Genomic DNA, 207,020 nt, shown 5'->3' on the forward strand with positions numbered 1-207,020 from the left:
CACTGAAAGTCATTGTCACCTTTGAAAGAAGAGATGTCAAATGGCTCAACTTGCCCCATCTGTGGGGTAAGTTGATCGAGCCACCTTCTGGGGTAAGTTGAGCCACAAAAACTATGTACAAAATGTATGGGGGAAGAACCTACATGTAATTTTTTTATTTAAAAGTCTTTTCACTTACTAATTCTCTATAAATACTAACATCCTCTAAAAGGAAAAGAACAGTCATGTAAATTTGCTCCTTTCTGCCTGCATATCGATGGCTTTTTAAGGTTTTTTTTTTCAAATTGAATTACCATAAGACTTGCCATGGCTCAACTTGTTCCATGTTTGCTGGCTCAACTAACCCAATCTCAATTAATGCGATAATTTCGCATCCACACATTTCTTATGCATCCATCATGTAAAAGACTGACAAGAATGAAGATCCATACCTGGACTGACAATGCTGTTCTTATGTCTTTATTATATTTAAAGATGTGTGTGTATCTATTTCCCACCCTTACTTTTTTGGCTGATATTTGTATTTATCCCTCTAAAAAAGTACTTTTTTGTTTCAAAGTTGAAAACAATGTGGTGGAGTTAGGGGTTATGCAATGGGTCATCAATACATGATACCACCACAATGTCTGATTCATCAATTTTTGGCCTAGGGCTGGTGGCTCAACTTGCCCCTATATGCTCAACGTATACCCCGCCTTTCCCTAATGTTCTAAATCATCGTATGAACACCTATTTTCAAAGCTGTGATTATGCTATCACCCTTATAAGAATATCAAAATCTAGCCGGGATGACGTCTTAGCAATGGTACGATTGGCTGCGATTTGACACTAATTTGGTCCTTACTCCAAGATAGAGGCTTGTAATCATCGGGTGGGGGGAGGGGGGTTCTTCTTGTTATTTAGCTACCAGTCAATTTGACTATTTTCGCCATCAAAATATGAATAGATATTATTTCATAAATATAGTTCAAATAGTGACTTCTTTAAATTTCTTTCTCATTTTTCTTCTTTTCTCTTCTTTCTATTTCTTTTCTATATTTTCCCTTTGAAAAAATTAAGGTACTTTGATTTAAAGTCGAGTAGGTGCATCTCAAAATTAAACCCAGGGTTTTTACTAAAAACATTATAGGCTAGTAAACCTAGTATACGAGGGAAATGACAAAGAAAGAAATGAGGAAAATCACAACTCAAATCCAAAATTTTTGTATTAGTGTTCTTTCCTTTTAAAAAGTGACTTTTCATACACATTACCCCAAAAAATGACAACATGCCATTTGTCCGAAATGGGATCCTGGACTAGTCGTAAGGTGTGCGGTGGACTTAAGTAGTTGTTCTTGTTCGCAATCAGTGGCGTAACTACGGGGGGGGGGGGGGCATGGGGGGCACGTGCCCCCCCCCCCCCCAATCGGCTGGCCAAAAAAAAAAAAAAACGGGAGAAAGAGAAAAAGAGGGAGAAAGTGAGAGAAACGTAGTGGGAAGGAAGAACTTATTGTTAATTATGTTATATTATATTATAATTATGTTATGTTATATTACATTAAAATTAAAAAAAACATAACTTTATGAAACATAATTTGCTCAGGGCCTATGTCTTCATTGTTCCTGATGCTCGCATTGTCTGTTTAACGAGATATATAATCCTGTTGTACTAAAACCTCCCGTTTTCAAGTCAATATACACCAAATATATTTCCTCGCACTTCGAATTATTATTGTTTTATGTAGTAAGATATCATTTTAAGGTCTTAATATAAAACATTTCCCGTCCGTGCTTACGTTCGCATTAGTGGATTAGTGAGATATGTCTGCTCTTCATAAATTCCTAAAATCAGTCCTTAAAATGTCCCTTTTTCTGATCTGCATATAAAAAATTACAGCGTGCGCTCGCATCATTTGGTTAGTGAAATACGCATGGTCTACTTGAATTCCTACAAACAAGCCTTAGAATGCCCTTCTTCAGGTGTGAATTTCCTATTTTTTCTCCTCGCGCTTCGCGCTCGCAATATTTGACTATTGAGATGCGTATGATAATTATGACTACAATGACTACAAAAAGTATGTCTTTAGGTGTAATTCTAAAAAATCAGCATGCGCTTGGCACTCGCATTAGATGACTATGGTGAGATATGTGTACTCTTAATGGATTCTTTTAAGAAATAGTCCTTAAAATATCCATATTTGGGGTCAATATATACAAAAATTTCAGATCGCGCTTCGCGCTCGCTTCATTTGGTTAATGAAAATTCGTATGGTCTTCGTGAATTCCTACAAACAAGCCTTAAAATGTCCCTATTCAGGTCTGAATTTCCTAAATTTTCAGCTCGCGCTTCACGCTCGCAATATTTGATTAGTGAGATGCGCATGTTAATCATGATTACAATGACTACACGTGCTTTATGTGTTTGGATGCATATAATTCTAACAAAATCAGCAAGCGCTTGGCACTCGCATTAGATTACTATGGTGAGATATGTATACTCTTAATAGATTCCTAAAATATAGTCCTTAAAATGTCCGTTTGGGGTCAATATATACAAAAATTTCAGCTCGCGCTCGCATTGTTTGTTTAGCGAGACAGGTACACATGATTACAAAAATTTGCTTATAATGTCCCTTTTTTAGGTCTGAATATACAAAATTTCAGCTCGCGCTTCGCGCTCTCATTGTTTGTTTAGCGAGACAGGTACACATCATGATTACAAAAATTTGCTTATAATGTCCCTTTTTTAGGTCTGAATATACAAAATTTCAGCTCGCGCTTCGCGCTCGCATTGTTTGTTTAGCGAGACAGGTACACATCATGATTACAAAAATGTGCTTATAATGTCCCTTTTTTAGGTCTGAATATCAAAAATTTTCAGCTCGCGCTTCGCGCTCGCATTATGTGATCAGTGACATACATATCCGTTTAATGACACTGTCCTTAAAATGTCTCTATTAGGTCAGCATACCTAGCAACTGAGCGCGCTTCGCGCGCTCACTAGGTGACTCAAAATGTTTGCTGGTGCCCCCCCCCCAATGCCGTGACCCACGGTACGCCACTGTTCGCAATGTAAATCACAACTTGATAACATAATAAGTTTCAAAATAATGATACCATTTTATTTCTGATTTTGTATAATGACAGTCCTCTTATGTAAAGCGAGTCTCCGGCCACTCGTGGAGGTACATAACCTCAATGTCTGGAACCAAATTAATGGTTTAAAAGTAATGATAAATAAATGATAATAATAATAAATGATAAATCCATAATTTATTGTTCGAAATAGACATGAAATGAAAATACTCCGAAATCTTGATATTTCAATAATAAAACTATAATCATAACTGGGGCTGATCATAACTCACGATGTGGGTTTCCTGTATATTATTTTCAATTAAATTAGAAATATGTATTTCGATCTGTTTTCGTCTATACTAGTTACTCATTCATTTATACAACATTTATTTCTTCAATTTTACAAATATGTTAAAGGGATGTTCCGGGCTGAAAATAATGATTTAAACAGATAAAGAAAAATCAGACAAACAAAACACTGAAAATTTAATCAAAGTCGGACTAGGAATAACAAAGTTGTGGCATTTTAAAGATTTGCATTATTCCGGTGTGACAGTTCTAGGCATGTCTTCATGAATATTCAACGAGCACCTTGAAGATATCATATCCCCACTTCTTCTTTATGTATTTTATTATATGAAATAAGGTTTGTTCTTTTTTCTACCAAGAACTTAACAAAAATGGATTGAGAACTGATTGTGTGCATTCGATATCCATTGCTGCAACTTATTTTTATTATAAAGGAGACACATTATTCACACATGTATGAAAAAAATATATTTAATTTCAAGTTATAACATAAGAAAAAGGAAAGAGGGTGATGTGACATCATCAGCCCACCTAATGAATATTCATGATGACGTGCATATAACTATTTTCACAAAATATTGCTAAACTTTAAAAATTCAATAATTTCGTTATTTGTTGTCCGATTTTGATGAAAATGTTCAGCATTTCGCTTTGTGAATTTTACTCTATGTATTTAGATATAGGTATTTTTCAGCCCGGAGCATCCATTTAATATTTCATACCATGAACGCATACAAAATCAATTTGTCATAAATATATATTTATAATTACAGTCTATGTTTACAGACGAAGGTGTAAGTCCCTAATAAAAAAAAAGCACGTGGCGGGATACGCCTACAGGTACAATAAGGAAATTATATTATATATAACATAAGTCTTCCTTACTTTATTGGGACGCATGATGTCACTAAATCCAAAAATAATGATAGGTATATATACTTAAATAACCTTGAAAAACACTAACTTATATAAATTAGTAATCTCTCAAAAAGTTGGTCAGTTTTTTTTCTACTGTATCTCTCAATGTCTGACAAGCAGTGGGGAACGAAATTCCAAAGGGACCTATAATGGCCAAGGGGAAGCATTCGTGCTCGGGGGGGGGGGGGGGGTGCGTGTGTTATTTCCCATAAGGGAGACCCCCCTCCCCGGAAATATGATAGGTAAGCTAAATGATAGAAATGTAAGTTGACTAGATGAGTTAATAAAAAAATACATAAATAAATTGGTAAATAAATATGTCAAACTTATATTGTAACAATGATGAAAAATAGCTGGATAATTTATATTGCCCTTTGGCCCCCCTTTGGCCAAAGGATGCAAAGCGCAACTATGATGACCCCTTCCTTGGCTCGAGCGATGCACCATTCTATCAGTGGCGCTCAGTGCATTCAAGGACTCAATCCTACCGGGTACCCATGTGCATCAGAAAGGACGAGTGCAGCACAGTTGGATCCATTTTCTTGTACGAATTGATCACTTCTTTTTTGTAATTACATGTTGGAAATATGCCGTGTCGGAAATTGTGAAAGCTGACTTGAAATCACCGTAGAGGGCCCGCTCGCAATTCTCTCCAAATACTTCAGCAAGCAAGGTAGCAAGTTGCTGAGCTCGAATTGCTTGTAGTGGCACAGAAACTCTGATTAAGGAGGGGGGGGGGGGAGAAAGCAAAACCATGTATTGATTAATCTAGATACGTATTATCTACACAGAGTGATTTCATGATTGATAGAACAAAAGCCTGATATTTTATCGCATTTTACCCCTCCGCGCCCGCAATGTTTGATCATCATTCTCATCAAATTTTTGACAGCCTCTAATTTCGTCTGATTATATAAATAACGGAAACAGTAAACTCGGAGGATGAGCAAACCACTGTCCTTAAAAGCACTGACAATAAACAATATGCATTCTTCTAGATGTGTGTCCATTTCATCTATGTAATTATTCAGTTTGCCAAGATGTCGACCAATAATACCAATAATGTCCTTTATAGCTGAACATTTAAAAGCTCAATTAAAGAATTAAATGGCATTCTTCACCTTATTAATTTCTTTGGTGGGGGCAACATAAAAATAATCATATCAGAGACAAGATAGAGATCAAATTATAGGTTTCAAATCCTATTATAAGGTCACCGCGCACCCTACGACTGCCCACGAGCCGATGATGGAACGAATCGCATTTTGCTCATTTAAAGGTCAAGTCCACACCAGAAAAATGTTGATTTGAATTAATAGAGAAAAATCAAACTAGCATAATGCTGAAAATTTCATCAAAATCGGATGTAAAATAAGAAAATTAAGACATTTTAAAGTTTCGCTTATTTTTCATAAAACAGTGAAATGCATATCTAAGTGACATACAAATGAAACAGTCGATGTATCCATCACTCACTATTTCTTTTGTTTTTTATTGTTTGAATTAAACAATATTTCATTTTTTTACAGATTTTATAATAAAGACCAACTTGACTGAACCATAATTTTATCAAACAATGCTAATTCCATATGTTCAGGGGGAATTAATCTTTGTTTCGCTTGACAATGAGGAGAAAATTAGAATATTTCATATTTCGCATAATGAAATACAAAAGAAATAGTGAGTGGATAATGTCAACAGTCTCCTCATTTGCAGAATGTGTGTATAACAGTTTTGTAAAATTAAGCGAAACTTTAAAGTGTCATAACTTTCTTATTTTACATCCGATTTTGATGAAATTTTCATTGTTATGCTTATTGGATTTTTCTCTTTTTATTCAAATCAACTTTTTGTTAGGAGGACTTGTCCTTTAAAGAACATTTTGATGAAAAATATACTTTTGTTTGAGGTTGAAATTAACTGAACAAATACTAATATACAAGTTTAGATGATTGCAAGCCTATATTTTGGGGTGGAGGCCCCATTAGATTTACATCGTAACTTATCGTACGATTGCTATGACACGACTAGAAATTAAATTCGCTTTTATTCTAATAAGGATGATAGCATAGTCACAGATACGAACATAGGTGTTCGTACGTTCCACGTTTCAATATTAGCATCAAATTCTAGTGCGCTTTATTCCAAAATCGGGTCGCAGACCACTGGTGTGTGGTGGTTACGGGCAGAACCTTTTTTTTTGCCCGGCTTTAATTTTGATTTGATTCATTGTTTTCTTCTGCATTCATAGCATTCGTATACAAAACAATTTTTCTTACATAACAAGCATAACATATTGGTAATTGATTTTGGTATGAATCATAAAGAAAAAATACGAAATAACGAAGTCATTCTAACCAAACATGATCTACTACCAACTAAGAAAAGTTAACATTTACAGTTTGCAGAAGGATTGTCATTATAAGCAGATTGCTTGAAAAAAAAAAGACAACCCCGGAATAAAACTCATTAAATTATTACATACATTTATAAAGCAGAATGGAGATGCAATTTTGTTCTTAATTTCATAATGATGAAGATGATGGTGATAATGGTGAAAATTGACGATATATAGCGAGGTCAACATAACATTTTTGCCATCCGCCGATGAAAACTCGGTATTAATTGCTAATGATGATTATATAGAAGCAGCTTTTGTAACTTACTTTTCAATGTCTACCTCGTTGTTATTTCCTGGAGACATATCGAGGTCATTTGTGATCTTTTCTACGTCTTCACTAGTGTGACTATTAACAAGCATATCGAAGGTAAAATTGACCACGTCTGCTTGACCATGTGAGTGCACAATCGCTGAAGAAATTCTCTTAATGTTGTCTTCCTGCATAGGTGAGGTTAAAGCGCGAGAAAGTAAAATGAAAATTGCAATTGAAAACAAACTACATATGAAATACATACAATTTTTAACACAGAGTTTGAGAAATAATTACCCAGCAAAAACTGTGGTGTTAACCGGTGTCCATAGAGGACCACACCAGTTGTTTTACACCGGTGTTAAATTGGTGGTTTTAGTTTTACACCCATAGGTGTTATTACAACACCTTTGGTTGTTACATTTACACTCTTTGGTGTTATGTTCAATCTCTAGGGTGTTATTTTAACATCTCAGGGTGTGGTCCTCTATTAACACCAACTGGTGTCAGTTTTAACGCCACAGTTTTTACAGTGTAAAGCGCGAGAAAGTAAAATGAAAATTGCAATTAAAAAAAAATACATATGAAATACATACAATTTTCAACACAGAGTTTGAGAATAAGACCTATTTCCCCTGAGCCACAAAACAGTATATTATGATCTAATAACCGATTTGATTTGGTTTCCACATTCCATTGACAAAAGTATATACAAGTAAATCATTTTTAACAATACACAAAAAACAAGCAAAAGCATAATAACTGACGTAAATAACATAATCATTAACATAATAAATATGAATAATGGTTAACATAATTAACATATTAATTACACTTGAAAGTTATATTTCTTTTACTTTTGAAATATTGAATTAGATTACATGAAATAAAACAATTTTGCACATTGGTGCATAAATCGAAGGTGCAGAATATTTGGGTGCAAAACGTGATAAATTTTAACCTTGGTATAAACACCAGCACCCTTTGTGGCGTTAGGCCCTAACAGTTTCATTTTGCAACACAGAGCTGCCAAAAACGGGTGGATAAAATGTTAATGGTTTCCTCGATATATCATGCTTTGATAATTCTACCTATTACTCCCATCCCACCCAGCACTACAGGCATAGACCTTCTGTTTTCGAATAGAACAGAGTCTGAAGCAGTGAGACTATAGATTTGTTCATGTACCGTCGTTACTTCTACCGAATTTCAGATACAGAGGCCCGTATTCTGAAGTCGGGTTTAACTTAAACTCGGGTTTAAAGTTGTGGTTTTAAGTATGGACAGCCAATTGTTACATAAATCACTTACAGTAGAGATATGATATTTCACCTCATTTGGATCTCAAATCATTCATAATTGTCAAGGAAGTATAAATAGATGATTGTCTTCACCATTGATAAATCAGGAAAGAGCACAGTAAACATAAGAAACATACAACTTAATGAAAATTTTGACACTTTTGGCTTCCCATAATTTTAGCACAGAGTTAGACCATGGTATAAGTTAAACCTGCCTTCAGAATATGGGCCAGAGAGTTTGGAGTGTGCGTGTAGTCTACACTCTAAACTTGGTATAAGTCGTTAAAGTGTCAAATTTGAGTCTAAGTGTACTGGCAGACTCATTGGCGGCGGGAGCCAAACAAATTAGGGGGGGGGGGGGTTAGGCCTACCTGAAATTTTGGGATGGACACAGATAAAAAAAATTTGACAAGCAAAAAAAGGTTATAAACCTAATTTTTTGAGGGGGGACACCAAAAAAATTTGACAAGCAAAAGAAAAAAAAGGTTGTCAACAAAAAAATTTAGGGGGACCGTCCCACACCTAAAATTCATCATGAGGGGTCCCCCCCCCCGCTTCCGCCGCCTATGGGCAGACTACACCGCCCCTCTTGAGATAAAATGACAAAAAAGGATACCCTGAAGTAAACGTTCTTGTTGATAGGATCGCCGAGGTCCATGATGACGTCAATATTCCGATGGTCCAATAAAAGTACACCTCCTGGTTTGAGCATCGATTTGAAATTCTCAAGGCAGCGTCGGTAGAGACCGAAGTTTGGTGTCGGATCGGTAAGACAAAGCAGCGAGTTTCCCATGCAGAGAACGGCATCGAATTCACCATAATCACCAAGGTCCGCCTTCAAGGTCAACCAATTGGCCTTCTCGATATCTGTCGAGCAATCAGTGTAAATTAAATTAATAAAAATGTAACGGAAATAAATAATGTAATTTTTTCACACAGAGTAACAATATCAGGATTTTTTTTCTATACCAGCGGGCCCGATACCATTACCCACTGGTGTCGATCCGTGACGTCATACTATTCAAATGGGGGGGGGGGGGGTGAAACAATAGATCACCCCCTTGACCAATAGGTTCACAACACAAATCGACACCATGCCATCATCCGCTCACTTTTGATACCCAGCATATTTTGAATCAATATATAGATTTGTTGATTCACATTTTGTCTCTTGAAAACAAGAAGTGCTATTGGCTTACGACACAAACTTAATTCTTTACATTTGGTTCTACACTGCAAAATCGCAGGTGCTAATTTAACACCAGCTTGATATATAATCAGAAAACACTGGAGAGGTGTTGAAACAGCACCGGTTTGGTGTTAGGCTAACACCAGACAGGCATTAAAGCAACACCAATTAGTGTTAAAACAATATCGGTTTGATTCTAAACTGGTGTTATTTCAACACTTCTATAATGGTGTTTTCCGATATAGATATCCGACTGATGTTAAATTAACACCGACATTTTTGCAGTGTATCTAGGGTTTGATAACTTGATATCAAGAAACTGGATTAATGAAAGCGGTTTTCCATATAAGTCGACATACTCTGGCTAAATTAATAGTCCTGGGGGCCGTTTCACAAAGCTGTTCGTAAGTTAAGAGCAACTTTAAGAACGACTGGTGAACCTTTCTTACGCGCTATACCATCGCCAATGAATATATACTTTACCACAAGAAATGATCACAAGTCGTTCTTAAAGTCGCTCTTAACTTACGAAGAGCTTTAAGAAACACACATTGGGGCCCCTTCTCACAAAGAGTTGTGATTGATCCGATCAACATTATGACAATCCTTTATTGTTATTATTTTCAATCGATACACGAAATGTGCACGATGTCCATTGTAAACAATGAGAGAACACACTGAATTGTCAAGAAAAAATTGCGAGTATATATATCATACCAGAATTTTTTTTAAACATACATCAGGCCTATTTTAGATCCTGGCATCGCTGTCTTTCCTTTATAATGATATTGACTTTATTTTACATATTTCACATAATTATGGACATAATACAAAAAAACAATATAACGTCCGAAGAAATAACATCGTATGAAATATAAGACGTGGCAGCATAAATTTAAGTTAAATAATACAGCAATTTGAATTCAAACACAATTCAAAATATGGCGAGATATGAGGGAACCAGCATAAAAAAGCATTGCCTGTTAGGTCTGCAGGACCCCCCCCCCCAAAAAAAAAATGTCTTAATTTGTAGGAGAGAACAATAAATTGAAACTAATACATAAAGAAATGCCAATGTATTATAAGTGTAGAGTGTACATAAAAAAAGAAGAAAAAAACGTGAGTGCCACTATTTGCAACTATTACTCAGCCAGAGCGCATAAACAATATTTGTAAATATTACGATATAACCTACACAGGAAAATTGTAAGAATTAATCAACGTCAACTTCAATTACATTTGCTGAGGTGTGACAGCTTCTTTTGCTGGAACGTAGAATACAATATCCCATTTTGTAAATTAAAGTCTTTGTTACATGACTCAGGCGGGAACCAAACCCACGACCCCTCGTTTATGAGACGGATGCTCTAACCACCGATTCACCATGCTAGGTGGCTCATATGAAATAGAAAATAACATTTTACTGACCCCAGGTTCCATGTTGCTGTTCACTCTCATATGATTTCCTGGCATGCCTTGCCTGGCGTAGCATCGCCTCAGCGCTGTCTGAGCTGACGACTTGGAAACCGTGCTTCAAAAGAAAAAGAGAATCCCCTCTGTACACAGATGGGACAAAAAAATGCAGAAAAAACATTTATGGAAGACAGTGGGGAGTGTTCGCAACAGCTACCCATACGCTTTCTGGAACGTAGTGAATCTATAAAATTGTCAAAAGCCTTCCATGAAAAAGATTTTTTTTTTTAAATCGGTGACTCAAAACAGCAGTTTCATCCACATGACTCTGGACAAACGACATATTTGCAATTATTATTCGCCAGCTCCGGATATTATAGGACGATCTGCTGCCCCGGGACACCGATTTTCAAGAAAAAGGGTGGTTTGTAAAGATTGGTCAATCGCGGGGTCAAACGTATTCAGGGTTTTTTTCCAAAGCTTTTTTTTTAAGACTAGCCAAACGTGTTTAGGGTATGTTTTTCCCCCAAGCTTTTTCCCGGGGTCATATTCTGGTGAAAACTTGTTTAGGGGCCAAAATATGTAAATAAATCCCGGGAAAAACTTGTTTATAGGGGCAAGTTATTTTGCACACAGAGAAAAAAAATCGTTTAGGGGGAAATAATTTGGTCACGCATGTGTACAGCAATACATTTGAATGCCCCCAACCCCGGCTGATTTAATGCATAATATATTCATTTGCTGCAACTTATTTATTTTGTTACAAGGGAGACATATCATACAAGTCATTCATGAAAATATCAAATAATTATGATTTCATGCAAAAACATAGGAAAAAGAAAAGCGATATCACCTAAGAAATATTCAGGATCCTCTTTAAAGGCTCTGTATTTTAAAATGTGATTTGTTATTGATAGTTTGATACTACTACTAGTAGTAATAATAATGCAACATTTATATAGCGCTTAATACAAAATGTTTCTAAGCGCTGCATACTATTAGCCCGGCTTATAGCACGGCTAGGCTAATCGGCGCTCGAGCATTCAAGGAATATTCATTCCTACCGGGCACCCATTTACTTCACCTGGGTGAAGAGTGGCAAATGACGCGAGGGCTTTGGTGGGATTTGAACCCCGGACCTTGTGGTTGAAGTCAGGAGACTTATCCTCTGAGCCACAAAACCTCTAATAGGCCTATATTATATATAAAAAGTTTCACTCACCCTGTTCCACACGCTACGTCCAGCACCCGACTACAGTTACGAGATCGAAGATGATGAAGTAGCCATTGCTTGAATCCATTCGATCTCTCAGTCAACACTCCCAATCTCAGAACAACCTTCTCATCGTCACAAGAGTTGATAACTTTGATCGATTGAGACATGATCGTTCAGTGACAGTGTTAGTGATGGTGTATAATATAGTGACTTATTTTTACCTTTTTTTTAAAGAACTTGTAAGCAAGTAACCGGAGAACTGACGGCTTAAGGTCCTTTCCGAGGGACCTGGTAATGAGGAATTAAATGCCTTACCATCAAAGGGCACTTTATTGCAGCAATTGGGAATCGAGCCCGGGTCACTGAATACGAAACCCTTGATTGATCTACCGACTGAGCTATCGCATCTCCTAAACTGTAATTACAAGGTCTGCTCCTAAGAAATCATGCCAAGTTATGTTCATCACAAGAAGGCATTAATTTATTATGTTTCAAGAGGCCTGCGTCGAAGTCACAAGACATTTGTGATGATGTAACAGTAAACGTAATTCTACAGTCGCCCATGGGTCCCTGTTATGAAGACTTACGAATATCGAAATATCTCAGACAAAGGCATGTTCCAATACCGAGCCTTAATTGAAATTCCGGACATATTCTTCAGTAAGTCTAATTCACAAACATTTCCTTTTATGCCTTGTCAGCCAATAACGTTCCAACGTTGGGCAATTAGGGAATGTTATAAAGGATGAAAATAGGCATTCATTCGAAATTGGTTCTAGTAAATTGTTCAGACCGTCCCTTTCGTCCAAACTGGTCAAACGTACCTCCAGAAACACACACCCACATGTTAGTTTCCCCAGTAAATGGTAGTTATTTATTCTTATTATGTAATCAATGTGTACTTGCTGACGAGGTAGCTAGACTGCATCATCATGCATGTGAGAAAAGAGCCTTTATTGAACATTAAATAATTCAAACAAAAGTCAAGTTTTATAGGCCAAGTATCATTTCGGTTGCATGGCATTTGCTAATGGAATAGGTAACTTCAAACCTACACCCTTAACCTAACTCATAAAACCCCCTTTTGCAACCCGCGGACGTAAAATAAGTTAAGCCAGGAGTCAAGTCACCGTCGTTTCAAAGAGAGGTAACCTCCTCGGGAGGGAAGGGGGGGCAAACTTGAAATTTACGCTCACTCAACATCAGACGACGGCCGGACTGGCATACCAAAGGGGGGGGGGGGGGCTCAGGGACATCGACCCATAAAACTTCAATGACCAATAATAAGGGAAACAAGAAAGGAGCAAAGGATATGGATACGATATGTTATATTGTAAATAATGACCAATTACAAGAAAATATCTCAATATATAGATTTTCCTTTTAAAATGTTTAATTTTTTTCCTCACTCGCTTCGATTTTCCGAGACTTTTTGCGCGTGCATCATGTTTTGCACCACTGGACAATGAGGGTTAATCGCTCAACATCTATCATCAGCTATATCGTGCTCGGAATCATGGGGACCCCTATTACCACGTACAGGAGTAGGATCACAACTGAGTCGCAATTCATGGTACGTACAATATCAGCGTCGCTAATAGACCAGGGGGCCGTTTCATAAAGCTGTTCGTAAGTTAAGAGCGACTTTAAGAACGACTGGTGATCCTTTATTGTGGCAAATGGTATATTCATTAGCGATGGTTACGCGCGTAAGAAAGGATCACCAGTCGTTCTTAAAGTCGCTCTTAACTTACGAACAGCTTTATGAAACACCCGCCAGGTCGGAGTTACCTAATGGGCAATTTTGGTCAAATGACCTTTCATTTCTTTCATTATATGATAGGCAGATTTCAAAGCATTCCTTACATAGAAGGGTGCAGAAATTGCACTGACCAGGTGACTAAAATAACACACTATGAACACTCTATGAAGGCATTTGTTGCATTTCTGCTATGAATGCATTAGCATGTTGCTATAATGTACTTAGCCAACTGTGAAATACCAGTCGCTAATAATGGACGCATATAACCCAAATTCAAAAGAATAATCAAGACATCAAAGTTGGTGCTTATCTCATTAAATATTCAACCGCCATGTCACTTTAGTACATTAAACTTCTGAGCATGCGTAGAATGGAACTCCGAACTTGCTTATCATGATCGGGTACGGGTCGATAATGACACCGCGGGGAAAGGGCCGTTAAATTCACTAGTGTCTGCATAAAGTGTGTAATGATTATAAGGATATCGTATTTACAATTGAGAAGAGGATCGATCACCCTTCAAATTATTGATTTTAATAAAATATAATGATATAACATAATGGGATCAGTGACGTAATGAGCCAAACTTTTTGAGGGGCCAGACACGGGGTATGGGGCATATCTATTTAAAACATTGCGAGCGGACGAGCAAAAATTTTAAACCTTTTTAATACCAAAAAAAAATTGTGATAGATTTTGACATGATATCCAGAGAAAGATATCATATCTCATCCCTTTTCCTTTCCTTATTTATTATATTATTATTATTTTTTTTTTGGGGGGGGGCGGGGCATGGACCCCAAACGCCTCCCCCAAACTGTTCGCAGTGCGTCGGAATAATGCATTCGCATTCTGAAGGCATTTTCCAGTTAGCGAGTTCTAATTCTCCAAAAGATGTTATCAATAGACTATTTGCCAACAACTTTCAAACAACGGTCTGAATACTACAATGTCTATAAGCCACAAAATAAATATACCGATCAAATATTTGCTTTTCTCGATCTTTTTATTGGTCCTGTCAAAGTAGTATCTGAATGAGCTAGATATCTTTAGGGGGTCAGAGATCTCCTTTTCACAGTTTTCCTTTTCCGATCCTCACAGATAACACAATTAACTTGGTTTATTTTCGATTAGTCCAATGTCAATTCGTCCAATTACCAACTCGTCTACTATCATTTGGTCTACCATCAGTTCGTCCACTATCCACATAATCTACTAGTTGCCATTTCGGCCACTCACCGTTTTGTTTAATAACCAGTTGTTCCAATAGCCATTTAGTCCATACATTTTGGTCGAATTGGACTATGTGTTAATTGGGCGAACTGAATGAAAATAAAATAGATAATAGACCAACTAACTTTGAGACGAAATGGTCATAGACGAAATGCATATTAGACGAAGTGATGATTGGACGAAATGGTTATTGGACCAAATGGTTGTTAGACAAAATGTAGATGGACGGAATGTCATTAGACTAAATGAAGGTAGACCATGTAGTGAGTGGTCAAATTTGTAGGACGAATCGGCAATTTAACATAACCTTCTTATGTTTAGACATACACCCCCCTGACCAAAAACCTCCCTTTCTTCTCATCCTTTACACACCCTCAAAAAGTCAGCACTCGGCCCTCCATCCATTCACATCGCTCTTCCATCCATTCACTCATCGCAGACACACACCCCTATCCAGACCCTCAGTGATGAACACACACACACACACACATACACTCTCAACACAGACAGATAAACACACCCTCCCAGTTAGGTCCTCACAGATGAACACACACACATACACTCTCAACACAGACAGATCAACACACCCTCCCTGTTAGGTCCTCACAGATGAACACACACACATACACTCCCATCAGAGATACACAACCACCCCCATCCTATACCCTCAAATCTGAACACATACTCTTGTCAGACTTACACATACATATGCATTCAGGCCCCCAAAAAAAACACCAACGCACACTCTCATCATAGAGACACAAAAATACACACCCTCGCCCTTCCAATCAGGCCCACACAGTTGAACCAACCACATACTCTCTCAGTACAGTCACCCAAACACACACATCCCACTCAGCATAAAAAAAAACCTATGCATAGTCTTATCACAGACTTACAAACACACACACACTCACTCCCACACTGGCCCTCACAAAGGAACACACCCACAGACATACAAACACACACACACCCTCCTGGGGAAGCCCTTACAGATGAACACACACACAATTCTCATCATTTGCCCAACACACACTCCCATTCATGCTTCATGCCTTTACAGACGAGTGCACCCACACACACTCTGATCAGCGACACACATACATATAAACCCTTGCACTCAGGCCCTCACAGATGGACAAACCAATGTACACTCATCATAAACATACAAACACACCCACCCTCACCTGAATACTCAGGCCCTCATGGAAAGTCACACACACCCACCATCATTGCACACTCCTCCCTCTCCTACACACACACACACACTTAGAATCACATTCATACACACATCCATTCATCTCTACACACAAATACATACCCTGTATTACTTTCAATGACAAACACCACAAAACTATATGTGAATTAATCTTTAAATAAAATATTCTATTTTACAGAATTCTTATGAATATCACATAATGAAGAGATCCATTGCATAAAATTCAACATTATTTCAACATTGAAACGATCACATGCACTGCTCTTAGTATACTTAAATACCGGTAGGCAAATATCAGCAGCTGATATTCAACCAGAACAGAAACACATTAATGTTTTTTTAAATCACAATCCATCTTTCAAATATCAATTTTCTTCAAAAGAATTTTATTATCTATTAAAAGGGGGTGTAGCATGAAAATATTTGCAATAAATTGCAAATTTCTCTTGCAATTTACATTTGATATATCTGATTAACTTGTGTCAAATCAAGCAAATCAGCAATCGGGTATAAATTACAATTAAATGTAAGACATATAATTGCAATTCATCGAAATTTTCTTGCAATGTTCAATTCGGTGGATTCACAATACAGTGCGCCACCTATTGGTTGCAGTGGATAGGTAAGTTTGTTATGCCTCATGGGTAAAAGTCAACATCTGCTGTGCGCAATAGTGCATGAATGAGATTATGCTGCACTGGCCAGAGCAGCTCGGTTAGCTGGCATAAAATTATGCGGCTTACCAGGGTCCAGGAGGTGCGTGAGAAACTTGCTGCATATTTGTGAAATTTAGACCGTTTTCAGTGAATTCTCTCTCCGCTTTTGCCATATGGTTTTCATTCTTTAATCAGTCAAATTACAGTACACTAGCACTGCGCTCTGTCTGCGCACAACGCCGACCCGGAAGTTAGAAATTGGCCTGTCCGCTGCAACCGATAGATGGTGCACAGTTTTGTGAATCCACAGAATTGCATTACTTAAAAACCTTCACTGACAAGTTTCTTTGATTTCTCGGCATCTATTAAACCCAGGGCGGACATTCCTCTTCAATATCAATGTTAAATTTTAAAAAGCGCATTAACATATTACTCAATTATGCTACAGGCTTAACCTATATCCTAACAATAATGACATTAATAACAATAATAAAACGTTTAGTTCATAAAGCACCTTTTTGCAAGAGACAATGCACATGGGATAACAAACAAAAAGTCAGAAAAACTGAAAGTGGTCTGAAAAATTAATTGAATATAATAATAATGATAATAATAAAAGCCAATTTTTATATAGCGCTTTTCCCAAAACTGGTCATTGGATTTATTTCAATCCCGCATGAAAAGTGCACGATTTCCACTCCCTGGGAAGCATTCCTTGCATTCATCGTAGCCTCATTATGGCGCTGGCAAATTCAAACATACAATATCTTTCGCATCCTACCCGATACCCATTTAGCACCTGGGTCGAGAGTGGCAAAGTGTGTATTTACACCTTGCCAAAGGACGCTAGACCATGATGGGATTCGAACACACGACCCTCTGTTTACAAGGCGAGAGTCAGAACCACTACACCACGGCTCTTCCACATATGACAAACTAACACAAGATTGAAAAAGTAAAATCAGAATACATAGGTTTTTAGACACTTCTTGATTGAGGTAAACGTCCGGGAATCCTTAGGAATAGTGTAGAAGTTAGAGAGCTCCATGATTTGTGAGCTGCAGTTGAAAAGACCCAATGATATATTTTTTTCTAGCAGTCTGAGGGATGACAAAGTGGAAGCGCTCCAACTTTTATCATTTAAAATCAATAAAAATCGTCCTAATTGTAATAAATAGGATAATGCCTGTCACATCAGTGAAACCGACCTCTGACCAAAGCCACATTATTTCCCATCACATGAAAGACATGGCTTGGAATTTTTAGGGGATCAAGGTTTTCCAAATTTCTTCAATGCTCTCCCTTCACTCAATCTCACTTTGACGTGATGAAACCTGTCTACCTCTATGGGCTGATCAAGTTGAATGAATTTAATAGTCCTGAGAAGCTTGCCGGTGTACAAGGTCAGCATACATTCCTTTCTTCTTCATTAGTTCAGTATGACTGCCAATCTAAAAGGAATAATAAAAAGGAAAATTTCACTCAGTACAGAATGATTTCCAATCTAAAAGGAATAATAAAAAGGGAAATTTCACTCAGTACAGAATGATTTCCAATCTAAAACGAATAATTAAAAGGGAAATTTCACTCAGTACAGAATGATTTCCAATCTAAAACGAATAATTAAAAGGGAAATTTCACTCAGTACAGAATGATTTCCAATCTAAAACGAATAATTAAAAGGGAAATTTCACTCAGTACAGAATGATTTCCAATCAAATAAATAATAAAAAGGGAAATTTCACTCAGTACAGAATGATTTCCAATCTAAAAGGAATAATAAAAAGAGAAATTTCACTTAGTACGGAATGATTTCCAATCTAAAAGGAATAATTCATTTTCAGTTCAGTTTGTCAATACGAACAATAGGGTTCCAACCCTAAAAAGACTGGACCATTTTTTTTAAACACGTGGAACGCCTCTTGCAGTCTCGCCTGCATTACGCAATTCGATATAGCAGCAGTCCTGCCTTTGAAAACAGCTAATGAATAATTATTCACAGAAAAAAACACCAATATGATAATAAGATATTATGTCCATTGACCCAAAATGACCTTTGACCATGTGACCTAAGACATGCGCAAAACAATCATTCATACTTGATTACCCTTATGTCGATGTTTCATGAGCTAAATCCTTAAACTTTCTAAGTTATGATGCCAATTCAAAGCATACTCCCAACACGGCCAGAGTTCATTGACCTATAAATGACCTTTGATCTTGGCCATGTTTCTTAAAAACGTGCACAGGGTATTCAGGGATACATTGCTCTTATTTCCAAGTTTCATGAATTAGATCCATAAACTTTTAAAGTTATGATGACAATTCCTCAAATAACCCCAACTTGGCCAACGTTTGTTGACCCTAAGTGACCTTTGACCTTAATCATGTGACCTGAAACTCAGGCAGGATCTTCGGTGATACACTATTACCCTTATGTCTAAGTTTTATGAACTAGGTCCATATAATTTCGAAGTTATGACAACATTTTAAAAACTTAACCTTGGTTAAGATTTTGATATTGATTCCCCCAACATGGTCTAAGCTCATTGACCCTAAATGACCTTGGTCATGTGACCTTAATCTCAGGCAGAATTTTTAGTAATACTTGATTACCCTTATGACTAAGTTTCATGAACTAGGTCCATATACTTTCTAAGTTATGATGACATTTCAAAAACTTAACCTTGGTTAAGATTTCAATGTTAACGACGCCGTCGTCGGAAAAGCGGCGCCTATAGTCTCGCTCTGCTATGCAGGCGAGACAAAAACCATATTGCCAAAACAGTGTCTCTTGAAAAAAAAAATGAAATAAGTTTCAATGAGAAGAAAGCAAAGATATAACTATGTATTTTTTTTTACAGTTGAGTTAGATTGTCCTTTCCTTGTGCATACTTCCCAACTGAGTGGATTTTCAGGTTAATCTACTCGGTTGGGAAGTATGCACAAGGAAAGGACAATCTACCACAACTACCCAAAAAAAAAAAAAAAAAAATTACCTCTTGAATTTTGCCATCTGCAAGTACAGCTATAACATCTGCGTTCTGTATTGTACTAAGCCGATGAGCAATGATTAGCACTGTACGACCTGTATATCAAAGAATAGACAATTCACTTTTATTTCATCATTGAGTTTTGAAAAAGGAAAGTTGTCATAAAACGTTTGAAATAAAAATCATGAAACTTCAATATGAAAATATGATAAAATTATGCACTGAAAACTAAATCTCAATATTTGGATATGCAAAGCACCCTGTTGAAATCTTTTTTGTTTTGTAAGAACAAAAGTTTTTGGATATATTCCTGACAAGAAAGGGAGAGACAAACAGAGAACTGAGAGAATGACAGAAGGACAGAGAACGAGAGAGAAATAGACAGCTTACCTTTAGATTGTTTATTAGAAGTATCTAACTTTGTAATTGGAACAACAACGAGACCTTCAACTCTGGACTAAAGACCCATCAACTTTGTGAATTTTCCACCAACTCTGTGAATAATGTGTGAAATATTGGGAAGCCGGCGCCATTTAATGTTTTTTTTTAAAGATAAATGGCACTGTACAAATGCTGTTTATTCATCACCATCATGGGATCCTGTAAGAGTCTCTCAGCTTCTACAGAAGAGACAAATAAAGAGAAGCAGAGAGAGACAGAGGAGAGAGATGAAGATAACAATCTTACCTCTAGATACTCTATTAAATAGAATCCTGTACAAGTCTCTCAGCTTCCGCATCAAGAGAGACAAAGACAGAGAAGAAGAGAGGGAGAGATAACCATCTTACCTCTTGATACTTTATTAATAGTGTCCTGCACAAGTCTCTCAGCTTCTGCATCGAGTGCACTTGTTGCTTCATCAAGAATTAATATTGAAGGCCTCTTGATTAATGCCCTTGCAATCGCTATCCTGCAAGACAGAAAACAAAATTAATGGAAGAATGTACATGTATGCCAATTAAAATAGTTGCAGTAAAAAATGATTTCATAAGAAAGAATTAAAGCCACTATACCATCATGGATTTCATCTGATACAGTTCAATACATAAACTGAAGTTTGTGAAATTATAAATCTAAGCTGAAAAACATTACACTGTAGATCGCAAACACAGATAAGGACCTGTGGGACAGCATGTTATTATGGCACGGAAAAAGATTCAACATTCTGCTTGAATCCCATGCTTATATTGCTAATTTCTCAGCAATTACACATTTCCTTCCAGAATTCTTACTTATTTTAGGAACATACTTTTATTTATGGAAACAGACACTTGGTAGGTCATTTTATTTGATTTCTGTACAAACTCATTTTGAAGTCGTTACCACGACTGGCGTTTATCTTTCACCAATTGCTAGCAAACCTTGGGTCTTTTGCAGAAAGAGTTGTGTTTGATCACATATCACACTATCAGTTGCAAGACCAAAACATGCGCTTCAGGGGGGTGTTTCACAAAGAATAAGTATGACTTAGAGTCGCACTTAAATGCCTCATTGCGTGCGGTATAGAAGGCATGACCGCGTTGGTCAGATCATGCAAAGAGTACGCGCACACCTGCGTCTTTATTCATGTACAGTCCGACCTCTCTTATCCGGCCTCCCCTTATCCGGATCTCTCTATTATCCGGACGCACACTTGCCGAGATTTTTTTTTTTTTTCAATTCAAACTAGTACGTGAGGAAATGAGATTTTAATCTAAACTCAATCCTATGCGCAAACTCACTTTGATTACATATATTTTCCAATAGAGTCTACCTGCAACAACATTATTTTTCATGAAAATATCTCACCCAAATCACCGAAAGAACTTAGGCAGGATAATTTTCCAGTAAATCAGGGTGCAGCGCAAACATTTCATCACGTTGTCTTTTTGTTTCCCGGGAAAAACAACACATGTCTCGCTAGCGCTAACGCTAGGCCTCAATACGGACAGCGCCATCTATCATGTTTGAGCCTACAGTCAGTATAACAATGGCTGACATTGCGAACCTGCAATACCCGCCGCGATGATCTCATTGTAAAACTTAGTTTCATCGAGTCATTCTCTTTCTTACGAGGTATGCTCGATGTATACCTTCATCATTTTAGCAGGTAAATTATCCAACAGTTTTGGCAAACAATCGATTTCATTTCCGTAAAAATACTGCCTATAATTTTCACTAAAACTGCAGTGAATACCGTCTGTACGCCCACTACATTACTATAGATAACGTGTATGTAGTACCGCCGTTGGGGAAGCAGCAGCTGCGTGTGTTTAATATTGGGTCTCCCAGATCCGGATAAATCCCTTATCCGGATTGGTGCTGGTCCCAACGTGTCCGGATAAGAGAGGTCTGACTGTATTCAGCTCTGTGTATAATTATGATGGTTAATGTTACTGTTGTGGCGACACATTCCGGTACTCTGTTCTATTTGTGAATAATTTTCTATAAATCATTCTTATGTTTTATTCTTGGTTTCCCTTCTCAAGCCTTTTGATGCTTTTTGGGACACCTTTTTCTTTCATTATTATTTTTTTTATCTCATCTTAATGTTTCATGATTATATTTGTATATTTATGTTCAGATGTATGGTATTTGAATGTTTTATATGTATATATCATTGAAAGAAATATATGAGAGTATTTTACCTCTCCCTCAACTCAACTCAACTAAACTCAAAGATTGCGTCGGTATTTAAAGGTAACCTAAGTCATATTTAAACCTTTGTGAAACACCCCCCCCTGATTGCCTTAAATTAAAGTTGTGCTTCATTTATTCATAAATGGCTTTTAGACCGAATGATTAGTAGATGAACAAGGATTAGACTATGTGGTTGAGACCAAACTGAAAGTAGACAAATCAGACGTAGACCAATTGTGAAGCACTGTAGCCCAGTGGATTATTAGTCTTTGAGACAGAGGCCCATATTCTGAAGTCGGGCTTAATTTAAACTCTCGTTTAAAGTTGTGGTTTAAAGGTCAAGTCCTCCCCAGTAAAATATTGATTTGAATAAATAGAGAAAAATCAAACTAGCAATAACACTGGAAATTTCATCAAAATCGGTTGTAAAACAAGAAAGTTATGGCATTTTAAAGTTTCGCTTATTTTTCACAAAACAGTGATATGCACAACTCTGTGACATGCAAATGAGTCAGTCGATGATGTCCATCACTCACTATCTCTTTTGTTTTTTATTGTTTGAATTATAGAATATTTCATTTTTTCCAGATTTGACCAGAGGGACTGACTTGACTGAATCATATATAGTATTAAACATTGCTAACTCCACATATTCAGGGAGGAATTAATCACTGTTTCACTTGACAATGAGGAGAAAATTAGGATATTTCATATTTCATATAATAAAATACAAAAGAAATAGTGAGTGGATGACGTAATCAGTCTCCTCATTTGCATACCAACCAGGATGTGCATATAACTGTTTTGTGAAATTAAGCGAAACTTTAAAATGTCATAACTTTCTTATTTTACATCCGATTTTGATGGAATTTCCAGTGTTATGCTTGTTGGATTTTTTCTTTTTATTCAAATCAATTTTTTGTTGGGGTGGACTTGTCCTTTAATTATGGTGAGCCAATAGTTTCATAAATCTCTAACAGTAGGCCTATAATTTTCAATGTTTCAATATACTTTTCTCTCAAATCATTCTTAACTGTTTTGGAAGGATAAATGATATAGCTGTCTTCACCATTCATGAGTTAGGAAAGAGCACAATAAACATAAGAAACACAGAATGTAAGGGAAAATTTGATATTCATGGGCCTCTGGGTTTAACTTAGACCATGGTCTAAGTTAAAGATCCAGACCGGACCCGAAAATGAAATTGATAAATTATATACCAATCGAAAGCTTATAAGCTACTAAATACACCAAGGTATGCTTTATGCATTTTCACCGCTTCCCAGCTGAGTATTTTGCTTAAGAATATTCCAAGTATCGGGTTTCGAACCCCGCTTAGAAAATAGGCTTTATTGTGCTTTTCACCTGCCTCGAGACCGTGACGTCACGTTGTGTAAGAAGCGTCGTGATTCCATAGGTTTGTACACAGAAAAACTGGGTGATTTTTTTGCTTTCCAGATAACGCATTTCATTCTCTTCACTTCTATCACAGAGGGATATCACATATATTTTTACCCACAAGCTTGAATTTATGAAATCTGCAGTTTTGAACTAGTTTTTGCCATATTTTATTTCCTGCTTATTTGGCGCAGAGATCAATTCTATCTGCATTTAGATTATGTATAACAACTTTTCCTGACATAGCAATTTAGGCCCAATAAGAGCCAAACAAAGAAATCACAAAAAAGGTAGTGAATAGTTGTAGGTTTACAACAATTTGAACAGTGAATAATTTTGAGTGCCATTTTCATCTGAAAACGAAAAAAAAAATGGATTCATAACATGGAAATGGAAGAAAATACCCAATGCTTTTGTACACAAACCTATGGAATCACAACCCTCCTGACACAACGTGACGTCATCATTTCCAGGCGACGTGGGGGTGCTCAATCGAAGCGTACTTTGGAGGAGCAGTTTCTTTGATTTTTGTTTAATATTTTTAACTATTGGAAGGAGATATATGTAATATTTTTGGTATATTCGTATTGTATGAATCATTACCTTTATTTTGATATATGATTGTTTTTACACCGGTCAGGGTCTTTAAGCCTGACTTCAGAATACGGGCCAAATGGTCGTGGGTTTGAATTCCAGCCATGGTGTAATTCCCTTCAGCAAGAAATTGATCAATATTGTGCTGCACTTAACCCAGGTGAGGTAAATGACTACCAGCCGGACATAATTCCTAAAAAAGCTGTGAGCATCTGGAGACGAGCAGGGTTGCCAATGGAATAACTATGTCGTTAGTTGAGAGTGAAACTCCCATAAAAATAGGCAAATAATATAACTTGGGGGTCAAAATGAGTGAGATCAATAGAAATGCATGCAAATGAAAAAAAAAATTAAAGTGAGGAAGGACCAAAATGGGCGAGTCTCACTCTCATTGAGTGAGAGTTAGCAGCCCTGGACTAGTTTAGCTGAGATGATACATGAATGCATTGAGCACCTAACAAGGTAGATATGTGCACTTTATAAATCCCCTACATATTATCATTATAATCATTATTATCATTATTATAATTATTATAATAATCATTATCAGTATTACTACCACTATTAGTAGTACTATTATTATAATTATTGGTATTATCATTATCATTATTACTTTTATTATTGTTATTATTATTAATGCTATCGTGGTCTAGTGGTTCTGACTCTCGCCTTTCAAAGAGAGGGTCGTGGGTTTAAATCCCAGCCACAGTGTGTTTTCCTTCAGCAAGAAATTTATCCACACTGTGCTGCACTCGATCCAGATGAGGTAAATGGGTACCGGCAGGAAGAAATTCCTCAAAAAGCTGTGCGCACCAGATTATTACTATTATAATTATGAGCATTATTATAATTATTATAATTCATAAATTATTACTACTACACTAACCTTTGTTTCTGACCGCCTGATATAGTAGCTCCTCTCTCCCCTAGGACTGTGTCATATCCGTTTGGAAAGTCTTGGATGAAATCATGAGCATTGGCTAACTTAGCAGCTTCTTCTACCTGAATAATACACAAGATAAATGACAGAAAACAAAAGTGATTTGCCTGAAGAAATTATTTCCCCAAAATAATCAACCTTTTTTTGTACGCCCTACCTTAAGTTTACTCTCATTTTATGCTACTTCATAAATTGCTCAAACCTTGATAATTTAAAAACATAATTCCTCCCTGAACATGTGCAATTGCCATTGTTGTAATCAATTTTGATTTGATGAAGCATTTCCTCAGTGTCAAATCTGCTAAAATTGAAATATCATATTATTCATAACAAAATGGCAAAGAAATAGTTATTGTGTGACATCATTAACCCTATGATTAATAAATCATTGTGGTGTGCTTATAGCTGTTTTTGTGAAAAATAAACATAATTTACAAAAGTTACAACTATCTTATTTTAAATCTGATTTTGTTTTGGGTTTTCTCTTTATGTTGGTGTGGACTTCCTCTTTAACTATGAAAACTGAATTATCTGAATGCAGAACCAAAATGTGTCAAATATCGAGCATGCTTTAAAACAGACAACCATTTACATATTTATTACTAAAGTTCGAACCTGTAATTTTTTTTCCCTTTCCTTTTTTCTCTTATTTGCTATGATGCATCTTGTGCGTGTAATTAATATGGAAATTGAAACATATAAAATCATATGTATTATTATCATGATTATTTATTATCAAATTATTATCATTATTGTTATTATTATTACTATTATGAGACAAAATTTTAGAAATGTATTTTTTCAATATATAAGAGCAAGAGTGTCGCTAGGGCAAGCACATGATACGCCCTGTTACAACCGATAATGTCGCAGCAACGCATAATGTCGCAGATTGCGACATTAGGCCAAGAGCGTCCGACGCATAATGTCGCAGTCAACGCATAATGTCGTAGTTTTTCTAACGCATAACTTCACATGTCGCAATGCATAATGTCGCAGCAAAGTGTTAACGCATAATGTCACATGTCGCAACGCATAATGTCGCAGCGGTATTTTCTTCAGGACTCGAGCTACAGATAAGATATAAAATATGCTTTCACTAAGTATTTTGAGACACGAGAAAGAGAATTTGGAAATCAGGATTACTCTTCGTATGGATATTTATAGGTTTATTGCCATTTCGTCTACTGCCTTTTCCCCACTATCGCATGGTCTGATATCATTTCGTCTACCATTAGTTAGTCAACAACTATCAACATAGTCCAATAACAATTTCGTCTAATTACCATCTCGTCTAATAGCCAGTTGGTCTAATAGCCGTTTTGTTTATTATCATTTAGTCTAATTGTATTTTTTTTCAATTGGTCCAATATCTACTTTGTCTACTCTCATTTTGCCCATGTCCCATTTGGTCTAACTTCAGTTGGTTCGCTATCACTTTGTCTAAACCCATTTCGGCTAACAATCATTTGGATTTTCTTCAGGACTCGAGTTACATAACTACACAATCGATGGCAGCGCGAGCCGAAAAAATAGATTTCGGATCTAAGAACAGGACACTCTTTTAATGTTTTGTAAATCGTAAAATGGATGGGTAACTAGGTATCTTCCTACATTAATGTTAATAATGCGAGCAGAAGTTTTTTGATATTTTAATCTGAAACTGGATAATTCAAGCACGTTATAAATATATAGAACAAGCTGCATATCTCAATAAACTTGGGTGCTGAGTGCGCGTTTTTTTTAGATTTAGACCTAGAATTTAGGCATTTTTTATACATGTTTTAATCATTTCATTTTATTTCCGTTCACAATGTTTTATATAATGAACATATCATAAAAATAAAGAATATAACAAAACATAACATCTTATAAAACATAATAAGGCCTATACATTTGATAAACACAATTAATAACATTATGCTGCCTTAAATGATTTTTTTTTTGTATTTTAGAGTAAAACGGAGGGGCTGCCGAAAATAAGCAATGCTTGTATGTGAGGCCAGCCCCAAAACTTAGTTTCATTACTTAATTTTACACAAATGCATAAATAAAACTTCGTAATAGTAAAAACAATAATAGAAATAATTATCGATGTACACTTTGCAAAGCAAATCAGAACTGAAAAAGCATAAAAATATAAAGCGAGAGCGAAGCGCGAGCTAAAAATACTTCATATTCCAGTCCGAAAAGGGGTAAATTTAAGCACTTTTTCAAGCACTATGCATGGAAATTCTGAAGTGGATGTGGATGCGAGCGCGAAGCGTGAGCGAAAATTTTAGCCTATATAGTACATGGTGATTTTTTTTTACCTGGTTGCTGAGAAAGCATGAATGCTTGTAAGCAAGCAACCAGAGAACTGACTGCTTAAGGTCCTCTCCAAGGGACCTGGTAGGCATAATGACTATTATGCCTTACCAAGGGACACTAATGCACCAATTAGGAATCAAATGCATGTCACCGGAATCAGAAACCCCCGTTTTACCGACTAAGCTATCGCGCCTCATTTGAGACATGAAAGATTTTTTTTTTTTTCCAAGTCTTCACCTCACCCGATTTTATTCACTTTTCTGTCTCCTCTTAATTTTCCTCATTTTCCCTCCTATCTTTCTCCGTTTCTTCTCTTTTCTTTTGTTCCCCTTCCTTTTTTATGCGGGGGGGGGGGGGGGGGGGGCGGGGGGAGCCGGGCCTTTCCCTGGATCCGCCTATGCCCTGTCGGCGGATGGTAAAGGCGTTTTTTTGCGCTCGCGAGCTGATCTGAACCACAAAGCAGGAGTAGTACTGCAACAAGTCGGCAATGATACATAGAGTCACCGTAGAGGTCTAGTGCCAGTAGACCATTATGGTTATAAGATGAAATGAATATGCCTATTGGACGAAATGATGATTGGACGAGATGGTGATTGGACCCATGGCAACGATACCAAATGATTGTTAGCCGAAATGGGTTTAGACAAAGTGATAGCGAACCAACTGAAGTCAGACCAAATGGAACATGGACGAAATGAGAGTAGACCAAGTGGTTATTAGACCAATTGGCTATTAGACCAAAAGGTAATAGACGTGGTGATTTTGGACAAAGTGGATATTGGACCAATTGAAAAAAAAATACAATTAGACTAAATGATAATAAACAAAACGGCTATTAGACCAACTGGCTATTAGACGAGATGGCAATTAGACGAAATTGTTATTGGACTATGTTGATAGTTGTTGACTGACTAATGGTAGACGTAATGATATCAGACCATGCGATAGTGGGGTAAAAGGCAGTAGACGAAATGGCAATAAACCGATAAATATCCATACAATGAGTAATCCTGATTTCCAAATCACTTAATTCTCTTTCTCGTGTCTCAAAATACTTAGTGAAAGCATATTTTATATCTTATCTGTAGCTCGAGTCCTGAAGAAAATACCGCTGCGACATTATGCTTTGCGACATGTGACATTATGCGTTGACACTTTGCTGCGACATTATGCGTTGCGATATGTGACGTTATGCGTTAGGAAAACTACGACATTATGCGTTGACTGCGACATTATGCGTCGGACGCTCTTGGCATAATGTCGCAATATGAGACATTATGCGTTGCTGCGACATTATGCGTTGGTGCGACATTATCGGTTGTAACACGCCCGCCTGTAACGCAGAAAATGGAGTTATTGGTCAAGCAAGAAAAGTGAAAGGTGGCAACTTGACCTTAGACCCTTAAATCAATAGGCTTCCTGGGATCCATGCTAGTATCATACAAACCAAATTATATGAGCCTTGGTTAATAAAAGTTATTGCATTTATTGCATTTACAAGGATTTTAAAAGGGTAAGATGAAAACCTGTCACTGTGACCTTGACCTGTGACCTTTAGACCTCAAAATCAATAGGCTTCCTGGGATCCATGCTAGTATCATACACACCACATTATATAAGCCTTGGTTGAGTCAAACTGAAGTAATCGTGTTAACAAGGAAAAGTTAACGGACGGAAAGACAGATGGACATCGAGCGTGATACCATAATACGTCGCGTCTAAAGACTAGAGAATGACATAACTTCATGCATTCTACGCTTATGATGGGAAGACAGAATGGTTTGACCGAAATGAATGCGAAACATGATCAACACAATTTTTCATCATTCTTCATCCTACTTTGATCGAAATTCAATTACAGTTTTTAGTTTTATTGATGTAATCTAAAATAAACTTGGGCTGGACCTCATTTACCTCTGTGTCTGTAGCTTGTGGATCCCCATACCTGATGTTTTCTCTGATAGATGTAGCAAAGAGTGTGGGTTCCTGTGAGATGCGTAATAAGGAGAATAGATTAGTGTACTAAACAACTCAGGGTCCCGTCTTACAAAGACTTGCCATGGATCCGATCAACCACTACATTTTATCAACAGATCTTGACTTCAACTTCAGCTGAGAACAAAGAAATTTTAACCGGTAACCCCCCCCCCCCCAAAAAAAAAAAAATGATTCTAAATTATACGCAGTCTAAACCTTTTCTTCCTATTACCAGATCTGGAATATATTACAGAATTTTCTTTGAAATTTTGGTGGTCAAGCTCCTCAAGATCTTGCTTAATTGATTCTTCAAAGGACAAGTCCACCAAAACAAAAAGTTGATTTGAATAAAAAGAGGAATTATATCCAACAAGCATAACACTGAATATTTCAACAAAATCGGATCTAAAATAAGAAAGTTATGGCATTTCAAAATTTTGCTTAATTTCACAAAACATTTATATGCACATCCTGGTTGGTATGCAAATGAGGAGACTGATGACATCATCCACTTTTTATTTCTTTTGTATTTTATCATATGAAATATTCTCACTTTTTCCTTATTGCCAATTGAAACAACACTTAATTCCTCCTGAACATGTGGAATTAGCATTGTTTAATTCTATATGGTTCAGTCAAGTTGGTCCTTATTGTTAAATCTTTAAAAAATGAAATAATTATATAATTAAAACAATTAAAAAAAAAAAATAGTGAGCGAGGGACATCATCGTCCGTCTCATTTGCATGTCACTGTTTTGTGAAAAATATGCAAAACTTTAAAATGTCATATCTTTCCTATTTTACATCCGATTCAGATGAAATTTTCAGCATTATGCTAGTTTGATTTTTCTCTATTTATTTAAATCAACATTGTTCTGGGGTGAACTTGACCTTTCATATACACCTGTAGGCAGGGGCGGATCCAGGATTTCCCAAAGGGGGGGGGGGGGAATTTTTAGGAGGAAAATTTTGACAAGCCCCCCAAAACAGGAACCGAACCACAAATTAAGGATATTTCGTACCAGAACAAATTAGACAAGCAAAAAAAAAAAAGAAGGTTTTTAACCACAAATCAAGGATATTTCGTACCAGAAAAAATAAAGGTCTTCAATTTCAAAAGGGGGGAATCTCTCTTTTTTAATGTCTTAAATTTTTGTCATAAAACGTGTTTGGTCAGTCTTTGGTCCATCCTCTTTGTGAGATTCATTATTTGATCTAATTTCTGTACAAAAAAAACAAGACTATTTTGCAGGGTACATTTCTTTTCTCCAAGTTGCTTAGAGGCAATTTACAATTTTACATTATATGAATTAATCATCAATTTATCATTATTTCTATTAGTATACCTGGGGCCCGTTGCATAAAACTTTTTACCTGAGAAAACTCAGGTTGTTTTTACCAGAGTTTTTGCCCTGTGTTAAAGTCAATGGCAGAAATCAGACTAACCTTAGTTTTCAGTTTTTACCAGAGTTTTCTCAGGTAAAAAGTTTTATGCAACAGGCCCCCGGTGGGTGTTTTATAGAGCTGAGGGGTGTTTCACAAAAATTTAAGTATGACTTAAATCGCACTTAAATGCCGACGCGTATCTGAAATGCAACGCGCAATCTAATTGATCAATACGCAATAGTGCGCGTCCTCTTTGCATGATCTGACCAATGTGGTCATGGCTTTTATACCGCGCACAACTAGGCATTTAGGTGCGACTCTCAGTCATACTTAAATCTTTGTGAAACACCCCCTGTTCGTAGAGTTATGCACAACTTTACCTATGACTGGAACATGATCTTAGGTGCTAAGTCAGCTACATAGGATATATCGTGTGGCACAAGAAAGGGTCACCAATCGTGCATAAAGTCTTGCGTAACCTTACAAACAGCTTTATGAAACCCCCACCAGGGCAGAATTTCGTCTTAAGACGAAGGGTTCGGATTAGGGTTGCAATAGGGTTTTATGTTTGGTTTAAGATAGGGTATAGTGTTAAATCCAGGGTTGAAGTTGGTCATTCGATTAGTGTGTGAATTTGAGAGCAGAGCAATTGTCGCCAGAGGAAATGTCATGGAAGCATTATACCCACTTGGTTGATGTATCCTATCGTTCTTCCTCGTAGCCAGCTGGCATCCAGGTCAGGAACCTCTATCCCATCAATCCTTATACTTCCTGCAGTGACATCATAAAACCTCTCCATCAGCGCCGTGACCGTTGACTTGCCGGCCCCTGAGGGACCACAGATGGCGATTACCTTTCCTCTGGGGCAGCTCAGCGTGAAGTCTTTGAGTACTACCTGATGGCAGAAACACAAGAAATTTATGAATCGACTCGTCATCAATGAGAAACAATAGTCTATGTCAGGGGAGGATTTTCATCAGTATTTTTTATGAATAAGTTGCCAGATCTGATAACCATTCCTGGTTTTGATTGGCTGAGAAGCACTGTTACTATGGTAACTGGTAGATAAAACAGGACTTGTCGGATAAAACGTCCTTTCATGGAATGTTTCTTGGAGGTTGAACACGTACGTGAATCCCTCCAACTCAGTGTAAAAAGTGGGCGGAGCTAAATCGGATTTTTCGCGCCTAGCAACCCTGTTAGCAACGCCTGTTGCTCAATCGTTTTGCTCAATCGTTTTGCTCAATCTCCATAATGTCTGCGATATTAAAATCCTACAAACCAATGGAATCGTTAAAATTTAGTAAGGCTATGAATGTTTATCATTTACACTGACTATCGGTGTACAAACTCATACCAAATTTAAAGGTAAGTGTCGGTTATATTACGAATTATCAGACATTTTGATGAGTGATTATGTGAGATACTGATGACATTGGGCAAACTAAACACCATATTTCCCAAACCTTGATAATGTTGTATTAATTTTTAACTATACAGTCAATGTTACACATTCTTGACATCAGTTTGACTTTTTGTAATTAAGGAAAGAAATAATGATTACCGAAAAATGAAATAATCTTTGTGTCAGGTATATTCCAAGCATTTTTAGATATCGGTAAACTATTATTAAATTTCATAGATTGAGTATCAAAATTAAACATTAAATTTTGCACAGTGGCCATCGCGAGGGGAAAAGGTACGTGGAATATACGGGGGAATATAACACCCGACTCCAGTATCGGACTGGATAATCTGAACGGACAGCCAGGGCGATCAGCCCTGTCTGCACACGCTAAAATTTATCATTCTGCGGCTCGGGTGCTAAGAATGAACTTGATTTTTTTCTTCATTACGAAACTCATCGTGAAAAATGTTATCCAACATTGATTTTACACTCGTAAGATTTAATGTTATGTATCATTTACACAACATTATGGGATGATAACCCTTCTTCGGGAGAACAATGGTATAGTAGTTCGAATCTAACGATTTTCTTTTAGAAATATAACAAAAAATAACCTGATTTTTAAGGCCTGACATTTTCTTATAAATGATGGAGAAAATAGTCTACCAACGTTATCAGTTTGGGAAAATTCTAGTATATGTAATAAGATATTTTTTAAAACAATAAAAAATTATGAAGATAGTGAAAATAAGGATTTTGAAATGCTATATAAAATTTACGCTATATTTTCATAAATTTTGGCATATTGTATCACTCATCAAAATGACTGGTAATTCGCCTTCTTACCCACACTTTCTTGTAAATTCGATATAGGTTGATACACCGATATTCAATGTAAATGATAAACATTCATAGCCTTATTAAATTTTAACGGTTCCATTAGTTTTTAGGATTTTAATATCGCAGACATTTTGGAGAGTGAGCAAGACAATGCTCGTAAGCGTCGCTAACAAGATTGCTAGGCGACCTACCGTGAGAGGGCTTTTATAATGGCGGGCTCCGCTGAGTGGATACATAGCCTATAGGCGGTTCACGTACGTGTAAACACTACTGAATACAGAATGTTCAACCTGTGAGAACCTTCGGTCCTCTGGTCACTTAAAAAAAAGTTTAGAAAAACCATTACCCTCGCCAGGAAGCCATAGTTGGATAACCCTTTCTTTTACAGGACCCTGAAGAAGTAATCGTCCTATCTCAGAATTACATTAATTTCCCTACCCAAAATAATGCCCCAAATATTGTATTTTCATGATAGGATTACACCCTCTCAAAATCACTACACCCAAGAATAATACCCGCATGGAATTCACTGCCTCCCAATGTAAAATCTTCACCTGCCAGTAAGACCTTATCAGCCACCTATATTTTCATAAGCCAGTTCGTAGTTCCACTCTGCGCATGATCAGAAGATTCTGCGCATGATCAGAGGAAGGTCATTTGTACTAAAGTGACATGGTGGTTTAAAATTTAATGAGATAAGCGCCAAATTCGATGTCTTGATTATTCATATATTCTTTTGAATTGTGTTTTTCATTCACATCCACAAAAAAATGCATCCACGAATAACTGGTATATTTCACAGTTTGCCAAGTACATTGTAAAACATCCTCTAGTATACATTAAAACTAGAAATGCAACAAATAACTTCATAGAGTGTTCATTGATGTGCTATTCTAGTCACCTGGTCTATTCAATTTCTTCATCCCGCTATGTAAGGCATGCATACGTAATATCTTGCTTTGAAATCTACCTATCTTAATGAAAGAAATGAAAGGTCATTTGACCAAAATTGTCCCAGAAGTAACTACGAACTGGTCTATTGCAAATGCATGCATGCATGAACGCAATTCCATAAAATGATCAACCTTTTTGTACGTCCCACCTCCATTTTTCTCAAGTTTTACTTCACTTCATAAACTGACCAAGTCATGATCTTTTGGGATCACTGTGGACTGTCAAAAAAACAAGAAATAAGTGACAGAAAATTTCATGAAGGTCCCACATATAGGGGGTCAGACGTACATTGAAATTGCCCCAGAGTTAAAAAGTATATCCCATTTTCTCAGTGTTTTTATTTTGGGGAGTTTTATGCCCTTTTTACTGAATGTTCTAGCATGGCCATGGAAAACAAAACTTTTTACTTTTATTGTGGACGAGCATTGTGACCATCTTGGAGTTTTAATGCCATTACTATCACTCTTTGTAGAAGCCCCGTATTGAACAGTTATATGAAATCCAGCTTCAGAATGTATATTTTTCTTCAATTCGGACATATTTCTTTAAAAAAATAAATTAATATTCACCTTTTTTGGAGGGGGTGACATTATTATGACTACAAAATCATAATATCAGAGCGCTTTAGAATCAACCATTATTTGATGCGTCCATCAAATTATGCAACTTTTCAGGAATCTTCTTGCATATACAAAATAATTGGTCTCTAAAGACTCCAAGAAAAAGGGAAACCAAACAGATTGCTCGCCTAATTGAATCTGTACATGAGAACAGGCATGGAGAAGGGGGGGGGGGGTAGTATGGTAATCCGGCTCCCATCACCCCTTTACTCTGATATCAGAACTAAAATTTGGCAATTTCTATTCTTTCAATGTTTTTTATCAATGAACGGTAAGACTGCATATAGTAAAACAAAAATGAAAGTATATTTGTTTATATTGAACTGATTGGGCATTAAAAAAGAATAACAGATGTAATTAACTTGGCTGAATGTAAGACTTGTTCAGTGTCACCAAACCAACATTCATTCTATATTGCATTGCAATGATGCAGACAGGACATGGCAAGGGGCGTTCCTCTTTATCATAACATAATTATTTTTCAAAGCTGTTTATTTTTCATATCTGATCATATCAGTTCATGCCATGGTAATTTTATTTTTCTGTGAGCATTACAACTTTTGATCTTTCATATCCAATATCATAGCTAATACAAACATTGTAAAACAAAGATAAGTAATTCAAGAGGGTTGGTCATACATACATTATGGAATAGCTATCTTGTTGATTTATTGCTATGATGAATTGAATCTAGACCAGGAGCCCAACTAAGATACCTGATGTAGGGGGGGGGGAGGTAGATCAATTACTTAAATCTCACATCACTTGTTTCTCTCTACTGAGTGACATATTGTATAGAGGTATATAACCTAAGAAAATCCTTACTCTTTCTTCACTTCTTTATTTCATCATCTTAATTCCCATTCCTCCTTTCTTTTCCCGATTTTTTTCCCCTACCTTAAATCACAAGAATGAGAACACAAGAATATACAGATAGGAGTTGAATGAGATTTGCAAAACATTCCTTTAGAATGTCATCAGCAATATGCTGATTTGAAACAGCAATGACTTGGCCACCAAATGGAAGAAGGAACATTGGCTGTCCCGAGCACACTTGGTGACGGACTTTCTTCAAAGACTTAGAGTCGGCCCAATCTGATGGAGGTTAAATTTAGTGGTTGCAAATAAGTACCCAGGTAAGAAGCTTGCTGCCTTATGCATTACACAGGAAGAACTAAGTGGTATGTAAGAATTTTACAAGGAGTATTTTTTGCGCCCGATACCCGGCCAGTCCCCCCCCCCCCTCTCTCAGTGGCGCCTTCCCCGGTCCAAAGTATCACTATTAATAAAAGTGTCAGTAGTTTAACTCTTCGCATGCTAAATTAATTTTTATAGATGTTATCCAAGAACTAAATTGCCTTTTTATTAGCTTATCTAATTTGAAGGCAGGAGAGAAAACTGATTATTACGATTATTGGATTTAATTGTACGAATGTGCAAAATTGTAACATCAGCGCGCAAAGGGTTAAATGATGTCTGGATATGAATACTATTTGCTCATCAGCACTATATCATAAAAAAACAACCATTAAAATTGCTCTGATCAGATGACAGCTATAAAGTGCTGTTAAAATTTTCAGATATAGCCATATTCTGTTACTGACAAATTGTGCTCTGAATCTGACTTTGTAGTGCTTCATTTGAAGTCCAGATTGCTTTAAAACTCAGATTTCATATGACTGTGAACAGGTAATGTATCTTGTACATGTATAACTTCAAATAATCTTAAAGTAGACATTTGTAATTATAAGGGAATGGGGGAACTGATTATGAGACGCTGAAACCATGGACCTTTGAAGAGATGGACGTGCATCCATATTATGAATTCACCAACAGATGACTCTTATTGTCATCCGAATAACATTCTCTTCATAGTAGTCTTCTTTGGTTCTATGATCGTCACCATGAGAAGGGCCAGAAGCAATACGTGATTTGACATTTAGGGGAAGGCGGGGTAAGTTGAGCATAGGGGCAAGTTGAGCCACCACCCCCAGGCTAATAATGAATGAGTCAGACATTGTGGTGGTGTCATGTATTGATGACCCATTACATAACCCTTAACCCCACCACATTGTTTTCAACTTTGAAACAAAAAGTACTTTTTTCGAGGGAAAAGTACAAATTTCAGCCAAAAAAGTAAAAAAGGGTGTGAAATAGATAAGTGCTTTTTACCCACACACATCTTTAAATATATTATAGAAATAAGAACAATATTGTCAGTCCAGGTATGGATTCTCACTCTTGTCATAGTCTTTTACATGATGGATGCATAAGAAATGTGTGGATGTAAAAATATCACAAAAAGTTCGGACGGGGCTAATTTAAGCCAACCAACATGGGGCAAGTTGAGCCAGGATGGTAACTCTTATGGTAATATATAATAAAAAATTAAAAAACATAAAAAGCCATTGATATGCAGGCAGAAAGGAGAAAATTCACATGACAGTTCTTTTACTTTTAGAAGATGTTAGTATTTATAGAGAATTAGCAAGTGAAAAGACTTTAAATGAAAAATTGACATCCTGGTTCTCCTGCATACATTTTGCACATAGTTTTTGTGGCTCAACTTACCCCACATGGTGGCACAACTTACCCCACAGATGGGGCAAGTTGAGCCATTTGACATCAGTTTTTTCAAAGGTCACAACGATTTTCAGTGTGGGGATAGAAAGTTTTATATAAGTGAAAAATATTTCCCAAGAATCAAATTTAAAGGCAAGGTACTTATTTCTACAATATTACTAGTCATATCAATTCTAACATGCAAAATGTAAAAAGTGTCACAACTTACCCCGCCTTCCCCTATATTCAACAGACTGTTTGTGCAGCATGTAATAAATCCCTGAAATCATGGGAAATTGATGTGCAGTTCTTGTTTCCCTTTGGTATTCTTAGTTCTGTGTGTTTATTTGGGAGAAAAGTCAGAATATTTTGATATTGAGGCAATTTTGTGATAGATTTGTTTACCATTTGAATTTGAAATTCCATTTTCCCAAGTTTCTCCATAACATTCCAGATATATGTGGCACAATAAGGCATAAATTGTGTAACTTTCAAAGTTATTAAGGCCCTTACAGCAGAAGTGAGCGGATCGAATGATATCATATTTCTATATCACAAAAATCACTGCTCCAAATATGAAGCATGTTAATTGAAAGGCATATGGTGAAACATGCATCAGTCAACAAAAATCAAGACCATGCAGGGTCCCATAACACAAAGGTTAGCGATTAACGATACGCTTGATTTTCATGATCGACTGTACATTGTAATCGATGTATTCTATCATAGAAAACTGTTCTACGATCATTGCTAAGCTTTGTGCTACGGGCTCCAGGAAAGTGTTCCTTCTTATAAAAGTGATCAGATACGCCGTGGTAGTCATGGTAATTGCTATTATTATAACACCTGTACATTCTCATTAAGATGCACAAAACCAGGTGACTATCATTGGATCAAAGAAATACTCGTGTTCATCGTCCATCTCTTAGGTCCATGCTGACACCCAAGGTACATTAGCTAAAGAAGATCTATTTTTCATTATCGGGTTAAGCTTTTGCATTAATGTTGACATATGAGAAGGTCCATGGGTCAGGTTTTTTCCACCATATAGCTGATTTTGATTCCATTTATTTCTGAAGCTTCTTCCTGCTTCTTATCCATCTCACATATACAGGTTACCTCATCATCCTTAGCTAAATAACCAACATACATTACATCATGGCGGCAAGATTTCCTGAAGGAAACCAAGTTCAGCTCCGACCTCGAAAAGGTCATGACATGAAATGGTCATGTGACAAGCATGGTGAGCCAATCGCATTTTACTGTAAGAAACACGGATTACCCGTATGTGATCGATGCGCTATCAAAGAACATTGCCAAAAACCATGTGAGCTAGACGATATCGAGGATGTCATCTTTGAGAGGAGAAAAAAACTGGATGAGAAACGGCCAAAAATACAGGAACTTCAGAAACAAATGAAAGCCCTAGATTTGAAAATAAAGACAGCTTTAACTTTTGGGGATACTTATCTACAGACCATAAACAACAACATTCAAGCATCGTATCACAACAAGATCAAATCTGTTGAGGAAAAGGAGGACAGAATTATTAGGGTGATTAACGAGGAGGCAGATGAGGAAATAAGACTGGTAAATGAGAAGAGAGAAAAACGGATCAAGGATTGCAACATTGCGAAAGAAAAGGAGCAAAAACTCATCAAAGATAAAGAAACAAAACTTCTATCAGATGCAAAAACAATCAGCGAAATTGTTTCTAAGAAGATCAAAGAGTTAACTAATAAGAGTCAGCATGTCATAAACACTATCAAGAATATTGAATCAACCATCACACGTATAAACCAACATGATGAAACATTGGTGAATGAAGCTCCTCAAGTACTTGCATCTATCGATGAAAATTTAAGTTTGAATGTTCATCAAGATGTGAGCGACGGTCTTGACCGAATAGAGAATGCAATCCAGAGAGTGACATTTGTAGAGGGGGAAGTAGGTGGAAAATACTACTGTAGAATTGATGGGTATATCGGTAAATGGGAACTTATCAAGTCAATCCGCATTCCATCGGTTATTCATAAGCCATATGCGCATGATCTGGTCAGTGAGGATGAGATATATGTGCTAGAAATAGATGACTATGACATGTACACTAACAATTATGTTACAAACATTAACACTCAGCACACAGAGAAAGTCATTGATGAAGGTGAGTGGATTACATCATGTGCGTCCATAGACAGTAACGTAATAGTACGTGGTAAGTGGATAAATAGTCGCACTGATATGTTGGATGGATGTATCACTCTCTATGACAGACAATCGAAGATGATTAGACACATCAGCATACCAAGGAATGAAGTTGGTGTTCCTTGTGTTCTTGTTGATGTTGACAGGGATGGGATGATCCTCGCTGCTCAGAACTATCAGTCTAATATCTACGTCATCAATCCTGCTAATGATAAGATAGTAAACACTATTACAATGCAGGGTAAGGTGGTGATGGGTGAGATACAAGCCTTGTCATCAGGTGATATCGTTGTGAGAACAGGTAATGATGAATACACTGTCATCTCACGATCAGGAGAAGAGAAGGCTGTCATACACTGTGATGAGTGGGACTCAACACAGTGTCGCGTTGAAAAACTGACAGACACACTCTACATCACGTACTGGGATGGAGCGCGCAATACATACACAGTTGATCAGGTGTCACCTGATTGTATCATCCAGGCAAGGAGGATCGTGGAATACAAGGAATCAGATCGCTCTGACTGGGTTAGCCCTTGTCTTGTTACTACTTCTGGTAACCTCATAGTATGTGATGGATACAAACTTCATCTTTACAAGAAGACATTCGTCATGTAAATCATCAAGAATATAAACATAGTCTGCAGGCACAGACCCTGATTGAAACTTTGATCAACAAGTGTGTCTCCACACAAAGACTAGCACATACAAAACTTCACTTCTGAATGAGAGGCCCTTCAGTATACAAGGTATAACCCTGCACATTCAGAACGTTAACTCGAGTGAAGGGTTTGCACAGCAATCTAAATGAGTGATAATGTTTTTTTAAGAACATTTCAGAGCAATGTTTTGCTACATTTCCATTTGTGTTCAACTTCAATCTGCCACCCCTTATACCCATTGGGGCAGTTTCATAATTTGTTATAGTAACAATCAATAGTTAAAAGCTACTGAAATAATTTGATTTGATTGGATCATAGTAACCTTTGGATAGAAATTTTTATTTTAACAAGTCTTTATGTAACATGACTCGTTATAGTAACAATCAATAGTTAAAAGCTACTGAAATAATTCAATTTGATTGGATCATAGTAACCTTTGGATAGGAATTGTTATTATGACAAGTCTTTATGAAACATAACTCATTATAGTAACAACAAATAGCTAAAAAATACTGAAATAATTCAATTTGATTGGATCATAGTAACCTTTGGATAGAAATCATTATAACGAGTCCTTATAAAACAATATAGTAACAATTAATAGTTAAAAGCTACTGAAATAAATTTGATTGGATTGGATCATAAAAACCTGATTCTCCCGAGGGGGGGGGGGGCTCAACAATTTCTGCTGCGCTATATCGGCTGCGCAAAATTTTTTGACCTCGCCGCTCAATGACTTTTTACTTTCAAGTCTCATGCAAATTTTGAGACCAAATTTGTGATACGCAATACGCAGTTACGACATTACGCAACATTTATATGTAAGTGCATGTCAGACCCAAAATTGCTCAAAAATGTGATTTCATGTACAAATCCAATGCAAATTGTGTATTTAGCCAAAATTCATAAATGTGTCATTATTTCTACTTTTACTGATTAAACTTAATTAATTTTGCCTTTTTTATGATCAGAATTAAGTCTGGAACGATTTCCATCGAAAAAACAATAACAAACAAAAAGTAAAAAAACAAAGAAATACATAAGAAATTTAAAAAAAACAATAAAATACACAAGAAATCAGTCTTGGTACCATAATTTTTTTCATTCACAATTGTTAGGAATGCTATAAAGAATATTTTCACCAAAAAATAGCATTCTATGAGCTTTATTTAGTGAATCAGAGCAATAAGTATGATTTCATGAATAAATTAGCATAATTAATTCATATAAAATAAAAATATATGAATTCAGTGAAATTTGCCAATGCAACTGCGTAGATTACATCATTCTCTACCATCATGCAAATTTTCGTTGCAATCGCGCAATCCGCGGCCGAGATCTCAAGGGGGGGGGGCATAATGACAAGAATCAAAATACCCCAGGAGATTTAGGGTTAAAAGAAATTGTTATTATAACAAGTTTGTATGTAACAGAACCATGGAGACATTCATGTTTGATACAATGGTCATGCCTATGTGTTATTAAATTCAATGATTGTAATGTTGTATTTGAAAGATTATTATTTGTAAGTTAACAGTCAAATGCTCTTGTGGTCATATTATGCTGTTAATAGTCACAGTCATTCTTTATTATAAAATGACATCAGTTGAAATTTGAATCTTCTTTCTTTCAAGTCCCCTCTCCATGTTTTAACAATAAAATCATTCATATTTTGACCAATCAAACTTTGACAGAATATGATTTTAAGAAATCATTACGCATTTGACGGTTAAAGAGTTCAAATTTTCATTTTAACCAAATTTAACTGATATTATCATACCACATCCTTCCAACAGTTTATAATGCCCTAACCAAACAGATAACTCATTTTAAGAATTCAAAATTCATACTATTAAATTGAAATACATTTAGCTTCATTTTGTATATAAATCTGTCAACAGGTTCGTCATTGTATATATATATATATATATATATATATCCATCTAAATATTTTTTTGCAAGCATACATGTCATTGCTTACCTTAAAATAATGTTTCAATAATTCATGCTGTTTATTTTCCCCAGTTTTTTGTTTCATCATATCTTTCACCTCTGTAAGGTAAGACGCTTTCCAAGATTATTTTTATAAAACCAGTTTATATATAGGAAATCCTATGTAAAAAGTGCACATTTCTTATATGATATAAAGTGTAGTATTATAGTATACATTATGATATTAGATCAACTATTTGGATTAATACATGTACCATAGAAGTTTAGTAGAAAGTAGAATTCAAGTCTTACAAATGATGGTATATTCTCTTGTAAAATGTTTTCATTAAATTTAGTATGGGAATTGTAGCACTTGATGTAACTGAAAGAATTGTAACATATGAATTAGAGGCTTTTTAGAGCAAACATTTTTGTTTGTAAATCAAGAGGAAAGAAATAGATATCTTCATGTTGGAATAAAATGAAAAAATGGTGATTATCTCATTTGGGTTAGTTAATACATGTATGTACGATAGAAGTTTAGTAGAAAGTAGAATTCAAGTCTTACAAATGATGTTATATTCTCTTGTAATATGTTTTCATTAAATTTAGTATGGGAATTGTAGCATTTGGTGTAACATAGTAAATTGATATGGTTCTTTACACCTTCAGAAGCATGGAAAGAATTTTAAGCTATGAATCAGAGCAAATATTTTTGTTTGTAAATCAAGAGGAAAGAAATAGATATCTTTATGCTGGATTAAAACGAAAAAATGGTGATAGCCAAGAAAGACGAGACTGATTCAATAATGGATTTATAAGACGAGAAAAATAGATGTCATTCAACTACCAGTTGTATGCACATTATGTATCAACATCAATCAATCATTTTGAATAAATGTTGTAAATGATCAAAGTCGTTCATTATGGTTGCATGTGAAATTTGTAGGAATTTCAATCAAAAGATCATTATGGTAATAGGGAGAGACAGTTTTTAATTTCTCTACAAGGAATATTAATCTGATGTATAATCAAGTAATTTTGTCAGCCTAAATGCTATTCAAATGAGAAACCTAAACATATAAAATATATAATTGTTTCATCTGCAGTTCTTTTGTTGACTCTACAATCTATGAAGGGCTGGTTAAAAATGACAGAATGATGCTGAGAGATAGAAGAGAAGATGAAGAGAGAGGGAGAGAGAAAGAAAGAGGGAAAAAGAGTGAGAAAGAGTTAGTGATAAATGGATAGAGAAAGACAGGAGGAAGAAAGAGAGCACTTGGGAGAATAAGGATGATGAGTGTCTCCACACAAAGACTAGCACATACAAAACTTGCTGTTTCAATTCCAGAGCGAGAGGGCCTTCAGTACACAATGCATGAGAAGGCTGCATACACAAAGAGAGAGAGAGAGAGTTTGTGATAAATGGATAGAGAAAGACAGGAGGAAGAAAGAGAGTGGGAGAATAAGGATAATGTTGAGACGAAAAAAGACAAGATGAAGAGAACAAGAAAGACGGGAAAAGAGATAGAGAAAGGTAGTGATAAATGGATAGAGAAAGACAGGAGGAAGAAAGGAAGAAAGAGAGTGGGAGAATAAGGATAATGTTGAGACAAAAAAAGACAGGATGAAGAGAAAAAGAAAGACGGAAAAAGAGATAGAGAAAGGTAGTGATAAAATGGATGGAGAAAGACAGGAGGAAGAAAGAGTGGGAGAATAAGGATGATGTTGAGAGACAAAAAAAAATAAGATGAAGAGAGAAATGGAGATGGAAAGATAAAGAGTAAAACACGAGAAGCAAGTGGCATTAAGATATAGAAAAAGCATAAAGATAAGGGGATAAAGAAGTTAGAAAGAAGAGAAGAAATTGAACTGATTGTGCACTTAAAATTAATATCAACACCTAATTCACTTGACTGAATGTTTCTTTACTTTCCAGCCAACTAAAGCCAACATTGCTTCTATATGTCAGGGGTGTGAGAGTTCAGATTATTAGCTGATTTCAGAGTTTTTTGTTTTGATTTTCAGCTTAATTTCAGCTTATTTATTGCTCTTCTCTGTGCAAAAGGTATGGGGGCTCTTTCAATTTCAGACTTTTTCAATACTCAGCTTTTTTCAGATCTTTTTATCTGTGTCCACACTCTAAATTACAGGGATTTAAAATTAGTCCACATGGACTGTAGTTAGGGACCAATCGAATTCCGGATTTAATTGAATCCTTCAGATTCCTTTTTTAAATCTCGAAAGATTTAAATTTAATTTAAATTTAAATCATTTGAGATTTAAATTTAAGTCTTTAGGATTAAAACAAAATCCAGAAATCGATTGGTCCCTAACTACAATCCATCTAGACTTATTTTAAATCCCTGTAATTTAGAGTGCGCACTCACACTTCTGATATGCAGACAAGACATGCCAGTGGGCGTTCCTCTTTATCATAACATAATTATTTTTCTAGGCTGTTTATTTTGTTCATATCGGATCATATCAGTTCATGCCATGGCAAATTCATTTATCTGTGACTATTACAACTTTTGATCTTTCATATCTAATATCATAGATAATACAAACATTGTAAAACAGAGATAAGAAATTCAAGAGGGGGCCATATATATATACATAAGGGTTAGTCATACATTATGAAATAGCTATCTTGTTGATTTATTACTATCACATAGTGAATCTAGACCAGGGGCCCAACTAATACCCCTTTCATAAACCCAATTATGCGGCTAATAGCAGCATAATGTGGTCGTAAAATTGGAGGAGGACCAGAGTTATCCGCATTATTTTGATGCTGCAATTATCCGACTAATAGCAGCATCGGGACAAGATTTTGAGTTTATGAACGCATTTCCAAATAATGCGGATAATTGCCATGCGGCGGTCACAAGGTCACCTTTTTCCACACAACCACATTGGAGGGGGCGTGTCCAGTTGTCATGACGATTATCCGACTTTTTCAGGACGGGGGCTCGTAAAAATAATGCGGATAATTTTCGTAGTTTGTGAACACAATTTTTATTGAATTATCCGCATTACTATTAGGCGGCTAATTGGAGGATAGGTTTATGAAAGGGGTATAAGACACCTTGATGTGGGGGGGGGGTGGGGCAGATCAATGACTTAAATCTCACATGACTTGTTTCTCTCTACTGAGTGACATAACCTAAGAAAAACATTACTCTTTATTTCATCTTCTTAATTCCTCTTCCTACTTTCTTTTCCTGAATTTTTCCCTACCTAAAATCACAAGAATGAGAACGCAAGAATATACAGGTAGAAGTTGAATGAGATTTGCAAAACATGTCTGAAGAATGCCATCAGTGTACGTTGATTTGAAACAGCAATGACTCAGCAACCAAATGGAAGAAGGAACATTGGCTGTCCCAAGCACACCTGGCAACTTACTTTTTTTCAAACTTAGAGTTTGCCATAAACTTAATACCAATCTGATGGGAGGTTAAATTTAGTGGTTGCAAATAAGTACCAAGGTGACCCTAGCTTGCTGCCTAATGCACTGCACAGGAAGAACCAAGTGGTGAGAATTTTACAAAGAGTGTTTTTTTCCGCTGATATTCCCCTCTCACCCGCCAGTGCATGTCGCCTACCCGGGTCCAAAGTACGAAGTATCACTATTCATAACAATAGTTAATTCATGTTCTGATATGAATGACATTTGCTCATTAATAATACATCACATATTTTATTGCTCTGATCAGATAAAGACAGCTATAACTGCTGTTTTCAGATACAGCCATTTTCTGTTACTAACAAATTGTGCTCTGAATCTGCAGTTTTTCATATGAAGTCAAGGTTGCTTTACAACTCAGATTTCAAATGATTGTGAACAGGTAATGTAACTTGCATTACTTCAAATAATCCATCTTAAAGTAGTCATTTGTAATTATAAGGGGATGGGGGAAGTGACTACCATATATGCTGAAACCATTGAATAATGAGTTTATTTGTGGAACGGTTGGCATATTTTAATATTGAGGCAATTTTGTGATTGATTTGTTTACCATCTGAATTTGAAATTCCATTTTCCCAAGTTTCTCCATAACATTCCTGATATATGTGGCACAATGTAATTGAGGTCCGAATGTGTACGGGAGTGAGCGGATCAAATGATATCCTATTTCTATATCACAAAAATCACTGCTCCAAATATAAAGCATTTGATTGAAAGGCATATGGTGAAACAGGGAATCAGCCAACTAAAATAAAGACCAGGGGAAAAGTTCCTTCTGTGATCAGAAACACGTTGATGATTATGTTATTGCTATTGTTACAACACCGTGTTCTCATTAAGATGCACAAAACCAGGTGACTATCATTGGATCAAAGAAATGCTCGCGTTTATCGTCCATCTCTTAGGTCCATGCTTACACCCAAGGTACATTAGCTGAAGAACATTAATATTTTTTTTCATTATTGAGTTTAGCTTTTGCATTAATGTTGACATATGAGAAGGTCCAAGTCTACATAATTTATTTTCCACCATTGAAACTGATTTTGATTCCATTTATTTTTAAAGCTTCTTCCTGCTTCTTACAGGTTTCCTCTATCAACCAGAGCTTAACAATCTTCAGACATTACATCATGGCGGCAAGATTTCCTGAAGGAAACCAAGTTCAGCTCCGACCTCGAAAAGGTCATGACATGAAATGGTCATGTGACAAGCATGGTGAGCCAATCGCATTTTACTGTAAGAAACACGGACTACCCGTATGTGATCGATGCGCTATCAAAGAACATTGCCAAAAACCATGTGAGCTAGACGATATCGAGGATGTCATCTTTGAGAGGAGAAAAAAACTGGATGAGAAACGGCCAAAAATACAGGAACTTCAGAAACAAATGAAAGCCGTAAATTTAAAAATAAAGACAGCTTTAGCTTTCAGTGATACTAATCTACAGACAATAAACAACAACATTCAAGCATCGTATCACAACGAGATCAAATCTGTTAAGGAAAAGGAGGACAGAATGATTAGGGTGATTAACGAGGAGGCAGATGAGGAAATAAGACTCGTTAATGAGAAGAGAGAAAAACGGATCAAGGACTGCCACATCGAGATAGAAAAGGAGCAAAAAATCATTAAAGACAAAGAAGCAAAACTTCTATCAGATGCAAAAACAATCACCAAAATCGTTTCTAAGAAGATCAAAGATCTAACTATTAAGAGTCAGCATGTCATAAACACTATTAAGAATATTGAATCCAACATCACACGTATAAACCAACATGATGAAACATTGGTGAATGAAGCTCCTCAAGTACTTGCATCTATTGATGAAAATCTAAGTTTGAATGTTCATCAAAATGTGAGCGACTGTCTTGACCGAATAGAGAGTGAAGTTGAGAGAGTGAAGTTTGTAGAGGGGGAAGCAGGTGGAGAATACTATAGTAGAATTGATGGGTATATCGGTAAATGGGAACTTGCCAGGTCAATCCACATTCCATCGGTTGTTAATAAGCCGTGCGTGTGTAGTTTGTTCAGTGAGGATGAGATATGTGTGCAAGACAGAGGTAACAATGACATGTATGTTACAAACATTAACACTCAACACACAGAGAAAGTCATTGATGAAGGTGTGTTGATTACATCATGTGCGCCCATAGACAGTAACGTAATAGTATGTGGTAAGGATAGCGATGATTGCATGGGTGACAGGTTGGATGGATGCATCACTCTCTATGACAGACAATGGAAGGTGATTAGAGACATCACCATACCAAGGAATGAAGACGGTTTAAGTGTGTATGTGTATGTTGATGTTGACAGGGATGGGATGATCATCGCTGCTCAGGACGATCAGTCTAATATCTACGTTATCAATCCTGCTAATGATAAGATAGTAAACACTATTACGATGCAGGGTAAGGAGGTGTGGGATGGGATACAAGCCTTGTCATCAGGTGATATCGTTGTGACGACAGATGATAATGAATACACTGTCATCTCACGATCAGGAGAAGAGAAGGCTGTCATACACTGTGATGAGTGGGGTCTGTCAGAGTGTCGCGTTGACAAACTGACAGACACACTCTACATCGCGTATTGGGATAGAGAGCGTAATACCTACGCAGTTGATCAGGTGTCACGTGATGGTATCATCCAGGCAAGGAGGATCATGGAATATGTGGAATCAGATCGCCATAGCTTCATTAGCCCTTGTCTTGTTACTCCTTCTGGTAACCTCGTAGGATGTGATGGAGACAAACTTCATCTTTACAAGAAGACATTCGTCTTGTAAATCATCAAGAATCTCACTCAGCATAGTCTCCAGGGGCAGACCCTGATTGAAACTTTGATTAACAAGTGTGTCTCCACACAAAGACTAGCATATACAAAACTTCGATGGCCTTGAGGTGGCTGCACATTCAGACCATAATCTCGAGTGAAGGGTTTGCACGGCAGACTAATCTAAATGAGTGATAATGTTTTTTTAAGAACATTTCAGAGCAATGTTTTGCTACATTTCCATTTGTGTTCAACTTCAATCTGCCACCCCTTATACCCATTGGGGCAGTTTCATAACTTGTTATAGTCACAATCCGTAGTTAAAAGCTACTGAAATAATTCAATTTGATTGGATCATAGTAACCTTCAGATAGAAATCATTATAACAAGTCCTTATAAAACATAACTTGTTATAGTAACAATCAATAGTTAAAAGCTACTGAAATAATTCAATTTGATTGGATCATAGTAACCTTCAGATAGAAATTGTTATTATAACAAGTCTTTATATAACAGGACCATGGAGACATTCATGTTTGATACAATGGTCATGCCTATGTGTTATTAAATTCAAAGTAATGTATTTGAACGACGATTATTTTTAAGTTAAAGGAGAATGAAACTCTTGGAGCAAGTTAACTTTTGTGAAAGCAGAAAAATCAAAGAATAAGATCAACAAAAGTTTGAGTAAAATAGGACTAGTAATAGAAGAGTTATGAGCATTTGAATGTCGAGATCACTAATGCTATGGAGATCCTCCCATTGGCAACGCAACCATGATCTATGATATCACAGATGAACAACTCTCCCCTTTTGGACACTGAAAATATACCCCAAAACATCTCTTTTTGCTCTTTCTAATCATATGACAAACGATTCATCAATGATATAATGTTGTGAAACCTCTGTACTTGTCCTCTCATAAAGAGAACACCTCACCTTGTGATAGACTCTATAAAAGTGAGAATATAAGTGAAATAAGTACTAAAGTAATGAGGGAGTTGTACGTGTGTGACATCACAGATCTTGGTCGCATTGCCAATAGAAGGATCTACATGGCATTAGTGATCTCAATATTCAAATGCTCATAACTTTCTTATTATTCATTCAATCTTCCTCAAATTTTCAACAATATGTTTCTTTGATTTTTCTCTTTGATATGGATTCAGCTGGTTTCAAGGGTTTCATTCTCCTTTAACAATTCAATGCTTGTGTGTTCATACATGTATTATGCTGGTAAAAGTCTAGACATTCTTTATTCAAGAATGATATCATTGAAATTTGAATCTTCTTTCTTTCAAGTCCCTTCTCTATGTTTTGACAATAAAATCATTCATATTTTGACCAATTAAACTTTGACAGAATATGATTTTAAAAAATCATAAAGAGTTCGAATTTTCATTTTAACCGAATTTAAATGATATTATCATCCCACATTCCTCCGAAAGTTTACAATGCCCTAACCAAACAGATTACTCATTTCAAGAATTAAAAATTCATACTATTAAATTGAAATATATTTAGCTTTGTTTTGTATATAAATCTGTCAGTAGGTTCGTCATTGTATATATATATCACATTTAAATATTTTTTTTTTGCAAGCATACATGCATATCCTCATCATTGCTTACCTTAAAATAATGTTTCAATAATTTATCCTGTTTATTTTCCCAAGCTTTTTGTTTGATCTTATCTTTCACCTCTGTATTAAAGAAGCTTTCCAATCTTATCTTTATAAAACCAATTCATATATAGTATATCAAATTTTTGTAAAAAGTGCAAATTTCTTTTATAATATAAAGTGCAGTATACATGTATAATGATATGATATTTAAAGATCATCTATTTGGGTTAATACATGTACGATAGAAGTTTAGTAGAAAGTAGAATTGAGTCTTACAAATGATGTTATATTCTTTTGTAACATGTTTTCATTAAATTTAGTCTAGGAATTGTAGTCCTTGATGTAAGATAATAAAATGATATGGTTGTATTTGATCTTTACACCTTCAGGAGGATTGAAAGAATTGTAACATATGAATCAGAGCAAACATTGTCGGGTGTAAATCAAGAGGAAAGAAATAGATATCTTTATGCTGGAATAAAATGGTGATAGCCATGAAAGACAAGAAAAATTCAATCATGTATATAAAATATGCGAAAGATTGGTCAATCAACTACCAGTTGTAAACACATTATTGATCTAAATCTATCAATCATTTTGAATAAATGTTGTAAATGATCAATATCATTCATTATGGTTGCATGTGAAATTTGTAGGAATTTCAATCAAAAGATCATTATGGTGATAGGGAGAGACAGTTTTTAAATTCTCTACAAGGAATATCAATCTAATGTATAATCAAGTAATTTTGTCAGCCTAAATGCTATTCAAATGAGAAACCTAAACATATAAAATATATAATTGTTTCATCTGCAGTTCTTTTGTTGACTCTACAATCTATGAAGGGCTGGTTAAAAATGACAGAATGATGCTGAGAGATAGAAGAGAAGACAAAGAGAGAGGGAGAGAGAAAGAAAGAGGGAAAAAGAGAGAGAAAGAGTTAGTGATAAATGGATAGAGAAAGACAGGAGGAAGAAAGAGAGCACTTGGGAGAATAAGGATGATGAGTGTCTCCACACAAAGACTAGCACATACAAAACTTGCTGTTTCAATTCCTGAGCGAGAGGGCCTTCAGTACACAAGGTATGAGAAGGCTGCATACACAAAAGGTGGTTTCAGACCGCCTCGAAGTTCGCTAGTTCCAGGTATTCTCTGATCGGGAAATTTACCCCGATCAGAAAATACCAGGTATTTTGGCGGTGTGAAAGCAAACTACGCGTAATATCCCCGAAAGAAAATACCAGATAAATAGTAGGTACTTGGCAAAATTACGAGAACTTTCGCGGGGATTTTTCCAAGGTCGTGGGTATTTTGGCGGTCTGAAAGCAAATTACGGGAACTTTTAGCCCAGCGTGTCGTTGGGTGCGGCGCCGTGCATGGGTTGCTGCTGGGCTAGTGATTTTGAATTTCGCGCCTTGCTGCTTATCAGACCATACTGCGCATGCTCGTAACTTCAGGAACTTATCCCGAAGGGTATGTTTCAGGGCGGTGTGAATGCAGGAATAATTAATGGGTATTTTTCAGCCTAAAAAAGTTCTCGTAATTTAACGGGGATTCTTGTGATCGAGGCGGTTTGAAACCACCTAGAGAGAGAGAGAGAGAGTTTGTGATAAATGGATAGAGAAAGACAGGAGGAAGAAAGAGAGTGGGAGAATAAGGATAATGTTGAGACGAAAAAAGACAAGATGAAGAGAAAAAGAAAGACAGAGAAAGAGATAGAGAAAGGTAGTGATAAATGGATAGAGAAAGACAGGAGGAAGAAAGAGTGGGAGAATAAGGATGATGTTGAGAGACAAAAAAAAAAGATGAAGAGAGATGGAGAGGGAAAGAGAAAGAGTAAAACACAAGAAGGGGAATTAAGACATAGAAAAAACATAAAGATAAGGGGATAAAGAAGTTAGAGAAAAAGAAGAGAAGAAATTGAACTGATTGTACACTAAAAATTACTATCAACGCCTTATTCACTTGACTGAATGTTTGTTTACTTTCAAGCATCACTAAGCCAACATTGATTTTATATGTAGACAAGACATGCCAGTGGACGTTCCTCTTTATTAATATAACATAATAATTATTTTTCAAGGCTGTTCATTTTTTTCATATCGGATCATATCAGTTCATGCCATGGTAATTTCATTTACCTGTGACTATTACAACTTTTGATCTTTCATATCTAATATCATAGATAATACAAACATTGTAAAACAGATATAAGTAATTCAAGAGGGGACCATATATATACATAAGGGTTTGTCATACATTATGAAATAGCTATCTTGTTGATTTATTACTATCATATAGTGAATCTAGACCAGGGGCCCAACTAAGATACCTTGATGTGGGGGGGGGGGGGCAGATCAATGACTTAAATCTCACATCACTCTCTACTGAGTGACATAACCTAAGCAAATCATTACTCTTTCTTTACTTAATCTTTTTTTCATCATCTTAATTCCTCTTCCTCCTTTCTTTTCCTGAATTTTTCCCTACCTAAAATCACAAGAATATACAGATAGAAGTTGGATGAAATTTGCAAAACATGTCTTAAGAATGCCATCAGTATATGCTCAATTGAAACAGCAATGACTTGGCAACCAAATGGAAGAAGGAACATTGGCTGTCCCAAGCACACCTGGCGGACTTTCCTGAAAGACATAGGCTGCGTTTATCCGACCTCAAGCCAGAATCGTGATTTGAATCATGATTGGAATCATGATTCAAATCACAAACATGAATCACAATTACTACAGAATCAGGGTTTAGACGACCTTCGTTCCAACGCTGTTTCTCCTCGGATTCGGACCGATCCAGTGCGCATCACAGTGCGCAGTTTGACCCAGGAAGTATAGGTCAACGTTGGACACTTAATTGGAGGTCGGCGACGTACATGTGATGTGACAACGTGGGGCGCGCGCCTTGGCAAGAACCGGAAATAGCTCGACACAATGACGTCATACAATCATGATTCAAATCACGATATCGTTTATCCGAACATTTTCGTACGTGATTCTGCAGAAACGTCTTTCCAAACGCCCTTTTTTTCGTAGTTCATGTTTGTGATTCTAATCATGATTATATTCAATTTCGACTAAACGCAATCGTGATTCTGCAGAATCGTGATTTGAATCATGATTGGAATCATGATTATAGGGTAAAAAAGTGGCGGATAAACGCACCCTTAGAGTTGGCCTATAACCTTGATAACAATCTACTTAAATTTAGTGGTTGCAAAACTCAAAAGTGACGACAGCTTCCTGCCTAATGCACTACACAGGAAGAAGCCTACCCCGGTCTAAAGTATCACTATTCATAACAGTGGTATAACTCATGTCCTGATATGAATGATATTTCCTCATCAATATTACATCACATATTAATATTGCTCTGATCAGATAACGACTGCTGTAGATGCTGTTAAAATCTTCAGATACAGCCATATTCTGGTACTGACAAATTGTGCTCTAACTCTGCAGTTTTTCATTTGAATTCTAGATTGCTTTACAACTCAGATTTCAAATGATTGTGAACAGGTAATTTAACTTCTATAACTTTAAATAATCAATCTTAATAGTAATTTGTAATTATAAGGGGATGGGGGAAATTATTAGGATATACAGTGCAAGCCAAACAGTGCCTTTAAGAAAAAAGGTAATCTAAATCTAGAGGGCTGATATTCCGATCATATTTAATTTTGTGTAATTATCTTCATGGATATAAATGAGAAACTCATCAGCTTTCCATTGATACCATATTTGTACCATTTATGCCACGGATGACCGAATCAATCGCTGTTGAAGACAACAGGTCCAGAGACCACTTTTTCCAAGTTTTGGTAAAGCGGGTAAAATGTGCACTTGATAAAATAATGTTTTCCAAAGTAATTTTTGGAATGAAGTGTTACTTGAGGTATTTTTCTGAAATGATGAGTGAAAAATTGATGTCTTATCATGGACCTGGTCTGATTGACCCACACCTTCAATATGTCCTCCTCTCCTTTAAAAACAAAGCCAGAAGCGTGGAAGAATATCTTGGACAGCTCGTCTCACCAGTGGCAATGCCAGATCATTGTGCAAAACATCCACCTCATATCGAATTCGGCCCTGCAAGTCATCAAAATCTTGGGGAAGAGTTGCAAAAACCTTATTTTTAATTGTCCCTTAAGGAAATAATCACAGGGCGTGAGGTCAGGCAGTTTTGGTGGCCATTCAATGCCATATGGTTGAGGGCAACAACTCAATGTCCAAAGAGTTCTCTGTTTCTATCACAAATGATGCTGGAACAATGGGCAGGAGCTCCGTCCTGAATCCACCAAAGATGCCTGTACACTCCTCACAACTGTCTCTCAAAATGTTGGTCCAATTGTGGTACGATCTCCTCTATAATGGTGTGCAAGTACATTCACTTATTAATGCTCCTTTGGAAGAAAAAGGGTCCAATCAAAAGATTTTTGCCAGCTCAAGCATCAATGAAAGTATTTACATCAGCATCTGCCTTTTCATCAAGTTTACAAAAACTTGGAAAAAGTGGTCTCTGCACCTTTTGTCTTCAACCTCAACTAATTTGGTCATGCGTAGCGCAAATGGCACAAATAGGGTATCAATGGAAAGCTGATGAGTTTCTCTTTCATAATCATGCACAACAATGTCACAAAATTAAATATGCGTTGAATATAAGCCCTTTAGATTACCTTTTTTCTGAAACGCACTGTATACTGAAACCATAGACCTATGAAGAGATGGACATTCATCGATATTATGAATTCACCAACAGGTGACTGTTATTGTCATCTGAATAACATTCTCTTCATATTAGTCTACTTTGGTTCTATGATCGTCACCATGAGAAGGGTCAGAAGCAGTTTGTGATTGGATATTTATATTCAACAGATTGTATGCGCAGTAGATAATAAATCCCTTAAATCATGATGTGCAGTTCTTGTTTACCTTTGGTCATCTTTGTTCCATGTGTTTATTTGGGGAATAGTCAGAATATTTTGATATTGAGGCAATTTTGGGATTGATTTGTTTACCATTTGAATTTGAAATTCCATTTTCCCAAGTTTCTCCATAACATTCCAGATATATGTGGCACAATAAGGCATAAATTGTGTATCTTTCAAGGTTATTGAGGTCCTTATGCGTAAGCCAAAGTGAGCAGATCGAATGATATCATATATGTATATCACAAAAATCACTGCTCCAGGCATATGGTGAAACTGGGACTCAGCCAACAAAAATCAAGACCAGGGAAACCGTTCCTTCTTAAAGTGATCAGAAACGCCTTTGTGATTATGTTATTGCTATCGCTACAACACCTGTATGTTCTCATTAAGATGCACAAATCCAGGTGACGGTTACTGTCATTGGATCAAAGAAATACTCGCGTTAATCGTCCATCTCTTAGGTCCATGCATGATGAAACCCAATGTACATTTGCTGAAGAAGATTTTTTTTTTTATTATTGAGTTTAGCTTTTGCATTAATGTTGACGTATGTGAGAAGGTCCATGGGTAAGGTCTACATAACTTTTTTTCCACCATTGAAAACTGATTTTGATTCCATTTATTTTTCAGCTTCTTCCTGCTTCTTATCCATCTCACATTCCTTACAGGTTTCCTCTATCATCCAGAGCTAAACAATCTTCAGACATTACATCATGGCGGCAAGATTTCCTGAAGGAAACCAAGTTCAGCTCCGACCTCGAAAAGGTCATGACATGACATGGTCATGTGACAAGCATGGTGAGCCAATCGCATTTTACTGTAAGAAACACGGACTACCCGTATGTGATCGTTGCGCTATCAAAGAACATTGCCAAAAACCATGTGAGCTAGACGATATCGAGGATGTCATCTTTGAGAGGAGAAAAAAACTGGATGAGAAACGACCAAAAATACAGGAACTTCAGAAAGAAATGAAAGCCGTAGATTTAAAAATAAAGACAGCTTTAGCTTTCAGTGATACTAATCTACAGACCATAAACAACAACATTCAAGCATCGTATCACAACAAGATCAAATCTGTTAAGGAAAAGGAGGACAGAATGATTAGGGTGATTAACGAGGAGGCAGATGAGGAAATAAGACTGGTAAATGAGAAGAGAGAAAAACGGATCAAGGATTGCAACAATGAGAAAGAAAAGGAGCAAAAACTCATCAAAGATAAAGAAACAAAACTTCTATCAGATGCAAAAACAATCAGCGAAATTGTTTCTAAGAAGATCAAAGATCTAACTATTAAGAGTCAGCATGTCATAAACACTATTAAGAATATTGAATCCACCATCACACGTATAAACCAACATGATGAAACATTGGTGAATGAAGCTCCTCAAGTACTTGCATCTATTGATGAAAATTTAAGTTTGAATGTTCATCAAGATGTCAGCGATTGTCTTGACCGAATAGAGAGTGAAGTTGAGAGAGTGAAGTTTGTAGAGGGGCAAGTAGGTGGAAAATACTATGATAGAATTGATGGGTATATTGGTAAATGGGAACTTGTCAAGTCAATCCACATTCCATCGGTAGTTAATGAGCCTTTTGTGTGTGGTCTGGTCAGTGAGGATGAGATATGTGTGCTAGACGATAACAATGCCATGTATGTTACAAACATCAACACTCAACACACAGAGAAAGTCATTGATGTGGGTGTGTGGATTACATCATGTGTGCCCATAGACAGTAACGTAATAGTATGTGGTAAGTTGAGATGGGATTGCACCTGTGACAGGTTGGATGGATTCATCACTCTCTATGACAGACAATGGAAGGTGATTAGAGACATCAACATACCAAGGAATGGAGTTGGTTTTCGTGTGTTTCATATCGAAAACTTGTATGCAGTGTACCGGACATGTAAAAACATAGCAGACGACGTTTGCAGACCTCGCGATCATCGTATGACTAGTGGTGCGGAATGTTCCATTGCGGCTTTATGGGGGAAATAGCATTACAGAGGGATAAAATGTATACACAGATAATGTTTCAGCGTTGATTCGCAATATTTTGAGTCAATTTTCATAAATTATCGTTGTTTGAACATTTAAACATCATTATAAAATGAAAGAAATAAGCAAAACTTAATTTTCAGACTTAGCTATGCAGTGGTAAGCTAGAATGCACCCCTCGTATACATAATGGACCCGTCACGAGTGTAGGTTTGCTCTTCGGACATCACTATCACAAAGAAAATCTCCTCTGATTTGATGATAAAAGTGCCCTATTTCCTTATTAACCAATCTCCATGGTTCTTTCATGAGTATTTGCCTTACAATGTGCCCTTTATTGTAATCTAGGCGGAAATTCATGATACCACCACCTACCGATGTGACGACGGATATAATCCACCCGGGTACTATAAAAATGTCCCCCAAACCCATTATCCAATACATATTCCTGACTATGGATGGTTTCTAGTGATTTTAATGTAATAAAGTGCCATATTTCCCACCAATTGAATGTAAAAAAAATTATGGTCATCTGATAGAAGAAGTTGTTACCATTCATTTCAGGGGGGCGGAAATTCTATCTGAATCAACGCTTGTCCTTGATACACATTTGTTTGTGAAAAAATGGTATAATGCAAATGAATTCTGCGTGTTATAAGGGTGCGCGCGTGCAGCGAGGACCTTCTGTCCGCTAGTTTTCCATATGGTGTATGTTGACAGGGATGGGATGATCATTGCTGCTCAGTCCTATCAGTCTAATATTTACGTCATCAATCCTGCTGATGGTAAGATAGTAAACACTATTACGATGCAGGGTAAGAAGGTGTGGGGTGAGATACAAGCCTTGTCATCGGGTGATATCGTTGTGAAGACAGGTTATGATAAATACACTGTTATCTCACGATCAGGAGAAGAGAAGGCTGTCATACACTGTGATGAGTGGGGATCGTCATGGTGTCGCGTTGACAAACTGACAGACACACTCTACATCGCGTACAGGGATAGAACACGTAGTACCTACGCAGTTGATCAGGTGTCACGTGATGGTATCATCCAGGCAAGGAGGATCATGGAATACGTGCAATCAAAGCGCTCTCCAATCACAGGCCCTTGTCTCGTTACTCCTTCTGGTAACCTTGTAGGATGTGATGGAGACAAATTTCATCTTTACAAGAAGACATTCATCTTGTAAATCATCAAGAATCTCAACATAGTCTACAGGCACAGACCCTGATTGAAACTTTGATCAACAAGTGTGTCTCCACGCAAAGACTAGCACATACAAAACTTGCTGTTTCAATTCCTGAGCAAGAGGGCCTTCAGTTCACAAGGCATGAGAAGGCTGCACATTCAGACCATTAACTCGAGTGAAAGGTTTGCACAGCAGACTAATCTCAATGAGTGATAATGTCTTTTTAAAGAATATTTCAGAGCAATGTTTTGCTACATTTTCATTTGTGTTTAACTTCAATCTGCCACCCTTATACCCATTGGGGCAGTTTCATAATTTGTTATAGTAACAATAGTTAAAAGCTACTGAAATAAATTGATCTGATTGGATCATAGTAAACTCCGGAACAGAAATTTTTATAATAACAAGTCTTTATGAAACATAACTTGTTATATAGTAACAATCAATAGTTAAAAGCTACTGAAGTAATTCAATTTGATTGGTTCATAGTAAACTTTGGATAGAAACATTATAACAAGTCCTTATGAAACATAACTCATTATTATAGTAACAATCAATAGTTAAAAGCTACTGAAATAATTCAATTTGATTGGATCATAGTAACCTTTGGAACAAAATTTTTTATTATAACAAGTCTTTATGAAACATAACTTGTTATAGTAACAATCAATAGTTAAAAGCTACTGAAATAATTCAATTTGATTGGATCACCTTCGGAACAGAAATTTTTATTATAACAAGTCTTTATGAAACATAACTTGTTATAGTAACAATCAATAGTTAAAAGCTACTGAAATAATTCAATTTGATTGGTTCATAGTAACCTTTGGATAGAAATTGTTATTATAACAAGTCTTTACGTAGCAGTACCATGAAGACATTAATGTTTGATACAATGTTCATGCCTATGTGTAATATCAAATTCAATGTAATGTTGTATTTCAAAGATTATTATTCGTAACTAAGTTAACAATTTGATGTTCTTGTGTGTTCACATTATGCTGTAATTAGACACAGTCATTCTTTATTCAAGAATGACATCATTTAAATTTGAATCTTTCTTTCTTTCAAGTCCCCTCTCCATGTTTTAACAATAAAATCATTCATATTTTGACCAATTAAACTGACAGAATATGATTTAAATATTCATTATGCATTTGACGGTTAAATCATTTTTATTTTAACAAAATTCAACTGATATTATCATCCCATATCCCTTCGAAAGTTTATAACACACAAACCAAACAGATAATACATTTTAATAATTCAAATTCATACTTTTAATTGAAATATATTTAGCTTGGTTTTGTATATCTGTCAATAGGTTCATCATTGTATATATCATATTACAAATTTTTTTGCACACATACATATCCATGTCATTGCTTACCTTAAAATAATGTTTCAATATTTATACTGTTTATTTTCCCAAGTTTTTTGTTCGATCACACTTTTCACCTCTGTAATAAGTTTTCCAAACTTATCTTTATAAAACCAATTCATATAAAGTATATCCATTTGAAAAAAGTGCAAATTTCTTTTATAATATAAATTGCAGTGTACATGTATATATATATATATATATATATGATCTTTAAAGATAATCTATTTGGGTTAATACATGTACGATAGAAGTTCAGTAGAAAGTAGAATTCAAGTCTTAAAAATGATGTTGTATTCTCTTGTAATATATGTTTTCATTAAATTTAGTATGGGAATTGTAGCATTTGGTGTAACATAGTAAAATGATATGGTTCTTTACACTTTCAGGAGGACTGAAAGAATTGTAACATATGAATCAGAGCAAATATTTTTGTTTGTTAATCAAGAGGAAAGAAATAGATATCTTTATGCTGGATTAAAACGAAAAAATGGTGATAGCCAAGAAAGACGAGACTGATTCAATCATGGATTTATAAGACGAGAAAGATTTGTCATTCAACTACCAGTTGTATGCACATTATGTATCAACATATATTAAAGAGAAATTCCAGTATTTGCAGTAAACACTGATTTCATGAGAAAATCTGTAAAACAAGGCTTAATTGTCAGTATATCATCGAGGATCTAGATCTGGTACAGTTACATAAACCGAACTTTGTGAAATCATGAAATCTACGCTGAAAAATGTTCACGCTGAAGATCACCAACACAGATAAGCGCACGTGGGGCAGTGTATAATTATTGCTTTGAGCGTCGGGCACGACGCCCTACCCGAATCCTGTGCTTATTTGCTGATTTCTCAGCAATTACACAATTTCTTCCAGAATCCTTTGGCACATATGTTTTATATATACAAACAGACACTTTGGTGGTCATTTTATTGGATTCTGTACGAACTCATTTCGATATCGTTACCAAAACTGGCATTTACCTTTAATCATTTTGAATAAATGTTGTAAATGATTGAAATCATTCAATATGGTTGTAAGGTGAAAATTGTGGGAATTTCAATCAAAAGATCATTATGGTGATAGGGAGAGACAGTTTTTAAATTCTATACTTGCAACGAATATCAATCTGATGTATAATCAAGTAATGTTGTCAGCCTAAATGGTATTAAAATGAGAAAATTAAACATATAGATATATATAATTGTTTCATCTGCAGTTCTTCTTTTGACTCTACAATCTATGAAGGGCTGGTTAAAAATGAGAGAATGATGCTGAGAGATAGAAGAGAAGATGAATAGAGATGGAGAGAGAAAGAGAGAGGGGAAAGAGAGAAAGAGAAAGATAGGGAAAAAGGGAGACATGGAGGGACAGAGAGAGAGATACAGAAAGTTAGTGATAAATGGATAGAGAGAGACAGGAGGAAGAAAAAAAGAGAGAGAATAAGGATGATGTTTGACAAACGAAAAAAAGACAAGATGAAGAGAAAAAGAAAGATGGAGAAAGAGATATAGAAAGAGTAAAACACGAAAAGCAAGTGGCATTAAGACATAGAAAAAACATAAAGATAAGGGGATAAAGAAGTTAGAAAAAAGAGAAGAAATTGAACTGATTGTTCACTTAAAATTAACATCAACACCTAATTCACTTGACTGAATGTTTGTTTACTTTCCAGCCCACTAAGCCAATATTGCTTCTATATGTCAGGGGTGTGAGAGTTCAGACTATTAGCTGATTTCAGAGTCTTTTTGTTTTGATTTTCAGCTTAATTTCAGCTTATTTATTGCTCTTCTCTGTGCAAAAGTTATGGGGCTCTTTCAATTTCAGACTTTTTCAATACTCAGCTTTTTTCAGATCTTTTTATCTGTGTCCACTCACACCCCTGATATGTAGACAAGACATGCCAGTGGGCGTTCCTCTTTATTATAACATAATTATTATTTTTCAAGGCTGTTCCTCTTTTTATATCAGATATTATCAGTTCATGCCATGGTAATTTCATTTATCTGTGGGCATTAAAATTTTTGATCTTTCATATCTAATATCATAGATAATACAAACATTGTAAAACAGAGATAATTCATGTATACATAAGGGTTTGTCATACATTATGAAATAGCTATATTGTTGATTTATTACTATCATATAGTGAATCTAGACCAGGGGCCCAACTAATACCCCTTTCATAAACCCAATTATGCGGCTAATAGCAGCATAATGTGGTCGTAAAATCAGAGGAGGACCAGAGTTATCCACATTATGAATAATAGCAGCATCGGGACAAGATTTTGAGTTTATGAACGCATTTCCAAATAATGCGGATAATTGCCATGGTGCGGTCACCCTTTTCCAACACAACCGCATCGGAGGGGGCGTGTCCAGTTGTCATGACCATTATCCGCCTTTTTCAGGACGGGCGCTCGTAAAAATAATGCAGATCATTTTCAATTTGTGAAAGCAATTTTTATTGAATTATCCGCATTACTTTTAGGCGGCTAATTGGAGGATAGGTTTATGAAAGGGGTATAAGATACCTTGATGTGGGGGGGGGGTGGGGCAGATCAATGACTTAAATCTCACATGACTTGTTTCTCTCTTCTGAGTAACATAACCTAAGAAAACATTACTCTTTATTTCATCTTCTTAATTCCTTTTCCTACTTTCTTTTCCTGAATTTTTCCCTACCTAAAATCACAAGAATATACAGATAGAAGTTGAATGAGATTTGCAAAACATGTCTGAAGAATGCCATCAGTGTACGTTGATTTGAAACAGCAATGACTCAGCAACCAAATGGAAGAAGGAACATTGGTTGTCCCAAGCACACCTGGCAACTTACTTTTTTTCAAACTTAGAGTTCGCCATAAACTTAATACCAATCTGATGGAGGTTAAATTTAGTGGTTGCAAATAAGTACCAAGGTGACCCCAGCTTGCTGCCTAATGCACTGCACATGAAGAACCAAGTGGTGAGAATTTTACAAAGAGTGTTTTTTTCCCCTGATATTCCCCTCTCACCCGCCAGTGCATGTTGCCTACCCGGGTCCAAAGTACGAAGTATCACTATTCATAACAGTAGTTTACCTGATATCCTGATATGAATGATATTTACTCTTCAACATTATCAAATATTGATATTGCTCTGTATAAGTAATGACAGCTCTAACTGCCGTTTTCAGATTCTGCCATTATCTGTCACTGACGAATTGTACTCTGAATCTGCAGTTTTTCATTTGAATTCCAGATTCTTTACAACTCAAATTTCAAATGATTGTGTCCAGGTAATGTAACTTCTATAACTTCAACTAATCTTTCTTAAAGTGGTGATTTGTAATTATAAGGGGATGGGGAAGTGATTACGATGTATGCTGAAACCATGGAATAATGAGTTTATTTGTGGAACGGTTGGCATATTTTGAAATTGAGGCAATTTTGTGATTGATTTATTTACCATCTGAATTTGAAATTCCATTCTCCCAAGTTTCTCCATAACATTCCAGATATATGTGGCACAATGTTATTGAGGTCCGAATGTGTATGGGAGTGAGCGGATCGAATGATATCCTATTTCTATGTCACAAAAATCACTGCTGCAAATATTAAGCATGTTGATTGAAAGGCATATGGTGAAACAGGGAATCAGCCAACTAAAATAAAGACCAGGGAAACTGTTCCTTCTGTGATCAGAAACATGTTGATGATTATGTTATTGCTATTGTTACAACACAGTGTTCTCATTAAGATGCACAAAACCAGGTGACTATCATTGGATCAAAGAAATGCTCGCGTTTATCATCCATCTCTTAAGTCCATGCTTACACCCAAGGTACATTAGCTGAAGAACATTAATATTTTTTTTCATTATTGAGTTTAGCTTTTGCATTAATGTTGACATATGAGAAGGTCCAAGTCTACATAATTTATTTTCCACCATTGAAACTGATTTTGATTCCATTTATTTTTAAAGCTTCTTCCTGCTTCTTACAGGCTTCCTCTATCAACCAGAGCTTAACAATCTTCAGACATTACATCATGGCGGCGAGATTTCCTGAAGGAAACCAAGTTCAGCTCCGACCTCGAAAAGGTCATGACATGACATGGTCATGTGACAAGCATGGTGAGCCAATCGCATTTTACTGTAAGAAACACGGACTACCCGTATGTGATCGTTGCGCTATCAAAGAACATTGCCAAAAACCATGTGAGCTAGACGATATTGAGGATGTCATCTTTGAGAGGAGAAAAAAACTGGATGAGAAACGGCCAAAAATACAGGAACTTCAGAAACAAATGAAAGCCCTAGATTTGAAAATAAAGATGGCTTTAACTTCTGGCGATACCAATCTGCAGACAGTAAACAACAGCATTCAAGCATCGTATCACAACAAGATCAAATCTGTTGAAGAAAAGGAGGACAGAATGATCAGGGTGATTAATGAGGAGGCAGATGAGGAAATAAGACTAGTAAATGAGAAGAGAGAAAAACGAATCAAAGATTGCAACACCGAGAGAGAAAAAAAACGACAAATCATCAAAGACAAAGAAGCAAAACTTCTATCAGATGCAAAGAAAATCACCGAAATCATTTCTAAGAAGATCAAAGATCTAACTAATAAGAGTCAGCATGTAATAAACACTATCAAGAATATTGAATCAACCATCACACGTATCAACCAACATGATGAAACATTGGTGAATGAAGCTCCTCAAGTACTTGCATCTATCGATGAAAATTTAAGTTTGAATGTTCATCAAGATGTGAGCGACGGTCTTGACCGAATAGAGAATGCAATCCAGAGAGTGACATTTGTAGAGGGGGAAGTAGGTGGAAAATACTACTGTAGAATTGATGGGTATATCGGTAAATGGGAACTTGTCAAGTCAATCCACATTCCATCGGTTGTTCATAAGCCGTATGTGTGTGGTTTAGTCAGTGATGATGAGATATGCGTACAAGACAGATATAACAATGACATGTACATGTATGTTACAAACATCAACACTCAACACACAGAGAAAGTCATTAGAGGTGTGTGGATTATATCATGTGCGCCCATAGACAGTAACGTAATAGTATGTGGTAAGAGGAGAGATCATTTCACGGGTGACAGGTTGGATGGATGCATCACTCTCTATGACAGACAATGGAAGGTGATTAGAGACATCAGCATACCAAGGAATGGAGACTCCAGATATTGTAGTGTGTATGTTGATGTCGACAGCAATGGGATGATCATTGCTGGTCAGTACTATCAGTCTAATATCTACCTCATCAATCCTGCTGATGATAAGATAGTAAACACTATTACAATGCAGGGTAAGAAGGTGCGTGGTGAGATACAAGCCTTGTCATCAGATGATATCGTTGTGAAGACAGGTTATTATGAATACACTGTCATCTCACGATCAGGAGAAGAGAAGGCTGTCATACACTGTGTTAAAAGGGGTAGATCGCAGTGTCGCGTTGACAAACTGACAGACACACTCTACATCGCGTACTGGGATAGAGTGCGTATGACCTACGCAGTTGATCAGGTGTCACGTGATGGTATCATCCAGGCAAGGAGGATTGTGGAATACGTGAAATCAGATCGCCCTCACTACAGCAGCCCTTGTCTTGTTACTCCTTCTGGTAACCTTGTAGTACATGTATGTGATGGAGACAAATTTCTTCTTTACAAGAAGACAATCCTCTTGTAAATCATCAAGAATCTAAACGTAGTCTACAGACCCTGATTGAAACTTTGATCAACAAGTTTGCCTCCACACAAAGAATATCACATGTATACAAATCTTGCTGTTTCAATTCCTGAGCGAGAGCGCCTTCAGTACACAAGGTATAACCCTGCACATTCAGACCGTTAACTCGAGTGAAGGGTTTGCACAGCAATCTAAATGAGTGATAATGTTTTTTTAAGAACATTTCAGAGCAATGTTTTGCTACATTTCCATTTGTGTTTAACTTCAATCTGCCACCCCTTATACCCATTGGGGCAGTTTCATAATTTGTTATAGTAACAATCAATAGCTAAAAAATACTGAAATAATTCAATTTGATTGGATCATAGTAACCTTTGGATAGAAATTTTTATTTTAACAAGTCTTTATGAAACATGACTCGTTATAGTAACAATCAATAACTAAAAAATACTGAAATAATTCAATTTGATTGGATCATAAAAACCTTTGGATAGAAATTGGTATTATATTATAACAAGTCTTTACATAACAGGACCATGGACTATGTGTTATTATATTCAATGTAATGTTGTATTTAAAAGATTATTATTTGTAAGTTAACAGTCCAATGCTCTTGTGGTCATATTATGCTGTTAATAGTCACAGTCATTCTTTATTATAAAATGACATCAGTTGAACTTTGAATCTTCTTTCTTTCAAGTCCCCTCTCCATGTTTTGACGATAAAATCATTCATATTTTGACCAATTAAACTTTGACAGAATATGATATTAAAAATCATAAAGAGTTCGAATTTTCATTTTAACTGAATTTAAATGATATTATCATCCCACATTCCTCCGAAAGTTTACAATGCCCTAACCAAACAGATTACTCATTTCAAGAATTAAAAATTCATACTATTAAATTGAAATATATTTAGCTTTGTTTTGTATATAAATCTGTCAGTAGGTTCGTCATTGTATATATATATATCACATTTTAAATATTTTTTTTTGCACGCATACATGCATATCCTCGTCATTGCTTACCTTAAAATAATGTTTCAATAATTTATCCTGTTTATTTTCCCAAGCTTTTTGTTTGATCATATCTTTCACCTCTGTATTAAAGAAGCTTTCCAATCTTATCTTTATAAAACCAATTCATATATAGTATATCCAATTTTGTAAAAAGTGCAAATTTCTTTTATTATATAAAGTGCAGTATACATGTATAATGATATGATATTTAAAGATCATCTATTTGGGTTAATACATGTACGATAAAAGTTTAGTAGAAATTAGAATTTGAGTCTTACAAATGATGTTATATTCTTTTGTAACATGTTTTCATTAAATTTAGTCTAGGAATTTTAGACCTTGATGTAAGATAGTAAAATGATATGGTTGTATTTGATCTTTACACCTTCAGGAGGATTGACAGAATTGTAACATATGAATCAGAGCAAACATTGTTTAGTGTAAATCAAGAGGAAAGAAATAGATATCTTTATACTGGAATAAAATGGTGATAGCCAAGAAAGACAAGAAAGATTCAATCATGTATATAAAATATGCGAAAGATTGGTCAATCAACTACCAGTTGTAAACACATTACTGATCTAAATCTATCAATCATTTTGAATAAATGTTGTAAATGATCAAAATCGTTCATTATGGTTGCATGTGAAATTTGTAGGAATTTCAATCAAAAGATCATTATGGTGATAGGGAGAGACAGTTTTTAAATTCTCTACAAGGAATATTAATCTGATCTATAATCAAGTAATTTTGTCAGCCTAAGTGCTATTCAAATGAGAAACCTAAACATATAAAATATATAATTGTTTCATCTGCAGTTCTTTTGTTGACTCTACAATCTATGAAGGGCTGGTTAAAAATGACAGAATGATGCTGAGAGATAGAAGAGAAGATGAAGAGAGAGGGAGAGAGAAAGAAAGAGGGGAAAAGAGAGAGAAAGAGTTAGTGATAAATGGATAGAGAAAGACAGAAGGAAATAGAGTGAGAGAATAAGGATGATGAGTGTCTCCGCACAAAGACAAGCACACTTACAAAACTTGCTGTTTCAATTCCTGAGCGAGAGGGCCTTCAGTACACAAGGTATGAGAAGGCTGCACACACAAAGAGAGAGAGAGAGAGAGTTTGTGATAAATGGATAGAGAAAGACGGGAGGAAGAAAGAGAGTGGGAGAATAAGGATAATGTTGAGACAAAAAAAGACAGGATGAAGAGAAAAAGAAAGACAGAGAAAGAGATAGAGAAAGGTAGTGATAAAATGGATGGAGAAAGACAGGAGGAAGAAAGAGTGGGAGAATAAGGATGATGTTGAGAGAAAAAAAAAATAAGATGAAGAGAGATGGAGAGGGAAAGAGAAAGAGTAAAACTCAAGAAGGGGAATTAAGACATAGAAAAAACATAAAGATAAGGGGATAAAGAAGTTAGAGAAAAAGAAGAGAAGAAATTGAACTGATTGTACACTAAAAATTAATATCAACGCCTTATTCACTTGACTGAATGTTTGTTTACTTTCAAGCATCACTAAGCCAACATTGATTCTATATGTAGACAAGACATGCCAGTGGGCGTTCCTCTTTATTAATATAACATAATAATTATTTTTCAAGGCTGTTCATTTTTTTTCATATCGGATCATATCAGTTCATGCCATGGTAATTTCATTTACCTGTGACTATTACAACTTTTGATCTTTCATATCTAACATCATAGATAATACAAACATTGTAAAACAGAGATAAGTAATTCAAGAGGGGACCATATATATACATAAGGGTTGGTCATACATTATGAAATAGCTATCTTGTTGATTTATTACTATCATATAGTGAATCTAGACCAGGGGCCCAACTAAGACACCTTGATGTGGGGGGGGGGGGGTCAGATCAATGACTTAAATCTCACATCACTCTCTACTGATACCCTTTTTACACAGGATTTTCTTAGCCCCGGACTATCGCTAACCCCGTACTATCCTTAACCCCGTACTATTTTTTTTCCTTTTTACACATGCCAAATTGTTATTGCTAACCCCGGATAAGGAATGCTTGCTTTTCACACACGAAACTCGCTAACCCCGGACTAGTGGTTTTTGTTGATCATTCGTAGTACAAGTACTTCACTCGTACCTTTTTACACACGCTACAATTTCCTTAACCCCGTACTATAGGTGGGGCCAAATTGCCATTTAGCCCCACCTATAGTACGGGGTTAAGCTTAGCCCACTTTCGTTTTACACTAGCGATCTTAACCCCGTACTATCGCTCTTAGCACCGCAATTGCTGGGATAACCCTGCTTTTTTGCAGGGCCAAATAATCCCGTACTAAAGGTGGGGTTAGCCCACTTTGCAAAAATGCTGTGTAAAAAGAAAGTGGGCTAAGCTTAACCCCGTACTATAGGTGGGGCTAAATGGCAATTTAGCCCCACCTATAGTACGGGGTTAAGGAAATTTTAGCGTGTGTAAAAAGGGTATCAGTGACATAACCTAAGCAAATCATTACTCTTTCTTTACTTAATCTTTATTTCATCTTCTTAATTCCTCTTCCTCCTTTCTTTTCCTGAATTTTTCCCTACCTAAAATCACAAGAATATACAGATAGAAGTTGGATGAGATTTGCAAAACATGTCTTAAGAATGCCATCAGTATATGCTCAATTGAAACAGCAATGATTTGGCAACCAAATGGAAGAAGGAACATTGGCTGTCCCAAGCACACCTGGCGGACTTTCCTGAAAGACTTAGAGTTGGCCTATAACCTTGATAACAGTCTACTTAAATTTAGTGGTTGCAAAACTCAAAAGTGACGACAGCTTCCTGCCTAATGAACTACACAGGAAGAAGCCTCCCCCGGTCTAAAGTATCACTATTCATAACAGTGGTATAACTCATGTCCTGATATGAATGATATTTGCTCATCAATATTACATCACATATTAATATTGCTCTGATCAGATAACAACTGCTGCAGATGCTGTTAAAATATTCAGATACAGCCATATTCTGGTACTGACAAATTGTGCTCTAACTCTGCAGTTTTTCATTTGAAGTCCAGATTGCTTTACAACTCAGATTTCAAATGATTGTGAACAGGTAATGTAACTTGCATAACTTCAACTAATCTATCTTAAAGAAATAATCTGTAATTATAAGGGGATGGGGGAAATGATTACGATATGCTGAAACCATGGACCTATGAAGAGATGGACATTCATCAATATTATGAATTCTTCAACAGGTGACTGTTATTGTCATCTGAATAACATTCTCTTCATATTAGTCTACTTTGGTTCTATGATCGTCACCGTGAGAAGGGCCGGAAGCAATTCGTGATTGGACATTTATATTCAACAGATTGTATGCGCAGTAGATAACAAATCCCTGAAATCATGGAAAATTGATGTGCAGTTCTTGTTTACCTTAATTTGGCAATCTTAGTTCCATGTGTTTTATGTGGGGAATTGTCTGCATATTTTGATATATTGGCAATTTTGTGATTGTTTAAGACTTTTCCCAAGTTTCTCCACTATAATATTCCAGATATACATGTACATGTACGTGGCACATAACTTGTATAGATCTTATATCTCTCAATGTCATTGAGGTCCTTATGTGTATGCGGAAGTGAGCGGATTAAATGATATCATATTCTATATCACAGAAATCATCTGCTTCCCAAGTTTGCTGCTCCAAATATGAAGCATGTTGATTAAAAGGCATATGGCGTAACTGGGAATCACCCAACAAAAATCAAGACCAGGGAAACCGTTCCTTCCTAAAGCTAAATGACAATAGTTGCAGTAAAATACTGATTTCGTGAGAAAGTCTGTAAAACCAAGGTTAAGTATTACTATATCATCGTGGATCTAGATCTGGTATAGTTACACAAACTGAACTTTGTGAAATCATAATATCTAAGCTAAAAAACGATCACACTGAAGATCGCCAACACAGATAGGCACACGTGGGACAGTGTATTATTATTGCTGGAATAAAGACCCGACGGAAGTGACAGAATCCGCGCTTATTTTGCTTATTTCTCAGCAATTACACAATTTCTTCCAGAATCCTTTGGCACATATTTTTTATTCATACAAACATACACTTTAGTGATCATTATATTAAATTCTGTAAAAAGTCATTTTGAGATCGTCCCCACAACTGGAATTTACCTTTAAAGGCGACCGCACACCTTACGATTGGTCTGCGACCCGATTTCAGAATAAATTGTAGTAGAATTTGATGCTAACATTGAGACTTGGAATATCCTACTGTGTAATGTTCTAAATCATCGTAAGAATACCTATATTCAAGTCTGTAACTATACTATCATCCTTCTTAGAATAAAAGCGAATTTAGTATCTAGTCGTAATGACGTCATAGCAGTCGTACGATTGGCTACGATTTGAAACAAATTTGGCCTTTACTCCGAAATAAAGGCTTACAATATATCAAAATGGTTATATTAGCATTCTTTTAATTAACTTAAACATCAAATAAAATGATATGTTCCATTCACATTTTCAGAAAATGAGCAAAATGCGATTTGTTCCAAAATCGGATCGCGAACAGTCGTAAGGTGTTAAGCCTTAAATTGATCAGAAACGCCTTGATGATTATGTTATTGCTATTGCTACAACACCTGTATGTTCTCATTAAGATGCACATAACCAGGTGACGGTGACTATCATTGGATCAAAGAAATGCTCACGTTTATTGTCCATCTCTTAGGTCCATGCATGATGAAACCCAATGTACATTTGCTGAAGAAGATTTTTTTTTATTATTGAGTTTAGCTTTTGCATTAATGTTGACATATGAGAAGGTCCATGGGTAAGGTCTACATAACTTTTTTTCCACCATATAGCTGATTTTAATCCCATTTATTTTTTAAGCTTCTTCCTGCTTCTTATCCATCTCACATTCCTTACAGGTTTCCTCTATCATCCAGAGCTAAACAATCTTCAGACATTACATCATGGCGGCAAGATTTCCTGAAGGAAACCAAGTTCAGCTCCGACCTCGAAAAGGTCATGACATGACATGGTCATGTGACAAGCATGGTGAGCCAATCGCATTTTACTGTAAGAAACACGGACTACCCGTATGTGATCGTTGCGCTATCAAAGAACATTGCCAAAAACCATGTGAGCTAGATGATATCGAGGATGTCATCTTTGAGAGGAGAAAAAAACTAGATGAGAAACGGCCAAAAATACAGGAACTTCAGAAACAAATGAAAGCCCTAGATTTGAAAATAAAGACAGCTTTAACTTCTGGCGATACCAATCTACAGACAGTAAACAACAACATTCAAGCATCGTATCACAACAAGATCAAATCTGTTGAGGAAAAGGAGGACAGAATGATCAGAGTGATTAACGAGGAGGCAGATGAGGAAATAAAGCGAGTAAATGAAAAGAGAGAAAAACGGATCAAGAATTGCACCACCGAGAGAGAAAAGGAGCAAAATATCATTAAAAACAAAGAAGCAAAACTTCTATCAGATGCAAAGAAAATCACCAAAATCATTTCTAAGAAGATCAAAGATCTAACTATTAAGAGTCAGCATGTCATAAACACTATCAAGAATATTGAATCCAACATCACACGTATAAACCAACATGATGAAACATTGGTGAATGAAGCTTCTCAAGTACTTGCATCTATTAATGAAAATTTAAGTTTGAATGTTCATCAAGATGTTAGTGACTGCCTTGACCTAATAGAGAGTGAAGTTGAGAGAGTGAAGTTTGTAGAGGGGGAAGTATGTGGAGAATACTATGGTAAAATTGATGGGTATATCGGTAAATGGGAACTTGCAAAGTCAATCCACATTCCATCGGTCGTTGATGAGCCTTGTGTGTTTGGTTTAGTCAGTGAGGATGAGATATGTGTGCAAGACAGAGATAACAATGACATGTATGTTACAAACATCAGCACTCAACACACAGAGAAAGTCATTGATGGAGGTGTGTTGATTACATCATGTGCGCCCATAGACAGTAACGTAATAGTATGTGGTAAGATGAGAGGTTATTGCACAGGTGACAGGTTGGAAGGACACATTACTCTCTATGACAGACAATGGAAGGTGATTAGAGATATCACCATACCAAGGAATGGAATCAGTATGAGTGTGTATGTTGATGTCGACAGGGATGGGATGATCATCGCTGCTCAGTGGAATCAGTCTAATATCTACATCATCAATCCTGCTGATGATAAGATAGTAAACACTATTACGATGCAGGGTAAGGTGGTGTGGGGTGAGATACATGCCTTGTCATCAGGTGATATCGTTGTGAAGACAAGCTATCATAATGAATACACTGTCATCTCACGATCAGGAGAAGAGAAGGCTTTCATACACTGTGATGAGTGGGACTGGTCAGAGTGTCGCGTTGACAAACTGACAGACACACTCTACATCGTGTACTGGGATGAACCGCGTATGACCTACGCAGTTGATCAGGTGTCACGTGATGGTATCATCCAGGCAAGGAGGATCGTGGAATATGTGGAATCAGATCGCACTCGCTTCATTAGCCCTTGTCTTGTTACTCCTTCTGGTAACCTTGTAGTATGTGATGGAGACAAATTTCTTCTTTACAAGAAGACATTCGTCTTGTAAATCATCAAGAATCTCACTCAGCATAGTCTCCAGGGGCAGACCCTGATTGAACTTTGATTAACAAGTGTGTCTCTACACAAAGACTAGCATATACGAAACTTTGATGGCCTTGAGGTGGCTGCACATTCAGACCATAATCTCGAGTGAAGGGTTTGCACGGCAGACTAATCTAAATGAGTGATAATGTTTTTTTAAGAACATTTCAGAGCAATGTTTTGCTACATTTCCATTTGTGTTTAACTTCAATCTGCCACCCCTTATACCCATTGGGGCAGTTTCATAATTTGTTATAGTCACAATCCGTAGTTAAAAGCTACTGAAATAATTCAATTTGATTGGATCATAGTAACCTTCGAAACAGAAATTTTTATTATAACAAGTCTTTATGAAACATAACTCGTTATACATGTAGTAACAATCAATAGTTAAAAGCTACTGAAATAATTCAATTTGATTGGATCATAGTAACCTTCAGATAGAAATTGTTATTATAACAAGTCTTTATGTAACATAACTCGTTATACATGTAGTAACAATCAATAGTTAAAAGCTACTGAAATAATTCAATTTGATTGGATCATAGTAACCTTCAGATAGAAATTTTTATTATAACAAGTCTTTATGAAACATAACTCGTTATACATGTAGTAACAATCAATAGTTAAAAGCTACTGAAATAATTCAATTTGATTGGATCATAGTAACGTTCAGATAGAAATTGTTATTATAACAAGTCTTTATGTAACAGGACCATGGAGACATTCATGTTTGATACAATGGTCATGCCTATGTGTTATTAAATTCAATGTAATGTATTTGAACTACGATTATTTTTAAGTTAACAATTCAATGCTTGTGTGTTCATACATGTATTATGCTGGTAAAAGTCTAGACATTCTTTATTCAAGAATGATATCATTGAAATTTGAATCTTCTTTCTTTCAAGTCCCTTCTCTATGTTTTGACAATAAAATCATTCATATTTTGACCAATTAAACTTTGACAGAATATGATTTTAAAAATCATAAAGAGTTCGAATTTTCATTTTAACCGAATTTAAATGATATTATCATCCCACATTCCTCCGAAAGTTTACAATGCCCTAACCAAACAGATAACTCATTTCAAGAATGAAAAATTCATACTATTAAATTGAAATATATTTAGCTTTGTTTTGTATATAAATCTGTCAGTAGGTTCGTCATTGTATATATATATATCACATTTAAATATTTTTTTTGCACGCATACATGCATATCCTCGTCATTGCTTACCTTAAAATAATGTTTCAATAATTTATCCTGTTTATTTTCCCAAGCTTTTTGTTTGATCATATCTTTCACCTCTGTATTAAAGAAGCTTTCCAATCTTATCTTTATAAAACCAATTCATATATAGTATATCCAATTTTGTAAAAAGTGCAAATTTCTTTTATTATATAAAGTGCAGTATACATGTATAATGATATGATATTTAAAGATCATCTATTTGGGTTAATACATGTACGATAAAAGTTTAGTAGAAATTAGAATTTGAGTCTTACAAATGATGTTATATTCTTTTGTAACATGTTTTCATTAAATTTAGTCTAGGAATTTTAGACCTTGATGTAAGATAATAAAATGATATGGTTGTATTTGATCTTTACACCTTCAGGAGGATTGACAGAATTGTAACATATGAATCAGAGCAAACATTGTTTAGTGTAAATCAAGAGGAAAGAAATAGATATCTTTATACTGGAATAAAATGGTGATAGCCAAGAAAGACAAGAAAGATTCAATCATGTATATAAAATATGCGAAAGATTGGTCAATCAACTACCAGTTGTAAACACATTACTGATCTAAATCTATCAATCATTTTGAATAAATGTTGTAAATGATCAAAATCGTTCATTATGGTTGCATGTGAAATTTGTAGGAATTTCAATCAAAAGATCATTATGGTGATAGGGAGAGACAGTTTTTAAATTCTCTACAAGGAATATTAATCTGATCTATAATCAAGTAATTTTGTCAGCCTAAGTGCTATTCAAATGAGAAACCTAAACATATAAAATATATAATTGTTTCATCTGCAGTTCTTTTGTTGACTCTACAATCTATGAAGGGCTGGTTAAAAATGACAGAATGATGCTGAGAGATAGAAGAGAAGATGAAGAGAGAGGGAGAGAGAAAGAAAGAGGGGAAAAGAGAGAGAAAGAGTTAGTGATAAATGGATAGAGAAAGACAGAAGGAAATAGAGTGAGAGAATAAGGATGATGAGTGTCTCCGCACAAAGACAAGCACACTTACAAAACTTGCTGTTTCAATTCCTGAGCGAGAGGGCCTTCAGTACACAAGGTATGAGAAGGCTGCACACACAAAGAGAGAGAGAGAGAGAGTTTGTGATAAATGGATAGAGAAAGACGGGAGGAAGAAAGAGAGTGGGAGAATAAGGATAATGTTGAGACAAAAAAAGACAGGATGAAGAGAAAAAGAAAGACAGAGAAAGAGATAGAGAAAGGTAGTGATAAAATGGATGGAGAAAGACAGGAGGAAGAAAGAGTGGGAGAATAAGGATGATGTTGAGAGAAAAAAAAAATAAGATGAAGAGAGATGGAGAGGGAAAGAGAAAGAGTAAAACTCAAGAAGGGGAATTAAGACATAGAAAAAACATAAAGATAAGGGGATAAAGAAGTTAGAGAAAAAGAAGAGAAGAAATTGAACTGATTGTACACTAAAAATTACTATCAACGCCTTATTCACTTGACTGAATGTTTGTTTACTTTCAAGCATCACTAAGCCAACATTGATTTTATATGTAGACAAGACATGCCAGTGGACGTTCCTCTTTATTAATATAACATAATAATTATTTTTCAAGGCTGTTCATTTTTTTCATATCGGATCATATCAGTTCATGCCATGGTAATTTCATTTACCTGTGACTATTACAACTTTTGATCTTTGCTATCTAATATCATAGATAATACAAACATTGTAAAACAGAGATAAGTAATTCAAGAGGGGACCATATATATACATAAGGGTTGGTCATACATTATGAAATAGCTATCTTGTTGATTTATTACTATCATATAGTGAATCTAGACCAGGGGCCCAACTAAGACACCTTGATGTGGGGGGGGGGGGGTCAGATCAATGACTTAAATCTCACATCACTCTCTACTGAGTGACATAATTAATCTAAGCAAAACATTACTCTTTCTTTACTTAATCTTTATTTCATCATCATAATTCCTCTTCCTCTTTTCTTTTCCTGAATTTTTCCCTACCTAAAATCACAAGAATATACAGATAGAAGTTGGATGAAATTTGCAAAACAAGTCTTAAGAATTCCATCAGTATATGCTCAATTGAAACAGCAATGACTTGGCAACCAAATGGAAGAAGGAACATTGGCTGTCCCAAGCACACCTGGCGGACTTTCCTGAAAGACTTAGAGTTGGCCTATAACCTTGATAACAATCTACTTAAATTTAGTGGTTGCAAAACTCAAAAGTGACGACAGCTTCCTGCCTAATGCACTACACAGGAAGAAGCCTACCCCGGTCTAAAGTATCACTATTCATAACTGTGGTATAACTCATGTCCTGATATGAATGATATTTCCTCATCAATATTACATCACATATTAATATTGCTCTGATCAGATAACGACTGCTGTAGATGCTGTTAAAATCTTCAGATACAGCCATATTCTGGTACTGACAAATTGTGCTCTAACTCTGCAGTTTTTCATTTGAATTCTAGATTGCTTTACAACTCAGATTTCAAATGATTGTGAACAGGTAAATTTAACTTCTATAACTTTAAATAATCGATCTTAAAGAAATAATCTGTAATTATAAGGGGATGGGGGAAATGATTACGATATGCTGAAACTATGGACCTATGAAGAGATGGACATTCATCGATTATATTATGAATTCACCATTAGGTGACTGTTATTATCATCGGAATAACATTCTCTTCATATTAATGTCCTTTGGTTCTATGATCGTCACTATGAGAAGGGCCGGAAGCAATTCGTGATTGGACATTTATAGTCAACAGATTGTATGCGCAGTAGATAACAAATCCCTGAAATCATGGAAAATTGATGTGCAGTTCTTGTTTACCTTAATTTGGCAATCTTAGTTCCATGTGTTTTATGTGGGGAATTGTCTGCATATTTTGATATATTGGCAATTTTGTGATTGTTTAAGACTTTTCCCAAGTTTCTCCACTATAATATTCCAGATATACATGTACATGTACGTGGCACATAACTTGTATAGATCTTATATCTCTCAATGTCATTGAGGTCCTTATGTGTATGCGGAAGTGAGCGGATTAAATGATATCATATTCTATATCACAGAAATCATCTGCTTCCCAAGTTTGCTGCTCCAAATATGAAGCATGTTGATTAAAAGGCATATGGCGTAACTGGGAATCACCCAACAAAAATCAAGACCAGGGAAACCGTTCCTTCCTAAAGCTAAATGACAATAGTTGCAGTAAAATACTGATTTCGTGAGAAAGTCTGTAAAACCAAGGTTAAGTATTACTATATCATCGTGGATCTAGATCTGGTATAGTTACACAAACTGAACTTTGTGAAATCATAATATCTAAGCTAAAAAACGATCACACTGAAGATCGCCAACACAGATAGGCACACGTGGGACAGTGTATTATTATTGCTGGAATAAAGACCCGACGGAAGTGACAGAATCCGCGCTTATTTTGCTTATTTCTCAGCAATTACACAATTTCTTCCAGAATCCTTTGGCACATATTTTTTATTCATACAAACATACACTTTAGTGATCATTATATTAAATTCTGTAAAAAGTCATTTTGAGATCGTCCCCACAACTGGAATTTACCTTTAAAGGCGACCGCACACCTTACGATTGGTCTGCGACCCGATTTCAGAATAAATTGTAGTAGAATTTGATGCTAACATTGAGACTTGGAATATCCTACTGTGTAATGTTCTAAATCATCGTAAGAATACCTATATTACTATACTATCATCCTTCTTAGAATAAAAGCGAATTTAGTATCTAGTCGTAATGACGTCATAGCAGTCGTACGATTGGCTACGATTTGAAACAAATTTGGCCTTTACTCCGAAATAAAGGCTTACAATATATCAAAATGGTTATATTAGCATTCTTTTAATTAACTTAAACATCAAATAAAATGATATGTTCCATTCACATTTTCAGAAAATGAGCAAAATGCGATTTGTTCCAAAATCGGATCGCGAACAGTCGTAAGGTGTGCGGTAGCCTTAAAGTGATCAGAAACGCCTTGATGATTATGTTATTGCTATTGCTACAACACCTGTATGTTCTCATTAAGATGCACAAATCCAGGTGACGGTTACTGTCATTGGATCAAAGAAATGCTCGCGTTAATCGTCCATCTCTTAGGTCCATGCATGATGAAACCCAATGTACATTTGCTGAAGAAGATTTTTTTTTATTATTGAGTTTAGCTTTTGCATTAATGTTGACGTATATGAGAAGGTCCATGGGTAAGGTCTACATAACTTTTTTTCCACCATATAGCTGATTTTAATCCCATTTATTTTTCAAGCTTCTTCCTGCTTCTTATCCATCTCACATTCCTTACAGGTTTCCTCTATCATCCAGAGCTTAACAATCTTCAGACATTACATCATGGCGGCAAGATTTCCTAAAGGAAACAAAGTTCAGCTCCGACCTCGAAAAGGTCATGACATGACATGGTCATGTGATGAGCATGGTGAACCAATCAAATTTTACTGCTTAGAACACGAATTGCCAGTTTGTCATCCATGCGCGACCAAAGATCACCAGAAACCATGCAAGCTGGAAAACATCCAGGATATCATCTTTCAGAGGAGGGAGAATTTGTACGACAAAAAACCAAAGATAGAAGAAACGAAGAAACAACTGAAAACTCTGGTCTCTAAAATAGAAACTGTTGCAACGTCTGCAAGTAGGAGCATCGATGCAGTCAAGGACCAAGTGAAGATGACATTCGAAGACAAGTTAAAGAGTGTTAGGGATAAGAAAGTGAGAAAGCATCGGGTGATTCATGAGTGGGCAGATGAGAGAATTAGAAAGATTTCTGAGGAAATGGACAAAAAGATCAAGGATTGCAACACTGAGATAGAAAAGGAAGAACAAAACATCAAAGACAAAGAAGCTAAATTGTTAAAAGATACAACGACAATCAGTGAGGTAGTTACTAAGAAGACAAACAATCTCTCTTGTAAAAATCAGCATGCAATAAATACTTTGATGAACATTGAATCAACCATCAAACGTATAAACCAACATGATGAAACATTGGTGAATGAAGCTCCTCAAATACTTGCATCTATTGATGAAAATCTAAGTTTGAATGTTCATCAAAATGTGAGCGACTGTCTTGACCGAATAGAGAATGAAGTTGAGAGAGTGAAGTTTGTAGAGGGGGAAGTAGGTGAAAAATGCTATGGTAGAATTGATGGGTGTTTAGGTAAATGGGAACTTGTCAAGTCAATCCACATTACATCGGTTGTTCATAAACCGTTGGTGCGTGGTTTGATCAGTGAGGATGAGATCTGTGTGCAAGATGTACCTAACTATAACATGTACCTTACAAACATCAACACTCAACACACAGAGAAAGTCATTGATGGAGGTGAGCTGATTACATTATGTGCGCTCATAGACAGTAACGTAATAGTATGTGGTAAGGTGAGACGTGGTTGCACGGGTTACAGGTTGAATGGATGCATCACTCTCTATGATAGACAATGGAAGGTGATTAGAGACATCAGCATACCAAGGAATGGATACGATAGTCATGTGTATGTTGATGTTGACAGGGATGGGATGATCATTGCTGGTCAGTACTATCAGTCTAATATCTACATCATCAATCCTGCTGATGATAAGATAGTAAACACTATTAAGATGCAGGTTAAGAAGGTGATGGGTGGGATACAAGCCTTGTCATCGGGTGATATCGTTGTGAGGACAGGTTATCATGAATACACTGTCATCTCACGATCAGGAGAAGAGAAGGCTGTCATACACTGTGATGAGTGGTGCGAATCACAGTGTCGCGTTGACAAACTGACAGACACACTCTACATCATGTACTGGGATAGAGCGCGTAATACCTACGCAGTTGATCAGGTGTCACGTGATGGTATCATCCAGGCAAGGAGGATTGTGGAATATGTGGAATCAGATCGCACTCACTTCATCAGCCCTTGTCTTGTTACTCCTTCTGGCAACCTCGTAGGATGTGATGGAGAGAAACTTCATCTTTACAAGAAGACATTCGTCTTGTAAATCATCAAGAATCTCACTCAGCATAGTCTCCAGGGGCAGACCCTGATTGAAACTTTGATTAACAAGTGTGTCTCCACACAAAGACTAGCATATACAAAACTTTGATGGCCTTGAGGTGGCTGCACATTCAGACCATAATCTCGAGTGAAGGGTTTGCACGGCAGACTAATCTAAATGAGTGATAATGTGTTTTTAAAGAGCATTTCAGAGCAATCTTTAGCTACATTTCCATTTGTATTCAACTTCAATCTGCCACCCCTTATACCCATTGGGGCAGTTTCATAACTTGTTATAGTCACAATCCGTAGTTAAAAGCTACTGATATAATTCAATTTGAATGGATCATAGTAACCTTCGGAACAGAAATTTTTTTTATAACAAGTCTTTATGAAACATAACTCGTTATACATGTAGTAACAATCAATAGCTACAAAATACTGAAATAATTCAATTTGATTGGATCATAGTAACCTTCAGATAGAAATTGTTATTATAACAAGTCTTTATGTAACAGGACCATGGAGACATTCATGTTTGATACAATGGTCATGCCTATGTGTTATTAAATTCAATGTAATGTATTTGAACGACGATTATTTTTAAGTTAACAATTCAATGCTTGTGTGTTCATACATGTATTATGCTGGTAAAAGTCTAGACATTCTTTATTCAAGAATGATATCATTGAAATTTGAATCTTCTTTCTTTCAAGTCCCTTCTCTATGTTTTTACAATAAAATCATTCATATTTTGACCAATTAAACTTTGACAGAATATGATTTTAAAAATCATAAAGAGTTCGAATTTTCATTTTAACCGAATTTAAATGATATTATCATCCCACATTCCTCCGAAAGTTTACAATGCCCTAACCAAACAGATTACTAATTTCAAGAATTAAAAATTCATACTATTAAATTGAAATATATTTAGCTTTGTTTTGTATATAAATCTGTCAGTAGGTTTGTCATTGTATATATATATATCACATTTAAATATTTTTTTTGCACGCATACATGCATATCCTCGTCATTGCTTACCTTAAAATAATGTTTCAATAATTTATCCTGTTTATTTTCCCAAGCTTTTTGTTTGATCATATCTTTCACCTCTGTATTAAAGAAGCTTTCCAATCTTATCTTTATTAAACCAATTCATATATAGTATATCCAATTTTTGTAAAAAGTGCAAATTTCTTTTATAATATAAAGTGCAGTATACATGTATAATGATATGATATTTAAAGATCATCTATTTGGGTTAATACATGTACGATAAAAGTTTATACTTAGAAAGTAGAATTTGAGTCTTACAAATGATGTTATATTCTTTTGTAACATGTTTTCATTAAATTTAGTATGGGAATTGTAGTCCTTGATGTAAGATAGTAAAATGATATGGTTGTATTTGATCTTTACACCTTCAGGAGGATTGACAGAATTATAACATATGAATCAGAGCAAACATTGTTTGGTGTAAATCAAGAGGAAAGAAATAGATATCTTTATGCTGGAATAAAATGGTGATAGCCAAGAAAGACAAGAAAGATTCAATCATGAATATAAAATATGCGAAAGATTGGTCAATCAACTACCAGTTGTAAACACATTACTGATCTAAATCTATCAATCATTTTGAATAAATGTTGTAAATGATCAAAATCATTCATTATGGTTGCATGTGAAATTTGTAGGAATTTCAATCAAAAGATCATTATGGTGATAGGGAGAGACAGTTTTTAAATTCTCTACAAGGAATATTAATCTGATGTATAATCAAGTAATTTTGTCAGCCTAAATGCTATTCAAATGAGAAACCTAAACATATAAATTATATAATTGTTTCATCTGCAGTTCTTTTGTTGACTCTACAATCTATGAAGGGCTGGTTAAAAATGACAGAATGATGCTGAGAGATAGAAGAGAAGATGAAGAGAGAGGGAGAGAGAAAAAAAAAGAGGGGAAAAGAGAGAGAAAGAGTTAGTGATAAATGGATAGAGAAAGACAGGAGGAAGAAAGAGAGCACTTGGGAGAATAAGGATGATGAGTGTCTCCACACAAAGACTAGCACATACAAAACTTGCTGTTTCAATTCCTGAGCGAGAGGGCCTTCAGTACACAAGGTATGAGAAGGCTGCATACACAAAGAGAGAGAGAGAGAGAGAGAGAGTTTGTGATAAATGGATAGAGAAAGACAGGAGGAAGAAAGAGAGTGGGAGAATAAGGATAATGTTGAGACGAAAAAAGACAAGATGAAGAGAAAAAGAAAGACAGAGAAAGAGATAGAGAAAGGTAGTGATAAATGGATAGAGAAAGACAGGAGGAAGAAAGAGTGGGAGAATAAGGATGATGTTGAGAGACAAAAAAAAATAAGATGAAGAGAGATGGAGAGGGAAAGAGAAAGAGTAAAACACGAGAAGGGGAATTAAGACATAGAAAAAACACAAAGATAAGGGGATAAAGAAGTTAGAGAAAAAGAAGAGAAGAAATTGAACTGATTGTACACTAAAAATTACTATCAACGCCTTATTCACTTGACTGAATGTTTGTTTACTTTCAAGCATCACTAAGCCAACATTGATTCTATATGTAGACAAGACATGCCAGTGGGCGTTCCTCTTTATTAATATAACATAATAATTATTTTTCAAGGCTGTTCATTTTTTTTCATATCGGATCATATCAGTTCATGCCATGGTAATTTCATTTACCTGTGACTATTACAACTTTTGATCTTTCATATCTAATATCATAGATAATACAAACATTGTAAAACAAAGATAAGTAATTCAAGAGGGGACCATATATATATACATAAGGGTTAGTCATACATTATGAAATAGCTATAATCTTGTTGATTTATTACTATCATATAGTGAATCTAGACCAGGGGCCCAACTAAGGCCGTGTTTATGCATCCACTTTTCAGGCCAGAATCAGCATTTCCAAATGTGGTTAGTCCAAAACACGGTTGCGTCCATGCTTACTTTCATTTAAACGCTGTTTCAAAACGCCGATCGTAAACTCACAAAAAGGTGCGTTTGTAAACGTCGTTTGACCAGAATCAGGCTTTCTGGGGAAGTATAAACAGAACCACGATCGTAAACGTGTTTAAATAACGTCATTTGGTGCATGCTTCCGGTGAGATGAAAATCCGCGGGCAAATACAGTCGCATTGCTCCATGGTCGCATGTTACCTCCACGGAATTGCCTCTCATCTCCCTTGTTACATTTGCATGTGTGATAATTGATATAAGTACTATCACTAGTATTACTCTTCCAATTTGTCATCACAATGAATGTTGAGGGATTTACAAAAAAAAAACCTGGAATATGAGTTATAATGAGGAGACATCGCCAGATGCCCATAAACAAATAGATGTTTTATTATTTTATTATGTATACTTTAATTTAATTCTTTATTTTTTCTCACTATTATCCTCACCATGGTGGAAATTATATGGTTATATCAAGAAGCTCCATGCAATGACTAAAATATCGGAAATTGTTCGATGTTTAAAAAACAGTCAACGTACCTTCCCCATAACAACTCTTTCGAAAAAGGGCGTGCCCAATTTGACCTCGCTTTCCTGCTCAACGAAAATTACGATGCGAAGCCAGCTGGAGTTAGTGATTTCGCCTCTGAAAAGTGAAGCATAAACAGCACTCCCAGAACCACGTTTACGATCGGCGTTTTGAATCGACGTTTGAAAACGCTGATTCTGTCCTCGCAATGGAAGCATAAACACACCCTAAGATACCTTGATGTGGGGGGTGGGGCAGATCAATGACTTAAATCTCACATCACTCTCTACTGAGTGACATAACCTAAGCAAATCATTACTCTTTCTTTACTTAATCTTTATTTCATCTTCTTAATTCCTCTTCCTCCTTTCTTTTCCTGAAATTTTCCCTACCTAAAATCACAAGAATATACAGATAGAAGTTGGATGAAATTTGCAAAACATGTCTTAAGAATGCCATCAGTATATGCTCAATTGAAACAGCAATGACTTGGCAACCAAATGGAAGAAGGAACATTGGCTGTCCCAAGCACACCTGGCGGACTTTCCTGAAATACTTAGAGTTGGCCTATAACCTTGATAACAATCTACTTAAAGGGGAATCCAACCCAAATAAAAACTTGCTTTTATAAGAAAAAGAAAAATCAGACAAGTTGATAGGTGAAAGTTTGATCAATATTGGACAAATAACAAAAAAGTTATGAATTTTTAAAAGTTGTAAATATTGGTAATCACTGTACCCATGGAGACTTCAAATTGGCCGCATATGGGATGTCATAGTGATGTAAGGCAAGGACTACTCTTCCATGTACTCCAATACATATTATGGCTAAAATGTCATTTTTCCCAAAAGTTTTAATTTCAAATTATATTTTTCTTTCATGAGGACATAAAACAATATACTAGCTGGATTATATTTAGATTACTGCCCCAGGGGAGTGGGTACCTAGGAGAAAACCACAAATCCCTGATAATAAATTACATGGCCTATGGGAAAGTTGTCCTTGCCCCTTGTCATAATTTACTCACTCAGTTGCCAATTTGAAATCTACATACTATTAGTGATCTCAATTTTAAAGCAGCTAGAACTTTCTTATTGCTTGTCCGATTTCTTTCAAACTTTCGCCATTCTATTTAATTTATTTTTCTCCTTCCCAACACAACATTTTATGGCCAAGGCTGGATTCCCCTTTAAATTTAGTGGTTGCAAAACTCAAAAGTGACGACAGCTTCCTGCCTAATGCACTACACAGGAAGAAGCCTACCCCGGTCTAAAGTATCACTATTCATAACAGTGGTATAACTCATGTCCTGATATGATCGATATTTCCTCATCAATATTACATTACATATTAATATTGATCTGATCAGATAACAACTGCTGTAGATGCTGTTAAAATCTTCAGATACAGCCATATTCTGGTACTGACAAATTGTGCTCTAACTCTGCAGTTTTTCATTTGAATTCCAGATTGCTTTACAACTCAGATTTCAAATGATTGTGAACAGGTAATTTAACTTCTATAACTTTAAATAATTGATCTTAATAGTAATTTGTAATTATAAGGGGATGGGGGAAATTATTAGGATATACAGTGCAAGCCAAACAGTGCCTTTCAGAAAAAAGGTAATCTAAATCTAGAGGGCTGATATTCCGATCATATTTAATTTTGTGTAATTATCTTCATGGATATAAATGAGAAACTCATCAGCTTTCCATTGATACCATATTTGTACCATTTATGCCACGGATGACCGAATCAATCGCTGTTGAAGACAACAGGTCCAGAGACCACTTTTTCCAAGTTTTGGTAAAGTGGGTAAAATGTGCACTTGATAAAATAACGTTTTCCAAAGTAATTTTTGGAATGAAGTGTTACTTGAGGTATTTTTCTGAAATGATGAGTGAAAAATTGATGTCTTATCATGGACCTGGTCTGATTGGCCCACACCTTCAATATGTCCTCCTCTCCTTTGAAAACAAAGCCAGAAGCGTGGAAGAATATCTTGGACAGCTCGTCTCACCAGTGGCAATGCCGGATCATTGTGCAAAACATCCACATCATATCGAATTCGGCCCTGCAAGTCATCAAAATCTTGGGGAAGAGTTGCAAAAACCTTATTTTTAATTGTCCCTTAAGGAAATAATCACAGGGCGTGAGGTCAGGCACTTTTGGTGGCCGTTCAATGCCATATGGTTGAGGGCAACAACTCAATGTCCAAAGAGTTCTCTGTGTCTATCATAAATGATGCTGGAACAATGGGCAGGAGCGCCGTCCTGAATCCACCAAAGATGCCTGTACACTCCTCACAACTGTCTCTCAAAATGTTGGTCCAATTGTGGTACGATCTCCTCTATAATGGTGTGCAAGTACATTCACTTATTAATGCTCCTTTGGAAGAAAAAGGGTCCAATCAAAAGATTTTTGCCAGCTCAGGCATCAATGAAAGTATTTACATCAGCATCTGCCTTTTCATCAAGTTTTCAAAAACTTGGAAAAAGTGGTCTCTGCACCTTTTGTCTTCAACCTCAACTAATTTGGTCATGCGTAGCGCAAATGGCACAAATAGGGTATCAATGGAAAGCTGATGAGTTTCTCTTTCATAATCATGCACAACAATGTCACAAAATTAAATATGCGTTGAATATAAGCCCTTTGGATTTGGATTACCTTTTTTCTGAAACGCACTGTATACTGAAACCATAGACCTATGAAGAGATGGACATTCATCGATATTATGAATTCACCAACAAGTGACTGTTATTGTCATCTGAATAACATTCTCTTCATATTAGTCTACTTTGGTTCTATGATCGTCATCATGAGAAGAACCAGAAGCAATTCATGATTTGACATTTATATTCAACAGATTGTATGTGCAGTAGATAATAAATCCCTTAAATCATTGGAAACTGATGTGCAGTTCTTGTTTACCTTTGGTAATCTTTGTTCCATTTGTTTATTTGGGGAAAAGTCAGAATATTTTTATATTGAGGCAATTTTGTGATTAATTTGTTTACCATTTGAATTTGAAATTCCATTTTCCCAAGTTTCTCCATAACATTCCAGATATATATGGCACAACAAGGCATAAATTGTGTATCTTTCAAGGTTATTGAGGTCCTTATGTGTAAGCCAAAGTGAGCAGATCGAATGATATCATATATGCAGGGTGCAACATAAGCGCTTGCCCGATTGCCAGGGGCAAGTAAAAGTTAGAGTCAGGCAAGTGATTTGAAGCAAAGACAAAAACTAATTGCCCGAATCGGGCAAGCAAAATTCTCATATAGAAATTATATTTTAGAAAGATTCCCCATATTTCACCATCAGAAATATGGAGAAAAAAAAAAGAGACAAATAAAAGCCATATCATTAATTTCTTCTTTCAAAAAGTTTATAAGTCATGATTCTAATTGCAAAATTTGTGCCATTTTCTGCAATAAACACACAACTCAGACACGTACACACACACACAGAATCAATGGCAGTCTAGCATACCTAGCTAGCTAGCGCCTCGTCATGCACGTAGCCCATGCATGTAGTTAAAGGGATGGTCCAGGCTGAAAATATTTATATCTTAATACATAGAGTAGAATTCACTAAGCAAAATGCCGAAAATTTCATCAAAATCGGATAACAAATAATAAAGTTATTGAAGTTTAAAGTTTAGCAATATTTCGTGAAAGCAGTCGTCATGAATATTCATTATGTGGGTTGATGATGTCACATCTCCACTTTCCGTTTTCTTATGTTATTACATAAAATCCTTATTTTTTCATTATTTCATACTTGTGTGATAATATGTCTCTCTAATAATGAAATAAGTTGTGGCAATAAATATCTAAAGCACTATTCAGTTGTCAATCCAATTTTTCTAGTTCTTGGAGGAAAAAATTTGAATAAATCTAATTTCATATAATAAAATACAAAAGAACAAGTGGAGATGTGACATCATCAGTCCACCTAATGAATATTCATTACGACTGTTTTCACAAAATATTGCTAAACTTTGAAATTCAATAACTTTGTTATTTGTTATCCGATTTTGATGAAATTTTCGGCGTTTTGCTCAGTGAATTCTACTCTATTTATTAAGCAATATATACTTTCAGCCCAGACCATTCCTTTAAGTTTCTACGGAGTACGGTGCTGCACGAACAAAGTTTGCTATGGAAGAAATCTCCCAAAGAACTGTCAAAATTCACATTTCTTGCAGATGAAAACTCTTGTAATGTCTATATTTCCTAAAAATTGGGGTAGCTCTGTCATTTGTAAGCAGTAAAAGGAGAAATTTTCACTTCTGTTATGCTTCAAAAAGATCAGGTTTTGAATGATCGTCTGTATCACACACACTGAAATAGATTGTTTGACAGTCCCACATTTGTGTTAATGTTGATAAACGTGGTTTCTTTCGTAACTATTTTTTTGCCAAGGAAATTGATAAATTTTTTTCTTTACTTATGACTGGATAGTTTGAGCTTTCTTCCTCTCTGTTCTCTTTCTTTCTGCCTATCTTTCTTTCTTTTCTTTTCAATCTTTATTTCTTTAAATGTCCTTGCTTCTTTCGTTCGTTTTTTCTGTTACTATAGGCTCTATACATGTAGCTGTCTTTCTTTTTGTCATTCTATTTTTCTTTCTTCCTTCCATCCATCCATTCTTTACCTTTTCTTCCTTACTTTCTTCATCCCTTTCATTCTTTCTTTATTATTTCTTTCCTTCATTCCTTTCTATTTGTCTTTCGTTCTCTTTCTCCTTCCTTTCTTTCCTTCTGATTTTCTTTATTTTTGTCTTTCGTTCTTTTGATCTTTCTTTTTCTTCCTTATTTTTTCTTTCTGCCTTCCTTCATCTCTTTCCTTCATTTCTTTCTGTCTTTCATTCTAACTTTCTTTTCTTTCTTTCTTTTTTCCCTTCCTTCCATCTACCCTTTTACCTTTTCTTTCTTCCTTCTTTCCTTTTCTTTCTTTCCCTTTCTCTTCCTTCCATCCATCCTTTTCTTTTTCTCTTTTCTTTCTTCCTTTTACCTTTTTTTCTTTCTTTTTCTTTCTTTATTCATTCCTTTCTTTCTCTTCCCCTCAGTTTTTTCTCTATTTTTCTTTCTTTCTTTTTTCTTTCCCTTCTTTCTTCCTTCCTTTCTTTCCATCTTTCTCTTCCCCGCAGCCATTCTCTCTCTCTATCTTTCTTTCTTAATTTCTTTTTTTTTCTTTCTTCCTTCCTTTATTTCTTCCTCCTTTCTGTCTTTCTTCTTATTTTTTTTCTTTCATTCTGTCCCCTCTCTTAATTTCTTTTTTTTGCATCTGGTTATTTTCAGTGATTTCTCCTTTTTTTATTGTGTCCTAGTCCCCTCCAAAATATATGGAAAATATATGAGATTAGGAAATTAATTAAAGAGCACATTGACCATATATTTTGTCATGATGTACAAGATAAAAATCATTTTAAAAAATACAGCTACAAGGTACATCAGTAGTCATGTTGAAAAATATATCAATAAAGCTGTCAATGGTATGGTATGTAAAACCGTAAGCATATAACTTGTTTTGAAGCAATAAAACTTTGTTTTGAAGGATTTTTTCGGGCAAGTAAAATCTATATTCGGGCAAGTATTTTCCAACTATTTGAAAATTTACGTGCCCGACTGGGCAAGTGCTTCAAAAAAGTTATGTAGCACCCTGATATATGTATATCAAAAAAATCACTGCTCCAGGCATATGGTGAAAATGGGACTCAGCCAACAAAAATCAAGACCAGGGAAACCGTTCCTTCTTTAAAGGGGAATCCAACCCAAATAAAAACTTGCTTTTATAAGGAAAAGAAAAATCATACAAGTTGATAGGTGAAATTTTGAACAATATTGGACAAACAACAAGAAAGTTATGAATTTTTAAAAGTTGTAAATATTGGTAATCACTATATCCATGGAGACTTCAACTTGGCCACATATGGGATGTCATAGTGATGTAAGGCAAGGACTACTCTTCCATGTACTCCAATACATATTATGGCTAAAATTTCATTTTTCCCAAAAGTTTTATTTCAAATTATATTTTTCTTTCATGGGGACATAAAACAATGTACTACCTGGGCTATATTTAGATTACTGCCACAGGGAAATGGGTACTTAGGAAAAAACCACAAATCCCTGATAATAAAGTACATGGCCTATGGTAAAGTTGTCCTTGCCCCTTGTCATAATTTACTTACTCAGTTGCCAATTTGAAATCTACATAATATTAGTCATCTCAATTTTAAAGCAGCTATAACTTTCTTATTGCTTGTCCGATTTATTTCAAATTTTCACCATCCTGTTTAGTTTATTTTTCTCCTTCCCAAAACAACATTTTATGGCCAAGGCTGGATTCCCCTTTAAGTGATCAGAAACGCCTTTGTGATTATGTTATTGCTATTGTCACAACACCTCATTAAGATGCACATAACCAGGTGACAGTGACTATCATTGGATCAAAGAAATACTCGCATTAATCGTCCATATCTTAGGTCCATGCATGATGAAACCCAATGTACATTTGCTGAAGAAGATTTTTTTTTTATTATTGAGTTTAGCTTTTGCATTAATGTTGACATATGTGAGAAGGTCCATGGGTAAGGTCTACATAACTTTTTTTTCACCATATACATGTAGCTGATTTTAATCCCATTTATTTTTCAAGCTTCTTCCTGCTTCTTATCCATCTCAAATTCCTTACAGGTTTCCTCTATCATCCAGAGCTTAACAATCTTCAGATATCACATTATGGCGGCAAGATTTCCTGAAGGAAACCAAGTTCAGCTCCGACCACGAAAAGGTCATGACATGACATGGTCATGTGACAAGCATGGTGAGCCAATCGCATTTTACTGTAAGAAACACGGACTACCCGTATGTGATCGTTGCGCTATCAAAGAACATTGCCAAAAACCATGTGAGCTAGATGATATCGAGGATGTCATCTTTGAGAGGAGAAAAAAACTAGATGAGAAACGGCCAAAAATACAGGAACTTCAGAAACAAATGAAAGCCCTAGATTTGAAAATAAAGACAGCTTTAACTTTTGGAGATACTTATCTACAGACCATAAACAACAACATTCAAGCATCGTATCACAACAAGATCAAATCTGTTGAGGAAAAGGAGGACAGAATGATTAGGGTGATTAACGAGGAGGCAGATGAGGAAATAAGACTGGTAAATGAGAAGAGAGAAAAACGGATCAAGGATTGCAACATTGAGAAAGAAAAGGAGCAAAAACTCATCAAAGATAAAGAAACAAAACTTCTATCAGATGCAAAAACAATCAGCGAAATTGTTTCTAAGAAGATCAAAGATCTAACTATTAAGAGTCAGCATGTCATAAACACTATTAAGAATATTGAATCCACCATCAAACGTATAAACCAACATGATGAAACATTGGTGAATGAAGCTTCTCAAGTACTTGCATCTATTAATGAAAATTTAAGTTTGAATGTTCATCAAGATGTTAGTGACTGCCTTGACCTAATAGAGAGTGAAGTTGAGAGAGTGAAGTTTGTAGAGGGGGAAGTATGTGGAGAATACTATGGTAAAATTGATGGGTATATCGGTAAATGGGAACTTGCAAAGTCAATCCACATTCCATCGGTCGTTGATGAGCCTTGTGTGTTTGGTTTAGTCAGTGAGGATGAGATATGTGTGCAAGACGTAATTAACAATAACATGTATGTTACAAACATCAGCACTCAACACACAGAGAAAGTCATTGATGGTGTGTGGATTACATCATGTGCGCCCATAGACAGTAACAGAATAGTATGTGGTAAGAGGAGAGTTGATTGGTGGGGTGTCAGGTTGGATGGATTCATCACTCTCTATGACAGACAATGGAAGGTGATTAGAGACATCAGCATACCAAGGAATGGAAACGGTATGATTGTGTATGTTGATGTTGACAGGGATGGGATGATCCTCGCTGCTCAGTACTATCAGTCTAATATCTACGTCATCAATCCTGCTGATGATAAGATAGTAAACACTATTAAGATGCAGGGTAAGAAGGTGTGGGGTGAGATACAAGCCTTGTCAACAGGTGATATCATTGTGACGACAGGTCGTAATAAATACACTGTCATCTCACGATCGGGAGAAGAGAAGGCTGTCATACACTGTGGTGAGTGGGACTCACCACAGTGTCGCGTTGACAAACTGACAGACACACTCTACATCGCGTATTGGGATAGAGATCGTAATACCTACGCAGTTGATCAGGTGTCACGTGATGGTATCATCCAGGCAAGGAGGATCGTGGAATATGTGGAATCAGATCGCACTCGCTTCATTAGCCCTTGTCTTGTTACTCCTTCTGGTAACCTTGTACATGTAGTATGTGATGGAGACAAATTTCTTCTTTACAAGAAGACAATCCTCTTGTAAATCATCAAGAATCTCAACATAGTCTACAAGCACAGACCCTGAATGAAACTTTGATCAACAAGTTTGTCTCCACACAAAGAATAGCACATGTATACAAATCTTGCTGTTTCAATTCCTGAGCGAGAGCGCCTTCAGTACACAAGGTATAACCCTGCACATTCAGACCGTTAACTCGAGTGAAGGGTTTGCACAGCAATCTAAATGAGTGATAATGTTTTTTTAAGAACATTTAAGAGCAATGTTTTGCTACATTTCCATTTGTGTTTAACTTCAATCTGCCACCCCTTATACCCATTGGGGCAGTTTCATAACTTGTTATAGTAACAGTCAATAGCTAAAAAATACTGAAATAATTCAATTTGATTGGATCATAGTAACCTTTAGATAGAAATTGTTATTTTAACAAGTCTTTATGTAACAGGACCATGGAGACATTCATGTTTGATACAATGGTCATGCCTATGTGTTATTAAATTCAAAGTAATGTATTTGAACAACGATTATTTTAAAGTTAACAATTCAATGCTTGTGTGTTCATACATGTATTATGCTGGTAAAAGTCTAGACATTCTTTATTCAAGAATGATATCATTGAAATTTGAATCTTCTTTCTTTCAAGTCCCTTCTCCATGTTTTGACAATAAAATCATTCATATTTTGACCAATTAAACTTTGACAGAATATGATTTTAAAAATCATAAAGAGTTCGAATTTTCATTTTAACCGAATTTAAATGATATTATCATCCCACATTCCTCCGAAAGTTTACAATGCCCTAACCAAACAGATTACTCATTTCAAGAATTAAAAATTCATACTATTAAATTGAAATATATTTAGCTTTGTTTTGTATATAAATCTGTCAGTAGGTTCGTCATTGTATATATATATCACATTTAAATATTTTTTTTGCAAGCATACATGCATATCCTCGTCATTGCTTACCTTAAAATAATGTTTCAATAATTTATCCTGTTTATTTTCCCAAGCTTTTTGTTTGATCATATCTTTCACCTCTGTATTAAAGAAGATTTCCAATCTTATCTTTATAAAACCAATTCATAATACATAGTATATCCAATTTTTGTAAAAAGTGCAAATTTCTTTTATAATATAAAGTGCAGTATACATGTATAATGATATGATATTTAAAGATCATCTATTTGGGTTAATACATGTATGATAGAAGATTAGTAAAAGTAGAATTCAAGTCTTACAAATGATGTTATATTCTTTTGTAACATGTTTTCATTAAATTTAGTATGGGAATTGTAGTCCTTGATGTAAGATAATAAAATGATATGGTTGTATTTGATCTTTACACCTTCAGGAGGATTGAAAGAATTGTAACATATGAATCAGAGCAAACATTGTTTGGTGTAAATCAAGAGGAAAGAAATTGATATCTTTATGCTGGAATAAAATGGTGATAGCCAAGAAAGACAAGAAAAATTCAATCATGTATATAAAATATGCGAAAGATTGATCAATCAACTACCAGTTGTAAACACATTATTGATCTAAATCTATCAATCATTTTGAATAAATGTTGTAAATGATTGAAATCATTCAATATGGTTGTAGGGTGAAATTTGTGGGAATTTCAATCAAAAGATCATTATGGTGATAGGGAGAGACAGTTTTTAATTTCTCTACAAGGAATATTAATCTGATGTATAAACAAGTAATTTTGTCAGCCTAAATGGTAATAAAATGAGAAAATTAAACATATAGATATATATAATTGTTTCATCTGCCGTTCTTCTTTTGGTTCAATCTATGTAGAGCTGGTTAAAAATGACAGAGTGATGCTAAGAGATAAAAGAGAAGATGAAGAGAGAGGGAGAAAGAAAGAGAGGAAAAGAGAGAGAAAGAAAGAGTTAGTGATAAATGGATAGAGAAAGACATAGTTGGGATTGATCAGATCAATCATAACTCTTATCTTTACATGATTATGAACCAGAAAGTCTATTACATTCCCAATTCTAACCCTAGGCCCTCTGGGATATCAAGAAATGTCGCAAGAGCAAATGTGTCAACTAAAAGTTTACCAACTCAACTCGGCGACTCAAGATAGCCGTCACTCATCTCTCCAACTAGTCAAGACTCTCAACTTTTCTGATTTACACAGACCCTGCCAAAAGTGTATTTTTCCCCCAAAAAAAGTATTTCATAATAAAATGCTTGGCGCACTCGCTCATCGCGGCGTTCAAGCTGCATGCAAGCTATAATGCGCACTGCTCTTGCAGATAAAAAAAACAAAAAAACATTGAAACATGTGTATATCTCACCCTGGTTTTAACAAAATGATTGAAAAAAAACAAGTTACCTGAAATTACATTGATCTAATAACCATATTTGTATACGTTTTATGAAATAGAGACATATTGAGATGATTTTTCTCAATAAATTACGATTTTGTATAAAAAAAAAAAACATTTTTTTTAATACAAAAAACACATTTTTAAAGAAAAAACGTACTGCCGTATTTTGGTTGCAAAAACGTACTAAATACGTCTAAAACGTATTGGTTGGCAGGTCTGTTTACAGTCCTATTGAGGACTACACACTCATTTTAGAAAAAAAACAAAGTAACATAGGGATAGGCAGTTTTCAATCTACTGGTAAATAAATATGTAAAATTTGTTTGGTTCTTTTCTTTTAATGACAAAATTTTCCTTCGCAAAACATAATTCTGTTTTTGCTGTGTATATAGTTCTATGACAAAATGGACTTTCCATTTTAGATCACACTGAAACAGAAAATGAAAAGACAATTTTTTACACCGAAAATCAATGAAGACTAATCTTGATGAATGGCCTTCTGCTGGCTCCCCATATTCTTTGCATTGCTTGAATATTTTTCTTTTGCCTCTAACATTTTATGAGAATTAGAGATACATAAAATCAATCAATGAATTTGTTTGCAAACATGGAAGAAAATATTCACTTACCTGCTCTGGTCTTGAAGGATAGCTGAAAGTCACCTTGTCAAATTCTACGTTGGCATAGAGACTGTGGTATGGTATACACTTGCCCCCGGTCAAAGGAATACTGGGTTCCATTTTGATATACTGAAAACACAAAGAGAAAAAAATCAACGGCCGTCCTGAAATACAATTAAAGGTAACCAAAACACAAGAAGCAATCTTATTGGAAAGAGTAAAATGAGACGAACAATTTTTTAAAAAAAATTCATCAAAATCGGTTATGAAATAAGCAAGTTATGGATGTTTGAAAAGTCTGATTGTACTTTCTATGGGGATCCTCAAATCGGCAAACGTGCTTCAAAATGGCTGATTTTGTGGACAACTCTACATTTGTTTTGTACACAAATTTTCAGATTTTCCTCATTATCTTTCAAATTGCATCTTGCCTCCTTCAGAGCACAACATATGTCATGGTCAGGAGGAGATAATGTGAAATATGTAAAATAAAGGAGAAAATCTGAAAATGTGTGTACAAAACAAATGGAGAGTTGTCCACAGAATCAGCAATTTTGAAGCACGTTTGCCAATTTGAGGATCCCCATAGAAAGAACAAGACTTTTTAAACATCCATAACTTGCTTATTTCATAACTGATTTTGATGACTTAAAAAAAAAATTGTTCCTCTCATTTTACTCTTTCCAATGAGATTGCTTCTCTTCTTGGGTTTTGGTTTCCTTTAACTAAATATTTAATACAAATAATTGCCACTGTGGGGGCATCATGGTCTAGTGGTTAAGACTCTTGTCTTTCAATCTGAAGGACATGGGTTCGATTCCCAGCCATAGCATGTTTTCCTTCAGCAATAAATTTACCCACATTGTGCTGCACTCAACCCAGGTGAGGTAAATGGGTACCAGCAGGAAGTAATTCCTCAAAAAGCTGTGTGCACCGGAATCAGTAGACTAGCTTAGCCAGGGTAATATAGGAGCACCTTGAGCACCTAGCAAGGTGGATACGTGCGCTATACAAATCCTATATTATTTATTCACACCAAAGATGCCAACATAATTAAAGATGTTTCAGTATTTAAAGGCTGAAAAACAGTATTTTGGTAAGAAAATCAGTATTACAAAGAAGTACCATGGGACAACATATAAACTGAAATTTTAGAAACCACCCCATATTCTTTCTCATTTTCTGTAATAATTACTGAAAACCAGTACTGCTAGGCAGCTCTGCTACCCCCACTACGAGTAGATGAACTGTTTATGAACCAATTTTTCTTTTAATATGTAGAGTAATAGGAAGATGAATTGGATATTAGAACATCCGGTCATTACATAATAATAATAATATATATATATAATAATAGAACAGTTTATGTATAGCGCATTACACCTTACAAAGGTCTTAATGTGCATTAGGAAAACGAAGAAGATGAGGGAAAGCTGCTGGTAATGCTTTGATAATATTATTATCAGTCAAATAAATTTGTTTTTGATGCAGATTTAAATTGCCCAATTTTATCAACTTGCCTTAAATTGTTTGGGATACTCAGGGGTCTTTTTATTTGTGAGAGGTCACAAATAAAAAGATCTGAAAAAAGCTGAAGTGTTGAAAAAGTCTGAAATAGAGAGAGCTCCCATACTTTTTGTACAGAGAAAAGCCCCAAATAAGCTGAAATTAAACTGAAAATCAAAACAAAGAAATCTGAAATCAGCTAAAAATCTGAACTCTCACATCCCTGGATACTATTTGTCTTAAGAACAGGTGGGTGTTTCATAAAGCTGTTCGTAAAGTTACGAACAGCTTTACGCACGACTGGAACATGTTCTTAGGTCATAACTCAATTACATAGGGATATCACATAGCACAAGAAAGGATCACCAGTCGTGCGTAAAGTCATTCGTATCTTACGAACAGCTTTATGAAACGGGCCCCATGTACGTTATATAAATCCTTATGAAGTGATCTAAGATTTCAAACAGGTTCATATTTTACAAGTAACTCAGACAGATAAGATGGAGCCATTTGTTGAAAACCCATCATTGATTCATTCAGATGATGCTCATGGGACGGTGACACGACATATCTGTATGCTCCTGCGACAATTGCTCCAGTCTTAATATCTCAGAGGGCATAGGGTTAGAGTTAGAATTGTTAATAGAGTTTGTGGTGTAGAATAATGTGAAGATAAAGTTTAGGGTTTATGTAGTTTTGGAGATTAGATTTTATGTTTGGCTGAACGTGCAGATTTTCCATCGGAGCAATTGTCGCCGGAGCACATGTCATGGAACCCATGGGACGTGTACTACTGTGTTTAACCATTGAGAAGTTTATGTCTTCCATGTTATGTGTGCATTGCCACTTAAGCACATTTTTATCCAGTTCCAAATTTCACAATTGATGGTTTACTGAAGAGAACTTTACCACATGTGACAATGAATATTCAATCAAGACAATGACCACACTGGGCAGAAATTAACCCAATCGCTTCTGGAACCGGGTGATCCCTGCACAAAACCCATAGAAATTACACATTTCAGTAGTCAAGAGGTTAGCCCATTTCCTACTGGAACCAGGCGATTCCTGTACAATCTCTATGGAATTTACAGAATTAAGTAGTTAACAGATTAACTCATCAAGACGAGAAAACAAAATATATGTGCCTATGATTTGGTGCGTTATTAAAGTGCTAAAAAAGAATGAAAAATCTTGGAGTGAAAATGAGTTCATTGACCCACCTCCATTACTCGACCAGCAGCACTAACCCCCCTGACCGCTTGACCAAAGAGGATAGAAATAGCTGCAAGTGACCGCTGGACATTTTGTGATGCAACAAGGAAAGACATGAGTTGACCCGCTTGAACCTCATTGGACGACATTAGATAGCCGCCGTAGTAGACCACGCCCAACACGAGACCTGTAATCCAAAAAAAAGAGGAATTTTAATCTAAATTTTTTTTGGACACATTGCTAGGTAAGAGGGTATGGAACAGGGTTTATTTTCAATTGGTCTAATAAATGCCAATTCGTCCAATTACCAACTCATCTACTATCATTTGGTCTACCATCAGTTCGTCCTATATCCACAGGGTCTAATTGGCATTTTGTCCACTCACCATTTCTTTTAATAACCAGTAAGTCCAATAGCCATTTAGCCCACATACCATTTGGTCTAAGACTATAAAGAGTTAATTGGGCAAAATGAATGAAAAGAAAAGGGGTATAAGACCAACTGGTTATGAGACGAAAAGGTCACAGACAAACTGGTAATTAGACAAAGTGATTATTGGACCAAATGGTTGTTAGACGAAACGTTGATGGATGGAATGGCATTATACTAAGTGAAGGTAGACCATTTGATGAGTGGACAAGTTCGCAATAGACATATTAGTAATTCACCTGGAGCAGGACATCATGGTCAGGGAAAGCACAAGGTCAAAGGCAAAGAGGAAGACAAAGAAATAAATGGTTGGAAGACGTTACCAACGAAAATACCAAATCGTTGGACACATTGTTTGGTCAAAGAGTATGGACCAAGACATCATGCTCTGGGAAAGTACAAGGTCACAGGAAAAGAGGAAGAATAAGAAATAGATGGATGGGAGGGGATGACCCTGCCCCCCCCCCAAAAAAAGAAAGACTAATCCTTGATCCTTGAGAGATATGTGCTTGATCAAGACCAGGGTCCCGTAACACAAAGGTTAGCGATTGATCGTACGCTTGATTTTCACAATGGATTGTACATTGTAGTCAATGGAATCAATCGTAGAAAAGTGTTCTACGATCATTGCTAAGGTATGTGTTACGGCCCTAGGGTTCACTTTGACGGTTATATCAGTAGTAACTCTTTTAGCGACCCCACTGAATGTTCACTTGTGTGACAGTGGAAAGTATTATATACATTTAATCCTGATTAGTTTGAAGCTTTATATACAGTATATTTAATACTCATGTGAAAGGTGTTATACATAAAAATACAGGGTTTACTGAATCTTGTATCTATCAACTGGAATAGTAAATAATTCATATTGCTCCTGTCTGAAAGGTGCCATTGACAAAGTACAGGGCTCATTTGCCTTGATGAACTAGAATGATAAATAACGCATATCATCCCAGTCTGAAAGATGCCAAAGGCAAAGTACAGGATTCATCTGCCTAGTGCCTCAAATGGAATAGAAAATAACTTATATTATACTTGTGAGAAAGTGCCATAGACAATGTGCAGGGTTCATTCGACCTTGTACCTTTCAACTAGAATAATCAATAGTTCGTCTAATTCCTGTGTGAAAGATGCCATCGATGATATAACAATTATTTGACCTTGTACTTGTCAACTAGAACAATCAATACAAACCACCTGGCGCATCAACAATGAGAACACAAACCTGTGACCAAGTTTTCAAAATTTTCAATAACAATTGATGGAATCTTGTCTCGTCCCATCAAATTACAGGTTATCAGCAGCTTTCACAGTAACTTATAACAGTAGCTTGTAACCTAGCAAGGCCTTCGTTCAAGACGTCAGGTGGCTGGGACCTGGGATCAGAGAAATTTACACTTTTCACGACCTACTGCATAAATCTGCAACATTAAAACTGCAGTGAATTAGGATATTCCAGGGGACTTTTTTTCATTTTCTGGGCGTCTTTCCATCATTTTGGGGTAAAAAGTGTTCCCTGAAAATGTTTTTGTAAAGAAATGGTTGTTTGCCTGTCTGGGATAATACTGACGACCATCATCTCTGAATCTCAATCAATCAAAATGTGTGGGTGCGTCGTGGTCTAGTGGTTATGACTCTCGTCTTTCAAACAGAGGGTCGTGGGTTCAAATCCTAGCCATGGCATGTTTTCCTTCAGCAAGAAATTTATCCACAATGTGCTGCACTCGACCCAGGTGAGGGAAATGGGTACTGGCAGGGAGTAATTCCTCAAAAAGCTGTGTGCACCAGAATCGGTAGACTAGCTTAGCCGGGGTAATATAGGAGCGCCTTGAGCACCTAGCAAGGTGGATACGTGCACTATACAAATTCTACATTATTCTTATATCATCATTATTCTCAAAACTTATGTTTTTAACAAATGATGTTGAAATTTCAACTTATAAACTGGGGCAGTAAAAGGAACTTGCAAAATTGTTGTTTGCCTGTCTGGGATAATACTGATGAACATCATTTATGAATCTCAACCAATCAGAACTTATATTTTTTTTAAATCATGTTGATATTTTAAATAATGAACTAAGTCAGTAAAAAGAACTTGCAACCAATTGCAATTGAATTTGGGGTATAAAAGAATAATGCATTAGTGAAGAGTATCATTACTCACCATTAAGAGCTAAATTAGTGAGTCCCTGGAACAAGCCGATGCCGAAACCAAGTCGAGATTGAAGACCACTTGCCCTTTCCAACTCCTGCCTAAAGAGGGCAGCCTCTTGCTCCTCCATGGCAAAGGCTCGGACAGTTCTCATGTTTGCCAGAGCTTCGTCCGCCACAGACATGGCCCTTGATGTCTGGGTAAGGGGATGACGAAGGGAAAAAATTAAAAGGAAATTCATGAATTAGCTAGGTCGTTTCTCGACAGAATATTCTTGCAGGCTTGCCAACATTTGAAAGGCTCGGACAGTTCTCATGTTTGCCAGAGCTTCGTCCGCCACAGACATGGCCCTTGATGTCTGGGTAAGGGGATGACGAAGGGAAAAAATTAAAAGGAAATTCATGAATTAGCTAGGTCGTTTCTCGGCAGAATATTCTTACAGGCTTGCCAACATTTGAAAATTAAAAAAAAAGGAGTCCTAATCGCACGCCATAAATTTTTCTGCTCGATGTCAGGTGTGTCTCCGTCAAGTTTTTTTTTAAATAAGACAAATTTACAGCATTCTTCTATTTAAACACTGAAAACTTAGAAGTTTTGAAAAAGTATGTGTATTACTCTTACACACACCCATACCCACCACACAAATACAGATATGGGCTGATTTATTTTTTATCTTAAATTCATGGAAAAATAGAGTGCTCCTCTTTTTGATCGATAACAATTTTTAAAAACAGGGTAACTCCTGGAAAAAAGGAGTAATTGGCGGGCCTGTTTTTGATGTGGGGTTTCAATTTAAACCGGACATAAATACAGCCAAGTCATTGTTTTATTTTTCTAAAAAAGTCTAATATTCAAAATTTCTCCACAAAGCATATGATTTATAACCACTAAATGCTTGCTATACAATACATATAGTATTATACATGTATAGAATTCAACATTTTAAATAGAGCTTGGTGTGCCTCTCAAGATAAACAATAAACTATAAACTTATTTTCTTCCATGTTCAAATTGCATTGAAATATCATCTCATGCTGATATTTTAATCTCTTTTAAAATGATGAAAATAACCTTTTACAAATCTAGTTTGAAAATGAATAATATTTAGCATATACAAGATCAAATTTAAGAGAATAATTTCCAACTAGTATGCCAAATACGAATCCATCCATAATTTATTGTTAGAAATAGACATGAAATGAAATACTGTGAGAATTTGCTTTGCCCAATTGATCATGGGCCCGGCAGCCGCTGTGCAGCGCCAGATCGACGAGGCTCTATCCCTTTAATCGTTAAACGCCAAACATGGTAGCAACAACTCCCATCTCTTAACGTCTTTTGGTCTGATGCGGCCAGGGTTTGAACCCCGACCTCCCAGTTGTGAGACAGACGCTCTACCAACTGAGCCAACACACCGGTCTCATTCAAAGATAACTAATAAGGCAGCCGACAGAATTCATTTTGATCACAATTGGCAAATCTAACCAATGAAACACATTTTGGCCCGTATTCTGAAGTCGGGTTTAACTTAAACTCAGGTTTAAAGTTGTGGTTTAAGTATGGATAGCCAATTGTTACATAAATCACTAACAGTAGAGACATCATACCTCAGCTCATTTGGCTCTCAAATCATTCATAATTGTCTAGGAAGTATAAATATATTATTGTTTTCACCATCAATGAATCAGGAAAGAGCATCTAGTAAACATAGGAAACATACAACTTAATAGAAATTTTGATACTTTTGGCTTCCCATACTTAAAGTACAACTTTAAACCTGAGTTTAAGTTAACCCTATCTTAACTGGGCTATTTTGGACCAGTATATTCTGGGGGTCAATTTGACCCCCCCCCCCCTCAGACCTCGGCCGCTGATTGCGCAATCGCTGCGAAAATTAGCAAGTGCGTAGAGCCGGATTTAAACTACAAGAGTGTATAGTAAAATTTAAAAAATAAAAATTTAAATATTTTTTATTAATTAATTATGCAAATAAGCATATGAAATTTGCCATAAATTTGTTTTTTGTGTATGTATTTGCCTTTAACTCAATTTATATAGCTAGTAGAATGCTAATTTTTGGTGGGAGTATCAATTATTCCATTTCTAACAAATATCTACAAAAAATAGCAAAATTATAATTAATTTCTTGTGTATTTTATTGTTTTTTAAATTCTTATATATTTCTTTGTTTTTTTGTTGTATTTCCAGATGAACTTTTTTAGGACACTTTTGCAATCATAAATAGGATAAAATAAATCAATTTAAACCAACATAACTAAAAATAATCATACATTTATGATTTTTGGTTGAAAAACACAATTTGCATTGACTTTTTTACACGAAATCACGTTTTTTTAGCAATTTCTGGTCTGACATGCACTTACAAAACGTTGCGTAATTTCGGAACCACGTACCCCGGCGTTGCAAATTTGGTCTCAAAGGATGCACAAGACTTGAGAGTAAAAAGTCAGTGAGCGGTGCAGTCAAAAATATTTGTGCGACGGCGTAGTGACAAAATTTGTTGAGGGGGGTCAAATTGACCCCTCCCCCAGTTTAATAAGGGTTAAACCAGACTTCAGAATACGGGCCTTTGACTTTATATCTTCCACACCATATTCATTTGAGAAAAAGGAAGAAGACTGGTTACCTGTTCTTGGGCATCCCTGGATAGGTTTCTCAACACAGTACCTATGGCAGCACCAGCTAGGACTATGACTGGTAAAGTGATAACCAGTACACCGGTCAGCTTTGGTGATAGGCTGTACATACAGATCACTGACCCTGCTATCTGCAACATAAAAGGATTACAACTTGTAGTGTGTTGTTTCACGAAGCTGTTTGTGAGTTAGGAACGAATATACAAATGACTTAATGACCGATTACTGAACCCTTCTTGGGACTATGACTGGTAAAGTGATAACCAGTACACCGGTCAGCTTTGGTGATAAGCTGTACATATAGGCTGCGTTTATGCGACCTCAAGCCAGAATCATGATTTGAATCATGATTCAAAACACAAACATGAATCACAATATCACAGAATCAGCGTTTAGACGACCTTCATTCCAATGCTGTTTCTCCTCAGATTCGGGCCAATCCAGTGCGCATCACTAGTGCGCAGTTTGACAGAGGAAGTTTTTCGCACGTGTTTCGGCTCTCGAAAATTCTTTTGCTTCCATCAGAATTCAGTCTATACCTCATTTTGTTTACTTCTATCATAAAGGGTCCATATGCTTCTATTCATCTTGTTAGTTTATCCAAAATGGTGTTCGGAAGTGAATTTCAGCGTAGATCCAATACTGTATACTCAACAACAACTGAGATCATTGTCTGTCCAGTTAATTCATTTACTAGAACTTGAAGTTGAAGACATGACCAAAAAATGAAAAGTAGTGGACGATGCGATGACCAACACAGAACTTGAACATGACAAGAAATGAATTCATAGTACATAGTCATGTACATACAATGAGCATATAGAGCGCCTTGAGCTTGGCAAGAGTCAAACCGAAAGTAGCCCGACACAACAGTGAGGTCATATAATCATGATTGTAATCACGATATCGTTTATTCGAACATTTTCGTACGTGATTCTGCAGAAACGTCTTTCCAAACGCCCCTTTTTTCGTGTTTCATGTTTGTGATTCTAATCATGATTATATTCAATTTCGACTAAACGCAATCGTGATTCTGCAGAATCATGATTTGAATCATGATTCAAATCATGATTCTAGGGTAAAAAAGTGGCGGATAAACGCACCCATAGATCGCTGAACCTGCTATCTGCAACATAAAGGATGACCACATCATCGATTTAGGGTGGTGTTTCATGAAAGCTGGAGAGCGCTTTATAGCAAAGCTGAATGGAGCACTATAACAATAATACAAAGCATGAGACATGCATCGAAACTTTAAACTAAACTCGAAACGAATCAAAAAGTCCCAGTTGACCCCAGCAACAGGCTGATCCGAATGAATAGAGAAAAGAGAAACATCCATTCTATCCATTCAAATCATCCTGCAGGTGGAGCAGACTTGGGCTAAAAGAAAAGGAATAAAAATAGGCAAAAAATAAATAAATAAATAAAATAAAATAAAAAATAATAATAATAATAGGCAGTTATATAGCGCCATCTATCTAGAAATAATCTACTGTACAAGCTGTTATTTTTACGTACAGAATTTTTCGCGAATCGAGGGGGTCCCGTTTGCGGGTTGTTAAATTCGCGATCAGAAGATGTTCAAAACACTTCCACAGCATTTCAACAATGCAAAACTAGTGCAAATCATGTGCAAATCTATGCTCCTCAGAGTGTGTGTGTGTGTGTATTTGAGTTTTGTCAGACGTGTATCAATCAGATTTGATTATTTACGTCTGGGACCGACCTTTAACGTCACCATCCGAAAGACGTGACCAGGGCTCGAACCTCTGCATCAATTTGTAACTTCCCCGCATAGCTTGGATTACAGGCGCACGCCACAACGCCCAGAGTCCCCATGCTGATGTCTATTATACATAAATATGTCCCTGTAAAAACAGTTACAATATGTGGAAAAAGGGGGCTTAATTTTCACTTTTTTTACCTTTAGATCTGAAAATTCATCATGTCACAGTTTGATCTGTAATCCATAGGGTAAAGCAATCTTTGGAATTTGTGTTTTGTCAGATTCATTTTTCAAAAAGTTGGTAAAAGTGCAAAAATGTTGAATTTTGTGCAGAATCTTACACCTCGCAACGCTCTGGTCATGTGACTTATGAATATTAATGAGTATGCAAATAGCTGCCAATACGTGTGTACAAAATCAATCAGATGACAATAAAATCAAATTATTTCATGGAAAATACATTTTGATATTACAGTGAGTGAAAAAACATTGATAAACTTATGTTAGAAAATAGTTTAGGCTCTAATTTTTTTTGAGAAATAAACTTTTGAATTACTAACTGTACTTTCTAAGCCTTATTTTTTGTACATATAGAGGTGCATACTTCAACTTTCTCACTACACAGGAAGTTTCCAATCGCAAATCTTTGCTGTCGGGGACATTGGCACTGGCTAAGTGACCGTATTTTTATTATTGGTGTTCTCCTTCATTCGCCTGCAGGATCGTGCATCGGAACGGCGGACGATTTTTACCCGAAGTCCTTGGCAGAGTCGAAAAGTAGGAGCCAAAATCGGCGGAACGGCGTAAAACTAATTATGTCCGCTTTGTTCCGCCGATCTGCTCTGCATGCACTGCACTGAGCAGATATCAGCGAGAGGCCAGGCCTGCTGCACTAGCGCTGCAGTAGCGATGGATTCGACGCTAGCTAGCTCGTAGTACTGCACTTTTAAATATAGCCGCTCCCCAATCCATAGCAATTCCAAGGCGATCACAATCGCTTGGCTCGAATAATGCATGAATTATGTATGTCTTATGTTTTATGAATCCTTAATATATACCAATCATAAAGCAATTATAATAAAACTTGCCTACCATTCCCTGACTTTGTTCATAGCTCAGGCCAAGGCAAGATGCAATCGCTCCTCTATCAATTTCGGACTCGGACTCCACTCTAAATCTGGTTGGAATTTGGCAACCAGTAAAAAAAAACAAAAAAAAACAAAAAAATTGCCACAGATTTGGCGAGCTTTTGGGGGGGATCTTTCCCTTTATGCTTTTATATATATATATATATATATATATATATATATATAAACCCCTCAAAAAAAGTTTGGAAATCTGAGTTTGACCATTAATTTCTCCCAACTCAAAATTTTACACAATGCATATTTGATATCATTCAAAAGATCATTTAATTCTCTTTAAAATGATACCATGCTTGTTATGATCATGCCATCACGAAAAGAGCAGGATTCAAAAATGAGGTCTGAATTGAAAAGCTGCAAAACTACCAGAAATTGTCATGAAGGGTCAATACAGAACATGATTCTTCATTTTTTATGTTTTGTTGTGGTTTATGTAGTGATGGTTTGTTTGTTTGTTATGTTTGCTTGTGCAGAGGTGTGTTTCATTCCATGATAATGTTGATGTTAAGGTGCATGAAAACAATTAAAAGAAACCCCTGAGAAACCCACTCATCACCACGGAAAAAAGGAACAGTGACTTTCAATATTGTGTCATTTTGCAACTTTTGAATTTTGAAATTGCCCCACATTTCAAGGCACTGCACCTCCATGTGAACCATAATCATATCATGTAGGGTATCATTTTAAAGAAAATTAAATGATCTATTCATTAATATTAATAACGCATTGATATTTACTAAAACCGAGGAGGGATTATCGATCAAAGTTAAAAGAAACAGCTGAGAAACTCACTCATCACCACGGAAAAAAGATCAGTGACTTTCAATATTGTGTCACTATGCAACTTTTGAATGTTGACCTTGCCCCACATTCAAGGCACTGCACTCCATATAATCATATCATTTAGGGTATCATTTTAAACAAAATTAAATGATCTATTCATTTATATTAATTACACATTGATATTTACTAAAACCAAGGAGGGATTAACGATCAAAGTCAGATTTCCAAACTTTTTTTGAGGAGTTTATATATATATATATATATATATATATAACTTTTTTAGACTTGACAATTATGAAAAAATGAAAATATGTTTTTGACTCGCCGTACGGCCGCCGTAGAGCAACTGTGACGGAGGTATTACCATTCAACTCCATTCTTCGCTGATCCATTTTATTCTTTTTTTTACATGAACTATTAAACTCTATATTTAATTTGCCATTTCTATTCAAAGTGGTACTACCAAGATGCAAGTTATTTGTATAATGCAGTGTGTTTAGATTTGCATATAGTTCAAAGTTACATGGTTTAAAATAGTTATCCGAGAATTCTTAACCACACAATTAATACTCACCTTCGTTATCAGAATCAATTTCTTTACCTTTTCACTTCAAAATATTTATATCTCTCTCCACATTTATTGTCTTTTCACTGGTTTCCGCTACAAAAAGATAAATCGGTACATTATCAGCTCTTAAAAAACTATACCAAAGTGAAACTAATCATCATCATCATCATCATCAGTGTACGGAAGAAGAAGGCAAGCCTGTCGAGACTTCCGGTCGTTCCTTCTGATAGTACTTGTTCCAACTTGACTATTTTAAATGTCTTGTAAATTACATGCATGCATGTTGCGTTTTGTTTTCTTTTTTTCTTATTCTTATTTATCTTTGAATTTTGAATATTACTCTTTTGCTGTCTTCGTATCATAATTCCTTTTAATCTAAAACATCTCAGTCCTACTTAATAATAATTTTGATTCTCACGCACCTCTCTCTCGTCTTCCTCCAGACTCGAGTGAATCAATTTTACTATACGTCATGTCATCCCTTCTCTTTCCATTATTGCCATATGTTTACAACGCTGTTTCATTACACATATGTTGACAGAAGCTTCAACAAAGTCAGCAAATCAAAACTAAATCTCAAAACTCTCACTCAACCATTCTGATTCACCTTTTCTTTTCTCATGTCTCACCACATACACTCTCTGCATGTCAATTTGATTTATATCATTTTCCATCTTTAAATTTTGCTCAACATCTTTTCCAATTCTCATACATGTACATACTTTACACTGACATAGTCAGACATGTTATACAAGGTATGTACTATTATTAAATTTTCATCACACAATACATGAACGAAATAATATATTGACATTGATAGATACATGTAGAACACCAATAACATTATTTCATGTTAAAACATAGTTATATCATTGCAAAACAACGTTTTGTTGAAAATTATATGTTTAGAAATAAGTAATTATGGTTATGATTAACACAAAGAGTTATACATATTAAGATATGAACACTATTTAATGAGAAACCATTCTAAATTTGTTTATTTTGACAAGTAGTTCATAACTTTATACTGTTTACAAGTTTTGGTATATAATTATGTATAAAAACTGGACAGTGTTTAACTTATCAGAAATTTATGATCAATGATGCAAAATAAAGGGTTGAAACATTTATTTACAAATTATCAGGGTTCCTACTCTCCACACGGTTTGAATAATCATTCACTCCTTCAAGAACAGGGAATACATTATTTTTCAAAATTCTACTGAACGGTCAAACATTTTTACAGAACAAGTAAAATGGAAAATATCTATTTAGACTTGTCATGCTTGTTGTACCTTCATAATTCAGTGAGTATATTACTATCCATCAATTCTCACATAATCATCAAACTGCTCTGTTGAAATGAGTGAATAGTCAGAAATACAGAAGGCAAAGCACTCTGAAAAGGAAATTAGTGTCAAAGTTATATATACATATATATACATGTATATATACATAACATACTTATGATTTCTCATCTGCGTTCTCACTGAGAATTTATATGATTGTATAATCATTGTTGAATTACAGGTTGACATTAATAACAGTTAGGTTTGAATATATTTATTTGGAAGCGACAACTAAATATCAATTTGTTTTTTTTTGCTACGTTTGTTTCTGGATAAAGATGAAAATAAATCAAGAATGATAGGTGTACTTCTACAAATGCGAAATGTTGCACATTTAATGCATAAAGGTAAGTATATTTTAACACAATGACCAAATTAATGTTTATTTGTGGTCACCAAATAAGTTTGGGCCAATGTGGAAATTCAATGGGATCGAATAAAATATCCCAGCACTAGTATGTAGTCAACACCCCATCATCTAAAACCTTCCGCTTAGGATAAAAGTTGGTCAATCCTTCTATTATTTGATTGTATTTGCATAATAATAATAATAATATAGGGTATTTATATTGCGCACATATCCACCTCGTTAGGTGCTCAAGGCGCTCCTATATTACCCGGCTAAGCTAGGCGTTCATAGCGCACACAGCTTTTTAAGGAATTACTTCCTACCGGTACCCATTTACCTCACCTGGGTTGAGTGCAGCACACTGTGGATCAGTTTCTTGCTGAAGGAAATTACGCTATGGCTGGGATTCGAACCACGACCCTCTGTTTCAAAGTTCGAAGACTAATCCACTGGGCCACAACGCTCCACAGCATACTGAATTTTTCTTCACAGTGAACTCTGTATTTTTACGTGAAGCGGATTTGCCCAGATTAAGTTACAAGGACTGCTGAAGGGATGAAAACAGGCTAGTGTGACCTCGACCTTTGACCTCAAAATCAATAGGCGTCATGGGATCCACAGCATCATACAAGTCAAATTATATGAACTGAAGTTATCGCGTTTACAAGGAAAAGATAACGGATGGACAGACAGACGGACACCGAGCATACCATAATACGTCCAGCCTAGGACGGGCGTATAAAAAAGAGCTTGATCAGTTCATCATGGACGGACATTTAACAAATTCTGAAAGTTGAAAGACTTGAAAAAATGAAGTATTGAAATTTGTCAATGTGTACTATGGTTCATTGCAAAGAGTATCACTGAAATTATTCAATAGAATTTTGTTGGCATGGTTACGTATTAAAGATAGAATCTGAATACGGACGGACAGGATAGAAATGAGTTTCTACACTTGTCAGTGATCTTTAGTTGTGTCTATCTACATGATCTAAACGAAGAAATAATGCTGACAAATTATTTTCATTGCAGATGTTCATTATCTAATAAGGTGACTTCCCTGGCATATTATGTATATAAATTTGGATAAATTTGAAGCAACCTTTAACTTTTATTTTAGAATGACAAAATTTTTGTCACGGACGAACATTTTGTGTCACAAATGCGCATTATCCAAATTAAAATTGTTATTTCAGCCCATGGCCCAGTACGCCATATCACTAATAAACTTGAAAAAAAAAACAAATAAAAAAGGAGAAATTCCCTATGTCCACAGGATAGATATATCCCAGCTATAATGCAGTCAGTAAGTATTGTCTTATTGAGTGTGTGGAAACCATTTTGCATGAGCTGTGACCTTTGACCTGCAGAGTCCTACTTGAACTTGACTTGTATTGTAGTGTCATCTAACGACATACCATTTATTTTTAATTCTATTAAATATAATATCATGTTATCACTAAAAAATCATTTTGCGCATATAATGAACAGTGACCTTTTACCGAAAGCTTGTATTTCAGTGTCATTTACCTACACACCAAAACATTCTTAAATTCTATCGAATATTTTTCAACTTTTCAGCCAGAAACCAATCCGCATATATAATAAGCTTTGACTTTTGACCTTGGACTTGAGGACTCCAAATTTGAAAATTACATGTACTTTATATTATGAGCGACTTATACACCAAAATATTTAAAATCTGTCAAATATTCTGAAAAATATAAAGCCCCCCTCGAGAATACTAGTGTGTTGGGGGAAGGGTTATCTGGGTTAAATTTATTAATTACAATACCATTTATTAGATTTATGTAATAAAATATATCCCCTACAATTACAAAATAATTGAATAAGAAATCCCCTACATACCACTGCAAAATAATGCAAATGTCCGTCCGTGACAATATTCCTAATTAACTTTCGCAATGATTAATGATGATGAGTGACAGTGTAATGCGCTTTTCTGCATTTACCGTTAACAGCATTCCTGAGTTGTTGTTTTTTTTCGTCGCCAGAGAAGTCACCTGGGAATTGCATGTCCGCTTGAGCGGCTATCGCCCGGATAATATAATCACGCCTAAGGGCTTTCTTGGACCCATCACCATTGAAGCTGTAGGTGGCCAACTCCTCCTTTGTGTAAAACTCCGAGAGGAGTTTGACCACCAGCTCTCTCCCATTCTTACACCGCTCAAACACCTGCATATATTTCGCCTTGGTCATGTAAGCATTGGCGTCATGACTGCCTATGCTGATACTGTCGTCATCCAATTTGCAGTGGTAAACGGGGTCTGGTTTCTGGTTTCTAGGGACGTGAGTGGTAGTACATGTAGTTGCCTTATTTAATTCTTCCAATTTATTGATGATTTTTGTTTGATTTGTTAAAATTAACTTGTTCTGTGTGTGAATGCTATCGAGCTTCTGCATGATGACAGATTGGGATTGGGAGGCGGAGAGGGAGCTAGACTGTGAGTTTACATAATGGGATTCTGAAGCGTCATGTGCTGCGAATGAAGACTCGTCCAGCATGTTTAGCAAAGCATCATAGTCTAATCCTTCGTCAGTTGCCTTGAGCTGTAAAACAGTAAGATGAATTAATTGAGAAATGTATTACATTTATATCTTCGCTATATGCTATGTATCATTAATTAAGGTCGAAACAGCCGTTTCATTCATTTTTATTCTAATTTATACGAGTCATATACCTATTATGTAGCTTGTGCAAAATAAGTAAAAACAGCTGTTTTCGACTTGCCCTATACTGCCGCCGTTGAGCAAATGTGACCGATGTCTTAAGACTTCAGTAAAACAATATTATTATTTTTATATGTTTTTGAGGGTGTCACGTTTTAGTGGTTACGACTCTCGCCGTTCCAGCTATGGCGTGCTTTCTTATGAAAGAAATTTACCCAAATTGTGCTACACTCGACCCAGGTATTAAAGGTGAATGGCTACCTGTCATCATGATTACTCTCTTGAATTCGGATACCACCGGGTAATAATTCCGTTTTATAAATTTTTTTTGCCAACTTCTCTTCACTCAAAGTATTTATCTCTATCTTTTATCTCACTCCTCGGGGGCCACGAAAACGGAGGAGGGGGGGTGGTTGTTAGGGTTTTTCAGCTTTTTCCTAAAACCATGTAAAAAACCATCTTGTGACCATCTGATTGTGATTTTATTTTGCATGGCCACCTCCCCCCACCTTCCAAACATTTCCGCGGCCCCTGCTCCTTTTTGGGTTATATATATCTCTCCCATCCGGGGGAGCAACTTACATTGACGGGTGGATACCATGCGCGACCAAAAAAAAACACGTAAAAAGGATGTCTTCCTCAAGATAGGGCACGTTACGTACGTAACGTAATAAGGGTGTCAAAAACACTAAAATAATGAAAAAAGGGTATCTATTTCGCTAGGAAAGCTACTTGTTTAGGGTCAGATTTGCGAGGGTATAAAAAATTAAGACTACTGAAAATATGATGTACTTTTTGCCCCAACAGTCAACACTTTACGTGTTTAGAGTACGATTCGTGCGAGGTGGGGCCATGGAGCTATTAATAGCTCTATGGTGGGGCCGTACTATTAGTACTACTAAACCCAATGATGTAGGTAAAGTACTAAAACCGACAACCAACGTCCGTGACATAACAATTACTTGTTTAGGGGTTCAATTCAGGGAATTCTTGCCAAGAGTATCGTCATACTTGTTAAGGGTAAGGTTTCACACGCCAATACTTGTTAAGGGGTGCATTTTCAGAATATAGAAAATACGTTTAGGGTTCTTTTCGAGACCCCATGGTCGCGCATGGTATCCACTCGTCAATGGAAGTGGCCCCCTCCCCCGGGCTCTCCCACTTTCCTTTTCTCACTTTCTCATCCTCCCTTGCTCATTTCCATCTAATATGCTTTTATTTTTTATTTGTATCCGATTAACTTAAAAAGTAAAAGAATGTTCTTGCGTGCAATTATCAAATCGGGGGGGGGGGGGGGGATCTTTGAACTCAAAGACAAATTGTTAGCACCATATACAGATTATACAGCGTATGAGTTTGTGAAATGAATTCTTAACCAAAATTATCACTTACATAGAAAAGGATGTGTGGGCAGGGCATTATAATTGCTCTTAGAAAATGAAAGACTTATTCTGTGCTTTAATAAGCATACTACACACAAAATGTAAAATAAATTCTACATCATGGCCAAGGGAAGTAGGGGGGCTGAGGTGCTCGTGCTGCGTGTATTTAATAGGCAGCACCCATATTCGGAAAGATGGGTAAAAATTGGAGAAGATGTAACCAAAATTACCTTCATAATGTTGTTAACCGCCACTTTTTTTTGCTTTTCAAATTTCTCTGGACCAAAGTGACCACCATTTTGTAGTGATTTTTTTCTTTTCCGCTTTTCAAATTTATATATCAGCATCCCCAGTAAAAAATCTTTCCCAGGACCCTGTTCTATAATTATGTACCTGCAGATTGTAGACAGCAAATTGTTTCTACCTAACTAGGATATATGATTTTGCTGCCCTTTATGGAAAAAGCAAAAAATAATTGATGATAAAAAGTGAAATGACTGGGTGCATGTGGTTGCAAAATTAATGTGACACATACCACCATGCACAAAATGTGTGTTTCCTCATAAACTCATCCTTCTTTATGAGGAAGTGGTTGGAAGTGTATAAATTATTCAAAATTGTAAAATTAGATTTTTGTAAAATAATTTGAAACTATTACAATATTTTGCCCAATATCAGCATATGATAAGGCTGTGAGGTATATTTCGTCATGTGTTTAAGATCCACTTTTGTGTTCAATTAACATTGGGAATATTCGCAATGATAAATTTTCACAGCAAATCACTTGTCAACTCGCGGCATCAAAAGTCACCAAAGGCTACAGTGCCCCTGTGTATTCTTGTTTAAAAATTCGAAAGGTACATGAAATAATTTGCATTTTCATTTCGTTTTCACTCCATCCTTTAAAGGAGAATGAAACCCTTGAAACCAGCTGAATCCATATCAAAGAGAAAAATCAAAGAAACATATTGTTGAAAGTTTGAGGAAGATTGAATGAATAATAAGAAAGTTATGAGCATTTGAATATTGAGATCACTAATGCCATGTAGATCCTCCTATTGGCAATGCGACCAAGATCTGTGATGTCACACACGTACAACTCCCTCATTACTTTAGTACTTATTTCACTTATATTCTCACTTTTATAGAGTCTATCACAATGTGAGGTGTTCTCTTTATGAGAGGACAAGTACAGAGGTTTCACAACATTACTATCATTGATGAATCGTTTGTCATATGATTAGAATGAGCAAAAAGCGATGTTTTGGGGTATATTTTCAGTGTCCAAAAGGGGAGAGTTGTTCATCTGTGATATCATAGATCTTGGTCGCATTGCCAATGGGAGGATCTCCATAGCATTAGTGATCTCGACATTCAAATGCTCATAACTCTTCTATTGCTAGTCCTAATTTACTCAAACTTTTGTTGATCTTATTCTTTGATTTTTCTGCTTTCACAAAAGCTAACTTGCTCCAAGAGTTTCATTCTCCTTTAATACCTTTATGAGCTAACGGACACAGACATCAAATATCAAATAATGTACTCATTGCGGCAACACGGTTCGAAATCCGACTATTTCATTGGTCAGTTTTGTGGGCGTTGTCGAGGGCTCGTCTCTGTCCTTCTCGTGTCATTCATCTCTCGTTCTTGTTTGGCACTCCGAGTGCTCGGTACGTACGTGTATTAGACTCTGGATGGGGTGTAGATCTAGCTTGATTCATTTCTCTTTTAAACAATGTATTTTGGCTGTCTTTATAATCCCCCAACATCTCTGTTCCCTTTTGGAAATATTGCACGAAATTCTCGCACATTTACATGCATGTTAACAAGACGATACTCTTTCACATGGACAAATCAAAACTTTTCTGCGCTGCCGTACCCCGGTGCCGTACTCTAATTGCATCGCTTCCACTGAACAGTTAAGAAACAAGAAAATGAAATCCAGAGTTCAATTTTTGTCAAATATTTTACTCGCGTGGTAATAGAAAAAATATCAAGCTGAAACTTGATTTTCATTTAAATTCACTTCATTATTAAAAGGATATATGACTTTTGGTGTCACTAATTATATATTTCTATCTGAAAACTGTATTAAGAGTGGATATTTAATCCAATTTCATTAATGTAAACTATGCACAAGGTCACAATGTTGGGGATTATTTTCGAATCGGCCCTACGGCCCCAATAGGAGAAATGTGACTGCAGTCATGTATGTAGAATGTCAAACTCTGCAGTTTTTAATTTTGTGCGAAAAAGGGACTCTACTCTGAACGGTGCCATATCAACAGGTTTTCGTAAGACTTTCGGGCGATCAGATCCGAACGCCAGCGAAGCTATCTTCCAAAATGGCTTTCTGAACAAGTTTTGACTGCACCTAGTCTTAGTACTGTAATGAGAACGAGGTGCATGTTTACAGAATATGAAATCTAGTATAAACAGGCGCGTATCTTGTACATATGCCCAAGTCTGGCCAAGTAAAATCTTGAGTTCTCGTCGCGTTTCTCTCTCGATAAGCCGCGTTGCGAAGCGTCGGTGCCAATACTTTTTTCTTGGGTATTTATACCCACAGAGCATGCGTAGCGCGATTCCAGGAGGGAGGGAGTGTGAGTTAATGAACTTTTGAGAAAAGAAAGGGGCATTCTTCCAGACAGGTCTATCAAATGCCGATAGCAGGGGCGGATCCAGCCTTCACCATTTGCATGAATTCGGTCTATGTATAATATGACGTTACCACATTATGAAATGTGACAAAGCTTTTACTGATTAGTCTTCTAATAATTATATTTGTGATTGAGATTAATATAAATACAAAAAAAATCTAGGAACTGCTTTAATGATATTTATTTGTAATAAATAAATTGACTTATTTTCTTATTTTTACATTCAGTCGTTCAAGTGGTGCAAAAGTTCCTTGACTTTTCAAAATATTTGCTATTCCATTAGGAGAAAAAATGAAGTGATGATGCCATGACATCATCGATACTGAGGGAACGAGAAACGTGTTTTTATTTTTATTTTTTTCACTTAGCCCGGGATTTAGCCTAAACTGAATTGAGTGTAGACAAAGTTCATCTCCATGGTAACCCCATTTACTACATATCAGTGCACACATGTCTCCTAGAATGTTTAATGTTATGCGACTTGATTCAGAGCTAGAGCTAGATAGAGAGACGACAGAGCTTTTCATGGTACTAAACTACTAACATGCTGCACATATTTTGTAAAGGGGTCTTTTGAGTACTAGTATTCAACTTTTATAGATCTTGGCCTAATATTACTATTACAACACTTCTTCATTTCCACAACCACATACATGGAAGACTTTGATATTAGTTTAAGGATTTTCTTCATTTACGAATTTGACGAACAAAGTGTTTCATGCAGGTTTTATGCTAGCAACAAGTGATCACATTGTCGGTCTAACGTTAGCTGTAGCTGTTACTGACTTAGTCTAGATCTAAGCCTAGACCACATCTTCCTGAAATACTGGGTTTGGGCCTAGGGGTGGGAGTGAGCTAGTCTTGTCTACCATGGCCATGGATTCGTATTGGAGTTCATTGCAGACACTAGACAGTCCGTCACAAAATGGAATTTGAAATTGGAAAGAACAGGTAGATTTGGACCTTAGGCTCTCGTACATATGTCTAACATGGCCATGGATTCGTATTGGAGTTCAATGCAGACACTAGACAGTCCGTCACAAAATGGAATTTGAAATTGGAAAGAACAGGTAGATTTGGACCTTAGAGGCCGTTCTCATTACGCTTTCTAAAACTAGTTTACTGGAAACCGATTCAGGAAACCACTTTGGAAGATCGCTTTGCTAGCGTTCCCACTTGATCACACGAAAGTGGTTTTCAAAATCACTTCACGTAAAGCGCTCTTGTTGCTGTGGAAACGCTCTCAGTGGGGTGACACGTTTCGTGCGAAATCCGAAACCGCAGCATAGGCATTCTACACCTGTCGTGTGGAGTGGCGCGCTAAAAATGTGCGAAGATCGCTTCCCGAAGAACGGTTGTGTCCTCACTTACGCTAAAACCAGTTTAACGAGGCAAAGCGATCTTGAAAACTACATCGCGAGGTGGTTTTCCAAACTGGTTTGGAAGATCGCTTCCAAGACCGCTTTGACCGTTCTCACTACGCGTTAAACTAGTTTCCACTAAACTAGTTTCCAGTAAACTAGTTTTAGGAACATAGTGAGAACAGCCTCCTAGGCTCTCGTACATAGATGACAGTTGGACCACCTGTTATCCAATGGAGCGTCATAAATTGGATTAAATACGCCTATAGTGGAATAGTGACAAGACCTGGTTGTACCTCGTGGCACGTGTTCCTCTTTTGAACGGTTGTCAGGACTTGGTAAGTTTCTTTGTAGTTTTCCTTTTAAAGGACAAGTCCACCCCAACAAAAAAATATTTCAATAAAAAGAGAAAAATCAAACAAGCATAACACTGAAAATTCTTATTTTACATCCGATTTTGATGAAATTTTCAGTGTTTTGCTTCTTGTATTTTTCTCTTTTTATTCAACTTTTGGTTGGACTGGAATTGTCCTTTAGGGTAAGAGGGGGGGGGGGGTAATTCAAGCTGGATAATTAAGTGATATCAAGTATAGGCTCTCAATCAGTGTTTTGTTAGGTACAGTTATTAAAGGTTAAGTCCATCTCAGAAAAATGTTGATTTAAATCAATAGAGAAAAAATCAGAGAAGTATAATGCTGAAAATTTCATCAAATTTGCATGTAAAATAAGAAAATAATGACACTTTAAAATTTTGTTTTTTTACATTATGTAGTCACATGCAACTGAGAGAATCAATTATGTCACTTACTATTTCCTTTTTTTTTTTTTTTTTTTTTTTTACAAAATTTCATTTTTTACAGATTTGACAATAGGGACCAACTTGCATGACAGAACTATAAAATGTTACACGGTAATTCCACATGTTCAGGTGTTCAGGGAGAAATGAAACTTTGCTTCACAGGAAAATTGGGAGAAAATTCGAATATTTCTTATTTCATATTATAAAATACAAAAGAAATAGTGAGTGTGTGATGTCATCAATTCCCTCATTTGCATACCGACCAGGATGTGCATATAACTGTTTTGTGAAATTAAGTGAAATTTAAAAAATGTCATGACTTTTCAGCATGAAATTTTCAGCATTATACTTGTTGGATTTTTCGCTTTTTATTAAAATCAACTTGTTGTTGGGTAGACTTGTCCTTTAATGAATAGTGTCTCGACTTAATGTTCAATTGCTAATAATTACATATATAAAAAAGGCCTTAAGGTGTTGTTGAAGTGTGGTTTGAGTCCGTACGACAACAAAAAAAATATACTTGTGTAGAAAATTTCCTCTCATTTTGAAAGTATAACTGGGTCAGGTAACATTATTAAGACTAGTTTACAAAGTCCAACATTTCTACGACAAATTTACCATCAACATCGGATCGAAGGACTTAAAGGCCAAGTCTGCCCAGAAAATGTTGATTTGAATAAAGAGAGATAAATCAAACCAACATATAATGACAATGTCATCAAAATCGGATGTCTAATAAGAAGATTTTGACATTTTAAAGATTTGCTTAGCTTTCACAAAACTATGCACAACTCAGTGAGATGCAAATGAGACAGTCTATGATGTCCCTTTTTTGTTTTTCTTGTTGCTATTTCAGAATAATTTGCTCTGACCCATGACATGTACTATTTCACTATACGTTTGATTTCTGTTGAGTATAATCTATTGTTATTCCGTGTAATTACCAGAAGATTCATCATATTTTTTGGTTTTGCTTTAATTCAATATTATTTACCATTATGTACGTTCTGTTACTTATTCTATATATGATTTGCTTTATTTGTTTTGTTAAGCAACTAAAACTGAAGAAAGCCAGGGCCGAAAGCTTTACAAAATAGCGTATACATGTTTCATCCTTGATTCTACCCTTCAAATATATTATTATTCTGAACCGTGATCAGAGCGATTTGTACAAATATTCACGCCTCTCTCTCTCGTTATACAGTGCGACCCACAAAAAAGGGAATCCCTTTTTCAGATATAGATTTCACAATTATTTGTTTCTACTATAAATTTGATACTCATGCGAAGAGTGGAATCTCATCTCTAATTTGAAACCAACAGGTTAGCAAGTCGTTCTAGAATGGCAAATTACAAACAATATAATAAGGCATATCAGAAAAGATTTGCGCAGAAACGTATGCGTGAATCTGCATCCTCTCTCATTTCAGGGATCAGTGAGAGAAGCTACAAAAGAAATGCTAATGAGCCAATCGTCGAATTAGCACGGTATCATAAACACATCTTGTCCAATTTTTCTGCACAACTTGATTTCGACGTTAAAAATTTAAACTCGTCTTGCTCATTACTGCGTAAAGTGTTCGTCACATATTAGGCACCAAAATGTAGAGAAATAATTGAATTTTATCATGATGCAAATTAAATATCACTAATTTGCCATTGGAAAAAAAATATGTGGAAATCCCAGTTTCCTCTTTTCTAGGACGCACTGGATATTAACAAAAAATGGACGTTGCCATGTAATATTTAAATCTAATACTATTCGTATGTATTTATCAGTTCACTGAATTTGAAATGTGCACAAAAAATGTTACAATTCAAAATAGAATACACACGATACCAACGTTGGAGGGGAAAATATTACTCTAGGCAGTCGTGATTTATTCAGGAGCGTTGTGGCCCAGTGGATAAGTCTCCTGACTTTGAAACAGAGGGTCGTGGGTTCGAATCCCAGCCATAGCGTAATTTCCTTCAGCAAGAAATTTATCCACATTGTGCTGCACTTGACCCAGGTGAGGTGAATGGGTACCCGGCAGGATTAATTCCTTGAATGCACGAGCGCTGAAAGGCAGATCGAGCTAAAGCCGGGGTAATAATAATAACAACGCGCCTCGGAATAGAATATTTCTAGATAGATGGCGCTATATAAATGCCTATTACTATTATTATTCACAAAGATGAAGATAATTCCCATCACCATCCATTTGTAATGCATGAAAGATGATTTGTCCACCCCCCCCCCTTCCCAACAACGCACTTTATAAGGGAGAGAGACAGAAAGGGAGAGGCGTGTTAAATTTACCCTGAGGCTAAAAATTTGGAAATTACGTCAAAAGATGTCTTGGAATGAGAATAACACCAAAAATATTCATTCAATCTCAGGGCTTTTTAGAACGAATTCAGCTAAAAGAGAGGAAGAAAAGAGAACTTAGTAGATGAACCTTTTAGGGGGCTATTATTAAAGAGACAGAGCCATAAGAGAGAGGGGGGGGGAAAGAATGTTGGCAACAGCTCCCCCGGCCCTCTCCCTTCTGCAGTTAAGACATACTGCAAACAACCTCTAACCATGACGCTCACTCACCGCGAAATGTGAGAGCACATGGTCGTCATCATTTGATCACCCTGTAAGCGTTGTATGGACCTACGACTAGTGCGACTCTGTCAGAGTAGCAGGTCCATGCTCTATTCGAAATTCGTGGTGTGATGGAGAGTTTTCTTCTCGTATATTTTTTTGGTTATGTTTTATATTTTTTTCATATATATATATATTTGCTCTTGCGGCTGAGGGGTGAAAATTCGAGCTGGATAATTAAGTGATAACATGTACAGGAACTCAATCGGCTGACTTTTTTAGTGTTTTCTTAGGTAGCTGTTAACAGGTAACTGTTTTTAAATACACTGATTAATCAATAAATATAAACGTCTAGAATAATTGTGACGTCTTTCTCTGAATACAGGTTATGGTTTTGTAGGATGCACTGTATAGAGTACATTATTAAATTACGTTAGGCCTAGATCTTAATATTTGTAGTGAACAATTACACTCTAACGTTACATTGAAGTTGTAGTGAATAATTACACTCTAACGTTACATTGAAGTTCTCTGTAACGTTACACCCCTCCCCTTTCCTTTCACTTTCCAAGAAGCAAGCCTTTAACGTTAGAAATGTCTTGTAGTTCTAAAACAAGATTTGAATCACTACTAAAAATGAATTAAAATCACTTACTGAGGTTTGGATGTTGCTCTTTCAACCCTGGAACAGTATCAAGGAGATGACTCCTGATACCCCCCAGGGTTGTCCCACAAGCTATGCCGACCACCGAGTGTCTCCTTCTGCGGGCTTTAAACCCACTTGCCGTGATGAAATCGCGGGCAGTGTCGACTGCATTTGGAAAACCATCCTTAACGTATGGTCTTCCACGACGTAGTCTTTTGACTTTTATTTCCTTTTCAACTTTGCACTTCTTCGGGCTAGGTTGATCTAGCCATGCCAGTAGTGTTGCCATGATGAAGTGTAATCTGGCTGGTCTTGCTGCTGTATCTCCAGGCACTTTTGCATGCGCTGTGACTTGGTGCTATTCCACTTCGTTCCGCCGATGACAAGCCTATATTCCGCTTCGTTCCACCGATCCTAGCGTTCCGCCGTCAAGTTCATTGCCACGCCCACAAATCGTCGGAACCCGTTCTTGATACTGTCCAGTGTTCTCGTGCAAGCGAACGGACCTCAATAATAAAAATACGGTCCCTAAGAAATGTGTCAATATTTTTGCGGCCGATCAGCAATTCGCAAAATCCGTGAAAATAAAACCCCCACGAAAATAACAGCTTATACAGTATTCTGAGCTGCATTGTTTATCATTATTATTTCCCTAGCTTTAGCTTGAGCTGCCTCTCAGCGCTCAAAGCATTCAAGGAATTCATCCTGCCGGGTAACCATTCACCTCACCTGGGTCGAGTGCAGCACAATGAGAATAAATTTCTTGCTGAAGGAAATTACGCCATGGCAGGGATTCGAACACACGACCCTCTGTTTCAAAGTCAGAAGACTAATCCTCTGGGCCACAACGCTCCAAGGAAGGAACGAAAGGAAGAATGGAAGAACAGAGTAGATGCAATGCCCCCAAAAATTAATTTTACATATAACCAATACAACATATTAAAAAACCTTTAAAGATACTAAAGACAGAATTGCATCCCTTACTTCTATCATATTTCACTTTAATCGTGTCAATGGGATTGCACTTCGAACAAACCAAGCGCAAGATTTTGCATGTGTTAAGTGTATGTGTACATCGTGCACATGAACATGGTGTGCACTTGCACAGTAACAATGTAAGTCTCAATTACCTAGCCAGGAGTACTCCATCAAATTCATGACTAACCTGAAATAAGGAGCGCCGACAGGGATAACGGGCATATAAATTGCAACAAATAATAGCTGGAATTTCACATCATACAGTTTTTAGATAACATTGGCTTGCGTTAATTTCAATTCAATTCGATTTCATTTTATTGTCCACATGGAAATTCATTTTGCTCACATTATAAACATTTGTAATAAAACATTACATATATCACATGCATAGATACAATTATACAAGACTACACCAGAAGGCGTCAAATACAAGGAAAATTCTCCAGGATAATCTTAATGTTAATTTTGTGAAATACCAAATCATATTTCTTGGTAGACCCATAATAGCCTCGTCCAGACTCAGGCAGATATAATTCTCTTGTGGGCAATGTATTTGATATTCCCCTCAAAGCCAGTCAATATTAAAGCAATATTGACTGGCCTCGGGGCGATACGACTTATATCGCCGAAACTCTATCTATATCGCCCGAGTTGTAGACGAGGGTGATATCAATTTAGTGAGGGCAATACATGTCCTTTCGCCCCCAGGCCAGTCAAATTATTAACCAAATCAGACATCTAGAGAAAAATCGTGAAAATTTAGATATTTTACAGTTTAAGAATGGGAATCTTTTTTTTATCATGTTTAGCAGACTGGGCCTCTGAACTTCACCAGTTTGAATTGATAACATGACGCGGCCATGGCCTGGGGACGCAGTAGCCAGCATTGTCTCAACTTGACGTATAGCAATGCGCGCGTAGAATACCAGGAAGTTAGCTCTGCCTTATTGCCCGCTACATTTCCACGCATTTTCTCATAGACTTTCCTGAGCGGGCAATAAATTTGTCCATGGTTAAAGGAATGGAAACTTATTGACCGACCACTTGATCCCAGTCTTAAGCAGGCAATAGTGTATTAAAGTTACCCTGCTCAGATGTCTGATACGGTTAATATTATATAATTATATTCAAGGATAAATGTTATTAGATATTCCCCTCAAAGCCAGTCAATATTATATAACTATTAAACTTACTTGTGTTGTTCCTCTTAATCCCTGAGAGACGCATAACTTGAATGAACTCTTGAAATCTTGTACATCAGCTGATAACCTAAACAATACATAATAATAATAAAAATCTGGTTATAATGCGCTAAATAGCATAAACATGATGAATACACACAAAGCCATCACCGTACCTCAATTCAACAAAGCGAACTCAGTATCGTTTTCTATTCTTTATATTCTAAAGAGCCTTGAGACATAGCTATAATGTGATATGCGCTATATAAAATCTTTATTATTATCACGATTAACATTATTATATGTATTAATATCATTATAATTCTACTCAGCATGTTCTCACCACTAATCCCTGATTTCAACATAGACAAGGCAATGCGGCTGTGAGAACAGGGTCCTGATGCAGAAAGAGTTGCGCTTAAACACAAGTCAAAATATCGGTTACACTTCGTAATTCCGAAGGTTCTTTATTCCGAAGGTTCGTAATTCCGAAACACGTAAATTGCCTATACCTCAATGTTCGTTAATACGAAATCGAAAAAGGGTTCGTTAATCCGAACATTTGTGGCGTTATTCCGAAGGTTCGTAACTCCGAAGGTTCGATAATCCGAAAACGAAATAAGGTTCGATGTTCCAAAGGTTCGTTAATCCGAAAACAAATAAGGTTCGTTGTTCCGAACGTTCGTTAATCCGAAAACAAAATAAGGTTCGTTGTTCTGAAGGTTCGTTAGTCCGAAAACGAAATAAGGTTCGTTAATCATTTCGTTTTCGGACTAACAAACCTTCGGAATTACGAACCTCATTTTGTTTTCGGATTAATGAACCTTCGGAATTACGAACCTCATTTCATTTTCGGACTAAAGAACCTTCGGAATTACGAACCTTATTTCGTTTTCGGATTAACGAACCTCCGGAATTACGAACCTTCGGAATTACGAACCTTCGGAAAAACGAACCTTCGGAATAACCGAACCTTCGGAATAACGAAGCTTCGGAATTACGAATGTATGCGAAAATATCAAGCGCTAGTCCCGAATACAGGTGCTTCATTGGCTGAAAATCAAGTTGCACAAGATTTGTTTAGTTGCGTTTGATCGCAACTCTTTCTGCAACGGGCCCCTGCACTGTGAAAGATGCTGAGCACATTTTAGTGGGATTCAAAGGCCCTCTTTTACAGCACCTAAATTTCTCAGCTTTGATAAAAGATCAGACCTGCCAACCTTCTACAACCAAAATAAGTATTCTTATAAGGAAAAAAAAACAATTTTTTTGACAAAAAAGAGAGTATTTTTAAAAATTTGTCTCAATGTAACAATCGCCAGCCAGTTTTGGTGAGAACATGTGATAATTCACCCTTTTAAAAATGTGCTTGTAGGCAAGAATTTACTTGTTCTTTTCATGCAACAAGTTACTGGCCCGACAATGATTTTTACCAGACTGGGACTGTCGGACCGGCGCTAGTGTCACGTGCTGTGTATATTACATACTCCAAGATCAGATTTTTTTTTTTAAAGTAACAAGTATTGGGGTATTTATAGCAAAAAAGAGGAACAAATACTCTAAAAAGGGGACGGTTGGCATGTGTGAAAGATGCAGCTCTGACTACAGTGAAGGTGCCACAACAAAGAGTGTCTTTTTGCTTTAATTGCACTCAGCGCGTTTTCTCTGGTTATTCCTCAGTTTCGTTACAAGGCACTATGGCTACAGGAACGGTGCTGTGGAAAATGTGCAGCGTCTCTATACGTGTGGTCCGGTGGTTAGAGCATTGGACTCATAATCGCAAGGTTGTGAGTTCGAATCCCCACTCTGCCATTGTCTCCACTTTAATAAAAGGGCCCGAGAGTAATATCTGTCGTCTAGAAGGTCAGCCACTGTGACTGATTAACCTAGACGTAAAATATTTCGTAGGTAATTGGTTATATACCAAGTTGGCATTTACCAGCAAAATGCTGTCCTGCCGAGTTCCTACGGGAGTTACCATAAAACAGAAAAACAGATATAGTGTGATTAAAAGAGCTGATTTTTGCAAAGGTGAGTCTAAAAGTGTCAGAGAAAGGTGCTTAGAGGTATTCCTGCTAAAGACACAGATCCATCTATTGTAAAAAAGATCTTCAAAAATACGTCTTTTGGCAGGCATTTGTATAATCAAAGTGTTTTAAAAGACCATTTGATGCGGCACCTGTTTTAGTCAGAGCTGTGCCTTTTAGCACATCCTGCATCCCCTCACTGAAATCTAATTTGGTGCGTGCTACCTTTACCTGTTCACTAATTCACCCGTATGATGTACGTCGAAGAAGGCTATGTCTTGTTTGAGGAGAGAGCTAAAGAGAGCTGTTCGGAGCCTGGATGCCAACCTTTCTCCGACGGAGGAGAGGATAGCAATGTAACTACAGGTACATACTGCCTACACAAAATGAAGCAAACCAAAAAGAAAAGGGAGGAAAAGAAGTAAGAAAAGGAGAAAAGGAAGAAAAGTATGAGAAATATAAGTTCAAGGGATTCGAACACACGACCCTCTGATTTCATGGAGAGAGTAATATAGTGTATACAAGAGGCTTACTATAATCCGGGGGCATATTAGTGTTATCCTGATTCAAATAGGGTTGGTATAATTCCATTGTTTGTTTGGACATGAATTTTAAATCCATTGTAATGATTAAAAATACTCAATTCCCAAAACACTTTTTTTAAATTAAAAAAAGCAATTCATGACAACCCGTGAACTCAAATTCAAACCTGGATGCCATAAGCTGACGTAAGACGGAGGGCTGGCCGAGCAACGGCTTCTAGATAGTTCCCAGCATGCTCTCTGCCAGTGAACTCTGACACCACCTGCACGAGGTCACCAAGAAGCAAGGGAATCTGAACGTTGATGAAGGCAGCTAACATAGCGCTCTGTGATCAGAGGGAATAATGAGAACAGGGATATCCGGATTTAGAAGCAGTACCAATAGTCTCGCTCTGATATGCGAGACAAAAATAATAGATAACCTAATTATAGATAAATTTAATCAAAATAACCCAAAGAAGTACTTGCTTGAATGCAGACAAAACTAATTGAGAGCTTCAAAAAAGGGAAAATATCTTTTGAAGTTTGGGATTCACTCAAACATGACTACGTGGACATGGAGCAGTTTCTGTCAAACTTCAAGACAGTTCCCCAAACCTTGTGTCAAAATTTTTTTTATCCTGGTTTCTAATTAACATTAAATTTTGACATAAAAATGAAGAGTTAATAAGGGCCACATTTCATAAGGCTTGTTAGAATAACAAATTTTTATAACACTGAAATCCTTCAATATGATTGGCTGATGGTAAATTTGTTATAGAAATTTTGCTTTTTGTTATTATAACAAGTCTTCATGAAACAGGAAAAAAGTATCTTTTTAAATTTTTGCTTTATGAAGACCCAAAATTACTAATTTTGGCTATTTACAGAGAGCTTTTCCTGGCGACTTTTTGTTGGTTTTGGGGTGCCTGGTCACATATAAACCAAGAGTTTATTTCCAAAAGAACGAAACGATATCAACTTGAAGACAAAAATAATGAAAAGAATAAAACTTTTTGATAAACGGAACATGGTTCAAGGTTTACACCTCATCATCAGCCTAAAATAAAAAACAGTCATTGGTATTTATACATTTTGGATATCAATGTAATTAGAAGAATGTAAACTTGTAAGTTTACAAGAATACAATGGTATTCAACCCCACCCCTACTGACCTATCACCCACATAGTTTTACTTTAACTCTTTCTTTTATATTAACCTTGTTCCACATACCTTTGTATTCATTTAACTACAATAAGAAAATATTTCCAGATATCCAAAATGTATATATACCAGTGACTCTATTTTTTAATTTTAGGCTGATTATGAAGTGCGAACCTTGAAACATGTTCCATTTATTAAAATGTTATGTACAGTACTCTTCGTTATTTCTGTCTTCAAACCAAGAGTTCTGGCGCAACCAATCGGACACTTACTGCAACAGCTAACAGGAGATACAGGACGTCTTCCCTCAAGAACTTGAGGACCTCCCAGAAGTGCTCCCCGCCGTTGGTCTCCAGGCCGGATCCGTTGGTCTCCTTCTCCAGGAGCCTTGTGGCTCCAGTTGCTTTAAATGTACATTCTGCCCGATGTATTCTGGAACCGGTATGCAGAGCTACCCCGGCTCCGACCCCGAAGGCCAGCGTCCGAGAAGGCGTCCATGTCCCTGTTCAGATAACAAAATAAATTGAAGAACAGGTTATTTGCTATCAACCAAAGTCAAACAGAATTGCATACTTGCCAAGCCTGATAACCAAGAACCAGCCAGCATGCAGAGCTACCCCGGCTCTGGCCCTAAATGCTTACGCCCAAGAAGGCGTCCATATCCCTGTACAGATCATGAAAACAAATTGAGGAACAAGTGTGCGGGTGAATCAAACCTCCCCCCCTTAACTTTCTGCAAATTTTCCCCAGCGCAAAATTTTTCAACAACGCCGCTCGCTGACTTTTACTCTCAAGTCCTGCACATCCTTCAAGACCAAATATGCAACACGGGGGGTTCATAGTTATGTAATATTAAGTATAAGTAAGAGCACATTAGACCCAAAATTGCTCCAAAGCATGATTTCATGAACAAAGTCAATGCAAATTCAATTCTACTCATCTTATTCATAAAGATATGATTATTTCTACTTCCGTCAGCCAGGTGAAATTAATTAATTTTAGCATGATTGTGCTTAAAAATGGTTCTGCAATAAATCTAGAGAAACAAAGATAAACAATTCATATTAGGAAATCAAAACTTTTTTTCAAACACAATTTTAAGGAATGCCACAAAGAATAAACATCAAAAAATTATGGAACATTTATTTCGCAAATATGAATTTTTATCCATAATTTATCCATAAATTAGTTCAATTCAATTCAGGTTTATTGCAAAAAACAAAAAACATGATTGGCAGTCACAGACTGAATTGTACATGCTTACACAATACCCATATGAAAATAATCAAAATTAGTAAGATTAACAATGAATATACATGTGCAGTTAAAAATGGAGTTAAAATGGATAAGTTGAAACAAATCAACAAAAGTCGAGCAAACAGTTTATCAATATCAGAGCTCATAAAGATAGGTGGTCTGACTGTTAAATATGGCGCCTAGCAGAATGAATGCATATCAATTAATAAAAATCTACTTCTTTCTAAAAAAATTTCCACACACTACTATTGTGCCCATTTTTGCGGAGCTTGCACAATTGTTAGTTGAGATCCCCCCCCCCCCCCTGGCCAAGAAACAGTTGAAAAAATGTCCAGCCTGGCTTATAGGGTTAACTCATGTTAACTCATGGTCTTGCTAACCTTTAATTCCTCTCTCGCCCTTCAAGATAGACCCTTGACCCTGAATCCTGCGCACGCAATGTCTTAAGAGATGGCGGAAGGAGGGCGGTGTCGATCGAGCAGGCAGCGCCCTGAATTGGTGAAGGAGTGAAAACCTAAGCCTTGAGAGAAATCAAAGAGAGAGAATAACAGAATTATCATATGTTAAAGACATTTCAAAATGATACTGCATTGCCATTCTCAAAATCGTTTTACTTTAATAATAAAAATATTTTTCAGATAACCCAGCTAGATGAAAGAAATTCCACAAATGCATCTGCCAATAAGCACATTCGTATTCAATTGACCAAGTAACTTTACCTTTTGTTACACATATTTAATATTTTAGAGAGAGAACACTGGGGATGAAAATAATAAAATGTGATAACTTTTTTTTTAAGGGGCCCGCAACACAAAGTCTAGTAATGATTGCAGAACAAAGCACAAATTTGTCCATTGTTCAGTTGGTTTAACCTAACACGGATCAAGGGGGGGCAGAGGGACCCCCCCCCCAAAAAAAAAGGGAGACAAACACTTCTTTTGAAAAAGAGGAAATAGTGGAAAGAGCAAAAGTAAAGATAGAAACAGATCCATGGGGCTTGAAGGGCATCCCCACCCAAAGGAGGGGAAGGGAGGGGGAGGAAAAGATGAAAAGGAAAAGAAAGATGGAGAAAAGAAAGAACAGATAGAGAAATGGATCCAGGCAGACCAGAGGGGCCTCACCCCCCCCCCTTTCAAAAAGCCAGAAAAGGAGAAAATTAAGAAAATGAGAGGGAAGAAGAAATTAAGGGAAAGGGGAGAGGAAAATAAGAATACTAAAGGTAGAAAAATGGATCAAGGGGGCCGAAGGGGCTATGCTCCCCCCCCCAAAAAAAAAAAAGAGACATACTGATGGAAAGGGGAACAAAAGGGGGAGAAAGAGAGAGAATAAGAAACATAAAGGAAAGGGGGAGAGATGAGGAACATCATTAAAGTTAGAGAAACAGATCCAGATGCCGGATGGCTAAAGGACCCCCCCCCCCCATCTTAAATTCTGTTATTTCTTCTCTCCCCTCTTTTTTTTGGGGGGAGTGGGGACAAGGCCCCACCAGCCTTCTGGATCTGATTTCCATCTTTCATCCTGTTCCTTCCTCTTCTATCTCCATTTCCTTTATTTATTTTTTACTTTTCTTCTTTTTTCTGTCTTTTCCCCCTTTTTTCTGGGGGGGGGGGCAGCCAGGCCAAGGCCCCTCTGACCCCTGGATCAATTTCTCTATCTGTTCTTTCTTCCCTCCCATCTTTCTTTTCCTCTTCCCCTTCTTTTCTTGTCATCTGTCTGCCATTTTGTTTTCAATATTGACAGGAGAAAGAACGAGACAGAACTTTTCCTTTTTTTGAGGGTCCAGTTTGTGCCTCGATGTCAGGATTCTGTGTCATGATAGACCTTTATCCATATAATCGTGGTAAGTGCATAATTTATTTCCCCCCCCTTTTATTTGGAGTGCTATTGCGACCCCATTCTACCCCATTTTGGAGAGTATATGTTTGACTAGTATTACACGGATGAGTCCTGGGCTCAGGCACGCAAAGCGGGCCAGAGCTCCCTAGGTTACTTAAACCAGGGCTCGAAATTAGCAGTGGCCCAGGGGGGGTATTCTGAAAAGTCTCATAAGTTTCCTCATAAGTTTCCACTTAAGTATCCTCATAAGTTACCCAATTAATAGAGCGCTAATGTACCTCCAAATTCGTATTCTGAAAACTCTATTAGCGCTCAATTAACTCCCTTTAGGACACTCCCCTACTGAGCCGAATTAGCCAATCAAATGCGCTCTTACAACATAAAATTTTCTACTAGCGCGCAGTGTTTCTTCACTTTGCTGGCTTGCAGCGCAGCGCCCAGCTGCTGCAGGTGCACTGCGCCATGATCTTAATACAAAGAATCTTTGCTAAAAAATAATGCTAAAAGTATTTGCATCGGAGACTAGAGGTTCGTCATGTTGTTGAAGTTTACTCTTGTCTTGTCCCGTTCTCTCTCATTTATTGTACCTTTGTGCTTTTCTCTTTTTTTTCGAATGCATTCTGATTTGCACATCCAACTATGAATCCATTTGTAGCTTTCTTTGTTTTTTTTTACAATATTTTATTTGCCTCTGTCTCGGGCCCTGATGGGGGGACTTCTTTAACTTAATTCCTACTCATTTAAAAAAATAACATACTTTTCATTAATATGAGAAATCTTCTCCAAAAAAATGCTGATTCGAATAAAAAGATTTTAAAAATCAAACAAGCATAATTAAAAAAAACACGAAATTTTAATAAAATAGGATGTATGTACAAATGTTATGACATTTAAAATTTTATAGGTGGGGAAAACGATGGCATCGCCCACTTTTTTTTTTTTTTTTTGTATATTATTCTATGAGAGAATATTAATTTAAATACTAAAGGGGTCTATGCTTATTTGTTTTATTGTCGGAAACATGGTTTGATTCACCCCTGAACATTGCTGCACCTACCGTGATTTGGCAATCTCATTATTGTCAAAATAATGTGCAAAAACAAAACACTTTATGATGTTAATATAGAACAAAATAATAGTCATATTACCCCTATAAGTACACAATTAATTTCTGTTTCCTTTTTCCCTCTTTTCTAATTTCTTTGTTACCAAAATTAATATAGGCCTATTCCTTACTTTACTTGTTTTTATATACCACCTTCTTTCTCTTTATTCTATTCCCTTTTTATACATTTCTCTTTTATTCTCTTCCTTCCTCCTAATTTTGGTCGCAGTATTAAACAAATTTGATGATATTTATAGGAAATGAAAGCCACATTTAGCAAGAGATGATGAGACTTAATGGACCTCTTATCGCTATTATCTTTCCCCACTGGAAAGTCCGCTAATTGAGCGCTATGTCATGAGACTTTTCAGAATACCAAGTCTTGTAACTACTCAATTTAGTCTTCGCGCGGTCATAATGCGTACTATTGCAGGTGCGTGCAGCGCAACTCAACCCTGCCAAATACGGAAAGGGGCACTTAAGTGACTTTTCAGAATACCAAAATGCTAATTGAGTACTAATTTAGCTTTCAGAATACCGCCCCAGGGCAACCAAAAATGAGAGTCGGGCCACCAAAGATTTTAATAAATTGTAATGTTTCTATTGTTTTAGGGCCACCAAAAATATGATATTTATGATTTTGGTGGACAGATTGGGCCACCAAGAAAAAGTTAGTGTGAAGCGATGCTTACAGTTACACGGCCGTTTAATTTTTTCCCACATGGACCCATGCGGCATTACCCATAGATATTTACCAGAAAATTACAGGCCAGGCTTCTAGCTTACTCAGCCTTTTATTAATCAAGCCTGGCCTTATCGGGAATTAGTCACCTCTCTTCTCGTGTGTGTGCACTCGTTGTGTACAAAGACGTTAATGACAATGTTATATCATAACCTAGTACCTACCTCGGGCGAAGTTCGTGCAGGCTCCACTCCACTTCACTACCGCTACACTACGCTCCACCTACCCAAACTTCGGGACGGTGAACCTATGCGATCCGTCACCAATCAGTCGCATTCGCATGCGTTGTTTTGAAATCGGCTGTGAATAATACGTGTGAGGAAAAGATACTGGCCCAAAATCACAAATTTTTAGGATAATCGGAGGATGGACACGGAGTGAAATACGGGTGTAGAGTAAGAATAAGATATTAAGTCATTCATCTTTCTCGTTATATTTTTTTTCTTTAATTTTTACGATAAACATGATTGCCATCCCACCTTTGTGACTCGGTATATCCGAATTGGTTCACCGTCCCGAAGTTCGGGTAGGTGGAGCGTAGTGTAGCGGTAGTGAAGTGGAGCCTGCACGATCTTCGCCCGAGGTAATCGATAACCTTGTTCGTTGAATGAGTGAATGTTATAATATGGGAGTGGAAAGAAGTCACCAGTGCTGCCGAATTAAACGGCAGTGAATGGACTGGTCACTGCCATGGCATGGTGTTGGTGACTTAAGTTAAACCAGGATAATACTGCTACATGCCCTTTTTATTTCATACCGAAAGATAAATTAAAAAGGCCGAAAGATAGATTTTAAAAAAGGCCGCCCAGGGACAGGGTAATCAACAACCGTTCACTATAGGCTGTACTGGCGTAAATGCACCTCCGCATCGCCCGACGAAACTATGGTCACATCCCGCTCGCCTACCCGGCTGGCGCTGGCGCTGGGCACGTTCAGCTCTACGTGATCAGACGTGAGGATGCGAAAACGAATGAAGGTTCGTGCAGTGACTGACTTACATGGTAAAGTTTTTGTTGTTCTGTCCAATATCCAAGCCACAGAATTGCCTACTTTTTGGTAAATCTGTCATCCAGTTCCATCCTGCCCTAAATTTTCTCGGTATTACCGATGACGGCTTGAGTTTTCCGGCAAAGTACAGCATATTATTCGCTCTAAATGCCGCAGTCGTCGGCATTAACTCAGATGTATGGAGCGCCAAATTTTACTCGATTAATTATTGATTCAGCTCAGTCTATATCTAGTCAAAAACGATATCATCGTGTGAAAAAGGTGATACAAGACTAAATTTTGTTACAAAATACATTTTGTCATTAAAAAATAAATGCATAATTTTCTGAAAAATCTCCCATATTAGTTATGTAAGAGAATTTTACTGTACGTACAAGATAGATTAAAGAAGGCCTCAATTTAGTCAAACCATGACCTGAACAGAAATATTTCATTAAAAATTATTTTACTCATCATTTTATAACAAGAAGCACTCTGTTGAAAAATAATCATAACCAAAAGAATCACATTTTGTAACCATTCTTTTATGTAATGACGCCAACAACAAAATTAATATTGTCTCCATTTCTTTTTGTATTTTGCAAGGAATCTTGGATGCTAAATCAGCCCTGATATTTGCAAATTAATAATCAAAACTTTCACTTTGCTCATCATTATGTTCTTTGTGAGTAACCCGAGGGTTAGTAAAAAGACATAGTTGGTTTTCTCAGAAGATAATAATGATTTCATTGTAGTCCATATATTGGACTTTTATGAAATAACAAGTAAAGGCATTAATAAGTAAGTAGGGCCTAAGTAAGTAAGTAAGTAGGTAAGTAAGAAAATAAGTAAGTAAGTCAGTAAGTAAGTAATTAGTAAGTAAATAAGTCAGTCAGTAAGTAAAAAAGTAAGTAAGAAAGTTAAGTAAGTAAGAAAGTAAGTATTTCAGTAAGTAAGTAATTAATTAAGTAAGTAAGTAAGTAAGTAAGTAATATCGGTCCACATCAAAGAAGCGTTGCATGAAGAATCAAACCGATATTGGTTTATTCAAGGGTGTTAGACCTCTATGCCAAATTGGTGTTAGCCTAACGCCACACTGTTGTTTTGAACAACAGCTTTCTGGTGTGGACCGGTAAAGATACACCAGGCTGGTGTTAAGTTATCACCGGCGTTCGAGTATTCCACGCAGTCCTACTTCTGATAGGCATATGGCTAGTCAACAGCTGTCATTAACAGCGCTTCCCATTTGATAAATGCTTCATTTATATTATAATAAAGTATCTCGTGCCAAGACTGATTATTTAATCTTTCCAATTCTTTTTTACTGGGGATGCTGATTTGACAAGCAAAAGATAAAACTAAAAATATTGTCACTACAAAATCAAAGGTCATTTGGTTACATTTCTATATTTGTTTCCACATATTCCAGAATTCCAGGAGGTGTTGCCCTGCCTTTGCACCCCCGCTCAGGGGCCGCGGAAGCGGGGGGGGGGGGGGGCAGGAGGGCTTTAGCCCCCTCCCCCCACACTTTTTTCCAAAAATGTGTACAGAAACGTAAAACTGACCATATGATTTTGATTTTTGGCTCAGCCCGGCCCCCCCCCCCACCTGCCACTTTCCAGAGCCATGTACGCTTCCACATCAATACCAGATAGTTTTCTGTAGTTTATCATTCGAGAAGCTAGCGTCTTTATGTTTGGATTTCCATAACTCATGAGTGGTCACTGATATACCGAATCACAACATATTTATATTTTAAAGCGAATATAAGTAATGATATGATGTTAAAGTGTCAGGGATGTGACCCTTGTGTAGTCGGAGTTTGTTCTAAAGAGTATAACATATCTCCATAGTAAAAATATATATCACAACGTTTACAAACATTGAATGTAAAAATACATTTAATACAATTGCATATTCAAAAGCAATGTATAACCGAGATAAGTATATTGTTTTGAAGAAAAAAATTGGTGAATCAATAATAGTAAATATTAAAAAAAATACTATTAATAATAATAATAATAATAATTTTGTATATAATATATATATATATATATACGATGAAATAACGAAGTATGTCCCTGTCACGGAAAGAAAATAATAATTGAGATGCGTTGCTACGCAACGCATCTCATCCGTATACTATATGACATGCTTAGTATATGGCGCTAGAGCGCAATTTTTGTATGAATTTGTTGTGAATCAATATTTCACTTTCTGAAGAATTAAAGACGAAACTGGTTAAAGTGGAATATTTGAGCATTCTTTGACTATTCTTCATTTAGTTTGATTATTATATATATATTTCAATTTCAATTTTTCAATTTCAATTTATTTCATTCATAAAAACACATAAATATACATAGTAATAAACAAAATATCAATATAAGAATGTGGAGACAGCTTAGAAGAACCAAGTCTTATACAGTGCTGCCACCAAAATGTAAGCACAAACAAACAAATATATAAATAAATATATAAATAAATTTGATTTGATTTGATTTATTGTTTTCTTCTGCATCCATAACATTCGTATTATACATTTTTCATAACATAATAAACATAATATGCTAGCATTTTTTGCATGAATCATTAATAAAGAGTATTAAAAAGATAATTTCAGACAAAAATTATTAACTATATGATATTCACAATTGCAGGAGAAGGATTGTCATCATAAGCAGATTGCTTGAAAAAAATGACAATCCCAAACTTATACTAATAGAATTAATTAATACATTTATAAAGCAGAATGGGCATACATTTTCAAATACGAAACATGAATTCATGCAATTTTATAGTATGAAGATGAAGATGATAAAGCTAAGGGTGACGGTGATATGGTGTTGATGATGATGATGATGATGATGATGATGAAGGCCATGGAGATGATGCTGGTCATGATGAAGATATTGGTAATGACTAAATCGAAGGAGGAATAAATTCACGATAAAAAGGATACGACACAGAAATTTTACTTCAAATATTCTGATAATAACATAGATTTAACGTTTGCCTTAAATGAGTGAAGAGACGAAGATTGTTTTACAGGCTCTGGTAGAGAGTTCCACAAATCTGGACCATGGTGTCTTATGGATCTCTGCGCAATAAGCAATTTAGGGTTGATTAAATGGAAATTTGAAGAGTTACGGGTAGGGTAAGAATGAATAGATGTATTCAGAGTATAAAAATTGTGGAATGAAGGTGGGAGCATGTTATTTACGTACTTAAACATAAGTAGTAAACTTTGAAGAGTATTTATAACAAATACTGTTAGAGTCTTTAGTTTATGGAATAATGGATTTGTGTGTGATAAATATTGGGAATCAGTACAGATTCGAATTGCTTTTTTCTGTAATAAGTATATTGTATTAATTTTAGTTTTTGCACATGTTGCCCAAACTATGTTGCAATATGATATATAAGGCAATATTAATGAATTGTAGAGTATGACAAGAGTTGTATGTGGAATTATGTTTTTCATTTTGTAAAGTATACCAACGTTTCTAAAAATACTAGTAGTTATACAACGTACATGTTCATTCCAATTTAAATTTTCATCTATTGTGACACCTAAAAACTTTGTTTCTCTTTTCCTTTTGAGAGGATTATTGTCTATATTTATATTGTAAGGAAATTCGTTATCATGTGAGTGTGTATGCTTGAAATATATAAAGTTTGTTTTATCTATATTGAGTGAAAGCTTATTACACTTAAACCACAAAGATAGTTTTGGTAATTCACGGTTAATTATATCTACTAAAGTTTCTAAGCTATTATGTGAACAAAAAATGTTGGTGTCATCTGCAAATAATACATATGATAATAAAGGTGTTACAGAAGTCAAATCATTGATATATATTAAAAAAAGTAAGGGGCCTAGGATTGATCCTTGTGGAACTCCGCATTGTATTAACTGAAAATCAGAAGGAATATTATTGTGAATTACATATTGTTTTCTATTGGACAAATAACTCTTAAACCAAGATAGTGTAATTCCGCGAATTCCAAAATTTTCAAGTTTTTAAAGTAATATCTGGTGGTCAAGAGTGTCAAAGGCTTTGCTTAAGTCCATGAATACGCCTATTATATGTTCTTTTTTTGCCATTGCATTTGTAATTTTATCGTATATTTGTATTAACGCCTGATCAGTCGAATGTCCTTTCCTGAATCCATATTGGTTAGAATTTAGAAAATGAAAAGTATCTAGAAACTTATAAAGTCTATTGTAAATAATCTTCTCTAATATTTTGGAAATGCTGGGAAGAATAGAAATAGGCCTGTAATTTGTTATTTCATGCGGATTGTCTTTTTTTAAAACAGGATTTACCTTTGCAATTTTTAGGGAATCAGGACATATTCCGGTGCTAATCGACAGATTAAAAATATGACACAAAGGAGAGGCAATATAGTGTATGATCTGCTTAAGAAGGAAAGTACTAATTCTATCAATTCCCTGTGATTTGCTTGATTTGAGATTTTTTTGTTATTTCAATTAATTCCTGAACATTTGTTGGGTTAAAGAATAAAGAAGAGTTAATGGGTGTGGGAAGAAATTTTCCAAAATTTTCATCAGTTCTGTCAAGTTTGTTTGCCAATGAGGGTCCTAAGTTAACAAAAAAGGAATTAAAGGTATCAGCTACATCTTCTGAATTTATCGCAACATCATGAGCTGTGAAATTATCTTTGGGTAATATTTTGGGTTTCTTGCCAATCAAATCATTTATAATCTCCCATGTTGCTTTCATGTTTGATTTGACTTTGTAAAGCTTCTCGGAATAAAATAATTTGCGAGAAGCTCGAATTGTATTAGTTAGTCTATTTCTATAAGTTTTGTATTTATTTTTGTTTTGAATAGAAGGGTTCTTTAAAAATGCCTTGTAAAGTTTATTACGGGTACGTATGGATCTTAAAATTGCTTTAGAAATCCATTGCATTTTTGCCTTCTTTCTTTTGACCAGTGGTATCAGAGGAAAATTTTTCTCGTAAAATGTCTGCAATTTATTGTTAAAATTTGTGTATGCAATGTTTGAATTAGACTCATGAAATACATCCAACCATTCTTCAATAGCAAGATCCCTTTTAAACGATTCAATGTTATTTTGAGATTCTTTTCTATACATTGTCGATTTGAGTATATTTTCTTTTGGAATATCATTATCGCAAAATGAAAAAACCGGCAAATGATCCGATATATCAGATATTAACAATCCGCTGGTAATATCTCTGTTTAATATATTTGAAAAAATGTTGTCGATAAGTGTTGATGAATGGCTATCAATTCTAGTCGGTTTATCTATATGGGGATAATAGCCAAATGAATGCATTGTGTGTAGGAATAAATCATGTTCATTATTTTGGGATAACAGGTTGATGTTAAAATCACCCATTAAATATATTTGTTTCTCTTCTTTTCTAATAGTATGAAGGCACGTTTCAAGGTCTTCACAAAATAAATTTACTTTATCATGAGGGGGTCTATAAATCAATCCAATAATTATATTTTTGCTTTTTGGCTTCGTGATTTCTATGAATAAAGTTTCACTCTGTTTTAATGATATTTCTTTCCTTACTTTGAATTGTAAATGTTCACTGATGTAAAATGCTACACCTCCTCCTCTTTGATCTTCCCGGTCACGCCTAATGAGATTATAGTTTTCCAAACTGAATATGTTAGGTGAAGTATTGTGAAGCCATGTTTCCGTGACACCAATAATGGAAAATTTGAAATTGTTTAAAGTGAAAAGTAATGATTCCAATGACTCAAAATTTTTGTTCAAACTACGAGCATTAATATGAAGCAAACTAAATTTATGTTCCATGTCTCTAAATCTAGAAGTAAAATCTTCGGTTGAGTAATAGTTATTATCAGATGATATATTGTTTGTATTGAAAATAGAAAAAATGTCCATGTCATTACTCAGGAGGATAATTTGATATTACCAAAAACTTAAGATTATTGGTATGATATGTGATTTGTGTGTAAATTTTCTGTGTCATAACAGCAAGATGGTGGTAGTAATGGTGATGAGATGAAGAGAGGATGAAGTTGAAAAAAACTAATAAAGGATGAATGTGAAATCGAATTTGCTGTTGATGATTATGATGATGATGATGATGATGATGATGAAAATGATGACAATGATGACAATGATGATGGAGGTGATGATTGGAGAATTGTAATCCTACAACCAGAACCTGATAATGAATATTCATAATCGAAATGTAATGAACACTCTCATTTCTGAGTGTCTCAGCCATGATTTGTATGCGAAGGAACCTTTTAAACACGAAGTATCAGTGGCACTGTAATAATAAAGATACAAAATAAAGGTTCGATCCTATCGAATAAAAATATACATTTATATATATATTGATATAATTGGTCATCGACATCACGAAGTGTCTCAGAGGTCAGAGTCAATACAGAATCAAAGAATGATTTTAATTTGTTAATTTCTAATGAGATGTCAATTGTTGAATATCTCGTAAAATTTCAGTCTTTTATTTTTCTTGATCGATCACTTGTGTTGGTATTCAAAAATAAAAAAAGTAAATTCTAAAAGCTAGAAATTAAACACAAGTTTCTCAAAATTGGTTCATGACCTCTGAAAACATAAGGATGGTTCGTGAAAAGGATGATAAATTAGCACATAATGTCATGTACAACCAAAGGGTGGTGCCATAATGGATATACTGCATGCGTGCTGGTATAATCACATAATGCATGGTTGCATAGGGCCTATACACATAATGGCTGCATACAGGTTGATTCAGCAAAAGCTGGTGGATGTAAGAAAGGGAAAATTTCACAATGTCCAATAAATTTGCTACTATTGTCAATAAATGTCTGGACGATCAAATGATTATTATAAAAACTGCCCTGACCTGGCAACGGGTAATACATGGACAACGTGATGAGTTTATTCACCGATTAATAACAATGGAACACCCCGTCACGTCACATGGCCACCGAGATAACAAGAAACATGTATAAATAGGTACGGTCCAGTAAACCGCCATAGGCACAGTTGATATTATCCGGGGACAAAGCAATGAGGTGTCCCTAAACTCACTCATATAGTGAATTGCAGCAATCAGGAAGTTGATTACATAAAACATTTTTTTTTTTTTTTTTTTTCGTATTTCCCTTCCCTTTGTTTATCGATTTAGTCTAATTTTTCACTTGAGGCGCCAAAAACAAGATAAAATAAAATGTAACAATTCGAGCCTTCCAATTTAGAGTTCACTTTTCCCGTAAAAGATTGATATCAGCTCACGGTGAATAAACTACATCCGCGTGTGCACCTTCACATTCTAGTTCTACAGCAATAATAAAAAATAAAAAAAACGAGATCCACAAAATACATCCACATGTCTTCATATTAGAGTCTCACAATATGTGATGAAATATGAAGTATACTAATGGTAGTCACTTCTTTAACAATTTCTGCAGAAATTTCGCATCTCCAATGCAGTATGAAAAAAAGAAAGATTCACATAGAGCTAGATTTAGCGTACACTTTCACAACTAGCTAAATGAATCCCATGATATATTGAAATTGAAATTTAATTGTGGTGTTTACAAAGACAATATAATATATTCAATATTTTCCTTCTAGATAATCTAGAAATTATCGCATTTAACTGAAGCTCTATAAAGACTTACAGGTAGTTGTTTTCCCTCGAACAAAACACAACCACTGCATATTTTCATATTTTGTTGATTGAATCTAATAATGTATATTGAAACATAATTTGTATATTGAGGATAATCTTATATGTTTAATAAAAAATATCTGCAGAAAATGACAAATTTCAAATATTAGATCCACATAGAATTAGATAGATGAAATACACACTGTATCTTCAATTCATTCAAATTGATTTGTTTACAAAATGTTTTTTCTCCATATTCTTCCATTATACTATCTATATGAATTGTGACATTTAAAGTTTTTCTTTTCCCCAAACAACAAAACCACATAATATCAGCACATCTGGCTGAATGGATATCATAAGTGCATAGTAAGGTATGAAGATAATATTATGTTTAGCAATCTCTGTAGAAATTGACAGGTTTTAAATAAAAGATTCACATACTAGTACAAGTCCTCACATTTTGGCGAATGCATCTCACAATATATATTTTTTGTTTACTAATCATTGCAGAGATTTTTTTTTTAATTTGCTATAGGTGAAGGACTTATGAAGATTTGGATGTTGTTGTTTTGGTTTGTTTGGGGGATAAATTACAACCTTTACATTATAGCTGAGTGTATGAATATTAAAATGTGTTTCGTTTACTAAACGATTTGGAAACAATGTTTATGTCAAAATATGGATTATATACTACCAGGCCTATAAGAATTCGATATTACAGATATTTGGTAGAGACACTAACACAAGGTTAGCTTCTTGTAAGCAATTCAAACAGCATACACCTGTGTATAAAGTCTGTAGGCCTATGACCGTGTTGGTGAGCTTTGATCCAACTAAGGCGTTTTGATTTTTACATAGGATATGAGTTACTAGAATTTGAAGAACATTCCGGGAAAATTGTTTGTGCTTATCATTATATTATTATTTTAAGACAACTTTGCTCTAGTATTAGGTCAACAAGAATAATCGTGGGTTCTTACTCTTTATTCTTGGTAACGCTTCCATTCTGTTGATTCTTTTGATTTGGTGTACAGGATAACTTTTGTGCCGGCAACAACTATTTTGGTTGAAAGGTATATATATATATATATATATAGCGCAAAAACTATTTCTATAATTCTATTGCGCTCCAAGCTTCCCACTTGCTGTACATACTACTGAGATTGATATAGGTTTTTAATTTGAATTTGAATTTGTGTAAAGTTGTTGAATTCCTAATGTCGAGGGGAAGTTTGTACCATATAGTGTGCCTGATATAAGAAATGACCTATCTCCTATAACGTTCCTTTGTACGTCTTGTGTGGGGTATTAAATTGCAGTATGTATCTTGTGAGCTTTGAAGGTGATGGTCATGAGATCAGGGTTTTAATTTCAAGAGATCATGACCCCGTCTTACGAAGAGGTACGATTGATCCGATCAATCGCAACTATGGAAAGCCAGCAAAGTCAACATATAAAATGCATGCTTGTTAAAAATAATACTAGATATAGATTGTATATCCATAAATTAATTGATTTCTTGACAATTTGGTGTGATCTCCTTTGTTTACAAAGGACAGTTTGCAAATTTCCTGCAGAAAAAGTTATGACATTGATGTATTTCCATAGAGTTACGATTGATTGGATCAATTGGAACTTTTTGTAAAATGGGGCCCAGCTAGGGCCCGTCTTATGAAGAGTTGCGATTAATCTGATCAATCGCAACTAACGACGGCCAGCAACTTCAACATCTATATTGTGCATGTTTATTTAAAATATTTTGTAGCTATGATGTATATTCTCATGCATTCTTTGTTTTCTTGAAATTTTACTGTGCTTCTCTTTGTATAAAGGACATTGTGCACATTTCCTGTAGAAAAAAATTATGGCATGATGGATTTCCATATAGTAGAGTTTTGGATTGATTGGATCAATCGTAACTCTTTGTAAGACGGGCCCCTGAGATATAACCTGGGGCCTGACCATTACCGGGGGGGGGGGGGGAGTCAAATATATATTTGTACACATGCGTGACCAAAAAAGGGGGCGTTTATAAAGGGGTACTTGTTTTTTCCAGTTTTGGACGCGGGCCACGCGTATAAAAACACCACCGACTTTTTTCTTTAAAAAAGGCGGTTTTGAAAGACTGGTAAATGGTCAATCGCGGGGTCAAATTTAGGGTATGTTTTTTCCCCAAGCTTTTCCCCGGGGATTTTTCCTCCTCGTTTCTGTACATTGTATTCCGTTGTGGTATATTAACCCTAACTGCACTATAGGGGGCATGCAATACCCATGAATATAGTTTTGTATATTTAAGCTTATTGTTAACAATCTATAAGTAGACAAAAATTGTTTAGGGGGGCACATTCTGGTGGCAACTTGTTCAGCGGCCAAAATGTGTTGATGAAGCCCGCGAAAAACTTGTTTAAGGGGTTATTTTGCACACAGAGAAAAAAAAACTCGTTTGCGGGATGTTTGGAAATAATTTATAGTCACGCATGTGTACAGCAATACATTTGAATGCGCCCCCCCCCCCCCCCGGAACCATTAAGACCTTTTTTATTCTTTGCCGGACACTGTAACCAGTGTAATTCCCCTAATAATGCATGCATGGGGTGACTGGAGATAATTTAGAAAGACAATGATAAATACAATACAATGCAATGTAACGAAGATAAGTATTGTTTTGAAGAAAATATATGTGAATTAATACATATGAGGGTGTGTGTGTGTGCGTGTATGTGTAAATAAATTATGTAAAGCCCATATATAGAGATGGTTATCTATTAATCATATTAATCTATTTATCTATTAAAGCAGGTCTTTGCGCTCATCCACTTCTGGCTTCCTTGTTATTCCAAAAGTTTCAAAAACCTAGGGGGAAAGATCATTTGCTTTTGCTTGCCCCACTTTGTGGAATAGCCTTCCTGAAGACATAAAAAATGTACCTCTGTCGAAACTTTCAAAAATCTTCTAAAAACTTTTTTATTTAAATCTTAGCTCTTTACGCGCCTTGAGCACTCTACAGAGTGGATTTGGCGCATTATAAGTCACATTATTATTATTATTATTATTAATCTCTTGATAACTTGATATTTATCAATATTGATATGTCGGCTATATGCGAGTTGCAAATAAGGAAATGATAATGACAAAAGTAAAGAAAATATTGAATCATCATGATTGTAATTTCCACGACCTTTCAGCAGAACGTGCAGAGATGACGATAAGGTGTGAAAGACCCTGCATTTTAGAAAAATAAATATTTCGCACAAAAATATTGTTCTAACGGAAAAGCGGCGGATGTTTGTTATTGATTTTTTTTTCTTCTGTGTGTGTGTTTACAAAAATGATGACATTGCCCTGCTATTGTCTCAAATACCCGTCCTTCAGCGTTGACAAAACGATAGATTGAATGAGACACACACCCATAATAATTTTATTGTTGAAGTGTAATCATCGATAATTTGACGGGAAAATTCGTTGATCCAGTTTTGTCTTCCAAGAGAACAAAAGGATACGCCCCTTTCCCACGACACGCGAGTGTCGCTATAATCGAGTTGTTGATAAACTTCAGGATTGTTTAACTAATTTGTCACGATTTGCAATGCCCATCAACCCTATTACATTGCAATTATCGTTTCTTGTTTTTAGAAATTGGATCTATTTAATTATGATTTTCTTTACCCAGCAGACCTGTGATTACTGTTTGAAAGAAATCATCATGACCATTTCTAATTTTGAAAGTACTTTTCTCCTCTGTCCGTGAAAGGGGTTTATGTTACGTAACAGAAACGTATTAAGATCTTCAATTAAAATCTATTTTTCAATCTGTCCGGCATAGAAAAAATATTAAAATATATATAGATTTGGAAAAACATGGGATTAGGTCAGGAGCCCCTGCCATGCACTGTAAAAAAATGAAGTGCTAATTTAGCACTTAAAGTGCTTTTATAGTGACTGCACTACGAGTGCTGATTTTCTAATTTGAATTTGAACTAGAAACTCAGCACTCGTATGTGCAGTCACTGTACAAGCACTTCATTTTTTACAGTGTGGAAGTTTTAAGAAAAACGACCACTGGACGGTGTAACTATACATTTGAATGATCCGCGCCTTAAAATCCAAATAAACAGCAACAAATAAAGAGTATAGGTGTATGTGTCGATCTCTTGCACCATTTCAATGTGTGTGTGCGGGTGGGGGCATCACGTTTTTTTTTCAGACGGTTCAGAAATAAAAACCGTGATTAACATCCCTGCACACCCCCACACACATTGAAATGATGCAAGAGATCGACGTTTTTTTTTTTTTTTTTTTTTTTTTTGGGGGGGGGGGGCAAAGGACATCGAAGATTTGAGGTCAGATGTTGTTTATTTGGGTTTATTTACGTCACTCTGGGACTGACCCTTAACATCTGTCAGGAAGACGTGAGCAGCTATAGGACTCGAACCCCAGAGGTGTTGTGGCTTAGTGGATAAGTCTCCCAACTTTGAATCACAATTAGGTCCAGGGTAACCAGGCGTTATATCTACATTTGCCATGCACTCCCACCATGGCCTTGGATTCGAAGCCGTGGGATGCTAGCTGCGTGATGCATCACACCAAGCAACTCTGGAAGGTGTGACAAAATTGAGAAATGTAAAAAAAAAAAAAAAAGATATACATAATTATGATGTATAGAACCCTCCCCTCAGTGGCGTACCGTGGGTCACGGCATTGGGAGGGCACCATGCAGCAAAAACTTTGAGTCACTTAGTGAGCGCGCGAAGCGCGCTCAGTTGCTAGGTATACTGACCTAATAGAGACATTTTAGGTACAGTGCATTAAACGGATATGTATGTCACTGATCAAATAATGCGAGCGCGAAGTGCGAGCTGAAAATTTTTGATATTCAGACCCAAAAAGGGATATTATAAGCAAATATTTGTAATCATGATACGTACCTGTCTCACTGAACAAACAATGCGAGCGCGAAGTGCGAGCTGAAACTTTTGTATATTTTGACCCCAAACAGGGATATTTTAAGGACTATTTTTTAAGGAATCCATTAAGAGTATACATAGTCATCTTATGCGAGTGTCAAGCGCCTGTTGATTTTGTTTAAATTACATCTAAACACACGAAGCACTTTTGTAGTCGTAATCATGATTGTCATACGCATCTCACTATAATCAAATATTGCGAGCGCGAATCGCGAGCTGAATATTTAGGAAATTCAGATCTTAAGAGGGGCATTCTAAGGCTTGTTTGTAGGAATTTACTAAGACCATACGTATTTCACTGACCGAATGATGCGAGTGCGAAGCGCGAGCTGAATTTTTTTTATATTCAGATTTAACTTAGAAAAGGGGACATTTTAAGGACTGATATTAGAAATTCATGAAGAGCAGGCATATATCACCAATCCACTAATGCGAACGTAAGCACGGACAGGAAATGTTTTATATTAAGACCTTAAAATAGGGCAATCACTTTAAGTAGTCATGAAAAGCAGCATATGTCACTACATGAAACAATAATAACTCGAAATGCGAGGAAATATATTTGGTGTATATTGACTTGAAAACTGGAGGTTTTAGTACAGCAGGATAATATATCTCGTTAAACAGACTATGCGACCACCAGGAACAATGAAGACATAGGCCCTGAACAAATTATGTTTCATAAAGTTGTGAAAAATGTTTTGTATGCAATATTACATAATTAATATTATAATGAATAATTTCTTTTTTCCCGCTGCGTTTCTCTTCCTTTCTCCTTTTCCCCGGTTATTTCCCTTTTTTGGTCAGCCGATTGGGAGGCACGTGCCCCCCCCCCGTAGTTACGCCACTGCCTCCCCTTTTTTTGCTTGTCAAATTTCTCGGCACCGAAATGACATAGCTTGATTTTTACTTTGATTTTGTTGGAAATGAAATTAATGAAAACCCTTTTTTTTTTTTGGAGGGGGGGGGGGGGTTAATTGTCAAACTACATCAGCACCCCCAGCATGCCCAGTCAAAAAATCGTTCCTATGGCACTGACTCCCACCCAGGTGTAGTAAATGGGTACCCTACCCGGTAGGTATAGGAATTCCTTGAATGCTCGAGCATCCGATCAGTCAGGAAAGCCGTGCTACAGCCGGCGGGGGTAATATGCAGCGCTTAGAAACATTTGTATTAAGCGCTATCAGACGCGGCTCCAGGGAGGGGGGGGGGGGGGGTGGCTGACAGTGCACTAACCCCCTGGAGGATTTAAAAAAGAGAGAGGCGAATTGACCTTAGATATAGGTGAAAACCTTTTTTCTTTTTTTTTGCGTGTTAATTTTTCCAACTGTAAAATGTGCCACTCGTTTTTAAAAATCCTGGATCTTACGTATAGCATCAGTGGCGTGACTACGGGAGGGGGGGGGGACATAGGGGGGCACGTGCCCCCCCCCCCCCATCGGCTGACCAAAAAAAAAACCGGGGAAAAGGAGAAAAAGAGGGAGAAAGGAAGAGGAAAGAAGTGGAAAAGAAGAAATTATTCATTATAATGGTATATTATATTATAATCAAGTTATGTTATATCACATATATATTAAATAGGAAACATTTTTAACTTGATGAAAAATAATTTGCTCAGGGCCTATATGTCTTCATTGTTCCTGGTGCTCGCATTATCTGTTTAACGAGATATATAAACCTGTAGACGAAAACCTCCCATTTTCAAGTCAATACACACCAAATATATTATTTTTTGTGTAGTGACATATGCTTCTTTTTCATGACTACTTAAAGTGATTGACCCTTGATATAAAACATTTCATGTCCGTGATTACGTTCGCATCAGTGGATTGGTGAGATATGTCTGCTCTCCAAACAAGCTTTAAAATGCCACTCTTCAGGTCTGAATTTCCTAAATTTTCAGCTCGCGCTTCGCGCTCGCAATATTTGATTAGTGAGATGCGTATGTTATTCATGATTATAATGACTACAAGTGCTTCATAATGTGTTTAAATGTAATTCCAACAAAATCATCAAGCGCTTGGCACTCGCATTAGATGACTATGGTGAGATGACTATGGTGATATATACTAGTACATGATTAAGGGATTCCTAAAATATTATTTGATTACTGAGATGCGTATGTTATTCATGATTACAATGACTACAAGTGCTTCCTTAAAATGTCTCTTTTAGGTCAGTATACCTGACAACTGAGCGCGCTTTGCGCGCTCACTTAGTGACTCTAAATTTTTGCTGGTGCCCCCAATGCCGTGACCCACGGTACGCCACTGTATAGCATCCCGTAAAATTTCAACTCCAGCTGGGTCCGCGCCTGGCTATATAAAATGTTGCATAATATTAGCAGTGTAGTAAAATCACGCGAAATCGTCATTACGCAAACATGTAATAAAATGAGGTCACCACAGTGAATCGATAACAGCGAGAGCGCTGCACATTGCCAACGGTTCACAGAGATTTGCACGCAAACCTATGAAAAACAAGCGAGAGCGAACGATTCCACGAGCTCTTCCCCCCTCTTTCCCTTCCCGGCGATTTGTCCCAAAACATAAGGATTTCCGCAAACTACGATACTTTGTTTTTCAACTTTATTAGCATCCGATCTATCCATGCCGATTAGATTTTTACCGTGCCATTTTGTTATAAATTAGCAAAAGAACATGTACATCAGTTTTGCCAAGCTGAATAAAACGACTGGTAGGCGTTTATGACAGCCGTCATTCACGTAAACTTTTGTATCCGATATGTGAACTTTCATTCCACATGTAGTGTACTGGTATGCACACAACGTCGTACTACTACTACAGTGATATTGAAGGTTTTTGCGTTAGTATCAATATTCAGAGGTGATAGCAACGGGAGCATATAAGATTGACATGTACAATAAAAACCAGTAAAACTATATAAAAATGATGAGTCCTTGATGCAGTTCACTGACACAGTGAAGGAATTATCAGGATCATCACATCATCACTTATTACAAAACAGTTGAACATGATGAAATTATAACACTTACATGACTTGTCCAATATCACATGAATCATAATATCCCTTATTTTTCCTTTGGCTTTATAATGACTGTTGAGTGCAGAAAAGGGGAAAACGGTGACTATTTTAACTGGTACTGGCTGGTTGTTCCCGTAGTCAGTTAGCGTGCATGTATTAGGCCTACATTCACTATGCCTGGTCAGAGAACAATTTCCCTCAATTCTCTCTAATCATGCTTATCATTACATGTATCATGCATACCCAAGGAGTGTTGGAAGCTCCTTGGTATACCTGGGAGATGGGGTTTGGTGTGTGCAAGGAGCTACTAACTGGTGTGGGCATGCAAGGAAATATACCTGAGGTATAGGCCTTAGTTTGTGTGTAAGTTCATTGGGCATGTTGGGTCGGCTCTTTGGTCAAGTGCGCCGGTGCTGTGTGCATCATCGCACGGTGCAAGCTTCTGTGTCAAATACGCGCGAAACGACTAATAACAGGCTACAAAAATCACTCGACCATGCTGCCGCTATGCGAATTCGGTGTGCGAAGATTACGTAACTTTCACCAAAATTAACGCTAAACCGTAATGACGATTTCGTGTTATTTTACTACACTGATTAGGCCTATTATTACTCCCCAACCCCCAAGTATAGCTTGGATTCAGGTGAACGCCACAACGCCCAAATATTTATTTCCTTTCTTCTTCACTTAATTGATTCGAATATTAGTGCTAAAAAAGTGTTTAACGCAGGGCCGCAGAACGGTACACAAAATATGTGTGTGTTTGTGGAAAGGGGGGGGGGGGGGGGGGTGACCATACCAACAGAGTTACAATAAATTGTCATTTTCACGTTTCTGTAACACGGTTTTTAAAAAAAGTGGGGGCGGGGAGGAAGCATTTCGCCCCCCCCCCCTCCACTTAGCGTTTAATAATATTGGTACCCTAACCAATAGGGTATATTTTGTCAGACTAAACCCATAAATATTCATGACAGAATATAACGTTATTCCCACTCATCGACCAGATGTGGCGAGATTGGTAAAACGAAACGCTATAATAAGTCTACTACAGACTGGGGCCTGTTGCATAAACTTTTAACCTGAGAAAACTCTGGTAAAAACGGAAAACCAAGGTAAGTCTGATTTCTGCCATTGACTTTAACACAGGGCAAAAACTCCGGTAAAAGCAACCTGAGTTTTCTCAGGTAAAAGTTTTATGCACCGGGCCCCTGGTCAACCAAGAGAAGTCATTCGCATAAAAAAATAGCGCATTTTCGCAATGATCGACCACTACACAAACGTTTTCTACAACGCACAAATTCCTTTGATTGATAATGCAGGTCAAACCACAATGGACGGTTGAGAGGTTTTTGTGACGAAATTTGGTGGACCGGGACGCGGGTATGTGTTGAACTACCATCATAACTCCTGAAAGTGTATGGATCTGATTCATGAAACAACACCAGTTTCGTTTTAGTCTAACACCTGATAGGTGTTTAAAACAGCATCGGTTAGATTCCAGATCGCTCCCCCCCCCCCGGGATCGTCCGACGATTCTGACCTGACGAAAAATTGCAAATATATCGATTGTCCAAAATCCAGAACGACACAACTGTTTTGATCTCTGCGTTCTAGAATACGTCTACGTATATAGTTACTGCGAAAGTGTTCTAATTAGCTTTGATGCAGGGGCATGGGCGGAAATTTCCCCCCAAAGGTAGGGGGGGGGGACCAGGGGCGGATCCAGGATTTTCAGGCAAAAAAAGGTTATTACCCACAATGTACACTGCAAAAACTCTGGTGTTGATTTAACACCAGCCCAGAATCTAAATATGTCCATCACACCAGAGAAGTGTTAAACAACACCAGTTTGGTTTTGGTCTAACGCCAGAAAGGTGTTTATACAACACCAAATTGTATTAAAAATGAAAAAGGTTTGATTCCAAACTGGTGTTGTTTCAATACTTCTCTGGTGTGGACATATAGATGCCGGGCTGGTGGTAAATCAACACAGGAGTTTTTTTTGCAGTGTATAGTTATACTGCGAAAGTGTTCTAATTATCTTTGGCGCAGGGGCATGGGCGGAAATTTCTCCCCAAAGGTATATGGGGGACCAGTGGCGGATCCAGGATTTTCACCCTAAAAATTTGACAATAAAAAAACAAGGTTGTCACCCAATTGTACACTGCAAAATCTCCGGTGTTGATTAACACCAGCCCAGAATCTGAATATGTCCACACCAGAGAAGTATTGAAACAACACCAGTTTGGAATCAAACCGATGCTGTTTTAAACACCTATCTGGTGTTAGACTAAAACGAAACTGATGTTGTTTAACACTTGGTGTGGACATATATAGATTCCGGGCTGGTGTTAAATCAACACCGGAGTTTTTGCAGTGTAGGTCATTTCGTCATCTTTGAATGATGTACTTTGTTTTCCGTCATAAAAAGACTCTCAGTTTTTTAAATCAAGAATTTGTAGATTCAAAGGCCCGTATTCTGAAGTCAGGTTTAACTTATACCATGATCTAAGTCTGTGCTATGATTATGGGGGGCCAAAAATTCTAACATTCTGTTTATATTGTATGTTTCTTAAGTTTACTATTTTGTTTCCTTTTGCTTTCATAATGATGTAAAATACTTCAGTTATCATTCCCCATACAATTTGGGTGTCATTATGAGTTAATAATACCTCGGTCAGATTTGCTCTACTGCGGCCGTAGATCAAATGTGACCGAGATATAAATAGACCGCGGTTTACTAATGCCATAGTCTAATTCATTGATGTTTATTCCCTTGGGGCATAGTAACGAGTTATTCCATTAACCTGTACCTAACAATGGTATTTCAATACTTGGAATCCACTTTGCATATATTAGTTGTTGTTATGTAGGGCAAACCTCGGGCAAGCTTTCCGGTTGTTAGAGGCAACCTTTGTTAAACTGGTATGCATAAAATTTGAATATGTTAGTAAACCGGTCTATTGGATGTGTACTGTTAGGGATTTGTGCCCCAATTGGCTCTCCATAGTTAAACCAAAACTTTAAACCCGAGTTCAAAACACGGGCCATTGTCTCAAAAACAGATATCCCTTTTCGTAAAGTGGGAGGAAATACGCTTTCCGCACACCATTTCCCCAAGTCATACCCGCAGCTATTGGCTAAACCTGTCCCTGATCCAGCAAATCATGATCAGCTATTGGCTACACCTGGTCCCGAACCAGCCAATCGCGATCGACCGTGTGAACACTGATGGCAGTAACCCGCCAATCAGATGTCGAGTTAGCAAAAGTGGAGACACCTTTTCGCTTCCGTGGCATTGTTATATTATATACTACTTATCACGGAATCTTTCAGTACACTGTTATCATCCTGAGAAACAACAGTGATAGATTGAAGCTGACTTTTCAAGTTCAGGAGTGAATCTCTCCGGATCAAAACGAGTATGTGGAAGCTTGTTGGGCTTCTTGCCCTTGCGGCCGTGTTCGTCAACACGAATGCCAATATAATCAATATCGGTAAGTAGTTTTTTTTAATCTAGATATCTTTATAAAAAAAAGTTTTCATCATGTCAAAAGTTAAAGTCATGGATTTTGCCTAGTATATGGGACAAAATTTAACACAATTATTTGGTACCCTTTTTACCCAATTTTTTGTGCATGCCCAGCAGTGATAGTTATGTTCAAGTTTACTTTACAATCAAACGCTAAATGCCAATGACCAATTAACATCTTCGTTGCTGCCCACTTTGTTTAAAACACTGACCAGGAACCAATCAGAGGAGTTGTTTGATATTTGCAATTCATCGAAATTGGAAAAAAGGGAGGGGGAAAAGGGGGACAAATTAAAAGGAGAGATGAAAAAAGAAGGAACTTGATGATCATTATTATCAACATTATTATTATCATTGTCTTTGTTATCATTATTATTACTATGATAATAATAAGATCATATTTGCCATAATAATTGTAATAGGATATGATGTTCGACCGTAAATTATTGGGGGAGATATTAAAACAGGCCATCCCCCACATGAAATAATGGAGGATAATAATACCCCCCCCCCCGAGATCGACACTCATGGAAGGAAGACGGAGAAGACTAGGAAAAAATAAGAATAAAGCACCGACTAATACTAAGAATTTATCATCAGTGCATTAATTCAAAAGTGCTATTGAATACATTCTTTAAAATGAAATTCTCTCAAGAAACCAAATTTTGTTCTGTATGCTTTACGCTTAAAGATTATTCCAATTTAAATTAATTACGCCTCGCATACATTTTGTAAATGTTTGTATTTGGACTTGTGGAACATAATGATTTGATTATTTTCTGTTTGTTGTAATTAGTTTGCGAGTTTGACTTTTTAAAAAGTATTTTCTAACATGTTTTTTATGAATATTTTAAAGTTGTGACAACATCTCTGCCTCTTATACACAAACATTTGTATAAATGGTAGTTACTTACTAACCTTTGATAATAACGTTATACTTAAAACTACAATTCCATAATTATAGTGTTGATCCTCTTGCTTACATTTTTCAAATTGTCTTTAGCTCATGGACAGGACTGTAATACAGTTTCCTTATTCCATGAAAATTGCAAGAGTCATTCCTATTTTTAAGACAGGAGTTAGATTGAATAATAACAATTATTGACCCATATCCCTACTAACATGTCTTTCTAGAATTCTGGGGAAAACTCGTTTATAGCTGAACAATTATTTTTTTGTGTGATAATAACATTTTTTCAAATTTTTGATTTTTAATTTAGAAAAAATCCAGTACAATTCATGCCTTATCCTTTGTTGAAAAATTGGTCATGCTGTCGATAAATCTTCACATTATGGTGGGTATTTTACTGGACTTCTCCAAGGCATTCGAAACTATTAATCATGACATGCTACTCCATAAATTATCGCATTATGGCAAACGTGGAAAGGCCTTTGGAGTGGTTCAGGAATTACCTCTCTAACAGAAAACATTTTGTTTCTCGAAATAACAATTCCTCCGATTTATCTTATATTAATTGTGGTGTGCCGCAAGGAAGTATCCTGGGACCCTTTCGTTTATTTCATGTATAAATTATATTAAAAAAGCATCAAATATTTTATCTTTCATTTCTTTTGCTGATGACACCAATCTATGTTTCTCTCACAATGATCTTCTTACACAGTCTTGTAAAAATAATAAACTCCGAATTAACTAAAATTTTGAATTGGATCAGAGCTTACAAATTATCAATTAACCTTCATAAAACTAAATACATATTATATAGTAATACTATAGATTCGTTGCCTTTTGACATTTGTATTGAAGATTTAAGTGTGTCGTCAATAAAATTTTGAGTGTTCATGTCGATAACAAACTCTCCCGGAAATGCGATATTGATAATTAATTGCAAAACAATATTTCGTAATTCAGGAATCATAAACAGATTAAAAACATTTATTTCTGTTGCTTCTCTACTTAAATTTATATTCTCTTAAATTACCACGTATCATCTATGGGATATTGTTTGGGGGCAGTACCCACCAAAATTTACTGAACAAAATATTATTACAAAAGGAAGCTCTATTATTTCATTCTCACATCCCCGTTCTCACACTTATCCGCTTTTCCTTGATTATAAAAAAACAAGACTATTATACCAATTCCAGCTCTTATGTACATGGATAAGAATTACACTGTAAAAACTGTGGTGTTAAAACTGACACCAGTTGGTGTTAATGGAGGACCACACCCTGAGGCCGGTGTTAAAATTACACCCTAGAGATTGAACATAACACCAAAGAGTGTAAATGTAACAACCAAAGGTGTTGTAATAACACATATGGGTGTAAAATTAACACCACTAATTTAATACCGGTGTAAAACGACTGGTGTGGTCCTCTATGTACACCGATTAACACCACATTTTTTGCTGTGATTCCTTTTGCATTTCATGATATGTTTTTTTCCTTCAAAATAACAATTATCATATAGGTATCGGCTGCGAGACACGCCGATAACTTTCATCAGGCTATGCTAAGAACTCGTTTTGCTCAAAGTACTTATATTTTCACCGGCCAAGAATTTTGGAATCCCCCATAAAGATATTCAACAGGCCCCCTCCATCAACTCATGAAGAGAAAGCCAAAACAATATTTGTGTTACTGTCTTACCGAATTAATTAGTTTGTATGTTTTTGTATCATCTAAGCAATCTATGAGCCACACTCTCAGTCTTTTATCCACGCGTTGCACTCGCCGTGTTCCCCCTCTCCAGTAGCGTACCTAGGATTTTCCACAGGGGGGGGGGCAAATTCGCCCGCCAAAAAATTTGACAAGCAAAAAAAAAGGTCCTCAACAGGATATAAAGGACATTTCGCACCAGAAAAAATTTGACAAGCAAAAAAAAAAAGGTCTTCAATCTCAAACTCGTCATCAGGGGGCAGTCCCCCCCCCCCCCCGTTGGTACGCTATAGTGCCCCTCTCTATTTCTCACCCTTTCTCTGTACATATTGCCGTTCTCTCCCCCCCCTCTGTCTGATCTCGCTCAGGCTTATCTTTGCCGACTCACTCTTTTCCTCTTGCCCCCCCCCCCCCTCCCTCCCCTGTCATGCATGTATTCTTCGTCATATCTTTGTTTTCTTGATGTAGGTCTATCATATGTTTGATTTGTATTTGTTGATGGAATGAAGATAACAGGGCTCTTGAACTTTCATGCAAAAAAATACATGTACTTTTATCACGGTCAAACTGTGTAGGGCCTATATGACATTCAGAAATAAATAGATAAATAAATAAATGGATAAATAAAAATATTTCATGTCACTTTAAAGACTACACTGGGTGATTTCAAGTTCGGTGTTGAAATCTGGTGTTGGTGTTGGGACAACACCAACACCAGCTACAACACCGTACTTGAAATCACGCTGGTGTTGGGATTGACCTCGGAAAATATGACGTATTTCCGGCAGTTTGTGTTGAGCTCTGGTGTTGAATGTCGTCTGCTGAACCGAGCATTACAGCTGGTGTTGGGGCTCAGCAGCCTTTTCAAGCTCTCAACACCAACATCAAACACCGTACTTGAAATCACCCATTGTATTGCCTGTTTAATGAGATGCATATCTTGCTCAAGATGCTTATAATGGAGGTCAAAACATTCAGTTTAGAAGTCAATATACAAATCACATTTCAGCTCGGATGTCGAACCTTCATTATTTTGATTGATTTTAAAAAAGTGCTCAGTTAATGTCCCTTTCATACGTGACAATATCAACAATTTTCAACTCGCATAATATAAAATAGGAACTTAATTATCAGTGGCGGATCCAGGGAGGTGGCGCAGGGGGCGCGCGCCCCCCTAATATTTGAGCGGCGCCGAAGGCGCCGCTCAAAAAAAAAAAAAAAAGTAAAAGAAAGAAAAGGCGCTGCTTGAAAAAATAAAGGAAAGAAAAGAAAAGGCGCCGCTTAAAAAAATTATACACTGATATAATATTAGCAACAGTAAGGAAAGACTATCCCCCAGCAAAGCACAATCATATCATCTTCCTTATCTTTTCTTTTAACTACCCTTTTCCCAACAACTCCGCCGGTTAATAATCAGCAATGCGCTGACTGCGTAATAACTGGCGCCAATCAAGAATAATCAGCGCCACCTTAATCTAAATCGGCGCCGGACAAGAATAATCAGCGCCATTTGGTTATAAATCGGCGCCAGTCGAGAAAAATCGGCACTACCAGAGTCTTAACCGGCGCCGATCAAGGATAATCTGCACCACCTAAATCTAAATCGGCACCAGATAAAAATAATCGGCGCCATCTGGTTATAAATCGGCGCCGGTACAGAAAAATCGACGCTGCTTGAGTTCGTAACCGGCGCCGATCAAGGATAATCAGCGCCACCTATATCTAAATCGGGTTGGACAAGAATAATCAGCGCCATCTGGTTATAAATCGGCGCTGCCAGAGTCTTAAAGGGATGGTCCGGGCTGAAAATATTTATATCTTGATACATAGAGTAGAATTCACTGAGCAAAATGCCGAAAATTTCATCAAAATCGGATAACAAATGATAAAGTTATCGAAGTTTAAAGTTTAGCAATATTTTGTGAAAACAGTCGTCATGAATATTCATTAGGTGGGCTGATGATGTCACATCCCCACTTTCCGTTTTCTTATGTTATTACATAAAATCATATTTTTTCATTATTTCATACTTGTGTGAATAATATGTCTCCCTTATAATGAAATAAGTTGCAGCAATAAATATCTAATGCACTAAATCAGTTGTCAATCCCATTTTTCTAGCTCTTGGAGGAAAACATTTGAATAAACCTAATTTCATATAATAAAATACAAAAGAATAAGTGGGGATGTGACATCATCAGCCCACCTAATGAATATTCATGACCACTGTTTTCACAAAATATTGCTACACTTTAAAATTCAATAACTTTGTTATTTGTTATCCGATTTTGATGAAATTTTCGACATTTTGCTCAGTGAATTCTACTCTATTTATTAAGCTATAAATACTTTCAGCCTGGACCATCCCTTTAACCGGCGCCGATCAAGAATAATCAGCTCCACCTAACTCTAAATCGGCGCCGGGCAAGAATAAACGGCGCCATCTGGTTATAAATCGGCGCCGGTTAAGAAAAAATCGGCGCTGCCTGAGTTCGTAACCGGCACCGTTCAAGGATAATCAGCGCCATAGCTATATCTAAATCGGGGCTGGTCAAGAATAATCAGCGCCATCTGGTTATAAATCGGCGCTGCCTGAGTCTTAACCGGCGCCGATCAAGAATAATCAGCTCCACCTAAATCTAAATCGGCGCCGGACAAGAATAATCAGCACCACCTGGTTAAAAATCGGCGCCAGTCAAGAATAATCGGCGCCTCCTGGTTCGAAATCGGCGCCAGTCAATTATGAATTATTGTCGCTGCCTGAATCTTACGTGACGTCGGTAAAAATAATCAGCACTACTTGTTCTAAATCGGCGCCGGTCAAGAATAATCAGCGTCCCCTGGTTCCAATAAATAGGCGACGGTAGAATAATGAAGAAGGGCCTATTGCCAACCAAATCTAGATCGGCGCCGGTCAAGAATGATCAGCGGCACCTAGCTGGTTATACATTTTATTGTTGAATGGTCATAACAAAGCTTATCGCATGCCCTTACAGAGTGGACTGGGGCGGGGCAGTTGCCCACAGAATGACAGATGTCATGAAATCTTTAATTTATTTTAAAAATCCCAGAATCATACAAAAGCGTAGAGCAAATCCTTTAATTTTGATCTTATTTTCCAATGCTTTAATAAAAAGAAAGTCAGTCACTTTTCTTCTTTACACATTCCACATTGTGCCACCTCTATGGCCTTTAGTTTAAGACAGCTTCTATATAGTGTTTTATGAAGATGATTCGATATTTTAGCCCAAAACTTTGCTAAAACCCGTTGCTAGTACCGGGAGTGTATAATTACGCAACCAGTCGTATATTGAGATTGAGCTACACAACTCGTTCTTTATTTAAAATCGTGCTTAAATTATCCGCTTCTCAGATTGGAATATAAAAATTTTCAGCTCGCGCTTCGCGCTCGCATCATTTCTGTAGCAAAACCCCATGCTTTTCATGATTAAATAGGTGAATAGAATGTCCCTTTTTCAGGACTAAACGTCAAAAGAACTCCCGCTTCGATTTGCAATAATCTTTTGCTGGATATAATCTTGTTCTTTATTACAAACGTCCATTAAACTGTCATTTTTTTTCAGATCGAAATATCAAAATTTTAAGCTCGCGCTTCGCGCTCGCATCTATCGTTTTTTTTAGATACCCATCTTAATCATTGGTACCAAAATTGCATAGAATATCAAGCTTTCTGGTCAGAATATAAAGAAATTTTAGCTCGGCACTCGCATTATCTGTGTAGTGAGATATGTATCCTCCTCATGAGTTACTACAAACAGTCCTTAACAGGCACCTTTTTCCTGTTTTCAGGTCAGTATACTAAAAAAATTCAGCTCGCGCTTCGCGCTCACATTAATTTGTTGATGAGATATGTGTTTCTATCTTATGAGTCATATAAATATATATATATATATATATATGTGTATGCATATGTGTGTGTGTGTGTTTGTGTGAGTTTGTTTGTTTTGTGTGATATCGAGCGCCTTTGGAAAGTTGATTCATGATTTTGCCCCCCAAATCTTAAAAAAAGGATCGACGCCCCTGTGTATATATAAATATACATATAGTAAAAAAAAACTTGTATCTCTATTAATATACAAAAGTATTGGCCTCATCGCAATAAAAGGGTTAACACACGATATTTTGAAATCGCTCATAACATGCATAATTTTGTGTTACTTTTTGCTTGTTTCTTTCTTTAATAAGTTTTTCAATCTCTCTCTATATATGTTTTAGAAAGGTTATATGTTTAAATTGATGTATATTTTCTGTTATAATGAGATACGAAGTGGACTTCAGGGAATGGTCGTACGCAGCAAGGGGGGGGGAGGGGGGGGGGCACATTCGCGGTCTGCTGTTGTGAAAAACATTTTTTTTCCTTAACATTTCATGAAAACTATGAAAAATGTACAAATGTGAGATGTGCACCAAATTTTCGAGACTTGCCCCCCCCCCGGAAATATTATCTGCGTGTGGTCATGCAAAATGGCATGACTGGAAATCCTACATTTTGAAAAGAGCATTTGACAGGTGTCACGCGCGTAAAGGCGACCGCACACCTTACGACTGGTCTGCGACCCGATTTTGGAACAAATCGCATTTTGCTCATTTTCTGAAGATGTGAATGGAACATATCATTTATTTGAGGTTAAAATTAATTGAAATAATAATATTATAACAATTTTGAATGATTGCAAGCCCTTGTTTTGGAGTAAAGTCCAAATTAGTTTCAAATCGTAGCCAATCGTAAGACTGCTATGACGTCATTACGACTAGATATTAAATTCGCTTTTATTCTAAGAAGGATGATAGCATAGTCACAAATTTGATCATAGGTATTCGTACGATGATTTCAAACATTACACAGTAAGATATTCCAAGTCTCAATATTAGCATCAAATTTTATTACATTTTATTCTGAAATCGGGTCGCAGACCAGTCGTAAGGTGTGCGGTCGCCTTAAAACATTCCCCATAGACTTGTGTCTTAAAATGGCACTTTTGAAAAATTCATAAAAAATAAATGTGAAATTAGAGGGTGGAATGTTTACTACCTTTGGATAGGATATATATCTGACATTCCATATCTGACCAGAGAAGGGTATCGTAGCCAGCTCATTTTAAAAATAAATCGCCATCTATGAAGATAACTATGATGGGATCAAATTCATCAACTGAAACAGTAAAATAGCCCCAATTCTTCCGCCAGTCAAAAAATAGTTCCAAATCATTGCTATATCTTCCCAATTTGGGCAAAGGAAGTTCAGTAGTTACCATTTCTAGAATCAGTGTTAGATTTTGAATCATATTCATACACTTTGTCAATCAGCAATATCAAATTGAAAACATTCGAATGGGTTGGGTCGAACGAATATCTTTAGCCCTCCTGATGTAATTAGGCTCATGGCGCCTGACAGGGTCAGACTTTACCCCTTTTTCAACATTTTCTTTTATGGCGCCGGTGAAGTGCAAAAATATGTGCGCCGCTCGGTAGTGCGCCCCCCCCCCCTTTCACCAAAAGCTGGATCCGCCTATGATTATTACCCATGCATCCTTTTTATGATGACAAAATGTACTAGAAATGTCCTCTCTTCGTCACTATATATGCAATAAACGAGCTGATAATGTCATATCTCTTCCCATAATTATATTTTGATATTTTTATTACCCACTACATATGATTTTTATAATTCATCAAATTATCCGTCATTTATTTTGTTACATTATAGCCCAAATGGATAAATGGCATTTTCTTGTATTAGATAAGATATATTACTATACCCAAATTTAGAGGAATAATTACAAAGCAATATAGTGATATGAAGATGATTGCTATATATCTGTACAGTATATAGCAATCATCTCAATATCGCTCCATATACTGTGCAGCTGGTATCGTCTAATATCCAAGAAGACGATGAAATTAATTTACTTTTTGGCTGATAAAAAGGCTCTTGGTATATTTATAGGACAAGTCCACCCCAACGAAAAGTTGATTCGAATAAAAAGAGAAAAATCCAAGAAACATAACTCTGAAAATTTCATCAAAATCGGAAAATTATGACATTTTAAATTTTCGCTTAATTTCACAAAACAGTTATATGCACATCCTGATCGGTATGCAAATGAGGAAACTGATGACGTCACCCACTCACTATTTCTTTTGTATTTTATTATATGAAATATGAAATATTCTAATTTTCTCCTCATTGTCAAGTGAAACAACGATTAGTTCCTCCCTGAACATGTGGAATTAGCATTGTTTAATACTGTGTGGTTTAGTCAAGTTGGTCCTTATTGTCAAATCTGTAAAAAAAAAACACGAAATATTGTATAATTCAAACAATACAAAACAAAATAAATAGTGAGAGAGGGACATCATCGATTGTCTCATTTGCACGTGACCAAATTGTGCATATAACTATTTTGTGAAAAATAAGCGAAACTTAAAAATGTCATAACTTTCTTATTTTACATCCAATTTTGTTGAAATTTTCAGCTTTATGCTTCCATGATTTTTCTCTATTGATTCATATCTACATTTTTTCCCTGCCAGCCCCACTTTGTGGAATAGCCTTCATGAAGACATAAAAAATGTACCTCTGTCGAAACTTTAATAATAATAATAATAATAATAGTACTACTACTACTCAGGGGCCGCGGAACCGGGGGGGCTTCAGCCCCCCCATTTTTTTCCAAAACCGTGTACAAAAACGTAAAAATGACCATATGATTGTGATTTTTAGCATGGTCAGCCCCCCCACTTTTGGCTCAGCCCCCCCCCCCCCCCACTTTGAAAACCGTTCCGCGGCCCCTGCGTATATACTACTAATAATAATGATACTGATAATAATAATAATAATAATAATGATGATAATAATAATAATAATAATAATAATAATAAGAAGAAGAAGAAGAGATAAAGATATGAATGTCATGGAATGTTATTATGAGAGCAGACCTGACCAGGAAAGAGGCTACATCAAGAGAATGTACAAGATCTGGCAAGAGAAGGGTCTTTTCCCAACATCAGAGCAAAGACTTGCAGATCAGGTACGTGTGATCAAAAGGAATGAGTTACTGACTGAAGTTGAGAGGGAAGGGATCAGACGAAATGTGTATGAACCTGTGAGAGATGAGCAGGAGGAAGTACTCAGACCGGGAAGAGAAGAGCAGACAGACGCAACAGCTCAATTTCAAACAGAATTGGATCCAACCACTAACAGATTGGATGAAGAGCAGGAAGAGATAAAGATGATATTATTGGAGATAAAAGAGGGGTTAACACAAGGAGAGCGCCCCACCCCTCCTAATCTGAAGGGAATACCAAGAGAGAAACTGCTGATAGAAACTCAGAAAGTCAACGATGTTATGAAGTTTATCAGCTCAGACAGTATTGAGGATACCAACAATCTCATATATGCTGGAGCAGTTCTCGTAACAGAGAGGTTAGGTGTAAGAAAACAGGAGAACACAAGGAAGCACTGCCTACCACCATGGAAAAGGAGACTTGATAATCAGATAAAGGGATGGAGGACAGACCTATCAAGACTGACAGAGATAAACCTTGGCAAAGCAGATATCAATGATTTTAAGTACCTTGAGGAGAAGTACAGTATTAGAAGGAAAGGAAGGAAGATCGTCGTGGAGGAACTAAAACAAAGAATAACAAGCACTACAGCAAAAGTAAAGAGGTACACCGATCGAGTGTCACAGTATAGACAGAATTCCTTGTTTGAGAACAACCAGAAGAGGTTCTACCAAGAAATAAATGGAAAGATGAAAGACGAAGTTCCACCACCAGATCCAGCTGCAGCAATTGCCTTCTGGAGCAACATTTGGAGCCAACCACACAATCACAACCAAGAAGCTTTGTGGTTGAAAACGAAAGAGGAATGTGCAACTATAGTTGCACAGGATGATCTGACGATCAACAAAAGCAAGCTAGAAAAGATCATTCGGAAAATGGCGCCATGGAAAGCTGCCGGTCCAGACGGTGTGCAAGCTTTCTGGGTTAAAAGGTTCACAAATCTTCATGAAAGGGTGAGCATGCAAATGAACGAGATTGTCGTGAATGGTAACCCCCCTGATTGGATGACAAAAGGAAGAACGGTTCTCATCCCAAAGGATCCTACCAAAGGCAACATCCCGTCAAACTACCGTCCAATTACCTGCTTGCCGATTCTCTGGAAGGTACTGACTGGCATAATATCAGAAGAAATACATCAACACCTGGACGATCAAGACATACTACCATGGGAACAGAAGGGATCTAGAAAAGGAAGTAGAGGAACAAAAGAACAACTATGCATCGACAAAGGAATTATGAAAGACAGCAAGAAAAGAAAAACGAACCTCGCAATGGCATGGATTGACTACAAGAAAGCATACGACATGGTTCCGCACTCTTGGATCATCGAGTCTATGGAAATGTTAGGGGTAGCAGACAATATCAGAAGGTTCCTCATTACAAGTATGACGAGATGGAGAACTAAGTTGGAAAGTAATGGTGAAGTGCTTGGAGAGGTTGGTATCAAGAGAGGAATCTTTCAGGGAGATAGTCTATCTCCATTGCTGTTTGTGATGGCAATGACACCATTAACTAAGGTACTCAGAAGATCCAGGCTAGGATATGAGTTCAAGAGCAAGGCAAAAATCAACCATCTATTATACATGGACGATTTGAAGCTGTTTGGTAAGACACGAAGTGACTTGGAGTCTCTCATCAACACTGTGCGGATCTTCAGCGAAGACATCGGTATGCAGTTTGGGTTGGATAAATGTGCAATGATTACTCTCATGAGAGGTAAGCCAGCCAATGACAACAACTTCCAGATGCCGAACGGAGAAGAGATCAGATCAATCGAAGACGGTGGTAGCTAGAAATATCTCGGAATATTAGAGGCAGATCAGTTGAAACATCAAGAAATGAAGAAGAAGATTGAGGCAGAGTATATCAGGAGAATTCGGAAGGTGCTCAAATCCAAACTAAATGCTGGAAACATGGTGAAGGCTGTTAACACTTGGGCAGTAGCCCTAGTGAGATATGCTGCTGGCATAGTTGAATGGAACAAGCTTGAACTCGAAACCCTGGACAGGAAGACAAGGAAGTTGCTAACTATGCATGGGATGTTTCACCCAAAGTCTGATGTAGATAGACATATGTGTCAAGAGAGAAGGGAGGACGTGGTCTGGCTGGAATAGAGGAGACTGTAAGATATGAGGAACAAAGCCTATACTGCTATATTGAAGGCCAGATGGATACCATCATGACGGCAGTCAAAGAGTCGATGAGGAAAGGAAAGGATGTGACAGCGAAACAGCTGAAGGCTGATCAAAGGAAAATGAGACTGGAAGGATGGAAAGAGAAGGTGATGCACGGGCAGCATTTAAGACAGACAGAGGAGTTTGCTGGCCCAGAGAGTTGGCAGTGGCTGAAACGAGGAAGTTTAAAGAAGGAGACGGAAAGTATGCTAGTTGCTGCTCAGGACCAAGCAATTAGAACAAATTACCGAAGAGCCAAAGTTGAAAAGGAGCATACATCTCCCTCATGTAGAATGTGTCATGACAAAGACGAAACGGTGTCTCATCTGGTGAGTGAATGCAGCAAAATGGCACAGACAGAGTACAAAGGAAGGCACGACAGAGTAGCAGCTGCAGTTCATTGGGGTCTAGCCAAGAAGTACCATTTACCCCATGCGGAAAAATGGTACGAACATCGGGCAGAGCCTGTAGTAGAGAACGACGATGTAAAACTTTTATGGGATTTTAATATCCAGACAGACAAGGTCATTGAAGCTAGACGACCAGACATCGTTCTCTTAAAGAAGAAGGAAAAGGAATGTCTCATCATAGATATTGCGATTCCGGGAGACTGCAGAGCTTGGCGTAAAGAGGAGGAAAAGATACAGAAGTATGACGATCTGGCATGGGAGCTGAGAAGGATATGGAAGGTGAAGACGAAGGTGGTACCAATAGTCATCGGAGCCTTAGGAACCGTGACAACAAGACACAGAAGCTTTCTGGCTGTTCTAGGAGTCGAGGTGTCCTTTGAAACGATACAGAAGGCAAGCTTGCTTGGAACAGCTCATATCTTACGGAAGGTCTTGAATTAGAAAGAGAAGTGAACAATGAGAAGAGGACCCATTTGATAGAATATAGAACAATAACCCTAGATTTCTGGAAGAAGTCCGGTTGCTGTTTAATATACCAACATAACATCAAGTTGTGGACAATGGAAATAATAATAATAATAATAATAATGTGACTTATAAAGCGCCAAATCCACTCTGTAGAGTGCTCAAGGCGCATAAAGAGCTAAGAGTAAAATAAGAAAGTTTTTAGAAGATTTTTGAAAGTTTCGACAGAGGTACATTTTTTATGTCTTCAGGAAGGCTATTCCACAAAGTGGGGCATGCGAAAGCAAATGATCTTTCACCCCAGGTTTTTGAAACTTTTGGAATAACAAGGAAGCCAGAAGCGGATGAGCGCAAAGACCTGCTTGGTCTGTAGTAATTGAAAAATGAAAGACTGTATTGTGGTGCTGATCCAAGAATACTATATATGAAAAGGGTGACCAGAGAAAAAGGACCATCAAATAAATAAAAATGTGATTTTGGGTTTGGGCGGCCATTTTTTGGATTTTGGCCCGGCACACTTTTTTTTTCTCGGACAAAAAATATTGTCATTTCATGTTGAGATAAGCCAAAGGTAAAAGGAACACACTACAACCAAAAGCCCACTCCTAGTGCATGCTAGCTAGACGCGATTGGTCGCTATGCGCATTTAAAGGGATGGTCCGGGCTGAAAATATTTATATCTCAATAAATAGAGTAAAATTCACAAAGCAAAATGCTGAAAATTTCATCAAAATCGGATAACAAATAACAAAGTTATTGAATTTTAAAGCTTATCGTATTTTGTGAAAACAGTTATATGCACATCGTCATGAATATTCATTATAGGTGGGCTAATGATGTCACTTTCCGTTTTCTTATGTTATTACATAAAATCATAAATGTTTCATTTTTTCATACATGCGTAAATGATGTGTCACCATTATGATGAAATAAGTTGCGACAATGAATAACTAATGCACTTAATCAGTTCTCAATTAGTTGGTAATTTTTTTTTTTAATAAACCTATATAATTTCATATAATAAAATACAAAAGAACAAGTGGAGATATGTCATCATCAGCCCACCTACTGAATATTCATAAAGACATGCCTAGAACTGTTTCACCGGAATAATGCACTTCTTCAATAACTTTGTTATTTGTTATCCGATTTTGATCAAATTTTCAGCATTTTGCTCTGTGAATTTTACTCTATTTATTATGCTATAATATTTCCAGCCTGGACCATCCACTTAAAGATACCATACGGTACCGGCATACGCGGTTTATCTGAAACTAAAATCCCTAAAATGTACTTATAATAATGGAGATCGGATCCGCGGAACGTTGAACAAGCCAACGCGAAACGGTTTCGAATAGTGGCATTGCGGATGGCAGAACTCAAAAGAGCATTTTTGAAGTGGGAAGTGACATTTTAGGTGAAAAATTTAAACCGAGCCCGAGGCCGAGGCGAGGCAGTCGGTCGACGACAGTCACCGGGGACATGCACCGGCTGCCAGTGAGTAGAACCATACTACCGGTACATGGTATACCCAGTGGTTGTGTGTCCGGACGGGTTGGGTGTCCGGACACATGACTTTTACTCTCAATTTTGAAAAGTTTACAAGCAATGTCTTTAATTCTTTTTAGCACAGAATATAAGAAAATATTATAAAGAACAAATATTGATGGTGAAAAAAAACTATTCAACCTATATTTTTGGTTTATTCCCGAGATAAAAACGAGGCTTCATTTCTGTTATGTTAGTGTTACGTGTCCGGACACCCAACCCCCCATCCTACTATTATGAAGCTACGGCTACGGTAACCCAGGAAGCTTACCGTGTATTTGACCATAGTCACCGGACTAGGGTGATTTATGGTCTAAATATTTCTCCAAATGAATTGTGAAAACAGAAAGTATACAATTACCACGATTATATGGATGAAGGTCTAACGAGTGGCAGTTTCCTGACATCTGGGCACAAACTGGAACCTCAAAAAAACAAAAAGTTCTCTCCTTCTACCCCCGTCTCGATCGGCCATTTTTGTTAAAAATCGTAACAAAATGGCCGATCGAGACTGGGGTAGAGGAGAGAACTTTTCGTTTTTTTGAGGTTCCAGTCTGTGCCCAGATGTCAGGAAACTGCCACTCGTTAGACCTTCATCCATATAATCGTGGTAATTGTATACTTTCTGTTTTCACAATTCATTTGGAGAAATATTTAGACCATAAATCACCCTAGTCCGGTGACTATGGTCAAATACACGGTAAGCTCCTGGGCTCCCGCCCGCTGCGCAGGCGGGAGCTCCCTGGGTTACGGCTACCGTCGAGTTTTTCGTTGACCCACACATAATTGCATAAACATTCATGTCATTGCCAGTGCAGTAATGAGGAGGTTGATAAAATGGACCTTGTCTTTCAAGTTTGACATGTTTGAGAAATATGTACGTGCTGTAGTGTAAGTTAATGTTTTGTTAGGCCTACCACGGGCGAAGTTCGTGCAGGCTCCACTTCACTACCGCTCCACTACGCTCCACCTATACCCAGTTGTTGTGAGTCCGGACAGGTTGTGTGTCCGGACGATCAATTTTAGAAAGTCATTTGGAAAAATTTACAAGCGAAGTTTCATCAATTTTTAGTACAGAATGTTAGGAAATATTATAGAGGACAAAATAGAAGATGATTACAACTATTGAATTCATATTTTTTGTGTAGGCCTAATCCAAAGAAAAAAAAGAAGGTTTCAAAAATATAATTAAAGTGTCCGGACACCGGACCCCCCATCCTAAAATTGGTGATTTTGGGCCAGTATCAATTTCCTCACACGTATTGCGGCCGATTTCAAAACATCGCATGCGATCGGCAATTGCAGGCAGCGAGCGATCGCATGCGATGTTTTTAAATCGGCTGTGAGTATTACGTGTGAGGAAATTGATACTGGCCCAAAATCACCAATTTTGAGGATAATCAGAGGATGGAAACGGAGTGAAATACGGGTGTAGAGTAAGATATTAAGCCATTCATCTTAATCCTTATATTTTTTTTCTATAATTTTGGCGATAAACATGATTTCCATCCCACCTTTGTGACTCTGTATATCTGAAATGGTTCACGGTCCCAAAGTTCGGGTAGGTGGAGCGTAGTGTAGCGGTAGTGAAGTGGAGTGGAGCCTGCACGAACTTCGCCCGAGGTAATGTTAGGCCTAGATCTATACAGTGCGTCCCAGAAAAAACGAAACCGAGATTTATCGATGATTTATCATAACTTAAACACAAATACAATAGACAAGTGACCTACCATTGTAAAGCTTAGAATCTCCTCTTTCATCTGAAATTACTTAAATAATTTTTCATTCACGCATGAGTGAGCAAAAACAATTTGAAGAAAGGATACCAAAAACTCATTTGGCGGGGGGTATTTGAATTTCAAAAAGAAAATCACATGCCTAAAAAGTTCAATATCTGCTCTTTTATTTGATACCTTAATCACAGAAAATGGTCAAGAGGTAAAAAAGTTATGTCCCCTCGAAACAATGCTTGTATTTCCATAATTTCATTAAATAAACGTGTTTTCACCAGTTTCCCACAGAAGCTATCGCATGGTAACAAAAGACTTAATGCATGGCTGATCGTCAACAAAACTGAGTGTCGAGGAGTTTGAACGCTAGCCTGTAAAACCTCTTCATTTTATGAAATTATTGAAATTCAAGCCTTATTTCAATTAACCAAAACTTTATTATTTCTTGACCATTTTCTGTAATTGAGGTATCAAATTAAAGAGCAGATATTGAACTTTTTAAAAAGGTGGTTTTCTTTTTGAAACCCAGATACAGCCCGCCAAGCGACTTTTTGGTATCCCCTCTTCAAATTGTTTTTGCTCACTCATGCATGAATGAGAAACAATGTAAGTAGTATCAGATGAAAGAGGAGATTCTAAGCTTTACAATGGTAGGTCACTTATCTAATTTATTTGTGATTAAGTTATGATAAATCATCGATAAATCTCGGTTTCGTTTTTTCTGGGACGCACTGTATAGACCCTAAATAGTATTTTATCTATGAAAATGGAGAATCGAATGCAGGGCTGCATTCTCCATTTTCACAGATAAAAATTATTATAAGTCTAATAAGTCTAACATATTAACTCTATTAATTAAAATAAGGACAGTCCACAGTACCACACACTAATTTTTTGTTTTTTACTCGCACCTAGCCAGGAGGCTCCTAGAGAGTAAAAATCATTTACCCTCATATGTTTACTCTCCACGGAGCCAGGGATTGCGTCCCATTCATGTGCGTGTTTACCACGAAAAAAACAAATTTTCGCCCCTGAGATTTCTACTTCTAAAACTAAGAAAAAGATCTAGCCCTATACCTAAATCATGTCAATGGGATACAACTTCATTTCCGACTTTTCTATGATATTGATTTTTTATTTAAAAAAAAACAATTTATTAAAAAAACTAGAAAAATATTATGAAAAGATGGGGAAAACTTGCCACTGATTTCTTGATCTTGATCTTGATCTTGATTTCTCTGTCTTTCGCCAAGGCTACAGCAGGCATATCGCCCGCCAAAGCAACACAAAAATACATATACATTCGCATAAAGTAACATGAGCAGAGCTTTCGAATCCAATTTGAAGATTGGGAATGGCCCACAGAGATCGCCTCATTAATCATTGATATGTCCTATCAGTACATGTAATTTTGATGTGCTATTTTTTATTCTAATTTTATTCCTATGCTTCTTCAAAGTCAGAATATATGAGTAGGCCCTATTGACACAGATTTCAATAACTCCTTTTCTGAAGAATTTCATATTATATCAAAACAAAATTTCATAAATAAAAGGATATGAGAGATTATGAGATACATATAGTTGAATTTGTCCAATTTATATTCCTTCTCGATCAAGTGAACTATCATGACGATCAGAGATTGTCGCTTGAACAAGTTTGATCGCCCCTCACACACAGCAAGCGAGCATGTTTCGTTTACATGTTGCTTCTCAAATATTTGTCCCATCGTAAATATTGCCACCTTTTTTATTTTTTCAAAATATATATTTTGAAAAATATTTTCAATCTCATCATAGAGACAAATCAGTATGTCTCAGCCATGTGGCGATGATGACTTTTAAAGATTTTATTCTCAGCTGCGATGTTGATTTTTTTTTCAAAAATATTTTTAATCTCGTACAGCTCCAGTCTGTCCCACGCTGTCACACGACGATCAGTTTTACTACATCCTTGATGCATCCAAAGGATTCTACCCTGTCACATTGACACAATGGGAGGGACTTCAGGATATTGACGTCACATTGGAATGCAACATCGAAAACCGTGCTGGAGACACGCTTAAACTCACCCCTGGGCCTTGCATTATTACCTGTAGTGTGTCAGAATGTGACGAAGAGTTTAAGTATACCATAACGGTTATTGGTAAGTATACTGTGAAACGAAACGGCATGTCCGATTCTGTAAATTACAGGATAATCAGTCTTGACGTTTCGACGAGTGTGTTCTTGTCGTCTTTAGGAGGATGAGCAAAAGTTGTGCACCTCGACAGAGTGGCCTGCTTTTACAACTCTTGCTCATTCTCTGAAGACAATAAGAACACACCTGTTGAAACGTCAAGTTTGGGTTGTTCTTAAAAGAATACATGGTCCCTGTACATGGTGGTTAAGATTCATTTATTTCACATCTCTTTAAAGATAAACCAAAATACAAACAGAACAGATATTAAAGGGGAATGAAACCTTTGGAACAAGTAGGCTTGTGTCAAAGCAGAAAAAATCAAAGAATAAGAACAAAGAAAGTTTGAGAAAAATCTGACAAATGAGAAAGTTATGAGCATTTGAATATTGCAATCACTAATACTATGGAGATCCTCCCATTGGCAATGTGACAGGGTTGTGTGACGTCACATGTGAACAACTTTCCGTGATGGACTATAAAATACCCCCCAAATGTCTCTTTTTGCCTTTTCTTATGGTATTCCAAACTCTTTATCCATGATGTATTCTTTGAAAATCTGTATTACATGCCCTCCTATAGAAAGAATACATGATCTACTGATAGATGTGATAAAAAGAGGCAATTAAAAGTGATATATATATACTAAAGTAATGAAGAGAGTTGTTCACAAGTGACATCACACATCTTTGTCGCATTGCCAATGTGAGGATCTCCATAGCATTAGTGATTGCAATATTCAAATGCTCATGACTTTCTCATTATTTGTCCGAATTTTCTCAAACTTTCGTCGATCTGTTTCTTTGATTTTTCTGTTTTCACACTAGCTATCTTGTTCCAAAGGTTTCATTCTCCTTTAAATGTTTAAAGTATATGGTATAAAGACTTACATGTATTCTTGCAGCCTGCTACATAGGGTTGAACTTTTTTAATTCTTAAAAATGTATTTCTCAGTTTCATGAAATTTCCTTCTTTAGTATTCTTCTCGAGTCATATATTTGAGTCCACTGAATCTATTGTTTTCTGGTTTTGAGAGTAAATAGTGAGTCAAAGAATTGTGACTGGTAGTGCATTTTTGGAATGTATTTTCTTAGATTTGCAATTATGACAAAAATAATTGTATACTAGTACTACATGTACCATTTGGGGTGGCCATTGGTTTTCTAAGTAGGCCTATATACCAGAAATTTTGTACTGATAAAAAAAAAATACTTCACCCTTGATATCAACTTGGGCTGTTAGTGTCACCACAAATACAAATAGGCCTACATGATACCATTTTAGACTTTTGTAGTACTTAATTAATTTGTCACCCTGTACCATGTTATAACAGACATGCCAACCGTTCCCTTTTTGTCTCACCTGCATAGCAGTGTGAGACTATAGGCGCCACTTTTCCGACGGCGGCGGCGTCAACACCAAATCTTAACCGAAGGTTAAGTTTTTGAAATGACAGCATAACTTAGAAAGTATATGGACCTAGTTCATGAAACTTGGCCATAAGGTTAATCAAGTATTACTGAACATCCTGCCTGAGTTTCATGTCACATGGCCAAGGTCAAAGGTCATTTAGGGTCAATGAACTTAGACCATGTTGGGGGAATCAACATCAAAATCTTAACCTAAGGTTAAGTTTTTTAAATGTCATCATAACTTAGAAAATATGTGGACTTAGTTCATGAAACTTGGACGAAAGGTTAGTCAAGTATCACTGAACATACTGCATGAGTTTCAGGTCACATGATCAAGGTCAAAGGTTATTTAGGGTCAATGAACTTTGGCTGAATTTAGGGTTTCTGTTGAATTACCATCATAACTTTGAAAGTTTATGGATCTAGTTCATGAAACTTGGACATAAGAGTAATCAAGTATCACTGAACATCCTGTGCACATTTCAGGTCACATGACCAAGGTCAAAGGTCAATGAACTTTGGCGGAATTGGGGGTATCTGTTGAATTACCATCATAACTTTGAAAGTTTATGGATCTGATTCATGAAACTTAGACATAAGAGTAATCAAGTATCACTGAACATCCTGTGCGAGTTTCAGGTCACATGATCAAGGTCAAAGGTCATGTAAGGTCAATGAACTTTGGCCATGTTGGGGGTATTTGTTGAATTACCATCATATATATATTGGTTCTTGTTCATAAAACATGGACATAAGAGTAATACTAGAATAGTACATCAGGGATAAAGTTTGGAAATCTGTTTTATTGTCTGCATTTGACTATTGTTTAGGCTACTGTCAAATACCAGTGATTATGAAGGCTCTATTAATCTTCAGCTTGGATGTGATAAAATGAATATTTTAAAAGGAATACATGAATAATCATCAAATCACAAATGCCTATGTTAGTGAATTTGAAAGCCACCTTCATGGTTTATCTCAAATGACCTTTTTCTGCTCGTGCGCAGTTTACAACCGCGAACAGGCTTATAATGTTGACAAAAGGGCATATGGCAGCCATTTTGAATGTTGAAATACAGTATTTATCACCTAAATTACATAAGATATGATATATTTTGTTATAAATCATGTTTTCAGACAATATTTCACTCATGAAATACATCACCATTTGGCCAAGCAAAGCCAACTTCTGTTGAAATGATTTGTTCCCATTCACATTGTGCATAATACCGTAAGGGCCTGTAGCGGCCATTTTGACTTTCAAATAACAGTATTTATCACCTACATGTAACTGGCAGAATAAATGGTATATCTTAATAGAAATTATGCTTTCAGACAATATTTTACTCATATATCACTATTACATGCATTTATGGTGCTCACTCCTGTGAATATTGGTTTCCCACTTTGCATTGTACATAATACAGTTAATGTCTATGGCGACCATTTTGAAAGTCAAAATACAGTATCAAACTTGAAACCTGAATGATATATTTCGTTAGAAAATACGTTTTTAGACAGTATCCCATTAATTTATCACATATGCATTTTAGTGCTCTTGTGATTTCTTTGCTCCTCTTTCTCATTGCGCATAATACTTTTAGGGCCTTTGGCAGCCATTTTGAATATCAGTATTCAGTATTCCACTCATTTAATCTTAATAATATGCATTTTAGTGATCACACTTGCAAATTTTTTGGCCCCCATTGCCATTTTACACAATACTGTTTGGGCCAGTGGTGGCTATTTTAGATATCAAAATACAGCAATGTTCGCATATATGACATAATAAATGATATATCTCGTAAATGATGATGATTTGCACATATTACTTCGTTCATACATCTTGATTTTTTGCAGTTTAGTGCTCATTTTTGTGAAAATTGGTTTTCCCTATTCATATTGTACATAATAGAGTATACAAAGGCCTATGGCGGCCATTTTGAATATCAGGAAAATAAATATTTTGTCAAAAAAAAAATTTTCAGAGTATTTCAAACAATTTCATACTAGCCAATGTGCGAAAAATTTTATGATTTTCTTGGGTAATTTGCATATTTTGGCGGCCATATTGGATTTTGCCAATTTGCGGAAAATGCTCAAGGTTACACGAGTGGCATCATTCAGATTGTATGGAGGCTAATTCCATTTTACTAATTTTCCTGTATATTATATGCCTTGTGGTTCTGATAAGAAGTGCTTATAGTTATACCTATCATTATCATTAGGTGTGGAAGCGTTGTGGTGTAGCGGTTCTGACTCTCGCCTTGTAATCAGACGGTCATGTGTTAGAATCCCACCATGGCCTAGCGTTCTTTGGCATGGGGTTAATCCACACTTTGTCACTCTCCACCCAGGTGTTAAATGGGTACCCGGTAGGATGCGAAAGCCTATGTAGTATGCCTAGCAATTGAGTCTTGGAACTCTTGTTGGAAAGCTCCCCAGGGAGTGGAGAAGGGTATACATTGTATTTCGGCATGCAAGGATCCGATGACCGGGGTAATAATATGTCGTTCCGATGTATTAAGCGCTATATAAATGCAGAATATTATCATTATTATCTCCAGATAAGACTTCTTGCAACGTCCCTGCTGAAGTCGCAAATGGCCAGGTGGACGGAGCTTCAACCGTCGTCCCCGTCGGCACTGAGGTTACTGTCAGTTGCAACACGAATTACGCACCGTCGGGAGGACCTGGTGTATGTACAAGAAGTGAAGTCTTCGCTGATAACCAAGGCGGGAGCACGGAAGTGGGTACCGATGAGCCGAGTGTGGTCGGACTTGCAGAATGTAACGGTAAGTATAGTCAGAGATTCCCGGACACTTTGGCGATTTTTCAAAATGCTCCATTTTGCTCGTGGGGAAGGGCATCCAACAGGGTTGAGTAAGCGTACATTGGCATATGTGTATTACGTATGGAGAAAATACTAGGGGATTTGGGATAGGGCACAAGGACAGCGCATGAAAATAGTTCCACCTTTGCCTAAACCGGAAACCTATAAAGTATATTAATTTCTGTTTTTGACCCCCCAATAATTGAAGAAAATAAAAATTTAAATGTAAAAATTGTCTATTTCTCCACCGATTCCCACATATGTTTTGTACACAACCAAAAATGGCGATACGCGAAGATTTGCTTACTCACCGCTGTAGGGCGCTTTTCCCGAGCGTTTCATTACGCGCTCTATGTACTGTCCAGTCTTCTCCTTTGGTATAGTGAATACCAGTTTGCCATGTATTCCCGAACGGGCATTTACGCATCAGAAAATAATTTCAATTATGCTTTAAACTTTGCAACATTCTTCCAAATGGAATTATGATGATTGTTATTTGTGCTACATTTTATTTATCATGATTATTATTACATGTATTATCTCTACTGTCATTTTTGTTGGTATTTTAATTTTTACAATTTTTATCATTTTTGCTTTAATATTCTTTATTTTTAATCAAATACCATTTTTGTGTGATTATCATCATCATTCTTTATTACCATTACTGTAGTCATTTACCATCATCATTATTATAGTACTTATATTGTTGATATCATTACCATCATCATTATTATCTAGTACTTATGTAGTTTATATCATTACCATCATCATTATTATAGTACTTATGTAGTTGATATCATTACCATCATCATTATTAAAGTAATTATATCATTGGTATAATTACCATCATCATTATTATCTAGTACTTATGTAGTTGATATCATTACCATCATTATTATTATAGTACCTATGTAGTTGATATCATTACCATCATCATTATTACAGTACTTATGTAGTTGATATCATTACCATCATCATTATTATTATTGTACTTATGTAGTTGATATCATTACCATCATCATTATTATCTAGTACTTATATCATTGGTATAATTACCATCATCATTATTATATATCGTTGATATCATTATTATAGTACTTATATCATTGGTATAATTACCATCATCATTATTATATATCGTTGATATCATTATTATTGTACTTATATCGTTAATATCATTACCATCATCATTATTATAGTACTTATGTAGTTGATTTCGTCACCATCATTACTGTAGTTCATATCACACCCGAATGAATATGCTATACTTTTCTCACATTGTTCAGAACTCAAATGTGGAAAGCCTGCAGAGGGCACGAACACAGTAGAAGTTTCCATCACTGAAGGGGCATTAAATGAAGATTACTTCTATGAGTGCCTTCCTAACTATATTGCGGATGGATCATTAGCAGCGTGGTGCAAGTTGAATGCAAATGATGAAGCTGAATGGATCCCATCGCCTGCTCCTTCATGCAGTGGTAAGGCAGGGCTCCACTCTAACCCTTTTTTTCCCCTACTGGTCCAAACTGTTTTTCCATTTTTTACTGGTTTGAACCTAAAATTTACTGGTCCCCAAATAAAAGAAAAACATGAAAAAAAACTAAGTTTATTGAATCCCCCGAACAGAGTTCATTTAGGATTTGTCACACTATTGATGATTGAAGTCTGTGTTCCTTTAAAAAGCTAATTTACGTTTGAAAACTCAACCTTCAGTTAATTAAAGGAGAATGAAACTCTTGGAGCAAGTTAGCTTTTGTGAAAGCAGAAAAATCAAAGAATAAGATCAACAAAAGTTTGAGTAAAATAGAACAAGCAATAGAAGAGTTATGAGCATTTGAATGTCGAGATCACTAAAGCTATGGAGATCCTCCCATTGGCAATGCGACCAAGATCTATGATGTCACAGATGAACAACTCTCCCCTTTTGGACACTGAAAATATACCCCGAAACATCTCTTTTTGCTCATTCTAATCATATGACAAACGATTCATCAATGATATAATGTTGTGAAACCTCTGTACTTGTCCTCTCATAAAGAGAACACCTCACCTTGTGACAGACTCTATAAAAGTGAGAATATAAGTGAAATAAGTACTAAAGTAATGAGGGAGTTGTACGTGTGTGACATCACAGATCTTGGTTGCATTGCCAATTGGAGGAACTACATGGCATTAGTGATCTCAATGTTAAAATGCTCATAACTTTCTTATTATTCATTCAATCTTCCTAAAACTTTCAACAATATGTTTCTTCGATTTTTCTCTTTGATATGGATTCAGCTGGTTTCAAGGGTTTCATTCTCCTTTAAGAATTCAATACTTACCACAGCAATACAGCATGGTCAAAGTTTATCGAGCCTGTATAGGGCGATTCCACACTAGAACTTCAAAAATATCATAAATTTCAACATGCTTTCAATAAGTCATGAATGGTGAAATATTTTACTATAATACCTAAATGTTATGAAAATTATGAGTTTTAACCAAAAGTGAAGTCAGATATAGTTGTTTTTGGGGGGAAACAATGGAATTTTCAATATTCAATAATTTTGCTGATTAAATAGTCAAGTACAAACACTGCCTGAAACCATTATTGGAAAAACACGAGAAGATTGAAAATATTGCAGGTCAATGGAATAATGTATCATTAATAATTCCAAATAATATCTACAACCTTTTCATGATCCATAATAGGGGCTTCCTGATTTTTTTCCGAACCTATTTTTGGCAATGTCCCCTACGACACATGAAAAATGCAAAAGTTTTTCTTACAATTTCTCTATCTTTTACCCATGGATGATCGATTTATCCTATAAGGATCTAATTACTGTTCTTCATTTTTCAATAATTGTCCTATTAAAAGTTGTCCCTTACGACTCACAATATAGACTGCATTTCATTGCAGGATTTGGATTCAGAAACTATAAACAGTAGGCCTATTATGATCTAAGTAATTGATTTGACATTAAGTGAACTGAATAGGTACTTTTTTTTTATCTCTATAGAACATGAAATAGGTGATTCTAACCATTTTAATTGACTTCATGTAGGCATATTCTTTTGTGAATCCCTTTAGCTATACTGGTGATTTTGTGAAATGCTATTGTGAAATTATTATAAGATGTTAAAAAAAATATTTACATATCAGTTATCTATTTGGACCTCCCTTGATGATCACTATTTTTCTTATATGCAGTATTGAAACTCCTTACTTTTCTCAAGTCGTTAAAAAAAATCTGGAAAATAAGACAAACCATGTTGTTCCAAAAAAATCTGGCCAAGACAAACCATATAGTTTCATGAAATGCAGAAAAGTTTGAAAAAGTAGAATCGCATTACTTTAGAATTTTTTTTTTTTGGTGGAATTACAAGTGACAGTTGTGACATATATCATCTATATATACATGTACATTTTATATGAAAAATCATAACATTTTAGCCCCATAATTTACATAAACACAGTTTCATTCATTCATTGTTTAAATAGTGTATTGTAAACCATCACTTAATTTACTAAAATATAACTTCACACAAAACCTCAAGTTTTTTAGCTCGTAAAAATGCTGTGAACCATTGTACATTTCCCATCATAAAAAATGATGATATATTGCTCCTGATTGTATGTATATATATAACGGATAGATTTGGTTACTTAAATATATTGTCCTGAATTACTACGTAAGGCTTTTCATTAAAAAGGAAGAATCTAAGGGCAATGCTCCCCTTCTGATTGATAAAAAGTTAATTGTTTTATTCAGGCTGTCCAGTACAACGCGCAAGTGCCTGTTCAACACACAGTGTCCCGTACGACACATTATTTTGTTTATGATATATTGACAGAAATATTCAGCCGATAGCGGTTTCTAACATAATGAATGTCTTTAGTTTGATAGGATTATCATTATCATCAGCCAAATAAAGTGATTGAAGAAGTCAAAGAGACATAAAATAAGAAAGTTTGGCTTCAATTTAGAGATGTCCCGTACAACACATTTTGAGTGTCCCGTACGCCACAATGTTCTCGAAAATTTTAATTTGCTTTATTTATTCATAAATGTTCATTTTGCTTTCTTTCAGACATGTGTTTGTTCTTAGGTAATTCAATATCAATTTGAGTTCAGTTTTTATGAAAATTATCTGTCCAACTCACAGACTCTATAGTACAAACTTGAGGTTTCTAAAAATGCCACTTTTTCTGCGTCCCGTACGACACATTACTATTTTAACCCTAAATCTCCCGGGGTATTTTGATTCTTGTCATTCCCGGGGGGGGGGGGGGGGGCCATTATGTCCCCCTCTTAAAATCTCGGCCGCGGATTGCGTGATCACAACGAAAATCTGCATAATGGTAGAGAATGACGTAATCTACGCAATTGCATTGGTAAATTTCACTGAATTCATATATTTTTATTTTATATGAATTAATTATGCTAATTTATTCATGAAATCATACTTTATGCTCTGATTCACTAAATAAAGCTCCTAGAATGCTATATTTTGGTGAAGCATTCCTAACAATTATGAATGAAAAAAATTCTGGTACCAAGACAGATTTCTTATGTATTTTATTGTTTTTTTAATTTCTTATGTATTTCTTAGTTTTTTACTTTTTGTTTTTTTTATATTTTTTTCGATGGAAATTGTTCCAGACTTAATTCTGATCATAAACAAGGCAAAATTAGTTAAGTTTAATCAGTAAAAGTAGAAATAATGATACATTTATGAATTTTGGCTAAATACACAATTTGCATTGGATTTGTACACGTTTATCACATTTATGAGCAATTTTGGGTCTGACATACACTTTCATAATGTTGCATAATGTCGTAACCACGTACCCGGGCGTCACAAATTTGGTCTCAAAATTTGCGCGAGACTTAAAAGTAAAAAGACAGTGAGCGGCGAGGTCAAAAATTTTGTGCAGCAGATATATCGCGAAAATTGTCGAGGGGGGGGCATTATGGCCCCCCCCCCCCCCCCCCCGGGAGAATTAGGGTTAAATCTGTATTATACAGGATGTGAATTCAAGTCACGTTAAGTATTGGTTTTCCCAACACTCTGGTAGTACTTGATGATGACCTTAAGTTACTGGAATATTTTTTTGTTTTTCTTGTCGAAAAACTGTCAAATGTTCTCTAAATGTCCCGTACCACACGTATGGAATCACCCAATATTACATTTGTCCTTGCATGATCATATTTACTTGAAACTCATACAAAATAACTGGTGATACATGATTATTTTTATATCAAAGTTTCATGATATAAATCTGTAGATCCATACTTTCAAAGTTATGCATTTCCCCGTGCATTTCAAAAATGTAACTTTGGTTAAGATTTCAAATTGATACCACAAGGTCCACAACATGGTCAAAGTTCATTGACTGACCATTTGACCTCGATCATGTGAATCAAAGTACATGGTAATGATGAATGAAAACATTTACGACATCCTGGTGTAACATTAACCTTACTGAAAAGCAAAGTTTGGGCCAAATCATTTGCAAAAAATAATCTGAAATTTAAAATAAGTTTGAGTCAGGTATTTGTAGAAAAGACATAATATTGAATATAAATGATATTTTTCTTTAAAAAATGTTGATTCTTTCGATACCACTGGATTCTTTGACCTCAGAAATGGAGGTTTAGGTGCAAAACTTATGATTCTAGGGCATTGAGAAGCCGAGATATTGCAAAAAAAAAACCTTTCACGGCGGCCATCTTGAAAAATTGAAGATGGCATCCATAGGGGTCGGTGCAAATGAAAACATTGTTTATCTGATAGCTCATACCATGATGTTTCAAAAAATGTTTAGTTTTCAATTTAGTTTTCAATTTATTATATTAATAATTATCATTGTCTTTATTGTTGATATCATTTTCATTATCAAATTATCTTCATACCCGATCGCATTTGCTTTATTTTTTAAATCGTGCAGAAATCAAATGCGGTGCGCCCTCATCTGTTGCAAACGCAGGAGATGTTACCATCGATGAAGGATCAATCGCTGACACTTACTCCCATTCGTGTAATGCTGGTTTTGCTGCGGATGGTGACTTGACTACCACCTGTAATCTTGATGATGGAGGAGACACAGCAAGCTGGTCTCCTGTGGGCAGTTGCGTCGGTAAGGATTTGTCACATTATCTTTCAAATTCAGAGGTTTGCTTTTTAAATTCTGTTTTGCGTTCCAAGTAAACATCATGCGTCAAAGAAACAGAAAAACAAAGAGAACATTTGTTGTGCGTACCATGTACATTAGTGATGTGTTTTTTGACATTAGGGGTGTTGCAAGAAAATATTTTCAATCAGTTGCAAATTTTCTGTTGCAATTTTACTATCAATGGGTCAATTTTATCTGTTGGAAATAACTGAGATTACATTCCTTGTTGCAAGAGGCACTTCAGAAATCAATCAGAAATTTACATGACATACGATCGATTTAGGGACCACAAGTAAACTCGCAATTGATCCCAAGTTTCTTGCAATACCCCGATGGAAATAGATACATCATAACTCTTCTCTCTCTCTTTCACTCCCTTGCCTTGAAATAGCACTTGAATCCCTCAAAGTAGCTCTTCGGCTTCCTGAACACTTTTTGAATCACAGAACTTAAAGGTCAAGTCCACCTCATTAAAATGTTGCTTTGGATCAAAAGAGAAAAATCAGACAAGAATAATGATGAAAATGGAAATGGAGGTTTAGGTGAAAAACTTATGATTCTAGGGCAGCCATTCTCATTTACTTTTTTTGAAGCTCCACATTTCTTGTTGAGAATCTGTAATGCTCCACTATCCATTACGCGAACCAGCAATGTATCAGCGGAGGGGGTCCAGAGGCCCCTGGTGGGGGTCGAGGGGGCAGAGCCCCCAGAAGTTTTGGAATATGAGGCCTTTTAAATTGCCCAGAGGGGCTCTAATTAATATCAACAGAAGAAATACAAATGCCAACAAACTACACAATATTAATATTCAAAGAAAAATGACTAGTGACTTTTTCACATCATACCAATTATTACCATTAGTTCAGACTGTTCTGCACCAGATCCATTGGCTGAAGCAAGTGGCGTAATGAGTAAAAAAAAAATGAGGGGGATAGATATGGCAGCTGAAGCAAAATTGTTGAACTTTTCAATACAAAAATCTATATTTTCACATAATATAAGAAAGTAATACAATATTCCACTCTTTCCCTTTCTTTTTCTCCTTTTTTTTCTTGGCCGTGAAACACTTGGGGGGCCCCAAACTCCACCCCCATCTGTACGCCAGTGGCTGAAGTTACGTTCCCCGATTTTGCAAGGGCTGAAAATTAGGCGTTGCACGCCCCAAACTGCCCCTCTCTCTCTACAACTCGCGTGCAGTATCATTCATTCAGTTCGTGTTAAGCAAGAGTGCATGCAGGCAATCACGGCAGGCAATACATCTGAGCATATTTCACTTTTACAACTTCGGATTTTAATCGGCTTTGGAGACAAGGTTTCTGCTTGTTATGTCCCAAATTCATAATCTTTTATGATCAGGATGTTCTTTGAATATCATATTATTTGATGTTTAACTCTAATAACCAAAACGTATACTCAGGAAATGCAAAATTTCTCGCCGTTGAAACAGAAATCCTACAAACAAGGCTTTCAAATCACTTGTGTGGCACATAAACTATGTACAGCATAGAATAAATAAAAAGGAGAACACCATCGATCCTCCATAATAGGGGTTATCGAGTGCTAAATTGGACAAAATTTGAGGAAATCAATTAGCAATTAAGTGTCAAGTAAAGATTTTTGTTTTCTCTTTGCATTAAAATGATCACCAAATCCTTATTTCCAGGTTACTGGTAGTTACATTTTTTCTCCCCAATTTTTCCTTATTTTTACTTTTTTTTATACCGGCTCCCAAGCGCCACTCAGCAAGGGTCGGTGCGCCACAAGTGGCGCGTGCACCACCATTTGAGAATCCTTGTTCTAGGGTATTTAGAAGCCAAGATATTGCAAAAAAAAACCTTTCACGGCGGCCATCTTGAAAAATCCAAGATGGCAGCTATGTAGGGGTCGGTGCAAATGAAGACATTGTTTATCTGATAGCTCATACCATGACGTTTCCAAAAATGTCTAGTTTTCAATTTCTCCAAAAACATCCAGTTAAATTACATAGTGAAACCTACTACATGTTTAACAGAGAACCTTCCCTGGTAATTTAATGGTGGTTTTGGGGTGGTTGGTCACATTTGGTGTACACATACTTTGTGTAATCATCAAAAAGACTACAACCTGTTTGACCTACAGCATCAGTGGTACTTTGTCTAATATCCTTTCAGTCCTTCCATTTCGTCTAATTCCAAGACGTTGTAATGGAACCGAATTTACGTTACAGCGATTTATCCAAACTTTATCATTACCATCATCATTATAGTACTTATATCGTTGATATCATTACCATCATCATCATTATAGTACTTATATCGTTGATATCATTACCATCATCATTATTAAAGTACTTATGTAGTTGATATCATTACCATCATCATTATTATAGTACTTATGTAGTTGATATCATTACCATCATCATTATTATAGTATTTATATCGTTGATTTTCGTCACCATCATCACTGTAGTTCATATCACACCCGAATGAATATGCTATACTTTTCTCACATTGTTCAGAACTCAAATGTGGAAAGCCCGCAGAGGGCACGAACACAGTAGAAGTTTCCATCACTGAAGGGGCATTAAATGAAGATTTCTTCTACGAGTGCCTTCCTAACTATATTGCGGATGGATCATTAGCAGCGTGGTGCAAGTTGAATGCAAATGATGAAGCTGAATGGATCCCATCGCCTGCTCCTTCATGCAGTGGTAAGGCAGGGCTCCACTCTAACCCTTTTTTCCCCTACTGGTCCAAACTGTTTTTCCATTTTTTACTGGTTTGAACCTAAAATAAACTGGTCCCCAAATAAAAGAAAAACATGAAAAAAACTAAGTTTATTGTATCCCCCGAATTTTGAATTTTGAAGAATGGTAGAGGGCAATAGTAGCCGCCCCCCCACCCAACCCGGCTTGGATAGGGTTAAATTTTACTAGCCTCAACAAAATGAACTCACCAACACTTCTCTTCCTCTTCTTTGTGTTTTCAAATGCATAGAGACTTTATTTGTAATGTGTTATGCGCTATACAAAAACTGACCATTGTTATTATAGTTCATTGTATCATTGTCTTTAACATTATTGATATTTTGTGATTATTGGCATTGCCATCATCCCTTATTATAATAATTTTCATTATTTTATTGATTTTCATTATTACTATTTTTATTGTTAATTTCATTTTCATTGTTTTTCCTGATTGCATTTGGTGTATTTTTCACATTGTGCAGAAATCACATGCAGCAATCCCCCATCTGTTGAAAACGCAGACCTTGATTCCACTCCAGCAGGAACAATTGGTGAAGTTTTAAGTTATTCGTGTAACGATGGCTTCATTCCGGACGGTGACTTGTCTACGACCTGTAATCGTGATGATGGAGGAGACACAGCAAGCTATTCTTCTGTGCCAGGCAAATGCGTCGGTAAGGATTTGTCACATTATCTTTCAGATTGAGAGGTTTGCTTTTTAAATTCTGATTCGTGTTACAAGTAAAAATCATGCGTAAAACAAACAAAAAACATGAACCATGTACATCAGTGGTCTGTTAATTGACATAGAAATAGATACATTTTAACTCCTCTCTCTCTCTCTCATTCTTTCTCTTGCTTTGAAATAACACTTGAATCCCCCAAATTGTATCAAATGAAGAGGAGTTGCAAACTATATGTATATAGCTCTCAGTCTTATACCCTGTTTAGATCTGTCTCTCTCTCGCGTCACACTAAACAATCGTCTGGAACGAACACGGCATAAAATCAATTGTGAAACATTTCTGTTTTTTCATCTTTTCCAACAACTTTGTATTTTTCTAGTTTTATTTTTATCTTTTTTTGTCATAAATTTTCAATGTATCTCCTAGTTTATACATTTTCATCTTTCATTAATTCTTATGTGTATTTTGTTCTCTCCTTCCATTTTCATCTTGAAGATTTGTAACATATTTCTTTAATATGCTTTAACTCCCAAACAAACTCCCAAATTCCCTGGAAAAAAATCGATTCAGATACATGTAACAAAGTCAAAACAGCTCTTAAAACATACTTATTTAAATTGTACCTAGCCTCAACATAATGAACTCACCAACACTTCTCTTCCTTTCCTTTGTTTTCTCAAGTGCATAGAGACTTATTTGTTCTGTGATATGCGCAATACAAAAACTGACCATTATTATTATTATTATTATTATTAGTTGAATTTTGAAGAATGGGAGAGGGCAAGAGTAGTTCCCTTTCATGTAAATGTAAAATTAGAATGATTATTGTTATTTGTGCTACATTGTATTTATTATGATTATTATTATTATCTCTACTCTAATTATCATTGGTATTATAATTTCACTATTTTGATAATTTTTTGCTAAAACTTTATTTTTAATCATTACCATTATTGTGTGATTATCATCATCATCCTTTATTATCATCATTATTGTAGTCATTTTATCATTACCAGCATCATTATTATAGTACTTGGGGCGTTGTGGTCTAGTGGTTAAGACTCTCGTCTTTCAATCTGAAGGACGTGGGTTCGATTCCAAGCTATGGCGTGTTTTCCTTCAGCAAGAAATTTATCCACATTGTGCTGCACTCAACCCAGGGTACCGGCAGGAAGCAATTCCTGAAAAAGCAGTGAGCACCGGAATCAGTAGACTATATGTAGCTTAGCCGGGGTGATATAGGAGCGCCTAGAGCACTTAGGAAGGTGGATATGTGCACTAAACAAATCCTATATTATTATTTATTTATAATTTTATTACTTATATCGTTGATATCATTTTCGTCATCATAATCATTGTAGTTCATATCACACCCGAATGAATATGCTATGCTTTTTTTCACATTGTGCAGAACCCACATGCAGCAATCCCCCATCTGTTGAAAACGCAGACCTTGATTCCACTCCAGCAGGAACAATTGGTGAAGTTTTAAGTTATTCGTGTAACGATGGCTTCATTTCGGACGGTGACTTGTCTACGACCTGTAATCGTGATGATGGAGGAGACACAGCAAGCTATTCTTCTGTGCCAGGCAAATGCGTCGGTAAGGATTTGTCACATTATCTTTCAGATTGAGAGGTTTGCTTTTTAAATTCTGATTCGTGTTACAAGTAAAAATCATGCGTAAAACAAACAAAAAAACGTGAACCATGTACATCAGTGGTCTGTTAATTGACATACTGTAGAAATAGATACATTTTAACTCCTCTCTCTCTCATTCTTTCTTTCTCTTGCTTTGAAATAACACTTGAATCCCCCAAATTGTATCAAATGAAGAGGAGTTGCAAGCTACATGTATATAGCTCTCAGTCTTATACCCTGTTTAGATCTGTCTCTCTCTCGCGTCACACTAAACAATCGTCTGGAACGAACACGGCATAAAATCAATTGTGAAACATTTCTGTTTTTTCATCTTTTCCAACAACTTTGTATTTTTCTAGTTTTTATTTTTATCTTTTTTTGTCATAAATTTTCAATGTATCTCCTAGTTTATACATTTTCATCTTTTATTAATTCTTATGTGTATTTTGTTCTCTCCTTCCATTTTCATCTTGAAGATTTGTAACATATTTCTTTAATATGCTTTAACTCCCAAACAAACTCCCAAATTCCCTGGAAAAAAATCGATTCAGATACATGTAACAAAGTCAAAACAGCTCTTAAAACATACTTATTTAAATTGTACCTAGCCTCAACATAATGAACTCACCAACACTTCTCTTCCTTTCCTTTGTTTTCTCAAGTGCATAGAGACTTATTTGTTCTGTGATATGCGCAATACAAAAACTGACCATTATTATTATTATTATTATTATTATTATTAGTTGAATTTTGAAGAATGGGAGAGGGCAAGAGTAGTTCCCTTTCATGTAAATGTAAAATTAGAATGATTATTGTTATTTGTGCTACATTGTATTTATTATGATTATTATTATTATCTCTACTCTAATTATCATTGGTATTATAATTTCACTATTTTGATAATTTTTTGCTAAAACTTTATTTTTAATCATTACCATTATTGTGTGATTATCATCATCATCCTTTATTATCATCATTATTGTAGTCATTTTATCATTACCAGCATCATTATTATAGTACTTGGGGCGTTGTGGTCTAGTGGTTAAGACTCTCGTCTTTCAATCTGAAGGACGTGGGTTCGATTCCAAGCTATGGCGTGTTTTCCTTCAGCAAGAAATTTATCCACATTGTGCTGCACTCAACCCAGGGTACCGGCAGGAAGCAATTCCTGAAAAAGCAGTGAGCACCGGAATCAGTAGACTATATGTAGCTTAGCCGGGGTGATATAGGAGCGCCTAGAGCACTTAGGAAGGTGGATATGTGCACTATACAAATCCTATATTATTATTTATTTATAATTTTATTACTTATATCGTTGATATCATTTTCGTCATCATAATCATTGTAGTTCATATCACACCCGAATGAATATGCTATGCTTTTTTTTCACATTGTGCAGAACCCACATGCAGCAATCCCCCATCTGTTGAAAACGCAGACCTTGATTCCACTCCAGCAGGAACAATTGGTGAAGTTTTAAGTTATTCGTGTAACGATGGCTTCATTCCGGACGGTGACTTGTCTACGACCTGTAATCGTGATGATGGAGGAGACACAGCAAGCTATTCTTCTGTGCCAGGCAAATGCGTCGGTAAGGATTTGTCACATTATCTTTCAGATTGAGAGGTTTGCTTTTTAAATTCTGATTCGTGTTACAAGTAAAAATCATGCGTAAAACAAACAAAAAACATGAACCATGTACATCAGTGGTCTGTTAATTGACATACTGTAGAAATAGATACATTTTAACTCCTCTCTCTCTCTCTCATCCTTTCTCTTGCTTTGAAATAACACTTGAATCCCCCAAATTGTATCAAATGAAGAGGAGTTGCAAACTATATGTATATAGCTCTCAGTCTTATACCCTGTTTAGATCTGTCTCTCTCTTGCGTCACACTAAACAATCATCTGGAACGAACACGGCATAAAATCAATTGTGAAACATTTCTGTTTTTTCATCTTTTCCAACAACTTTGTATTTTTCTAGTTTTATTTTTATCTTTTTTTGTCATAAATTTTCAATGTATCTCCTAGTTTATACATTTTCATCTTTCATTAATTCTTATGTGTATTTTGTTCTCTCCTTCCATTTTCATCTTGAAGATTTGTAACATATTTCTTTAATATGCTTTAACTCCCAAACAAACTCCCAAATTCCCTGGAAAAAAATCGATTCAGATACATGTAACAAAGTCAAAACAGCTCTTAAAACATACTTATTTAAATTGTACCTAGCCTCAACATAATGAACTCACCAACACTTCTCTTCCTTTCCTTTGTTTTCTCAAGTGCATAGAGACTTATTTGTTCTGTGATATGCGCAATACAAAAACTGACCATTATTATTATTATTATTATTATTATTATTAGTTGAATTTTGAAGAATGGGAGAGGGCAAGAGTAGTTCCCTTTCATGTAAATGTAAAATTAGAATGATTATTGTTATTTGTGCTACATTGTATTTATTATGATTATTATTATTATCTCTACTCTAATTATCATTGGTATTATAATTTCACTATTTTTATAATTTTTTGCTAAAACTTTATTTTTAATCATTACCATTATTGTGTGATTATCATCATCATCCTTTATTATCATCATTATTGTAGTCATTTTATCATTACCAGCATCATTATTATAGTATTTGGGGCGTTGTAGTCTAGTGGTTAAGACTCTCGTCTTTCAATCTGAAGGACGTGGGTTCGATTCCAAGCCATTGCATGTTTTCCTTCAGCAAGAAATTTATCCACATTGTGCTACACTCAACCCAGGGTACCGGCAGGAAGCAATTCCTGAAAAAGCAGTGAGCACCGGAATCAGTAGACTATATGTAGCTTAGCCGGGGTGATATAGGAGCGCCTAGAGCACTTACATGTAGGAAGGTGGATATGTGCACTATACAAGTCCTATATTATTATTTATTTATCATTTTATTACTTGTATCGTTGATATCATTTTCGTCATCATAATCATTGTAGTTCATATCACACCCGAATGAATATCATATGCTATGCTTTTATTCACATTGTGCAGAACCCACATGCAGCAATCCCCCATCTGTTGAAAACGCAGCCCTTGATTCCACTCTAGCAGGAACAATTGGTGAAGTTTTAAGTTATTCGTGTAACGATGGCTTCATTCCGGACGGTGACTTGTCTACGACCTGTAATCGTGATGATGGAGGAGACACAGCAAGCTATTCTTCTGTGCCAGGCAAATGCGTCGGTAAGGATTTGTCACATTATCTTTCAGATTGAGAGGTTTGCTTTTTAAATTCTGATTCGTGTTACAAGTAAAAATCATGCGTAAAAAAAACAAAAAAACGTGAACCATGTACATCAGTGGTCTGTTAATTGACATACTGTAGAAATAGATACATTTTAACTCCTCTCTCTCTCTCTCTCTCTCTTTCTTTCTCTTGCTTTGAAATAACACTTGAATCCCCCAAATTGTATCAAATGAAGAGGAGTTGCAAGCTACATGTTTATAGCTCTCAGTCTTATACCCCGTTTAGATCTGTCTCTCTCTCGCGTCACACTAAACAATCATCTGGAACGAACATGGCATGAAATCAATTGTGAAACATTTCTGTTTTTTCATCTTTTCCAACAACTATGTATTTTTCTAGTTTTATTTTTATCTTTTTTTGTCTTAAATTTTCACTGTATCTCCTAGTTTATACATTTTCATCTTTTATTAATTCTTATGTGTATTTTGTTCTCTCATTCTGTTTTCATCTTGAAGATTTCTAACATATTTCTTTAATATGCTTTAACTCCCAAACAAACTCCCAAAATCCCTGGAAAAAAATTGATTCAGATACATGTAACAAAGTCAAAACAGCTCTTAAAACATACTTATTTAAATTGTACCTAGCCTCAACATAATGAGCTCACCAACACTTCTCCTCCTTTCCTTTGTTTTCTCAAGTGCATAGAGACTTATTTGTTCTGTGATATGCGCAATACAAAAACTGACCATTTTTATTATTATTATTATTATTATTAGGTGAATTTTGAAGAATGGGAGAGGGCAATAGTAGTTCCCTTTCATGTAAATGTAAAATTAGAATGATTATTGTTATTTGTGCTACATTGTATTTATTATGATTATTATTATTATCTCTACTCTAATTATCATTGGTATTATAATTTCACTATTTTGATAATTTTTTGCTAAAACTTTATTTTTAATCATTACCATTATTGTGTGATTATCATCATCATCCTTTATTATCATCATTATTGTAGTCATTTTATCATTACCAGCATCATTATTATAGTATTTGGGGCGTTGTAGTCTAGTGGTTAAGACTCTCGTCTTTCAATCTGAAGGACGTGGGTTCGATTCCAAGCCATTGCATGTTTTCCTTCAGCAAGAAATTTATCCACATTGTGCTACACTCAACCCAGGGTACCGGCAGGAAGCAATTCCTGAAAAAGCAGTGAGCACCGGAATCAGTAGACTATATGTAGCTTAGCCGGGGTGATATAGGAGCGCCTAGAGCACTTAGGAAGGTGGATATGTGCACTATACAAGTCCTATATTATTATTTATTTATCATTTTATTACTTGTATCGTTGATATCATTTTCGTCATCATAATCATTGTAGTTCATATCACACCCGAATGAATATCATATGCTATGCTTTTATTCACATTGTGCAGAACCCACATGCAGCAATCCCCCATCTGTTGAAAACGCAGCCCTTGATTCCACTCCAGCAGGAACAATTGGTGAAGTTTTAAGTTATTCGTGTAACGATGGCTTCATTCCGGACGGTGACTTGACTACGACCTGTAATCGTGATGATGGAGGAGACACAGCAAGCTATTCTTCTGTGCCAGGCAAATGCGTCGGTAAGGATTTGTCACATTATCTTTCAGATTGAGAGGTTTTCTTTTTAAATTCTGATTCGTGTTACAAGTAAAAATCATGCGTAAAACAAACAAAAAAACGTGAACCATGTACATCAGTGGTCTGTTAATTGACATACTGTAGAAATAGATACATTTTAACTCCTCTCTCTCTCATTCTTTCTTTTTCTTGCTTTGAAATAACACTTGAATCCCCCAAATTGTATCAAATTAAGAGGAGTTGCAAGCTACATGTATATAGCTCTCAGTCTTATACCCCGTTTAGATCTGTCTCTCTCTCGCGTCACACTAAACAATCATCTGGAACGAACATGGCATAAAATCAATTGTGAAACATTTCTGTTTTTTCATCTTTTCCAACAACTATGTATTTTTCTAGTTTTATTTTTATATTTTTTTTTCATAAATTTTCAATTTATCTCCTAGTTTATACATTTTCATCTTTTATTAATTCTTATGTGTATTTTGTTCTCTCCTTCCGTTTTCATCTTGAAGATTTCTAACGTATTTCTATAATATGCTTTAACTCCCAAACAAACTCCCAAAATCCCTGGAAAAAAATTGATTCAGATACATGTAACAAAGTCAAAACAGCTCTTAAAACATACTTATTTAAATTGTACCTAGCCTCAACATAATGAGCTCACCAACACTTCTCTTCCTTTCCTTTGTTTTCTCAAGTGCATAGAGACTTATTTGTTCTGTAATATGCGCAATACAAAAACTGACCATTATTAGTATTTTTATTATTATTAGGTGAATTTTGAAGAATGGGAGAGGGCAAGAGTAGTTCCCTTTCATGTTAATGTAAAATTAGAATGATTATTGTTATTTGTGCTACATTGTATTTATTATGATTATTATTATTATCTCTACTCTAATTATCATTGGTATTATAATTTCACTATTTTTATAATTTTTAGCTAAAACTTTATTTTTAATCATTACCATTATTGTGTGATTATCATCATCATCCTTTATCATCATTATTGTAGTCATTTTATCATTACCAGCATCATTATCATAGTACTTGGGGCATTGTGGTCTAGTGGTTAAGACTCTCGTCTTTCAATCTGAAGGACGTGGGTTCGATTCCAAGCTATGGCGTGTTTTCCTTCAGCAAGAAATTTATCCACATTGTGCTGCACTCAACCCAGGGTACCGGCAGGAAGCAATTCCTGAAAAAGCAGTGAGCACTGGAATCAGTAGACTATATGTAGCTTTGCCGGGGTGATATAGGAGCGCCTAGAGCACTTAGGAAGGTGGATATGTGCACTATACAAATCCTATATTATTATTTATTTATCATTTTATTACTTATATCGTTGATATCATTTTCGTCATCATAATCATTGTAGTTCATATCACACCCGAATGAATATCATATGCTATGCTTTTATTCACATTGTGCAGAACCCACATGCAGCAATCCCCCATCTGTTGAAAACGCAGCCCTTGATTCCACTCCAGCAGGAACAATTGGTGAAGTTTTAAGTTATTCGTGTAACGATGGCTTCATTCCGGACGGTGACTTGACTACGACCTGTAATCGTGATGATGGAGGAGACACAGCAAGCTATTCTTCTGTGCCAGGCAAATGCGTCGGTAAGGATTTGTCACATTATCTTTCAGATTGAGAGGTTTGCTTTTTAAATTCTGATTCGTGTTACAAGTAAAAATCATGCGTAAAACAAACAAAAAAACGTGAACCATGTACATCAGTGGTCTGTTAATTGACATACTGTAGAAATAGATACATTTTAACTCCTCTCTCTCTCATTCTTTCTTTTTCTTGCTTTGAAATAACACTTGAATCCCCCAAATTGTATCAAATTAAGAGGAGTTGCAAGCTACATGTATATAGCTCTCAGTCTTATACCCCGTTTAGATCTGTCTCTCTCTCGCGTCACACTAAACAATCATCTGGAAAAAACATGGCATAAAATCAATTGTGAAACATTTCTGTTTTTTCATCTTTTCCAACAACTATGTATTTTTCTAGTTTTATTTTTATATTTTTTTTCATAAATTTTCAATTTATCTCCTAGTTTATACATTTTCATCTTTTATTAATTCTTATGTGTATTTTGTTCTCTCCTTCCGTTTTCATCTTGAAGATTTCTAACGTATTTCTATAATATGCTTTAACTCCCAAACAAACTCCCAAATTCCCTGGAAAAAAATTGATTCAGATACAATGTACATGTAACAAAGTCAAAACAGCTCTTAAAGCATACTTATTTAAATTGTACCTAGCCTCAACATAATGAACTCACCAACACTTCTCTTCCTTTCCTTTGTTTTCTCAAGTGCATAGAGACTTATTTGTTCTGTAATATGCGCAATACAAAAACTGACCATTATTAGTATTTTTATTATTATTAGGTGAATTTTGAAGAATGGGAGAGGGCAAGAGTAGTTCCCTTTCATGTTAATGTAAAATTAGAATGATTATTGTTATTTGTGCTACATTGTATTTATTATGATTATTATTATTATCTCTACTCTAATTATCATTGGTATTATAATTTCACTATTTTTATAATTTTTAGCTAAAACTTTATTTTTAATCATTACCATTATTGTGTGATTATCATCATCATCCTTTATCATCATTATTGTAGTCATTTTATCATTACCAGCATCATTATCATAGTACTTGGGGCATTGTGGTCTAGTGGTTAAGACTCTCGTCTTTCAATCTGAAGGACGTGGGTTCGATTCCAAGCTATGGCGTGTTTTCCTTCAGCAAGAAATTTATCCACATTGTGCTGCACTCAACCCAGGGTACCGGCAGGAAGCAATTCCTGAAAATGCAGTGAGCACTGGAATCAGTAGACTATATGTAGCTTAGCCGGGGTGATATAGGAGCGCCTAGAGCACTTAGGAAGGTGGATATGTGCACTATACAAATCCTATATTATTATTTATTTATCATTTTATTACTTATATCGTTGATATCATTTTCGTCATCATAATCATTGTAGTTCATATCACACCCGAATGAATATCATATGCTATGCTTTTATTCACATTGTGCAGAACCCACATGCAGCAATCCCCCATCTGTTGAAAACGCAGCCCTTGATTCCACTCCAGCAGGAACAATTGGTGAAGTTTTAAGTTATTCGTGTAACGATGGCTTCATTCCAGACGGTGACTTGACTACGACCTGTAATCGTGATGATGGAGGAGACACAGCAAGCTATTCTTCTGTGCCAGGCAAATGCGTCGGTAAGGATTTGTCACATTATCTTTCAGATTGAGAGGTTTGCTTTTTAAATTCTGATTCGTGTTACAAGTAAAAATCATGCGTAAAACAAACAAAAAAACGTGAACCATGTACATCAGTGGTCTGTTAATTGACATACTGTAGAAATAGATACATTTTAACTCCTCTCTCTCTCATTCTTTCTTTTTCTTGCTTTGAAATAACACTTGAATCCCCCAAATTGTATCAAATTAAGAGGAGTTGCAAGCTACATGTATATAGCTCTCAGTCTTATACCCCGTTTAGATCTGTCTCTCTCTCGCGTCACACTAAACAATCATCTGGAAAAAACATGGCATAAAATCAATTGTGAAACATTTCTGTTTTTTCATCTTTTCCAACAACTATGTATTTTTCTAGTTTTATTTTTATATTTTTTTTCATAAATTTTCAATTTATCTCCTAGTTTATACATTTTCATCTTTTATTAATTCTTATGTGTATTTTGTTCTCTCCTTCCGTTTTCATCTTGAAGATTTCTAACGTATTTCTATAATATGCTTTAACTCCCAAACAAACTCCCAAATTCCCTGGAAAAAAATTGATTCAGATACAATGTACATGTAACAAAGTCAAAACAGCTCTTAAAGCATACTTATTTAAATTGTACCTAGCCTCAACATAATGAACTCACCAACACTTCTCTTCCTTTCCTTTGTTTTCTCAAGTGCATAGAGACTTATTTGTTCTGTAATATGCGCAATACAAAAACTGACCATTATTAGTATTTTTATTATTATTAGGTGAATTTTGAAGAATGGGAGAGGGCAAGAGTAGTTCCCTTTCATGTTAATGTAAAATTAGAATGATTATTGTTATTTGTGCTACATTGTATTTATTATGATTATTATTATTATCTCTACTCTAATTATCATTGGTATTATAATTTCACTATTTTTATAATTTTTAGCTAAAACTTTATTTTTAATCATTACCATTATTGTGTGATTATCATCATCATCCTTTATCATCATTATTGTAGTCATTTTATCATTACCAGCATCATTATCATAGTACTTGGGGCATTGTGGTCTAGTGGTTAAGACTCTCGTCTTTCAATCTGAAGGACGTGGGTTCGATTCCAAGCTATGGCGTGTTTTCCTTCAGCAAGAAATTTATCCACATTGTGCTGCACTCAACCCAGGGTACCGGCAGGAAGCAATTCCTGAAAAAGCAGTGAGCACTGGAATCAGTAGACTATATGTAGCTTTGCCGGGGTGATATAGGAGCGCCTAGAGCACTTAGGAAGGTGGATATGTGCACTATACAAATCCTATATTATTATTTATTTATCATTTTATTACTTATATCGTTGATATCATTTTCGTCATCATAATCATTGTAGTTCATATCACACCCGAATGAATATCATATGCTATGCTTTTATTCACATTGTGCAGAACCCACATGCAGCAATCCCCCATCTGTTGAAAACGCAGCCCTTGATTCCACTCCAGCAGGAACAATTGGTGAAGTTTTAAGTTATTCGTGTAACGATGGCTTCATTCCGGACGGTGACTTGACTACGACCTGTAATCGTGATGATGGAGGAGACACAGCAAGCTATTCTTCTGTGCCAGGCAAATGCGTCGGTAAGGATTTGTCACATTATCTTTCAGATTGAGAGGTTTGCTTTTTAAATTCTGATTCGTGTTACAAGTAAAAATCATGCGTAAAACAAACAAAAAAACGTGAACCATGTACATCAGTGGTCTGTTAATTGACATACTGTAGAAATAGATACATTTTAACTCCTCTCTCTCTCATTCTTTCTTTTTCTTGCTTTGAAATAACACTTGAATCCCCCAAATTGTATCAAATTAAGAGGAGTTGCAAGCTACATGTATATAGCTCTCAGTCTTATACCCCGTTTAGATCTGTCTCTCTCTCGCGTCACACTAAACAATCATCTGGAAAAAACATGGCATAAAATCAATTGTGAAACATTTCTGTTTTTTCATCTTTTCCAACAACTATGTATTTTTCTAGTTTTATTTTTATATTTTTTTTCATAAATTTTCAATTTATCTCCTAGTTTATACATTTTCATCTTTTATTAATTCTTATGTGTATTTTGTTCTCTCCTTCCGTTTTCATCTTGAAGATTTCTAACGTATTTCTATAATATGCTTTAACTCCCAAACAAACTCCCAAATTCCCTGGAAAAAAATTGATTCAGATACAATGTACATGTAACAAAGTCAAAACAGCTCTTAAAGCATACTTATTTAAATTGTACCTAGCCTCAACATAATGAACTCACCAACACTTCTCTTCCTTTCCTTTGTTTTCTCAAGTGCATAGAGACTTATTTGTTCTGTAATATGCGCAATACAAAAACTGACCATTATTAGTATTTTTATTATTATTAGGTGAATTTTGAAGAATGGGAGAGGGCAAGAGTAGTTCCCTTTCATGTTAATGTAAAATTAGAATGATTATTGTTATTTGTGCTACATTGTATTTATTATGATTATTATTATTATCTCTACTCTAATTATCATTGGTATTATAATTTCACTATTTTTATAATTTTTAGCTAAAACTTTATTTTTAATCATTACCATTATTGTGTGATTATCATCATCATCCTTTATCATCATTATTGTAGTCATTTTATCATTACCAGCATCATTATCATAGTACTTGGGGCATTGTGGTCTAGTGGTTAAGACTCTCGTCTTTCAATCTGAAGGACGTGGGTTCGATTCCAAGCTATGGCGTGTTTTCCTTCAGCAAGAAATTTATCCACATTGTGCTGCACTCAACCCAGGGTACCGGCAGGAAGCAATTCCTGAAAATGCAGTGAGCACTGGAATCAGTAGACTATATGTAGCTTAGCCGGGGTGATATAGGAGCGCCTAGAGCACTTAGGAAGGTGGATATGTGCACTATACAAATCCTATATTATTATTTATTTATCATTTTATTACTTATATCGTTGATATCATTTTCGTCATCATAATCATTGTAGTTCATATCACACCCGAATGAATATCATATGCTATGCTTTTATTCACATTGTGCAGAACCCACATGCAGCAATCCCCCATCTGTTGAAAACGCAGCCCTTGATTCCACTCCAGCAGGAACAATTGGTGAAGTTTTAAGTTATTCGTGTAACGATGGCTTCATTCCAGACGGTGACTTGACTACGACCTGTAATCGTGATGATGGAGGAGACACAGCAAGCTATTCTTCTGTGCCAGGCAAATGCGTCGGTAAGGATTTGTCACATTATCTTTCAGATTGAGAGGTTTGCTTTTTAAATTCTGATTCGTGTTACAAGTAAAAATCATGCGTAAAACAAACAAAAAAACGTGAACCATGTACATCAGTGGTCTGTTAATTGACATACTGTAGAAATAGATACATTTTAACTCCTCTCTCTCTCATTCTTTCTTTTTCTTGCTTTGAAATAACACTTGAATCCCCCAAATTGTATCAAATTAAGAGGAGTTGCAAGCTACATGTATATAGCTCTCAGTCTTATACCCCGTTTAGATCTGTCTCTCTCTCGCGTCACACTAAACAATCATCTGGAAAAAACATGGCATAAAATCAATTGTGAAACATTTCTGTTTTTTCATCTTTTCCAACAACTATGTATTTTTCTAGTTTTATTTTTATATTTTTTTTCATAAATTTTCAATTTATCTCCTAGTTTATACATTTTCATCTTTTATTAATTCTTATGTGTATTTTGTTCTCTCCTTCCGTTTTCATCTTGAAGATTTCTAACGTATTTCTATAATATGCTTTAACTCCCAAACAAACTCCCAAATTCCCTGGAAAAAAATTGATTCAGATACAATGTACATGTAACAAAGTCAAAACAGCTCTTAAAGCATACTTATTTAAATTGTACCTAGCCTCAACATAATGAACTCACCAACACTTCTCTTCCTTTCCTTTGTTTTCTCAAGTGCATAGAGACTTATTTGTTCTGTAATATGCGCAATACAAAAACTGACCATTATTAGTATTTTTATTATTATTAGGTGAATTTTGAAGAATGGGAGAGGGCAAGAGTAGTTCCCTTTCATGTTAATGTAAAATTAGAATGATTATTGTTATTTGTGCTACATTGTATTTATTATGATTATTATTATTATCTCTACTCTAATTATCATTGGTATTATAATTTCACTATTTTTATAATTTTTAGCTAAAACTTTATTTTTAATCATTACCATTATTGTGTGATTATCATCATCATCCTTTATCATCATTATTGTAGTCATTTTATCATTACCAGCATCATTATCATAGTACTTGGGGCATTGTGGTCTAGTGGTTAAGACTCTCGTCTTTCAATCTGAAGGACGTGGGTTCGATTCCAAGCTATGGCGTGTTTTCCTTCAGCAAGAAATTTATCCACATTGTGCTACACTCAACCCAGGGTACCGGCAGGAAGCAATTCCTGAAAAAGCAGTGAGCACTGGAATCAGTAGACTATATGTAGCTTAGCCGGGGTGATATAGGAGCGCCTAGAGCACTTAGGAAGGTGGATATGTGCACTATACAAATCCTATATTAATTATTATTATTTATTTATCATTTTATTACTTATATCGTTGATATCATTTTCGTCATCATAATCATTGTAGTTCATATCACACCCGAATGAATATCATATGCTATGCTTTTATTCACATTGTGCAGAACCCACATGCAGCAATCCCCCATCTGTTGAAAACGCAGCCCTTGATTCCACTCCAGCAGGAACAATTGGTGAAGTTTTAAGTTATTCGTGTAACGATGGCTTCATTCCGGACGGTGACTTGACTACGACCTGTAATCGTGATGATGGAGGAGACACAGCAAGCTATTCTTCTGTGCCAGGCAAATGCGTCGGTAAGGATTTGTCACATTATCTTTCAGATTGAGAGGTTTGCTTTTTAAATTCTGATTCGTGTTACAAGTAAAAATCATGCGTAAAACAAACAAAAAAACGTGAACCATGTACATCAGTGGTCTGTTAATTGACATACTGTAGAAATAGATACATTTTAACTCCTCTCTCTCTCATTCTTTCTTTTTCTTGCTTTGAAATAACACTTGAATCCCCCAAATTGTATCAAATTAAGAGGAGTTGCAAGCTACATGTATATAGCTCTCAGTCTTATACCCCGTTTAGATCTGTCTCTCTCTCGCGTCACACTAAACAATCATCTGGAAAAAACATGGCATAAAATCAATTGTGAAACATTTCTGTTTTTTCATCTTTTCCAACAACTATGTATTTTTCTAGTTTTATTTTTATATTTTTTTTCATAAATTTTCAATTTATCTCCTAGTTTATACATTTTCATCTTTTATTAATTCTTATGTGTATTTTGTTCTCTCCTTCCGTTTTCATCTTGAAGATTTCTAACGTATTTCTATAATATGCTTTAACTCCCAAACAAACTCCCAAAATCCCTGGAAAAAAATTGATTCAGATACATGTAACAAAGTCAAAACAGCTCTTAAAACATACTTCTTTAAATTGTACCTAGGCTAGCCTCAACATAATGAGCTCACCAACACTTCTCTTCCTTTCCTTTGTTTTCTCAAGTGCATAGAGACTTATTTGTTCTGTGATATGCGCAATACAAAAACTGACCATTATTATTATTATTATTATTATTATTATTATTAGGTGAATTTTGAAGAATGGGAGAGGGCAATAGTAGTTCCCTTTCATGTAAATGTAAAATTAGAATGATTATTGTTATTTGTGCTACATTGTATTTATTATGATTATTATTATTATCTCTACTCTAATTATCATTGGTATTATAATTTCACTATTTTTATAATTTTTTGCTAAAACTTTATTTTTAATCATTACCATTATTGTGTGATTATCATCATCATCCTTTATTATCATCATTATTGTAGTCATTTTATCATTACCAGCATCATTATTATAGTATTTGGGGCGTTGTGGTCTAGTGGTTAAGACTCTCGTCTTTCAATCTGAAGGACGTGGGTTCGATTCCAAGCCATGGCATGTTTTCCTTCAGCAAGAAATTTATCCACATTGTGCTACACTCAACCCAGGGTACCGGCAGGAAGCAATTCCTGAAAAAGCAGTGAGCACCGGAATCAGTAGACTATATGTAGCTTAGCCGGGGTGATATAGGAGCGCCTAGAGCACTTAGGAAGGTGGATATGTGCACTATACAAATCCTATATTATTATTTATTTATCATTTTATTACTTATATCGTTGATATCATTTTCGTCATCATAATCATTGTAGTTCATATCACACCCGAATGAATATCATATGCTATGCTTTTATTCACATTGTGCAGAACCCACATGCAGCAATCCCCCATCTGTTGAAAACGCAGACCTTGATTCCACTCCAGCAGGAACAATTGGTGAAGTTTTAAGTTATTCGTGTAACGATGGCTTCATTCCGGACGGTGACTTGACTACGACCTGTAATCGTGATGATGGAGGAGACACAGCAAGCTATTCTTCTGTGCCAGGCAAATGCGTCGGTAAGGATTTGTCACATTATCTTTCAGATTGAGAGGTTTGCTTTTTAAATTCTGATTCGTGTTACAAGTAAAAATCATGCGTAAAACAAACAAAAAAACGTGAACCATGTACATCAGTGGTCTGTTAATTGACATACTGTAGAAATAGATACATTTTAACTCCTCTCTCTCTCATTCTTTCTTTTTCTTGCTTTGAAATAACACTTGAATCCCCCAAATTGTATCAAATTAAGAGGAGTTGCAAGCTACATGTATATAGCTCTCAGTCTTATACCCCGTTTAGATCTGTCTCTCTCTCGCGTCACACTAAACAATCATCTGGAACGAACATGGCATAAAATCAATTGTGAAACATTTCTGTTTTTTCATCTTTTCCAACAACTATGTATTTTTCTAGTTTTATTTTTATATTTTTTTTCATAAATTTTCAATTTATCTCCTAGTTTATACATTTTCATCTTTTATTAATTCTTATGTGTATTTTGTTCTCTCCTTCCGTTTTCATCTTGAAGATTTCTAACGTATTTCTATAATATGCTTTAACTCCCAAACAAACTCCCAAATTCCCTGGAAAAAAATCGATTCAGATACATGTAACAAAGTCAAAACAGCTCTTAAAGCATACTTATTTAAATTGTACCTAGCCTCAACATAATGAACTCACCAACACTTCTCTTCCTTTCCTTTGTTTTCTCAAGTGCATAGAGACTTATTTGTTCTGTAATATGCGCAATACAAAAACTGACCATTATTAGTATTTTTATTATTATTAGGTGAATTTTGAAGAATGGGAGAGGGCAAGAGTAGTTCCCTTTCATGTTAATGTAAAATTAGAATGATTATTGTTATATGTGCTACATTGTATTTATTATGATTATTATTATTATCTCTACTCTAATTATCATTGGTATTATAATTTCACTATTTTTATAATTTTTAGCTAAAACTTTATTTTTAATCATTACCATTATTGTGTGATTATCATCATCATCCTTTATCATCATTATTGTAGTCATTTTATCATTACCAGCATCATTATCATAGTACTTGGGGCATTGTGGTCTAGTGGTTAAGACTCTCGTCTTTCAATCTGAAGGACGTGGGTTCGATTCCAAGCTATGGCGTGTTTTCCTTCAGCAAGAAATTTATCCACATTGTGCTGCACTCAACCCAGGGTACCGGCAGGAAGCAATTCCTGAAAAAGCAGTGAGCACTGGAATCAGTAGACTATATGTAGCTTAGCCGGGGTGATATAGGAGCGCCTAGAGCACTTAGGAAGGTGGATATGTGCACTATACAAATCCTATATTATTATTTATTTATCATTTTATTACTTATATCGTTGATATCATTTTCGTCATCATAATCATTGTAGTTCATATCACACCCGAATGAATATCATATGCTATGCTTTTATTCACATTGTGCAGAACCCACATGCAGCAATCCCCCATCTGTTGAAAACGCAGCCCTTGATTCCACTCCAGCAGGAACAATTGGTGAAGTTTTAAGTTATTCGTGTAACGATGGCTTCATTCCGGACGGTGACTTGACTACGACCTGTAATCGTGATGATGGAGGAGACACAGCAAGCTATTCTTCTGTGCCAGGCAAATGCGTCGGTAAGGATTTGTCACATTATCTTTCAGATTGAGAGGTTTGCTTTTTAAATTCTGATTCGTGTTACAAGTAAAAATCATGCGTAAAACAAACAAAAAAACGTGAACCATGTACATCAGTGGTCTGTTAATTGACATACTGTAGAAATAGATACATTTTAACTCCTCTCTCTCTCATTCTTTCTTTCTCTTGCTTTGAAATAACACTTGAATCCCCCAAATTGTATCAAATGAAGAGGAGTTGCAAGCTACATGTATATAGCTCTCAGTCTTATACCCCGTTTAGATCTGTCTCTCTCTCGCGTCACACTAAACAATCATCTGGAACGAACACGGCATAAAATCAATTGTGAAACATTTCTGTTTTTTCATCTTTTCCAACAACTATGTATTTTTCTAGTTTTATTTTTATCTTTTTTTGTCATAAATTTTCAATGTATCTCCTAGTTTATACATTTTCATCTTTTATTAATTCTTATGTGCATTTTGTTCTCTCCTTCCGTTTTCATCTTGAAGATTTGTAACATATTTCTTTAATATGCTTTAACTCCCAAACAAACTCCCAAATTCCCTGGAAAAAAAATCGATTCAGATACATGTTACAAAGTCAAAACAGCTCTTAAAACATACTTCTTTAAATTGTACCTAGCCTCAACATAATGAACTCACCAACACTTCTCTTCCTTTCCTTTGTTTTCTCAAGTGCATAGAGACTTATTTGTTCTGTAATATGCGCAATACAAAAACTGACCATTATTATTATTATTATTACATGTAGGTGAATTTTGAAGAATGGGAGAGGGCAATAGTAGTTCCCTTTCATGTAAATGTAAAATTAGAATGATTATTGTTATTTGTGCTACATGCAGCTTAGCGAGGGTAATATAGGAGTGCCTTGAGCATGTACATGTAGCAAGTTGGATACGTGTGCTATACAAATCTTTCTTTGTGTTGTGAGCAAAAGGTTAAATTTTACTAGTACAAATCCTATATTTAGGGATAATTGGATGGCCTTGAGTGGGATGCGAAGAAATATTGTATGAGCTGAAGAACAAGATTGGATGAGTCGAAGATGAACCCAGAATTGTTCTTCAGCGAGTAACAATATTTCTACGCATCTCATGAAAATTGGTCATCCAACATTCTTATTATTTAGATATCCCCACAAACCTAAACATAAAGTAATAAAGCAAAAAAATATTGGTTTTAGTAACCATCATATGTGGCAATCCTGTAAATCATGAGCATGGCACCTGAGTATTGTTATTTTTTTAAAAGAAATCTCTGTAATAAAGTAAAGATGCGCTAGCGTGTAGTGCAAGCGCATTTGAATTCAATAAATTGACGCTCCTTTACCACACCTCCTGGCAACTAATATGCAATGCATTTTCATTGTGATGAAACTATAGCTTCATGTGCACAATCATTTATTAACCAATAATAATCTTGTGGGTGGGGCAAAATATTCATTTCGTCCAATATTTTCAATATTGGAAAGTTTTCATAGGCATGCACGTTAAAAATTCGTTTTAATATTTTGTCTCTCTGAAACAACCTCGCAAGACGTCAAAATATATCTGAGCCTCTAAACCCTACATCTAAATAATAATATTCATCATTACTAAAAAGATCAAGAGAAGAACATTCATTAATATTATCAGGAAATTTATTTATTTATTTATCAATCTATTTGTTTACTTATTCGTTTATTTGTTGATTGTTTTATTTTATTTATTTATTCATTTATTGCATTATTTCGGTGAATAGTTCTAGGCATTTCTTCATGAATATTCATTAGGTGGGCTGATGATGTCATTTCCCTACTTGTTCTTGTGTATTTTATTATATTACATTAGGTTTATTAAAAAAATTTCTACCAAAAACGTAAAACATTTCAATTGACAAGTAAATGAGTGCATTAGTTATTTCTTGCTGCAACATATTTCACCATAATGGAGACACATCATTTACACATTTATGAAAAAATAAAACAATTATGATTTCATGTAAAGGCATGAGAAAAGGGAAAGTGGGGATGTGGCATCATCAGCCCATCTAATGAATATTCATGACGATGTGCATATAACTGTTTTCACAAAATATTGATAAAACTTCGTTATTTGTTATCCGATTTTGATGAAATTTTCAGCATTTTGCTCAGTGAATTTAACTATTTATTTAGATATAAATATTTTCAGCCCGGATCATCCTTTTAATGAGGATTTGTTTTGCGACTATTTGAAATGCTAACTTTCATTTCTGACATGGCAATAAATGCCAAAGTTTATAACATATGTGTAATCCTTCTTTGTTTACTATTTATGAAAAAATGGTTAGCTTATTAAAGGTCAAGTCCACCCGAGAAAAACGTTGATTTGAATAAGTAGAGAAAAATCAAACTAGCATAACACTGAAAATGGTACAGTATCATCAGCCCATCTATTGAATATTTATGAAAAACTGTTTCACCATAATAATGCAATTCTTTAAAATTCAATAACTTTGTCATTTGTTATCCTGGACCATCCCTTTAATGATATATAACACACAGTAGTCAGTTTACTGCCAGTTGTGGAAATGATCTCAAAATGAATTCGAAAAGAATCCAATAAAATGACCACCCAAGTATTTCTATGTATGAATAAAAAAATATGTGGCAATTCGCTCTGGAAAAAAATGTTTGATTGCTGAGAAATGAGCAAAATAATCATGGAATTCCATTAATGTCGGGTATTTGTCCAAGCATTATTAATACACTGTTATCGGCAGAATCATCGGTTTTCAGCTAAAATGTCATGATTTCACATAGATGAGTTGATTCCAATGTACCAGACCTTGATCTGTGAGAATGTGATACCTTGATTATAAAGGCTTTCTCTTGAAATAATTGTTTGCTGCAATTTATTTTCTTTTATTATGTTTAAATACAACCTTTCCTTCTTTTGTTTTTCCTTTTTCAGAGCCTGAGCCTGAGGTCGTGTGTCCAGAAGGTTTTACCTTCCTAGCGGATAGGGAAACCGGACAATGTGTCAAATACCAACCTGATAATCTACCTTGGGAAATGCACGCAAGAGTGAGTATTAGTGAACATTGTGGGCGCCTCAAACGTTTGATTTTGTTTTAAAGGATTTTTCATTCGTGGGTTCTCACTCAATCGAGATCAGTGACACAAAAGCCCACATTTTATTTTAAATTTGAACGGTGGAACATCCTTTAAGGGATGGTCCAGGCTGGAAATATTTATAGCTCAATAAATAGAGTAAAATTCACAGAGCAAAATGCTGAGAATTTGATCAAAATCGGATCACAAATAACAAAGTTATTGAATTTTAAAGATTTGCATTATTCCGGTGAAACAGTTCTAGGCATGTCTTTATGAATATTCTTTAGGTGGGCTGATGATGTCATATCCCCTCTTGTCCTTTTGTATTTTATTATATGAAACTAGGTTTATTCAAAAAATTTCTACCAAGAACTAAAACAATTGGATTGGCAACTGATTAAGTGCATTAGTTATTATTGCCTCAATTTATTTCATCATAATGAGACACATTATTTACACATGTTAAAAAAAAATGGAACTTCTTCCTCATACATGTGTATACCACAAAAACATTGTTTGGTCTTGCACTGTGTTGCACCAGGGTAATTCCATAGGTTGGTGGACATGAGCTCAATGTGTCTTTGTACATACAGCCCATCTGAACCGTAACGTGAGTAACCACTTTATCTGCACCCCTAGTAAAAACCATGTGTTCTTTATTTTTTTAATTATATACAAATTTGTCTCCCTAATATACTTCTTTGAAATGGATATAATCAACTTTCCTAAACGCCTTGCATGAGGACACTTTTCACTTATGTCCACTTTTCATTTTATGCATGTCCAAATCATGTAACGTGAGTAACCGACACATTTCAAATATTTGCCAGGAGCATAATGAAATTTCCCAAGGTTTGTTTTTATACAAAGGATAGTCAGACTGCGTACTATGTTGTAATAAAGAGATTTTTAGTTCCTATCAATAATTATGGAGTTACAGCTCCAAGTATGAGTCAAGGTGTCTCCAAATGTAATGTGGGTAACCGTGGAATAGCCCACCATGTTTTTCTGTCATTGTAGCTATGCAAACAAAGTGGTGGGAGGCTTGTGGTCCCTGTGTCAGGAGCAGATCTCAAAGCTGTATTAGTGTACCAAGCTACTCAGACCAAGGAGGTTGTGTGGTATGGGCCTCAAGCCCTTGCTGGAGATGGAGTTTTCAGAGATTTCGACTACCAACGGTAAATAGCATATTATTATTTATTGGATATTAATAATAATAGTAATAATAGTTGATCCCCTCCCCCTTGACAAATTTTGTCACTATGCTGTGGCAGAAATTTTTGTTGCCGTGTTGTGGGTGGATTTTTACTCTTATGTCTTGCACATCTTTTGAGACCACATTTGCGGCGCACAGGTATGCAGTTCTGAAATGGCAGATCCAAAATTGCTCAAAAACTTGATTCCGTGTACAAAGTCATTGCAAAATGTGTTTTCATCCTGAAAATCATAGTTTTGTTGGTTTAAATGGATTTGTTTTATGCTATTTATGATTACAAAAGGGTCCCCAACAAAGTTCTTAAAAAAAAACAATAGAAAACAAAGGTTCTAAAAAACAATGAAATACATAAGAATTAAACAAACATTAAAAGACATAGGAAATTTATTATGTTTTGGCAATTTTTTTGTAGATATTTGTGAGAAATGTAATGACTGATATTTTCACCAAAAATTAGCATTCAACTGGCTATATAAAGGGAGTTAAAGGCAAAAAACCATATTTGCATTATTGATTAATTAAGTAA

General features: G+C 36.0%; 11 protein-coding genes across 14 annotated transcripts in view; 8 read left to right on the forward strand and 3 right to left on the reverse strand.

The window, feature by feature from the left end:
- Positions 1-3,075: 3,075 nt before the first annotated feature.
- On the reverse strand, positions 3,076-12,915 carry LOC129263666 (glycine N-methyltransferase-like). Its single transcript, XM_054901565.2, has 5 exons — positions 12,061-12,915; positions 10,854-10,981; positions 8,853-9,103; positions 6,951-7,123; positions 3,076-5,002 (listed from the first exon to the last, which is right to left on the reverse strand). Exons 1-5 carry the CDS (start codon positions 12,219-12,221, stop codon positions 4,840-4,842), a joined length of 876 nt encoding a protein of 291 aa, XP_054757540.2. The 5' UTR covers positions 12,222-12,915; the 3' UTR covers positions 3,076-4,839.
- Positions 12,916-16,410: 3,495 nt separating this feature from the next.
- LOC129263665 (mitochondrial potassium channel ATP-binding subunit-like) lies at positions 16,411-48,603 on the reverse strand. 3 transcript variants are annotated; one of them, XM_064101226.1, is made up of 8 exons: positions 39,831-40,029; positions 37,755-37,860; positions 31,830-32,036; positions 29,693-29,764; positions 25,415-25,530; positions 20,706-20,827; positions 19,924-20,012; positions 16,411-18,375 (listed from the first exon to the last, which is right to left on the reverse strand). In XM_064101226.1, exons 3-8 carry the CDS (start codon positions 31,938-31,940, stop codon positions 18,295-18,297), a joined length of 591 nt encoding a protein of 196 aa, XP_063957296.1. In that variant the 5' UTR covers positions 31,941-32,036; positions 37,755-37,860; positions 39,831-40,029; the 3' UTR covers positions 16,411-18,294. The 3 variants fall into 3 exon arrangements, with proteins under 3 accessions (XP_063957296.1, XP_063957294.1, XP_063957295.1); XM_064101224.1 differs by lacking the exons at positions 37,755-37,860; positions 39,831-40,029 and adding an exon at positions 47,576-48,603; XM_064101225.1 differs by lacking the exons at positions 37,755-37,860; positions 39,831-40,029 and adding an exon at positions 39,330-39,448.
- Positions 46,096-50,983, forward strand: LOC129262804 (uncharacterized). The gene is made up of 2 exons (XM_064101223.1): positions 46,096-46,178; positions 46,885-50,983. Exon 2 carries the CDS (start codon positions 46,930-46,932, stop codon positions 48,586-48,588), a length of 1,659 nt encoding a protein of 552 aa, XP_063957293.1. The 5' UTR covers positions 46,096-46,178; positions 46,885-46,929; the 3' UTR covers positions 48,589-50,983.
- A 4,684-nt stretch (positions 50,984-55,667) lies between these two features.
- LOC129262803 (uncharacterized) lies at positions 55,668-82,232 on the forward strand. Of its 2 annotated transcripts, none has more exons than XM_064101229.1 (2): positions 55,668-55,809; positions 78,708-82,232. In XM_064101229.1, exons 1-2 carry the CDS (start codon positions 55,681-55,683, stop codon positions 80,400-80,402), a joined length of 1,824 nt encoding a protein of 607 aa, XP_063957299.1. In that variant the 5' UTR covers positions 55,668-55,680; the 3' UTR covers positions 80,403-82,232. The 2 variants fall into 2 exon arrangements, with proteins under 2 accessions (XP_063957299.1, XP_063957301.1); XM_064101231.1 differs by lacking the exon at positions 55,668-55,809 and adding an exon at positions 76,702-76,868.
- Positions 55,820-58,428, forward strand: LOC129262812 (uncharacterized). The gene is made up of 2 exons (XM_064101232.1): positions 55,820-57,010; positions 57,840-58,428. Exons 1-2 carry the CDS (start codon positions 55,855-55,857, stop codon positions 58,334-58,336), a joined length of 1,653 nt encoding a protein of 550 aa, XP_063957302.1. The 5' UTR covers positions 55,820-55,854; the 3' UTR covers positions 58,337-58,428.
- On the forward strand, positions 62,861-67,353 carry LOC129262805 (uncharacterized). The gene is made up of 2 exons (XM_064101227.1): positions 62,861-63,007; positions 63,714-67,353. Exon 2 carries the CDS (start codon positions 63,759-63,761, stop codon positions 65,424-65,426), a length of 1,668 nt encoding a protein of 555 aa, XP_063957297.1. The 5' UTR covers positions 62,861-63,007; positions 63,714-63,758; the 3' UTR covers positions 65,427-67,353.
- LOC129262807 (uncharacterized) lies at positions 69,286-75,129 on the forward strand. The gene is made up of 2 exons (XM_064101228.1): positions 69,286-69,531; positions 71,372-75,129. The coding sequence occupies exon 2, from the start codon at positions 71,417-71,419 to the stop codon at positions 73,070-73,072; it is 1,656 nt and encodes a 551-aa protein (XP_063957298.1). The 5' UTR covers positions 69,286-69,531; positions 71,372-71,416; the 3' UTR covers positions 73,073-75,129.
- A 2,977-nt stretch (positions 82,233-85,209) lies between the features above and the next one.
- Positions 85,210-94,074, forward strand: LOC129262811 (uncharacterized). Its single transcript, XM_064101233.1, has 2 exons — positions 85,210-85,434; positions 90,634-94,074. Exon 2 carries the CDS (start codon positions 90,679-90,681, stop codon positions 92,332-92,334), a length of 1,656 nt encoding a protein of 551 aa, XP_063957303.1. The 5' UTR covers positions 85,210-85,434; positions 90,634-90,678; the 3' UTR covers positions 92,335-94,074.
- LOC129263101 (mitochondrial potassium channel ATP-binding subunit-like) lies at positions 94,067-133,285 on the reverse strand. Its single transcript, XM_064101234.1, has 10 exons — positions 133,083-133,285; positions 128,782-128,921; positions 127,417-127,646; positions 126,168-126,326; positions 125,690-125,835; positions 123,444-123,519; positions 103,229-103,369; positions 100,594-100,777; positions 98,008-98,186; positions 94,067-95,407 (listed from the first exon to the last, which is right to left on the reverse strand). Exons 1-10 carry the CDS (start codon positions 133,256-133,258, stop codon positions 95,225-95,227), a joined length of 1,614 nt encoding a protein of 537 aa, XP_063957304.1. The 5' UTR covers positions 133,259-133,285; the 3' UTR covers positions 94,067-95,224.
- Positions 133,286-161,780: 28,495 nt separating this feature from the next.
- Positions 161,781-163,736, forward strand: LOC135154350 (uncharacterized). The gene has a single exon (XM_064100484.1). The coding sequence runs from the start codon at positions 161,781-161,783 to the stop codon at positions 163,734-163,736; it is 1,956 nt and encodes a 651-aa protein (XP_063956554.1).
- A 5,124-nt stretch (positions 163,737-168,860) lies between these two features.
- LOC129263098 (sushi, von Willebrand factor type A, EGF and pentraxin domain-containing protein 1-like) overlaps positions 168,861-207,020 on the forward strand; it is a 51,522-nt gene continuing 13,362 nt past the window's right edge. Inside the window, exons 1-18 of the mRNA XM_064100485.1 lie at positions 168,861-168,876; positions 170,176-170,415; positions 174,428-174,655; positions 183,354-183,545; positions 184,064-184,255; positions 185,679-185,870; positions 187,308-187,499; positions 188,945-189,136; positions 190,580-190,771; positions 192,203-192,394; positions 193,832-194,023; positions 195,461-195,652; positions 197,090-197,281; positions 198,726-198,917; positions 200,365-200,556; positions 201,987-202,178; positions 205,136-205,248; positions 206,299-206,456. Of these exons, the coding sequence (XP_063956555.1) occupies positions 168,861-168,876; positions 170,176-170,415; positions 174,428-174,655; positions 183,354-183,545; positions 184,064-184,255; positions 185,679-185,870; positions 187,308-187,499; positions 188,945-189,136; positions 190,580-190,771; positions 192,203-192,394; positions 193,832-194,023; positions 195,461-195,652; positions 197,090-197,281; positions 198,726-198,917; positions 200,365-200,556; positions 201,987-202,178; positions 205,136-205,248; positions 206,299-206,456 (3,251 nt within the window). The remainder of the gene's footprint in view (positions 168,877-170,175; positions 170,416-174,427; positions 174,656-183,353; positions 183,546-184,063; positions 184,256-185,678; positions 185,871-187,307; positions 187,500-188,944; positions 189,137-190,579; positions 190,772-192,202; positions 192,395-193,831; positions 194,024-195,460; positions 195,653-197,089; positions 197,282-198,725; positions 198,918-200,364; positions 200,557-201,986; positions 202,179-205,135; positions 205,249-206,298; positions 206,457-207,020) is intronic.

The sequence above is a fragment of the Lytechinus pictus genome, chromosome 6 (genome assembly GCF_037042905.1).
Source record: "Lytechinus pictus isolate F3 Inbred chromosome 6, Lp3.0, whole genome shotgun sequence".
Classification (NCBI taxonomy): Eukaryota; Metazoa; Echinodermata; class Echinoidea; order Temnopleuroida; family Toxopneustidae; genus Lytechinus; species Lytechinus pictus.

Bases quoted from the DNA above. Each gene is read 5' to 3' on its own strand.
- LOC129263665 (XM_064101224.1), bottom strand. From the start codon at position 47,617: ATGCAAGTACTTGAGGAGCTTCATTCACCAATGTTTCATCAT. The intron at 32,037-47,575 runs GTTGGTTTATAC...TTCTGCCATCAG, and splicing joins ATTCACCAATGTTTCATCAT to GTAGTACTCAAAGACTTCAC. The intron at 20,013-20,705 runs GTAAGATGGTTA...TTTGATATACAG, and splicing joins TATTAATAAAGTATCAAGAG to GTCGTACAGTGCTAATCATT.
- LOC129262805 (XM_064101227.1), top strand. From the start codon at position 63,759: ATGGCGGCGAGATTTCCTGAAGGAAACCAAGTTCAGCTCCGACCTCGA.
- LOC135154350 (XM_064100484.1), top strand. From the start codon at position 161,781: ATGAATGTCATGGAATGTTATTATGAGAGCAGACCTGACCAGGAAAGA.
- LOC129263101 (XM_064101234.1), bottom strand. From the start codon at position 133,258: ATGCCGACGACTGCGGCATTTAGAGCGAATAATATGCTGTACTTTGCC. The intron at 103,370-123,443 runs GTAAGTTTAATA...TTTATGTTGCAG, and splicing joins GATTAAGAGGAACAACACAA to ATAGCAGGGTCAGTGATCTG. The intron at 95,408-98,007 runs GTGGGTCAATGA...TTGTGTTTTCAG, and splicing joins CTGCTGGTCGAGTAATGGAG to TATATCAAAATGGAACCCAG.
- LOC129262807 (XM_064101228.1), top strand. From the start codon at position 71,417: ATGGCGGCAAGATTTCCTGAAGGAAACCAAGTTCAGCTCCGACCTCGA.
- LOC129263666 (XM_054901565.2), bottom strand. From the start codon at position 12,221: ATGTCTCAATCGATCAAAGTTATCAACTCTTGTGACGATGAGAAGGTT. The intron at 9,104-10,853 runs GTCAGTAAAATG...ATTGCTCGACAG, and splicing joins ACAGCAACATGGAACCTGGG to ATATCGAGAAGGCCAATTGG. The intron at 7,124-8,852 runs GTATCCTTTTTT...TCACCTATGCAG, and splicing joins ACAAGAACGTTTACTTCAGG to GAAGACAACATTAAGAGAAT.
- LOC129262812 (XM_064101232.1), top strand. From the start codon at position 55,855: ATGGCGGCAAGATTTCCTGAAGGAAACCAAGTTCAGCTCCGACCTCGA. The intron at 57,011-57,839 runs GTGTGTTTCATA...TCTGTCCGCTAG, and splicing joins AAGGAATGGAGTTGGTTTTC to TTTTCCATATGGTGTATGTT.
- LOC129262804 (XM_064101223.1), top strand. From the start codon at position 46,930: ATGGCGGCAAGATTTCCTGAAGGAAACCAAGTTCAGCTCCGACCTCGA.
- LOC129262811 (XM_064101233.1), top strand. From the start codon at position 90,679: ATGGCGGCAAGATTTCCTGAAGGAAACCAAGTTCAGCTCCGACCACGA.
- LOC129262803 (XM_064101229.1), top strand. From the start codon at position 55,681: ATGTTGACGTATGTGAGAAGGTCCATGGGTAAGGTCTACATAACTTTT. The intron at 55,810-78,707 runs GTTTCCTCTATC...CATTCCTTACAG, and splicing joins CCATCTCACATTCCTTACAG to GTTTCCTCTATCATCCAGAG.